Consider the following 288,358-nt stretch of genomic DNA (forward strand, 5'->3'; position numbering starts at 1 on the left):
TTTTGGTGTTTAAGATGTCCAATGAATTTAATGTTGAAGTGTTACCATAGGGAGACCTTTGCATGGAGAGGTCATTGGATTTCGGATAAAGGAAGACAAGCACAGACATCGTTAGAGGATTCTGATCCCTTCTTCGGATCAAGAATTTAGCTTCAGAAGGTGAGTGGATCAACGAAAATTTCCTTGCTAAAAGTTTGATTTTCTGTTGTATATAATGCGTGGAAGCTTACTGTGGCGTTTGATGTGTGTTTTGGTGATGAAAACAAAAAAATGCATTCTTGCTTGGTGGGTACTTTAGTAGACTTGTAGATTTTATGTTTGCAACTTAATGATGAATTTATGTGTTATATATTTTGGATATTGTATAATGAGCTTGATTTGGAATTGATTGTGATTGGAAACAAATGCAGCCAGTTGGTGGGACTGGTTTGCTTGATTTACAATTGGGAGTGTTGGATATTAAATAAATGAAAATGGTATGGATTGCTTTAGGAGGTTGTGGATTATGTTGATGAATTGGCTTAGTGTTGTTTAATCAAGATCATGGTAGTTGGTTTATTAAACTTTGATAGATTGAAGTATGGATGAGCTTATAAAAGGAGATCGGCTTGGCCCAAATTTAAGAAGTCGTGAGTAATGGGTGTTTTGGGTTGGTATCTAATTGTGAAAAGATTTATTAAATTAGTATTGGGTTTGTTTATATTTGATGGGCATCAGACCCAAATTTCTTTGCTTTGGGTTACTATTGGTGGAAGGATTCCTAAGGGGGCAGATTGTCAGTTTTACGATTATTGGAGTACAGGCAGGGGGCTAATTGTGATGTTTGAAACCCTTGGGACTAACTAAAAGTGGGACAAATATGAGGTGTAAATTGATATTTTATAAGGTGGTATGCTTTGGAAAATTATACTCGTATTTACATGATGGTTTTATTAAGAAACATATGCCACTCATATTCGAACACTTGCATGAAGGCAGGTTGGGAAGTTTGAAGGTGGGATTGTGGAAGTGTTATGCGGACTATAACCACCTTTAGTACCGTCCCCCTCCAAATATCAGTTAGTATTTATATTTAGCATCCTATCGGGACAGTACAGACGTCTGACTAGCTCCAAGCGGGATTACACCAGGCGCATGTTGGCCTGAGTGGGATTATGACACCTAGTGGGTATTGGCTTGGGTGGGATTTGATGAGACTATTGGGCAGGTATTGGCCTGGGTGGGATATGATTAGCCTCATGCGCATATTGAGATGACTCGTACTTCCAAACGATGATGATCTATACCATCCTATTGGGACAGGTTGGGCGCCTGACGAGCTCCAAGCGAGATTACACCCAAAGGATAGACCTTGGGAGGGATTTGACGGGTTACACTAGATGGGTATTGGCCTAGTTGAGCAGCTAGTTGGTTGTATATATTCGGGACCTTGCGTACTAGTGTGCTAGTGGTGGTGGTGATGGTTGCATTAATTGAATGAGTGGAACTTGTGAACATTTAGAGAGTATAGGCTGGGATGAAATTTAAAAATATTCAACGGGTATAAGTTGGGTGGAAATTGTGGACATTTGACAAGTATTGGCGTGAGCAAGAGTGGGTTTCGTGTTGGGGAATGCCTACTTAACTTTGATGATGGTGTATCGGTTTTCGTGAAAATAATACGATGATCCATGGTAATTGGAAAGTTTGTACAATGATGCGAATTTCCTTGATGGGCATGAATGGATACGAATCAAGGAAATTATATAAGGAAAGTGTGGTTTCGTTAAGGGAATAATTACGCGTTATGTGAAATGCAAGTTTTGCTCATGCTGGTTTAAGGTTGAAAGTTATTTTCATTTATAAATTATATTATCCACTCATTGGGCTTCCTAACTCACTGTTTTATGTTTTTCCCCCAGGATTGCATACAATGTATATGTGAGGCACTTGCTATACGCATTCGGTTGGCTAATAGACATATGATCATTAGCATGATGTTTATACACATTAGAAGCACTCTGATACATTTGTTCTGTAAACCGTTTTCTAAGATTTACGTTTTCAAAACTATGTTTTGTGTTACACTATTGTCATTAAAGTTTTTATGAGTGAAGCTAGTAAATTATTTTTGAAAAAAAAAATACCCTCCTCTTGGGATCTTGAGTCCCTCAGAGTGCCCAAATTCGACGAGATAGGGAATACCTAGGAGGGGGTTCGACAATAAATCCTTGTGAGTATGGTTTGATTAATTTTGCTCTTTTGGAATAGATTAATGCTAGGTAATTAGCATAAAAAATCCCATCATATTCAACGAGTGAAATATGGCAACCTTATACCGTGCTATTCGTATTTTGGATTAATAATTATTATTTAGATAAGATAAACAAATAATCAGCCGTGTTACTATTTTCTATGCTATATAAAATTTAAAAATAAAAAAAATAGAAAATTTAAATACCTTGCTTAAAAACCAATGATATTTTCGTGAAATGTTAAGCTTTGATTAACTACCAACAAAGCGCAAGTATCTGGTTTTGATTAGACCTTTATCTGAAAGAGGTAAGACAAGAAAATAAATAAGATGTGAAGTAATTAAATATAAATTAATATTAAAAGAGGAAAAACTATGAAACATTACTGATCATTCCTTTAAATAATTTAATTATGAAAAAAAAGGAAATTTTTTATTATTATTTTGTTCCTATTTGATAACAAACAAGGTTAGTTCAGAGTAGAGTATGCATTTGATTGTAAGTATTAGTGAATATTCTTGAAGTCCCTTGGTTAATATTTGCTCAATTATCTCCAAGAAATAAAATCATATCTAACCTTACTAATATTAAAAAATTTTATTTCTAAATAACATAAGATATATATACATACATAGTTTAACCTCAATAATTTAATATCATTGGGACCATAAAAATATATTAATAAATCAATATATTAAGTAATGGTATAAATTAATAAATTATTAATTTATTGGGCATTCTTTATTTTCTTTTTTCAAAACATTGAACTTAAATGCATGTACATATTGTGTATAGTTAATGTGATATAGGGAATAGTTCATAATTAATGCACTTAAAGAAACAATCACATTGTAATTTTCTCTTGCAATACGAAAATACTACATTAGTGGTTCTTAATGCACTAAGGAAAGTTAGAGATGAGATCCAAGAAGACATCAATTTCAAGAGGAAACAAGTAACATTTGACTTGTTTTATAAAATGCCTCTTAATTGAGTCATGCATATATATAATTTTGATGTATAAGGAGATTATTAATTTATATATTAGGTAGTATCTCTATGTGTGTGTGTGTGTGTGTGTGTGTGTGTGTGTGTGTGTGTTTTAATGTATTATCTTATAATCCTATGTCAGGACCAGTCAAAAGTATTATTTAATTGAAGTTATCAATTTATCAAGTATAATTTATTGAGATTTAACTATATTTTTTAACTTATATAAAGTTAGCCATGGCTCAAGAGGTTCACCTTCGTTAAGACATTTTCTTTTAATTTTAAGATTAACATATTAAACTATATGATAAATTTTGGTTTCATGATGATGCTCTAAAGCAAAAGTTTTAAATTAGGTCCTCTCCGTTAAGCTACATCCATGTCAAAAGCACAAAAGAAAAAAGGACATTTCCTATACCTTTTTTCTACTAAAAGATATCTTGACACAATAGAAAACTACACACTGTGAGAGACTATTATGACCTGCATTCTGCAAGTGAAACAATAAAAATAAATAGTTAAACAACAAATGACGAACTTTAAATATTTTATGTAATCATACTCGATTAAACTGGAAGATATTATCCTCTTCATAGGATTAATAGCTCACAACCCCGAGTAAGATATCCTAACAATGGCTACTAATTAGTCAAATACCATAAATTGTTAAGAGTTATAAGCTAAAACTAGGAGACAACAAAGTCAACAGTTACCTCTCTTCTTCTCAAACTATATAAGCTGTTATACCTCTTCTCTTACATTTTAACGAAAATCATTTTTCCAGAAACCTTAGCTCACAAGTTTTTCTCTATTCTTAGCATAAACTGACTTAAATTATGCAAATGTAATAAGAAAACGAAATTTCAGCCCTATACTTGGAATGATGGTGACAACCTATATGCAATATTATTCTAAGCAAAAAAAATTTGTCCTCTTTAACCCATTAATTTAAACATGTGGCCACTAACCACAATTCTAAATAAACTTAAGCTAAGCCAATGAAGTTCAAAACATTAATTTTTGTAGTCTTTTTTTTACTTTTTAATGAAATAATTTGTAGTGGTATAATAATGAAGTTTAAAGATGATAAGTGTCATACCCAACTGTGATGACGCTATTTGAGCTTGAGAATCTGTGGTCACAATTCACAAAGTTTAGCTTTATGAAATAGGATATATATCTAAAGCCAGTATAAAAGTCTGTGATTGATACCTTCCAAGTAAGAGAATCTGAAGTAAAATTCCACACTCAGAATGAAGTGTATTTGAGATCTTCGATCAGATCCTTGCAAACTTTAAGTTCATAAAGAAGTTAGCAAGTAATAATAATAAAGAAACCAACTAAAACCAGAAGAGAAGCTGGAATTGAAACATCATACCGATTGGTGTTCTCCTGGAAATGTAACTTCTCTGGTATCTATAAATCTTTGCACAATCACCTCTCTACTTTTATCAATGGATGACCCACAATGTGTCCAAAGACTTGACCTATCAAATGAGAAAAAGATAATTAAGTAAAATATAAGTGACGGTATTATGGAGCCACAAAAGCATTAATAACAAAATAAATAAAACAAGTTAATATTGGAAATGAATAAAGATAATAAAGAAAACAAGCATTCAATTTTATGGGTATTTACATTTTTTAAGAAGATTAAACAAGAAATTAAAATGACGTTGCCAACCCAAATTCTTTACAGGTAGTAATTAGTCTAAAGGTGAAAAAATACGAGCTCTTTTTCTTTCCTTTAGCAACTGGGATGACCCACCTTGTCTGTTGCGAAGTTTTCATTATCTTTAGACTAACTATGAGAGCAAGAACAATTAGGGGTTAAATGAAAATTAATACATCTGTGGTAGGAATTGAACCTCCCAATCTAAGGATGAATTAATAATTTTTGCTGCTGTTAAACTTGCCAAAAAAGAAAATGTTAAGTTCACCCTAATAACAATTTATCTATTTATATTCTCTGAATGTTTCTAAGGATCCTTTGGTTTAAACTAACAATCTAGATCATTTATAGTAAAGTTTACAAAATTTATAGATAATGTATAATAATGAAATTGAAAAATAATAAGTAATCATACCAACTGCTGATGATGCTATTTGAGCTTGAGAATGTATGGTCACAATCACAATTAACATAAAAGTTAGTATCTATACCCAAGACATTTCCCTGCCAACTTGCTAACTGACTCCTAAGATAGCTTATTCCCATATCATCAGAACTTGCATTGTTGACCATTATTGTGAAAACTTTAGAAATACCCCAATCAAGTAAGCACCTCTCAACTCTCTTCCTAATGATTATACCTTTATGACTACTTATAGGACAAAAATTTAAAATCCTTTTATGTAATTGCCAATCCTCATCCATGAAATAAGCTATAAGACTCAAATAATTGAAATTCTAACAACTTGTCCATGTATCAAGTGAGACAAACTGTGTGATTAAACTTACTAAAAAACTTCTTCATTTTTTCACTCTCTTCAATATAAATTTTGAAATAATATTTAGCCACAGTTTGTTTAACTTTTCCAAACCTATTCTATTCTACTATCCTATCCTAAAAATGAAAAACATGTTTGTTTTAATATTGTTCATAATTCAATCACATTCTATTCAATTCAAAACATTTAACAATTACTTTTTTCAATAAAAGTTTATAAATTAACAAAAACACCCCCATCCACCCACCCAAGCAACAGTCGCCTGCCAGCAACCACCGCTAGTAGCCGCCGCTGCCACCTTGGCTGCCAGCGTTGGAACGACACATGATAGGCTAATCGTGCACTGATCTATCCATTTTTGGCCAGATCTACGGCCAAAAATCTAGTCGTTGACCATACATTCTAAATAAACTTCAACCAAGCCAATGAAGTTCAAAGATGAAATAATGAAGTTAAAAACAAATTAATTTTTTATAGTTTTTCTTTAACTTTTTAATGAAAATTTTTGTAGTGGTATAATAATGAAGTTCGAAGATGATAATTATCATATTCAACTATGATGATGCTATTTGAGCTTGAGAATTTGTGATCACAATTTACAAAGTCCAGCTTTATGAAGTAGGATATATATCTAAAGCTAGTATAAAAGTTTATGATTGATACCTTAGAATTTGAAGTGAAATTCCACACACAGAATGAAGTGTATCTCAAATCTTGTCTGTTTTAGTTAGAAAAAAGCAAATTGAATGAATTTATTCAAAGTAAAAGACCAATAATTTTGATTAAAACCAAAACGAGCAGGAAATTATCTTTATCTTCTTCTATAAACCAATATAATTCTCCAACACTAAGGAGACTTTAGTTGACTTGACTATAGCTCACAGATATTAATTAGTACATCAAAACCAACTAAAAGCAAAAAATAATAAAGATAAACAATAAATAATTATATAAAAACTTACCTTGTATATGTCTTCAATCAAATCCTTGCAAGTAAATAATAACAAAGAAGAAGTTAATTAAACCAACTAAAACCAAAAAAGAAGCTAAAGTTGAAACATCATACCGATTAGTGCTCTCCTGGAAATGAAACACCTCTGGAATCTGTAAATCTTTGCATATAAAACTGAGTTGAGAAAGATATTAGAGAAAATGTAACTTGAAATGCGCGGGAAAACTTAACAAGACTAATCTGCTTTTATCATTGGACGATACTGCTCAAAGATAATTAAGTAAAATTGGCAATTGCTTTGGACGAAATTACGGTGGAGATATAGTGGGACAACAATGAATTTCTTTTTGACAGAAGAAGACAAACAACTTTCGGTGCTGACAATCACCAAGACAATTCACAAATTATTTGTACCAGTTGTTAAACGTTATTAATTTTCAAAAATTATATAATATATCTTTAAATTTTTTGGCTTTTGACTTTTACGCATAAATCTTGAAAATAAAAATGATGATAATTTCATAATAGTAATATAAGTTATATTAGATAGGATTTTGTATACTTTACACATATTTTTTGAAAATAAAATGATGATAAATTAATGTTACATATAGAATTAATTAAAATTTTATCCATCTCAAAAGATATTTTGGTACACAAATGATGAAACAAGAGCATTATTTTTGCTCCTGCTTCTTTTATCTTATAATTTCAATGACCCACCATGTTTGCCATTTCCTCGCTGCATCAAAGAGACGACAAAATTCAGGAGCTGCCAAGCAACTACTGCACTATATGTTTTCCTCTCTCAATAATTTTAAGTGTTCAATATGCAAAAGGGTCAAGGTCTTTAGATATTGTATTTTCTTTTTAATTATCATTTTCTTTTTAATTATCAAATTTTATGAATGTTGATAGCGTGTTCAATGGATAAAAAGTTTACTTATTATATATTATTAAAATTCATAATAATCTATTAGAATTATTTCTAATATAGATACAAATTATTTTGGGTGGATTGAAGATACTTTCTCAAAATTCATCCTACATCAAACACTTTGTAGTAAATTTAATCATGACTAGTTTATCTTTAATTTTGTATTTATTTTTTTATTTTTCCAACTTTATTTTATTCTACTATCATATCCTAAAAATAAAAAACATGTTTGTTTTAATATTGTTAAAAATTCAATCTTATTCTATTCAACTCAGAACACTTAACGATTATATTTCTCAATAAAAGTTTATAAATTAACAAAAACACTCTCACCCACGCAAGCAACAGTTGCCAGCAAGCAACTGTCGCCAACAACCGTCGTTGATGCCAGAACGACGTACGATTGGCCAGATCTGGTCGATCTTTCACCAATCTGTCCGTTTCCAACCAAATCTTTCATGGATCTGGCAGAAAACGATCAGATCTACGACAAAAAATATGGTCGTTGTCGTTGACCACACATTCTAAATAAACTTCAACCAAGTCAATGAAGTTCAAAGATGAAATAATGATGCTCAAAACAAATTAATTTTTGTAATATTTCTTTAACTTTTTAATGAAAAATTATGTAGTGGTATAATAATAAAGTTCAAAGATGATAAGTATCATACCCAACTATGATGATGTTATTTGAGCTTGAGAATCTGCAGTCACAATTCGTAAATTCAGCTTTATAAAGTAGGATGTATATCTAAAGTCAGTATAAAAGATTGTGATTGATACCTTCTAAGTAAGAGAATCTGAAGTAAAATTTCACACTCAGAATAAAGTGTAATTGAGATCTTCGATCAGATCCTTACAAACTTTAAATTCATAAAGACGTTAGCAAGTAAATAATAATAGAGAAGAAGTTAATTAAACTAGCTAAAATCAAAAGAGAAGCTGAAGTTGAAACATCATACTGATTGGTGTTCTCCTACAAATGAAACTCCTCTGGTATCCGGAAATCTTTGCACATTAAGTTGAGGAAGATGAGAGAGATAATGTAATTTGAAATGCGTGTGAAAACTTTATGCTTTTGTAAATCCTTGCACATAAAACTGAGTTGAGGAAGATGAGAGAGATAATGTAATTTGAAATGCGCGTGAAAACTTAAAAGACTGATATGCTTTTATCATTAGACGATATGATTCAAAGATAACTGAGTAAAATTGCTTTGGACGAAATTATGGTGCAGACGTAGTGGGACAGTAATGATTTTCTTTTTGACAGAAGAAAAAGAAGAAGACAAACAACTTTATAATTTCAATGACCCACCACGTTTGCCATTACCTTGCTGAATTAAAGAGACCACAAATTTCAGGAGCTGCCAAGAAACTACAGCAGTACTTTATATTGTAAGTGTTCAATGTGCATAAGGGTCAAGGTCTTGAGATATTGTATTTTCTTTTTAATTATCAAATTTTATGAATGTTGATAGCGTGTTTAATGGATAAAAAGTTTACTTATTATATATTATTAAAATTCATAATAATCTATTAGAAATTTAGAATTATTTCATTTTTTCAATAACTAACATTATTTACTACATGACTAAAATTCATAATAATCTATTAGAATTATTTCTAATATAGATACAAATCATTTTTAAATGCTATAAATTAAGAAAGTAAATCTTTCTTTTTAAAAAAAATAAAGAATAAAAACTTAATTATTTTGGGTGGATTGAAGATACATTCTCAAAATTTATCGTTCATCAAATGTAGTAAATTTAAGCATAACTAGTTTATCTTTAATCTTGTATTTATTTTTTTATTTTTATCTTTTGCCGGAAAAGCTAACTAATTGATTGAAATAATATAAAGTGATCTACACATAAAACTGAGTTGAGGAAGATGTGAGAGAAAATGCAATTTGAAATGGGCGTGAAAACTTGAAATACTGATATGCTTTTTATGAATGGATGACCCACAATGTCTCCAAAAAGTAAAAAGAAGTTAATAAAATTAATGTTACATATAGAAATAATTAATATTTGATCTATCTAAAAAGTACTAGACCATTAAATCTAGTATGACTTGGTATAGTCTGCGGTTATACTGTAATAACAAAATTTTTATTGTTTCTTAATGTTATAAATAGTATTTAACATAATTTTATACTTACATATATCCTATAAATAAAAAGTTTGAAATTATTAGAGATTAGAATTAATAAAATGATTATATAAGTTAAGAAAATAAATCTCTCTTTTTTTCAAAAAAATGAAAAATAAAAACTCCAATTATTTTGGGTGGATTGAAGATACCTCTCAAATTCACCGTGCATCAAATAATCATGACTTTAATGGTGTGGATTGAGGATATCTGTAGAGCATCTTTGCTATTTCAATGTCAGTGAAGTTGTCAAGGGACACTGTTGTCTTTTCATATACAAGATATTTAGGAAACTGTGATAGAAATGACTCATAATAAGCTGTACACATACTTGACTTCTAGGCAATGTAGAGGAAGCTATCAAAATTATCAGAAATATTGTGTGGATGTAAGAATTCGGAGAACACCTTTCACTGTTTAATTGCTAATCAAATAGACAAGGGGTATTATGGTCATTTAATAGCCAAAATTATTTTTTTAGTCCAGGTTCCATCCCGAGTACCCACCTTCGGTTCCAAGCAGGTTCTATCCTGGGTACCCGTCTTCGGTTCCAAGAAAGTTCCATCTCAAGAACCCACCATTGGTTCCCATCCCAGGATCTGGTTTCGGTTCCGGTTCTACCTACTACCTATGCTTACCCCTATAATGTTGTCAAACCATAATTCAAAATGAAAAGTAAAATGATTCTTCTTATTATCTAATAACAACATCGAATAATAATACACCAACAACTCTTCTTCACAAACTTTCTCTCACAACCCTGACGTGGCAGTTCACAATTGGTTAACTTGTAATTAATTAGTGGGACCTATATAGGACTCATTGTGAACTGATTAATTGTGAGCTACCATGTCAGAATTGTGAGAAAAAGTTTATGAAAAATAATTGTTGGTGTAGTATTATTATAACGACATCTCATATTGTTTTTATCTTTACCTTTTTAATTTCTAATTAAAGTTCTTAATTATTATTTGGTACAAGTTTTAAGTTTAATTCAATATTCTGAACATATTAAAAACAAAAGACAATATTAGTTTATATTTAGTGCAGTATTGTCTCATTAAATGCACTGAAGCATTAAATCCGAGTTAAATTGTAAATTTATATTAACGTGTGATAAATCTTTTCAATGATGTGAGTTTATTTGAATGATAAAAGCAGATAATAAAGACTGATCTGCTTTTATTCAAAGATGGACGAAATTAGGGTGGGGACAGCAATGAATTTCTTTCTGACAGAAGAAAAAGAAGAAGACAAACAAATTTATAATTTCAATGACCCACCATGTTTGCCATTTCCTTGCTGAATTAAAAAGACGATAGAATTCAGGAGCTGCCAAGAAACCAGTGCTCTCAATAATTTGAAGTGTTCAATGTGCAAAAAGGTCAAGGTCTTCAGATATTGTATTTTCTTTTTAATTATCAAATTTTATAAACGTTGATAGCGTGTTCAATGGATAAAAAGTTTACTTATTATATATTATTAAAATTCATAATCTATTAGAATTATTTCCTTTTTTTAATAACTAACTGCAGTAGATTATTTACTATATAATATTCAACATTATTAATTCTCATAAACAATTTTAAAATTTTAATTTCTCAATACTTAGTCTTCTTAGTCAAGAACAAAAATAATCAGAATATGTTGTCTTTTAAAAATGCTAGACTATTTAGTCTATTGTTATTTAACATGGTCTAGTACATTTTAATTAAACTATTAAATACTATACTATTAAATCTAATTTGAGTTGGTATACTCTAACGTTATATGTTAATAAACAAAATTTTTATTGTTTCTTAATTTTATAGTTACATATATCCTGTAAATAAAAGTTTGACATTATAGAAATTAGAATTAATAAAATAATTATATAAGCACAAATCATTTTTGAATGCCATAAGTTAAGAAAGTAAACCTCTCTTTTAAAAAAAAATGAAAAAAAAAAAAACTCAATTATTTTGGGTGGATTGAAGATACTTTCTCAAAATTCATCCTACATCAAACACGTTGCAGTAAATTTAATCACAACTAGTTGATATTTTGCTAGTCTTTAATCTTCTTTTTATTATTATTATTTTTTTTTGTTAGAAAAGCTAACTAATTGATCGAAATAATTTAAAGTGATCTTGCAAAGTCCAATTTTTTTTATTATAAATTTTTTTATTTCAATTGCAAGTGGAATTACTGACCCACCATGTCTGCCTCAAGTTTAAATCCCATGAATAATTTAACACGACGTTGCACAATACGAGGTCTTTTTCTTTCCTTTAGCAAGTGGGATGACCCTGTCTTTTCTATCACCAAGTTTTCGTTCACTTTAGACCAACTATGAGAGCAAGAACAATTAGGGGTTATTTCAAAATTAATACACCTTTGGTAGGAATTGAACCTCCCAATCAAGGGATGAATTAATAATTTTTTTTTTTTCTGTTGTTAAACTTACTTAAAAAGAAAACATTAAGTTTACCCTAATAACAATTTATCTATTTATGCTCTATGAATGTTCCTAAGGTAAATTAAATCATTCATTTAATTAAATGATTGTTAAGGTAATTTTTTTTGTAATTTACAAAATTTTGCATTTAAATAATATGTTTGTGACATAATTTGAATTTCATAAGCTAACCTCAACTTATATACAAGGAAATAAAGCAAGAGATATGACACTCCGTTACAGTTGTCTATGACCTTTCTCTAACGTATAAAGCTCGACAAGGAAATTACATTGAAATTAAGTCGAAATCAATTAGATTATAATATTCATCATTGTATAATAAAACAATAAGTAATCAATAGAAAAATTATTTAATTACTATAATATTTATGAAAATATGAGACATTAATTATTATAAGAAGCCATTGAATTTAAAGAAACATAACTGAAAACCCTTAAAATGTGAAAAAAGGAAAACTGAAAATAATTCAAAATTAAGTATAAAAATTAAAAAGAGAAAGTGAAAGTGAAAATAATTAAAAATTAAAAGCCTTTATTAAGTGATTATAAAACTAAAAAAAATTGTTGATAATTTTGAAAACTTTGATTAAAATTAATATCAAATAGATAGGTTACTGAAAAAATGGTTTATAAGAGATAAATTTGAGTATAAATAATAATTAAACTAATATAAAAGTCATAAAATAACATTTTAATTAATAAAAATCTTTAATCATGACTCGAAGAAATTGCACAAGACTTGTTCAAGAAATTATAAAAAGAAAACGACAAAGATTCGGCTATTATAAAAGACGTGAGATGAGATGATAGAGAAAGGAAAGAATAGCTAGTTAAATCACTTGGGTCTGCCTGACAAGGAAAGGAAGGCACAAAAGATTCCTTTGGGATCGGAGCGTAGAAAAGCGCGTGGGATTAAAAATGTTTTATAGGATTTCTTTTTCAAAACCAAATATGACCCACGTGAATGTGTAGAGTGACAGCTGAACAAGCCACTCACATGACACGCTTACCACTACTTCACCGCCTTTTCATTTTTTTTCATACTCTCTAATCGCTCTACGCGTTATTATTATTTTTATAAGAGTAATTGGTTTAGTATTTTAGATAGGATTTTAGGGATAGTATTGGGTTGTTGGATAGGGGAGTATTATGAGATAAATTTTAAAAATTTATGAAAAAACCCTTAGGTTTACTAATTTAATTAAAGACCCTAATATATAAAATGACAAAAACATCCCCACCACCTGCAATGCCAGATTCCGGCCACCACTGTCAGAATCTGGCTAGAAAATTTTGTTACGGTACAGACCGGTTGGATCTGTGCCTTAACATGTCGTTATGGCCTTTTCCGACTAGATCCACCACGGATCTGGCCGGAAAAGGCTAGATCTATGGTCTGTTATGGCCGTCGACTTTCGGAAAAGGTCAAACGATGACCATCTTTGACCGTCAGCGACGGCCAAAGATGTGGCTGTCGTTTTCGGTCAACGACGGCCATTTCTTTGGCCATTGCTGACGGCCAGATCTGGCCTTTTCCCACGAATCTGGCCGGAAAAGGCCAGATTGGTGAACTTCCGGCCATTTCTGGTCGGAAGTTAGGCCGTTGTACAGATTCCGACTATCACCGACGGTGGTTATCAGAATCTGACAAGTTGGGTTGATAGGGGTATTTTTGTTAATTTTTAAACTTTTTTAGGGGGTATTTAGTGAAATTAATAACCTTATGGGGTCTAAAAGTAATTAAAAAATAGAGTAATATTTCTGGAAGAATGTGCCAAACATTATTTGGAGAATAAGATCCAGAATATGGATAAAAATACTAAGCCAAACATGCCCATGCTTATTCATGTATCTTATTAACTATTTTATTATCCTTTGTAAATATAACGCATAGTATGGGTACCATACGTATAGTACTGATACTATATGTAATTTTAACAAAGGTAATAAAGTGATTAGTAAACTCGTGAGTAAGCATAACATTATTGTTTTTAGAATTGGATTTGGAAACTTTTGTCTTGGAAGGAAGTTAAACGATATTCCAAGGGTATCTTTGTAATTGTAGGACATGACGTGGTAACCATGGTATTGCATATATGGGACCATAGTTTATAAAAAGAATAATACTTTGGGTACTAACGAATGGGTACTAATCTGTGTACTAACTAAAGCATAGTACGGGTACTATACGCATAGTACGGGTACTATGCTTTAGTTAGTGCACAGATTAGTACCCATCCGTTAGTACCCATAGCATCACTCTTATAAAAATCATAAAGCATACAAAAGGTCATACATATTCACGTGTTTTTGCTGCTTTTTTATTTTATTTTTATCTGAACTCTCTCATTGTATTAGTAGCATTCAATAAAACTATGCTTACTCACAATCTTATTAACCATCTTATTATCCTGATAACGACATAGTACGGGTACTATGCGTATGGTACCTGTACTATGCCGTTATATTTTTTAGTAAGATTGTAAGTAAGCATAGTATTACTCTTGAAGAAAGTGTTATGAATATGAATTAGAGGAAGTGTTATTAATATGAATTAGATTGTTTAAAGCACAATTAAGCAGCTTTTGATACTGGTTTTGTCTCCTTCTGCCTCAAATAGAGCTGGGCAAGGGACCGGTCCCTTGCGGGCCCAGGCCTGGGCCCATTTGGGACTGGTCCCAGGCCCATGAGAAAAACCAGGACTCGGACCAGGCCTTAGGCCTGGTCGGGACTAGTCCCATGGGCCCAGGACCGGTCCAATGGACCTTGGACAATTTCATTTTCTCTCCTCAATTTTTTTTTTTATTTTGGGGGCAAAAAAAATTTTATAGGGGGTTTTTAGTATTTTTTTAGGGGTAAAATCTATAAATTTTTTAGACCTGGAAGATTTTTTTTTAAATAAATTTTGTAAAATTTTATTTTAGCCCTCGTAATTTATATCTATTTAATTAACAGGGGGTTTTATGTAATTTGATAGAATACTACATTGAAAAAATACAAATTTTTTTGGGCTCAGATTGAGACCGATCCCAAGCTCGGGCCTTGGAGGAGGGCTTAGTAGAGGACACAGACCTTCTTCCTTAGGCCTGGTCCTATTTTAGGATCAGGCCTCCTAGATTCTGTCCTTGAGAGGATCGGACCTAGGACCAGATTTTAGAATTGGGCTTTTGGACCCGGTCCCAAATACCCAGCTCTAGCCTCAAATTAAAAATGAAAATGTCTGGTCAAATCCCTCCCTTTCAAGTATCCTTGACCCATTTATTATTATTATTAATTATTTTTCCATCTCTTCATCATTTCTTCTTTGAAGTTTGGGTTTTTCTGCTTCTCTGTGTGACCCTTTTTCGCAGTCTGCTTCCATTAATTTAGATTTTAGAAGCTAATTTGACAACATGGTGATCACTTACTGTACACCTCTACACAGCCTTGCTTTAACTCAGCCAATAGTTTTTTGCCATGCCTTTAAAGTAATGTGAGTCGATGATGTGGCGAGTGGGTATTGGCGAAGTTGGGATAGTTGTGGTCAGCTTGTGTACAGAGAGTCAGAATTTGTTTAATGTTTATTAACTCACGCACTCTTTGACTTTGAATGCGATTCTCTATGCGATGCGTGGGAAAATAGTAATGTTAGTACTTAGCACAGGTCTCTGCCAATGAGGCATTCAGTTCCTTCAATATTTCACACCCCGTCTCACATCCAGGCGCGTGTCTCACGGTTGATCCGCATGATTCCTCACCCTCCCTTTCTCTTTTTCCGTCTTTTCTTTATTTTTTTCTTCGCTCCGTAGCTTCTTTTTCTTTATGTTTTTTCTTAGCTTCGTAGCTTCTTTGTATAAGCCTTTCTCTTCTCCGTTTTTTCTTTATTTTTCTCTTCACATCCAGGCGCGTGTCTTCATAGGTTTACTGTTGATATATGTTATTAAATTGATGAGAAATTTAGTTGTTGTGAACTTTTGTGGTGAATTTAATTGAATTTGGAGTTATTAATTGTAGAGGTGTAACTGTAAAATAATAAAGGCTCAGGTTCATTATTCTCATGGTTTTTAGAATAATATTTTAAAAAAAGTTAAATTGAGTGGGTATTACGATGTAAGATTTAAAAATTAACAAAAACATTCCCTATGTTTGTTTATTTACTAAATATCCCTATAATAAAATATTAAGAGTTAATAAAAACACCTTTAACCCACCCATTAAATACGGACAGTCGGCCACCACCGCCGGAGGGTGGCCGGAGTGTTTTTGCAATTTCTAAAAAAAATATTTAGGGGTGTTTAGTTAAATTAACAAATTTAGGAGATTTAAAAGAAATTAAAAAATATAGAATAATATTTTGAGAATAATGACATTTTACTGTTTAACCTTTTTAGAAATACTAATAATAGTATTCCCAAAAGCCAATCATACGGAGCCAAAACTACAAAAATTGTGGGGTTGTCATTGCAAGAACTGAAAATTGGAATAAAAAATACGGGTCCATCCATACCTGCATAACGGAGGGTGCAAATCCAATATTTTGGACCCGTTTAGATCGACCCGTTTTGCACTCGTACTTGTTTGGATCTTACCCATACCCAACCTACCCCCCATTTTGCCAAGTCTACTCATGAGGCATAAGTTATCATACTATAATATAATTTTATAATTAATTAAATTTTAATCATTTAATTAAGTAATGTATTAATATTTATCAATTTATTATATATAATTAATTAATTAGGGATTTACTATATAGAACTTGATAATTGAAGTAAATAACTAAATATTATTCAATTAAATATAATATTTTATTCAAAAATAATTCTTTTAATAACATTAAAACACTTTTAATTGAATTATAATTCAAATTATACAATTAATTAATCTAATCTATTTTAATTCTCTTAAGTTTTGATCACATGCCCTCAAAACTTTAATATTATAATATATTTTTTTAATAGAGAAATAAAATATAATTACTAATAATTAAATTATTTCTGAAAAAGTTTCATACACAATTAGTAGGTGGTTTTGATTTTTGTATTTCAATAAATCAACGACTAATCATTTATCTTTGATACTCGTTCAGCTTTGATTCATTCTGAATTACTTGTGAATAGACAAAAATAATTTATATAATACCATAATTACTAAAGTAAAAATGATGTCTTTGAATTTTCCATAAGTTAAATTAACATTAATTATGAATTTGTGACAAAAAAATAAAATAAAATATTAATATTAATATGTTTTATGAATCTTTAATTAAACACTTACCATAACTCATAAGACATGAGTTGTCATACTATAATGTAATTCTATAATTAATTAAATTTATAATCATTTAATTAAATAATAAGTAATGTATTAATGTAGTAATGTTTATCACTTTATCATGTATAATTAATTAATTTCTAATTTACTATAGATATAATTAGAAGTTAGAACTTGATAATTGAAGTAAATAACTAAATATTATTCAATCAAATATACTATTTTATTCAAAAATAATTATTTTGAACATTAAAACACTTTTAATTGGATCATAATTTTAATTATATACTTAATTAACCAAAACTTTAATATTATAATATATTTTAAAATATATATATAATATTTATTATTTAATTACACCAATCAAGTGGGGCCCTCAACAGTCCACACACGTGTCTTAATCTTATTTTAATTTTTTTTATGTAAAATTATGATAAACCCCCAATTCTTTACTGATATTTTTTTAGTCCAAGTTCCATCCTGGGTACCCGCCCTCACTTCCAAGCAGGTTCCCTCTCGGGCACCCGCCCTTGGTTCCAAGCAGGTTCCATCCCAAGTACCCACCATCAGTTCCAAGCAGGTTTCATCTCAGGTACCTGCCACCGGTTCCCATCTCAGGTTCCAGTTCTGGTTCTACTTGCTACCTATGCAGCCATTCTCACCTCTATAGTTGTCGAACCATAACTCAAAATGAAAAGTAAAATGATTCTTGTTATCTAATAATGACATCTCATATTATTTTTATCTTTAACAAATCCACCAATCACCGTTAATATTACCTTTTAAAAAGTATGTTGAACAATTGTTAATTGCAATAAACAAGTTGTCAAACTATATCTTAAATGAAAATAAAAAACGGTTCTTACTAATCAAACACATTAAGTACTTAAGAAATATAAAATTACATGAAAATGACATTGGATATTATTATTATCTTTAAGAAATCCATTGATCTATTACAATTTACTTTCGCGTTGTCCAAAGAGTTTTTTTACATTCTTGAATTGATGTACTATTAACAACTTAATAAACATAATATTGTATTTGTGGATTAATATAATTAGCATTTATCATTAATATAATGTTGTTTGCGAAGTGTTTCAAATATAAGTAATAAACATACTCACGCGACGCGAGCTTTACACCTAGTTTAAAAAATTACTTGAATAAGAAAGGGAAAAAAAATTATTAATGTAGCTATTTTCGTGGTAAAAAACTTGAAATTGAAGTTTCTAATGCAAGCCCAAACCAATTTTTGTGCTAGCCCATTCGTGCTTGGGCTTGAGCTTGGCACGACCCATTCATGTTGTGCCTCGAATTACAGAATTGTGGCAGTGCCAACCCATCACAATTTATTATTCCGGTTGGGCTGGCCTAGTATAAACAGCAATTTGGGCCTAGAAAAAAATATTAATCAAATTAGTAATAATTTTAGTTGTTAAATAATACTGGACAGAGTACTAACACATGGCGATCACTTCCTAGAATTGTTCTCAAAGGCCTTTAATAGCCTAAAGTCAATTTGCACCCTAACCCAACAAAAGGGAAAATTCTGGGTTATTTTCTTCCCCTCCAAACCATTCTGAGAAAACGCTAAATTTTACTCTGATCTTCGACTCCATCTCAGACAATTTATTCTCTTCCACATTGCAATTAATTACCCCAAATTGCATCGTGACAACTATCGATTTTGGAGATCTCTGATTTTATTTGTTGTCGGCTCAGAGCTTGAAGATCACATCACTGGTTTGAGGATTTTCCACTGGTGCAATGATGAAGAAGGTCGATCCTAAATATTCGTTATGGAAGAGAATCGACAAATGTCTAGTGAGTTGACTTTCTGCTTCTATCTCTGAATCGATATTTAGGCTAGTTTCTAAATGTCAATTAGCTTCTAAAATTTGGCTTACACTTGAAGAAGAATTTGTTTCGGAGACTAAAGCTAAAACTCTACGTATTAGGAGCTTATTACAATCTACTAGGAAAGAAAACCTAACCAGGAGTGAATACATGCTAAAAATGAAACAATATGTTGATGATGTACTACCTGCTAGTGGTTGTGTGATAACTGATGAGGATTTTTTGAATTACATACTGGATTTGTCCTGAGTTCGTTGTTGTGGTAGTTAACATTACTTCTAGATTTGGAAGTCTATCATTTGCAGAAGGCACAATATTTGTTACAAAAGTATGAGTTACAATTAGAAAAGAATAATGCTTTGCTATCAGTTGCTATTAGTTTAGACTTCAATGGAGATTTGGCGAATTTGGTTAGTTTAGCAGTAAATGTCAATTATAAGTTTGGTTAGAATAAGAACCAGAAATCAAAAGATAATGTTGTTAATCATCAAGGTGCCACTGATGCGGACTATAGTCCTCAACAAACTCCCAATTTCAATACTTTAATCCTACCTCTCTCTTACCTCCTGTAGCTCAGCGTGTGAATTTTGTTCCTCAATATTCTCAGCACTTTCAGTCTAATCAGTTTTCAGGAGGAGGAAGAGATCATGGTAGAGGTTCTAATAGAAACAAGCCTATTTACCATGTGGTAAGTCAAGCCATACTGCAATTCTCCTCAAACTAATATGGCTGTTCAAGCATGCAATGTCTCACCAGCTATGATTTCACATCAAGTTTCTCCAGCTCAAGGTTATAATTCCTCAATTCAAGCCTCTTTGTCTACTCACAATGTTTCTAATGGTTATGCAACAACTACTTCAGCTACAGTCAGAGAACCAGTTTGGTACATTAAGTCAAGAGCCATTGATCATGTCATAACAGATTTAAGTCAGTTGTTTGTTAATGCAAGTTACACTAGCCAGGATCAAACTCAAGTGGGGAATTGTGAGCGTCTGAACATTTCTCATACGGGTTTTACAACTTTGCCAAGTGCTTTGAATTCTATGTTCTTTTATATTAAAATGTTCTCTGTGTTCCTCATATTTCTAAAAATTTGATAAGGATTTCAAAATTTACAAAGGATAATAATTTTGTGGTTGAATTCCTTGCTGCTCATTATATGATCAAGGACAAAGTCACCAAGATAGTGTTGTTACAAGGGGAGCTTAAAGTTGGTTTGCACCAACTAAAGATTCCCTCTATCTCCTCCTCTTGTTCCAGCTTCTACTATCCATACTCAGGCTCACTTCAGTCTTCTCTTTCCTCTGATGCTTGCTGTTTGCAGAATGTGCCATCTAATGATTTTTCTAAACATTCTTGCCCAACTGTTTTCAATGTTGCTACATGTAAAAATTCTGATGTTTCTCATAATATGTTAAAATGCAAAGCTTCTTTCAGAAATGAGAATTTAGAGTCAAAGTGTAAAACTGTGTTCAATACAGCTCCATGTACGTCATCTGCACTTAATTGTTCTATCAATAAAAATTATGTTTTTAGCCGTCAAGCTTTGTGTACTGACAAGTAAAAAGCAATGCTATGACATAAGAGACTTGGACCCCCCAATGAACAAGTTTTGAGCACTGTGTTTGCACAATTAAATGTATAAAAAAACCTTGTTAAGTCTTTGCCATTTTGCTTAGCATGTCAATTTGGTAGATTGCACAATCTATTTCTCCATATTCTTCTAGCAAGGATAATAATTGTGTAGTTGAATTCCTTGCTGATCATTATATGATCAAGGACAAAGTCACCAAGATAGTGTTGTTACAAGGGAGCTTAAAGTTGTTTTCCTGAGTTCGTTGTTGTGGTAGTTAACATTACTTCTAGCTTTGGAAGAATATCATTGCAAAAGGCACAATATTTGTTAGTATGAGTTACAATTAGAAAAGAATAATGCTTTGCTATCAGCTGCTATTAGTTTAGACTTCAATGAAGATTCGGTGAATTTGGTTAGTTTAGCAGTATATGTCAATTATAAGTTTGGTTAGAATAAGAACCAGAAATCAAATGATAATGTTGTTAATCATCAAGGTGCCACAGATGCGGACTATAGTCCTAGTTTTGGTCATAAAGGTGTTAGTGTTGCTGGCTATAATCCTGTTCCATAGTACTTAGTACCTCAGCAAACTCCCAATTTCAATACTTTAATCCTACCTCTCACTTAGCTCTTTTAGCTCAGCATGTGAATTTTGTTCCTCAATATTCTAAGCAATTTCAGTCTAATCAATTTTCAGGAGGAGGAAGAGATTATGGTAGAGGTTCTAATTATAGAAACAAGCCTATTTACCATGTGGTAAGTCAAGCCATACTGCAGTTCTCCTCAACCTAATATGGCTGTTCAAGCATGCAATGTCTCACAAGCTATGATTTCACATCAAGTTTCTCCAATTCAAGGTTATAATTCCTCAATTCAAGTCTCTTTGTCTACTCACAATGTTTCTAATAATTATGCAACAACTGCTTCAGCTACAGTCAGAGAACCAGTTTGGTACATCAAGTCAAGAGCCACTGATCGTGTCACAACAGATTTGAGTCAGTTGTTTGTAAATGCAAGCTACACTGGCCAGGATCAAACTCAAGTTGGGAATTGTGAGCGTTTGAACATTTCTCATACAGGTTTTACTTCTTTACCAAGTGCTTTGAAATCTATGTTCTTTTATCTTAAAAATGTTCTTGGTGTTCCTCATATTTCTAAAAATTTGCTAAGAATTTCAAAATTTACAAAGGATAATAATTGTGTAGTTGAATTCCTTGCTGATCATTATATGATCAAGGACAAAGTCACCAAGATAGTGTTGTTACAAGGGGAGCTTAAAGTTGGTTTGTACCAACTAAAGATTCCCTCTATCTCCTCCTCTTGTTCCAGCTTCTACTATCCATACTAAGGCTAACTTCAGTCTTCTCTTTCCTCTGATGCTTGCTGTTTGCAGTGTCATCTACTGATTTTTTTAAATATTCTTGCTCAACTGTTTTAAATGTTGCTACATATGAAAATTCTGATGTTTCTCTTAATACTTAAGAATGTAATGCTTCTCTTAGGAGTGAGAATTTAGGGTCAAAGTGTAAAACTGTGTTCAATACAGCTCCATGTATGTCATCTGTACTTAATTGTTCTATCAATAAACTTTATGTTGTTAGCCGTCAAGCTTTTAACTTGAAAACTTATGTTTTTAGCCGTCAAGCTTTGTGTACTGACAAGTTAAAAGCAATGCTATGACATAAGAGACTTGGACCCCACAATGAACAAGTTTTGAGCACTGTGTTTGCACAATTAAATGCATAATAAACCTTGTTAAGTCTTTGCCATTTTGCTTAGCATGTCAATTTGGTAATTGCACAATCTATTTTTCCATATCTTCTAGTGGACTTCCAAGCCTCTATAATTTATTTTAACCTTTGAGGCCCCTCTCCACAACTGAAGTTGTTGCTGTTAGTATACTGAAGTGAAGTTTTTTTTTTTTTTTTTTTTTTTTTTTTTTTTTTTTTTTTTTTTTTTTTTTTTTTTTTGGTTTCTGGTTGTTATATAGTTAAATTGAAAGTGAAAGTTGTTGATAATTTGCTATTGTTGATGTTGGCATACTGAAGCAGAATTGAGCTGTTGATAAACTGAAGCTGATACTGTTTGGTTTACTGAAGTGAAGTTCCTTTTAAGCTGTTGCTGATGGTTTACTGAAGTGAAGTTCCTTTCATTGAGTTTGTGTAGTAGATAAGGTGGAGCTGTTGATAAACTGAAGTTGGTACTGTTGGTTTAGTGAAGTGAAGTTCCTATCTTGAGTTTGTGTAGTAGTTGAGGATTAACAGTTCAGATTGACACACTGAAGAAGATGTGATTTGATACTTTATATGCTGTCGCTTTTTACTAGTGTTTTAATTAGTTAGCCTAAGTCAAATTCTTCTCTTTACTTTAGTCTTGAACTTACTCTACTGTACACATATAAAACAGAGGTGTAGTGGCCAGCTGTAATCAATCAAGAAATCAAAGAAATAGCTTTGCAATATTCTTGAATTCTCTCTCAATTTTTCGATTGTTCCAAAACCTCACGGATCACACAATCTATTTTTTCATATTCTTCTAGTGGAGCTTCCAAGCCTCTTGAACTAATTCATTCTAACCTATGAGGCCCCTCTCCACAAGTGTCCATTGAAGGTTATAAATACTATATGCATTTCATAGATGACTTTAGCAGACTCACTTGGCTTTTCCCTCCAAAAATAAAGCTAAAACAAAGTCTGTGTTTGTTCAATTTCATAAGTTAGTGGAAACACAATTTGAAACCAAATTGAAGTGCCTTCAAACTGATGGTGGTGGGGAGTTTCATAAGAGAAATCATAGGCATATTGTAAAATAGGGTCTAACAAGCTTCCATGCCATTATCTTACTGGAATTTAACTTTTCAAACTATTGTATTCTTAATAAATAGGGTACCTTTTTTTTGTGATAACCAATATCTCATCGTTTCAAACACTTTTTAACATTGTTTCCAACTATAAACTTTTAAAAACATTTGGTTGTGCTTGTTACCCTTTCCTCAGGCCTTATAGTGCACATAAATTTAATTTTCATACTTCTAAATGTGTATTTGTAGGTTATAGTTCTGTTTATAAGGGTTGCAAGTGCTTAAATGCAAATGGCAAAGTGTAAAGTTTGATGAGCCTGAAGGTTTCACGTACTCCATTTAGCTAGGTTATGTGTGCAAACTAAATAAAGCTTTATATGGGTTGAGACAATCCCTTGGGCTTGGTTTGATAAACTGAAAACAGCCTTTTTAATGGAGTTTTGTGAATTCAGTAGCTTATTTTAGCTTGTTTATCTACAATTCTAAGAGTGAACTTGCTACTGTAGATAGTGAGGAGTTTTGACACACTTGCCTTATATAGAAGCACAGTAGGTGCTCTTCAATACTTAACCTTAACCAAGCCTGACATTGCTTTCTTAGTAATAAACTAATACCGACACTAGCTATAACGTTATCGAATCAATAACTTGATAGTTTATGACATTTGATTAATTAATTTTTTGTAATATTTGGAATCACAGTGTATTTACAAACATTGGTTATAAGGGAAAAAGGTCCAGTTTTCATGACAGCATCTAGACCATGGGCAACAGTAATTGTAGCTGGTATGGGACTCCTCATTTAGGAGAAGAACTCTACTTGGGAAGTTATGCATTTTTATTTTACTTCTATGGTATATTATGACTGGATCCACTATTGATCCAAATTTTTACACATTCACATATATATTATTTATATGATCAAATTCTAATCCTCTTCTAATATGAATTTTTACGGATCTTACAATCTCTATGTGTTAATGAGATATATATATTAGCTAATATAATCAGATTAATAAATGACAGAATCCTGATTTCTAACCACTCCTAAATGATTGAGTGGTCTGATAACGACTCTTGAGTATATTATTTAAGAGGTTTTAAGTTTGAGTTCAGTTGTAACTTTAGAGTGACACAACAAAAAAGTATCCTGGTTTCTTATATTGGTTTCTCATTTTAGCCGCTCACTTCGTATATATAATTTCATTATTAAATAAACTTCTTCAAGATTCTATTTATCAAACCTCAAAAGAAGAAAATTAAAAAAAAAAAAAAAAAAAAAAAAGAGGCAAAGATATAAAATGCATTACTCAAATTCTTAAACATTATGCATTGTGCTTCACCTTGCATATTTCTTCTGCACATTCGTTATTCATGACTTTGGTTAAAATTTGTATAATTTTCCCTCTATCTTCACATTTCTCTTGCAGGCTAACAACTCTATCAAAATTCACATCAATTACTTCAATCATTTCAACATTTTGCAAATATTCCAATGCTTGTTTTGAAACTGCATTCAGAGTCTCCTTCTCCATGACCCTTCGAAATGGCTCCTAACTTTATTTCTACGATCAAATATTTCAACAGAACCTCGATATTGTTTTGCATCGTCAGGTCCTTTGCTTTCAATCGAAAACGTTGGAGGAGCAATATTAAGCTGCTGCAATGAATCTCTTAAAATCTGTTTGAATGGAATTTCTACTCTTATTTTCTCCATATTGCTGCAAATAACAATAATATTTTGATACTAATATTCTTATATTTATATATAAAAAAGATCATGGACTATTCATTTCCATAATTATTGCCAAACTCATCAACTTCTAAAGGTTGGATTATCATGGATCAATGGTTCAAAAATTCATCTAAGTTAATCTATTTAATATGTATATATCTTTTAGAATTTGAGGGAAACTCTTAGTTTTCTTCAAGACAATTAATGTCAATTTTAAACATTAATTTAGTAATTTCTAGAAGATAATATATTGAATTAACCAAAGGTCTTAGGTATTTTCAAGTTTAAACATTTATTTTTTAAATTAATTAACTAATTTATTTTTCTGATTTTTCAGTATTGTGGGATCAGTATTGATTGTTCCAATGAACTAGTAAAATCTGTGTCTCTTCGAACCCTTTTGTGTCCTTGAATCTTCTTCCATGGTTGAGAAATGAAGGGTAGTCACCATCAAATTCAGCTAGGAACTGGATTGACATAACTAGTGAACTCAAATTCAGCATCAAACTCTTCAAATTCTCTGCCTCCCTGATCATGTCTAACCGGAAGGCTTAACAGAAGGCCAAGAAACGCCGCACTAGAAGAGAAGAAGAAATAAGAAGGAACACCAAGTTCATTTCCGTCATCTATTATTGATGTGCAAAAGAAATCAACGACAAATCCAGCAAGTGGGGCTGAGTTAGAGTTCGAAAGAACATTCTTGACAATGGCTTCTTTAACACAAGCTTTATGACTTGTCATAAATTTTGCAACAGATTTATGAGCCCGTGGTAGAAAGGAGAGAAGTCTGGAGGAAGAGGAAGACTGATAAATCTTATTGAAGAATTAAGACTCTGCAAGTGGTTTGATGTATGCAGCTAAAAGAGAGCTGCCAACAGGAGAATCCATGAGAAGAACAGTGACTTAGAAACGATCATCTCTATGTAACAAACGCTTTGCAAACTCGATATTGGAAACCAGGTGGCCTACTCCTGGTGCAGGGATGCCAGCAAATTCAGCTTTCTTCATTGTTGGTGGTGGTATGATTAGTGAAACTGAAAGAGAGAAAGTAGAAGAATACTTTTTCTTTTTTTTGGCTTTATTGTTAGGGGGCTCTGTCTCACCCCGGGGAAGAAGAAGGGGTGGGTGGGGCTTGGCTTGGTGTTGCTTGGACGCTTCAAATGTTGCGGATAGTGAGCTGCTTGGAGGGGGGAAAAGAATCAAGATTATATCCTTATCCCTGTTTTGCTTGAATGAAATACGTTGTTGTGATTTGAAGTCACATACTTATGATGCGAGTTGAAATCAACTGAACATAAACCTATGAGAAATCTTAAATGGAGTAAAATACCAATAGTAAACAAAAAGATTCAAGATGAACTTTCAACATAAAACTCTCAAGGCAAATGGAACAAATCCATACATCATCAGGGAGTAAATATGATTAACTACATGCTTCTTTCATGGCTTTATTTCTTAATATATCATCAATCAAGTCTCCAAGTGCAGCATATGAAGATCCACCCTCCATTACTGCTAATCTGCTCTTTTCACTCTTCTCTTTAACCTTCTTCCTCACCTCATTATCACTCTCCATCACACATTTGATAGCTCTTGCTATCTCATCTGCAACCACAACTTCCCCATTTATGATCCTATAATGCAATCTCAACTCCACGCCCAATCCCAATTCTCTCACCATTTGAAATGCATTAATCTGTTGCTCAACATACATAGGCCATGTCACAGTTGGAACACCAAACCACAAGCTTTCCAAGATTGAATTCCACCCACAATGTGAAACAAATGCTCCTACTGATTTATGAGCCAACACTTCCTTTTGTGGTGTCCATCCATATACCAAACCAGTCTTATTTGTTTTCTCACCTTTGGCAATACTTCCTGGAGATCACCTTTGTAATCACTAGGCCCTTCAAATTTATCCTTTGGTGGCGGCTTGCGTAAAGACCACAAGAATCTGTCACCACATTGCTCCAGCCCGAGTGCTATTTCTTTCACTTGCTCTTCATCAAAGCTCCCCAGGCCTCAAAAGCACAAGAAAACAACCGATGAATCAGGTTGATCATCAAGCCATTCCATGATCTCATCTCTTTCTCAATCATCACCGAAACATAACACTCTCCCCCTTCACATAAATAAGCGGCCCAACTGTGTAAACATGATGTAAATTATCGTCTTCAAAATCATTCAACAAACACTTAACAGCATGAGCCTCTAGCTCTGTGTAATTGTTGACAATAATCCCTTTGGTCTCCTTGAATCTTCTTCCATGCTTCACAAATGTATCATAACCACCATACTTGTTAAACAAAAACAAAGGAAAAATTCAGCTAGGAATTGGATTAACATAACCAGGAATTATATAATCAGAATCAAACTCTTCAAACTCTTTTCAACTTCATCATCTCGACCTGGAAGGTACAACATGAGACCAAGAAAATCTGCATTACAAGTGAAGAACAAATAAGAAGAAACACCAAGTTCATTTCCCACATCTACAATTGATGAACAAAACATATCAAACACCAACCCAGCAAGTGGAGCTGAGTTAGTGTTTGAAAGAACGTTCTTAATAATCGCTTCTTTAACATGAGGTTTGTAACTCCCTCTATGATCAGTCACAAGTTTTTCGCTGGAAACTTTAGATTTTTCCAGTGAAGGAGGGTCTACATAAGGAAGATTAATGAACCTTATTTGAGTATCAAAAGCTGGAAGTGATCAAGTGTGATCAGAAGAGCCATCAATTGTTTTCATGATGACAAGAACTGTGATTGAGAACCGACCACCTCGATCCAACAGCCGCTTTGCAAAATCAGCAGTTGGAACTCGTTTTTGCTTCTGGTTTTTCTGGTGATAACTCTTTCTTGGTTATATTTTCTCTTGCTTTAAGCTTTCTTGATTGTACCAGAGAATTTTGTAAGAATAGCTGGTTGAAAAATCTTAGAATATGAGTCGTATCACATCATCTGTATAACAAATTACTGAATTTATGATGTGCATAAATGACATGAAATATTTACTTCTTGGATGATCATGCGGTATATGTGAGTTGTTGTATCATAAATTCGCTCAATATTTATATAATTCTAGTTAAGAGAGATGAGGAGACAAAAAGTTTAAATCACATAAGTTTTGTGTGAATTGATGTTCTCCAGCAATGTGATAGTCTATTTAGCTGGCTTAACTTCTATGAGATCTGCCAACATTGAGGCGAATTCTACCCTAACTTCTTCAAGAACGAAAAAGTTTATGTTACAATGGGATACCGCATTAATGATATCACAAATCAATATATGCATACTACATAGATATTTAGTTTAATTACCGATCTCAGTGATTATAAAAATGGATGGTAAAGAAAAAAATTTCTCACACAACGTATATACATGGACTTGTGACATGATTGACATGATATCTTGTGATATTCTATATTTTTTCCCGAAAATATACCCAACTTTAAATTTATCATTTTATAATATTGTCCACAGTTCCAGAGCATCAAAGATCATACAACAAAACCAATGGATATTCGTAGCAGAGCATCAAATGCACCTGAGCAAACATAATTTATTTGCATGCTTTCTTATAAAAATTTCATCGCAGATCTTTCTCATGCCGATTTCAGATAAAAGCAACTGAGCAATATGATCAACATTAAAAGGAAAAAGTAGTCATGTTTGCAATAAACTTTCAACAAAAAGGAATGTCAATAAACTAATATGTAATGAGATGATGCATACAACAAGAGGGAACAACAGGCATTACATGAGATTATGAAGGTAACTTGCATTTGTGACAAGAGCATATAATGTCAAAATTCTCTAGTCTTTCCAGATAATTTAATTCATTAAAGGGATTCAAACAAAACCAGTTATGAGTCAGCAATTGTCAAGGTGAAGCTCCACTTATTGACTAACTAGTTAGCAACCTGAATTCACCTCTTAAATGCTTTGGCAATATTTTAGTAACTTAAAGAACTTATCCTATCCTCAGATTCTACACATCTGTTCTAGCCTCTGTTTGAGCTGTTAGACGATACATACTTGTTGGTCGTTTCTATATGAGTTGAGAAAACCTTTCGATTAGTAGACCATCTTTAACAACATGACCTTGAAACCAAACACATGGCATGAGATGCACCAACTGCAACAGATAACACCTTGTGGGATCCCAATCCATCATCCTCCATTAGAAACTTGACTTCAACAGGACACAGTTGTACCTATGGCAACCCAGGAACTCCCAATTGAGAATCTTTGGCATTTCCCCACATGTACAACTTCCCTTTATCTGAATATATAGCAAATTATCAAACAATATGGTAAAAACAAATATATAATCATGAATTTTATTTATTTGATTTGCATATAAAATTATTGTTCTATAATGATATCCAAATATTTGATTTTATTAAATTTAAGTATCTTTCAACTTAGTTGAATACTAAAAGATATCCTCAAACCTCATTTCTGTGCTATTATGAGATCGGATAAATATAGATACTTTGGAAGATTGTAGGATTGAAGGGTGATGGAAATATCAAGGACCATTTAACTCTTCTTACCTGTTATGGCTGCTGAGGATGAGCCCCCACAAGCGATGTAGACTACACGCTCATAGGCTAAAGCCTCGATCACCACAGGTACTTTCTGATTTTCAGTTGAAGAATGACCCAACTGACCATGTCCACCATATCCCCAAGAAAGAACTTTGCCTTCATCTGAAATTATACATAAAAAATGAAAAACAATATTAGTATACAGCCTAGAATAGGAAGGAGAGGGTGACAAGTGAGGAATGGATTTAATAAGGTTGTCGTGGCAATCGTGAATTTAAGCAATTATTTTACCAGTTAATGCAAGGGAGCGATAGCCACCACTTGCTATCTGAATGATACGAACACCTTCAAGGCTAGGAATTGGCTTGGGTCTCCAACCACCAACCTTATCACCTCTTCCAAGCTCATAGTTAGAACTTGCTGAGCAGAACACAAGACAATGTATAATATGATGTCATTGTAATGTTACACAAGCAGAGATAAATGGAATTTCATCAAAGTTGAAAACTTAAGAGAGTGATATCCAGAATTGTGCAACTATTCCATTTATCTGTAACTATACTGAAAGTAACTAAACTGCAATTGGGTAGAGATAGGGAGAGCAAAAAAGACAAAAGAGTTGATATCTTTACCTCCCCAATTCCAAAGTTGCCCTTCCTCTGTCAGCACTGTTGTAAAAAAGCCACCACAAGAAACAACAGCCACAGATACAGGTAATGCTTTGACCTTAGAAGGGATACTAAATCCTCCTCCCTCATTAGGGCCTCGACCAGGACCAAGGCCTAGTCTTCCATCTCCTTCATCTCGACCCCACGTGTAAAGTTCCCCTATATTCAATAATGGATGGATTAAGATATTTGACAACCCTCTTTCTTTATTCTTTCTGTAACAAATATGAAGGCAATATGAATCATCTTCTCATAAAGAACAACTAGAAACCCATAAATGCATGAATACATAAACCTACAGACATTTGAAATATGTTCCATTCAATTTGTTCTGCAGTACTAGATTGATATGTTTTCCACATTATGAGTTCAAGAGGGCTGTTTCCGAAGGTCGCAAATCAAAACTCATATAAATTTAGTCCAGGCTAAGCAGCCTATATCTAAAATGCAAACCCAATAGTATATACATGTAAAGAAATTTCCATACAAAAAACAGTGTCAGTTAAGAAGAACAACCTGATTCGGTTATTGCAGCCGTATGTGTCCCACTGGTTGCGATGTGCTGTATTTTCCCATTCCAAGAACCTTCCACCAATCTAGGAAACAACTCTCTATGATAGACAGAATGTCCAAGTGCACCAAAACCACCATAACCCCTGCAAACTTTTAATGATAGAGCCATTGTATTTTCAGGCTAAAAACACATTAGTGAACACAACAATGTGATGAATATGTGCACACAACTCTCTTCTCCTGATATTTATCCAATCAAGCACAAGCACATCATTAATTATCAGGCCAACCAGTTAAACTGACGTAGTTATATTCTAAATCTTGAATAACAACACTTAGTTGCTTCAGCATCTCCATTTTACTAAATAAGAAAGGAAAAATGCTCTGTTGATCAAATCCGATTCCATAAATTGATAAAAGCTCTTTTGCTTTCTGTTTTATTAGTCCTTTGGTTGCAATTCAAGGAGAGTGCTATGTCATGTCAACTAACTTCTCCAATAAGCTCTTTTAAAAATATTAAATTACCATACCCAAAAATTTTTGGGTTAGAGTATCACAATTACCCCTGCAAGATTCATCACCCCAAATTTAAGATCAATAATTTCTATGGACTCCAAACAAAACAACATCTTGTTGCAAATCATAAATAAAAGTGATTGCTTTTGTATGCCTTTTTGCTAATTTACTTCTAAAAAAGCCCTTTTTAACCTATGATTACTCAACCATACATACACTTCTAATAACTCAATAAGCTTGCTAATTTATGCCTAAGCAACCGATGTTTAAACCTTCACACCAAACAAACACTCAATCAATGAACAAATAATGAATGTAGAGTTGTTAATTGCTCACTGACCAAGTGAAAATCTTCCCAAGTGAAGTCAAAGCAACAGAATGAACTCCACCAAGAGCAACACACTGAACAGGATCATCACCCAAATAAGGGTTCAAACTAAGCACAAAAACAGAATTTTCATGCCCAAAACCAAGTCTCCCACCATCTCCTTTCCCCCAAACCCACAGCTTTCCATCCACAACCAACCCACTATGAAACAACCCACATGAAATATTCAAACTAGAACCCGAAACCACTTCAGAATCTTTCTGAACAAGTCGATCGGTAGTTTGGGAGATGGTAAAGGGTAGAGAAAGACAGAGGTTTGCAACTGGGGCTGGGTAGAGTCTCACTTCTTCAATGCCACCGCCCAACTGGCCTGAAGCGCCTCTCCCCCACGAGAGGAGTTGGAGAGTGACAGCGTCGTTTTGGTTATCATTTGTGTGCGTGTAGAGAAGTGGGATTTTGGTGGATGAAGAGGAAGTGGAGAGATGGCGACATTGGCGAGTGAGAGTTGTAAGGTGTTGGCGAAGAAGCATTGAAGTTGAAGAAGGGGTTGTATTTGTAAAACATAAAACCTGCCTAAACCCAAACAACATATTACTAGTTTCTCGGGACAATACCATATTCATCTATAATTGTTGAAGATATACTCTTTTAATCCAGTATTTTTGGAACGTGGTACTGTTACCCCTATCAGATAATGGAGGTTAGCAAGGGTATTAGACGGTCTAGGGGCATAAACGTCATTTCAGGACAATTTAATCAAATAGGAACAATAAAAACAACAACAACAAAGCTACGGACACCGAAAAATTTACACCGAAAATATGTACCGGCCTACATGTACCAAACGCCTAATTTTTCTATCAATTTTTTTCTAGTGAACGGTCGTCCATCAAATATAGAAGACCGTTCACTCACATGAACTCCCATCCATATTATATGGACGAGGTTTCATATACTAGGGATGGGCATCCCCATTTAAAAGACGTCCTTCTATAAATAAAATATAATAAAAAAATTTATAAAATATTAGGGACGACCGTCCATCTATTATGGATAGACCGTCCATTACTTTTAGACAGACACCCACAAATAATGGACGCCCCATCCTTGACCCAAATATAAAAAAAAAACTTAAAAAAACTTTGGGACGACTGTCCATAAATTTTGGACAGCGTCCATTCATCTCTTACATTTGGACGGCCCGTCCATACTTTTAATAAAAAAAAAATTCTAAACAAAAACGCATTCTTCTTCGTCTTCATTCCCCATCTCCTCTGCTTTTTCTTCGTCTTCATTCCCTTAAGTGTTTATGTTACTCTTGTCTGAAATCACGCTGTTGTAGAAAGACCTCATGCAGCAGAGACTGTTGTGTCTGTGGGTTTCCTACGTGCCCGGATTGCTCTTGTTGCCCAAGCTGCTCCTCTTGTTGCCCAAACTGCTCTTCTTGTTGTCCAAACTGCTCCTCTTGTTGCCCAGACTGCTCCTCTTGGTTCCCGGACTGCTCATGCCACCCAAAGTGCTCCTCGTGTTGCCCAGACCGTGCATGTTACCCGAAGTGCTCATCTTGTTGCCCAGACTGTTCATGTCGCCCGAAGTGCTCCTCGTGTTGCCCAGACTGTTCATGTCGCCCGAAGTGCTCCTCTTGTTGCCCGGACTGGTCCTGTTGCTCAAGTTGCTCATGTTTACCGGATTGCTCATGTTGCCTAGATTGCTCTTTTTGCCAATGGAAATGCGCATGCCCTAAGTTCCCAAAATGTTCAACGTTACGCCTTTGTTGCAGTTGTAAAAAGATCTGCTGCACTTGTAATCCATGTTGTCTATTCTTCTAGCATATCATAAGGAACTTTCAACTGTCACCATGCCATTCTGATTATAATATACTACATTATGAGTTTTTTTTATTTTATTTTGTTTTGTTTTGTTTTCAATGCTTTTACTGTCCAATTTTTTTTTGCTCACTTTGAGTGAATGCAGAAATTTAGATGCGGAAATGGGCCATATAATTAGACTTATCAATTTTCTTTTTCCAAATTCAGAAGCAGTGTGAGAGCCATTAGTCAACAAGGCTCAGTGTCTGTATTCCAAACAAAAACCCATTCTTTTTCGTCTTCATTCCCCATCTAAGAGAGGAGATGGGCAACAAGAGCAATCCGGGCATGTAGGAAACCCACAGACACAACGGTCTCTGCTGCATGAGATCTTTCTACAACAGCGTGATTTCGGACAAGAGCAACATAAACACTTAGGGAATGAAGACGAAGAAAAAGAGAGGAGATGGGGAATGAAGACGAAGAAGAATGGGTTTTTGTTTAGAATTTTTTTTTATTAAAACAACAACACTACGGACACCGAATTTCTTACACCGAATTTTTGTACCGGCCGACGTGGAATGCCTTCTCCCATTTATTTATAATTTTTTTCTAGTGAACGGCCGTCCATCAAATTTGGACGGCCGTTCACTCATATGGACGCCCGTCCATCAAATATGGACGCCCGTCCCTATTAAAATAATATAAAAAAAATTGTAAAAGTTTAGGGACGGCCGTCCATCCATTATGGACGGCCGTCCAACCATTTTGGACGCCCGTCCACAAATATGGACGGGCGTCCATATAATATGGACGCCCGTCCCTATTAAAATAAAAAAAAAATTTGTAAAAGCTTAGGGACGGCCGTCCATCCATTATGGACGGCTATCCATTAATGTTGGACGGCCGTCCACTAATAATGGACGCCCGTCCTTCACCCAAATATNTCCGTCCGAGATTATGATTCAAGAAAGGTAATGATTGACATTTTCTTCAACCTTATGGGGAGACTGGGTCTGTGTGTTGGTTATTACAATATTGTTTTTATTCTAATTAAGGATTAAGACCCCAAATTGCAATCATGTCCTACCGGCTCCACCTGATTACTTAATCTAAATCTCACTTTCACTGCTTCTTCATTAATTTATTTTTTCAAGAGGATCTCTTTGGCTTTGATTTCCTCTCCGTTGGTTTTTGGTTGGTTGGGCGCTCAGTTGTGTTGTGCATGTTCTCTGGGTGTCTGTTTGTTTGTGTTTGCCTTGGGATGTTGTGGGTTCCTTTCCTAGCAGTAGGAGGCAGTTTTTGGAGTATTGTGGTCTTTTGAGTTCGGCGTTTTTTGGCTGCTGTCCTTGCCCCATGTTGTTTGTTGGTATAGTGGGTTTTTTGGGTGATCTTGCCTGCTGTAGGCTCTTCTTCTGGGCTGTTGGGTTTTTGGTAGTTTTTTCCTGGCTGTTTGTTCTGTTTTTTGCTGGCGTAAGGCCTTGGTGGGTGGTTTCTTTGCTGGCTGTTCTGGTGTCTTGTTTGCTGCGGTCTGTGAGCTGGTTTGTGGTTGTGTGAAGACTGTTTCTGGCCTCCCCATGGTGTTTTTGAGGTGCTGCGTCTGGGTTTTTTCAGCTGCTGCTCTTGGGTTGTGTTGTTGGTTTTGCTTGGCCTGTCCAAAGGCTGTTGTTGGTTTTATTATTTAATGTAATGTATTTATAATACCAAACTTGTATGAAATGAGCTAATGCAGCTAATAATATACTCTTAATCTTATCAACTTTTCATTCAGTAATAAATATATTTAAATACATGTTTGAGGTCAATTACAAGTGATTTTATATTTTAAATGCTTTATTATTTTACATCCATTGCAATTTGCAACAAAAGAAAGTGAAAAATGTTTGAGCTCACTTAAAATTAAAGAAGTGAGAAAATATCTTTTACTTATCACTCATTCAAATCAATTAATAATTCAATTTGGTGAATTTTTGTGGTGAATTGAATTGAATTAAATTGAACTTTTGTGGTGAATTGAATTGAATTTGGAGTAGTTGATTGTGGGGGTGTAACTGTAAAATATAATAATTGCAGAAACTGTGGGGGTGTGATTGCAAAAATTGAAAACTGAAATGAACAGTATGGGTAACCGTGAGTCCACCGTAACCCCATAGGGTAGCGGGTGGGTCCAGTATTTTGGCCCCATTTAGATCGACCCGTTTTGGGTCTGGCCCACCTGCCCTTCAAGCATGCAATGTCTCACCAGCTATGATTTCACACCAAGTTTCTCCGGCTCAAGGTTATAATTCCTCAATTTAAGCCTCTTTGTCTACTCATAATGTTTCTAATAATTATGCAACAACTACTCCAGCTACAGTCAGAGAACCAGTTCGGTGCATCAGCTCAAGAGCCACTGCTCATGTCACAACAAATTTGAGTCAGTTGTTTGTTAATGCAAGCTACACTGGCTAGGATCAAACTCAAGTTGGGAATTGTGAGCGTCTGAATATTTCTCATACAGGTTTTACTTCTTTACCAAGTTCTTTGGAATGTATGTTCTTTTATCTAAGTAATCGAACTCGACTCGATTGCTATAGTACTGAGTTCGAGTTTTAATCGTGTTTTTTGTACAGTGATCGAATTCAACTCATGGGATTAATCGAGATATTCAAACTCGAACTTGACTTGACTAATGCCAAGTCGAATTCGAGCCAAAGCCGAGCCAAGCCGCTCGGTTTTCACCCCTAAACCCGACCAGTGGGAATATAGGTCACACTATGTGACATGAATTCTAAATGAAAATATGTTGATATATAAATGATGTGAATACTTTATGTAAGTTCTGAAGTAAAAATAAAATTATATGAAATGATATATTTGTCTTGATATCTGAAGTTCTGTTAATATTTTTATTCCTGTGCATATTAAATGTTATACAAACTTATATTATGTATGATTTTTACTATATCGAGTTGACAACTCTACCCAAATTTTGACTTATTTGATTTGTAAGACCTTGAAGATTTGAATATTTAATGTTTTGGTTTGGAGAATAAGTTTCCTTTGCGATTAATAATTTTATTAGAATTTTAGAGATTAGTTTTTTGGTATTTGAGTATCGTGTCAAACTGGTATGCAATTTTTTTATATTGGATTTGGGGCGTTGCAAGCTTATTCAAACAAATATGTAGGAAAAGCTCTGCTAGGCTGTACAAAACCAACATCAAACTTTTCAAATTCTTTGCCTCCCTGTTTATGTCTACCCGGAAGGTTTAACAGTAGGCCAAGAAAAGCTACAGTAGAAGGCGAATGCATGAGAAGAACGATCACCGAGAAACGATCATCTCGATCTAACAATGGCTTTGCAAACTCAATTTGGTAAACAAGGTGGCTTGTGACTGGTGGAGCGATGAATAGAAGCTCAGCTTTCTTCATTTTGTTGGTGGTGGTTCTGATGAGTGAAGATTGAACTATATTTCTTTTCTCGGGTTTATTCCAGATGAGTGAGAAATGTAATCTAGATCAAGTCTTCTATAAAATCATGTTAAACATGCTAATGTAACAACCCACTAATCTAGGGACCTGAGACAAATCCAATTTCAAACCACTTAGTTTAATTTTGAGAATGCAAGTGATTTAGGGAATGGGAAGTACTTCATCATGAGGGTCAAAATTAGGTGGCTTCGTGACAAGAATAGTTCAGCTTTCTTTATTGGTGCTTAATTTTATGGTAATGGTTACTTCTTGGATGCTACACATTTAATTATTTGAGATATTTCACATCATTAAAGTCATACTTTCTTACTGTTACGCAGTAAGGTGAAGAGATAGTACTAGTTATGAACCCCTGGTAGAAAGGAGAATCCATGAACATTATTGAAGAATTAAGACTCTGCAAGTGATTTGATATATGTAGCTGAAAGAGAGCTGCCAACAGGAGAATCCATGAGAAGAACAGTGACTGAGAAACGATCATCTCGATGTAACAAGCGCTTTGCCAACTCGATAGTGGAAACCAGGTGGCCTACTCCTAGTGCAGGGATGACAACAAGCTCAACTTTCTTCATTGTTGCTGGTGGTAGTGAATAGTGAAACTGAAAGAGAGAAAGTAGATGCAATAATGATGTTGGGGCCTTAGGGGATCTGCCTCGTCACGGGGAAGAAGGCAAATGGAACAAATCCATACATCATTAAGGACTAAATATGATTAACTAAAACTATATGCTTCTTTCATGGCCTTATTTCTTAATATATCATCAATCAAGCCTCCAAATGCAGCATATGAAGATCCTCCCTCCATCACTGCTAATCTACTCTTTTCACTCTTCTCTTTCACCTTCTTCCTCACCTCATTATCACTCTCCATTAAACATTTTATGGCTCTTGCTATCTCATCTGCAACCACAACTTCACCATTCATAATCCTATAATCCAATCTCAACTCCACACCCAATCCCAAATCTCTCACCATTTGGGATGCATTAAGCTGTTGCTCAGCATACAGAGGCCATGTCACAATTGGAGCACCAAACCACAAGCTCTCCAATATTGAATTCCACCCACAATGTGACACAAATCCCCTTGCTAATTTATGAGCCAACACTGCCTTTTGTGGCGCCCATCCACAAACCAAACCAATCTTCTTTGTTCTTTCCAAGAACCCATTTGGCAAAACCTCCTGGAGATGATCACTCTTGTAATCATGAGGCCTTCTAACTTTATCCTTTGGTGGTGGCTTCCGTATTGACCATGTTATAACCACTCACACAAGAATCAACCAAATAACAAAAGATCACAATCAAGAATCACAAATCACACACACAAGAACAACCATAATTTTATCGTGGTTCACTAGCTCTATATTTAAGCAAGCTACGTCCACGTTGAACTCGGGAAACACACGAGCTCGCTGCACTAAATCACTGTCAAGATTACAGATTACATAAAGCAACACAAAACCCTCAATAACCCTTCTTCAACCCGTAACTCACCTTAGAGATTACACCCTTCGAATCCCTATAAACAGCATATACAATACACCTAGAATGACCTGACCCAGTCACTCAATCAACAAGTTACAAGATTCACTCAACCTAGATTGAAAACCCTAAAGACTCAAAATGGTGTTTAACGAAGAAGAGAGAGATTTGCAAAATGAATAATGCGTACAAAATGCCAAAATAACTCTACTTTTATATGGTTGACATTAGGGTTACATTCCAGCCGTTGGATCTTCTCTTCATCAACGCTCAGGACTGTTTTCTTAGTTTGGATCAAAACGATGTCGATCCATTTAAGTTCTAATACGACAACGTTTCAAGCCATCATCCAACAATCTCCACCTTGATGGGTTGAAAAACAGCCCCTGTGCTAGTGTAGCTTGACTTTAGTGAGTCTTTCATGGTTCTTTTGTTACCCATGCTTACTGAATGGACAGCAGGTTCAAGCAATGCTTGAACTTAGCAAGTGTAACAATCTTCGTACCCATGTCTGTTGGATTGTGCTCAGTAGGAACCTTATTGAGAGCTATCTCCTCCCTAGTGATCATATCTCTTACAAAATGATAGCGAACATCTATGTGTTTGGTTCGCTCATGGTACACTGGATTTTTACTCAGGTGTATTGCACTTTGACTGTCTAAAAAAATGGTTGGCTTCAGTTCAGATAGGTTTGCTTCACTCAGGATCCCTTCGAGCCAAATTGCCTACTTAAATACATCAGCTACAACCACATATTTAGCCTCGGTTGTTGATAGTGCAACTATAGGCTGTAATTGTGACTTCCAGCTAATGTAGTTGCCCCCCAAGGTAAAGTAATATGCAATGGTTGACTTCCTAGTGTCCCTGTCACCTGCAAAATCAGAGTCTACAAAAACAACTAGCTCAAGTGAGGCAGATCTTTTACAGTATTCCAGTCCCACATTTAAAGAGCCATTAACATATTTGAGTACCCACTTTAGGGCTGTCCAATGTTCCATACCAGGATTGGACATAAATCTACTCAGCAATGATATCACAAATGATAAGTCAGGCCTAGTACTAATCATAGCATACATCAAGGATCCAATTACATTTGTATAGGGTATGGTCTCCATTTTAATTAACTCAGCATCAGTATTAGGGCATTGAGCCTTGCTTAATGTGAAATGGTTAGCTAAAGGAATTGAGACAGTTTTGGTCCCTGACATTCCAAATTTTTCTACTAACTTATGCAAGTATGAGCACTGGTGAATTTTCAGTTTGCATTTACTTTTGTTTCTATCAATTTGCATGCCTAAAATCTTCCTAGCATCCCCTAGGTCTTTCATTTCAAATTCAGCATTCAGTTTATTCTTTAACACACAGATAAGAGGCTTTGATTTGCTTATTAATAACACGTCATCTACATACAGTAGTAAGTAAATAGGTATATCATCCAAAACAGCAAAATAGAAACAACTGTCATACTTACTCCTAGTGAATCCTATACTTACTATAAAGGTGTCAAACCTCTTATACCATTGCCTAGGAGATTGCTTTAGACCATATAAAGATTTCAGTAGTAGGCAGACATGGTTGGGGGCCTTTTTATCTATGAAACCTAAGGGTTGGCTCATGTAGATCTCTTCCTCAAGATCTCTATGCAGGAATGCAGTTGTAACATCTAATTGTTCAAGCTCTAGATCCTGGTGGGCTACTATGGACAGCATAAGCCTTATGGTTTTGTACTTAACTACTGGGGAAAAGACTTCATTGAAGTCTATTCCCTCTCTTTGGGTGAAACCTTGGCTACTAGTCTAGCCTTATACCTGAGGGGATCCTTTTTAGTGATACCTTCCTTTAGTTTGAACAGTCACTTGCATTGTACGAGTTTCTGGTCCTTAGGATTTGGTACAAGTTTCCAAGTTTTGTTCACCTCCAAGGACTTCATTTTAGCTTCCATAGCAGCCTTCCATTGGTCCATTTCCTTTGTCTGCATGGCTTCCTCATAGGTTTTTGGTTCTCTTCTTTGTACTTCAGTACCTGTAAGGAGGGCAATATATATTAGATCAGCATAGGAATATCTTATGGGTGCCCTTACCTGTCTTCTGGTTTTGTCTCTTGCAAGCTGGTAGTCTTGCAAGTTTTCAGGTTGAATCTTAGTGTCATCTATTGTTTCTATCTCATCCTTATGTTCTAGATTAGTTTGTCCAGTTTCTCCTCCATGTTCAATAACAGCTTCAGTTTCTTGGCTGGTTTGAGTTTGAGCAAGAAGCTCCACCTCAATTGGTGTAACTTCAGGTTGGGTGAAGAGATCCTCTGAACTTGTAATGGGGTCAGTTCTAGTTCTAGTTTCCTTACAAGGAAAGACTCCCTCATTGAATACCACATCTCTGCTCACAATGATTCTAATCCCTGGAGAATCTCTATCCCAAAATCTATAACCTTTGGTCCCTTCTTGATACCCCAAGAATATGCACTTGGTTGACCTTGGTTCCAATTTTCCTCCCGTGGTGTGTGCATAAGCTGCACACCCAAAAACTCTTAGGTGGCTTAGAGCTGGGACTCTACCAGTCTACCTTTCCTCAGGGCTCTTTAGGTTTATTGCAGTAGATGGACTTCTATTTACCAGGTATGCTGCTATTGTAAGGGCTTCTCCCCAAAAGGAGGTAGGGAGTTTAGAGGTTATTAACAAGCACCTAACTTTATCAAGGAGGGTTCTATTCATTCGTTATGCCATGCCATTCTGTTGTGGGGTATAGGTTACTGTCCTATGTCTTAAAACCCCTTGGTCATAACAAAACTTGTCAAATTCTTGGTTATAGAATTCCAGCCCATTGTCTGTTCTAAGAACCTTCACCCTTTTTCCCATTTGGTTCTCTACTAGGGTTTTCCAGTCCTTAAACCTAGCTAGAGCTTGATCTTTGGATTTCAGTAGGTACACCCACACCTTGCGACTGTAATCATCCACCAGAGACATAAAGTAATTATTCCCCCATAAGATTTCACTTTTCCAGGTCCCCAAAGGTCAGAGTGTATGTATTCTAGTGGACTAGTGGCTAGGTGTGTACCCTTGGTGAAACTATTTCTATGTTGTTTCCCTAAAACACAATTCTCACAGAATTCGAGGGGTGTATAGTCTTGTCCTTACCAAACTGCCCTTTATGCTTCAGAATGTTCATGCCTCTTTGACTCATGTGACCTAATCTAAGGTGCCACTTTTCTATATTAGACAAGTTAGTAGAAGTAATCACAGAATTAAAGCAGTTTTGGGAATGGTTCCCACAAAGAATATAATGGCCATTTCTTTTCTCTCCTTTTAGTATCATGTTGTTATCTCTATATATGCTCAAGCATCTATGTTCTACTTTATAACAACATCCTGATTCATCTAAGATGCCAAGGGATATCAAATTTCTTTTAAGTTCTGGTATGTACCTAACCCTAGTTAGTTTTACCATTTTTCCAGTGTCAGCCCTTAGAGTCACTGTGCCTATCCCTCTTACTCTACATGCATTATAGTTTCCCATGTAAACAGTTTCATTTTCAACATTTTCAAATTCCTGGAACCAGTCTCTCCTAGGACTCATGTGAAATGAACAGTCTGAGTCTAGCACCCACTCTTCACCAGTGTCATTCATTGACACAGTAAGTACTTCAGATTCCTCTACCAGGTTTCTAGTAGTGGCTAGGTTGTTCTCAGTATTCCCTTGTTTTTTTTTTTTAATCCACTCAAAACAATTCTTTTTAATATGCCCAGTTTTATTACAAAAGAAGCATTTTCTAGACTCTCCTCTATGCTTGTTATTGCCCTTCCATTTTTTCTTATTTCTAGCCCCCTGATTATTCTGATTTCCTTTACCAGTTTAACTAGGTTCTGGTCTACTCTTAACAAACAGATTTGTGCCATTTCGTTTCTGGGTTTTCAATTCTAATTCTCTGGCCCTAAGTCCTGCTGTTATTAGGTCAAGATTTGGTACAGTACCCGAGTACTGTAGGGCATTCTTGGCTACCTGGTAGTCATCAATCAGGGAATTCAATAGAATCATGGCTAGGCTGGTTTCTCCTAAAGCTTGGTTTGTCCCTTTTAGGACCAAGGTCATTTTCAGAAACTCGTCTAGGTTTTCATCTATACTCTTACCACTATCCATTTTATAAGAGAATAAAGCCCCCTTTAAAAAAGCTAGGTTGGGGACAGATTGCAAAGCATAGAAGGTAGTGAGTTTACCCTAGAGTTCAATCGGTGATTCAATTCCATCTACCTTCCTGAGGACGCTGTCAGATAGATTCATGATTATCAGATTGTACGCCTTCTCATTCATCTCCTCTTTCTTTTTCAACTTCTCCTCTGGCCACTTTTCGAAGTCTTCTCCCAGTGGCAACCTTGTTGTGAGAAAGCAATGCTTTCATCTTTTTCTTCCAACTCCCAAAATCGATCTTCCCATCATATTGGGAGATCTCCATACGAGTAGTACTCATTATACTATAATGGTAAGAAAGAAAAAAAAACCTAAGAAGGTACGCGGCATTGTTACACCAGAAGTTGCCAATTACTACCAGGCAGTTTTTAAGGCAGTTACTGGTTTCCAGCCTATATACCTTTAAACTTAGCCAAGATCTGACTCCCTAGATCCTATTGGAGACTAGAAGGAATCACGGTTTTGAAAAGCCCCAATTTCTAGAAATCCTAATTTTACGAAACCCTAATTTCATGAAACCCTAATTTTTCGTAAAAAACAAAAAATCCCTAATCTGCAAGAAATGGCTCTGATACCACTGTTATAACCACTCACACAAGAATCAACCAAATAACAAAAGATCACAATCAAGAATCACAAATCACACACACAAGAACAACCGGAATTTTACTGTGGTTCACTTGCTCTATATTTGAGCAAGCTACGTCCACGTTGAACTCGGGAAACACACGAGCTCGCTGCACTAAATCACTGTCAAGATTACAGATTACACACAGCAACAAAAAACCCTCAATAACCCTTATTCAGCCCGTAACTCACCCTAGAGATTATACCCTTCGAATCCCTATAAACAACGTATACAATACACCCAGAATGACCTGAACCAATCACTCAATCAACAAGTTACAAGATTCACTCAACCTAGATTGAAACCCTAACAGACTCAAAATGGTGTTTAACGAAGAAGAGAAAGATTTGCAAAATGAATAATGCATACAAAATGCCAAAATAACTCTGCTTTTATATGGTTGACATTAGGGTAAAATTCCAGCCGTTGGATCTTCTCTTCATCAACGCTCAGGATTGTTTTCTCAGTTTGGATCAAAACGACGTCGTTCCATTAAGTTCTAATACGACAGTGTTTCAAGCCATCATCCAACAGACCACAAGAACCTCACCCCACTTTGCTCCAATCTGACTGTAATTTGTTTCGCTTGCTCTTCTCCAAAGCTCCCCTGGCTTCCAAAGCACAAGAAAACAACTGATGAATTAGGTTGATTATCAAGCCATTTCAAGATCTTATCTCTTTCTGTCACATCTAGAACTAACTTTTCACTCTCACTCTTGAGATCAATCATTGGTCCAACTATGTAAACAGGTGGCATATGATCAAAATCATTCTTCAAAGACTTAACCGCATGAGATTCCAGCTCCTCAAATGTGTTGACAATAATCCCTTTGGTCTCCTTAAATCTTCTTCCATGGTTCATAAATGTAGTGTAGCCACCATGCTTGTTCAACAAAACGTCAGGCAGACCACTGCTTGGAACTGGATTAACATAACTAGGGATCACCAAATCACCATCAAACTCTTCAATTTCTCTTCTAACTCGATCATGTCAAGTTGGAAGGTACAGCAAGAGACCAACAACAACTGCGCTAGAAGGGGAGAACAAATAAGAAGGAACACCAAGTTCATTTCCCACATCTATCATTGATGTACAAAAGAAATCAACTACCAATCCAGCAAGTGGAGCTGAGTTAGAACTGGAAAGCACATGCTTGACAATAGCTTCTTTAACACAAGCTCTATGACAATCTATATACTCAGTCATAAACTTTTCAAGGGATATATGAACCTCTTGTGAAGGACAATAGTCAACAGGAGGAGAAAGATTGATGAACCTTATTGAAGTATTAGATTCTGCCAGTGATTTGGTGTGTGTAGCCGAAGGAGGGGGGCTAAAAGGAGAATCCATGAGAAGAACAGTCGCTGAGAAAAAATCATCTCAATCCTACAAGCGCTTTGCAAACTCAATATAGGGAACTAGGTGGCCTACACCTGGTCTAGGGATGAAGACAAGGTCAACTTTCTTCATTTTTGGTTGTGGCTGTTGTGATGAGAGATAAGAGAAGATGAAAGTATATTTCTTCTTCTTTGTCCTGTCTTTTATAGTTTTATTTAGTTAATATTCAAATATGTAAATTATTTTCTAATTATTATATTATCAAATCCCAACCCAATCAAGCTTGCATGTTGTTACAGGCATTTCCTGCCAAATCAGATAAATGTACTTGTCTTATTCAATCATGCAAATATACTTGTCTTATTCAATTTTATCTCTAGTCGGGTTAAGTCAACCCTGTAATCAGTTTAAGGGTCTATATAATTTGTAAAATGGCAACAATTTTCACTTCCTCACCTTATTATCGTCATCCATGACATATTTTATTTGAGAACAAATCTATGAATAATCTACATTTTCACTTCATTAGCATACACGATAAATGTCCTTACTTCCAGCAAGTTAATCACATGGCAGTGGCGCAATTTTGATTGAGCATTGAAGAAAGTTTGAGCCCTTCGAGGCATGGAAACTAAACCCAACATGAAATTTACAATCTTTCTCGATTCTAATTTATGCAGTAGAAGCAGCAAGAAACAAGATTTGATTAGGTTGAAATAAAACTGAAGCAGAAAGAAATCAAGTAATCACATTTTGAGTAGAAGTTGGCAATGCTTAAAACATTGGCAGCAAGTTAACATGAGAAAACGTTTTCATGTGTTTCCAAAGATTTTTTGATATATTCATGGCATGTTTCCTAATATATCCTCAATCAATTGTCCAAATGCAGCATATGAATATCCACCATTCATCACTGCTAATCTGCTCTTTTCACTCTCTTCTTTGACCTTCTTCCTCACTTCATTATCAGTGTCCATCACACATTTTACAGCTCTTGCTATCTCATCTCCCAACACAACTTCTCCACTAGTATTTCTATAATCCAATCTCAACTCCACAACCAATCCCAAATCTTTCACCATTTGGAATGCAATAAGCTGTTGCTATACATACATAAGCCATGTTGCAATTGGGACTCCAAACCACAAGCTCTCCAAGACTGAATTCCACCCACAATGTGAAACAAATGCTCCTACTGATTTATGAGTCAACACTTCCTTTTGTGTTGTCCATCCACATACCAAACCAGTCTTATTTGTTTTCTCCAGGAACCCATTTGGTAATTCTTCCTGGAGATCACCTTTGTAATCACTAGGCCCTTCAAATTTATCCTTTGGTGGCGGCTTGCGTAAAGACCACAAGAATTTGTGAGCACATTGCTCCAGCTCGAGTGCTATTTCTTTCACTTGCTCTTCATCAAAGCTCCCTAGGCCTCCAAAGCACAAGAAAACAACTGATGAATCAGGTTGATCATCAAGCCATTTCATGATCTCATCTCTTTCTGAATCATCACCGAAACATAGCTTAACACTCTCCCCCTTCACATCAATAAGCGGCCCAACTGTGTAAACATGATGTAAATTATTGTCTTCAAGATCATTCAACAAACACTTAGTAGCATGGGCCTTCAGCTCTGTGTAAGTGTCGATAATAATCCCTTTGGTCTCCTTGAATCTTCTTCCATGCTTCACAAATGTATCATAACCACCATACTCGTTAAACAAAAACAAAGGCAAAATTCTGCTAGGAATTGGATTAGCATAACCAGGAATTATATAATCAGAATCAAACGCTAAAAACTCTCTTCCAACTTCATCTTCTTGACCTGGAAGGTACAACATGAGACCAAGAAAATCTGCATTACAAGTGAAGAACAAATAAGAAGGAACACCAAGTTAATTTCCCACATCTACAATTGATGAACAAAACATATCAAACACCAACCCAGCAAGTGGAGCTGAGTTAGTGTTTGAAAGAACATTCTTAATAATAGCTTCTTTAACATGAGGTTTGTAACTCCCTCTATGATCAGTCACAAGTTTTTCTCTGGAAACTTTAGATTTTTGCAGTGAAGGAGGGTCTACATAAGGAAGATTAATAAACCTTATTTGAGTATCAAAAGCTGGAAATGATCGAGTGTGATCAGAAGAGCAATCAAATGTTTTCATGATGACAAGAACTGTGATTGAGAACCGACCATCTCGATCCAACAGCCGCTATGCAAAATCAGTAGTTGGAACTCATTTTTGCTTCTGGTTTTTCTAGTGATAACTCTTTCTTGGTTATATTTTCTCTTGCTTTAAGCTTTCTTGATTGTATTAGAGAGTTTTGTAAGAATAGCTGGTTGAAAAATCTTAGAATATGAGTCGTATCACATCATCTGTATAACAAATTACTAAATTTATGATGTGCATAAATGACATGAAATATTTACTTCTTAGATGATCATGCGGTATATGTGAGTTGTATCATAAATTCGCTCAATATTTATATAATTCTAGTTAAGAGAGATGAGGAGACATAAAGTTTAAATCACATAAGTTTTGTGTGAATTGATGTTCTCCAGCAATGTGATAGTCTATTTAGCTGGCTTAACTTCTATGAGATCTGCCAACATTGAGGCGAATTCTACCCTTTAACTTCTTCAAGAACAAAAAAGTTTATGTTATCATGGGATACCGCATTAATGATATCACAAATCAATATATGCATACTACATAGACATTTAGTTTAATTATCAATCTCAGTGATTATAAAAATGGATGGTAAAGAAAAAAATCTCTCACACAATATATATACATGGACTTGTGATATGACTGACATGATATCTTATGATATTCTATATTTTTTCTCGAAAATATACCCAACTTTAAATTTATCATTTTATAATATTATCCACAGTTCCAGAGCATCAAAGATCATACAACAAAACCAATGGATATTCGTAGTAGAGCATCAAATGCACCTGAGCAAACATAATTTATTTGCATGCTTTCTTATAAAAATTTCATTGTAGATCTTTCTCATGCCGATTTCAGATAAAAGCAACTGAGCAATATGATCAAACTTAAAAGGAAAAAGTAGTCATGTTTGCAATAAACTTTCAACAAAAAGGAATGTCAATAAACTAATATGTAATGAGATGATGCATACAACGAGAGGGAACAACAGGCATTACATGAGATTATGAAGGTAACTTGCATTTGTGACAAGAGCTTATAATGTCAAAATTCTCTAGTCTTCCCAGATAATTTAATTCATTAAAGGGATTCAAACAAAACTAGTTATGAGTCAGCAATTGTCAAGGTGAAGCTCTACTTATTGATTAACCAATCATCAACCTGAATTCACCTCTTAAATGCTTTGGCAATATTTTAGTAACTTAAAGAACTTATCCTATCCTTAGATTCTACACATCTGTTCTAGCCTTTGTTTGAGCTGTTAGACGATACATACTTGTTTGTCATGTCTATATGAGTTGAGAAAACCTTTCGATTAGTAGACCATCTTTAACAACATGACCTTGAAACCAAACACATGGCATGAGATGCACCAACTGCAACAGATAACACCTTGTGGGGTCCCAATCCATCATCCTTCGTTACAAACTTGACTTCAACAGGACACAGTTGTACCTCTAGCAACCCAGGAACTCCTAATTGAGAGTCTTTGGCATTTCCCCACATGTACAAATTCCCTTTATCTGAACATATAGCAAATTATCAAACAATATGGTAAAAACAAATATATAATCATGAATTTTATTTATTTGATTTGCATATAAAATTATTGTTCTATAATGATCTCCAAATATTTGATTTTATTAAATTTAAGTATCTTTCAACTTAGTTGAATACTAAAAGATAGAATACTAAAAGATATCCTCAAACCTCATTTCTGTGCTATTATGAGATCGGATAAATATAGATACTTTGGAAGATTGTAGGATTGAAGGGTGATGGAAATATCAAGGACCATTTAACTCTTCTTACCTGTTATGGCTGCTGAGGATGAGCCCGCACAAACGATGTAGACTACACGCTCATAGGTTACAAGGAGACAATACATATATAGCTAGCTTGCCAAAGTTATTGCAATGGCAATTACAAAAATGGAAGAAGGGAGAGTGATGGATGAAATTAGAAGCAAAAGAGAGATGATTATTGAAGAATTGAAGCCTTATATTTATTGTATTTTCTGTAACTTTTGTTGGGGAGGTTACATCATAGTCTCCAAAATCTCTCTAAATTTTGGCATGAGTCAATATGTGCTTGCGCTTTATGGACAAATTATTGGAGTTTTTACTCTTGCTATTTCGGCATTTCTATTTGAAAGGTTTTAACTTCTTTATTAATTTCTTTTTTTTGTTTTTGTTGTTGTTGTTGTTGTTGTTGTTGTGTGTGTAGGGAATAATGATAATTGGAATAACATGTTATCTTCAAACATTGGTGGTGAGAAGGAGAAGTCCAGTTTTCATGACAGCATTTAAACCTTTAGCGACAATAATTTCAGCCATTATGGGACTTCTAGTTTTAGGAGATGTCCTGCACTTGGGAGGGTGTGCTTAAATTTTAATTAATTTCTTGAATTAATTATTAATTACTATTGTTGATCAGTCTATCATTTTTCATAATTAACTAATTAATTTAATTTCAATTATTTCAGAATTCTGGGAGCAATATTGATAGTTATTGGTTTGTATGCAACTCTTTGGGGAAAAGAAAAAGAGAAAGAGAAAGATAGGAATTAATAAAATTAAAATAATAGTATTCAAGTTGTAATTTTTACTTTTAATATTGCTATTTTAATTTAATTATCTCATGGTCATCATGATATAATTATTTTACCCCTTGGTTTTCAGTCCCCTATATTCATATTCTATCGTCGAAAATACTAGGATTAACTCCTCTTACTCTAATAGACGTTAATGAAATAAGGCCCTTGATATGAAGACTATTAGCTCCCAGAGGACTTTGAATTAAATTCTTGATGCACAACATAGTTTAACTTTTTTATTTAATATTAAAGAATCGGTCGAACATTGATATTTGCAGCATACCAATGCCTTTTAGAAAGCAATAATGTTAGGTCCACACTCTCTCTCACAACATTCTCTCATAACTATCGATGTGGTAACTTGTCATTGGTTAGCTCGCAAATTGATAGACAGAACCTATTTTGCAAGTTGACTAATGACAAGCTTTTGCATCGAGGTTTGTGAGATTGATTTGTAGATCTAACATCACTCTTTAAAAAGACAATATATATATATAGTTTTTTTTAATCATTACATCACTCTTTAAATATGTTGAAGTGTAAAATAGGAAATAGGATTATTCTCATTAAAGACTATCTTCTATATTAGGTTAGGATCCAGGCTATTAAGAATTACATTAGTTAAAATAGGAATGTAACAATTTACTTCCTAGATTAAGCTTTTGTTTTTTGCTATAAATTCATTGTACATTTCATTGTGATGTATATAAGTAAAAACAAAGTATTTCTTCACATGGTATCAGAGCAAGGTTTCTGAAATTCCAAATTTTTTTTTTCTCTTCTCTCTTTCTCGGCATTTTTTTTCCGGTGACTATTCTCGAGCAACGATCAGGATCTGGTCTAATCACACCAGACTGATCGTCTTCTCATCGTCGTCATAACCCAGGTGGCTTCGTCGTCTGCCACCGCTGCACGCGCCCTCATGCGTCGATTGTGTTTCTATCAGCCACTGCTCAGATCTGTTTTTCCGGTGAGCATTCTGTTTTTCTGGCAAGCATGAGCTTTTGTTTTTCTGTCGGCTTTAAGACACTCTGACCTTCTTCATGGATCCCCCTAAATCAGCCTCTCAGTCGCATCCAAATGGTTTTTCTTTTTTATCTCTCCTTCCCATCACCATTGAGAGATTAATTGGGACCGCTAATTATTCATCCTAGGCTGGCTCTGTCGAATTATGGCGTATGGGTCAGGGTCTGGAGGATCACTTGACCACTAAGGCTGTCGATATTACATCAGATAAGTTTGCCTGGACTAAAATTGATGTTATGTTATGTAGTATGTTATGGCAAACTATTGATCCCCCCCTTCACCCTATTTACAAATCTTACCGCTCTTGTGTTGATATTTAGAGTCAGGCTAAACTTTCTCTATACAAATGATATTCAACGTTTATATTATGTTGTGTCCAACTTAGTTCTTCTCAAACAACAGGATATGAATATGTCGACTTCCTTGGTAAGATGGCCTCCTTTAAGACAGAATTCAATCTGCTGTTACCAGCTAGTAAATCTGCGGCAGAAGATTTGGCTCAACGGGACAAGTTCTTTATGGTCTTGACACTTGCAGCTCTAGGTCCAGATCTTACACCTGTTCGAGATCAAATCCTTTCTGGATCTACTGTGCCTTCCCTTGATGAAGTGTTTACCAGATTACTTCGTGTTTCCTCCCCTACTACAAGGCATTCCCCTCATGACTCTTCGATTCTTATTTCTTAGTCCCACACTTTTACTCAAAGAGAACAGGGCGATCGAGGTGGCAGAGGAAATCAACCCAAATGTAGTTACTGTCATCGGTGGGGGCATACCAGAGAGAAATGTTTTAAGTTACATGGTCGACCTACCCGGGCTGCTAATATTGCTCAGGCTGATCACTCTAATCTTCATTCTAAGTCCTCTACAGTGCAGGTTCAACCCTCCTTAACTTTCACAAGTACTGATTATGATGAATACTTATAGTATCAGACCAGTAAGCAGTATTCTTCATCCATTGCCTCCGTCGCTCAAACGGGTAATTCAGTTGCCTGCCTTATTCAGTCTTTCGCTCTAAGACCTTGGGTCTTGGATTCAGGTGCCTCAGATCATATTTCTAGTAACCCCTGTTTACTTACTCAGATTACAAATACTGCATCTTTATCCCCTGTTACTTTAGCTAATGGATCTAAAGCCGATGTTCAAGCTATTGGTTGTGCAAAACCCCTCCCCTCCTTAGAATTGGACTCTGTGCTTTATACTCTCAACTGTCCCTTTAATCTCGTGTCTATCAGTAAACTTAAACGCTCTTTAAATTGCTCTATTCGTTTTGATACTAACTATGTTGTTATACAGGACTGCGACACGAGACAGATGATTGGCACAGGACATGAGTCACAGGGTCTCTATCATCTCCATATCCCATCTACAACATGCACTGTCTCCGGATCTCCTTCATAATCGTTTGGGCCATCCTAGTCTTTCCAAACTTCAGAAAATGATCCTAGGTCTATCTAAATTATCGACCTTGAGTTGTGAGTCGTGTCAATTTGCCAAGCATAGTCGTAGTTCTTTTTCAAAGCGTGTCAATAAACGGGTTGTGTCCCCCTTTGAGTTAGTGCATTCAGATGTGTGGGGTCCTTGTCGTGTTACCTCTACTTTGGGGTTTAAATATTTTGTTACCTTTATTGATGACTATTCCCGTTGCAATTGGTTATTTCTTATGAGATCTCGTTCTGAATTATTTTCCATATTTTCATCATTTTGTGCTGAAATTAAGACTGAACATAATACTACCATTCGTATATTACGGAGTTATAATGCTCGTGAATATTTCTCTAATTCCTTTACTAAATTCATGTCATCTTAGGGAATTCTTCATCAGTCTCCTTGTGGTTATAGTCCCCAACAGAATGGCATTGCTGAGCGTAAAAATAGACACCCCATTGAAACTGCTCGCACATTGAAACTGCTTGCACTCTTCTTTTACATAGTCATGTCCCTTTCCGTTTTTGGGCTGACTCTGTTTTGACCACTTGTTACTTAATAAATCGCATGCCTTCTTCTGTCTTACAAGACCAAGTCCCACACTCCATGTTATTCCCTGATCATCATTATTTTCTCCTCCCCCACATGTCGTTAGGAGCACCTATTTTGTTCACATTTTCTCTTCTGGTCAAGATAAACTGTCAACCAAGTCTACGAAATGTATTTTCTTAGGGTATTTACGTCTTCAGAAAGGCTACAAGTGTTATTCTCCCGCCACACATCGCTACTTCATCTCTACTGATGTTACATTCTTTGAGTCTTCTCCATTTTTTTCTCATCCTACATTGAAGTCTGATCCGATAGTAGATGTCCTATCAATTCCATACATTGTTTTCCCACCTTCGTCTGTTTCGGTACCTTAGTCTAGTACTAATACCACTCTTCCTGTCCATAATAGTCTTGTTCCTTTTACAGGTGATCCTAATGTTCCTGCTACTGTTCCTGAGACCCTTGTCACTGAAGGTCTTATGCTCGATTCCTCCAATGCCACGGTCTTGTCTCAAGTTGATCAGTTTCCCATTGCTATTCGTAAAGGTATGCGGTCTACACGCAACCCTCATCCCATCTACAATTTTTTGAGTTATCATATTTTATATCCTTCATATTATGCCTTTGTATCCACCCTTTCTTCTGTTTTTGTTCCTTGCACTGTTCATGAGGCACTTTCTCACCCCGGGTGGCGTTAGGCAATGGTTGAAGAAATGTATGATTTGCATCATAATCATACTTGGGAGTTAGTTTCCTTACCTCCAGGCCATTCGACTGTTGGTTGTCATTGGATTTACACTGTAAAGGTTGGTCTAGATGGTAAAGTTGATCGACTGAAAGCCCGTTTGGTGACCAAGGGATACACTCAGATCTATGGCACATATTATTTTGACACTTTTTCTCCTATTGCTAAGATGTTTTTCGTCTGGTTGTTCTTTGTTATGGCTGCTATTCGACACTGGCCTATGCATCAATTGGATATTAAGAATGCTTTTCTTTATGGTAAACTTCAGGAAGATATTTATATGGAGCAACCTCCTGGATTTGTTGCTTAGGGGGAGTCTGGTTTGGTATGTAAACTTCGTTGTTCTCTATATGGCCTAAAACAGTCTCCTCGTGCTTGGTTTGGACGATTTAGCACAGTTATCCAAGAGTTTGGTATGATTCGATGTGAGTTTGATCACTTTATTTTCTATAGACATACATCATCAGGGCAATGTATCTATCTGGTTGTCTATGTCGATGATATTGTTATTACAGGAAGTGATCAAGATAGCATTGGACAGTTGAAGAACCATTTGTTCAAACACTTTCAGACAAAAGACTTAGGGCTGCTCAAATACTTTCTTGGCATAGAAGTCGCTCAGTCCAAATCTGGTATTGTTATTTCTCAGAGAAAGTATATATTGGATATTCTAGAGGAAACAGTGATGTCAGATTGTAGACCAATAGACTCTCCTATGGATCCTAATTTAAAACTTTCACTTGGACAAGGGGAGCCTCTTGCTGATCTTGGAAGGTATCGAAGACTTGTTGGAAAACTTAACTATCTTACTATCACACGGCCTGATATTTCCTTTTCTATCAGTGTTGTAAGTCAGTTCCTTCAAACTCCATATGATAGTCATTGGGATGCAGTTGTCCAGATTTTAAGGTATATCAAGAGAGCACCAGATAGAGGCTTGATAAGAGCTTGAAAGTATACATTTTATTAGTGATTTAATTGGATTATTTGTGGAAAAAGGTGTTTAATTGTTGGGATTTGAATTTATTATTTCATAAATACCTTTTATGGGATCACGGGTGTATTTTGAGTATTTTTAGGCTCAAACTGATATTTGAAGGAAAAAGAATGATATCGATGGAATTCGTGACGAGTAGGAACAAACAATGCAAGAATCGAAGTTGAAACGAGAAAGTTGTGACGTGTTGAAACTACAACGTAAAATCTGGAAATCCTTTAAGATGAGCATGCTTCGATGTTTTGATCATAACTTAAGCTGTGGTAATCGGAATTTGATGATTATGGTGGCGTTGGAAAGCTTATTCAAAGAGCTACAAAGTTTGTGTTGATGACTTTACCAAATTCTGAAGTTCACGGACTCTGCGGATAGAAAGAACGATCACCACAGCGATCGTTTCTCATCGGCCGTAGCGATGGGTCTCGGGCCTGTTTGGGTTATTGCATTCTCCTAATCCGAATTTGAGTGGGTTAAGGATTTTAATTCTTTTCCTAAGTAACTGAAAACCCTAGACTATAAATAAGGATTTTTAATTAGTTTTAAGGGGTATTGGAAGAAGGAGAAAAGACGGCCACTACTTTGGAGATCGGAATTCTTGCGATTCTCGTTCACAAATTAGGGAAGTGTTTATATTTTTCTTTCTTGAACGCATGTCATTGAATACAATGGTTGTTTTCATTACTGTATTTATGAACTAATTCTCTTTCTAGGGCTAAAGATGTAGCCCAATTTATGAATATGTGTTGACTTTATTGTTGTTAATTCTTATTGAGCATTAATTCTAAGTTTTATAATTGTGTGTAATGCTTTCAATTCTTAAGGATCCGAGAGTTGAATGATATCATGGGTTGGGTTGAGATCGAGAGATAAAACCTAATTTGTCTAAGATAATAAAACCATAGATTGAGCGAACGCTAGAGATAGGTTATCGCGATCTGTGAGGCTCTGGTAAATTCCATAAATCTTAATGATCTCTTAGCTTCTAAATTCAACTTAGAGATATTTTGGGTTGTTGCTTAAGGGTTAATTCGCTAATTGTTCGAGAGAAAGTTAGTGGAATATTAGGGAGTTTGGCCTTTAGAATAAGCTTAATTAGGTTAGCAATAATTGTCAATGCATTGGATTAAATTGGTGTGAAATTTATGCCCTAGGTTTATTCATATTGATCTTTATATCATAGTGTTTATAAAATTCTGCATTTATTTAGTTTTTAGTTTGTTTACTTTTTCATTAAATTCATTCTTAAAATTCAGTTTAATCAAATTGCAATAAAATAGATTAGTTTGGTACTTGGTAGGTAGTTCTCTTGGGATTCGACACTTGTTTACTCGAGCTTTATTACTTGCACGATTTCGTACACTTGCGAAGAGCCTGTCAAGGCTTAATGTATGAAAATAAGGGCCATTCACATATTGTCGGATATTCAGATGCTGATTGGGCAGGTTCTCCATCTGATAGACGTTCTACCTCATGATTTTGTGTTCTTGTTAGAGGAAACCTAGTTTCATGGAAAAGTAAGAAACAAGCAGATGTTGCAAGGTCAAGTGCTGAAGCAGAGTATCGTGCAATGGCCTTAGCCACTTGTGAGCTTGTTTGGTTAAAACAACTAATTCAAGAGTTAAGATTTGTCAAAGTATCACAAATGAAGTTACTCTGTGATAATCAGGCTGCCCTTCATATTGCTTCAAATCCAGTGTTTCATGAGATGACTAAACACATAGAAATTGATTGTCACTTTGTTTGAGAGAAAGTTCTATCAGGGTGTATTGCAACTAGTTATGTCAGTTCCAACGACCAGTTAGCAAACATCCTCACTAATTCTCTCAAGGGTTCTCGTGTTGACTTTATTGGTAACAAGCTTGGTGCATATGACTTATATGCTCCAACTTAAGGGGGAGTGTTGAAGTGTAAAATAGGAAATATGATTATTCTCATTAAAGACTATCTTCTATATTAGGTTAGGATCAAAGCTATTAAGAATTAGATCGGTTATAATAGGAATGTAACAATTTGCTTCCTAGATTAGACTTTTGTTTTTTACGATAAATTCATTGTACATTTCATTGTGATGTATGTAAGTAAAGACAAAGTATTTCTTCACAAAATAGACAAAAAAAAAAAAAAAAAAAAATAATACTATACCAACAACCTTTTTTCACAAACTTTCTCTTACAACCCTGATGTTGTAGCTCACAATTAATTAGTGGGATCCGTTGTGAATTAATCAATTATAAGCTGCCACGTCATGGTTGTGAGAGGGGGTTGTTGGTGTAGTATTATTCAAAAAAAAAATATCTGTAGGTTTTTTTTTTTTTTTTTTTTATCATTATTATATTTGATCTGTATATTAATATATTAGTCCCCACAGAGTCAAACAAGCCTTCATAAAATTTAGGGAGCTATCCAAATGTGTTGCACAATATGCTAATGGTCTTCTATTAGGTCTTCAAGTTTTGGGCCTTTTTTTTATTCGGAGGAAGAAAAGTTCATATACGGTGCATTGAAAAGACTAGAAAGAGATTGTGATAAAGATTTATTGGATAGACTTCAAATAAGCTTTGATGGGCAAGAAGAATTAGAGAAAAAGTATTTCTTGTAACATGTTTCTTTTAAAGAGAAAATAGAAATTATGTAGCAAGAATTCTTGAAAATAGTTTTTTTTTTTCTTCTAAATATTGGAATAAATATTCTAATTTACAAATCAATCGTAATTATTTTAGATGACGATAAATTGTGGGTACATGATTTGTTACAACACTAATTTTGTAAGAGAAATAAGATATATTTAAACCTAGTTAGTAAATACGCGTTTTATACAGAATTATATGGTTAGCCGTATAATTTACATATAAAACACACATTTTCGTATTTTATAAAGACTGTCGAATTATACGTGTATAGTATAAAGATCCGTATAATTCGCGAATTATACATGAATTATTGAAAAACAAAAAACAAAAAACAAAACTGAGCTTTGTTATTTGCGAACAAGCATGCGGCCATGGCTTCTGGAGGAAGGTAACAGAGCTTTGTTACTAGTATTTGAAGAAGCGATCGAAGAATAAGAAGAGGAAGAGGAAGGTTGTCTAGTTGAGTTGGTGGCAGAGGTGGCGGGAGAGATATTTTTTTCGAGCACGTGATTGAAGTTGATGGAGGTGTACTTGTTGGTTCTTGCCATCCACCACAACTCCAGGAACGAAGAGAACGAGATTGAGATTTAGATTTTAGATGTGTTTGTATCAAGGAAATGGTGGACGGTGGGTTTTGATTTTGGGGGAAATACAAACAGCAGCAAAGGCTAGAGGCAAAAGGCAAGACGGTGGGTGAACTGGTGAAGTTTCAGAATCACAAAATTGGATGGTGGGGTCGGTTCCATGTGCCTACGTGGAGAGATCTTAACGGAGGGTTCACAACAACAAACTTTTTCTACTTCTTTTAAGATCTTCCTTACATTTGTTATTATCATTCATTTTAATTATTAATTAATATATTAAAAACAAATTCTGACATACCCCACAACTTCAAATCTTTTGTTTCAGGATTGATGATGTTAGATTTGGATACCTTATATCTAAAAATACTATATAAATTCATGATGTCTCCTTCTAATACAAAATTAGAACTTTAGATCAATAAAAAATAATGTAAATAAAATAAATGATAGCTGCTCATTTACAGCTCTTGCCGTATTAACTTAAATATATAATTAAAGGTTTATAATTTTAATATTAAAACTGAATGTTTACTTCTTAAAACAAACACTTATATAGAAATAGAAGTAACAAATATAGTATTTTAATCAGTAGTCCATAAGAGTGTTAAAACTAAGATTAATATTACCGTATTTTTCAAAACGTATTATTGCTAATGTACCGTATTAAACATGTATATTCCTGTACCGTATTTTTTCCGTATCCGAATTTTATGGCCGAATTTTTATCAACGTATTTTTCACCATTTGCCATATTATATCCGTAAAATTCTCGTACCCTTTTTTTGCCGTACCCGTATTTACTAACTAGGCACTTAAGTTGAAGTAATATATAGTTCAATCTAACCACCATTGGATGGTCCAACTGTCAACTAGGACTCTTGTGTGTATTATTCAAGAGATCCTAAGTTTGATCCACCTAGATTGTTAATAGAGATAATCATTGAGGGGATTTACCCAACTGTCAACTTCAAGCGCTGGGAGATTAGTTGAGATGTGCACAAATTGTTCTGAACATCCATAGTGACATGGTGGAATATGAAGCCCAAAGTCAGTTTCGCGCTCTCTCATTTTTTGCCACCAAAGGTGCAGAGAAATTTCATCTTCCCAGTTGGAGATTCAGGTCTAGCTTGTAGGTTTTTATTTTTCAGCTCCCAAGAGTTTTCATCGCCTGATCTAGAGACCACGCCCGTTGTTACTAAACCTGATGTGGCACAAGCAACATCACCTGATAATTTTACTATTGATGTTGCAGAGTATGAAGATCAGAATCTGGAGCCTGAAAAAGGTAACTATTTTGGCTTCTAAGAATTGGGATTTTGTTTTTATTTCAATATAGCGCGCATAAGAATGATTTTGAAGACGATAATTTGCATCAAGTTTACACAGTTGGGCCGCTTATTGATGTGAAGGGGGAGACTGTTAAATTATGTTTCGGTGATGATTCAGAAAAAGATGAGATCATGAAATGGCTTGATGATCAATCTGATTCATCAGTTGTTTTCTTGTGCTTTGGAGGCCTGGGGAGCTTTGATGAAGAGCAAGTGAAAGAAATAGCACTCGGGCTGGAGCAATGTGGTCACAAATTNGAAAGTTGTTAATAGATTAAAATTGAAGTGAAAGTTGTTGATAATTTGCTATTGTTGATGTTGGCATATTGAAGCAGAATTGAGCTGTTGATAAACTGAAGCTGATACTGTTTGGTTTACTGAAGTGAAATTCCTTTTAAGCTGTTGCTGATGGTTTACTGAAGTGAAGTTCCTTTCATTGAGTTTTGTGTAGTAGATAAGGTGGAGCTGTTGATAAACTGAAGCTGGTACAGTTGGTTTACTGAAGTGAAGTTCCTATCTTGAGTTTGTGTAGTAGTTGAGGATTAACAGTTCCGATTGACACACTGAAGGTTATGAAGATGTGATTTGAAATGCAGAGCAGCTATTGAAGCAGAATCAAGTGAGCTAACACCTCACCTCCCAAGAAAAAAAAAGGGGTTCTGAAAAAATTCAAATTCCATTCCTCCCGAATATGATGTCTTTCCCCAAATTATTTTCCCCGAATTCAAACTCTCCTTCTCCTAGATAAAAAATCTCTCCCAAAATTGAAACCCTAAAATTGAAATTGCTCTCCTTCCCCTAAATTAGATATCTCTCCCAAAATCAAATTTGAACCGCCGTTGTCTGTCGTCTACCACCACCACCACCAGCTATTGTCTACCAAAAAGAACTTCAGTTCTCTTCAACTCACTTGAAAAGCCAAAACACAAACGAAACCAAAAACATTTCCTTCCAATTCTCTCAAGTTTCCTTCCATGGCTTTCACCAACTCTCTCCTCTTCTTCAACTCTTCCTCGAACTCCACTCATCGATTCCGATTTCTCCCCTCTAATTTCTCACGACTCATTCATCTCAATTTCAGTGGCCATTTCTCTCAAAAACGGCTTCTCCACGCGAGAAAATAGTAATCAAATTCTTCTTCTTCTTCTTTGTTTTGTTTGATGAAAAATTGAAAATAATCGTGTTAATGCGTGCGATTTGTGTTTGTTTTCTACATTGTTCTATAGCTTTTTTTGGTTGTATTTTGATTATGAAAGAAACTCGTGGAGACTTGGTTCAATTACGGCATATTTAGTCGATTGGAAAGGGAAGTTTTTTGATAAATACATGAAATTTGGAGAGGTTTATGATAGTCTTCAAGGAAATTTATTTGTGGAGAAGGGAGTAGCACATTGAGTTTTGTGTCCTAATAGATGTTGTAAAGCTTGAGTTAGTTATCGTAAATTTATGTGTATTCATAGCTAACAGTCATAAGACCATCACTTAACTGAACTATATACAAAACTAGTTGATTTGTTGTTGTATCTTGCACAGGGATTAAAAGAACTTGAGTTTCAGGAAGTTGGATGCTCACGGTCATCAGCTGAAGGGCAGCAACTCCAGGTGCTTACGGTTCTTTAGTTTTCTTTCAATTTATCCCCTATTTGTTTCCCATGACACAAATACAGGTAACTGCTTGGGTGTGGTTTCGTTACTGCTTGCCATATTTTTGCTTGGGAGTGGTTTCTGGGAAGCTCCAGGTTGTAGCCTGTGTGTATGTTTTTGTTTGAAAATACTGCATCTTCTCTAGATTTATTGGTCTACTTATGTTGATTGTAGCTTGAGAAACAAATTCTGGAAGCTGGGGGGACGGTTGCTATGCAACGAAATGAAGTAGATTTGTGATCAATCTGCAGAAAAAATTAAATAATGCAGTGATTAGTATGGATTAGTTGGTTTTCCTGATGTCTAACTCAATCATCTTGATTTTCTTTCAATAAGTTTCGGCTGTGCAAGGTCATGGATTTAATTGAATTTCAGAGTTGTAATACCTCTGCAATAATGTATGCTACTTTCTGTATTATGTTTTCTTTTGCAAGGTACGGTCTAAATGTTAATCTTTAAATTTCTGTAATTGACTTGCAAAGTTATGTTTATATTGGTTTGTGTTAGATTCAGTTGCGATAATATATATATATAGATATATTATATCATTGATCTGTATGGTTAATATATTAGTCCACATTGGTCAACAGTATGCTAATGGTCTTCCATTAGAAGAAAAGTTCATTTACGTGCATTGAAAAGACTAAAGAGATTGTGATAAAGATTTATTGGATGCTTCAAATAGCTTTGATGGGCAAGAAGATTGGAGAAACAATATAAATGTTTCTTTTAAAGAGAAATAGAATTATGTAACAAGAATTCTTGACAATAGTTTTTTTTCTTCTACATATTGGAATAAATATTCTAATTGACAAATCAATCGTAATTATTTTAGATGACGATAATATTATGGTTCAAGATTTGTTATGACACTTATTTGCAGAGAAAATAATATACATTAAATTGAAGTAATATATAGTTCAATCTAACCATCACTGGAGGGTTTCAGCTGTCACTATCTCTTGAGTATATGACTCAAGGTCCTAAGTTCAATCACCTGATTGTTATAGAGTGACTATTAGGGGATTTACCCATTGTCAACTTTAAGACTTGAAAGTTGGTTGAAATCTATATACAAATTATCCCGAACACCCCCGGTGATATGGTTGGAATATTATTAGACAATAGCATCATTTAATTAGGCATCAAATGTCTTGGCATAATAAAATGTTATTAGACATATGGTATCATATAACTGGGGCATCAAAGGTCCTTTAAAACTTGATTATTTCAAGTAAACTGGACCATTTACGTTCACATGCAAACGCTTGAAACGTGTTAATCCTTTCACATTCACCAGAAAACAGGTTTGCCCAAAGTCAGTTTGGCGCTCTCTCTCATTTTCCCACCAAAGCTGCAGAGAAATTTCATCTTCCCAGTTGGAGTTCAGGTCTAGCTTTTAGGTTTTTATTTTTCAGCTCCCCGAGTTTCATCGCCTGATCTAGAGACCACGCCCGTTGATGCTAAAACTGATGTGCACAAGCAACACCACCTGATAATTTCTATTGATGTTGCAGAGTATGATGTCAGAATCTGAGCCTGAAAAAGGTAACTATTTTGGCTTCTGAATTGGATTTTTGTTTTTTATTTCAATATAGCGTGCATGAAACATTAATGAGCTGTCTCTTTTGTTGATGTTTCAATTTTCAGAGCCGGATATGATAATGATACGCCTCAAAAAGGTAATGATTAATCACATTTTGGTTTGTTGGGGTTGGGTTTTTTATACTTTTACATTTTTTATATTCTGCTTTTTGTAGTATTGCAATGCTCCAGGTCATTACTCAGCTGGGAGTGTACTCCTATTATGATATCTCCAAACCAATAATTATTTCGTGATTGTAAGTTCTGATAATTGTGATGGGTTTCACTGATTATTTGTTTTTTGTTTTAAACGTGATACTAATAAGGTTGGTATTTGTGCAAATTTTTGTGATATGCATTTTTGTATTGATCCATTGCCATTTATTCTTCTTTAGTGGCCCTTCTGCTTGGTACTAAGAATCTCATATTTTGTTCAGTCTTTGAGACTTATAAGCGTGTTGTGAGTTTCTGATTTGATTGAAGTATTGTGGTTGTTACCAGATAGCGGAGAAGAAAGTGTGATATTTTCTCCGGGGATTGGAAGTCGCACTCTCATCTCATGCTTAATTTTACTTAATTGCTATGTGGGGTTTTAGTAAAGTACAATATATATGCTTATGAATTACAAGATTATGCATGCCAATTTAACTTTAAATTGTAATTTATAGTGGAAAATACAGAATTATTATGCTAGAAGAAGTTTGAAATTCATATGAAATATGAGTTATGACATTCAGTAACTGGAATGACAGATAGATGTGTAATTTTGGTACAAGTCCTGCTATTACTCACTGCTTACTGTACTGTATATATAAGGTCTTATTTTCATTTTATTTAGGATGTTTGTTGTGCTCTGTAGGGAGGATTGATAGCTGTCGCCACGGTTGGGTTGACTTCTAAGCAGCTTATCATCTTGAGGTCACTGTATATTTTGTTTATATTTTAATGTTGTGATGTTCTTCAATCAATTCAGATTTTTATTTGTGGATTGTTAAACTTTGGAATTTGTGGTATTATTTAATTTTGAATTAGGGTATCTTTTCTTTGTCACTATTTGTTTATTTTTTATAACATGTGTCAACTCATCTCTCTGAAATTTGAATCTCTGAGGCAGCTGATAATAATTCTTATACCATTTTGAATGACTCTTTATTTATCACTTAATGACGTTCCAATGTGACAGTGCAAGCTTTTAGGATTTCTTTTGAGCATTCTCAAAGAAGGCCAAGCAAGACCATGACAATGGCAAGACTAATGGAAAAGCTGGAGAATCTGATGTTTAAGACGTGGAGTTTTGAAGAATTCTGTAAAGCTATTGAGGCTAATCTCTCTATTGAACAATGGTTGAGATTCTTGAGCCAATGACCAAGACTCCTGTGGCCCAGATCCTGTTGTTGTCACTAAATGGTGAGTTCATTAAACATCCACTCTAATTTACTTATTTTTTCATCTATATATAAACCATGTATGTGGTTGAGATTCTTATCATTTTAAGAATGTTTTTATTTTATTGAAACAGCCAAGACATGCTGTTTTATGGATCGTTAGAGGATGCCCAATTTCATAGTAATTGGAATTTGATGTAAAGATATACTTGCAAAGGAATGTACAGTGATGGTCTACATGCACATTCAGAACAAAAGATCCACCGAGAGGAGGAGCCGTCAAAATCCAGATTCTGTCCTCAAATCTGTTGATTTAGACGTATATTTCTGGACCATACATTCTTCCTCTTTACATTAAGACTTGACTGTCTGTCTAATGTTACATTTCTGTGTATATTTGAGTTCTATTTCTCTCGCAATAATTGATTTGAAGTATCAAATGACTCACAAATGGATTAAAAGCTTGTTTTGAAGAAGATAAGGGCAGTGAAGATAACCACAACCGAACAACACCAACACCGTTGAGAAACAATCCAACTATGGTATTTTTTGTTGTCTAAATTCTTATTGTTAGTCTCGCTGGTGAATATAAAACGATAAAGTGTAAAGATTAAACTGGTGTTCATTATTAATGTGTTCAGATAGTTGTGGGAGTGTTTTAAGCTGTGAGTTTTGTTAACTGTGCTAATTAATCTACTTTATTGGGACTACTGTACCTCTGTTTGCTGTATTGGTGCTTCAAGTGTTTGTAATTGTTGCCATGAATTGCTGCCTAATGTTTAGACTCGATGTCCATACGACCTAATGCTGTTTAACTTCTTGGCTTCTTTGATTTTTTGTTTCTATACACATATTTGTTTTACGCATGCACATACTAGTGTCTTCTTCCTTTCTAATCTTTAAGAATTATGTTTTGAAGATTACTGCTGCTGTTTCATTCGGATAAGGGTTTTATTTATTGAAACTCTGAAAAATTTGCCCTGATTTTAAGGTGTATGACCATCCCCAGGTATGTTTGTGGAGAAACTAAGTTGAAAGCTTCAAAAGAGGGTCGTACTCTAAGCATTTCAAGTATGATGCTGTTGGTTACTTAGTATACTTGGACAATAAGATTCATCACTGATAGATGGATAAAGAAGCAGAATTGCCCTTCTGTATTGGGCTTGAGGTGATGTATTATGATCTCTTTTTTTATTGTTTCCTACTCTATCTATGCATTTTGTTGTGAATTCTAAGGATCCGTTGCACATATTTTCTCACCCATTTAATAATATGTCAATGTTATTGTGGTTGCTGAAATTTGGTTTTTATGGTGTGCTAGAGGCTACATGTTTGAGAAACATCTGAAGAAGCTTAATAATTGATGCATTTTTAAATGGAATCGCTTTCATGTTTATCTTTCTTTTATAATTCATGATTACTAAGATATGAGACTCCAATTTTGTCACAGTTAATATATTTTTCTTTTTATTTATTTACCTTTGGTTAGTAGCTGTTATTTTCATCAAAGGCATAATTTGTTACAAAAGTATATCTTAGTAATTCATGATTACTAGGATATGAGACTCCAATTTTGTCACAGTTAATATATTCTTGAGTTCATTGTTGTGTTAGTTAACGTTACTTCTAGAATTGGAAGTATGTCATTGCAAAAGGCATAATATTTGTTACAAAAGTATTGAGTTAAAATTAGAAAAGATAATGGTTTGCTATCAGCTGCCATTGTTTAGACTTCATGGAGATTTGGCGAATTTGGTTATTTAGTAGTAAATGTCAATTATAAGTTTGGTTAGAATAAACCAGAAATCAAATGATAATGTTGTTATCATCAAGGTGCCTCGATGCGGACTATAGTCCTAGTTTTGGTCATAAGGTGTTAAGTGTTGCTGGCTATAATCCTGTTCCATAGTACTTAGTGCCTCGGCAAACTCCCAATTTCAATACTTTAATCCTACCTCTCTCTCACCTCTTGAAGCTCAGCATGTGAATTTTGTTCCTTAATATTCTCAGCACTTTCATCTAATCAGTTTTCAGAGGAGGAATTATGGTAGAGGCTAATAGAAAGCCTATTACCATGTGGTAAGTCAAGCTATACTGCAGTTCTCCCTCAACTAATATGGTTGTTGAAGCATGCAATGTCTCACCAGCTATGATTTCACATCAAGTTTCTCCAGCTCAAGGTTATAATTCCTCAATTCAAGCCTCTTTGTCTACTCACAATGTTTCTAATAATTATGCAACAGCTACTCCAGCTGCATCAGAGAACGTTTGGTACATCAAGATAAAATTTGTAGTTGAATTCCTTGCTGATCATTATATGATCAAGGACGTCACCAAGATAGTGTTGTTACAATGGGGGCTTAAAGTTGTTTTCAATACAGCTCCATGTAGTTAATCTGCACTTAATTGTTCTATTGGTAAAACTTATGTTTTTATCCTCAAGCTTTGTGTACTGACAGTTAAAAGCAATGCTATGACATAAGAACTTGGACTCCACAACGAACAAGTTTTGAGCACTGGTGTTTGCACATTAAATGCATAATAAACCTTGTTAAGTCTTTGCCATTTTGCTTAGCATGTCATTTGGTAGATTGCACAATCATTTCTCCATATTTTCTAGTGGAGCTTCCAAGCCTCTTGAACTAATTCATTCTAACCTTTGAGGCCCCTCTCCACAATTGAAGTTGTGCATGAATATCTGTTAATTGAGGTGTGACCAGTAGCTTCAATTGAGTTTGTTATGTAACTATACTGAGGTGAAGTTCTTGAAGTTGTTGCTGTTAGTATACTGAAGTGATGTTTTTTTTTTTTTTTTTTTTTTTTGGATTTTCTGTAGTAGTTGAGATTGAGTTTGTGGTTGCAGCTGAGATTAAACTGAGGTGAAAGTTGGTAATATAAGAAGGAGAGGTCCAGTTTTCATGACAACATTTAGACCTTTAGCGACAATAATTTCAGCCATTATGGGACTTCTAATTTTAGGAGATGCCCTGCACTTGGGAGGGTATGTTTAAATTTTAATTAATTTCTTGAATTAATTATTAATTACTATTGTTGATCAGTCTATCATTTTTCATAATTAACTAATTAATTTAATTTCAATTATTTCAGAATTCTAGGAGCAATATTGATAGTTATTGGTTTGTATACAACTCTTTGGGGAAAAGAGAAAGAGAAAGATAGGAATTAATAACATTAAAATAATAGTATTCAAGTTGTAATTTTTACTTTTAATATTGCTATTTTAATTTAATTATCTCATGGTCATCATGATATAATTATTTTACCCCCTGGTTTTCAGTCCCACATATTCATATTCTATCGTCGAAAATACTATGATTAACTCCTTTAACTCTAATATACGTTAATGAAATAAGACTCTTGACATGAAGACTATTAGCTTCCCGAGGCCTTTGAATTAAATTCTTGTTTTTTTGTTTTTATACAATATTAACACAAAAAATGCATGACATAGTTTTATTTAGTATTAGAGAATCGGTCGAATATTGATATTTACAGCATACCAATACTTTTTGAAAAACAATAATGTTAGATTCACAATTCTCTCTCACAATATTTTCTCATAACTCTCGACGTGGTAACTTGTTATTGGTTAGCTCGTAAATAGATAGACGGGACCCATTTTGAAAGCTGACCAATGACAAGCTTTCACGTTGATAGTTGTGAGATTAAGTTGTAGATCTAACATCACTCTTTAAAAAGACCAAAAAAAATATAGTTTTTTTTTTTTTTAATCATTACCTCACTCTTTAAATAGACCAAAATAAATAAATAAATAAATAAAAGAATAATACTATATCAACAATTTTTTTCACAAAGTTTTTCTCATAACCCTGACGTGGCAGCTCACAATTGGTTAGCTCGCAATTAATTAATGGGACCCGTTGTGAACTAACTAATTGCAAACTGCTACGTAAAGATTATGAAAGAAAGTTTGTGAGAGGAGGGTTGTTGGTATAGTATTATTAAAATAATATATATATATATATATATATATATATATATANAAAGGACAATCATTACCACTATTTGTTTTTATGAAATTTTGATTTACACTCTAAACTGTTCTCCACTAAAAACATTTTTAACGCACAAAATACAAACATATTCAACTCACTTGTCTAATGTCCAAAGAAAATTTGAGAGGCACCATAAATAATTTTCTTTATAAAATTATTTGATACTGTATAATTTTGAGTACCAACCCAATAAATAAATAAGGAAGCAACTTGAATGCATACAAATCTTGTACAGCTGAAAGTTGACTCAAACATTAAAAACATTAATCTCAACAAGTCAGATCTTTTTCTTCTCTCTAGTTTTCCCAATCACCAAACAGATAGTAATTTTGTATATGGTTCAGTTAAGTGATGGTCTTATGACTGTTATCTATGAATACACATAAATTTACGATAACTAACTCAAGCTTTACAACATCTATTATGACATAAAACTCAATGTGCTACTCCCTTCTCGACCACCATCCACAACTGATAGAATTTGAGATAGGTTTGACTCCTCACCCAATAAGGTCTTGTTGAATGGGAGGATTACCTTCTCTTATAAACCAGTAGGTTTGAGCGTGCCTAGTCGGTGTGGGACTCAAACACTTCCCCTCACGGTCAAGCCTATATGTTGGGTCATGGCTGTAAGGTAGTTGTCGGCTCTAACTCTTCACCCGTTGGTTAAGCACTCAGCTCAACTGAACCTGAGCGTCTTGTTGAATGAGAGGATTACCTTCTCTTATAGACTAGTAGGTGTGAGCGTGCCTAGTTAGTGTGGGACTTAGACACTTCTCCTCATGATCAAGCTCATATGTTGGGTCATGCTTGTAAAGTAGTTGTCGGCTCTAACTCCTCACCCGCTGGTCAAGCACTCAGCTCAACTGAACCTGGGCTCTGATACTATGATAGAATATGAGGTGGGTCTAACTCCTCACCTAATAAGACCTTATTGAATGGGAGGATTACCTTCTCTTATAAATCACTAGGTTTAAGCATGCTTAGACGGTGTGGGACTCCAACAACAACCACTCCGCCAGCCTTTCCTTTCACCGCCACTTCCCAAACTCAAAACCCCCACAATTCGTTTCCGCCTTTGCAAAATATGCTAGGAAGGCCAACCTCATTTAGCCCGCCAACCGTTCAACACGATTTCCCACCCAACAACCGTCCTTTGGAACACCATCATTATTGGTTTTATTTGCAACAAAATGCCACAAGATGCCATTTTGTTCTATGCCCAGATGAAAAAATCNAGTTGACTCAAACACTAAAAACATTAATCTCAACAAGTCAGATCTTTTTCTTCTCTCTAGTTTTCCTAATCACCAAACAGATAGTAATTTTGTATATGCTTCAGTTAAGTGATGGTCTTATGACCGTTATTTATGAATACACATAAATTTACGATAACTAACTCAAGCTTTACAACATCTATTATGACATAAAACTCAATGTGCTACTCCCTTCTCGACCACCATCCACAACTAATAAAATTTGAGGTAGGTTTGACTCCTCACCCAATAAGGTCTTGTTGAATGGGAGGATTACATTCTCTTATAAACCAGTAGGTTTGAGTGTGCCTGGTCGATGTGGGACTCAAACACTTCCCCTCACGGTCAAGCCATATGTTGGGTCATGCCTGTAAGGTAGTTATCGGCTCTAACTCCTCACCTGTTGGTTAAGCACTCAGCTCAACTGAACCTGAGCGTCTTGTTGAATGAGAGGATTACCTTCTCTTATAAACCAGTAGGTTTGAGCGTGCCTAGTTGGTGTGGGACTTAGACACTTCCCCTCACGGTCAAGCCCATATGTTGGGTCATGCCTGTAAGGTAATTGTCGGCTCTAACTCCTCACCCCCTGGTCAAGCATTCAGCTCAACTGAACCTGGGCTCTGATACCATGATAGAATATGAGGTGGGTCTGACTCCTCACCTAATAAGACCTTATTGAATGGGAGGATTACATTCTCTTATAAATCAATAGGTTTAAGCGTGCTTAGACGGTGTGGGACTCCAACAACAACCACTCCGCCAGCCTTCCCTTTCACCGCCACTTCCCAAACTCAAAACCCCCACAATTCGTTTCCGTCTTTGCAAAATATGCTAGGAAGGCCAACCTCATTTAGCCCGCCAACTGTTCGGCACGATTCCCCACCCAACAACCGTCCTTTGGAACACCATCATTATTGATTTTATTTGCAACAAAATGCCACAGGATGCCATTTTGTTCTATGCCCCGATGAAAAAATCCGCTTCTTATACTTATACTTTGTGTGATAACTATACTTCCTCTTCGGCTCTCAAGGCTTTTGCCGCGACACGCAATTTGAGAGTCTGTAAAACTGTTCATTTCCGTTTAATTAGGGGCTTATTGAACCCCAGTAGGATTGTGTATAACTCTTTATTGAATATGTACTCTACTTGTTTAAGTTCTGTGGTGGATAGTGAAATTGGTGGGTGTGGTTATTCTGATTTTGATTATTCAAAGTATGATTTAGTTTGTAAAGTATTTGATACGATGAAAGAAAACCTAACTAGGAGTGAATACATGCTAAAAATGAAACAATATGTTGATGATGTACTACCTACTAGTGGTTGTGTGATAACTGATGAGGATTTCTTGAATTACATACTGGATTTGTCCTGAGTTCGTTGTTGTGGTAGTTAACATTACTTCTAGCTTTGGAAGAATATCATTGCAAAAGGCACAATATTGTTTACAAAAGTATGAGTTACAATTAGAAAAGAATACTGCTTTGTCATCAGTTGCTATTAGTTAGACTTCAATGGAGAGAGTGAATTTGGTTGTTTAGCAGTATAGTCAATTATAAGTTGGTTAGAATAAGAACCAGAAATCAAATGTAATGTTGTTAATAATCAAGGTGCCACTGATGCGGACTATAGTCTAGTTTTGGTCATAAAGGTGTTAGTGTTGCTGGCTAAATCTGTCCATTGTACTTAGTACCTCAGCAAACTCCCAATTTCAATACTTTAATCCTACCTCCATTCAGCTCTTTTAGCCAACATGTGAATTTGTGCTCAATATTCTCAACACTTTCAGTCTAATCAGTTTTTAGGAGGGGGAAGAGATTATGGTAGAGGTTCTAATTATAGAAATAAGCCTATTTAACAGTGGTAAGTCAAGCCACACTGTGTTCCCTCAACCTAATGTGGCTGTTCAAGCATGCAATGTCACCAGCTATGATTTCACATCAGTTTCTCCAGCTCAAGGTTATAAATCCTCAATTCAAGCCTCTTTGTCTAATCACAATGTTTCTAAAAATATGCAACAACTGCTTCAGCTACAGTCAGAGAACCAGTTTGGTACATAAGTCAAGAGCCACTGATCATGTCACAACAGATTGGTAAGTTGTTTGTAAATGCAATACACTGGCCAGGATCAAACTCAAGTTGGGAATTGTGAGCGTGTGAACATTTCTCATACAGGTTTTACTTCTTTACCAAGGGCTTTGATCTATGTTCTTTATCTTAAAAATGTTCTCGGTGTTCCTCATATGTCTAAAAATTGCTAAGGATTTAAAATTTACAAAGGATAATAATTGTGTAGTTGAATTCCTTGTGTGTTCATTATATGATCAAGGACAAAGTCACCAAGATAGTGTGTTACAAGGGGAGCTTAAAGTTGGTTTGTACCAACTAAAGATTCCCTCTATCCTCCTCTGTTTCCAGCTTCTACTATCCATACTCAGGCTTACTTCAGTCTTCTTCTCTGCTGCTTGCTGTTTGCAGAATGTGTCATCTACTGATTTTCTAAAACTTCTTGCTAACTGTTTTCAATGTTGCTACATATAAAAATTATGTTTCTCTTAATACTTTGATGTAAAGCGCTTCTTAGGAATGAGAATTTAGGGTCAAAGTGTAAAACTGTGTTCGATACAGCTCCATGTATGTCATCTGCACTTAATTGTTCTATCAATAAAACTTATGTGTTTAGCCGTCAAAATTTTAACTTGAAACTTATGTTTTTGCCATCAAGCTTTGTGTACTGACAAGTTAAAAGCAATCGATGACATAAGAGACTTGGACCCCCAATGAACCAGGTTGGTGAACTGTGTTTGCACAATTAAATGCATAATAAAACTTGTTAAGTCTGCCATTTTGCTTAGCATGTCAATTTGGTAGATTGCACAATCTATTTTTCCATATTTTTCTAGTGGAGCTTTCAAGCCTCTTGAACTAATTCATTCTAACCTTTGAGGCCTCTCCACATTGAAGTTGTGCATGAAATAGTCTGTAATTGGAGTTGTGACCAGTAGCTTCAATTGAAGTTGGCTGTTAGTATATGAGGTGAAGTTCTTATTGTTGCTGTTAGTATACTGAAGTGATTTTTTTTTTTTTTTGGAGCTTTGTAGTAGTTGAGATTGAGTTGTGGTTAGCAGCTGAATTAAAATTGAAGTGAAAGTTGTTGATAATTTGCTATTGTTGATGTTGGCATTGAAGCACAATTTAGCTGTTGATAAACTGAAGCTGATACTGTTGGTTTACTGAAGTGAAGTTCCTTTTAAGCTGTTGCTGATGGTTTACTGAAGTGAAGTTCCTTTCATGGTGTTTGGTAGTAGATAATGGGTGGAGCTGTTGATGAAGAAGCTGGTACTGTGGTAGTTTGTGTAGTAGTTGGATTAACAGTTCAGATTGACACATGAAGGTTATGAAGATTGATTTGCAATGCAGAGCAGCTATGAAGCAGAATCAAGTTGAGATCTACACAAATATGATCTGAAGTGTAGTGAAGTTGGAGATTCAATTCATTTTACTGCAGAGTGATGGATTTGTTTATTGCCGAGCCAAAGTTTTTTTTTAACAAGCTCAAAATGCAGGCAGTTTAGCTTGAGGGGGGATATTGACTATGAAGAAAGCTGGAAGCTGAAAGAAGTAAATATTCACAACTATCCTTACTTACTTAAAGTGATACTTTATATGCTGGCGCTTTTTACTAGTGTTTTAAGTAGTTAGCCTAAGTCAACTTCTTCTCTTCTTTAGTCTTCAACTTACTCTACTGTACAATTGCTTGGTGTGTGCTATGTAGCATATTTTTTGGCATAGGTATTGGCTTAAAGGCTCTTCATATTTTTAACTTAACTATAATTAGGGAGTCTTACAATTTCACTTTAATTTTTTCTCCACATTTTCAATTCCATTCTTTGTTCTCTGTGTTTAAGTATAAAGAACTATACGCTTTTGTTTGGTCTGTGGAATATATTTGAATTGATGAAAATATTTTTGTAAGAAAGCTGCAAAAGAAAATTACACGTGTTAGATTCTATTTGTAATTTGGTTTCTTTAGTTGACTATGGTCTAGTGTTTCTTCTCTATTTTCCATCATAGGTAGAGTTAATTAATTTTGGAGTGAAACTTTTTTTTTTATGTTTTGATATTTTCTGAATCAGACCAGATTTGAACAGATTTTCTAATTAATGCAGATCAAGACTGAATTTTGATTTTGGTAGGACTGTCGGGGTTTGTGTTCTTTGCACTGCAGTTTGTACAATGTTTAGGAGTTTCCTGCAGCTGTGTGTTTGTGCAGTTTATGTTTTTTTTTGTTTCCGGGAGAACTTTGCAGTTTGTACAGTTCTTTTTTGTTGATATGAAGCTTGGGCATTTTTTTTTGAGTTTATAGAGTGTCATGCAGTGTTGCAGTGTTTGGTTGGCTGAGTGTGGGCATGTTGAAGTTGCTGCAACAGAAAGCTGCTTTCTTTTGTGTCTGTGTGGTGTTTCTAGAGGAGAATTTTGGAAGGTGCTGGCTGTGGAGCTGCAGCTTAATTGCTGCATTTTTCTGTGTTCCATGGATAGTTTGCAGGTTTTGCAGTTTCTTGTCTGCTGGAAGTTAAGCTGATTCTGGGGAGGCTGCTTGGATGTTCCCAGCTGTTCTAGACTTGCCGTTTCCGGGAGTGTTTTTTTGGAGTTGCAGCTCATGTTTGCATTTTTGCAACTTGGCAGTGTTGTTCAGCATCTGAAAACTGATTTTTTTGGAGCTTAGCAGTGTAAGTTTGCTGGATACCCATTCATTGAGTTAAAACTTAAAAGTACTTTACAATTGTACTCCTTTAACACTTTTGATTTGAGTTAGAAGTACCTTTTACAATTGTATAGTTTCCGGATACACATTTTATCTGAGGTAAATCTACTTTTACAAGTACAAATAAAAGTACTTTTACAATTGTACTGCTAACACATTTCATTGAGTAGAAGTACCTTTACAATTGTATAGGTTGCTGGATGCACATTTATTTGAGTTAAATCTACTTTTACAAGTACTCCTTAGTTAGAAATTAGCCATCTTGTAACAAATTAAATACAACAGTATTAACTACAAAGGTACAATGGGCTCTATACTCAAAAAACAAAGTGAGATTACATAGTATGTTGAGATGAGAACCATAATAGACTAAATTTACCATAATAGCACTAAATTTACCATAATAGCATTAACTACAAAGGTACAAATGGTCCCTAATAGCACTAAATTACCATTTGTGGATTCTCTAAGCCCCACGCCTATGTGAAAAATTTTTGCCAAACTGGTAAAATGCCTTCTGGTGAGCTGCATTGGCAACCACTAATGTTGAAGATGTAATTATTTGTAGTGGTTGTGTGATAAACTGATGAAGATTGTTTGAATTACGTACTGGATTGTCCTGAGTCGTTGTTGTGGGTAGTTAACATTACTTCTAGCTTTGGAAGAATATCATTGCAAAAGGCACCATTTTTGTTACAAAAGTATGAGTTACAATTAGAAAAGAATAATGCTTTGCTATCAGCTGCATTAGTTTAGACTTCAATGAAGATTCGGTGAATTTGGTTAGTTTAGCAGTATATGTCATATAAGTTTGGCTAGAATAAGAACCAGAAACAAATGATAATGTTGTTAATCATCAAGGTGCCACTGATGCGGACTATAGGCCTAGTTTTGGTCAAAAAGTGTAGTGTTGCTGGCTATAATCCTGTTCCATAGTCTTAGTACCTCAGCAAACTCCCATTCAATACTAATCCTACCTCTCACTCAGTTCTTTTAGCTCAGCATGTGAATTTTGTTCCTCATATTCTTAGCACTTTCAGTCTAATCAATTTCAGGAGGGGAAGAGATTATGGTAGAGGTTCTAATATAGAAACAAGCCTATTACCATGTGAGTCAAGCCATACTGCAGTTCTCCTCAACCTAATATGGTGTCAAGCATGCATGTCTCACCAGCTATGATTTCACATCAAGTTTCTCCAGCTCAAGGATACTCAATTCAAGCCTCTTGTTCTACTCACAATGTTTCAATAATTATGCAACAACTGCTTCAACTACAGTCAGAGAACCAGTTTGGTACATCAAGTCAAGAGCCATGATCATGGCACACAGATTTGGGTCAGTGTTGTAAATGCAGCTACACTGGCCAGGACAAACTCAAGTTGGGAATGTGAGCGTCTGAACATTTCATACAGGTTTTACTCTTCACCAGTGTTTGAAATCTATGTTCTTTTACTTAAAAAAGTGCGGGGTTCCTCATATTTCTAAAAATTTGCTAAGGATTTCAAAATTTACAAAGGATATAATTGTGTAGTTGAATCCTTGCTGATCATATGATCAAGGACAAAGCACCAAGATAGTGTTGTTACAAGGGAGCTTAAGTGGTTTGTACCAACTAAAGATTCCCTCTACTTCTCCTCTTGTACAGCTCTACTATCCATACTCAGGCTCACTTCAGTCTTCCTTTCCTCTGATGCTGCGTTTTGCAGAATGTGTCATTACTGATTGTTCTAAACATTCTTGCTCAACTGGTTTCGATGTTGCTACATATAAAATTCTGATGTTTCTCTTAATACTTTAGAATGTAACGCTTCTTCAGAAATGAGAATTTAGGGTCAAAGTGTAAACTGTGGTCAATACAGCTCCATGTATGTCATCTGCATTAATTGTTCTATCAATAAAACTTATGTTGTTAGCGTCAGCTTTTAACTTGAAACTTATGTTTTTAGCCGTCAAGCTTTGTGTACTGAGAAGTTAAAAGCAATGCTATGACATAGAAGACTTGGACCGCCAATGAACAGGTTTTGAGCACTGTGTTTGCACAATTAAATGCATAAAACCTTGTTAAGTCTGCCATTTGCTTAGCATGTCAATTTGGTAGATGAGAATCTATTTTTCCATATTCTTCTAGTGGAGCTTCCAAGCCTCTTGAACTAATTCATTCTAACCTTTGAGGCCCCTCTCCACAATTGAAGTTGTGCTGAATAGTTGTTATTGATTTGTGACCAGTAGCTTCAATTGAAGTTGTTGCGTAGTATACGGGTGGAGTTCTTGAAGTTGTTGCTGTTAGTATACGGAAGTGAAGTGTTTTTTTTTTTTTTTTTTTTTTTTTTTTTTTTTTTGTTTTTTTGATGTTGGAATATGAAGCAGAATTGAGCTGTTGATAAACTGAAGCTGATACGTTTGGTTACTGAAGTGAGTTTTTTAGCTGTTGCTGATGGTTTACTGAGGTGAAGTTCCTTTCATGTGTTTGTAGTAGATAAGGGGAGTGTTGATAAACTGAAGCTGGTACTGTGGTTTAGTGAAGTGAAGTTCCTATCTTGAGTTTGCGTAGTGTTGAGGATTAACAATTCAGATTGAACACTGAAGGTTATGAAGATGTGATCTGAAATGCAGTGAAGTTGAGATCTACTACAAATATGATCCGAAGTGTAGTGAAGTTGGAGTTTCAATTCTTCTACTGCAGAGTGATGGGATTTGTTTATTGCCGAGCCAAAGTTTTTTTTTTACAGCTCAAACTGCAGGGCAGTTGCTTGAGGGGGGGATGTTGACTATAAAGATAAATGCTGGAAGCTGAAAGAAGTAAAATGTCACAACTATTCCTTCACTTACTTAAGGATACTTTACATGCTGTCGCTTTTTACTAGTGTTTTAAGTAGTTAGCCTAAGTCAACTTCTCTTTACTTTCGTCTTCAACTTAATCTAGTGTACACATATAACATAGGTGTAGTGCCCAGCTGTAATCGATCAAGAATACAAAGATAGCTTTGCAATATTCTTGAATTCTCTCTCAATTTTTCGATTGTTCCAAAACCATAGATTGCACAATCTTTTTTCATATTCTTCTAGTGGAGCTTCCAAGTCTCTTGAACTAATTCATTCTAAAATTTGGTTGCCGTCTGTTATCCTTCCTCAGGCCTTATAGTGCACATAATTTAATTTATGCTTCTAAAGTGTGATTTGTAGGTTATAGTCCTATTCATAAGGCTTACAAGTGCTTAAATGCAAATGGCAAAGTGTAAAGGTTGATGAGCGTGCAAACTAATAAAGCTTGAATGGGTTGAGACAATCCCTCGGGTTTGGTTTGATAAACTGAAAACAGCCTTTTTAATGAAGTTTTGTGAATTCAGTAGCTATTTTAGCTTGTTTATCTCAATCTTAGAGTGAACTTGCTACTGTAGATAGTGAAGAGTTTGACACACTTGCCTTATTAGAAGCACAATAGGAGCTCTTCAATACTTAACCTTAACCAAGCCTAACATGTTTCTTAGTAATAAACTGATACCGACACTAGTGTAGCGTTATCGAATCAATAACTTGATAGTTCATGACATTCGATTAATTAATTTTTTGCCGGGAATTGTAATATTGGAATGACAGGTTACATTGGTTATAAGGGAAAAAGGGCAGTTTTCATGACAGCATTTAGACCATGGGCAACAGTAAATGTAGCTGTTATGGGACTCCTCATTTAGGAGAACTACTCTACTGGGAATAATGCATTTATTTTACTTCTAGGATATATTATGAGGATCCCTAGATCCAAATTTTTACACACACATATAATTATGATGTAAATTCTAATCCTTCTAACATGAATTTTTATGGATCTTACGATCTCAGGTTATGAGATTGTTCTATATATATATATTATATATAATTTATTATATATAATCAGATTATAAAGGACAAAATCCTGATTTCAACCACTCTTAAATGGTGAAATGGTTTGATACGACTCTGAATATATTTTGATGTTTGGGGTTTGAGTCCAGTCAGTTAACTTTAGAGTGACCAACCAAAAAATATCTGGTTTCTATATTGGTTCTCATTTAGCCGCCTTTCGTTATATATTTTATAATAAAATTAACTTCTTCAACATTCTATTTATCAAACCTCAAAAGAAGAAAATTAAAAAAAAAAATAAAGTAAAAAAAGCAAAGATATTAAATGTAACTTAATTCTTAAAACATTAGCCTTCACCTTGGTATTTCTCTGCACATTCTTTGTTCATGACTTTGGTTAAAATTGTATAATTTTCCCTCTATCTTCACATTTCTCTTGCAGGCTAACAACCTAGCAAAATCACATCAATACATTCAATCATTTCGACATTTTGCAAATATTCCAATGCTTGTTTGAAAATGCATTCACAGCTCCTTCTTGCTCTTCTCATGACTTCGGAATGGCTCCGAACTTTATTTCTATGATCAAATATTTCAACAGAACCTCGATATTTGCAGGTCAGGTCCTTTGCTTTCAATCGAAACGTTGGAGGAGCAATATTAAGCTGCTGCAAGAATCTCTTAAAATCTGTTTGAATGGATTTCTACTTTTATTTCTCCATATTGCTGCAAATAACAATAATATTTGATACTAATATCTTATATTTTAATATAAAAAAGATCGGCCTATTCATTTCCAGATTATTGCCAAAATCATCAACTTTTCTAAACGTTGGATTATCATGGATCAACGGTTCAAAAATTATTAAGTTAATCTAATTAATAGTTTATATCTTTTAGAATTTGAGGGAAACTCTTAGTGTCGATTTTAAACATTAATTTAGTAATTCTAGAAGATAATATATGAATTAACCAAAGATCTTAAGTTTTTTCAAGTTTAAACATTTATTTTTAAATTAATTAAATTTTTTTTCTGATTTTTCAGTATTATGGGATTAGTATTGATTGTTCTTGGTTTGTATGCAATTCTGTGGCAAAAGATTATGAGAGAAAGAAGAAAGTCTGGAGTTGATGGACTCTAATCAGCATACAGGAATTCAGATCAACTCAGAAAAATGGAAATTTATGTTGAATTCGATAAGTCATTTGTTATGTAATTGTAAATTAAGCCTTTACATTCTAATGCATTTTAATCCTAATAAATGTATTTCGTAGAAATTTTATCAAAAATAAGGTTTCATACTATTTCTATTTGCTTTTTAGGTATTGAGATATTCAAACTCAACATTGAAGTCTTAAATTTAAAAACATCTTCATGCTACTCGATACAAAACCCTTAAATATAATTAACCCTAATGACTAAAAAGTTTGTTATTTGACTAGCAAGGGAGAGGTCGCCATTTTATATTTGATTGCTTATAATATATATATATATATACACACACAACGCATAAGTGGTTTCGAAATTGTTCTCAAAAGTTTGGCTAGGGAGGTTTAAAAAATTCATAATGTTTTTAGTATATTATTTAAATTCTAAGAGGAATTTGGAAAGCAACAATTCACGTAGAATCTTAGGGTTGCTTGGGAGTTTTTTTTTCACTGGTTTGGGGGTTTTTAATTAGACTGGTTTTGAGGTGTTGTTTGGTATTTGAAAACTCCCTAAAACCCGTGTAGTGTATTTTGAGGGGTTTATAAAACACCCCAAATCGGGGGTGTTTCACTGGTTTAAAACTTTTATCCCCAAAAAACCCATTTCCACTCCTTACAATATGTCGTTGCTGTTCACTTCTCTCTAGCACACTGCACACGAATGGTTTTAATTTGCTGCACCACAATCCTTTGCCGCACACAACCTGTTTGGGTTTGTATTAGATTCTTCTCACTTTCAGCAAAATAGGCGTCAAACAAGAGAATAATACACCGATGAGGTGATTCCCATCTGGGTTCTTGCTTCTTTTATGGATTTGTTAATTGATTTGCATGATTGATCATTCGTCACTTTTGCTTCTGTTGAAGTGATTGTCATGATTGGATTTTGATGCCTGTTTATGAGAGTTCTTTATTTCACTGGCTTTTCTTTGATAGTAAGAGGAGATGGTCATGGGTAGTGCTGTTGATTGGTGGACGTTTGGTATTTCTTGTATGAATTACTGCTTGGTAGGACTCATTTAAAGGTAGTGGAAACGGGAACATTATCATGTTGTAGGTTAGCCCCTAAAATTCGGATGGATTTTCTGTCAGTTTTGTGCTAGGATTTGATCCGAGGTCTATTGTTAAGGACCCACAAAAGAGATTAGGATTCAAAAGAGGTGCCACATAGATTAAACATCATACTTTCTTTGAAAGTGTTAATGGGGTGATTCGTAGCACTCATCCCCAGAAATCCCAAAACCTGTTGATCTCTCATTCTTAAATAAACAACCCAAAAGCGTGAAATAACGAATAACAACTTTTCTTTTTCCCTGTAAGAAGCAAATCATAATTTGCCCATCTATCAAATTGGCTGGCTCTGTTTGAATAATCATATGGCTCACATGTTTCACTTTGATGTAGGAATTGAATTATTATAAAGTAATAAAAGCGTTGTGTGAAAATTGAATTAAGCAAATGTTTTAAAGTTGAGTCAAAAGTTATCAGTTCAACGTTCTGGGGCAGTTCTGCAGAACAAGATTCTTATATATTTCACAAAATACATTTTAAACTTCAACAAAAACGTAATGAGAAAGAGCCTCTTGCTTGATGGAGAGAGAAGAAAATAAAATAAATAATGTAGACATTATTTGTATTGTCAAAGTTAATTCAGCAAAAAAGGTGTTTAACTTTATGAGCATAATGTAAATATCATTTTAAAAATTATCAGAATGCTGAAAATAAACTCGTCAACACAGATTGGGTTTTAAAAACCGTTACTAAAAAACTATCAAACCACTATTCGTGATTTATCTCAAAACCGCTACGATGGTTTACTTCCATAACCGCTACCCTGAAACTCCCTATCAAACCCTTAAAATCCGATGATGGTGAATAATAATTAGTATAAAATGATCGAACAGAAAAAACCAAGCAAAACCCATGTTGTTCCAATGAACTACTAAAATCTCTGTCTCTTCGACTCTAAGAGCAATCAAAGTGATGGAGATGGACAAATACAGCAGGGCTTCAAACGAATTAGCCGCCGAAGCCCTCGCCGCCACCGGCGGAAACCACTCTCAAGGCCACCGAATGGATTTCTCCCACCGTCCTCCACCGCCTCCGCCGACCCACCGCCGAACAACCCATCTCTCTCCCAACCAAAACTCGACGTTTTTCGTCAACCACTCAATACCGCCACTGCCGCTGCCTTCGCCCCAATTAGTCGAATCTGCTCCCGACGCGAAGCGTGCAAGGACATGTGCGCCTCACGGTGCCCTCTCGGAGCGCATGAGACCCGTACGCTACGAGTCGTCAGCCAGACACCTCCTGTCACCCACTTCGGTCCCGGCTCCGCTGTCGACACCAACCGTCTCCCTTCCATCATCCTCTTGGGGGCCCCCCCGGAACCTGTAAGACTTCGATTGCGAAAACCATTGTGGGTTCTGTTGTGTCTTCTTATCGTTTGGTGTGTTTGTCGCGGTTACTTGTGGGGTTAATGATGTTAGGGACAGTGAGGAAGCCAAGAGGGTGAAAATGAAAAAATATGGAATAAGAGGACTGTTGGTTTGTTGATGAGTTCATAGGTTAACAAGTGACAACGAGATTCGTTTTTGCCTGATTGAGGATGGAAGTATTGTGTTCATGGTGCACACACTGAGAACCATTCTTTTCATACATTGATGTCATATCCTTATTGATTGTATAAGAAATTTTCTCAATGATTCTGTGAATGAAAATAATTTGTCCTGCGGGACAATTAGGTGCGTTCATTGGTGTGCTTTTGATGGTAATGGTTTTTTCTTGGATGCTATGTGGTACATTGATGAATGTGACACAAAAGCCTATTGATTTATGAGCCAAGACTGCCTTTTGCGCGCCTCCACATTCCATTCCATCTCATTTGTCTCTCCAAGAACCCATGGAACCTCCTGGAGATGATCATGGCTAACATGTTTGTTATTTGGTGGGGGCTTACGAAGAGACCACAAGAATTTCGCCCCTATTGCTCCAACCAAATGCAGTTTCCTTCACTTGTTTTAACACAAACTCCCATGTTTTCCGAAACTCAAAACACAACTGATGAATCATGTTGATTATCAAGTCATTTCATGATCTCATCTCTTTGCGTCTCACCCTTGAGATCCTTAATCAGCGGTCCAACAGTGTAAACAGGTGGTAGATTATCAAAATCATTCATCAAACACTTAATCGCATGAGATTCCAGCTCCTCATATGTGTTCACAATAAACCCTTTTGTGTCCTTGAATCTTCTTCCATGGTTGAGAAATGAAGTGTAGGCAAAACTCTGCTAGGAACTGGATTGATATAACTAGTGAACTCAAACTCTTCAAAGTCTCTGCCTCCCTGATCATGTTTAACGGGAAGGCTTAACAGAAGGCCAAGAAACACCTCACTAGAAGAGAAGAAATGAGAAGGAATACCAAGCTCATTTCCGTTAACTATCATTGATGTGCAAAAGAAATCAATGAAAAATCCAGCAAGTGGAGCTGAGTTAGAGTTCGAAAGAACATTTTTGACAATGGCTTTTTTAACACAAGCTTTATGACTATGTACAAAATGTGTCATAAATTTTGCAACAGATTTATGAGCCCGTGGCAGAATGGAGAGAAGTCTGAAGGAAGAGGAAGACTGATGAATCTTATTGAAGAATTAAGACTCTGCAAGTGGTTTGATGTATGCAGCAAAAAGAGAGCTGCCAACAGGAGAATCCATGAGAAGATTAGTGACTGAGAAACGATCATCTCTATGTAACAACCAATTTGCAAACTCGATATTGGAAACCAGGTGGCCTACTCCTGGTGCAGGGATGATAGCAAATTCAGCTTTCTTCATTGTTGGTGGTGGTATGATTAGTGAAACTGAAAGAGAGACTGTGGAAGAATACTTTTTATTTTCTTTGGCTTCATTGTTAAGGGAGTGATACTCTTTTATAAAGTCAGCATGTTGCACCATTATACGCAATAATGATGGTGGGGGCTCTGTCTCACCCCGGGGAAGAAGAAAGGGTGGGTGGCGCTTGGCTTGGTGTTGCTTGGACGCTTCAGATGTTGTGGATAGTGAGCTGCTTGGAGGGGGAAAAGAATCAAGATTATATCCTCATCCCTGTTTTGCTTGAATGAAATACTTGTGATTTGAAGTCAACTGAACATAAACCTATGAGAAATCTTAAATGGAGTAAAATACCAATAGTAAACAAAAAGATTCATGATGAACTTTCAACATAAAACTCTCAAAGCAAATGGAACAAATCCATACATCATCAGGGAGTAAATATGATTAACTACATGCTTCTTTCATGGCTTTATTTCTTAATATATGATCAATCAAGTCTCCAAGTGCAGCATATGAAGATCCACCCACCATTACTACTAATCTGCTCTTTTCACTCTTCTCTTTAACCTTCTTCTCACCTCATTATCACTCTCCATCACACATCTGACAGCTCTTGCTATCTCATCTGCAACCACAACTTCCCCATTCATGATCCTGTAATCCAATCTCAACTCCACACCCAATCCCAAATCTCTAACCATTTGGAATGCATTAATCTGTTGCTCAGCATACATAGGCCATGTCACAGTTGGAACACCTTATTGAAGTCTGCAGGAGGAGGAAGATTAATAAACCTTATTGAAGTAATAGATTCTGCATGTGATTTGGTGCATGCAGCTGAAGGAGAGGTGCCAAAAGGAAAATCCATGAGAAGAACAGTCACTGAGAAACGTTCATCTCGATCTAACAAGCGCATTGGAAACTCAATTTGGGGAGCTAGGTGGCCTGCAACTGGTCCAGTGATGAACACAAGCTCAGCTATCTTCATTGTTGGTGGTAAATGTGATGACCGAAGATGAAGTATATTTTCCCTTTTCGAAATTTATTGGTTAAATGTACAGAACATGATGTATACACCCGTCCAACTCTCGAAAACTTATTTAAGAAATAGCCAAGAGGTCATAATCAAACTACGGGTAAAACAATTCGATAGTCTTTGGAAATCTTTAATTCAAGATGAGATTAGAGGGAGCTATATTTCAGTATGAATAGAAGAGTACAAATATGGAGAGATTTACAAGATTTACATGACTCAGACAATTAAGGGACATTGAATCAATTTACAGGTCAACAGACTGGTACCCTAAAGATCTTGTAGCTATACTGTCTTGATTTAAGGAGCCTTTGCCATCATTTACATCACCTTGGTTAACTGGTATAATCTTAGCAAATTCTGAATATAGTAAGCAATAGAAGCGGCTAGAAGCCATTTCCTTAACAGTATGTGTTATCAAGCAAATAGTTTCTGAGCAATAAGGAGTTTTGGTAGAAGGGAATCGTGCCGTGGCATAGCGTCGCAACACACAGTGGAACAGACGCATGCTGTGGCACACAAGGAAGAAGCTGGAACTAAAATTCCAGAAAGCTTGCTGCCTAGGCACTGTGCCGAGGCATGATTTAGAGTTTCAGTTTTAGAGAAAACCAAATGAAGTTATTTTCAGTTTTTATTTTTTTGTAACTTCTTGTAAGTGACGTTGTAAGTTACTTTTCAGTTATCCCTCTAAAACCTATAAAAAGGAATGTAAGATATATGTTTTAATTGAGTTCAATGAAAAAATTGTTCTCCTTTTACACAAGTTCACCTGTTCTTCTTAATCTTATGAATGAAGTTGATTGATCCCCAATAATTGCATAATGCTACATGGTAACTCTATTTCTGTTGTTTCTGCAATTAATATTACTATTCTAACTTATCTTAAAGCTAATACCATACATCCTCAGACTTATTTAGAGGATGAAAATCTTTTTAATAGTACATATAATATTTCACTAAACATATATATCCTCTTCTTCATGACATGTTTCCTAATACATCCTCAATCAAGCATCCATATGCAGCAAATGAAGATCCACCATTCATTACTGCTGATCTGCTCTTTTCACTCGCTTCTTTGACCTTCTTCCTCAGTTCATAATCATTCTCCATCGCACATTTTATAGCTCTTGCTATCTCATCTGCTGACACAACTTCTCCACTAATATTTCTATAATCCAATCTCAACTCTACAGCCACTCCAAAAATTTTCACCATTTGGAATGCATTTATCTGTTGCTTAGGATACATTGACCATTTTGCCATTGGAACACCAAACCAGAGGCTCCCCAAGTCTGAATTCCACCCACAATGTGAAACAAATCCTCCTGATTTATGAGACAACACCTCATTTTGTGTGGTCCATCCACACACCAAACCAGTCTCCTTTGTCCTCTCCAAGAACCCTTTTGGCAAAACCTCTGGACATCACCTTTGTAATCACTAGGACCTTCATATTTATTTTTTAGTGGTGGCTTCCGTAATGACCACAAGAATCTATGCTCTCTTTGCTCCAGGCCAAGTGTTATTTCCTTCACTTGTTTCCTCTACCTCTTTACAAGGTCCCCAAGCCTCCAAAGCAGAAGAAAACTACTGATAAATCAGGTTGATCATCGAAAATTTATACTGAGAGACTTATAATATATCAGAAAGACTCAGAGTTCAAGTTACTATCCAATTGAAATTTTATCACTGCTCATGATTTGAACTCTTCTTAGTTTTAAAGATTCTGTTTCATTGTTTAAAATAATTTTTTTTTTTTTTTTCTAAGTGGAACTTTAGTGGTAACAGCTAAATTATTTGTTTACCATCTATAGTTATGTGAAGTCAAAACATAAAAGTTAAAATCAACTCAAATAAATCGAGAAAATATAAATTAGTACAAGAGATCCATTAACAACATAGAAATGAAACAAGTAGACAAAAATATTATGGAGAACTTTCAAACTTGAAACTCTTTAAGGAAAGAGATTAACTATGAAAAACAAGACTTGTTTCTTTCATGGTTGTTTCTTAATATCATCAATCAAGTCTCCAAATGCAGCATATGAAGCACCCTCCATTACTGCTAACTGTCTTTTTCACTCTTCTCTTTAACCCTCTTCTCACCTCATTATCACTCTCCATCACACATTTGATAGTCTTGCTATCTCATCTGCGACCACAACTCCATTCATGATCCTGTAATCTAATCTAACTCCACACCCAATCCAATATCTAACCATTTGGAATGCATTAATCTGTGTCCAGCAAACTAGGCTATGTCACAGTTGGAACACCAAACCACAAGCTTTCCAAGATGAATTCCACCCACAGTGTGACACAAATCCCCCTACTGATTTATGAGCCAACACCGCCTTTTGTGGCGCCCATCCACAAAACACAACCAATCTTCTTTGTTCTTTCCAAGAACCCATTTGGCAAAACCTCTGAGATGATCACCTTGTAATCATAGGCCTTCTAACTTTATCCTTTGGGTGGCTTCCGTATTGACCAAGAAACTCACCCCACTTTGCTCCAATCCGACTGCAATTGTTTCGCTTGCTCTTCTCCAAAGCTCCCCTGGCTTCCAAAGCACAAGAAAACAACTGAATCAGGTTGATTATCAAGCCACAGGATCTTTCTCGTTCTATCACATCTAGAACTAACTTGTCACTCTCATCTTGAGATCAATCATCGGTCCAACTTGTAAATAGGTGGCATATGATCAAAATCATTCAACAAACACTTAACAACATGAGCCTCCAACTCCTCAAATGTGTTGACAAAAATCCCTTTGGTCTCCTTGAATCTCTTCATGCCTCACAAATGTATATAACCACCATACTTGTTAAACAAAAACAAAGGAAAATTTCTGCTGGAATTGGATTAACCTAACCAGGAATTATATAATCAGAATCAAACTCTTCAAACTCTCTTCCAACTTCATCATCTCGACCTGGAAGGTACAACTGAGACCAAGAAAATCTGCATTACAAGTGAAGAACAAATAGAAGGAACACCGAGTTCATTCCCACATCTACAATTGATGAACAAAACATATCAAACACAACCCAGCAAGTGGAGCGAGTAGGTTTTGAAGAACATCTTAATAATAGCTTCTTTAACATAAGGTTTGTAACTCCCTCTATGATCAGTCCAAGTTTTTCTCTGGAAACTTTAGATTTTGCAATAAAGGAGGGTCTACATAAGGAACTTCTATGAGATCTGCCAACATTGAGGCAATTCTACCCTTAACTTCTTCAAGAACGAAAAAGTTTATGTTACCACGGGATACCGCATTAATGAATCACAAATCAATATATGCATACTACATAGATATCAATTTATCACCGATGCATTGATTATAAAAATGGATGGTAAAGAAAAAAAATTCTCAGACAACATATATACTGGACTTGTGACATGAATGACATGATATCTTGTGATATGTTTTGCTCGAAAATATACCCAATTTAAATTTATCACTTATAATATTGCCACAGTTCCAGAGCATCAAAGATCATACAACAAAACCAATGGTATTCGTAGCGGGCATCAAATGCACCGAGCAAAAATAATTTATTTGCATGCTTCTATTAAAATTCCTCGCAAATCTTTCTCATGCCGACTCAAAATAAAGCAACTGAGCAATATGATCAACATTAAAAGGAAAAAGTAGTCATGTTTGCGAAACTTTCAACAAAAAGGAATGTCAATAAACTAATATGTAATGAGATGATGCATACAATGAGAGGGAACAATTAAGAAGGTAACTTGCATTTGTGACAGAGCTTAATGTCAAAATTCTCTAGTCCTCCCAGATAATTTAATTCATTAAAGGGATTCAAACAAAAGCAGTTATGAGTCAGCAATTGTCAAGGTGAAGCTCCACTTATTGACTAACCAGTCAGCAACCTGAATTCACCTCCTAAAGCTTTGGCAATATTTTAGTAACTTAAAGAACTTATCCTATCCTCAGATTCTACACATCTGTTCTAGCCTCTGTTTGAGCTGTTAAACGATACATACTTGCTTGTCGTGTCTATATGAGTTGAGAAACAACTTTCGATTAGTAGACCATCTTTAACAACAGACCTTGAAACCAAACACATAGTGAGATGCACCAACTGCAACAGATAACACCTTGGGGTCCCAATCCATCATCCTCCGTTAGAAACTTGACTTCAACAGGACAAAGTTGTACCTCTGGCAACCCAGGAATCCCAATTGAGAATTTGGCATTTCCCCACATGTACAACTTCCCTTTATCTGAATATATAGCAAATTATCAAACAATATGGTAAAAACAATATATAATCATGAGTTTTATTTATTTTATTTGCATATAAATTATTGTTATAATGATATCCAATATTTGATTTATTAAATTTAAGTATCTTTCAAATAGTTGATACTAAAGATAGAATACTAAAGGATATCCTCAAACCTCATTCTGTGCTATTATGAGACGGATAACTATAGATACTTGGAAGATTGTAGGATTGAAGGGTGATGGAAATATCAAGGACCTGTTATGGTGCTGAGGATGAGCCCCCACAAGCGATGTAGACTACACGCTTATCAGCTAAAGCCTCGACACCACAGGTACTTTCTGATTTCGGTGGAAGAATGACCCAACTGACCATGTCCACCATACCCAAGAAGAACTTTGCCTTCATCTGAAATTATACACAAAAAATGAAAACCATATTAGTATACAGCCTAGAATAGGAAGGAGGGGGTGACAGTGAGGAATGGATTTAATAACGTTGCACGGCAATCATGAATTTAAGCAATATTTTACCAGTTAATGCAAGGGAGTGATAGCCACCACTTGCTATCGAAGATACGAAACACCTTCAAGGCTAGGAATTGGCTTGGTCTCCAACCACCAACCTTATCACTTCCAAGCTCATAGTTAGAACTTGCTGAACAGAACACATGACAATGTGTAATATGATGTCATTGTAATGTTACACAAGCAGAGATAAATGGAATTTCATAAAGTTGAAACTAAGAGAGTGATTCCAGAATTGTGCAACTATTCCGAACAAATAAATGAAAGTAACTAAACTGCAATTGGGTAGAGATAAGGGAAAAATAAGACAAAGAGTTGATATCTTTACCTCCCCAATTCCAAAGTTGCCTTCCTCTGTCAGCACGTTGTAAAAAAGCCACCAAAGAAACAGCAGCCACAGATACAGGTAATGCTTTGACCTTAGAAGGGATACTAAGTCCACCTCCCTCATTAGGGCCTGACCAGGACCAAGGCCCAGTCTTCCATCTCTCATCTCGACCCCAAGTGTAAAGTCCCTATATCAATAATAGATGGATTAAGATATGACAGCCCTCTTTCTTTATTCTTTCCATAACAATATGAAGGCAATATAATCATTTCTCATAAAGAACAACTAGAAACCCATAAATGCAAGAATACATAAACCTACAGACATTTGAAATATGCTCATTCAATTGTTTCGCAGTACTAGATTGATATGTTTTCCACATTATGAGTTCAAGAGGGCTGTTTCCGAAGGTCCAAATCAAAAACTCATATAAATTTAGCAGGTTAAGCAGCCTATATCTAAAATGCAAACGAATAGTTATACATGTAAAGAAATTTCTATACAAAAAACAGGGTCAGTTAAGAAGAACAACCTGATTCAGTTATTGCAGCAGTATGTGTCCACTGGTTGCGAGTGCCGTATTTTCCATTCCAAGAACCTTCCACCAATCTAGGAAACAACTCTCTATGTAGACAAAATGTCCAAGTGCACCAAAACCACCATAACCCCTGCAAACTTTTAATGATGAGCCATGTATTATCAGGCAAAAACACGTTAGTGAACACAACAATGTGATGAATATGTGCACACAACTCTCTTCTCCTGATATTTATCCAATCAAGCACAAGCACATCATTAATTATCAGGCCAACAGTAAACGACATAGTTATATTCTAAATCTTGAATAACACACTTAGTTGCTTCAACATCTCATTTTACTAAATAAGAAAGGAAAAATGCTCTGTGATCAAATGCGATTCCATATATTGATAAAAGCTCTTTTGCTTTCTCTTTTATTAGTCCTTTGGTGCAATTCAAGGAGAGTGCTTGTCATGTCAACTAACTTCCCAATAAGCTCTTTTAACAATATTAAATTACCATACCCAAATTTTTTTGGTTAGAGTATTACAATTACCCCTGCAAGATTCATCACTCCAAATTTAAGATCAATAATTGGTATGGACTCCAAACAAAACAACATCTTTGCAATCATAAATAAAAGTGATTGTTTTTGTATGCCTTTTTGCTAATTTACTTCTGAAAAAAGCACTTTTTAACCTGTGATTACTCAACCATACATACACTTCTAAAATTCAATAAGCTTGCTAATTTATGCCTAAGCAACCGATGTTGAAACCTTCACACCAAACAAACACTCAATCAATGAACAAATAGAATGTAGAGTTGTTAAATGCTCACTGAAAGTGGAATCTTCCAAGTGAGTCAAAGCAACAGAGTGAACTCCACCAAGAGCAACACACTGAACAGGATCCACCAATAAGGGTTCAAACTAGGCACAAACACAGAATTTTCATGCCCAAAACCAAGTCCCCACCATCTCCTTTCCCCCAAACCCACAGCTTTCATCCACAACCAACCCACTATGAAACAACCCACATGAAATATTCAAACTAGAACCCGAACCCACTTCAGAATCTTTCTGAACAAGTCGACCGGAAGTTTGGAGTGGTAAGGGTAGAGAAAGAATGAGGTTTGCAACTGGGGCTGGGTAGAGTCTCACTTCTTCAAGCCACCGCCCAACTGGCCTGAGGCGCTCTCCCCACGAGAGGAGTTGGAGAGTGACGGCGTCGTTTGGTTGTCATTTGTGTGCGTGTAGAGAAGTGGGATTTTGGGGATGAAGAGGAAGTGGAGAGATGGCGACATTGGCGAGTGAGAGTTGTGAGGCGTTGGCGAAGAAGCATTGAGGTTGAAGAAGGGGTTGTATTTGTAAAACATAAAACCTGCCTAAACCCAAACAACGTGTTACTAGTTTCTCGGGACAATATCATATTCATCCATAAGTTTGGAAGACATACCATTGTCATCCAGTATTTTTGGAACGTGGTACTGTTACCCCTATCAGATAATGGAGGTTAGCGAGGGTGTTAGACGGTCTAGGGGCATAAACATCATTTAGTACAATTTAATCAAATAGGAACAATCTAAAAAAAAGGTAATCATTGTTACAGATTTCTCCTTGATAAGTACAATTTCCTATGTACAAAAATAGGCAAAAAAAGAATTTATGTCATATTAAGAATTCAGCTTTGTTACATAGAATTTGCTTCTATAATCTAATCCGATAGTGAAACAAGTTTATAGGATGATGATGATGAAGGGAATTACGCCAGGTACTGATAGTTTTGTTAATGTTTTCCCGGCTTTGGCGAGTTTAGGGGACTATAAGAACGGTAACGTACTTAATGGATTGCTTGTTAAATTGGGAAGTGAATATGTAAATGATTTGTTTGTTGTGAGTTTGGCTATTTTCATGTATGCTGAGCTTGGTTGTCTTGATTTCGCTAGGAAGATTTTTTCTGTTGTTTGGAGAGAAACACTGAGGTTTGGAAAACTATGATCGGTGGGTATGCACAGAGTAGTTCCCCTATTGAAGCTACTGTGCTTTTCATTGAAGCTATGTTATCAGATGAAATTGATTTTGATGAGGTGACTTTTTTTATCGGTCTTAACAGCAGTTTCACAGTTGCAGCGATTGGACTTAGCTTAACAGCTGCATGCCTATATAATTAAGCATTTGGCAACATTGCCAGTTATTGTATTGAATGCAATTATTGTCATGTATTCAAGATGCGGCTTTGTCCTTACATCATTTAAAGTTTTTGATAATATGCTGGAACGGGATGTTGTTTCTTGGAATGCAATGATTTCTGCTTTTTTTTTTTCAGAATGGGTTGGATGATGAAGGATTAATGCTTTTGTATGAGATGCAGAAACAATAATTTATGATTGATTCTGTTACTGTTACTGCTTTGCTTCAACAGCTTCAAATCTGAGAAACCGTGATATTGGAAAGCAGACCCATGCTTATCTCGTAAGGCATGACATTCATTTTGAGGGAATGGAAAGTTATCTTATAGACATGTATGCAAAATCTGGTTTGATTAGAGCTTCTCAACAAAATTTTGAGAGAAGCCGTACTGCAGACAGAGATCAAGCCACTTGGAATGCTATGATTGCTGGGTATACCCAAAATGGATTGGTTGAGGAAGCTTTCATTACTTTTAGGCTAGCAGAACGTAACTCCCAATGTTGTGAATATAGCATCTGTGCTCCCAGCTTGTAATCCAATGGGAAATATAGAGTTGGCCATTTGGGCAAGCAACTTCATGGATTTTCTATCCCCCATTTGTTGGACAAAAATATCTTTGTAGGCTCAGCTTTTATTGATACGTATTCTAAGTCGGGATCAATTTCTTATGCTGAAAATGTGTCTGCCCAAACCTCTAAAAAAATGCAATTGTAGAGCTCTTTCTTTGTTTCGCAGAATGCAAGAATGTGACATTGAACCTGATGCCGTTACCTTTGTTGCAGTGTTGTCTGCTTGTAGTTATGCTGGCTTGGTTAATGAAGGTCTGTCTTCAAATATTTGAGTTGATAGAGAGTAAATACAAGATTCAGCCCTCAACTGAGCACTATTGTTGTGTCGTGGATATGTTAGGTAGGGTTGGGAGGGTGGTTGAAGCCTATGAGTTTGTCTAAAAATTAGGTGAAGGGGGGAATGTGTTGGAAATTTGGGCTTCGCTTCTTGGTGCTTGCAGACTTCATGGAAAATCTGATTGGGAGAAGTTGTTGCCAAGAAGTTGTTTGAATTAGATACAAGAAAAAAATGACAAGCTATCATGTTTTGCTCTCAAATATCTACGCAGAAGAAGGAAACTGGGAAAATGTTGACAAAGTAAGGAAAGAGTTGAGAGAAAGAGGGTTGAAAAAAGAAGTTGGATGTTCTTGGATTGATACTGGAGGTTATGTGAACCGTTTTGCGTCTAAGGATCAAGAGCATCCGCAAAGTGATGAGATATATGAGAAGTTGGAAGGATTAGCCATGGAAATGGAAAATGTTGGTTATAGGGCCAACCGAAGCTCTAATCTAGATGCCATCTCGTAGTTTAATGAATGAATTGGAATATTCATTATGGACTTTGAAAATGGGAGAATGAAAACCATGTTTAGTGAAGACAACTAGCTGCAAAAATGTTGGCTGTTGAAAGGCTAGTAGTTGGCCATTTAATTATTGTGGATACAACATGATGGTAGGTCTAAATCGTGGTCCTCTGTCAAGACTAACAATTTCGATCAATGCTCAACTTGCTCAGTTGAGCAGCTCAGTGTTTAGCATGACGCAATTTTCTGGATGTTTGCATGGTCTTTAGTGGTTAAGTTAAGCAATGGAGACTAAATTAGAGTAAAGTGGATAAGCTGCTAAACTTTATTTATACATGCCTTATCTCATTGATCAGGTAAAATACAGAAAAACTCTCATTCTAGCATGAAGTTAAAAATTTCGCCTTTAAAAAAATTATATCACTCTATGCTCAGCAGCAAGGGGACTTTACGTATATGGTGCATGAATTTCTTTATTGGATCTTTTACACTTTTTCAACTGCAGCGGCTGCATTCTCATTGCTTATTACGTTCTATCCTCTGTTGTAATCAAAGCATCTTCTTCATTGACTTAGTAAAGTGATCATACCTAAATTTTTGTCCCAGAATCTGTCTTTTAGGTGAACACAAAGAAGAAAAATGAAAGATTGGTTTAAAATTCATCTGAGAAGTTTTTTTATGTAAAATTGTTATATAGTTTTTATTATTTAAATTTCGATACTTTGTTCTTGAAACTGTTAGGATTCTCTTTAAGCTGATAGTTTAGACATCTTTTTATATCTCAACATATGAAATCATTTCAGGTAGATAAATTTGTAATATAGAGAGTTTGGACCTTATGCTTGAATAATGGATGATTGAAATGGAAATTTGAACAAATCTTTATCTTAGATGGGAATAAGTTTTAAACAAATAAAACCCGAGCAAAAGTTTAAAGTCATTTTCTATTGATATATAAAATTTTAAATTCATTAAGTTAGGAAGAAAATGCCTACATTGGATTTTCTATGGTCTTTTGTTTTTGCTTCATTCTCCTTGGCATGAGTATTAGATATGTTGGTTGATGTGATGCTCTAATGGATGTTCACAAGAATCAATTACTTCAAAATTTAGTAATTTCATTTTCCCTTTTTTTGAGAATATCAATTATAATTGTGAAAGGAGCAAATGTTACATGGATTACAGAACTCAAAAAGACCATATTCTTGCTCTAGCGCATCATCATCTGCAATCGGGCAGCATGATCATGGAGGTGCCAGGGGAATCGATGCCATCTACCGCCATTTGCCAGTTTGCGCCAGTGTTCCTCTGTGGACCATATGAATTAAACCTGGGAGATTGAAGGAGCTACAACAGTTGACCTTCAACCAGGCATTCTAAGTTCTAAGTTCTAAGTTTTAACCTTGTTTTCTCTTCCTCCAAAACACTGGTAAAGGGATGTTGAACTTTTTCATATGAATTCCAGCATGTAAATAACATTCTTCTTATTATTTTCCCACTGAATTTATATGGAGCAACAGTCGTTCATGAAATTTCATCCGTCGTTTAAAAGAGAAAAATGATAACACATGTCACTATTTCACTGGATGATCAGAACATGATATACACAGTACACTCAGTGCATGATATACTCAACCGTAGTACATGCATTGTATGCTGACATGATATACACAGTACACTTAGTGCATGAGTTACACGTGTCTCTCCCTTTTTCACTATTAGCAAGGCAGTGACATCATTCGCTATTAGGATATCCATAAAAGCTTGGTATAATTTTACTCACAACCAACAAAAGGAATCATCGATTATCCACACAATGAAAAAGAAAGCTCGGCTCGTCTTTGTTCCTATACCAGGCATCGGCCACCTCTTCTCCACCGTGAAGCTGGCCAAGCTCCTCGTCCACCACCTCTCCATCACCGTCCTTGTCATGAAACTACCTTCTGACTCTAAAGTCAACGTCTACCTCGACTCAGTCTCTGCAGCCAACCGTATCAACTTCGTTCATCTTCCCAACAATCACATTCCACTTTCTGGATCCAACCCCAGAAAATTCTTCCCTTTATATATTGAATCTCATAAACCTCATGTCAAAGCAGCTGTCTCTAAGCTTCTTCACTCTGAGTCAGCCTCCGATGACTCACCCAGACTCGCCAGGTTCGTTCTCAACATGTTTTGTACAGTCATGATCGATATTGCTGATGAGATTGGAGTTCCGAGCTATATTTACTACACATCGAGTGTAGGGTCTCTCGGTTTGATGTTTCATGCGTAGGCTCTTTATGATGATTAGAACATGCACACCGTTGAGTTGAAAGACTCGGATACCGAGTTGGAAGTATCGAGTCTCGTTAACCTAATTCCTACTAAGGTTTTGCCTTCTACGTATTTGGAGAAAGATTGGTCTATGATAGTGTTTGAGCAAGCAAGGAGGTTCCGAAGGGTTAAGGGTATTGTTGTAAATTCATTCATGGAGTTGGAGTCTAATATGATAAAGTCTTTCTCAAATGCTAGAACTGAAACCAACATCCCACCCATTTCTTCTGTAGGACCCATTTTGAATCTTGAGGCTGATAGCATTGATTTAGGGTCAGGTGGGTCCAAAACAAAAGCAGAAATCATGGAGTGGCTTGATGATCAGCTGCCATCATCGATTGTGTTCCTATGCTTCGGGAGCACGGGAAGTTTCGATGAGGATCAGGTGAAAGAGATTGCTTGTGCGCTCGAGCAAGAGTGGGCACCGGTTCTTATGGTCCCTACGTCAACCTCCACCAAGTGATTGTGAGCGCTGGGGAGATAAGAGAGAGGGATCAGGAAATTGATGGAGAATGATAATAAGACAAGGAATAAATAGAAGGAGATGAGCGAAAAGAGTAGAAAAGCCATGATGGAAGGTGGATCTTTATCCGCTTCATTTGATTAGTTCATCGATGATGTGATGAGCAATTTGTCATAAAATTATAAAACTATTGATGTTCAAGATTTGACATTGGCATAATTTGGATGGATTTTCTTGGTTTCATGTTTTCAATATGTTGGTCGATGTCATGCTCTAACGGATGTTCACAAGAATTGATTCATCCAAAAATTTGTAATTTTATTTTCCCTTATTCTAAGAATAACAAATTTGTAACTCAAAAAGACCATGTTTACCGTATAACGCATCATCATCTATAATCGAGTGGCATGGCTACTGAAATGAATATTGGAGTTGCTACTACGGAGAACTCCATATAACTAAATTATATGTGGGGGATTACACATGAGAGGCTTGTTCAAGTCTTATAAAAAAACCTTGTCATAAGATATATGAGATGTTGGAAGGATTAGCCGTGGAAATAAAAAAAAATGCTGATATAGGGCCACCTGAAGCTCCAATCTAGATGCCATCTCTTAGTTTAATGAATGAATAAGAATATTCTTCACAGATTTTGAAAATGGGAGAACGAAAACCATGTGTAGTAAACTGAAGACAGCTAGCTGCAAAAAATGATTGGCTGTTGAAAGGCTGCAAACACATACATGTCTTCTCCCTGTTAGCAAAGCATTTACATCATCACTGACTTATCGTCTTGTTTACATAGATAGTTTTACTTTAATTAATTTCCATTTTAAAATCTATTAACTTTTATTGAATTTTACTCTCAAAACTCAAGAACACAATAACCAACTTCAATGAACAAGAAAGCTGACCTGAGCTGGCCAAGCTCCTCGTCCACCGCCACCAACGCATCTCCATCACGGTCCTAGTCATGAAATTACCCTTTGACTCCAAAGTTAACACCTATCTAAACTCACTTTTTGCTAGCGACTGCATCAACTTCGTTCATCTCCCAAGCCATGACCTTCAAGGATTCGACCCCAGAAGCTTCTTCACTTCATTCATTGAATCTCATAAATCCCTCGTCAAAGAAGCCCTCTCTAAGCTTGTTCACTCCGAGTCAGCCTCCCATGACTCACCTCGACTCGCCGGGTTTGTCCTCGACATGTTTTGTACCAACATGACTATTGGATTATTAGTATAATCAGTAAATTAGTTTAGTTAGCTAATTAATCTGTCAGTTAGTTAGTTAAGTGGTATAGTTAATTGGTTAAATAGTTAGTTGTTATGATTAATTAACTGTGATTGACTAACTATGGTTATTTATATATATATAAATTGTTCTTCTGGTAAACGGATCCCTTTAAGCTGAATAAAAAATTTCTCTTCTCTCAAATACAATTTGTTCATGGTATCAAAGTAATGTTTTTTCAACCGTCAGATCTTTAGTAGTTGATCTAACATTTTTTAGCCGACCCATCATAGATCTGATCGAATATAATAGATCAACATACTAATAACTAGATCCATCCAATAATACGCTATTATATTAGATTTTGGCCACTTTTTCACAATGATGGTTGGAATCTTTTTTGTTATACACCCGCTAATGTGTAAAGATAGCATTATTCATACTTAAAAACAAAAATTAAATGAAATAAAATAAAATAAGAAAATGAAGTATAATAAGACAAAAGGATATTAAAATCTTTTTCTGTTATACACCCATTGATGTGTCTCACTCTCACGTCGGTTTCCACACATCCGCCGACACTATCAAACAAAATTATTTTGACTTACAAGCGTGATCTCGCCAGTCACACCTAACCCGGCGGCGACCAGGCAACCTTTTTTATTCCTTTATTATTAAACAAATATTTTGCTCATAAACTGGCATAGTAATTAATACTAATTATCATCATCTTCATCAGCCCTTTGTCCTGTATATAACTTTCCATCAACTTTGTTGGTAAACAATAGTACAAAACAAAAGGACGAAGAAAGCTGAGCTAGTGTTGATCCCTTCATCGGGCGTCGGCCACGTTGTAACGATGATGGAGATGGCAAAGCTCCTTGTCCACTGTGACCACCGCCTCTCCATCACCGTCCTCGTCATGTACTTCCCTTCGACATCAAAGTCCCCATCTAACTTCATTCACTCTCTCTCTCCACTCAACTCGAACTTCAAAATCATTCAAAATTTCAAATCCCAGAAGTCAATCTTTCCCCTTCAAAATCATCTTCTCGCATAAGCTTCATGGATTCGTTCGTCAAAAGCCATTAACCCCTCGTCAAAGAAGCAGTCACTAAGCTAATTCAGACGGAGTCAGCCTCTGGTGACTCACCTCGACTCGCCGGGTTCGTTCTCGATATGTTCTGTGCGGACATGATTGAAGTTGCGAATGATTTTGGAGTTCCTAGATACATTTTCTACACCTCCAGTGCAGCTTTTCTTAGTATGCAGTTACACTTGCAAGTTCTTTGTGATGAGCAAAACCAGCCCATCACTGAGTTGAAAGACTCGGTCACTGAGTTGATTGTCCCGAGTCTCGTTAAGCCGTTTCCTGTTAGGAATTTGCCTATCGTGTTCACAGAGAAAGAGTGGACTACTGTTATGTTTCAACAAGCGAGGGGGTTTAGAGAAGCAAAGGGCATTATTGTAAATACATTCAAGGAGTTGGAATCCTATGCGATCGAGTCTTACTGTGAGGGTAAGTTGAACAACACCCCACCTGTGTATACACCGGGACCCATTTTGAATTTAGAGGGTGATGAGATTGATCGAGGATCAGGTGGATCCATCTCAATAACAGAGAACAAGGAGTGGCTTGATGATCCACCGCCATCATCGATTGTGTTTCTTTGCCCCGGGAGCATGGGAAGCTTCAGTGAGGACCAAGTGAAAGAAATCGCTTGTGCGCTTGTACATTGCGGCCATCGGTTTTTGTGGTCCCTATGTCAACCTCCACCCGAAGGGTCAAGTTGGTAATCCTACTGATTATGCTAATCTGACGGACGTGCTACCTGAAGGGTTCATTGATCGGACGACTAAGATTGGAAAAGTAATCGGATGAGCAATTTGGATGTTCACAAGAATTGATTCATTCAAAAAATTTGAATTTCATTTCCCCTTTTTGTTAGAATCAGTTATAATTGTGAGAATAACAAATGTTACATGGATTGCGGAAATCAGAAAGCCGTGTTTACTGTATAGCACATCATCATCTATAACCGAGTGGCATGATCGTAGAGTTGCCAGGGTAGTTGACACCATCTACCGCCTTCAAAACACTAGTAAAAGGGTGCTGAACTATTTCATGTGAATTACAATTACCCAATCCTATCTGAAAATCAATCCTACTCGAATCAAATTTTCAGGTATGCGGCAAACAGGTAGAAAGCTTGGATCTTGATTCATCTTCCATTTTATCTGTCCGACTCAATATACAGAACTTTTCAGACAAGACCCAGTTCCTGAACACGCACAAGAACAGCATCCGTGCAGTTGTCGGGAATGCCGCGGCCGGGGCTGAGGCTGAACTGATAGAAGCTTTGCCAAAGCTTGAGGTCGCGGCGAGTTTCAGCGTTGGGCTTGACAAAGTTGACTTGGGGAAGTGTAAAGAGAAGGGAATAAGAGTCACAGACACTCCTGATGTGTTGACTGATGACGTGGCGGATTTGGCAATTGTCTTGACTTTGGCTGTGTTGAGGAGGTTGTGTGAGAGTGATCGGTATTTGTGGAGTGGCAAGTGGAAGAGAGGAGATTATAAGTTGACTACTAAGGTTAGTGGGATTTTTATTGATGTTAGTTTGGTTTTTGCTTTCGTGGATTAGTATGAAATTGCCCGATTTAATGTTCTGCTAGCATTTTTCTTGGGTTGGATTTGATAAAGTGGAGAATATTTGTTGTTAATTTTTGGTGTTTTTAGGGTCTAATTGTTAATTAGTGCTGAAACCATTATAACATTATGAATAATGACCTTATAAGAACTTAAATGTGATGAATGTATAATCCTGCAAAGGGTTGTTCTGTGATGTTGGTGATGGTGGTAGTATAGTGATTCGTGGTGTTGAATATGCTTTTAAGCACTAATTGTTAATATGTGGTTTTGTATTGTGTTGTTGGTGAGGAGTTTGTTTTCATGGAGTACTTTTGTCGATTTGAGTTAGAGTTGTTCAATTCTCATGTTCTGCACTTCATTCTCTGTTGTTCTCATTTCATAATCTTTGTTCTGAAAAATATCTTTGTTTTGTGAATTCAATAGGTTATTGTTAGTTTAGAAGCTTTTCAAAATAGTAATGGCATTCATCTCAATCGCTAAATACGCCAAAGATCTTCTAAAGTAGACCGGAAAGCTACAGTCAAATGGCTTTGGGAATTGAACTTGCTGCTATAGATAGTGAGGAGTTTGACACACTTGCCTTATATAGAAGCACAGTAGGTGCTCTTCAATACTTAACCTTAACCAAGCCTGACATTGCTTTCTTAGTGATAAACTAAGTCAATTTCTTAAGCAACCAACTCAGTTCCAGTGGCAGGCCTGCAAAGAGTACTTAGGTACTTAAAAGGGACCTTATTTTATGGCATTCAGTTCAATCCAGCAAGTACTATGCAGTTTATGCAAATATAGTTGGGCAAGTTGCGTAAAAGATAGAAGATCTACAAGTGGAAGCTATGTTTTTCTTAGTCCTAATGTAGTGCAATGGAGTTGTAGAAAACAGAAAAGTAATGGCTTTATCATCCACTGAGGCAGATTATAGAGCTTTGTAGAACCTATTGAGATTGAGGCAGAATATAAACAAAACATATTGAGACACATTATGTAAGAGAGTAAGTTGTAGCAAATTTGATAAGAATTTAGTATGTTCCTAGTGAAGTGCAAAATGTTGACATCTTTACAAAGCCATTGGTGGCAACTGGCAAGACAGTTTGAGTTCTTAAGAAGTAAAGTTATTGTTATACCATCTTCTCAGTATTTGAAAGGGCAAGTAATTAGTGAAGGTAAAGAACAAGTTACAGCAGTAGTAGAAGATGCGTAATAGAGAATTTGAAGCAGGAGTAAAACGAAGAAGTAGATATTGAAAAGATTATAGCAGCAGAACGTAAGTACTGAAGAGGTGAAGTACAAAGTTGAGTTAATTGTAGCAGCAGAATTACTGATTAGATCCACCAGATTATAACAATTAAGCACCAGATTAATCAACTTCACCCTAAATTATACAAAATACATCAGTTACTAACCCAAACATAAACTCTGTCAATAATCCATTAGAAAATTCACATAACAAGTGAATTGATATTGGACTTAAAACAGAACAAACATATATAACAAGTGCAGTTTAGAAAATTCATCAAATTGAAGACAGTGAATTGAATTTTCTTCAGCTTCCCTTCAAACAGACTAATCTTCATTGGATTCGGTGGAGCCAACTGAAAAACGATCAAAAAATATATAATTAATCACAAGTACATTTATGTTGGAGCCTCTTGAAGAAAATTCAATGTGTAGAATAATAAATTTAATTACCTGATTAGAAATGATGAGCATGTTACTAAGTTTCAGTGTTATTTTCTTCATTCTGTTGGATGAGAATCGGAATAAAGCTCTTTAGTTTTTTATGTACCGAGGTAATTTTCGAAAATCACCCCTGCGGCAAATGAGATCTGTAGACGTCTCTTCATGACTTTCATCTTCACTGCCTATTTCAGATGCTTGCTCTTCTTGACTATCATCTTGGCTACCTATTTTGGGTGCCTGCTCTTGATGACTATCATCTTCGGGATACCTATTATGGGCGCCTGCAAAGCCAGACATTGGAAGCATCAAATGCAAAGGTAGTGATATAAGCTTTTTGTGGCAATACAGAAAACATGTATGAAAAGAAGTTCCTTATGTGAAGAATAATGACCAGATCCTTTTGACTTTAAATCTTTATTAAAAAATGGAAGACCTTTGCTTCCGCATGCACACTGTCATTATCTTCATCCCATGAAAATCTTGTACTTCTCTCGGACAACGTCCGACTGTCAAGTGATTAAGTTTTGGAAATATGAAGTGATAAACACATGGCAAAAGTTGGTGAGTCTTGGTAAATCTTCAGGTTCAGCCACGAAAGTTGAGGCAACTGGATTTCTTTCTCATCAATCACATCATTATCTCCAAATATTTCTTCTAATTCAGGTTATCAATTAGTAGGTGTGCCAGTTGTTGAAAACCCCGAGCTATGGAGATAGGAAACAGATTTTTTAATTTATGGCACTTTTCCACTTAAAATATGATAGAGTTTGGAGAAGATTTGCTCCAACTTCTTCACCATCTTTAACATCAATGATTTGCTCAATAGAGGTTCAATTACTTCTAGCCATGTCAGTTGTTGAAAACCCTGAGCTATGGAGATAGGAAACAGATTTCTTAATTTAGGCACTTTTGCACATAAATAGAGATAGAGTTTGCAGAAGATTTGCTCCAACTTCTCACCATCTTTAACTCAATGATTTGCTCCAATTCCGCACATTCTTTGATGCACAGCCGTTTCAATTGCAACAGATGACTTTGAGCAACAATTGGTGTGAAGATATGTTTGAGCTTGTTGAAGGGGGTTATGTGTAAAGAGGTCAAAATCTTCAAATTTGAGAATGACAATTCATGTTCTAGTTGTGTTAACTGAATACCTTTTACTTCAACGTTTAATTCTTTGATTTTTTTGAAGAAGCCACATCTCAACCCAGAGAAAATTTCATTGTACAAATGACTACTGCAATTTCTCATCCATACAACCTGCAGTTCGGAGACATGCACAATAATGTTATAAAAAGTTTATTAGATACATTAATGCCATTAGACTACACGTACTACCAACTATTAAAAAAGTAAGAAAATCTTTTATATATTTTATTTAATTCACTAAAAAATCAAATTAGCTGAAAGTAAAATGAATAATAACAAAGTAGATTCATTATAATTTTAAGTGAATGGTTTGTATGTTATTGGTGAATAAATTTTATTAAACTTGGAAGAATTTTATTAAATAATAAATCATACAGCTCAATCTCATGGGCAAAATTAGCCTAGGCTAGACTTGTAAAGAATAAACAATTAAGTAAGTTACATGTACAAACTAATTATATATATGATACGGTAATCTTGTATGTTGACACATCATTTCTTCTAATTTGTTAAGTTTATCTTTAATCTAAAATCACCAATCACATTTAAACACATCATTTGTATGATGAATTTGTATATGCATTATTATTAAAACAATATGGTATCTTGTTTTTTTTTTTTTTTTAATCTTTAATTATTTAATGAATTTTAGATATAATTAAAAGAATGGTAAATGACTATTTTTAAATTGTTATTGTGACTTCAGTTGAGACGTTAGACATAAATCTATGCTGATGATATATTCGTAAAGGGAGTGATGGTAATGGGAAACTTAAATTTTAACAATTTTTTAATAATGTCTATAGAATATCTATCCAATACTACTAACTATTATGATTGAATATTACCAACTCTTCAACAAGGTATCATGCATAAAATATCTACCAATTAGTAAAGGCCTATAGATAAAGATTTAACATAACTCTTTAATAATGAAAGTTGTAGTTAATTGGAACAGTCTTCTACTCTGAACTTTACCAAAGCTGGACAACATGCAGCAATTTTTTGGAAAAAAGCTTACTAGCTTTCAAGTCCTGTTAGATGTAATTTCTTCAATTTTGGAAGCACGATGTTCTTATGATCCTCACCTACATTTTTCTCTTTCATGATCCAAATAAAATACTGTTTCCAATTCTCACAATCCCATACTGAAAGTTTTTCCAATTGACCCAACTCTGGCAAGAGTAAATGAGAAGAATGTTTCAGCTTCTTGCAGCCACTTATTTTTAAAGTTGTAAGATTCCAAACCTTAGAACATGAGCAGGACCTTAAAAAACTGTCTAGTTCTTCCAGATGATTCAACTCCAAACTCTTAATTTTGGAAGTGATAATTCATGTTGTTGTCCTTCCATCTGGGTACTCTTTTACTCCACAATTGTTATCCTAATTCTTCAAAATTTTGGAAGAAGCCACCTCTCAACCTAGAGAGAATTCCATTCCACAATTGATTATGCTTATCTCCACATCCGCCGTCCTGAGAAACAATCAGTTAGATGTCTTACAAAAAATTTATGAGATCCATGACATCACCCCAACAACTAATAAAACAATAAACAAAATCTGTTATTTATTATTGAAACTAAAATTAATAATTTCTCAAAAATGATAACATTAATAATAAGAAAATGCTAATTTCCCTTATAATTTTATTAATTTAACTTTGTAAATCACAAAGATAATTTCAATAACCCAACCTCTGAACACAATTTCTAGGAAAAACAAATCATTTTGATCTTATCAAAAACTTATTAGATCCACCAGATTATAATAATTAAGCAAATCTTTCTCTATTTTTTTTATAGTGAAATGAAAGAATAATATAATAAAATAACAATAACAATAACAAAATTTATAAATAAACTTCAAAATTTAACTCTAATAACAAAAGTTAATTAGAGTTAAATTTAATTTTATATAAGGGCAAAGTAATTTTATAATTTAAATTAGTTCTTTTTAAAAAATAATTAAAATTACTCCAAAGTTTACAAAAATTAAAAATTATAAATTATAAAGCAATAAAATCATTAATTCAAAATGTAATGAAATATATCATAATTATTAGAAATTCTAAAAATAATGTATAGCTAAATGATCTTCTAAAGGTCTAATAGATAATTTTTCATTGTGATATCTCACTAAAGTACTATCTATTGTAAATCTTTTGTTTAACCAATAAAACTTTTTTGCTTTCCATATTTATCATAAAGAAACAAAATAATTATTGAAATTATGCAGTTGATTTTTTATTTTTTAATGTTGGTCAAATTCAAGCATGTTCGTCCATTTTAGGCCAAAAAAAAAGAAAGTGACAATAATTTGTTGAGCTAAAAATAAAATTAAAAACATACCTCTTCTAGAACCCCCTCTTTAATTGTCAAATTGGACATCCTTCATTTGGAACTCTTCCAAAGCTGGGAGAGTTGAATGATTATTTCTGGAAAGAATCTGGTAAGCTTTTTAAGTTTGTTAAGCTTTAGCTTTTTTAAATTAGGCAACTTGATGCCCTTTCCTTCCTCTGCAATTTCATTTTCTTCTTTTCCATGAAATACTTGCTTCAACTCTGCTGCATCAAATATTTAAGACTTTTAAGTTGTATAAGACCTGCTACAACAAACACTGGAAAAAACATATTCCAATCTCTGCATCCTTCAATTCGGAGATCTTCTAATTCGACAACAGTTTCTCTCCCCTGCCATATCACACTCTTCTATCTGATCAGGAACTCCAAACTTCACAATCACTAACACTGAGTGACTTCAATGCCCCAAACTCCGGGGAATTGATAAAGTGAAAGATAAGCCAAGCTAGTGCAGATTCACATAAACATCCGTAAGACTTTGGAAGTTTACAATATGAATGGACATTGCCCTTCCATATACACTGCAATTCTGGTAACCTTGCCAAACTAACTTTGCTAAACTTGGATGCAACTTAGAATTTTCTTCCCCCACTTGCGATGCATCTATCATGCATTTCAAGTCTTCACAATCTGCAACGTAAGAGTAGTCAAATTCTTCAATCCCTTTTGGTCAATGCTGGGAGTAATTTTGACAACTGCTACCTTCCAAACTAAGATCTTCTACACTATGATATAGTGCTTTAAATAATGCAGTCAATAGGTTGCATCATATCAGCAATTATTAAAGCTTTTGACGATTCTGAATATCCATGAGTTCTTTCACAACAATTTATACCTTGAAAGTTGGGAAAGCAAAGTCTTTTGGAAGGCATTTTGAATTTATTTTCAAATACAGAACAGCCAAGCTAGATAGATAATTTACCTCTGAAAGCCTAGCATTGCTTGTTTCCATACTTTCTCTTCAACCTCCCACTTCAAAGATGTCCTTCTCCAGTATAATTTTCTAATTGAGAAAAGCTTCGTATCAAATGGAAGGAATTCTTCTTAGCTTAGAACACCCAGTAAATCCAACATTCTTAGTTCCTTAAGTTCACTCAATTCTATTGGTAATTCGTCAAAACGAGAATCTCTAAAGCTAGAATCTCAAGTTTGTTCAGCTTGGCAAGGAAAGAAATGTCTCTCAAATTACAATCAGACAACTCTAGAGTCTTGAGATTGTCAAGAATTGAAGTGATTCAGTGAAAGGTCTGCATATCTTAATCTTACAACTTCTAGTGCTTTCATCTCTTCGAAAATCATCTGAAACTTTCAACAACTTAGACTTGTCATAGTTATTGTGTAAACCATGTTTTTCACCAACCAATAGCAATATTTTAAGCTTAGGACATTCCAGAGTCTAACAGGGAGCTTTTTAGTTTGTTTTCAACAAGGAGTTGCTGTATATTGTTTCCAGCTCTTCATTTTCAACTGCGTCAAATCCATGCGAATCTTGCTCATGTATATTCTCCCCTGATGTGATCCCAGACAAACATCACGAACTATATCATGCATTCTCACAAATTCTTTTTTCATGTGCATCTAATAGCAAACCCAAAGCCTTCAGGGCTTCAACAATTAAAACGTAGGTCCTTCTTGCTTCTTCATGGATGAAACGCCTTCATATAAATCTAACCCCACTCCTATTCTAACCAAATCCTCCAAAGAAATTTCAAAATCCTCAGGAAATAATGAACACACAAAAAACACAATCGAATTTATCTCCCTCAAATAATCATAACTCAAAATTAAGACTGGCGTAGACACCTCTCTCTGTACTATTAACAAGACATAAATCCTCCAGTTTTGACTTTTTTAGTTTTTCCACACCCAGATTCCCATATTTCGATATCTTTCTTTCCTCTCAAAAACTTCCGGTGGTTACAAGTGCTAAAGGAAAACACAACTTCTCTAGCAATTTGGTAGCCAAAGTATTCAAGTTGACACAATCATCATCTATGTCTGCTTCCTTTTTTAGTAAAGCCACTCCTTCGTGTTCCTTTAAACATCTAGATGAATCAATGATTGATACTGCAAATAGTGCATACCTCTCTGTAGCGGGGTTGTCAAAAGCATTTGCAACCTTGCTCAATGGAACACCTATTTTTTTCCTCGAAATTGAATCTTCCAAACATCATCGAGGTTATAAGGGTATTATTAGAATTTGACAATCTTGAAGACAACCTCTAGCTCTTCCTGTTAGTTTTCTCCTCAAATTTCAAACCTAGGAAGTCAGCCAGCTGACTTGAATATTATGAAGTTTGGAGTTTGGGATACAGTAGCCATCGCAACCTCTTAAGATGCCCTTTTCTTGACCGTTTTATGCCATTTTCTTGCTAAAGTTGTTTACCCACAGCCCATCCCATACAATATAACCATATAGGTGCATCATTTTCAAGTGCCTCATAAGTCATCAAAAGCAGCCTCGTAGACCGGCAAAATTCAAAATTTTTAGGTGCTGAAGGTTCACTAATAGAAGAGCACGACGCCCACACTTTCAAATTGGCCTCCATCTGCAATTACCTTCTTAACCGAATGCGTCTTTGTTGCTTTACTCCCCAAATGATGTCGAGAGACCCAATTAGGACACCACCATTAAGACAGGTCTTGTTAACTTCTATTTTCCTTTAACGTATCAACTTCTCCCATGATTTTCTCGAATCAGACAACCAATCTTGTACAGTTGCTTAATTCTTTCATCATTTCTTTCTGCAGCTTCGATTTCTTTCCCACATCTCTTGTTTCGATTCAAGTCTCGTTCTGCTCATAAGATCTTCAACAATTTTGTTGAAACGAAATAAATAATGAGCTTGGTTTATGATCAGCTCCACCAAGTATTCTCCACCTTTGATACAATAGATGTTGCGAAATCTATCAACATTGTGTTATCAATAGAAAGGGTATCAGTATAACGCAATTATAGGAATATCTAATATTAACTAATTAGCTAGAGATATGAATTTGTAAAATCAATTGTCGGAAATAGTTTAGATAACATCTGTTTTATTTTTTGACATTTTAAAACACTATGGTAGATAATTATATTCCTAGTTCCTGGAAATGTCTCAATAAGTTATTTTTTAAGTTAAAAAATAAAATACATCATACTACGCTACTACTAATCTTACACTTTTTCTTTGTAACATTGAACCTGTGTAACATAATTGTGATTAGTGAACAGGTAAACTTCTAATATTTCATGATTATTTGTTTGTTGCTACTACTGTTTATTTGTTTGTTGTAGAAAAGAAAATTAGCTTTAGCAAATACACCTTGGGAAAACAGATTTTAGCTAGATAAGTGTTTTAATTTGTAATGCTAGATAGACCCATAGTGAAATTTCGTAGTGGGTAAGTAACATAATTCTCATATAGAAAGTAAAGCACTATAGATGTAATATCCCATATTTTATGGTTATTTATAAAATTTATTTTGTTTTCCAGGGGGAAATGAGTTTTTAAATTTTTGTTGGGGGCATTATGCAAGAAAAGTGATGTTGTAGGGTCATGGTATAAGATTAAACTGAAAAGGGAAGATTAATTACAAAATGTTATGTGGATAGAACATATATGTGATCCTAAGCCAAAAAAAAAAAAAAAATTTGGTTAAAGATGTGATTTTGATATAAGGGTTACTGTACACAAATATGACCATTTGGATTCCGAAACGTTTACATGTTTTGGGTTTTTGACTGAAACTGAATTTGGATGTTGTTGTAGACTTCTTGAGGAGTTTTTAGAGATTGTTTCACTAAAAAACTCAAAGTATTGGATTTTCTATGGATTTTGAAGTTGCCCTACAATTCTGAAATTTGGGTTTCTGCAGAACGAGTATTTTAGTAGATGATTTGATGCATCTATTCCTTTTTAAATTGATGATTTTAATTCTTCTAAATCCAGTAGGTGTCTAGTTTAATTCTACAGGTTTCGTAAGGTTTAGATTAAAGGTTAAATTGTTGTAAATTTTACAAGTCAATAACCTCAATTCGGAAGCAGTTGGCAGCTTTGAAAAAGTTGAAAAAAATTCTGTTTTAAATGGTTATCGACTCTAGAATGACTTGGATATATACTGGAACCTAATGTGTGTCTTGAATTCCCCATTAAAATTATGGCTTAAATGATGAATGGAATTTTTAAAAAATCCTAGAGTGATCAGTGTTCTGTTATGAGACAGTTTTGATAAAGATGTTAAGTTAATCTTTTGGTGTTTAAGATGTCCATGAATTTAAGTTGAAGTGTACCATAGAGAGACCTTTGCATGGAGAGGTCATTGGATTTGGATAAAGGAAGACAAGCACAAACATCGTAGAGGATTCTGCCCTTCTTAGATCAAGAATTTAGCTTCAGAAGGTGACTGGATCAACGAAAATTTCTTGCTAAAAGTTTGCTTATTGTGGCGTTTGATGTGTGTTTTGGTGATGAAAAAAAAAAAATGCACTCTTGCTTGGTGGGTACTTTTAGACTTGTAGACTTTAGTTTGTAACTTAATGATGAATTATGTGTTTATATATTTGGAATTGTATAATGAGCTTGATTTGGAATTGATTGTGTTGGAAACAAATGCAGCACAATGGTTGGACTGGTTGCTGATTTACAATTGGGGAGTGTGGATGATAAATAAATGAAAATGGTATGGATTGCTTAGGAGGTTGTGGATTATGTTGATGAATTGGCTTAGCGTTGTTTAATCAAGATCATGATATTGGTTATATGTGATGGTTATGAAATGTTATATCTATGGGTTATGGATCATGCATTGGAAGGGAACTTTTGGCATGCATGGTGTTGTGTGAAATGCATAATTGGATGATTGGAAATAAATTGTGAGAAATGGCATATGTAATCGGTTATTAAAATGGAAAAATCCAGCCAAATTTGGGGAGGGCTGGTTTGTTTGTTCTTGAATAGAGAAGAGGAAATTGAAGGGTAATCGGTTATAGTTGGGATGAAATGAAATTCTTGGTTTGGGTTGCGCTGGATAAGTAGATGTCGGAGTTAACTTGGTGGATATGGGGGGTTGTTAAATTCAATAAATTGAATAAAATCTTGGTGGTTCGTTTATTAAACTTTGATAGATTAAGTATGGATGAGTTATAAAAAGAGATAGGCAGGCCCAATTATTGAAGTCGTGAGTAATGGGTGTTTGGGTTGGTTTTTATGTGAAAAGATATATTAAATTAGTATTGGGTTTGTTTATTTGGGGGGCATCAGGCCCAAATTTCTTTGCTTTGGGTTAGTATTGGTGGAAGGATTCCTAAGGGGGCCGATTGTCAGTTTTACGATTATTGGAGTACAAGCAGTAGGGGTGTTAAAAGAACCGGTTGGAACCGAAACCGCGCGGGTACCCTGGGTTTGGTTCCGGTCCTACCAGAACCAATCTCAATGGGTAGGTTCCGGTTCCAAATTTTGGAACGTTACTGTACGGTTCCAGTTCGGTTCCTATAGTTAGGAACAGGAACCAGAAACAGGAACCAGGAACCGAGACTAATATAAAATAAAATTAAATATTAGGGGGGTAATAAAAACTTTTGTAGGAAAAGTAATGTGTAAATTTATATTTTATTTAAACATTTAAAGTAAGTGGTTTGACTTTTGAGATAACCTTACAAAGTGAATTTAATTTGCAATTTTATTTTTAACAGTGCCAGGTGGGGGGTATTTGTAAGTTTTAGGGTTTTTTTGCCCTTTTAAAAACTTTTGGGGGGTCATGGAATTTTACAGGGTACCCAGAACCGGAAACGGAACTGTTGTTATAGGTTCTGGGTCTGGGTACCTAGGAACGGAACCGTCGGTTCGGTTCTGGTTCCAAATTTCAAGGAACCGTCGGTTCGGGTTCCGGTTCCGGTTCCTTTAAAAAGTGTAGGGTACCCGAAATCGAACACCCCTAACAAGCAGGGGGGAATGTGAGTTTGAAACCTTTGGGACTACATAATCTAGGGACAAATATGAGGTGTATATTGATAGTTTATAAGTTGGTATAATCGGAAAATATATCGTATTACATGATGGTTTTTTAAAAATATATGCACTCATATTCGAACACTTGCATGAAGGCAGGTTGGGAAGTTCAAAGGTGGATTGTGGAAGTATTGCGGACTGTAACCACCTTAGTACTAGTACTGTCCCCCTCCAAACTCAGTTAGGCATTTATATTTAGCATCCTATCGGAACAGTACAGACATTTGATAGCTCCAAGCAGGATTTACACCAAGCGCATTTGGCTGAGTGGGATTATGACACCTGGTGGGTATTGGCTTGGGGAGATTTGATGAGACTATTGGGTAGGTCTTGGCCTGGGTGGGGACATGATTAGCCTCATGCGCATATTGAGATGACCGTACTTCCAACGATGATGATTACACATCCTATCGAGAACAGGTGGGCGCCTGACGAGCTCTAGCGAGATTACACCGGAGGATAGACCTTGGGAGGGATTTGCGAGTACACTAGGGGTATTGGCCTAGTGAGCAGCTAGTGTGGTTGTATATATCAGGACTTGCGTACTAGTGTGGCAATGGTAGTGGTGATGGTTGCATTAATTGAATGAAGTGGAACTTGTGAACATCTAGCGAGTATAGGCTGGGATGAAATTTTAATATTCAACGGGTATAAGTTGGGTGGAAATTGTGGACATTTGACGGGTATTGGCGTGAGCAAGAGTGGGTTTCGTGTTGGGGAATGCCTACTTAACTTTGATGATGGTGTATCGGTTTTCGTGAAAATAATACGATGATCCATGGTAATTGGAAAGTTTGTACAATGATGCGAATTTCCTTGATGGGCATGAGTGGATACGAATCAAGGAAATTATATAAGGCAAGTGTGGTTTCGTTAAGGGAATAGTTACGCGTTATGTGAAATGAAAGTTTTGCTCATGCTGGTTTAAGGTTGAAAGTTATTTTCATTTATAAATTGTATTATCCACTCATTGGGCTTCCTAACTCACTGTTTTATGTTTTTCCCCCAGGATTGCATACAGTGTATATGTGAGGCGCTTGCTATATGCATTCGGTTGGCTAATAGACATATGTTCATTAGCATGATGTTTATACACATTAGAAGCACTCTGATACATATGTTCTGTAAACTGTTTTCTAAGATTTACGTTTTTAAAACTATGTTTCGTGTTACACTATTGTCATTAAAGTTTTTATGAGTGGAGCTAGTAAATTATTTTTCAAAAAAAAAGACACCCTCCTCTTGGGATCTTGAGTCCCTCAGAGTGCCCGAATTCGACGAGATAGGGAATACCTAGGAGGGGGTGCAACAATAAATCCTTGTGAGTATGGTTTGATTAATTTTGCTCTTTTAGAATAGATTAATGCTAGGTAATTAGCATAAAAAATCCTATCATATTCAACGAGTGAAATATGGCAACCTTATACCGTGTTATTTGTATTTTGGATTAATAACTATTATTTAGATAAGATAAACAAATAATCAGCCGTGTTACTATTTTCTATGCTATATAAAATTTTAAAAAAATAATGGAAAATTTAAATACCTTGCTCAAAAACCAATGATATTTTCGTGAAATGTTAAGCTTTGAGTAACTACCAACAAAGCGCAAGTATCTGGTTTTGATTAGACCTTTATCTGAAAGAGGTGAGACAAGAAAATAAATAAAATGTGAAGTAATTAAATATAAATTAATGTTAAAAGAGGAAAAACTATGAAGCATTGTTGATCATTCCTTTAAATAATTTAATTAAGAAAAAAAGGAATTTTTTTTTTATTATTTTGTTCCTATTTGATAACAAACAAGGTTAGTTCAGAGTAGAGTATGCATTTCATTGTAAGTATTAGTGAATATTCTTGAAGTCCCTTGGTTAATATTTGCTCAATTATCTCCAAGAAATAAAATCATATCTAACCTTACTAATATTAAAATTTTTATTTCTAAATAACATAAGATATATATACATACATAGTTTAACCTCAATAAATTAATATCATTGGAACCATAAAAATTTATTAATAAATCAATATATTAAGTAATGGTATAAATTAATAAATTATTAATTTATTGAGGCATTTTTTATTTTCTTTTTCCAAAACATTGAACTTAATGCATGTACATATTGTGTATAGTTAATGTGATATAGGGAATGGTTCATAGTTAATGCACTTAAAGAAACAATCATATTGTAATTTTCTCTTGCAATACGAAAACACTACATTAGTGGTTCTTAATGCACTAAGGAAAGTTAGAGATGAGATCCAAGAAGACATCAATTTCAAGAGGAAACAAGCAACATTTGACTTGTTTTATAAAATGCCTCTTAATTGAGTCATGCATATATATACTTTTGATGTACAAGGAGATTATTAATTTATATATCAAGTAGTATCTTTCTATGTGTGTGTGTGTGTGTGTGTGTGTGTGTGTGTGTTTTAATGTATTATCTTATAAATCCTATGTNTTTTGTAGAAAAAGTAATGTGAATACATTTATATTTATATTTCATAACATTTAAAGTAAGTTGGTTTGACTTTTGAGAATCTACCTTTACAAAGTGAATTTATAATTTGCAATTTTATTTTTGTTAACAAGTGCCAGGTGGGGGGGTATTTGTAAGTTTTTAAGGGTTTTTTTGCCCTTTTAAAAACTTTTGGGGGGTCATGGAATTTTACAGGGTACCCAGAACCGGAACCGGAACTGTTGTTATAGGTTCTGGTTCTGGGTACCTAGGAACCGGAACCGTCGGTTCCGGTTCTGGTTCCAAATTTCAAGGAACCGTCGGTTCGGGTTCCGGTTCCGGTTCCTTTAAAAAGTGTAGGGTACCCGAAATCGAACACCCCTAACAAGCAGGGGGCTAATTGTGATGTTTGAAACCTTTGGGACTACATAAATCTAGGGACAAATATGAGGTGTATATTGATAGTTTATAAGTTGGTATACTTCGGAAAATTATACTCGTATTTACATGATGGTTTTATTAAAAAATATATGCCACTCATATTCGAACACTTGCATGAAGGCAGGTTGGGAAGTTCAAAGGTGGGATTGTGGAAGTATTTGCGGACTGTAACCACCTTTAGTACTAGTACTGTCCCCCTCCAAACATCAGTTAGCATTTATATTTAGCATCCTATCGGAACAGTACAGACATTTGACTAGCTCCAAGCAGGATTACACCAAGCGCATGTTGGCCTGAGTGGGATTATGACACCTGGTGGGTATTGGCTTGGGCGAGATTTGATGAGACTATTGGGTAGGTCTTGGCCTGGGTGGGACATGATTAGCCTCATGCGCATATTGAGATGACTCGTACTTCCAAACGATGATGATCTACACCATCCTATCGAGACAGGTTGGGCGCCTGACGAGCTCTAGGCGAGATTACACCCGGAGGATAGACCTTGGGAGGGATTTTGCGAGTTACACTAGACGGGTATTGGCCTAGTTGAGCAGCTAGTTGGTTGTATATATTCAGGACCTTGCGTACTAGTGTGGCAATGGTAGTGGTGATGGTTGCATTAATTGAATGAGTGGAACTTGTGAACATCTAGCGAGTATAGGCTGGGATGAAATTTATAAATATTCAACGGGTATAAGTTGGGTGGAAATTGTGGACATTTGACGGGTATTGGCGTGAGCAAGAGTGGGTTTAGTGTTGGGGAATGCCTACTTAACTTTGATGATGGTGTATCGGTTTTCGTGAAAATAATACGATGATCCATGGTANTGTTCACACAAATTTGATACCTTGAAAGTTTGGAGAAAGCAAAGCCTTTTGCAAGGCATTTTGAATTTATTTTCAAATACAGAACAGCCAAGCGAGGTAGATAATTTACCTCTGAAAGCCTAGCATTGCCTGTTTCTATACTCTTCTCTTCAACCTCCCTTTCTTCAAAGATGTCCTCCATGTATAATTCTTCTAATTGAGAAAAGCTTCGTATCAAATTGGAAGGAATTCTTTCTAGCTCAAAACACCAACGTAAATCCAACATTCTTAGTTCCTTAAGTTCACTCAATGCTATTGGTAATTCGCCAAAACGAGAACCTCTAAAGCTAAGAATCTCAAGTTTGTTCAGCTTGGCAAGGAAACAAATGTCCCTCAAATTACAACCAAACAACTCCAGAGTCTTGAGATTTGTCAAGAATTGAAGTGATTTCAGTGAAAGGTCTGCATATCTTAAACTCACAACTTCTAGTGCTTTCATCTCTTCGAAACATTCATCTGAAACTTTCAACTGTGACCGTTTATTTTCACCACCCAATAGCAATATTTTAAGCTGAGGACATTCCAGTCTAACAGAGAGCTCTTTAAGTTTGTTTTCCAACAAGGAGATTGCTGTATATTGTTTCCAGCCTTTCTCCCTTGTCAACTGCGTCAAATCCATGCCAATCTTGCTCATGAATATGTTCTCCCCCTTTGATGTTATCCATAGACAAACATCACGAACTATATCATGCATTCTCACAAATTCTTTTTTAGAAGCATCTAATAGCAAACCCAAAGCCTTCAAGGTTTCAACAATTAAACGTAGGTCCTTTCTTGCTTCTTCAATGGATGAAACACCTTCATATAAATTTAACCCCACTCCTATTCTAACCAAATCCTCCAAAGGAATTTCAAAATCCTCAGGAAATAATGAACACATCAAAAAACACAATCGAATTTTACCTTCCTTCAAAAAATCATAACTCAACTTAAGACTGGCGTAGACACCTCTCTCTGTACTATTAACAAGACATAAATCCTCCAGTTTTGACTTTTTTAGTTTTTCACACACAGATTCCCATATTTCGATATCTTTCTTTCCTCTCAAATACCTTCCGGTGGTTACAAGTGCTAAAGGCAAACCACCACATTCTCTAGCAATTCGAGTAGCCAAAGTATTCAAGTTGACACAATCATCATCTATGCCTGCTTCCTTTTTTAGTAAAGCCACTCCTTCGTGTTCCTTTAAAACATCTAGATGAATTAATGATTGATACTTCCAATAAGTGCATACCTCTCTGTAGCGGGTTGTCAAAAGCATTTTGCAACCTTTGCTCAATGGAACACCTATTTTTTCCTCGAAATTGAATTCTTCCCAAACATCATCGAGGATTATAAGGCTATTATTAGAATTTGACAATCTTGAAGACAACCTCTCGGCTCTTCCCTCTTCAGTTTCCTCCGTGAGTTTCAAATTTAGGAAGTCAGCCAGCTGACCTTGAATATTTATGAAGTTTGGAGTTTGGGATACAGTAGCCATCGCAACCTCCTTAAAGATGCCCTTTTCTTTGACCGTTTTATGCACTTTTCTTGCTAAAGTTGTTTTACCCACACCGCCCATCCCATACAATATAACCATATAGGTGCCATCATTTTCAAGTGCCTCCATAATGTCATCAAAAGCAGCCTTCGTAGACCGGCAAAATTCAAAATCTTTAGGTGCTGAAGGTTCACCTAATAGAAGAGCACGATGCCCCACGCTTTCAATTTGGCCTCCATCTACAATTACCTTCTTCAAACAAATGCTTGTCTTTGTTGCTTTCCTCCCCAACTGATGTCGAGAGACCCAATTAGGACACCACCCATTAAGACAAGTCTTGTTAACTTCTATTTTTCCTTTCAACGTCTCAACTTCTCCCATGATTTTTCTCGAATCAGACAACCAATCTTGTACAGTTGCCTTAATTCTTTCATCATTTCTTTCTGCAGCTNTTACCACATTATCCTTATTTAATTTTAAAATTTTATAGTATACCCTTGTTTAATGTAGTACCCCTTTTAGTCATTTTATAATAAAATGTACTTATAAGCCATATTTTACCAAACACGTCAACTACTTATCAGTCACTTATAAGTACTTTAACCAAACACGTAATTGCTTAAAATTTTAAATGCTTATAAGCTAAAATTAGCTTATAAGTACTTGTTGCTTATAAGCTAATTTTCATAAGCTCAGACAAACACCCCCTAATTACATGGATACTTTTAGATGTATTATAATTTAAAAATAAATAAATAAATTGCATGTATCACTACAAGGGTAATAACATTGTAATCGTCATGCTTGGCTAACTATCCCAAGTCAATTTATTGGTGTGAGCTCAAAAACACGAGATTTGAGTGATGTAATATTTTCTATGCCCTTAACATATGGATTAAATAGCTGCATGCCTTGATCAAGGTATTAATTTAATTAATATGCATTATACTTTTCATTTCTTTTTAAACTACATAATAAACTGATTATTCACAACCAATAATATTACAAGAATTTTTCTGTAGACACTAATTTGATATAGGATAAAGGACATTTACCCACCCCCTAGATTCATAAATTGCAAATTCTTACCCAATTTTAAACTTTGTTAAGATAAATTTTGTTTTGACTAGTTAAATACCCTTTTTAACCCTTTTTATAATAATGGGTAAATAGATAAATTACTTTCTAACTCTCAAATTAATAGATTTAGCAAAATAATTATTTTTCTTTTAAATTTATTTCAATAACACACTTTTCTTCAACCTTCCTCTTCTCTGTAGCGGTTAGATATGGCCGTCGGGATCTTCTCCACCTCTTTCTCTCTCCCTCTCTTTCTTCTTATCTCTTCTCCAACTCTTTCTCTCTTCTCTTCTCTCTCTCTTTCTTCTTTCCTCTTCTTCACAACGGCCATATCTCGACAACTGGATATGGCCATCGACCCCTCTTTCTCTCTACTCTTTTCTCTTTCTCCTTTCCTCTTCTCTATAGTGACCAAATCTGGCCGCCAATGGTGTTGGTGTTGGTGGTGATGGTGGAGGAGTTGGAGCCTTGGAGGCAGAGAGGAAGGGTTGGGTTGTAAGAAATTTTGAGATGTGGATGGTTGTTTTGAAATTGCACTAATTTAGGGGAGAGAGAGAGAGATTAGAGTTTACGATTTTTATTTTTTTTTATAAAAAGACCTAAATACCATTTAACTGTTAAATTTAACATTTCAAATTTTAAACTGGGTGAGAATTTGCAATTTATGGGAACCGTAAATTTGTCAAACCTTAGGTGGGTAAAGGTATTTGAATGATAAAAGCAGATGATAAAGGCTTATCTGCTTGTATTCAAAGTTGGAAGAAATTATAGTGGACTGCAATGAATTTCTTTTTGACAGAAGAAAAAGAAGCAGACAAACAACTTTATAATTTCAATGAATGACAGAAAAAGCAATGAACGCAAGTGTTCAATGTGGAAAAGGGTCAAGGACTTGAGATATATTGTATTTTCTTTTCATTATCAAATTTTATGAATGTTGATAGCGTGTTCAATGGATAAAAAAGTTTACTTATTATATATTATTAAAATTCATAATCTATTAGAATTATTTCCTTTTTTCAATAACTAACTGCACTAGATTATTTACTGTATAACATTTAACATTATTAATTCTCATAAACAATTTTAAAATTTTAATTTCTCAACACTTAGTCTTCTTAGTCAAGAACAAAAATAGTCAGAATATGTTGTCTTTTAAAAATGCTATACTACTTAGTGTAACGTTAAAATAACACATGGTCTAATATATTTTAATTNCTCCACCAAGTATTCTCCAACCTTTGATACAATAGCAGTTACAATCTCCATCAATATATCTGTTATCAAATAGAAACTATATCAGTATAAAATAAGCAAACAAAAATTCATCAGCAAGTGTAAAATGCAATTATAGAGAGATGAATTCTTAAAATCAATCTGTCTAAAACAGTTCAAATAACATCTGTTTTAGTTTTTGAACAATTTATTACTTATTTTAAAACACTATGGTAGATATATATTCACAGTTCCTGGAAATGTCCTCAATTAGCTATTTTTTTTTTTTAGAAATAAAATACATTATATGATGCTACTACTGATCTTACACTTTTTCTGTGTAACATTGAACCATGTAACATAATTGTGATTAGTGAACAGGTAAACTTCTAATGTTTCATGATTATTTGTTTGCTGTAGAAAAGAAAGTGTATCATAAAAATGTTGTGAGACGTCCTAGACATTATAAATATGTGTTAAATCGTAGACAAACGTGGTAATATAAATTGAGGGATTGGTCGTCTGAAGAACTGTATGGGAAGGTGTGGAGGTAATTTCTCTTGCACATCCAGTAGCTAGGCCTAGGGCCAGTGGGAGGCAAGGGAAATTCAATGGCCAATAGTAGTGCAATAGAGCCTCTAGAGGGAACAGAGGATGTTGTGTGAGAGTGTGGCAGGTACCATGAAGAGTAGTGTTGGGGTGCAACTTCAGTCTGTTGTCGATGCAGACCATTTGGACATATTAAGAGAGAGTGCCCCAAATTGTCTCAAAGTGGAAGTGTATTTCAAAGGGCTGTCCAGTAGGGTGAATAGGGAGGGAGTAGTCGTGTTAAGGGACAACAGAGGTCCCAAACTAAAGAAGGGTCCAAGTCATGGCAATAGAGAGAGGCAGAGAGAATTGGGACAGCCTTGTATTTAGACCCGAGTATACGCCATGACGCAACAAGAGGCCCAGACCATACCAAAGGAGGTAACGTTTTAGAAAGTCAGGAATGCCAAAGTCAATATTTTATAGAAAGCACCATGTAACTCCATCTTGTCTAATTTCAGCGGTGACTGTTAGGAAGTATTTTTGGAAGGGATGTCAGGTGCAATTGCCTTTTGTGGTGGATACACAAGTGGATGGATATAGATTGGAAGGTATTTCGATGGTGAGAAAATTGGAAACTTTTAACAGGAAGATGTGGTGGCCATGAATTAAAGAAAGATTGTAGGGTTTGGCTCCAGATATTCGTTATGCCAACTAAATGAAGCGAACATCAGAGTGGCACAACAGAAGCTAGTGGGCCCATAACCTACAATCCCCAAGACTGTCCCTTGGATAGAAATTCAATGGAGTGATCAAACAGAAGAGGGAACAACTTGAGAGAGTGTGAGAAGGATATATGTGCACTGTATCCGGAGTTGTTCTAATCAGGTGTTTAAATTTCGAAGACGAAATTTCTTTAAGAGGGAAAGGTTGTAATATCCCATATTTTATTGGTTATTTTATAATATTTATTTTGTCTTCTCGGGGAAAAAAATGTGAGTTTCTAAATTTTTGTTGGGGAAATTTTGCAAGAAAAGCTGCTGTGGCAGGGTCATGGTAAGAATAAGAGAATAATTGGGGTAGTTTCGAAATTTTGGAAAATTGTGAAACGTATAGGTGGGCTGTTCACCCAAAAGGAGAAGAATCGAGAAGAAAGAAAAGAGAGGAGAGGAAGAAGAAAAGAAGGGAGAGAGATGAAACCGAGAAAAGAGACAGAGAGAGAAGAGTAGAGAGCGACAAAGGTTGCTGGAAAAGTAGCCGTTGGCGGGTAAACTCGGTGAAGGGAAGGAGTAGAGGAGGATTAAGCATGTGGGAGGTGAGTAAAGCTTGAGATTTCCCTCTTTGATGATTATTGATTAATTTGATTTGTGTTGTTTATGATTGAATAAAATGGTATGAGATTAAACTGAAAAGGTAAGATTAATTACAATAATATTATGTGGATAGAACATATATGTGATTCCTAAGCAAAAAATTGGTTAAGGATGTGTTTTTTTATATAAGGGTTACTGTGCAAAAACTAACCATCTGGAATTCCGAAAATCGTTTACACGTTTTGGGTTTTTGACTGAAGCAGAATTTTGGATATGTTTTTGTAGAGTTCTTGAGGAGTGTTTAGAAAGTTGTTTCACTCAAAAACTCGAAGTATTGGATTTCTATGGATTTTTTAAGGCTGCGTTACAATTCTGGAATTTGGGTTTCCTGCAGAATGAGTATTTTAGTAAACGATTTGATGCATCTATTCTTATCCAAATTTAATGATTTTAAATTCTGGTGAATCCTGTAATTGTCTAGTTTAATTCTGGAGGTTTTCGTAAGGTTTCGATTAAAGGTTAAATTGTTATAAATTTTACAAGTCAGTAACCTAAATTCTGGAAGCAGTTGGCAGTTTTGAAAAGGTTGAAAGAAAATTCTGTTTTAAATGGTTATTGGCTCTAAAATGGCTTGGATAAATTACTGGAACCTCATATGTGTATCTTGAATGCCCCATTAAAATTATGGCTTAAATTGATGGATGGAATTTTTATGAAAAATCCTGGAGTGATCGGTATTAAGTTATGAGACAGTTTTTGTTAAAGGATGTTAAGTTAATCTTTTGGTGTTTAAGATGTCTAATGAATTTAATGTTGAAGTTCTACCATAGGGAGATCTTTGCATGGAGAGGTCATTGGATTTCGGATAAAGGAAGACAAGCACAGACATCGTTAGAGGATTCCAATCCTTTCTTTGGATCTAGAATTTAGCTTCAAAAGGTGTTCTTCAGATCAAGAATTTAGCTTCAAAAGGTGAGTGGATAAACCAAAATTTCCTTGCTAAAAGTCTGATTTTCTGTTGTATGTAATGCATGGAAGCTTATTGTGGCGTTTGATGTGTGTTTTGGTGAAATAAAGAAAAGGAATTCTTGTTTGGTCGGTACTTTAGTAGACTTGAAGACTTATGTTTGTAACTTAAATACTTAATGGTGAATTTATGTGTTTATATATTTTGGATATTGTATAATGAGCTTGATTTGGAATTGATTGTGATTGGAAACAAATCCAACCAATTGGTGGGACTGGTTTGCTTAATTTACAACTGGGAGTGTTGGATATTAAATGAAAATGTTATAGATTGCTTTAGGACGTGGTGGACTATGTTGATGAATTGGCTTAGTGTTGTTTAATCAAGATCATGAATCATGATTATGGGTTATGGATCATGTATTGGAAGGGATCATGTATTGGAAGGGAACTTGTGGCTAGCATGTGTGTTTGTGTGAAATTGCATAATTTGGATGATTGGAAATTAAATTGTGAGAAATTGCATGTGGAATTGATTATTAAAATGGAAAATCCAACCAAATTTTGGGGAGGGCTGGTTTGTTTGTTCTTAAATAGAGAATGAGGAAATTGAAGGGTAATGTTGGTGGGAATAGAGTTATTGTTGGGATGAAATGAAATTCTTGGTTTGGGTTGAGTTGGAGAAGTAGTCGTTGGAGTGTAAACTTGGTGGATATGGGGGGTTGTTAAATTGAATAAAATCTTGGTGGTTGGTTTATTAAACTCTTGATAGATTGAAGTATGGATGAGCTTATAAAAAGAGATGGGCTTGGCCCAAATTTAATAAGTTGTGAGTAATGGGGGTGTTTTGGTTTGGCTTTATAATTGTGAAAAGATATATTAAATTAGTATTGGGTTTGTTTCTATTTGAAGGGCATAAGGCCCAAATTTCTTTGCTTTGGGTTAGTATTTGATTGTAATTGGTGGAAGGATTCTCAAGGGGGCAGATTGTCAGTTTTGCGATTATTGGAGTACAGGCAGGGGGCTAATTGTAATGTTTGAAACCTTTGGGACAAATAGGGACAAATATGAGGTGTAAATTGATATTTTATAAGTTCGTATACTTCGGAATAGTATACTTGTATTTTCATGATGGTTTTATTAAGAAATATATGCCACCCATATTCGAACAATTGCATGAAGGCAAGTAATATTATTGAAGGTTGGGAAGTTCAGAGGTGGGATTGTGGAAGTGTTATGCAGACCATAACCATCTTTCTAGTACTGCCCCCCTCCAAATATTAGCTAGTATTTATATTTGGCCTCATACATGCAATGAGATGGTCCGTACTACCGCAAGGTGTTAAAATCTTATCAGGATAGTATGGATACCTAACTAGTTCTAGGCAGGATTACACTAGGCGGGTATTAGTCTGAATGGGATTATGACACCTAATAGGTATTGGCTTGGGTGGGATTTGATGAAACTAGTGGGCAGGTATTGGCCTAAGTAGGATATGATTAGCCTCATGCGCGTATCGAGATGGTTTGTACTTCCGAACCATGACGATCTATACCATCCCATCGAGATAGGACAGGCGCCTAAGGAGCTCTAGGCAGGATTACACCCCGAGGATAGACCTTGGGAGGGATTTGACGAATTACACTAGGCGAGTATTGGCTTAGTTGAGCAGCTAGTTGGTTGTCTATATTAGGGACCTTGGGTACTAGTGTGGTGGTGGTGGTGGTGGTTGTGGTTGAATTAACTGAATGAGTGGAACTTGTGAACATCCAACGGGTGTAGGCTGGGATGAAATTTATGAATATCCAGCAAGTATAGGTTGGGTGGAAATTGTGGACACTTGGCAGGCATTGGCGTGAGCAAGAATGGGTTTCATGTCGAGAAATGCCTACTCAACTTTGATGATGGGTGTATCAGTTTTTGTGACAATAATACAATGATCCATGGTAATTGGAAAGTTTGTACAAGGATGCAAATTACCTTTTTAGGCATGAGTGGATACAAATTAAGGAAATTATATAAGGAAAGTGTAGTTGCGTTAAAGGAATGTTACGTGTTACATGAAATGCAAGTTTTGCTCATGCAGGTTTAAGGTTGAAAGATATTTTCATTTATAAATTGTATTATCCATTCATTGGGCTTCCTAACTCACTGTTTTATGTTTTCCTCCCAAGAGGTGCTTGCCATGCATTCGGTTGGTTGATAGACACATGTTCATCAGCACGATGTTTGTACACATTAGAAGCACTCTGATGCATTTGTTTTGTAAACCGTTTTCTAATATTTACGTTTTTAGAACTATGTTTTGTGTTACACTATTGTCATTAAAGTTTTTATGAATTGAGTTGGTAAATTGTTTTTGAAAAAAAAAAAATCACCCTCCTCTTGGGATCTTGAGTCCCTCGGAGTGCTCAGATTCGATAGGATAGCAAATACCAATGAGGGGGCATGACAATAAATCCTTATGAGTATGGTTTGATTAATTTTGCCCTTTTGGAATAGAGTAAGGCTAGGTAATCAGCATAAACAAATCTCATCAAATATGGCAATCTTGTAATATTTGTTATTTGTATTTTGGATTAATAATAATATTTAGATAAGATAAGCAAATAATCAGCCTGTGTTACTATTTTTCATGCTATATAAAATTTTAAAAAGAAAAAAAATAACAGAAAATTTAAATACCTTGCTCAGAAACCAATGATTTTCATGAAATGTCAAAGCTTCGAGTAACTACTAACAAAGCGCAAGCATCTAGTTTTGATTAGGCCTTTAACTGAAAGAGATAAGACAAGAAAGTAAATAAGATGTGAAGTAATTAAATATAAATTAATGTTTAAAGAGGAAAAACTATGAAACATTGTTAATCATTCCTTTAAATAATTTAATTGTAAAAAAGAGGAAAAACTTTTTTTATTATTATTTTTTCCCTGTTTGATAACAAACAAAATAGATTAGAGTATGCATTTCATTGTAAGTTTTTGTAAATATTCTTGAAGCCCCTTGGTTAATATTTGCTCAATTACCAACCCAAGAAATAAAATTATATCTAACCTTACTAATATTAAAATTTTTAATACAATTACTTTTAGTTACTATCATATCTAAACCATTAGTTTCTAAATAACATAAGATATATACACACACACATTAAACTCAATAAATTAATATCATTGGGATCATAAAAATTTATTAATTAATCAATATATTATTTAATCGTATAAATTAATAAATTATTAATCTATTGAGACATTCATTATTTTCTTTTTCCAAACTTAATGCATGTATATATTGTGTATAGGGAATAATTTATGGTTAATTCACTTAAAACAACAATCACATTGCATAATTTTCTCTTGTAATACGAGAACACTACACCAGAGCTTCTTAATACACTAAGAAAAGTTATAGATGAAATCCAAGAAAACATCAATTTCAAGAGAAAACAAGTAACATTAGACTCATATTTTACAAAAGGCCTCCTAGTTGAGTCATGTATATATATATATACAATTTTGATATATAATAAAATTATTAATTTATATATCAAGTGGTAACTATGTTTTTTTTTTTTTTCAAATGTATTATCTTATAAATTTAGCAAATTATTAATTTACCACAGTGGTCCCGAGCAATGTTTTAAAACCCGGTCCGACTCGGTTGGTTGAACCGGTTCGATCAGAAACTGACGCTTAGTCGGGCTGATCAGGGTAAAAATTCGAGAATAAGAGTTCACTTATTTTGACTCACGATTGGACTGGTGTTACTGTAGCAAACCACCGGTCCAACCAGTTTTGTACCAAAACAGGTTTAACTCAATTTCCTAAATTCTAAAATTCAAATCCCTTCTACAATTTTCAATTGAAGATATGAGGCTAATCAATGGAAAAAATAAGACTAATCAACGAAGCCACTGGAAGAAGAGAGAGAATCCAACTCAAAGAAAAGGGGACAAAACGAGAGGAGTTGAAACTCTAGGCCATTGCTGCTGTGGTGGTGATGGTGGTGGAGAATGGTGGAGGTGCATGTAGTAGTGGCGGCACACAACTAATAAGAGAGAAGAAAGTGAGGATTTTGTCAAAAAAGAAGAGTGAATGTGTTTGTGTGTTTTTGTGTAGAAGGTAGGCACCTTTTGATTAGAGGAAAGGAGAAGAATCGAAAAAGCTTTAAAAATCAAAACAGAAGAAATGAGAGAGTAAAGAACAACAAAGAAAGTTGAAGAAAGAATTTTTGAAGCTTTCTCTCTCTACTCTACTCTTCTTCGTTCCTGCAAACGCTAAAGTGAAGAGCGTAATGTACTGCATTTAATGAAAAACAAATAAAAAATTGTTTGTTGGTGGACAGATCATATGAGAGGTGAGGGATTGATGGGTGAGATGAAAAAGAAGAAGTAGACAAAACGGTGATTGAGTGATGAGATGAAGAAAATGACATTATCGGTTTGACCCATTGGTCGAATCAGTTCAATCTGTTAACTCGAGACCCGATCACTTGATCGGGTTATTGATCTGTTCGATTTTTAAAATATTAGTCCCAAGTCAGGATCGACCAAAAATATTATTTAATCAAAGTTATTAATTTATTTAACTATATTTTTTAACCTAAACAAAGTCAACTATGGCTCAAGAGATTCACCTTCAGTTAGGACATTTATTTTTAATTTTAAGATTAACATATTAAAGTATATGGTATATTTTGGTTTCATGATGATACACTAAAGCATAAGTTTAAATTAGACCTTAACCGTTAAGCTACATCCATAGAGATTTGGTTATTATATTTTCAAAAGGTTTTCATTTTCGTTCATAGTGTAAATATTCAACATAGAATCATAATTTATCGAATAATGTTTTAATTATTTTAATAAGTGTCAAAAGCACAAAAGAAAAAATGACATTTCTCGTACCTTTTTTCTATTAAGAGATATCTTGACACGATATAAAACTACACACTGTGAGAGATTATTATCATGACCTGTATTCTGCAAGTGAAACAATAACAACAAATAGCTAAACAATAAATGATGAATTTTAAATATTTTACGTAATTATACTCGACCAAACTTGGAATAACGGAGACAACCTATATGCAATATTATTCTAAACAAAAAATTTTGTCTTCTTTAATCCATGTGGAAAATTAATTTAGACATGTGGCCACTGACTACACATTCTATATAAACTTCAGCCAAGCCAATAAAGTTTAAAGATGAAATAATGAAGTTCAAAACAAATTAATTTTTGTAGCCTTTCTTGAACTTCTTAATGAAAAAAATTGTAGTGGTATAGTAATGCAGTTCAAAGATGAGAAGTATCATACCTAATTGTAATGATCCTATTTGAGCTTGAGAATCTGCGGTCACAATTCGCAAAGTTTGTGATTGGTACCTTCTGGGTAAGAGAATATGAAGTAAAATTTCACACTCAAAATGAAGTGTATTTGAGATCGTCAATTAGATCCTGGCAAACTTCAAGTTCATAAAGACGTTAGCAAGTAAATAATAACAAAGAAGAAGTTAATTAAACCAACAAAAACCAGAAGAGAAGCTGAAGTTGAAACATCATACCGATTGGTGTTTTCTTAGAAATGAAACTTCTCTAGTATCTGTAAATCTTTGCACAATCACCTCTCTGCTTTTATCGATGGATGACCTACAATGTCACCAAAGACTTGACTTGTCAAATGAGAAAAAGATAATCAAGTAAAATATAAGTGCCAATATTATAGAGCCACAAAAACATTAATAACAAAATAAGTAAAACAAGTTAATCTTGGAAATGAATAAAGATAATAAAGAAAACAAGCATTTAATTTTATGGTGTATTTACATTTTTGAAGGAGATTAAACAAGAAATTAAAATGACGTTGCCAGCCCAAATTCTTGACCGATGGTAATTAGTCTAAAGTTGAAAAAATGAGGTATAAATGCACAATACAAGCTCTTTTTCTTTCCTTTAGCAACTGGAATGACCCACGTTATCTGTCACCAAGTTTTCATTCTCTTTAGACTAATTATGAGAGCAAGAACAATTGAGGGTTATATGAAAATTAATACATCTTTGGTAGGAATTGAAACTCCCAATCTAGGGATGAATTAATAATTGTTTTTCTGTTGTTAAACTTGCTAAAAAATATAATATTAAGTTCACCTTAATAACAATTTATCTATTTATGCTCTTTGGATGTTACTAAAGATCATTTGGTTTAAACTAACAATCCAGATCATTTAGAGTAAAAGATACAAAATTTATAGATAATGTATAATAATGAAGTTGAAAAATGATAAATAATCATACCAATTGTTGATGATGCTATTCGAGCTTGAAAATATGTGGTCACAATCACAATTAACATAAAAGTTAGTATCTATATATATAGTTTGAAGAAACAAAAAATCGATTCATTATTCATGTATATGAATTACTTAGTTCTGAAAGGGAATATATTAATCAAAATGATTCATCATCTTCTGATAATGAAGTTGAAACATCACAAATGATCATACCTGGAAACAAAACTCGTATGGTGTCTTTTGATCTCGTAAATTGAAGTTCATAAATTAAGATGTGTGAGAATATAAATGTAAAATAATTCCAACTCACAAATTAAGTAAAGAATGTGTGTGAAAACAAATTCAAACTTGGAAATTAAGCAAAGAATGTTTGAGAATAAATTCAAACTTGGAAATTGAGTAAAGATGTTTGAGCTTTTTATTTTGTAAGTTGAATGACCCACCAATACCATGTCAATAAATACTTGATATATATAAAAGGAAAAGTAAAAACAATTTTATTTCATTTTAATTGTAACATGATTTATGGGAAATGGAGAGAAGGAAAGTAGATGGTCGAGTTTGAGGCATAAGTGTGCACAAAGAATGAACTCATATTAAAACAATTAAAATTAATAGTGTTAGTCTCAGGAAATAGTCTAAATTCTAAGGGGTGATGCTTGAAAAGTGTGGTCAAATTTGAGCATCGCCATCAATTTCTGATAAATTTGAGGAAAGAGACTAAATAAAATTAATTGATCCATTAAGAATAAGAGATTTATTAAAGAAGAATTAATTGGTGGAGACCACCCCAATACTGGTTTATTTATCTATGCTCTAGCTAGATCTATAAACAAAGAAAATTAAATATTACAATACTATTTTCGGTTTTTGTGGTTGTAATATAATTAGAACAATTATGTATGCATAGTAAATTAATTTTACAGAAAGTAGTAAAAATTATGATTGATTCAATAGAAAATTAATCCTAATTAATAAATAAGATTTCCTTATCTTTTTAATGAAGTAATTTATAGTAATAGAAATATTAGTAAAAATAGATAGTAAGTTGAGAGATGATAAAATAATCATACCCAATGGTGAATGATGGATACTATTTGAGTTTTGAGAATGTGTGGTCGCAATTGCAATTTGCAAACTCCAAGAATGTAAGCTTTATAATAAAGAAAACAAAAGCATTTTAATCAATCAAATCCGTCTAAAGCATGCATAAAAGTAAATATAAATGACATTAATCTTCTGTAAACCAATATATGAAGCAAATAAAAACCTAAACTATCTTTAGGTAAATATTAGTGAATGTATATAAAAGCTAAATCATACCGATCGATGTTAACTTAGTAATGAAATACGCTTTGTATCTTTAGATGCTTGCCAACTTAAAAGAACTCTTCAACAAGCTAAGAGTGTGAACTTTTTTAAAATAAAATTTTATTTTAAACGATCTTCGAGGTTTTTGTTTTTTTATGATGATTTAAAACTAACACTTCATGAAATATAGATGATTTTAGGTATGAGATATAAGATATTATAAAAATTGGTAATGTTACATATTTATATATATGGACTTGTATGTATGTTTTAGATGATGATGATGATGTAGCGTTAATAATACTATTAATATTTGAGAATGACAACATTTGTTTATTGTTAATTATATATAAAAAATGCAAGAAAATAGAAAAAACAAATTAAATCATATAAAATACAGTTAAAATTATACAAGATATGATACAAATTAAATTATATAAAATACAGCAAAATTACCTTTTTTTAAAAAAAATTTCATTGTTTAAGTTGGAGATTTATTTGCAAGTTCATTTTATGAACAAAAAATAAAGAATTCATTAGGAGCTTAGCAATGGTAGGATTTAAGTGGCTCTCTTGTCCTGGTGATTTAATAAATTATTCTCAAGATATCAATTGCAATTGATTCAAACCACTTGTGATTTAATTCACAATATCTTTTCGTATTGTTTATAATAAGAATATAAGTTTGCTTACAAAAATTAAACTTAATTGAATCACATGAGACTAGTAGCTTGTGTAAAAACCCTACTATATAAAGATTATTTATCTTATTCATCATTTATAATTCAAATTATTTATCTTAAATATGTATAATTTAATTTTCTTCATCATAATTTATGTAATTTATCGTTTAAATGCGATTAATTTAATAAATAATTTATATACATCATAAATTATAAGATTAATTAATAAGATAATTTGTTTAACCTTAGTTATGGTGATGTTAACCCAACTGTGATGATTCTATTTGAGCTTGAGAATCTGCGGTCACAATTCACAAAGTCCAGCTTTATGAACTAGGATATATATCTAAAGCCAGTATAAATGTTTGTGATTAATACCTTCTAGGTAAGAGAATCTGAAGTAAAATTCCACTCTTAGAATGAAGTGCATTTGAGATCTTCAATCAAATGCTTGCAAACCTTAAGTTCAGAAAGACGTTAGCAAGTAAATATATAATAACAAAGAAACCAACTAAAACCAGTAGCGAAGTTGAAGTTGAAACATCATACCGATTTGTTTTCTCCTAGAAATGAAACTTCTCTGGTATCTATAAATCTTCGCACAATCACCTCTCTGCTTTTATCAATGGATGACCCACAATGTCTCCAAAGACTTGACCTAACAAATGAGAAAAAGATAATTAAGTAAAATATAAGTGACAATATTATGGAGCCACAAAAGCATTAATAACAAAATAAGTAAAACAAGTTAATCTTGGAAATGAATAAAGATAATAAAGAAAATAAGCAGTAAATTTTATGGGGTATATACATTTTTGAAGGAGATAAAACAAGAAATTAGAATGACAGTGCTAGCCCAAATTCTTGATAGATAGTGATTAGTCTAAAGTTGAAAAAATGAGATATAAATTCACAATACGAGCTCTTTTTCTTCACTTAGCAACTGGAATGACCCACCTTGTCTATCACCAAGTTTTCATTCTCTTTAGATTAACTATGAGAGCAAGAACAATTACGGGTTATATGAAAATCAATACATCTTTGGTAGGAATTGAACCTTCCAATCTAGGGATGAATTAATAATTTTTTCCCATTGTTAAACTTGTTGAAAAAGAAAATATTAAATTCACCCTAATAACAATTTATCTATTTATGCTCTCTAGATGTTCCTAAGTATCCTTTGGTTTAAACTAACAATCTATATAATTTATAATAAAAGATGCAAAGTTTATAGATAATGTATAATAATGAAGTTGAAAAATGATAAGTAATCATACCAATTGTTGATGATGCAATTCAAGCTTGAGAGTGTGTGATTACAATTAACGTAAAAGCTAGTATCTATATATATAATTTGAAGAAATAAAAAATGGATTCATTATTCATGTATAAAGGGAATATATTAATCAAAATGAAACATTATCTTCTGATAGTGAAGTTGAAACATCACAAATGATCATACCTGGAAACAAAACTCGCCTTGTGTCTTTTGATCCTATAAAATGAAGTTCACAAATTAAGATGTGTGAGAATATGAATGTAAATAATTCCAACTCACGAATTAAGTAAAGAATGTGTGTGAGAATAAACTCAAACTTAGAAATTAAGCAAAGAATGTTTGAGAATAAATTCCAACTTGGAAATTAAGCAAAGAATGTTTGAGAATAAATTCCAGCTTGGAAATTAAGGAAAGGATGTTTGAGAATAAATTCCAACTTGGAAATTAAGCAAAGAATGTTTGAGAATAAATTCCAACTTGGAAATTAAGCAAAGAATGTTCACTTAATTTTTATGTCTATTAACAAATTAATCTTGTATATCAGGAGTGATATTTAACACCTTTTTCGCTTAAGCTCAATTGTATCATCTATGCATATAAATTAAACTCATCTTATTTCGTATTTTAAAACTTAATACACAAAAGAGGTGTGGATTTCAAGAACTTAACATTGATCATGTTCTATGTTTTGTGGGGAAAAATATTATGATCTCACATCAAATAAAATGGGTAGACAATATCACATATGGGCTATTCTTTAAGGTATTGACAACTATTAAGCTCGTAACATTAGTCATCATTTTGCTCATAACACTAGGTTCACAAATTATGCATGTGTGTATAATTAAAAGCAAAAGAAGGAAAAAAAACAATTAACAAAGTGAAACAAAATTAAAACTGCTTTTATTAAGATGAAGCTCAAACTGTCAGATTTATGCGTTAACTGAATGTCAATGGAAAAATTCCAATAGCCATCATACCCAACGATTCTCATGCATAAATCCATTGAGAACCTAGTAAACTCCAACGTACCCAAAACCAATCTCCTTCTTCTTTAATACAAATCTAGATAGTTTTAAATTTGAAATTGGAAAAATGGGTATAAATAAAAAACCTAATTAAGCAATTGGGTAAAAATAGTATAAACAAAACCTGTAATTAAGTTTGAAATTGAGGGAAAATGACGCAAATAAAAACCCCAATGAAACCTAATAAGTTCAGGTTATTTTTTATATTAAATGGGGTTTGAAGGGATTTCTTTTAAATATAATAAAGGTGAGGAGGGATAATGATCAAGAGCTTAAAAATCACTTCCCAAACTAGGCGGCCTTGTGTGGCCTGTTAGGCTCTGTGTTATGCTTTAAATTTAGACTCACAGATTATGCAGGTTTTTATTGTGTAGCCTGTTGGGCTTTTTGGGCCACAGTGTTTGTTGGGGTATTGTGTGGGCTGTTGGGCTGAAAGTCCAACCCAGTACCTTGACACAGAAATTTAAAATTAGAGAGCATGGTGACGGTACAGTTGAAACATAGGATATCAATATCCTTTTTTTTTTTTCTTTTTTTTTGTCAGGTATCTAAGCCACATTGGAGTCTACCTAATCCTTACGGTCACGAAACATCCTATAAGCATAATAAACTAAGATAATTACACAAATGTGATAAGTACATCTCATACGATTCGAACACAAAATCCCCCTAAATATAGCTAACATTAGTGACTAAAGAGTTTGTCATCTGACCACAAGGGAAGAGGTATATCTAGACTTTTGTATTATGGATAAACCTAGAATATCAATATCTAGACTATAAAGAGTGGGATAATTATCAAAACCTTCGTCAAGAAGGATATTAGATTGATGATTGGAGCATTTTTTGAGTGTGTTTCATCCCAAAATACCCAATTGGCCAGGTGTTTGGATGACTGCACTTTTAATATACCCAAGAAGCACTATGAAGTTTTATATGTGAGTGATAAAGTGTGAAAGGATTATAATTTTAGTTGATTTTCAAATATTATGAACATTTGTTATCGACTGTTGGTTTACTTTAATATGAAGGATGCTTGGGTGTTATTCATATAATAAATCTCAATTGTGGATGTTTCTACCGAGTAAAGAATCCTTTTTATGAATTTGGTTTGTAGTTTGTCATGTATTTTTCTACTAATTCACTATTGCAGTTTTTCAAATATAATAATAGTTTATTAGCTTTTGTAAATTGTTGATGCGCCCAAGACTTATAGATCTCTGCAGGATTAGGATGGATGAAATTAATTCATTTTTTGAACACAACTTATAGGGTTGTACAAAATTACCCGTTACCTGAACTAAAAAATTTGAATACTTGGAAATTTGATTCGGATACTAGTAGTATCATAGGAGGTACCCAAAAAAAAAATTTGGTTCGGGTATCGATTCAATTTAAAAAATAAACTAAGTACCTAAACCGAACCATTATAAATAAAAAATTAAAAAACCTTAAACACTATTTCAACTTTCAAAAAAACAAAAATGACAAATCAATTAAACCTAAAAATTTAAGTTCTAAATAGTAAACCGACTAAATCTCATCTTCAGCTTCTCAAATCTCGACTTTTCCAGTTCTCCTTCTCACAGTTGTTCGTCATTCTCGTTCCAATTGGCAATCGCTCGTTAGTCGTCACTCAATTTCNTATGCAGGTTTTTATTGTGTAGTCTGTTGGGCTTTTTGGGGGTACAGTGTTTGTTGGGCTTTTGTGTGGGCTGTTGGGCTGAAAGTCCAACCCATTACCTTGACACAGAAATTTAAAATTAGAGAGCATGGTGATGGTACAGTTGGAACATAGGATATCAATATCCTTTTATTTTTTTTATTTTTTTTTTCAGGTACATGAGGTATCTAAACCCATATTGAAGTCTGCTTAATCCTCAGGGTCACAGAACATTCTACAAGTTCAATAGACTAAGATAATTACACAAATGTGGTAAGTACATCTCGTGCGACTCGAACTCAAAACCCCTAAATATAGCTAACATCAGTGGTTAAAGGGTTTGTCATCCAACCACAAGGAAAGAGTTATATCTAAACTTTTGTATTATGGATAAACCTAGAATATCAATATCTAGACCGTAATTAGTGGGATAATTATGAAAACCTTCGTCAAGAAGGTTCTTAGATTGATGATGGAGCATTTTTTGAGTGTTTTGTTTCGCCTCAAAATACCCAGTTGGTTAGGTGTTTGGATGACTGCACCTTCAATATACCCAAGAAGCACTATGAAGTTTTATATGTGAGTGATGAAGTGTGAAAGGATTGTATTTTTAGTTGATTTTCAAATATTATGAACATTTGTTATCGCCTGTTAATTTACTTTAATATGAAGGATGCTTGGATTTTATTCATGTAATAATTCTCGATTCTGGATGTTTCTATGGGGTAAAGAATCCTTTTTATTAATTTGGTTTGTAGTTTGTCATGGTATTTTTCTACTAATTCATTATTGTAGTTTTTCAATTATAATAATAGTTTATTAGCTTTTGTAAATTGTTGATACGCCGAAGACTTATAGATCTCTCAAGGATGGATGAAATTAATTCATTTTTTGAATACATTGTAAAAAATTACCTGCTACCTGAACTAAAAAAATTGAATACTTGGAAATTCAATTCGGATAGTGATAGTATCAAAGGAGGTACCCAAATTTTTGGTTCGGGTACAAGTTCAATTTAAAAAATATACCAAGTACCTAAACTGAACCAATTTAAATAAAAAATTAAAAAACCTTAAACACTATTTCAACTTTCAAAAAGACCAAAAGGCCAAGTCAATTAAACCTAAAAATTTAAGTTCTAAACAGTAAACTAACTAAATCTCATCTTCTGCTTCTCAAATCTAAAATGACAATTGTATTTGAGTCGTCAATTAGATCCTGACAAACTTAGTTTATCAGACGCGTTAGCAAGTAAATAATAACAAAGAAGAAGTTAATTAAACCAACAAAACCAGAAGAGAAGCTGAAGTTGAAACATCATACCGATTAGTGTTTTTTAGAAATGAAAACTTCTGTATCTGTAAATTTGCACAATCACCTCTCTGTTTATCGATGGAGACCACACATGTCACAAAGACTTGACTTGTCAAATGAGGAAAAAAGATAATCAAGTAAAATATAAGTGACAGTATATGAGCCACAAAAACATTAATAACAAAATAAGTAAAAAGAGTAATCTGGAAATGAATAAGATAATAAAGAAAACAAGCATTTCAATTTATGGGGTATTTACATTTTGAAGGAGATTAAACAAAAAAATTAAAATGACGTTGTCAACCCAAATTCTTGACGGATGGTAATTAGTCTAAAGTTGAAGAAATGAGGTATAAATCACAATACAAGTCTTTTTCTTTCCTTTAGCAACTGGAATGACCCCGTTATCTGTCACCAAGTTTTCATCTCTTTAGACTAATTATGGAGAGCCAAGAACAATTGGGGGTTATATGAAACTTAATACCATCTTTGGGAGGAATTGAAACTCCCATCTAGGGATGAATTATAATTGCTTTTTGTTGTTAAACTGCTGAAAAATAAATATTAATTTCCTTATAACAATTTATCTATTTATGCTCTTTGGATGTTCCTAAGGATCTTTTGGTTTAAACTAACATCCAAATCATTTTAGAGTAAAAGATACAAGTTTAATAGATTGTATAATAATGAAGTTGGAAAAAATGATAAATAATCATACCAATTGTTGATGATGCTAATCGAGCTGAAATAGTGTGGTCACAATCACAATTAACACATAAAAGTTCGTAATCTATATATTAAATTGAAGAAACAAAAAATCGATTCCATTTCATGTATGATGAATTACTTGGTTCTGAAAGGGAATATATTAATCAAAAGTGATTCATCATCTTCTGATAGTGAAGTTGTGAAACATCACAAATGCATATACTTGGAAAACAAAACTCGTAGTATGGTGTCTTTTGATCTCATAAATGAAGTTCATAAATTAAGATGTGTGAGAATATAAATGTAAAAAAAATTTCCAACTCACAAAATTAAGTAAAGAATGTGTGTGAGAATAAATTCAAAAATTGGAAAAATGCAGTAAAGAAGTTTGAGAATAAATTCAAACTTGGAAATTGAGGTAAAGATGTGGAGCTTTTTATTTGTAAGGGAAGACCCACCAATTACCATGTCAATTTAATACTGATATATATAAAGGAAAAAGTAAAAACAATTTTATTCATTTTAATTGTAACATGATTTATGGGAAAGGAGGACGAGAGGAATGTAGATGGTTGAGTTTGAGGCATAAGCATGCACAAAGAATGAACTCATATTAAAAATTAACAGTGTTAGTCTGCAAATAGTCTAATACTAGGGAAAAAATTATGTAGTTATAAATGAAGTTCTAAGGCTATAAGTATCATACCTAAGATAATGATGTTACTGAGCTTGAGAATTGCGGTCACAATTCGAAAAAGTTTGGTGATTTGTACTTCTGGGTAAGAGAATATGAAAAATTTCACACTCAAAATGAAGTGTATTGAGATCGTCGATTAGATCTGGCAAACTTCAATGTATAAAAGACGTTTAAAAGTAAAAATAACAAAAAGAAGTTAAATTAAACCAACTAAACCAGGCGAGAAGCTGAAGTTGAACATCATACGATTGGTGTTTTCTGGAAATGAAACTTCTCTGGTATCTGTAAATATTTGCACCAATCAACTTTGCTTTTATCAATGGATGCCACAATGTCTCCACAGACTTGACTGATCAAATGAGAAAAGATAATCAAGTAAAATAAAGTGGATAGTGTAATGGAGCCACAAAACATAATAACAAGTAAAGAAGTAATGTTGGAATGAATAAAGATAATAAAGAAAACAAGCATTAATTTTATAGGGTATTTACATTTTTTAAGGAGATTAAACAAGAAATTAAAAATGACTTGCCAGCCCAAATTCTTGACTGATATAATATTAAAGTTGACAAAAAATCGAGCTATAAATGCACAATACAAGCTCTTTTCTTTCCTTTAGCAAATGGATGACCCACCTTGTTTTATCACCCAAGTGTTCATTCTCTTTATACTAACTGAAGAAGAGTAACAATAGAACCAATTAGGAGGTATATGAATCAATAATCTCTTGGTTAGGAATTGAAACTCCCAATTAGGGTGAATTAATAATTTTTTTTCTATTGTTAAATTGCATTGAATAAATATAATCACAGTTCACCCTATAAACATTTATCTAGGTTAGCTCTTTGGGATGTTCCTAAGATATTTGGGTTTGAAACGAACAATCCACATCATTTAGAAGTAAAAGATAACAAATATTTAGTAGATAATGTATAATAATGAGAGTTGCAAAAATGATAAGTAATCTACCAATTGTTGTGATTGCTTTACGAGCTGGAGAATGTGTGGTCATATCACCAATTCAACATTAAAGGTAGTTAGCGGCTATATAATTTGAAGAAAGGAAACAAAAAAATCAATTCATTATGCGTAAAAGAGGTTACTTGTTCTGGAAGGGAATAAATTAATCAAATGAGTTCATATCTTTGATAGGAAGTTGAAACATCACAAATGATCTACCTGGAAACCAAAACTCGCTTGTGTCTTTTGATCTCGTAAAATGAAGTTCATAGTAAGATGTGTGAGAATTATAAATGAACAATGCCACACTCACAAAATTAAGTAAAGACGGGTGTGTTGAGAATAAATTCAAAATTGGAAATTAAGTAAGGAATGTTTGAGAATAAATTCAAACATGGAAATAAGGTAAAAGAAGTTGTGAAGAATACATTCAAACTTGGAAATGAGGGATTGGAAGTAAAGATGTTTTGAGGCTTTTTATTTGTAAGTGAAATGATCCCACACAATTAACATGTTAATATAATAATATAATCTAGATCTATAATATAATAATATATATATAGATATATATATATATATATATATAAAAGGAAAAGTGAAAAAAACAATTTATGTCAATTTTTATTGTAACATGAGTTATGGGAAATGGACAGAAGGAATGACGATGAGAGTCTAGTTTGAGGCAGAGGTTGTGCACAAAGAATGAACTCAATTGAACAATTACAATTAATAGGTGTTAGGTTCAGCAAATAGTTCTAATATACTTAGGGATGATGCTTGAAAAAGTATGGCAAATTTGAGTACGCCATCAATTTCTGATAAATTTATGAAAGAGACTAAATAAAATTGATTGACCATTACGAAATAGAGATTTATTAAGAAGAAATTAAGGTGGAGACCATCGCAGTACTGGTTATTTATTATGCTCTAGCTAGACTTAAACAAAGAAAATTAAATATTTACAATACAATTCTTGGTTTTTGTGGTTGTAATATAAGTGTAGAAAATTATGTATGCATAAGTAAATTATTTTACACAAAAGTAGTAAAATTGCGATTGATTCAATAGAAAATTAATCCTATTAATTAATTAATTAATCAGATTTCCTATCTTGTAATGAAGTAATTTTAGTAATAGAAATATGATTAAAAATGATCATGTAAAGTTGGAGAGATGATAAAAATCATCTACCAATGGTGAATGATGGTACTATTTGAGTTTTGGAATGTGTGGTGGTCCAAATTGCCAATGTGCAAAACTCCAAGAAATGTAAGCTTTAGATGGAAGAAACAAAAACATTTGAAGCAATCAAATAGATATCATAAAGATGATTAAACGATAAAATAAAATACATTAAATCTTCGAGGTAAACCAAATATGAAAGAAATAAAAACGTACGCATATCTTGTATAATATTAGTAAATATGTAGAAAAACTAAATAATTATTTAAGTTAGCAATCATACCGATCGTGTTTAAATTCTTTAGTAAATGAATACGCTTGTTGTACTTTAGATTTATGCTTGCAAAAAAATTGGGGTTCGTAAAGGTGTGGAAGCATACGTAAGGAAACTCATAAATAAATTTACCTTGCAAATTAGAAAGAATGGTAAGAAAAAATTCAAAGGTTGAAAAATGTAAGTAAGATAAGTCAGAATAATTCAACACTTGGAAATTAAGTGAAGTATATGTGAGATTACATATGGAAATTTAATTAGTATGTCTATAGAAGACCACATGTCTGCAAAAGGCTAGACAAATACGAGGTGAAAAACACAAGTATTAATTTGTAATAATGTAAAGATTTCCTAAAATGGGAGAAAGAATCTAGTGCCCAAGATAAGCCATTAAGATTGAACAGGGAAAGTAGGAGAAAGAGAAGATGAAAAAAATATAAAGGAGATCCCTATCATGACAAAGAATGATATGGAATGATTCGTATCAAGAAATTATATGGTGTATTAACTTATGTTGTATATTAACAAATAAAATCTTGTATATCAGGCGTCACATTTAACACCTTTTGCTTAAGCTCGATCGTCATCATCTATGCCTATAAATTAAACGTCTATCTTATTTTGTACTTAAAACTTAATACACAAAAAGAGGCGTGGATTTCAAGAACTTCAACACAGTGATCATGTTATTTTTTGTGGAGAAAAATAATGTGGATCTCACATCATTAAAACTGGTAGACAATATACATAGAGTTATCTTTAAGGTATTGAAAACTACAAAGCTCGTAACAGTTAGTCAATCATTTTGCTCGTAACACGAGGATCACAAATGATGAATGTTGTTGATAATTAAAGCAAAAGAGAAGAAGAAGGAAAAAAAAAAAAAAAAAAAAACAATTAACAAGTGAAACAAAAATTTAAAAAACTATTTTTATTAAGACGAAGCTACACAACTCTCGGATTTATGCGTTACTGAATGCAATGGAAAAATTCAAACAGCCATTAGTAGCCAAGATTCTTATGCATTAAAATCCATTGAGAACCTAATAAACTGCTACAGTACCTAACAGCCAATCGCCTCTTCTCAATATAAAACCAGACCCCAATTTTAACCTTTGAAATTGGGAAAAAATATGGGGTAATAAATAACAAAACTAATATAGAAACTTGGATGAAAAGTAGTAAAAAACAAAAAACTGTAATAAGTTTGAAATTCGGGGAAATGATGCCATAAAAACCCTAATGAAAACCTAATAAGTTCAGGTTATTTTAATATTAAATGGGGGGTTGAAGGGATTTTTTAAATATAATAAAGGTGAGGAGGGATAATGATCAAGAGCTTAAAATTCACTTCCCAAACTAGCTCAAAGAATGGTTAGGGTTGTTGGGGTTAACAGCCTTTGTGAATTACGGGGCCCTTGTGGGCCTGTTAGGCTCGGCGTTATGCTTTCACTTTCACTCACAGATTATGAGATATAATTGGGATCATAAAAATTTATTAATTAATCAATATATTATTTAATCATATAAATTAATAAATTATTAATCTATTAAGGTATTCTTTATTTTTTTTTTCTAAAATATTGAACTTAATGCATGTATGTATTATGTATGGTTAATGTGGTATAGGAAATAACTCATAGTTGTGTGTGTGTGTGTGTGTGTGTGTGTGTGTGTGTGTGTATATATAAATGTATTATTTTATAAATTTAACGAATTATTAATTTATCACATTGGTCCCAAGCAATGTTTTAAAAGCCGATCCGGTTCGGTAAGTTGAACAGGTTTGATCGGAAACCAATGGCTTAGCTGGGTTGGTCAGGGTAAAAAACCGAGAATAAGAATTAACCCGTTTTGACCTATGGTTAGACCTGTGTTATTGTAGCAAACCATCCGTCCAATCGGTTTTGGCACAAAAAAACTCAATTTCCTGAATCCTAAAATTCATATCCCTTTTACGATTTTCAATTGAAGATATGAGGCTAATCCACAGAAAAAAATAAGACTAATCATGAAGCCACTAGATGAAGAGAGAGAGTCCAACTCGAAGAAGAGGGGAAAAAATGAGAGGAATTGAAACTCTAGGCCGTTGCTGCTGCGGTGGTGATGGTGGTGGAGAATGGTGGAGGTGCATATAATAGTGGTGACACACAACTAATAAGAGAGAAGAAAATGAGGATTTTGTTAAAAGAGAGAGTGAATGCGTTTGTGAGTTTTGGTATAGAAGGCATGCACATTTTTATTAGAGGAAAGCAGAAGAATCGAAAAAGCTTTAAAAATTAAAACAGAAGAAATGAAAGAGTAAAGAACAATAAAGAAAGTTGGAGAAGTTATACTTATATTGCATTTAATGAACTTTCATTGAAAATAAAAAATAAATATTAAATTTTCTTGAAAAAGACGCCAAAGTGAAGGGTGTAATGTATTGGCTTTAATAAAAAACAAATAAAAAATTGTTTGTTGGTGGACACATTTCGATCATATGAGAGGTGAGGGATTGATGGGTGAGATAAAAAAAGAAGTAGACAAAACATTGATTGAGTGATGAGATCAAGAAAATGACGTTGTTAGTTCAACCGAAAGATCAAGAAAAAAATGATATCATCGGTTCGACTTTTTGATCAGATCGGTTTGACTTGTTGATCAACTTGAGGCCCAATCACATGATCGGGTTATTAACCTATTTGGTTTTTAAAACATTGGCCCCAAGTCAAGATTGGTTAAAAATATTATTTAATCGAAGTTATTAATTTATCTAGGTTAAACTATATTTTTTAACTTACACAAAGTCAATCATTGCTTAACGGGTCTACTTTCAATTAAGACATTTTCTTTTAATTTTAAGATCAACATATTAAACTATATAATTTATTTTGGTTTCATGATGATACTTTAAAGAGGAAGTTTTAAATTAAGTCTTCTCCGTTAAGCTACATCCATAGAGATTTGGTTGTTATATTTTCGAAAGGTTTTCATTTTTATTCATAGTGTAAATATTCAAGATAGAATCATTATTTATCGAATAATGTTAATTATTTTAGTAAGTGTCAAAAGCACAAAAGAAAAAATGGCATTTCTCGTACCTTTTTTTTATTAAAAGATATCTTAACACGATATAAAACTACACACTGTGAGAGATTATTATCATGACCTATATTCTGCAAGTAAAACAATAGCAACAAATAGCTAAACAATAAATGATGAATTTTAAATACTTTACGTAATCATACTCGACCAAACTTGGAATAATGGAGACAACCTATATGCAATATTATTCTAAACAAAAAATTTTGTCTTCTTTAACCCACGTGGAAAATTAATTTAGACATGTGGCCACTAACTACACATTCTATATAAACTTCAACCAAGCCAATAAAGTTTAAAGATGAAATAATGAAGTTCAAAACAAATTAATTTTTGTAGCCTTTCTTTAACTTCTTAATGAAAAAAATTGTAGTGGTATAGTAATGAAGTTCAAAGATGAGAAGTATCATACCTAATTGTAATGATCTTATTTGAACTTGAGAATCTACGGTCACAATTCGTAAAGTTTGTGATTGGTACCTTCTGGGTAAGAGAATATGAAGTAAAATTTCACACTCNTATGCAGGTTACAATATTGTCTCCAAGGTCTCTCTGGATGATGGCATGAGCTTCTATGTTTTGGTTGTTTACGCTCATGGCTTTGGAACTTTGGCCACTGCTCTTCTTGCTCTTCTCTTTGAGAGGTAATTACTTCATTAATTAATCTTCTAATTGTTGTTATGTTTAATGTGATTCACGATCTTAATAATTCAGGATCTCTCTCTTGTATGCAGGAACAACGAAAGCAAACTAAGCATCCAAGTCTGGAGAAACATCTTCTTTCTTGGCCTTTTAGGGTGAGTAATTTAATTATATGATTTTTTTTATGTATAAATCTTTTAATTATGAAGATGAGAAACACTCGAATTTTCATAGATCCATATTCCAAGAATAAAAACAAAGAAGAAAGGTTTTATTTGGTATGCTGGGAAGTGTTCATCTTGGAGAAGATGCTATTGTGTTATTCAAAAAATAATAATTTATATGATCATCTATCATATAAATCTTTTAATTATGAAGGAAATATATAAGAAAGACTTGTCTATGAATAGATAGATCAATACTTTTTTGGGAAAAAAGAAAAGAAGAGAGTTTTTATAAGTACAACTACATTAGTAAGTATCCCTATGAACTACTTCTAGATGACTAAGTGGTTTTATAGAGACTCTTACGTGTATTATTCAAAATGTCCTGAGTTTAAGTCCCTCATCGGTTGCTAATAGTGGTAGCCACTAGAGTTTTCACTTTGTTGCTAGTTTCAGGATCACGAAGATTGGTTGAAGTACGCATAAGCTGACTTGGACATCTCTGGTTATCAAAAACAGTATCCTTACGAACAATTACCTTGTGGAAAACGAATTTATGATACAAGGGGCACAGCTAGGTTTAGTTCTGGGTTGGCTGTGGCTACCTCGGCCCTCACAGAATTCTTTAAAATTTATATAGAAAAATATTATTTAAGCCTTACAGATGTAGTTTTTATCATTCTGACCACCTCTAGTTTTTGAAGGCAACCCTTTAGCCCCAATAAAAATAATTTTTCGCACTTTTGGCCCCCTTATTCATTGAAGATAACATTTTGGTCCCTAGAAGTAGAGATATTACTTTGATTAGAGAATTCTTGATCAATTTTTGGGCGAAAAATTGATTTATATACATTATTATGGCAGAGCTGTGCTGGGAAGGACACTGTTTTTTGCAGGATTAAAATAAACTTCACCAACATTTGCTTCAGCCATGGCCAATGCAATTCCAGCCATCACCTTTATCTTGGCAGTTTTATGCAGGTAAACTAATGAAAATTAAATGAATCAAGTGAAAATTAATGAATCAAAAGTAAAAATTATCAAAAAAATAATTAATAAGAAATTTCACCTTTTTTTTTTTTTTTGGCAAAATTAAAAAAAAAAAGAATGGAGAACTAAAGATTTCAGAAGCAAGTGCTCAAGCAAAAATTGTGGGCACGTTGTGCCTTAGCTGGTGCAAAATTTATGACTCTATACAAGGGTATTGTGGTAATTTCCTTATCGTCGTCCTCTGGACACCATAAGAAGAATCGGAGTGTGGTATCACTCAAACATTTTCTCAGATGGAGATTGGATTAAAGGCTCTCATGCTCTTCATTTCATACCTTGCATTAGCGCATTCTTCATCTTACAGGTAATATTATCGTTAAATTTAATAGAAAAAGTAGAAAAACATAAATGCCCTTAACCGATGACGAATGAAATAAATTCAAAAAAAAAAAAAAAAAACATAGGGTATATCTGGTGTGTAGTATTAGACTGCACTAAGGCGTGGAGCTTATTATTGAAAATATACAATGTTCGGTTTCATTCGAGGGAGAGCAACTGATTAAAATTTGAAGGTTTGCTTTGGACAATACAAGAAAATTTTAAAAACATTTATATTATATTAAAACTAATTAATTAATATTAAAATAAATAAAAATAAAAATTGCTTGATGTCACGGTGATAATGACCGTCACGGTGGCTGCAGGAAGGGACGTTTCACCGGAAAAGAAGGCTAAGATTCACTGAATGACTACCATTCTTTACTTGCTAAAAATATTAAGTATCCAGCACCAATAACTCTCACGTTCATAACTTGCCTAGCAGGAACTTTACTTGCGGCAATAATGACTGCTATTCTTGATCATAAACCTTCGTCCTGGAAATTGTCCTGGAACATCAGCCTTCTTGCTCCTGTTTACAGTGTAAGTTTATTTTTCAACTTCACTACCAACGCTAGCTATAACGTGACTGTGTCAATTATAACCAATCAATAACGTTATCGAATCAATAACTTGATAATTCATGACATTTGATTAATTAATATTTGCAGGGAGTTGTAATATTTGGAATCATAGTGTATTTACAAACATTGGTTATAAGGGAAAAATGTCCAGTTTTCATGACCGCGTTTAGACCGTTGGCAACAGTAATTGTAGGTGTTATGGGACTCCTCATTTTAGGAGAAGAACTCTACTTGGGAAGGTATGCATTTTTATTTTACTTCTATAGTATATAATGCTCGGATCCTCTTGAGATTCGAATTTTTATAGATTTTACAATATATGTATATTATGATATCAGTCAATGTTTTGAAATCCAACCCGAACAATGACCCGATCAAGCGACTGGGTCCCAAGTTGAATGGTTTAACTAGTCTGACCGATGGGTTGGACCGGTGGCATCATCATGCTATTAATCAAACCTCAAAAGAAAGAAAGAAATAATGATAATAATAAATGCATCACTCAGAACATTATGCATGGTGCTTCACCTTGCTCATTTCTTCTGTGTACATTCTTCTTCATCAAATTTTCCCTCTATCTTCACATTTCTGTTGCAGACTAACAACTCTATCAAAATTCACATCAATTACTTTGATCATTTCAAAATTTTGGAGAAATTCCAATGCTTGTTCTGAAACTGCATTCAGAGCGTCCTTCTTGCTCCTTCTCCATGCCCCTTGGAAACCGCTCATAACTTGATTTCTATGACCAAATATTTCCACAAAATTGTTTTGCATGGTCAGGTCCTTTGCTTTCAATCGAAAATGATGGAGAAGCAATATTAAGCTGCTACAATGAATCTCTTAAAATCTGTTTGAATGGAATTTCTACTCTTATTTTCTTCATATTGCTGCAAATAACAATAATATTTTGATACTAATAGTCTTATATTTATATTCATTTTCATAATTATTGCCAACTTCATCAACTTTTAAACGTTTGATTATCATGGATCAATGGTTAATCTAATTAATGTGTATACATTAAATATATTTATCTTTTAGAATTTAAGGGAAACTCTTAGTTTTCTTCAATAAAATTAATGTCAATTATTTCTAGAAGATAATATATTGAATTAACCAAAGGTGTTAGGTTTTTTCAAGATTTAAACATTAATTTTTGAAATTAATTAACTATTTTTTTTCTTCTTCTTATTTTTCAGTATTATGGGATCAGTATTGATCGTTCTTGGTTTGTATGCAATTCTATGGGCAAAAGGTTATGAGAAAAAGAAGAAAGTCTTGGAGCTCATAGTCACTGATCAACATACAACAATTGAGATCAACTCACAGAAATGATATATATATATAAATGACGAAGCACATCAATAGTTCCAATTATTATGTTATAGTTAATCAATATATATCATTAATTTAATGTATAAATATAATTTGTAATAGTTTGAATGTGTAGACTTAAAAGGGCAGCGATGATTTTAACTTTACAAAATATAAACATCGATGTAAATATTAATCTAACTGGCCTAGATGATTAGGTGTTACAATAAAGAGTCTTAAATATATTATTCAAAAAAATCCGAAATTATGAAAGATGTCACGGGAGATTCAAAGTGTACTTAACTTCAAGGCTGGGGACTTTAAAAATTATTGTTTTAAGTATATTTATTTTTAAATTCTGAAGAAGAATATTAGAAAGAACAATTCACATAGGATCCTTAAAATCCGATGATGATAATAATAATTAGTATTAAACAGATCGAACAGAACAAACCAAACAAAACCCATGTCTCTTCGATTCTAACTGCAATCCAAAGTGATGGAGACGGAACAACTACTAAGCATGGGCTTCCCAAACGAGTTAGCCGCCGAAGCCCTCGCTGCCACCGGCGGAAAATCCACTCTCAAAGCCACCGAATGGATTCTCTCCCGCCGCCCCTCCGCCGAACAAACCATCTCCCTCCCAACCAAAACTCGATCGTTTCTTTGCCAAACCCATCAGACCCGCCGCTGCTACTGCCACTGCCACTGCCTCCGCCGCCCAATTGGTGGAATCTGCTCCCCCCGCGAAGGGTGTCAAGACATATGCGCCTCATGTGCCCCTCACAGAGCGCATGAGACCTCGTACGCTTCACGAGGTCGTCAGCCACACCAACCGTCTCCCTTCCGTCATCCTCTGGGCCCCCCCCCCCCCCCCCCCCCCCCCCCCCCCCCCCCCCCCCCCCCCCCGGCCCCCCCCCCCCCCCCCCCGCGGGAACCGGTAAGACTTCAATTGGGAAAGCCATTGTGGATTCTGTTGTGTCTTCTTATCGTTTGGTGTGTTTGTCTGCGGTTACTGGTGGGGTTAAGGATGTTAGGGAAGTAGTTGAGGAAGCCAGGAGGGTGAAAGTGAAAAATAATTGGAATAAGAGGACTGTTTGGTTGTTGATGAAGTTCATAGGTTTAATAAGTCACAAGAAGATTCGTTTTTGCCTGTGATTGAGGATGGAAGTATTGTGTTCATTGGTGTCACCACTGAGAACCCTTCTTTTCATTTGATTACGCCATTGTTGTCTCGTTGTCGAGTTCTTACACTTAATGCGTTGAAACCGTGCCACGTTGAGACACTTTTGAGGTGAGCAATCGAGGATATCGATAGGGGGGTGGGGAAGAGTGCTGGAATGAGAGTTGAGGTGAAGGATGATGCTATTGAGTTCTTGTCATCTAATTGTGGTGGCGATGCTCGTGTGGCATTGAATGCCTTCGAGATTTCTGCTACTAGGGCTGCAACGAGAGTGTCTGTTAAGCAACTTAAGTCTGGAGGAAGAAGAAGAGATGAATTTGGCGTCGAGTGAAGAAAATCGTTCTGTCGTGGCGATTGTCACCTTGGATGATGCAAAGGAGGCATTTCAATATAAGCATCTTGCTTATGATAGAGCAAGGTAAGAACATTAAAATGTGATCAACTGCTGAACTTTTTCATATGAATTCCGCCATGTAAATAACATATAAAATTAGTTTTCGTATTATGTCGGTTATTGATGAATCATATAACATAATTATTGATTAATAATGTTAACAACGGATGGAAGAGAAAAAAGATAACACATGTCACTATTTCACTGGATGATCTTGCTCATCAAGTATGGATATACTCAACCGTAGTACATGCGTTGTATGCTGACATGGTATATACAGTACACACAGAGCATGAGTTACACGTGTCTCTCCTCTATTCACTACTAGCAAGGCAGTGACATCATTTACTATTAGTATATCCATAAAAGCTTGGTGTAATTTTACTCACAACCAACAAAAGGAATCGTCAATCATCCACACAATGAACAAGAAAGCTCAGCTTTATTTCTATACCAGGCATCGGCCACCTCTTCTCCACCGTGGAGCTGGCCAAGCTCCTCGTCCACCACCTCTCATCACCGTCCTCGTCATGATACTACCTCCTGACTCCAAAGTCAGCCTACCTCGACTCAGTCTCTGCAGCCAACCGTATCAACTTCGTTCATCTTCCCAACGATCACATTCCACTTCCTGGATCCAACCCAGAAAATTCTTGCCTTTATATATTGAATCTCATAAACCCCACGTCAAAGCAGCTGTCTCTAAGCTTTTTCACTCCAAGTCAGCCTCCGATGACTCACCCAGACTCACCGGGTTCGTTCTCGACATGTTTTATACAGTCATGATCGATATTGTTGATGAGCTTGGAGTTCCGAGCTATATTTACTACACATCGAGTGCAGGGTCTCTCGGTTTGATGTTTCACGCGCAGGCTCTTTATGATGATCAGAACATGCACACCGCTGAGTTGAAAGACTCGGTTACCGAGTTGGAAGTACCGAGTCTAGTTAACCCAATTCCTGCTAAAGTTATGCCTTCTGCATACTTGGAGAAAGATTGGTATATGATAGTGTTTGAGCAAGCATGGAGGTTCCGAAGGGTTAAGGGTATTGTTGTAAATTCATTCATGGAGCTGGAGTCTAGTATAGTAATATGATAAAGTCTTTCTCAAATGGTGAAACTAATGTCCCACCCGTTTGTTCTATAGGACCCATTTTGAATCTTGAGGGTGATAGCATTGATTTAGGGCCAGGTGGGTCCAAAACAAAAGCAGAAATCATGGAGTGGCTTGATGATCAGCCGCCATCGTCGACTGTGTTCCTATGCTTCTGGAGCATGGGAAGTTTTGATGAGGATCAGGTGAAAGAGATTGCATGTGCGCTCGAGCAGAGTGGGTATCGGTTCTTATGGTCCCTACGTGAACCTTCACCAAAGGGTCAGTTCGCCATACCAAGTGACTATACAAATCCAACGGACATGCTGCCAAAAGGATTTCTCGATCGAACGGTCAAGATTTGGAAAAGTAATCGGATGGACTCTACAAGTGTCAACCTTAGCCCACAAGGCGATCGGAGGGTTCGTGTCACACTGTGGGTGGAATTCTACACTAGAGAGCATATGGTTTGGCGTTCCAATTAATTGAATGCTTTTGAAATGGTGATTGACTTGGGATTACCAGTTGAAATTAAAATGGATTAAAATGAGAGGCTTGTTCAAGTCTTATAAAAAAAACCATGTCATGAGATATATGAGATGTTGGAAGGATTAGCCATGGAAATAAAAAAAATGCTGATATAGGGCCACCTGAAGCTCCAATCTAGATGCCATCTCTTTGTTTAATGAATGAACATGAATATTCTTCACAGATTTTGAAAATGGGAGAACGAAAACCATGTGTAGTAAACTGAAGACAGCTAGCTGCAAAAATGATTGGCTGTTGAAAGGCTAGCAGTTGGTCTTTTAGTTTATTATATCCTTCTCCTTATAGTGAGCTTTCATGCTCTGATGAATGTTAATAAAAATTATTCAAGAGTAATAGATACGTCAAAAATTTAATTGATAATGAAATAATTTGCACCTCTTCATTTGAATTATTTAAGAGTAATAGATACGTCAAAAGTTGAAGATAGACTTGGAATATCAAGGAAAGACTTTCAGTATCTAAATGGATTGTTATGCCTGGGTAAATAAAGGGCTGACGTGGGAAAGTCACGTGAAGGGTGACCTGCTCCCGTCAGGGCAACACGCACACGTCAGACCTGCTAAATAATATGGAGCTCACACGCGTCCATTTCCCTGCAATAAGTCGTGCGAAGTCAGCTTGGAAAAAGGAAAATGGGACGTAAAGCCGGATTATATCCTGACAATCACACCAACCCATGGATTTAATGATGATTATACGCTTCAGTTTGATATAAAATGAAGAAGGTCCCTTCATTAAGGGGATTCGGCCATTTTCATACTGAGAAAAACTCTCTCTCTCTCTCTCTCTCTCTCTCTCTCTCTCTCTCCTGTAAACACATTTTACTCTTTCCAACTCTTTTGTAAGTCGGTCCGCTTTTGCGACTTGACCCACACTAATATCAATACAAGTCAGTGGACGTAGGACTTGCTACCTTAGCATCCGAACCACTTAAAAAACTCCTTTTGCATTTATTTCGCTTTATACATTTCGTTTTCACGTGTATTTAACAGCCAATCAACGTAACGCACGTGACAATTTGGTTGGTGCCAAAAAGCAGCATCAACATGGATTATGATACTTTTGGAATATTTTGACATTATTTTGTGAAATTGTTTTTCAAAATTGATTCCAACAATGTCTTTGTTAACTTGTTTCATAATTATACGGTATTGGTAATTGAATAACTTTGAATGAATAAAAACACATGAAATGTTTGTAATATTTTTGTTTGTAATTTTTAAATATCTAATTATATGTATTAAATATTTATTTTTACAAATTTTAAATATCTAAAAACTAATTTTTTCACATAAACGACCTTATCAATATTAAATATGATATATATTTATGCTTATATTACAAATGATGAATTTGATAATAACGAAAATATTAACTTTGCAAATAACTAACATTATTAATTGTTTTTAGCTTGATTACAAAATTAATTCTAGATAACTATATTAAGAGAAATATAAGAAGTTGGGAAAATTATTAAAATACATGTTGAGAATAACAATACGTACTCACTACATTATTGTATTACAGATGATATTTTTAACTTAAAATATATGGATATTTTGCAACCCAATGGATCTGAGAAGGAATTTGAAGATAGTTATTTTCTTTTCCACTCCAGCAACTCCTACACCATTGGACTGTATTGAATTTACAGCTGAAAATGTGTCAAAAATTTAAATCAGAAATTTAAATTAAAAAATACATCCCTATTATATTAAATAATATAATAAAGTGTTGTGGAAGGTGATATAATAATGAAAGTAAAATAAAAACGTGAATAAAATATAAAGAGATTAAGGTTTTAAGGGGTATAATTATTTTTGAAAAGGTCATTTGAGGCAAACAAATAAGTTTTTGTATTTAGTTAAAAACCCTTTTTTTTTTATTAAGAAGAATATGATTTATTTTCAGTTTGAAGTGGTGAAACTAAACAAGCAATAAATATCAAAATATAAAATATTCAATTTTTTAAGTTAACATAGTCCTTGTTTTAATTGAGAGATCTAATAATGTTCTTTTTACTCATTAAATATTAACCATACAATACTAATTGATAAATTAAGTGGAAAGATTGACCGGTCTGACCCGTCGGTTGCCACTCGACTCGAGACACAATCACCTAACCGGGTCATTGCTTGGGCCAAGTTTTAAAACATTGCTTGTAGCCACCATATTAGCTTGAGAATGTTGACTTTATGAGATATACATGAAGTTAAAATTTTGCTTTCAATTCGGTGGCATTAAATGTCTTCATTGAAATCAAATTTGAAGCCTTTGAACATGTGTGAATGTTGAAAAAAAATGTTCATAACATTTATGAAACGTAGACCTGATCATGTAGAGTTATGTCTATATATAGGAAAAAAAAATGGATTATAGTTTAATAATTAAAATTTATATATCAGTCAAACAATTTATACAATCGAGCAGCATGATCATGGAGTTGCCAGGGGAATCGACGTCATCTACCGCCATTTGCCAGTTTGCGCCAGTGTTCCTCTGCAGACCATATGAATTAAACCTAGGAGATTGAAGGAGCTACAACAGTTGACCTTCAACTCGGCATTCTAAGTTCCAAGTTTCTAACCTTGTTTTCTCTTCCTTCAAAACACTGGTAAACGGATGCTGAACTTTTTCATATGAATCCCAGCATGTAAATAACATTCTTCTTATTATTTTCCCACTGAATTTATATGGAGCAACAGTGGTTCATGAAATTTCATCTGTCATTTAAAAAAAAAAATACTTACCACATCAATAATACAAAAGATAATCGAAAAATTGCATCAATCGTATATATGTAATGATGGCAAAATACTTATATAAAATAGTTTTATCACCTCAGGGGCGTTTGGTTCAGATGGACAAGATTGGAAAAGTAATCAGATGGACTCCACAAGTGTCAATCTTAGGCCACAAGGTGATCGGAGGGTTCGTATCACACTGTAGGTGGAATTCTACACTAGAGAGCATATGGTTCGGCGTTCCAATTAATTGAATGCCTTTGAAATGGTGATTGAGTTGGGATTAGCGGTTGAAATTAAAATGGATTAAAATGAGAGGCTTGTTCAAGTCTTATAAAAAAACCATGTCATAAGATATATGAGATGTTGGAAGGATTAGCCATGGAAATAAAAAAAATGCTGATATAGGGCCACCTGAAGCTCCAATCTAGATGCCATCTCTTTGTTTAATGAATGAACATGAATATTCTTCACAGATTTTGAAAGTAAACTGAAGACAGCTAGCTGCAAAAATGATTCGCTGTTGAAAGGCTAGCAGTTGGTCTTTTAGTTTATTATATCCTTCTCCTTATAGTGAGCTTTCATGCTCTGATGAATGTTAATTAGTTCATGTAATTTCATTTTCCCTTTTTTTTTTTCAAAAGAACAGATGTTACATGGATGTAGGAACTCAACAAGACCATATTCACCCCATAGCGCTTCATGTCCTGGATCGACAACTCTACAATCCGGTAATCTCCTCATCATCTGCAATTGAGCAGGAAAAAAATAATGGTTGGCAGGGGAGTCAACGCCATCTACCGCCTTCTGCCAGTTTGCGCCCTCTTAAGTTCTAACAGGTAAAAGATGCCCAAAATATTTCATGTGAATTCCAACAGATAAACAATAATCTTCTTAATTCTTTTCACACTGCATTTATATAGAGCAAGTATGGCTTATGTCTACCATGTCACAAGTTAATACATCATGAACATCTGATAAACAAGGCAAGACTTGACTTTTAAATAATTTGCCATAACCTAGTTGAGGATGATTTTGATTAATCAAAAAGCAAGACATCTTTCTCTATTGGTAAAATATTTGAACATAAATCACTAACGTAAGGTTAGATTTATGAGAGTCTGAATAGTAATACTCAGCTACTTTTCAATTTCCAGTTATTTGAACACATACAGGTCTTCTCCCTGTTAGCAAAGCATTTAATCATCGCTGACTTATCGTCTTGTTTACATAGATAGTTTTACTTCAATTAATTTCCATTTTAAAATCCATTTTAACTTTTATTGAATTTTACTCTCAAAACTCAAGAACACAATAACCAGCTTCAATGAACAAGAAGCCGACCTGTCTTCATCCCTACACCAGGCGTCAGACACCTTGGAGCTGGCCAAGCTCCTCGTCCACCGCCACCAACGCATCTCCATTAGGGTCCTTGTCATGAAATTACCCATTGACTCCAAAGTTAACACCTATCTAAACTCACTCTTTGCTAGTGACCGCATCAACTTCGTTCATCTCCCAAGCGATGACCTTCAAATATTCGACCCCAGAAGCTTCTTCACTTCGTTCATTGAATCTCATAAACACCTCGTCAAAGAAGCCGTCTCTAAGCTTGTTCACTCTGAGTCAACCTCCCTTGACTCATCTCGACTCGCCAGGTTTGTCCTTAACATGTTTTATACCAGCATGACTATTGGATTATTAGTATAATCAGTTAATTAGTTTAGTTAGCTAATTAATCTGTCAGTTAGTTAGTTAAGTGGTTTAGTTAATTGGTTAAATAGTTAGTTAGTTGTTATGGTTAATTAACTGTGGTTGACTAACTATGGTTACTTGTATATACATATAAACTATGCTTCTTGTAAACGGATCCCTTTAAGCTGAATAAAAAATTTCCTTCTCTCGAATGCAATTTGTTCATGGTATCAAATCAGTGTTTTTTGGACGGTCGAATCTTTGGTCGTTGATCTCATCTTTTTCGATCAAATTTATTATAGATCCAGTCAAAAAATGATAGATTGATGTATTATCGGCTAGATCCAGTCGATAATGCGCTATTATATCAGATTTCTACTACTTTTCTACTATAGTGGTCGGAATCTGGCAAATGTGGATAGATAGAGGTGTTTTTTTTAATTTCTAAACTTTTTTTTGTGGGTGTTTGTTAAATTAATAAACTTAAAAGATTTAAAAATAGTTAAATAAAATATAGTAGTATTTTAGAAATGAGAAGTGATATCCTTATAAAGACAAATACAAATGGTGCATACAAAGACAATTACTACTCTTGATCTTCATAATTCTCTCTCTATCTCTTTTGTTTTTTTTTTTTTTTTTTTCTTTCTTATGTTACTTGATAGCCTTCTTTATAATAATAGTATTTTTCTTTAAATAGTATGAATAGGACAGTAAAATATACTAAACCAAAAAGACCTAGAGTTCCCCAAATTTAAATCGCCCCCAAAATTCTTCTATCCTAAATTTGCAAACCAAACAATATCCGGCTGTGATTGCATATACCATGTAAGATGCCACGTCATGAAGTAAAAGAGACGGTGTAGAAGGTGATGTAATAATTAAAAACAAAAATTGAATGAAATAAAATAAGAAAATAAAGTAGTATAAGACAAAGGATATTAAAGTCTTTTTCTATTGTACACCAATGATGTGTCTCACTCTCACGTTGGTTTCCACACATCCGCCGACACTATCAAACAAATAATCAAAGAGCACTACAATGATAACTGAACCATTAAACAACACCACATTTATGATGAGTCAGTTACTGAGTTCACCCCCCACTCGCCCCGTGACAGGGGCACGCACAATAATAACTCAATGCCTTCAGATATGGACGGTTGAGATGATAACTTTCAAAAAATTATTTTGATAACTTTCATCGGGCGTCGGCCACGTTGTAACGATGGTGTAGATGGCAAAGCTCCTGGTCCACTGTGACCACCGCCTCTCCATCACCGTCCTCGTCATGCAGCTTCCCTTCGACACCAAAGTCCTTGTCTACCTTCATTCACTCTCTCTCTCTCTCCACTCAACCCGAAATTCAAAATCATTCAACTCCCACAANGACCCAGAAGCTTCTTCACTTCGTTCATTGAATCTTGTAAACCCCTCATCAAAGAAGCAGTCTCTAAGCTAGTTCACTCCGAGTCAGCCTCCCATGACTCACCTTGACTCGTCGGGTCTGTCCTCGACATGTTTTGTGCCAGCATGACTATTGGATTATTAGTATAATTAATTAATTAGTTTAGTTAGCTAGTTAATCTGTCAGTTAGTTAGTTAAGTGGTTTAGTTAATTGGTTAAATAGTTAGTTAGTTGTTATGGTTAATTAATTGTGATTGACTCATTTTGGTTACTTGTATATATATATATATATTGTTCTTCTGGTAAACGGATCCCTTTGAGTTGAATAAAAAAAAATTCTCTTCTCTCAAATGCAATTTGTTCATGTATTAGAGCAGTGTTTTTCGGTGGTCAGATCTTTTGTTGTTGATCTGGCCTTTTTCGATCAGATCTGACTGAAAAATGATAGATTGACGTACTATCGGTCAGATCTAATCGATAGTACGCTATTATACTAGATTTCGACCACCTTTCGGCGGTGGTGATCGGAATCTGATAAATGTGGGTGATAAGGGTGTTTTTGTTAATTTCTAAATTTTGTTCTGTGGATGTTTAGTCAAATTAATAAACTTAAGGGATTTAAAAATAGTTAAATAAAATATAATAACATTTTTAGGAAAATAAATTGGTATTTTGGAAATAGTATAAACAGAATAGTGAAAAATATTAAACCAAAGGGACCTAGAATTCCCCAAATTCAAATCTCCTTCCAAAATTCATCTATCCTAAATTTGCAAACCAAACAATAACCAATTGAGGTGGCATATGCCATATAGGATGTCACATCATAAAATAAAAAAAATGGTGTATTCATACTTAAAAACAAAAATTGAATGAAATAAAATAAGCTATTATACACCCATTGATGTGTCTCACTTTCACGGTAATTTTCATACATTGGTCGATACTATTAAACAAACAAGTAATGTTATAATTATAAAAAATAATATATCGAATTTATATATTAAATAATATGACATAATTTTAATTATCGAGTAACACAAATTACATCATATCATTCTATGCATAAATCCGATTCACTTAGTTTTTTTATAACTCTATTATTTTCCTAAACAAATCTTTCACTACAAATAAAAGAGGACCAAAATGATAACTGAACCATTAACGATTAAACAACACCACATTTATGATGAGTCAGTTACGACGTGTGTTTATCTTGGCCCACTCGCCCGGCGACAGCGACAGGCACAATAATAACTCAATGCCTTCAGATATAGACGGTCGAGATGATAACTTTAAAAAAATTATTTTGATTTACAAGCGTGATCTCGCCCGTCACACCTAAGCCGGCGGCGACCAGGCTACCTTTTTTATTTCTTTATTATTAAATAAATATTTTTCTCGTAAACTGGCATAGTAATTATATCATCATCTTTATCAGCCCTTTGTCCTGTATGTAACTTTCCACTTTGTTAGTAAACAAATGTACAAAACAAAAGGATGAAGAAAGCTGAGCTAGTGTTGATCCCTTCATCCGGCGTCGGCCACGTTGTAACGATGGCGGAGATGGCAAAGCTCCTGGTCCACTGTGACCACCGCCTCTCCATCACCGTCCTCGTCATGCAGCTCCCCTTCGACACGAAAGTCCCCGTCTACCTTCATTCACTCTCTCTCCCCACTCAACCCGAACTTCAAAATCATTCAACTCCCAGAAGTCAATCTTTCCCCTTCAAAATATCTTCTCGCATAAGCTTCATGGATTCGTTCGTCAAAAGCCATTAACACCTCGTCAAAGAAGCAGTCACTAAGCTAATTCAGACGGAGTCAGTCTCTGGTGACTCACCTCGACTCGCCGGGTTCGTTCTCGATATGTTCTGTGCGGACATGATTGAAGTTGCGAATGATTTTGGAGTTCCTAGCTGCATTTTCTACACCTCCAGTGCAGCTTTTCTTAGTATGCAGTTACACTTGCAAGTTCTTTGTGATGAGCAAAACCAGCCCATCACTGAGTTGAAAGACTCGGTCACTGAGTAATTTGTCCCGAGTCTCGTTTAGCCGTTGACTACTGCTATGTTTCAACAAGCAAGGGGGTTTAGAGAAGAGAGGGCATTATTGTAAATACATTCAAGCAGTTGGAATCCTATGCGGTCGAGTCTATCTCAGATGGTAAGTTGAACAACACCCCACCTGTGTATACACCGGGACCCATTTTGAATTTAGAGGGTGATGAGAGTGATCGAGGATCAGGTGGATCCATCTCAATAACAAAGATCAAGGAGTGGCTTGATGATCAACCGCCATCATCGATTGTGTTTCTTTGCCCCGGGAGCATGGGAAGCTTCAGTGAGGACCAGGCGAAAGATATCGCTTGTGCGCTTGAACATTGCGGCCATCGGTTTTTGTGGTCCCTGTGTCAACCTCCACCGAAGGGTCAAGTTGGTAATCCTACTGATTATGCTAATCTGACGGACGTGCTACCTGAAGGGTTCATTGATCGGACGAATAAGAGAATAACAAATGTTACATGGATTGCGGAACTCAGAAAGACCATGTTTATTGTATAGCACATCATCATCTATAACCAAGTGGCATGATCGTAGAGTTGCCAGGTTAGTTGACACCATCTACCGCGTTCAAAACACTAGTGAAAGGGTGCTGAACTATTTCATGTGAATTACAATTACCCAATCCTATCTGAAAATCAATCCTACTCGAATCAAATTTTCAGGTATGCGGCAAACAGGTAGAAAGCTTGGATCTTGATTCATCTTCCATTTTATCTGTCCGACTCAATATACAGAACTTTTCAGACAAGACCCAGTTCCTGAACACGCACAAGAACAGCATCCGTGCGGTTGTCGGGAATGCCGCGGCCGGCGCTGAGGCTGAACTGATAGAAGCTTTGCCAAAGCTTGAGATCGCGGCGAGTTTCAGCGTGGGGCTTGACAAAGTTGACTTGGGGAAGTGTAAAGAGAAGGGAATAAGAGTCACAAACACTCCTGATGTGTTGACTGATGACGTGGCGGATTTGGCAATTGGGTTGACTTTGGTTGTGTTGAGGAGGTTGTGTGAGAGTGATCGGTATTTGAGGAGTGGCAAGTGGAAGAGAGGAGATTATAAGGTTAGTGGGATTTTTATTAATGTTAGTTTGGTTTTTGCTTTCGTGGATTAGTATGAAATTGCCTGATTTAATGTTCTGCTAGCATTTTTCTTGGTGTTGGATTTGATAAAGTGGAGAATTTTGTTGTTAATTTTTAGTGTTTTTAGAGTCTAATTGTTAATTAGTGCTGAAACCACCTTATGAATAATGACCTTATAAGAACTTAAATGTGATAAATGTATAATCCTGCAAAGGGTTGTTCTGTGATGTTGGTGATGGTGGTAGTATAGTGATTCGTGGTGTTGAATATGCTTTTAAGCACTAATTGTTAATATGTGGTTTTGTATTGTGTTGTTGGTGAGGAGTTTGTTTTCATGGAGTACTTTTGTCGATTTGAGTTAGAGTTGTTCAATTCTCATGTTCTGCACTTCATTCTCTGTTGTACTCATTGGCAGAGGGCTGAAATCCACAGAATTGGCCTAAACGCTATGAGGGTAACATCTGAGTGTAACAGTGGCAATTGATTATTTGGGAAACTTCAGAAATAATTTGCCTTAGCTGTATGTTAATTTTGTGACAGTTTTGATCAGGATATAAACAGTTATGTAGGACTTGCTTTTACTTGCCTTAGTATCCCTACTTATCTGGGCTTTTAGCCGCCACTTATTGTTTTGTTGTGGATTGAAATAAAGTGGTGAAGGTTAATTCCACAATAGTTACGATATGCACTTGGTTTATCTAGAAAGTTACATTGGGCTCAGTTCTGTATACATTAGGTGTGATGCTCTGTTGTTCCGAATCCTAAGTTAAATGTGGCTCAATTCCGAGTCCAGTTCTCGCCAATTCGTGTTTTTCAATTTCTTGTTTCTTTTCCCTAAAAAAATGAAGAAAAAGAAGATATCTTCAGTGTCTATTATGAATTAAACATCAACTGTATTGTTGAAGAGAAAAGTTGGGTGAGACTAACATTTCATCATCTTTGTTCTGAAAAATATCTTTGTTTTGTGAATTCAATAGCTTATTGTTAGTTTAGAAGCTTTTCAAAATAGCAATGGCATTCATCTCAATCGCTAAATACGCCAAAGATCTTCTAAAGTAGACTGGAAGGCTACAGTCAAATGGCTTTGGGAATTGAACTTGCTGCTGTAGATAGTGAGGAGTTTGACACTCTTGCCTTATATAGAAGCACAGTAGTTGCTCTTCAATACTAATACTTAACCTTAACCAAGCCTGACATTACTTTCTTAGTGATAAACTAAGTCAATTTCTTAAGCAACCAACTCAGTTCCAGTGGCAAGCCTACAAAGAGTACTTAGGTACTTAAAAGGTACCTTATTATATGGTTGGAGTGCTATGCAAATATGGTTGGGCAAATTGTGTACAAGATAGAAGATCTACAAGTGGATGCTATGTTTTTCTTAGTCCTAATTTAGTGCAATGGAGTTGTAGAAAACAGAAAAGTAATGGCTTTATCATCCACTGAGGGAGGGAGATTATAGAGCTTTGTAGAACCTATTGAGATTGAGGCAGAATATAAACAAAACATAATTGAGATTGATATACATTATGTAAAAGAGCAAGTTGTAGCAAATTTGATAAGAATTTAGTATGTTCCTAGTGAAGTGCAAAATGTTGACATCTTTACAAAACCATTGGTGGCAACTGGCAAGACAGTTTTGAGTTCTTAAGAAGTAAACTTATTGTTATACCATCTTCTCAGTATTTGAAAGGGCAAGTAATTAGTGAAGGTAAAGAACAAGTTACAGCAGTAATAGAAGATGCGTAATAGAGAATTTGAAGCAGGAGTAAAACGAAGCAGTAGATATTGAAAAGATTGTAGCAGCAGAACAGAAGTACTGAAGAGGTGAAGGACAAAGTTGAGTTAATTGTAGCAGCAGAAGTACTGATTAGATCCACCAGATTATAACAATTAAGCACCAGATTAATGAACTTCACCCTGAATTATACAAAATACATCAGTTACTAACCCAAACATAAACTCTGTCAATAATCCATTAGAAAATTCACATAACAAGTGAATTGATATTGGACTTAAAATAGAACAAATATATATAACAAGTGCAGTTTAGAAAATTCATCAAATTGAAGACGGTGAATTGAATTTTCTTCTGCTTCCCCTCAAACAGACTAATATTCATTGGATTCGGTGGAGCCAACTGAAAAACCATCAAAAGAAATATAATTAATCACAAGTACATTTATGTTGGAGCCTCTTGAAACAAATTCAATGTTTAGAAAATAAATTCAATTACCTGATTAGAAACGATGAGCATGTTTCTAAGTTTCAGTGTTCTTTCTTCATTCTGTTGGATGAGAATTGGAATAAACCTCTTCAACTTTTATGTACCGAGGTAAATTTTTAAAATCATTCCAGCCGCAAATGAGACCTGTAGACGTCTCTTCATGACTTTCATCTTCATTGTCTATTTCAGGTGCTTGCTCTTCTTGAGTATCATCTTCACTGCCCATTTCAGGTGCCTGCTCTTCTTGACTTTCATCTTCACTGCCCATTTCAGGTGCCTGCTCTTCTTGACTTTCATCTTCACTGCCTATTTCAGGTGCCTTCTCTTCGTGACTATCATCTTTGGCGCTACCTATTTTGGGTGCCTGCAAAAGCCAGATATTGGAAGCATCAAATGGGAAGATAGTAATATTAAGCTTTTTGTGGCATTACATAAGAAGTAAATGTATGAAAAGAAGTTCCTTATTGTGAAGAATAATAAGCAGATCCTTTTCACTTAAAATCTTTAATCAATTATAATTAAAAAATAGAAGTACCTTTGCTTCCGCATGCACACTTTTATTATCTTCATCCCATGAAAATCTTGTACTTATCTTTGGACATCTTTGGACTACCAACAATTCAAGTCGTGGTGTTGGAAATATGAAGTGATAATCCACATGGCAAAAGTTGGTGAGTCTTGGTAAATCTTCCAGGCACATCCACGTAAGTTGAGGCAAGCGAAATTCTTTCTTATCAATCACATCATTATCTCCAAATATTTCTTCTAATTCAGAGTTATCAATTACTCGTAGGAATTTCAGTTGTTGAAAACCCCGAGCTATGGAGATAGGAAACAGATATTTTAATTTATGGCACTTTTCCACTGTAATATCTGATAGAGTTTGGAGAAGATTTGCTCCAACTTCTTCACCATCTTTAACATCAATGATTTGCTCCAATTCCGCACATTCTCTGATGCACAACCTTTTCAATTGCAACATATGATTTCGAGCAACAAATAGTGAGAAGATATGTTTGAGCTTGTTGAAGTGAGCTATTGTTAAAAAGGTCAAATTCTTCAAATTTGAGAATGATAATTCATGTTCTAGAACTCCGCAGTCTTCCATGCTTAATTCTTTAATTTGTTTGAAGAAGCCACATCTCAACCCAGAGAGAATTCCATAGCACAATTGACTACTGCAATTACTCATCTTTACAACCTGCAGATTATGAAACTGCACAATAATGTTATAAAAAGTTTATTAGATAAATTTATGCCAATAGATTATACCGTACTGCCAACCACTAAAAAAAAGTAAGAGAATCTTTTATATATTTTATTTAATTAACTAAAAAATCCAAAAATTCTAAGAGAAGCTGAAATTAAATTGAACAATAACAAAGTAGATTCATTTATAATTTTAAGTGAATGGTCTGATATGCTATTGCTGAATAAGTTTTATTAAACTTGGAAGAATTTTATTCCCATAAAGGGAGTTGTAGTAATTGGTAAACTTAAATTTTAACAATTTTTTAATAATGTCTATAGAATATCTATCCAATTACTACTATTATGATTGAATATTACTAACTCTTCAAGAAGGTTATCATGCATAAAATATCTATCCAAATGGTAAAGGCCTAATAGATAACGATTTAGCATACCTCTTCAACAATGAAAGTTGTAGTTAATTTGGAACAGTCTTTTACTCTGAACTCTTCCAAAGCTGGACAACATGCAGCATATTTTTCTGGAAAAAAGATTACTAGCTTTGCAAGCCCTTCAAGTTCTAACATCTTCAATTTTGGAAGCACAATATTCTTATGAGCTCCTCCACCTACATATTCTTCTCTTTCACGATCCAAATAAAATACTTGTTCCAAATTCTCACAATCCCATACAGTAAGTGATTCCAATTGACCCAACCTCTGAGCAAGAGTAAATGAGAAGATATGTTTTAGCTTTTTGCACTTGCCTATGGATAAAGTGGTTAGATTCTCCAACCTTAAAACATGAGCAGGACCTTTACATAAACCTTCTAGTTCTTCCAGGTCATACAACTCCAAACTCTTTAATTTTGGAAGTGATAATTTATGTTGTTGTCCTTCCAACTGGAATACCTCTTTTACTCCACAATTTTCAATGCTTAATTCTTCAAAATTTTTGAAGAAGTCACATCTAAACCTAGAGAGAATTTCATTACATGATTGACTACAACAATTACTTATCTCCACAATCCGCGGTGCCTAAGAAAACCAATCAGTTAGATGTCTTACAAAAAAATTATGAGATCCATGAAATCACACCAACAACTACTAAAACAATAAACAAAATCTGTTATTTTATTATTGAAACTAAAATTATATAATTTCTCAAAAATAATAACACTAATAATAAAGAAGATGTTATTTTCCATCTTATAATTTTCTTAATTTAACTCTGTAAATCAGAAAGGTAATTTCAATTAACTCAACCTTTGAATACACAATTTGTATGGAAAAAAATCACTTTGTTCTTATCAAAATTTATTAGATCCACCTTATTATAACAATTAAGCAAATCTTTTTTTTCTAATAGTACAATGAAATAATAATAATAATGAAAAGTTGTAAGTAATAAACATTTGTACAGTTTGATCACTAGATTGTAATGTGTCAACTTGCAATAGTATAAGTATGTCTTGTGTCAATTTGTTATTACATTATTAAATACAAGTAAATTTTATATGTGTGTGTGTGTAATCAAAATAAAACTTTTACTTTAAAAATTTTTATTGTTAAACTTCAAAATTGAACTGATTAACAAAAAGTTAATTAGAGTTAATTTTAATTTTATATAAGGGCAAAGTAATTGTATAAATTTAAATTAGTTCTTTTAAAAAAATAAATTAAAATTACTCACAAAGTATACAAAAATAAAAAATAAAAAATAAAAAAGCAATAAAATTATTAGGGCCCTTGAGACTTAACAATCTCTCAGGGGCTGAATGGAATTAATGTCAATTGTAATGAATAATTATATCATGATAATGTATAGCTAAATGATCCTTCTAAAGGTCTAATAGATAAAGATTTAATAATTATGATATAATTTTTCATTGTTGATACCTCACTTAAAGTGAAAAAAACAAATGGTGGTAAAATCTTTTATTTAACCAATAAAACTTTTTTCTTTCCATATTTATCGCAAAGAAATTAAAATAATTTATTGAAATTTATGCATGTTGATTTTTTATTATTTTAATATTGGTCAAATTCAAGCATGTTCGTCCATTTTAGGTAAAAAAAAAAAAAAGAAGAGGAAAAAATTGTGACAACAATTTGTGTTAAGATAAAAATAAAAATTAAAAACATACCTCTTCTAGATCTCCCTCTTTAATTGTCAAATTCGGACATTCAATCAACTGGAACTCTTCCAAAGCTGGCAGAGTTGAATGATTATTTTCTGGAAAGAATCTGGTAAGCTTTTCAAGTGTGTAAAGCTTTAGCTTTTTTAAATTAGGCAACTTGATGTCCTTTCCGTCCTCTGCAACTTCATTTTCTTCTTTTCCATGAAATACTTGCTTCAACTCTGCTGCATCTCTTATTTCAAGATTTTCAAGTTGTATAAGACCTGCTGCAACAAACACCGGAAAAACATATTCCAATCTCGAGCATCTTCTAATTTCAAGATCTTCTAATTTTGACAACATTTTCTCTCCCTTGCCATTATCACCCCTTTCTATCTTGATCAGGAACTCCAAACTCTCACAATCTTCTACACGGAGTGATTTCAACTGCCCCAAACTCCAGGCAATTGATAAAGTGAAAAGATAAGCCAAGCTTTTGCACCATCCCACATAAACATTCGTAAGACTTTGGAAGTTTACAATATTAATGGACATGGGCCCCTTCCATATACACTGCAATTCTGGTAACCTTACCAACAGTAACTTTGCTAAACCTGGATGCAACTCAGAATTTTCTTCCCCCAGTTGCGATGCATCTATCATGCATTTCAAATCTTTACAATCTGAAACATGAAGAGTATTCAATTTCAATCCCTTTTGGTCAATGCTTGGGAGGATATTTTGACAACCTGTTACTCTTTCCAAACTAAGATGTTCTACACTATGATATAGTGCTTTAAATAATGCAGTCAATAAGGTTGCATCAATATCAGCAATTATTAAAGCTTTTGCTGATTCTGAAGATCGAGAAGTTTTGTTCACAACAATTTCATACCTTGAAAGTTTGGGGAAAGCAAAGTCTTTTGGAAGGCATTTTGAATTTATTTTCAAATACAGAATAGCCAAGCGAGATAGACAATTTATCTCTGAAAGCCTAGCATTGCCTGTTTCTATACTCTTCTCTTCAACCTCCCTTTCTTCAAAGATGTCCTTCTCCATGTATAATTCTTCTAATTGAGAAAAGCTTCGTATCAAATTGGAAGGAATTCTTTTTAGCTGATAACACTTACGTAAATCCAACATTCTGAGTTCCTTAAGTTCACTCAATTCTATTGGTAATTCGTCAAAACGAGAACCTCTAAAGCTAAGAATCTCAAGTTTGTTCACCTTGGCAAGGAAAGAAATGTCTCTCAAATTACAATTAGACAACACTAGAGTCTTGAGATTTGTCAAGAATTGAAGTGACTTCAGCGAAAGGTCTACATATCTTAAACTTACAACTTCTAGTGCTTTCATCTCTTGGAAACATTCATCTGAAACTTTCAACGGTGACCATTGATTTTCACCACCCAATAGTAATAGTTTAAGCTTAGGACATACCAGTCTAACAGAGAGCTCTTTTAGTTTGTTTTCCAACAAGGAGATTGCTGTATATTGTTTCCAGCCTTTCTCCCTTGTCAACTGCATCAAATCCATGCCAATCTTGCTCATGAATATATTCTCCCCCTTTGATGTTATCCATAGACAAGCATCACGAACTATATCATGCATTCTCACAAATTCTTTTCCATAAGCATCTAATAGCAAACCCAAAGCCTTCAGGGTTTCAACCATTGAACGTAGGGCCCTCCTTGCTTCTTCAATGGATGAAACACCTTTATATAAATCTAACCCCACTCCTATTCTAACCAAATCCTCCAAAGGAATTTCAAAATCCTCAGGAAAAAGTGAACACATCAAAAAACAAAATTTAATTTCATTTGTTTTCAAATAATCATAACTCAACTTAAGACTGGCATAGACACCTCTCTGTTCACTATTAACATGATATAAATCCTCTAGTTTTGACTTTTTTAGTTTGTCACACACAAATTCCCACATTTCAATTTTTTTCTCTCCATTCAAGTACCTTCCAATGGTTACAAGTGCTAAAGGCAAACCATCACATTCTCTAGCAATTCGAGTAGCCAAAGTATTCAAGTCGTCACAGTCATCATCTAAACATGCTTGCCTTTTGAGTAAAGCCACTCCTTCATGTTCCTCTAAAACATTTAGAGGAATTAATAATTGATACTCCCTATGAGTGTATATTTTTTTGTTGCGGGTTGTCAGAAGCATTTTGCAACCTTTGCTCAATGGAACACCTATTTTTTCCTCGAAATCGAATTCTTCCCAAACATCATCGAGGATTATAAGATTATTATTAGAATTTGACAATCTTGAAGACAACCTCTGAGCTCTTCCCTCTTCAGTTTCTTGCGTAAGTTTCAAATCTAGGAAGTCAGCCAGCTGACCTTGAATATTTCTGAAGTTTGGAGTTTGCGATACAGTAGCCATCACAACATCCTTAAAGATGCCCTTTTCTTTGACTGTTTTACGCACTTCTCTTGCTAAAGTTGTTTTACCCACACCGCCCATCCCATACAATATAACCATATGGGTGCCATCATTTTTAAGTGCCTCCATAATCTCATCAAAAGCAGCCTTTGTAGACCAGCAAAATTCAAAATCTTTAGGTGCTAAAGGTTCACCTGATAGAGGTGCAGGATCTTTAGGAGCTGAAGGTTCACCTGATAGAAGAGCACGACACCCCACTCTTTCAAATTGGCCTTTATCTATAATTTCCTTCAACTGAATGCTTGTCTTTGTTGCTATCCTCCCCAACTGATGTCGAGAGCCCCAATTAGGACACCACCCATTAAGACAAGTTTTATTAACTTCTATTTTTCCTTTCAACGTCTCAACTTCTCCCATGATTTTTCTCGAATCAGACAACCAATCTTGTACAGTTGCCTTAATTTTTTCATCATTTCTTTCTGCAGCTTTGATTTCTTCCTCCACATCACGTTGTTTCGATTTCAAGTTTCGTTCTGCTTTTGTAAGATCTTCAACAATTTGTTTGAAACGAAATAAGTAACGAGCTTGATTTATGGTCGGCTCCACCAGGTATTCTCCAACCTTTGATAGAATAGTAGTTACAATCTCCATCAATATATCTGTTATAAAATAGAAACTATATTAGTACAAAAATTCATCAGCAAGTTTAAAATGCAATTATAGAGATATGAATTTGTAAAATCAATCTTGTTGGAAGCAGTTCAGATAACATCTCTTTTAGTTTTTGAACAATTTATTTTTTATTTTAAAAATAAAATACATCATACGATCTTACACTTTTTCTTTGTAACATTGAACCATGTAACATAATTGTAATTAGTGAACAGGTAAACTTCTAATATTTCATGATTATTTTATTTGTTTGCTGTAGAAAAGAAAACACACCTTTGGGAAAACATGATTTTTAGCCTAGATAAGTGTTTTTAATTCCTAATGACTTTGTATCATAAAAATGTTGTGAGACGTCCTAAACATTATAAAAATGTGTTAAATCTTAAAGAGAAAGTGTGTGGCCACAATTAGTGAGGCCACAAAAAGAGATAGAGGAGAGTAAATTTGTAATGTTAAAGAGACCTATAATATTCTTCTTCTTTTTCATAGTGAAATTTCTGAGTGGTTAAGTAAACATAACTCCTATATAGAAAGTAAAGGACTATGAATGTAATATCCCATATTTTATGGATTATTTTATAAAATTTATTTTGTTTTCTCGGGGAAAAAATGTGAGTTTCTAAATATTTGTTGGGGCATTTTGCAAGAAAAGCTTATGTGGTAGGGTCATGGTAAGAATAAGAGAATAATTGGGGTAGTTTCACAATTTTAGAAAATTGTTTTATATAAAAGTGGGCTTTTCACTCAAATGGAGAAGAATCGAGAAGAAGAGAAGAAAAGAGAGAAAGAATTGAAGAAAGAAAAGAGAGAAAAGGAAGAAGAGAAGAAAGAAAGAAAAGAAGGGAGAGAAGATGAAATCGAGAAGAGAGAGAGAAGAGCAGAAAGCGATGAAGGTGGCTGGAAAAGTGGCCATCGGCGAGCAAACTCCTATGACCGAAAGGAGTAGAGGAGGATTAAGCATGTGGGAGGTGAGTAAAGCTTAAGATTTCCCTATTTGAAGCTTATTGATTAATTTGATTTGTGTTGCTTATGATTGAGTGCATGGTATGAGATTAAACTGAAAAAGGTAAGATTTATTACTATAATGCTATGTGGATAGAACATATATGTGATTTCTAAGCAAAAAATTTGTTAAAGATGTGATTTTTGATATAAGGGTTACTTTGCAAAAGCTGACCACCTGGAATTCCAAAAATTGTTTATGTTGTAAATGGAGACCAAAATCGAAAACCAAACAGTACAATAATCCAAGTAGCAGAAAAACACAAGTAATATGAAAAACAAGAAAAGCAGAATAATAAAGAGAGACACACGGATTTATAGTGGTTCGGTAATCACATAGATTACCTACATCCACTCTTCAGGGCAATAAGGAACCATTGACTATGAGAATAGAGAAACCTTACAGAGATTTACGCTTACTCCTTTACACAAGGCAAAACCCGAGTAAAACCCCTTTGTACAACACCCATAAAACCCAGATGTCCTCACTCTCATACACGATACAAAGTAACTAGAATCAATGACAGATTTATACACAAAGAGAAGGCAAAATAGAAAATACAACTAAGACCTACCACCACCATTTGATTCCATCAACGATCTTCAGGTTTCTAGCACATCCAGATTTGTAACAACTTTCTCTCTCTGTAACCAAGAGAGAAAGCTCGAGAATGAGAACTAAGCAAAACCTAATTTACATTAGGTTTATTGAAGAATGGAAAGGACAAAATTGCCCCTTAGTCTTTAACAAATAACTTTGACCACCCAAGTTATAAGTTGACTTCCACGTAGGCATAGGTCAATTGCCATAGCACAACAAATCTCCACCTTGGCATTTGATCTCTACCATTCCTTACTACCCTGGAACTTCCTCTAATTTTCTTCAATATGTAGAAGGCTCTTCAAGAGCCCTAACTTGTCCAAAGTAACAGACTTAATGAACATGTATGCTGGGTTTTCTTTTCCAAGAATCTTCTCCACCTTAGTGACTTTGTGTTCAATCAAATTTTTGATAAAATGCAACCTAACATCAATGTATTTTGATCTCTCATGAAAGACTTGATTTCTGTACAGAAAAATTGCACTTTGGCTGTCAATCTTGACTAGAACTTGCTACTGATTCAGTCCCATCTCATCAAGCATTCCCCTGAGCCACATTGCCTCTTTGATTGTCTCTGTAATTGCAACATATTCTGCTTCCGTGGTTGACAGAGTAACTATAGCCTGCAAGTTAGCCTTCCAACAAACCAGATTATCCCAAATAGAAAAATAGAAACCAGTCGTAGATTTTCTATTATCTATGTTTCCAGCATAATCAGCATCAACACACCCTACAATAGGATTCACCTGATTTTGCCTTTTGCTGTAAATAATACCAGTGGACAGTGTACCCCTTACATATCTGAACACCCATTTTACAGCTTCCTAATAATTCTTCCCAGGATTGCTCATAAACCTACTAATAGAACTGACTGCAAAAACCAAATTTGGTCTGGTACAGACCATCAAATACATCAGGCTCCCTATTACATTTGCATATGGAATGCAGGCCATTTCCCTCTTTTCATCTTCTATTTTTGGGCACTGGATTGTACTTAGTTTAAAATGTTGACCTAAAGGTGTTTTAACAGGTTTACAATCATACATGTTAAACTTCTTAATGATTTTTTCAGCATATTCTTTTTGAGACAACACAAGTCTTCAAGTTTTCCTATCCCTTTCAATATTCATACCTAGGATCTTTCTAGCTTGCCCTAAATCTTTCATTTCAAATTGTCTACTCATCTCTTCTTTGAATCTAATAATCTCAGAAAAATCTTTACAGGCTAGAAGCATATCATCCACATACAAGGCCAAGTAGATATAGCATTCACCATATAAGCACTTGAAATAAAAACAACCATCAGAGCTACTTCGAATAAAACCAGCATTCACCATAAAACAATCAAACTTCCTATACCACTACCTAGGTGATTGATTTAACCCATACAAGGATTTTTTTCAAAAAAAAGACTTGGTTTTTAGACCCCTTTTCAAACAACTCAGGCTCCTACATCAGAATTTTTTCTTCTAAATCACCATTTGAGAAAGCTGTTTTGATGTCTAATTGCTCTAGTTCTAAACCAAACTGAGCTACCAAAGATAAGAGGATTCTAATGGTAGTGTGTCTCACAACTGGTGAGAAAATTTCATTGTAGTCTACCCCTTCAACCTGTGTGAAGCCTTTTGCTACTAACCTTGCTTTAAACCTAGGTGCTTCTACCGCTGGTATACCTTATTTCCTTTTGAAAACCCATTTGCATTTAACAACCCTACTACCTTCAGGTTTGTTAATTAGAATCCAGGTCTGATTTTTTATTAAGGAATCATACTCTTCTTGCATGGCCAGTTTCCATTGCCTAGAATCTCTACTATTCATGGCTTCCTTAACAGTTCTATGTTCCTCATCAATCTCTTCAACAACTTGAAGAGCAAAAGCTACCATATCAGCATGTGAGTACCTACTAGGTAGTCTAATTTCCCTTCTTTCTCTATCTCTAACTAGTTGATAATTTTACGAATCATTTCCATCACCATCATTATCATCTAAGCTAGGTTTATCCACCTAGGTTTGGGAATCTAAAATAGGGTCTAAACCAGGATTGTTAAGGTTCGAAAATTCTCCACTTAGATCCAAGTTAAACACCTTTGTCCTATATGCATTGTCACTTTCTTTCTGACTCAACCCACCGAACTCATCCTCATTAAACCTAACATCTCCACTAACAATGCACTTTTTTCCTACAATATCCCAACATCTGTACCCTTTTATGCCATCAGGATAACCTAGAAAAATGCATCTAATAGCCCTTGGTTGTAACTTATCGGATTTCTCATGCACAAACACAGTGCAACCAAAAACTCTAAGGTTACTATAATTTGCAGGATGTCCAGACCATTTCTCCATGGGTGTTTTGAAATTAATGGCTGAGGAAGGTATTCTGTTTATTAGATAAACTGCAGTGTGGGCAGCCTTTGCCCAAAACCTGGTGGGTAATTTAGAATAGGATAATAGACTTCTAACCTTCTCTAGAATGGTCATATTCATTCTTTCTGCTAATCCATTCTGCTGGGGTGTGTCTCTTACTATTCTATGCCTCAAAATTCCACTTTCCCTACACAGACTATCAAACTCTTCATTGATAAATTCTAACCCATTATCAGTTCTAAGTTTCCTGATTTTCTTCCAAGATTGATTTTCTATCATAACCTTCCAATCTTTGAATTTCCTAAAGGCCTCTCCCTTAGTTTTCAAGAAATAAATCCATACCCTCCTAGAGTAATCATCTATGATGCTAATGAAATACTTACAACCTCCCAAAGATGGATATTTAGTTGGCCCCCACACATCATAATGGATATAATCTAAAATAGCCTTAGAATAGTGGTTTCCCACACCAAGCCTAATTCTGCTCATCTTCCCATAAATGCAGTGATCACAGAAATCTGGCTTTTCTACTTTATCCCCTCCTAGAACCTTTTGCTTACTCAGCTCGACTAATCATTTTTCACTAACATGCCCTAACCTCCTATGCCATAAAGCTGTCCTATTTGACTTCTGAGATAAAGATACAGTTGTTGTTCCAGTTATGGTTGAACCATTTAGAACATACAGCCCATTCTTCATCTCACCCTTCATTACAACTAAGGATCCTTTAGTTACTTTAAGGACTCCACCTTGAGCCTTGTAGCTATAGCCAATTGAGTCTAGACTTCCTAGAGAAATTAAATTTCTTTTCAGCTCTGGTATGTATCTAACATCTGTGAGCCATTTTGAACTTCCATCATGCAAATTCAGCCTTACATCTCTTATTCCTAAGACTCTACAAACTGCATTATTGCCCAACAAAACTTTTCCAGACTCTAGTTTCTTAAAGTTTGACAGAAAACTCCTATTTGGAGTCATGTGGAAAGAACAACTAGAATCAAGTACCCATTCAGCATCAGTTTCATTTTCAGAAGCTACCAACACATCAGAACTCTCATACCCATCGGAAGCTATATGTACACTCCTACTAGCATCCTTTTCCCCTAATTTTTTCTTCCTGTCAGGACAGCCTCTCTTAAAATGACATTCCTTATGACAGTGGAAACATTTTCTAACAAATTTGGACTTAGACTTTGATCTACCCCTGAAACTCCCTTTCTTGTGACCTTTCTTTTTAGATCTTCCTCTCACGTATAACCCCTCACCATCTAGTTTACCTTCTTTCCTAAACTCAGTGTCTTTTGCAGTAATTGCAACTACAACCTTATCTAGTTGAAGGGTTTGCCTACCATATTTAAGGGTGTCAACAAAATTTGAGAACATTTTGGGTAATGAGTTAATAAGTATCACAGCTTGATCCTCATCTTCAACTCTAACACTAAGACCTTCTAAATCCTGTACTAGTTTCATGAAATCGTTCATATTTTCTCCTAAATGTTTGTTTTCATCCATTTTAAAACTGAAAAATTTCTGTTTTAAAACTAATCTATTAGGAGAGGACTTAGACAGGTATAGTGAATCTAATTTCTCCCAAACCCCAGCTGGTGTGGTCATTTTCTTAACTTTTCTTAAGACTTTATCCCCCAGTCCTAGAATTAGAGTATTGTGGGCCTTATCTAACAAATCCTTCTTCTCCTTATCGGATAGATACTCTGGTAGGCTATCCTCCCCCTCTAGAGTAGTAGACAATCCATCCTTAACTAAGACTGCCTTCATCTTCATCTTCCATAAACCATAATCATTATCCCCTGTGAATTTTTCTACCTCAAACTTAGACATTTCTAGGTTTCTAACCTTCCCAGTTACTCAGAGGGTAAAAGCCCCAAATTACCCGAGACTAATTGAAACCCTAAGTTAAAGAAAAATTGCAGCTGTGGAAACAGATCTAACCCTAAACTACTGCAGATTCGAAAAGGATCTCACAACCTAGAATAAAACCTAGGTGCTAGAATGAAAACCTAGCTCTGATACCACTTGTTGTAAATAGAGACCAAAATGGAAAACCAAACAGTACAATAATCCAAGCAGTAGAAAAACACAAGTAATATGAACATTAAGAAAAGCAGAATAATAAAGAGAGACACACAAATTTATAGTGGTTCGGTAATCACATAGATTACCTACATCCACTCTTCAGGGCAATAAAGAACCATTGACTATGAGAATAGAGAAACCTTATAGAGATTTACGCTCACTCCTTTACACAAGGCAAAACCCAAGTAAAACCCCTCTGTACAACACCAGTAAAACCCAGATGTCCTCACCTCTCATACATGATACAAAGTAACTAGAATCAGTGACAGATTTATACACAAAGAGAAGGCAAAACAGAAAATATAGCTAAGACCTACCACCACCGTTTGATTCCATCAACGATTTTCAGGTTTCCAGCACATTCAGATTCATAACAACTTTCTCTCTCTGTAACCAAGAGAGAAAGCTCAAGAATGAGAACTGAGCAAAACCTAATTTACATTAGGTTTATTGAAGAATGGAAAAGACAGAATTGCCCCTCAATCTTTAACAAATAACTTTGACCACCGAAGTTATAAGTTGACTTCCACGTGGGCATAGGTCAATTGCAACATCACAACAGTTTACATGTTTGAATGAAGCTAAATTTTGGATATGTTGTTGTAGACTTCTTGAGGAGTGTTTAGAAATTTGTTTCACTCCAAAAATCGAAGTAGTGGATTTTCTATGGATTTTTGAAGTTTGCCCTGCAATTCTTGAATTTGGGTTTCTGCAGAACGAGTAGTTTAGTAGATGATTTGATGCATCTATTCCTTTTTAAATTTGATGATTTTAAATTCTTTTGAATCCTATAGGTGTCTAGTTTGATACTGGAGGATTTCGTGCGGTTTAGATTAAAGGTTAAATTGTTATATATTTTACAAGTCAATAACCTCAATTCTAGAAGCAGTTGGCAGTTTTGAAAATGTTGAAAGAAAATTCTGTTTTAAATGGTTATTGACTCTAGAATGGCTTGGATAATTTATTTGAACCTCATATGTGTGTCTTGAATGCCCCATTAAAATTATGGCTTAAATTGATGAATGAAATTTTTATGAAAAATCCTGGAGTGATCAGTGTTCGGTTATGAGACAGTTTTTGTTAAAGGATGTTAAGTTAATATTTTGTTGTTTAAAATGTCCAATGAATTTAATGTTGAAGTGTTACCATAGGGAGACCTTTGCATGGAGAGGTCATTGGATTTCGGATAAAGGAAGACAAGCACATACATTGTTACAGGAATCCGATCCCTCTTTGGATCAAGAATTTAGCTTCAAAAGGTGAGTGGACCAACCAAAATTTCCTTGCTAAAATTCTGATTTTCTGTTGTATGTAATGCGTGGAAGCTTGTTGTTGTTGAAAAATGGCTTTTAGCAAAATCACATGGGGTAGAAATGATAATGGAGAAAGGTTTAGGGACTTATATATAATAGGCCAAGAAAAGGTTGTTTGTCCCACATTGATTAGAATTGAAAAGTGGGAAACTTTTGGGGCCTATATATAAGGACCCATATCATTGTTATTAATCATCCCAAGTTGTAATTCCATTACTTCTTTTTGCAAGTGGTTCTTTCTTTAAGGACCCTTTAGTTTGCAAGTTTTGTTGTATCTCCCCTTTGTTTTGGGTATTTGTTGTATTGTCCAAATATTTGTAATATTGTTTGGAGATAGTGGAGCTTTCTTTTGCAGTGCCCGAGGACGTAGGTTTTAATACCGAACCTCGTTAATTCCTGGTATTCTTTATTTTTGCATTTAATTTTGGCAATTTATTTATGCTTTATTACTTGTATTATTATATTCAATAAGCTAGCGTTAGAGTTTATGTTTCCGTTGCATAACAGTTGTGGCGTTTGATGTGTGTTTTGGTGATGAAAAAAAAAATGCATTCTTGCTTGGTGGGTATTTTAGTAGACTTGAAGATTTTATGTTTGTAACTTAATGATGAATTTATGTGTTTATATATTTTGGATATTGTATAATGAGCTTGATTTGAAATTGATTGTGATTGGAAACAAATCGAGCCAATTGGTGGTATTGGTTTGCTTGATTTACAATTGGGAGTGTTGGATATTAAATAAATGAAAATGGTATGGATTGCTTTAGGAGGATGTGGATTATGTTGATGAATTGGCTTAGTGTTGTTTAATCAAGATCATGATTATTGGCTTATGAAAATGTTATATGTATATTGGCATTAAGTGTTTGATATGCATGATTATGGGTTATGGATCATGTATTGGAAGGGAACTTTTGGCATGCATGTGTGTTTGTGTGAAATTGCATAATTTGGATGATTGGAAATTAAATTGTGAGAAATTGCATGTGGAATTGCTTATTAAAATGGAAAATCCAGCCAAATTTTGGGGAGGGCTGGTTTGTTTGTTCTTGATTAGAGAATGAGGAAATTGTAGGGTAATGTTGGTGGGAATAGAGTTATTGTTGGGACGATATGAAATTCTTGGTTTCGGTTGAGTTGCAGTGCAAACTTGGTAGATATGGGTTGTTGTCAAATTGAATAAAATATTGGTGGCTGGTTTATTAACTCTTGATAGATTGAAGTATTGATGTGCTTATAAAAAGAGATGGGATTGGCCCAAATTTAAGAAGTTGTGAGTAATGGGTGTTTTGGGTTGGCTTATAATTGTGACAAGATATATTAAATTAGTATTAGGTTTCTTTTTATTTGGGGGGCATAAGGCCCAAATTTCTTTGCTTTGGGTTAGTATTTGATTGTAATTGGTGGAAGGATTCCCAAGGGGGCACATTGTCAGTTTTGCGATAATTGGAGTACAGGTAGGGGGCTAATTGTAATATTTGAAACCTTTGGGAAAATAGGTGGACAAATATGAGGTGTAAATTGATATTTTATAAGTTGGTATACTTTGGAAAATTATACTCGTATTTACATGATGGTTTTACTAAGAAATATATGCCAGCCATATTTGAGCACTTGCATGAAAGCATGTAATATTATTGAAGGTTGGGAAGTTCGAAGGTGGGATTGTGGAAGTGTTATGCGGATTGTAACCACCTTTGTAGTACCGTCTCCCTGAAACATCAGTTAGTATTTATATTCGGCCTCATGCACGCAATGAGATGGTTCATACTACTACATTGTGATAGCATCCTATCAGGACAGTACGGACACCTAACGAGCTCCAAGCGGGATTACACCAGGCGCATATTGACTTGAGTGAGATTATGACACCCAGTCGGTATTGGCTTGGGTGGGATTTGATGAGACTATTGGGCAGGTATTGGCTTGAGTGGGATATGATTAGCCTTCTGCGTGTATTGAGATGACCCATACTTCTGAACGATGATGATCTACACCATCCTATCGGAATAGGTAGGGCGCTTGACGAGCTCCAAGCGGGATTAAACCCTGAGGATAGACCTTAGGAGGGATTTGACTGATTACACTAGGCGGGTATTGGCCTAGTTGAGCAGCTAGTTGGTTGTCTATATTAGGGACCTTGGGTACTAGTGTGGTAGTGGTGATGGTGGTGGTGGTGGTGGTTGCATTAACTGAATGAGTGGAACTTGTGAACATCTAGCGGGTATAGGTTGGGATGAAATTTATAAATATCTAGCGGGTCTAGGTTTGGGTGGAAATTGTGGACACTTGGCGGGCATTGGCGTGAGCAAGAGTGGGTTTTGTGTTGGGAAATGCCTACTCAACTTTGATGATGGTGTATCGATTTGCGTGAAAATAATACGATGATCTATGGTAATTGGAAAGTTTGTACAAGGATGCGAATTTCCTTGATGGGCATGAGTGGAGATATGAATCAAGGAAATTATATAAGGAAAGTGTGGTTTCATTAAGGGAATAGTTATGTGTTATGTGAAATGCAAGTTTTACTGATGCAGGACGGTTGAAAGTTATTTTCATTTATAAATTGTATTATCCACTCATTGGGCTTCCTAGCTCACTGTTTTATGTTTTTCCCCCAGGATTGCATACAAGGTATACGTGAGGTGCTTGCTATACACATTCGGTTGGCTGACAGACATATGTTCATAAGCATGATGTTTATACACATTAGAAACACCCTGATACATTTGTTCTATAAACTGCTTTCTAAGATTTACGTTTTTCATAACTATGTTTTGTGTTACACTATTGTCATTAAAATTTTTATGAATGGAGTTGGTAAATTGTTTTTTGAAAAAAAAAAAAAAAAAAATCACCCTCCTCTTGGGATCTTGAGTCCCTCAAAGTGCCCGAAGTCGACAGGATAGGAATACCAGGGAGGAGGTGTGACAATAAATCCTTGTGAGTATGGTCTGATTAATTTTGCCCTTTTGGAATAGATTAATGCTAGGTAATTAGCATAAAAAATCCCATCATATTCAAAGAGTGAAATATGGCAACCTTATATTGTGATATCCGTATTTTGGATTAATAATAATTATTTAGATAAGATAAACAAATATTCAGCCGTGTTACTATTTTCTATGCTATATAAAATTTAAAAAATAAGAAAACAAAATAACAGAAAATTTAAATACCTTGCTTAAAAACCAATGATATTTTCGCAAAATGTCAAGCTTCGAGTAACTACCAACAAAGTGCAAGCACCTGGTTTTGATCAGACCTTTATCTGAAAGAGGTGAGACAAGAAAATAAATAAGATGTGAAGTAATTAAATATAAATTAATGTTAAAAGAGGAAAAACTATGAAGCATTGTTGATCATTCCTTTAAATAATTTAATTATAAAAAAGAGGAAAAACATTTTTTATTATTTTGTTCCTGTTTGATAACAAACAAAGTTAGTTCAGACTGGAGTATGCATTTCAGTGTAGGTAGTAGTGAATATTCTTGAAGCGCCTTTGTTAATATTTGCTCAATTACCACCCCAAGAAATAAAATCATATCTAACCTTACAAATATTAAAATATCTATTTCTAAATAAGATAAGATATATATATATATATACAGTTACACCTCAATAAATTAATATCATTGGGACCATAAAAAATTTTATTAATAAATTAATATATTAAATAATCGTATAAATTAATAAATTATTAATTTATTGAGGTATTCTTTATTTTTTTTTCCAAAACATTGAACTTAATACATGTACATATTGTGTATAGTTAATGTGGTTAGGGAATAGTTCATAGTTAATGCACTTAAAGCAACAGTCACATTGCATAATTTTCTCTTGCAATATGAGAACACTGCACTAGTGGTTCTTAATGCACTAAGAAAAATAAGAGATGAGATCCAAGAAGACATCAATTTCAAGAGGAAACAAATAACATTTGACTCATTTTATAAAAGGCCTCCTAATTGAGCCATGCATATATATAATTTTGATGTATAACGAGATTATTAATTTATATATCAAGTGGTATCTATGTGTGTTTTTTTTTTTTTTTTTTTAATGTATTATCTTATAAATTTAGCGAATTATTAATTTACCACATTGGTCCTAAGAGTATTATTTAATTGAAGTTATTAATTTATCAAGTATAAATTTATCGATGTTTAACTGTATTTTTTAACCTACACAAGGTCAACCATGGCTCAAGAGGTCCACCTTTAGTTAAGACATTTTCTTTTAATTTTAAGATTAACATATTAAACTGTATGATAAATTTTGGTTTCATGATGATGCTCTAAATCAAAAGTTTTAAATTAGGGTCTTCTCTATTAAGCTATATCCATATTGTAATAAATGTCAAAACCACATAAGAAAAAAATGATGGGTGCGTTTGGTTTATTATTTTGGATAGGATTTTGGGAATATTATTGAATAGTTGGATAGGAGAGTATTACGAGGTAAATTTTAAAAATTTATAAAAAAGTCCCTATGTTTACTAATTTAATTAAATACCCCAATATATAAAATGACAAAAATACCCCCACGACCTGCAGTGCCAGATTCCGGCCACCACCGCCGAAATCTGGCCAGAAAATCGTGTTAAGATATAGACCGGTCGAATCTGTGTCGTAACGCGTTGTTATGGCCTTTTCCGGCCAGATTCACCACGGATCTGGCCGGAAAAGGCCAGATCTACCGCCTGCTGTGGCCGTGACGATAGAAAAAGGCTAAAAAGACGGCCATCTTTTATGGCCGTTGTTTTTGGTCAACGATGGCCATTTCTTTGGCCATCACCGACGGCCAGATCTGGCCTTTTTCGACCAGATCCACTGTGGATCTGGCTGGAAAAGGCCAGATCAGTGAATTACCGGCCAGTTCTGGTTGGTAATTCACCGTTGTGGCAAATTCTGGCTACACCGATGGTGGTTGCCAGAATCTGGCAAGTATAGGTCACAAGGGTGTTTTTGTTAATTTTTAAACTCTTTTTCAGGGGGTATTTAATGAAATTAATAATCTTATGGGGTCTAAAAGTAATTAAAAATAAGGTAATATTTCTGGAATAATGTGTCAAACATTATTTGGAGAATAGGATTGGGAATATGGGCAGAAATAATAAGACAAACATGCCCGATATTTCCTGTACCTTTTTTCTGTTAAAGGATATTTTGACACGATAGAAAACTACACACTTTGAGAGACTATTATGACCTGCATTCTGCAAGTGAAACAATAAAAATAAATAACTAAACAATAAATACGAACTTTAAATATTGTATGCAGTCATACTTGATTAAACTGGAAGATATTATACTCTTCATAGGATTAATAGCCCACAACCCTGAGTAAAATATCCGAACAATGGCTAATAATTAGTCAAATATCATAAATTGTTAAGAGTTATAAGCTAAAACCAGGAGACAACAAAGTCAACAGTTACCTCTCTTCTTCTCAATCTATATAAGCTATTTTACCTCGTCTCTTACGTTGTAACGAAAAACATTTTTCCAGAAGCCTTAGCTCGCAAGTTTTTTCTCTATTCTTAGCATAAACTGACTTAAATTAACCAAATGTAATAAGAAAATGAAATTTCAGCCCTATCCTTGGAACAATGGAGGCAGCCTATATGCAGTATTATTCTAAACAAAAATTTTTGTCTTCTTTAACCCATATGGAAAATTAATTTAGACATGTGGCCATTGACCACACATTCTAAATAAACTTCAGCCAAGCCAATGAACTTCAAAACATTAATTTTTGTAGTCTTTCTTTAACTTTTTAATGAAATAATTTGTAGTGGTATGATAACGAAGTTTAAAGATGATAAGTATCATACCCAACTGTGATGATGCTATTTGAGCTTGAGAATCTGTGGTCACAATTCGCAAGGTTCAACTTTATGAACTAGGATATATGTCTAAAGCTAGTATAAAAGCTTGTGACTGATACCTTCTAGGTAAGAGAATCTGAAGTAAAATTCCACATTTAGAATGAAGTGTATTTGAGATCTTCGATCAAATCCTTGCAAACTTTAAGTTCATAAAGACATTAGCAAATAAATAATAGCAAAGAAACCAACTAAAACTAGAAGAGAAGTTGAAGTTGAAACATCATACCAATTGGTGTTCTCCTTGAAATGAAACTTCTCTGGTATCTGTAAATCTTTGCACAATCACCTCTCTACTTTTATCAATGGATGACCACAATATCTCCAAAGACTTGACCTATCAAATGAGAAAAAGATAATTAAGTAAAATATAAGTGACAGCATTATTAAGTTCACCCTAATAACAATTTATCTATTTATGCTCTCTAGATGTTCCTAAGGATCCTTTGGTTTAAACTAACAATCCAGATCATTTATAGTAAAGTTTACAAAGTTTATAGATAATGTATAATAATGAAGTTGAAAAATAATAAGTAATCATACCAACTGTTGATGATGCTATTCAAGCTTAAGAATGTATGGTCACAATCACAGTTAACATAAAAGTTAGTATCTATATCCAAGACATTTCTCTGCCAACTTGCTAATTGCCTCCTAAGATAGCTTATTCCCACATCATTAGAACTTGTATTGTCGACCATTATTGTGAAAACTTTAGAAATACCCAATCAAGCAAGCACCTCTCAACTGTCTTCCCAATGATTATACCTTTATGACTACTTATAGGACAAAAATTTAAAATCCTTTTATGTAGTTGTCAATTCTCATCCCCAAAGTGAACCATAAGACACATATAATTAAGATTTTGACAACTTGTCCATGCATCAGTGGCGAGACAAACTGTGTGATTAAACTTACTAAAAAACTTCTTCATTTTTTCACTCTCTTTAATATAAATTTTGAAAGAATCTGTAGCCACAATTTGTTTACTTTTCCAACCCTATTCTATTTTGTTTTAATATTGTTCATAATTAAATCATATTCTATTCAATTCAAAACATTTAACAATCACATTTCTTAATAAAAAATTATAAATTAACAAAAACAGCCCCACCCACCCAAGCAACAGTCGCCCACCAGCGCAACCACCACCGCAACCACCACCACAAGTCGTCGAAGCCACCTCGGCCACCAGTGTCAGAACGATGCACGATCAGTTGGATCTGACCGATCGTGCGCCGATCTGTCCGTTTTCGACCAGATCTACGGGTAAAGATCTGGTTATTGACCACAGATTCTAAATAAACTTCAGCCAACCCAATGAAGTTCAAATATGAAATAATGAAGTTCAAAACAAATTAATTTTTATAGTTTTTCTCTAACTTTATAATGAAATTTTTGTAGTAGTGTAATAATGAAGTTCAAAGATGATAATTATTATACCCAACTATGATGATGCTATTTGAGCTTGAGAATTTGTGGTCACAATTCGCATAAGTACAGCTTTATGAAGTAGGATATATATCCAAAGCTATTATATAAGTTTGTGATTGATACCTTATGGATAAGAGAATTTGAAGTAAAATTCCACATTCAGAGTGAAGTATATCTCAAATCTTGCATGGTTTAGTTGGAAAAAAGCAAATTGAATGAAATTATTCAAAGTAAAAGACCAATAATTTTGATTAAAACCAAAAAGAGCAGGAAATTACCTTCTTCTATAAGCCAATATAATTCTCCGTCACTAAGGGGACTTCAGTTGACTTGACTATAGTTCACAGATATTAATTAGTATATCAAAACCAACTAAAAGCAAAAAGTAATAAAGATCAACAATAAATAATTATATGAAAACGTATTGTGTATATGTCGTTGATCGGATCCTTAAAAGTAAATAATAACAAAAAAAGAAGTTAATTAAATCAACTAAAACCAGAGGAGATGTTGAAGTTGAAACATTATATTGGTGTTCTCCTGGAAATGAAACTCCTCTGGCATCCGTAAACCTTTGCACATAAAACTGAGTTGAGAGAGAAAATGTAATTTGGAAATTAAAGTATTCTAACAAATGCGTGTGAAAACTGCTTTTATCATTGGACGATATGATTCAAAGATGGACGAAATTACGGTGGAGACATAGTGGGACAGCAATGAATTTCTTTCTGACAGAAGAAAAAGAAGAAGACAAACAACTTTATAATTTCAATGATCCACCATGTTTGCCATTACCTTGCTGAATTAAAGAGACCACAAAAATTCAGGAGCTGCCAAAAAAACTGCAACACTTTATATTGTAAGTGTTCAATGTGCAAAAGGGTCAAGATCTTGAGATATTGTATTTTCTTTTTATTATCAAATTTTATGAATGTTGATAGCGTGTTCAATAGATAAAAAGTTTACTTATTATATATTATTAAAATGCATAATAATCTATTAGAATTATTTCATTTTCTCAATAACTAACTGCAATACATTATTTACTATATAACATTCAGCATTATTAATTCTCATAAACAATTTTAAAATTTTAATTTCTCAACACCTAGTCTTCTTAGTCAAGAACAAAAATAATCAGAATATGTTGTCTTTTAAAAATGCTAGACTACTTAGCCTATTGTTATTTAACATGGTCTAGTACATTTTAATTAAACTATTAAATACTATACTATTAAATCTAATTTGATTTGCTATACTCGAGCGTTATAGTAAACAAAATTTTTATTCTTTCTTAATTTTATAGTTACATATATCCTATAAATAAAAATTTGACATTATAGAAATTAGAATTAATAAAATGATTATATAGGTACAAATCATTTTTGAATGTCATAAGTTAAGAAAGTAAAATCTCTCTTTTAAAAAAAATGAAAAAAAAAAAAAAAACTCAATTATTTTGGGTGGATTGAAGATACTTTCTCAAAATTCATCATACATCAAACACGTTGCAGTAAATTTAATCACGACTAGTTGATCTTTAATCTTCTATTTATTTTTATTTTTTTCTTCTGTTGGAAAAGCTAACTAGTTGATTGAAATAATTTAAAGTGATCTTACAAAGTCCAATTTTTTTATTATTAATTTTTTTTTTTTAAAATTGCAAGTGGAATTACTGACCCACCATGTCTTCCACAAGTTTAATTCCCATGAATTAATTAATATGACGTTGCTAGCCCTAATTCTTGATGATCATGATTCAAAGATATTTAAATAAAATATAAGTTATATGGCATAGGATTTTGTATATTTAAGCATACTTTTTGAAAATAAAATGATAATAAAATGAATGTTACATATACAAATAATTAATATTTGATCTATCTCAAAGTACTAGACTATTAAATCTAGTATGACTTGGTATAGTCTAGGGTTATACTGTAATAGCAAAACTTTTTATTGTACATAATTTTATAGTTACATATATCCTCTAAATAAAACGTTTGATTAGAATTAATAAAATGATTATACAAGTTAAGAAAGTAAATCTCTCTTTTAAAAAAAAAAAAAAAAAAAAAAAACTCCAATTATTTGGGTGGATTGAAGATACCTCTCAAATTCACCGTGCATCAAACACGTTGCAGTAAATATAATCATGACTTTATTGGTGTGGATTGAGGATTTCTGTAAAGCACCTTTGCCATTTCAATGTCAATCCAGTTGTCAAGGGACACTATTGTCATTTCATGTGCAAGATATTTAGGAAACAACAAATGAAAATGTGATAGAAATGACTCATGATGAAGTTGTATGTAATTGACTTCTGAGTCAATGTAGAGGAATATGTCAAAATTATCCGGAAACATTGTGTGGACGTAAGAATTTGGAGAACTTCCATTTAATTGCTAATCAAATAGACAAGGGACATTATGGTCATTTAACAGCCAAAATTATTTCCTATTTTTTTTTTTTTTAAGTACGTTAATGTTCCTTAAATCATGGTTCTTATCTTTTCTTAGTCTTCTAAATTAACTTCAAAAAAATAAAAACAAATAAACAAAAAAAATCTAGGGCATTTAAGTCATTTGCCATTTTTTTGGTTAAAGTTAACAATAAATAACTGTTAAGTGTCTCTTAATTGAATAATGTGTAACTTTTGTCTTTTAATTGAAAAAGTTTAAAAACTTTATATCTTAATTGATAATATCCCTAAAAAAATATGTTGTATGTCTATAATTGACTTAGGAGTATAACAAGGAACTTGGTAAAATTATTGTTTAGAAATATTGGAGGATGTCTGCGGGGTACCTTTGAAATTATTTTAACCAAATTTTGGAAACTACCAAGTTGAACCATTCTCTTTAATTTCTGGCATAAAATTTGGAGTAACTAATTTTTTTTTCTTTTGTCAAGTCTGAGAGTTGATTGATTTTGACTAATATAGTTATAAATTGAACCATAATTATATCTCATTTTTTAAGGACGTAGCCAAGATTGTATTATAGAAGTCAAGTTACAATCGATAATACAATTGTCAATGAAATTTAAACAGTAATATATTATATTGAGTAGTTATTATTTATTATATTTTTTTGTAAATAATATTTTTATAATAATATTTAAAAAGCATAAAACGTAGTTAAGATAGTTCACAATTGAACACTTTATTGAGCTAACACCTTTCACTAATTGATTGAAATAATTTAAAGTGATCTTGCAAAGTCCAATTTTTTTTTTTCAATTGCAAGTGGAATTATTGATCCACCATGTCTGCCACAAGTTTGAATCTCATGGATTATTTAACATGACGTTGCACAATATGATCTCTTTTTCTTTCCTTTAGCAAGTGGGATGACCCCATCTTCTCTGTCACCAAGTTTGCATTCACTTTGGACTAACTATGAGAGCAGGAACAATTAGGGGTTATTTGAAAATTAATACACCTTTGGTAGGAATTGAACCTCCCAATCAAGGGATGAATCAATAATTTTTTTCTGTTGTTAAACTTACTTAAAAAGAAAATATTAAGTTCACCCTAATAACAATTTATCTATTTATGCTCTAATGTTCCTAAGGTAAATTAAATCATTCATTTAATTAAATGATTGTTAAGGTAAATATATATATTTTGTAATTTACAAAATTTTGCATTTAAATAATATGTTTGTGACATAATTCGAATTTCATAAGCTAACCTCAACTTACAGACAAGGAAATAAAGTAAGAGATATGACACTTCGTTACAGCTGTCTATGGCATTTATCCAACGTATAAAGCTCGACAGGGGAATTACATTGAAATTAAGTCGAAATCAATTAGATTATAATACTCATCATTGTATAATAAAACAATAAGTAATCAATAGAAAAATTATTTAATTGCTATAATATTTGTGAAAATATGAGATATTAACTACTATAAGAAGCCATTGAATTTAAAGAAACATAACTGAAAACCCTTAAAATGTGAAAAAAAGAAAATTGAAAATAATTCAAAATTAAAAAGAGAAAGTGAAAGTGAAATAATTAAAAATTAAAAGCTTTTATTAAGTGATTATAAAACTAAAAAAATTTGTTGATAATTTTGAAGACTTTGATTAAAATTAATATCAAATAGATAGGTTACTGAATAAAGGGTTTATAAGAGATAAATTTGAGTATAAATAATAATTAAACTAATACAAAAGTCATAAAATAACATCTTAATTAATAAAAATCTTTAATCATGACTCGAAGAAATTACTCAAAACTTCATCAAGAAATTATAAAAAGAAAACGACAAAGACTCGGCTATTATAAAAGACGTGAGATGAGATGAGACAGTCTCGGTCTTTGATGGGACAAGGGAGGGATAGAGAAGAACCGTGCAGGTCTTTATTGGGTTGAGAATAAAAGTAACAATATATAGCATTAAAATAAAATAAAGCATAAAAGCATGCACATGGGACTGAATCACGTGTACCCACAGTCACATGCACGGTTAGGAAAAAGAGAGAGAATAGTAGATGTGTAATAAAATTAATTTCCTCAAAACTTCTTGGAAGCTTGGTGGTAAAGCATGCATAAAATTAAATATAAATTACATTAAACTTCGGTAAACCAATATATGAAACATTTTTTATCATTCCTTAAATAATTTAATCATAAAAAACAGGAAAAACTTTTTTTTATTATTTTTTTCCTGTTTGATAACAAATAAAGTCAATTCAGACTAGAGTATGTATTTTATCGTAAGTATTAGTGAATATTCTTAAAGCCCCTAAGTTAATATTTGCTCAATCACCACTTGGAGAAATAAAATCATATCTAATCTTACTTATATTAAAATTTTAAATACAATTACTAGATATATTATTTAATCTTATAAATTAATAAATTATTAATTTATCGAGACATTTTTATTTTATTTTTTCAAAATATTGAACTTAATGCATATATATATTGTTTATAGTTAATGTGGTATAAGAAATAGCTTATAGTTAATGCACTTAAAGCAACAATCAATCAGATTGTATAATTTTTTTTTGTAATACGAGAACACTATTCCAAAGCTTCTTAATACACTAAGAAAAGTTAAGAGATGAGATCTAAAAAGACATTAATTTCAAGAGAAAATAAGTAATAATGGACTTATATGTTACAAAAGGCCTTCTAATTGAGTTTTATATATATATATATATATATATATATATATATATTTATATATATATATATATATATTTATATATCACGTGATATTATAATATATTTTTTAATGTATTATCTTATAAATTTAATGAATTATAATTTACTACATTAATCCAAATTAGGATTGACAAAAAATTATTTAATGGAAGTATTGATTTATCAAATATTAATGTACTTAAAGCAACAACCAGTCACGTTGCATAATTTTCTCTGGCATAATTTCTTTATTCCTACCCACCCACCACATCTTAATCTTCAATAAGACGTATTTGAAAAAATAGATTTAATGAGTTGTATATGGAATTTAAGTAATGATTGTGGAATGAGTGTAAAATTTTGAGGAATCCAGCAAAAGGTGTTGTGGCGTTAATAATCCATCCATCACCAAATGCATATTGTTGTTGAGAGTTGTCATCAATGCCCCGACTTCCTTGTCTCAATACTATTTCTTCAACAATAGACTTAAATCATAACCTCTGAGATTTATAGTGGGGTTTCTGGGGTATAATCTCAGGATTCAACAACAGATGTGGACTCAAACCATTTTATTTTTTTTCTTTTCCTTTAATATTCTTCAAATTTTTTATTTATTTTTAAATAATTGTGAAAGTGCTTCTACGAACAATTAAGGTAGTATAATTCATGTCTCTTTAAAATATGAAAGATTGCTAATATCTAAAATTTGCATTGTTTATTTTAACCCTCGCCATTTACATTGGGCTTACCGCTTCACGTGTAGGGGATTAACATAAATAATAACAAGACTAGGCTGGTAAGTAAGCAATGCCAATGGGTCCATTATCAAAGCTTATGCAAGAGAAAATTATAAAAAGAAAACGACAAAGACTTCGCGTCAACTAAATGGCTATTATAAAAGACGTGAGGTGAGGTAGTCATGCTCGCTTGGGTTGAGAAAAAAAGTAACAATATAGCATTTAATTATCAAATAAAATAAAATAAAGCATGAAAGCATGCACATGGGACTCATTATGTACTCACGTGCCCGCTTAGGAAAAAGGTAATTCAAAGAGGGAGAGAGAGAGAATAGTTGATGACTTGATGTGAACCAATATATGAAACTGTTGAAGTAGAAGCCCGAAAACAATGTCATTTTAGTTAAGTTGAAAGACGTCGTTTCATGCAAGAGATCAGATGAATCTTGACCACAAATTATTCTTCAGATCCAACGGCCTCAATCCAGCCACCAGGTCAACCATATATAAACTCAATTGTTTCCATTAGAAAGAGAGAGAATCACTGTTATCTTCAATATTCGATTGAGAAGTTAGGGTTTGTAAAGTTCTTACTCACGCTTTGTGTAATCAGTTAGATTAGAGTGATTAGGGGTGTCATCATTCTTGCAAGGTGTTGTTCTCTCATACTAGAGTTTCCAGGTGAGTTTCTCTAAGAGCTGATTACGGGATATATTATATCAGAATGGGTGATTATGTGATGGCTTGATTTGCTGTGTTTGTAATCGTGATTCTTGAGATAATAGTTAGTATAATAAGCTCATCTCTTTCTTGAGCTCAACATGAATATAACTTATCCTATAAAAATAAGTGAATCATGGTAAATCACCGTGTTCTTTCTGATTCTTGATTTGTTTGTGTGTGTGTTTGATATTGAGTAGAATCCCTTAGTTTGCATAACATAAACACTTTTTATCATTCCTTTAAATAATTCAATCATAAAAAAAAAAAAAAAATGGAAAAACTTTTTTTATTAATTTTTTCTTGTTTGATAACAAACAAAGTCAATTCAGACTAGCGTATGCATTTTATCATAAGCATTAGTGAATATTCTTGAAGCCCCTTAGTTAATATTTGCTCAATCACCACCCCCGAGAAATAAAATCATATCTAACCTTACTGATATTAAAATTTTAAATACAATTACTGGATATATTATTTAATCTTATAAATTAATAAATTATTAATTTATAGACATTTTTTATTTTCTTTTTCCAAACATTGAACTTAATGCATATACATATTAGGGGTGTTCGGTTCCGGGTACCTTGTATTTTTTGAAGGAACCGGAACCGATGGTTCCTTGAAATTTTGAACCGAAATCAGAACCGACAGTTTTGGTTCTTAGGTACCCAGAATCGAAACCTGTAACAACGGTTCTGGTTCTGATTCTAGGTACCCTATAAAATCACAATGACCCGCCAAAAGTTTTTAAAATGGCAAAAAGCCCCTTAAAACTTACAAATACCCCCCCACCTGGAACTTGTTAATAAAAATAAAATTACAAATTATAAATTCAAAATTACAAACTCCATTACTTTGTAAAGATAGATTCTCAAAAGTCAAACCAACTTATTTTAAATGTTATGAAATATAAATATAAATGTATTCACATTACTTTTTCTACAAAAGTTTTTAATAACCTCCTACTCTTTAATTTTATTTTATATTAGTCTCGGTTCCCAGATCCGGTTCCTAACTACAAGAACAGGAACCGGAACCGCACAATAACGGTTCCAAAAAATTGGAACCGAAACATACCTGTTGACAACCTGTTCCGAGTAGGAACCAGAACCAAACCTCGGGTACCCGTCAGTTCCAGTTTCAATCGGTTCTTTTGAACACCTCTAATACATATTGGGTAGAGTTAATGTGGTATAAGGAATAGCTCATAATTAATGCACTTAAAGCAACAATCAATCATGTTGCATAATTTTCTCTTGCAATATGAGAACACTACTCCAGAGCTCCTTAATGCACTAAAAAAAGTTAAGATATGAGATCCAAGAAGACATTAATTTCAAGAGGAAATAAGTAACATTGGACTCATATTTTACAAAAGGCCTCCTAATTGAATTATATATATATATACACACATTATCTTATAAATTTAATGAATTATTAATTTACTACATTGGTCCCAAGTTAGGACTGACAAAAAATATTATTTAATAGAAGTTACTGATTTATCAAATATTAATATAGCGTTAATTATATTTTTTAGGAAAATAATATAGCCATCGACGGTAGTACACCGAATTTGTGCACCGAATGACGTGACAAAATTCTGACCATTGATTAATTTTAACTTAATATCAATCAACGGTCATGATTTTTTCATGTCATTCGGTATACAAATTCGGTGCACTACCATCGATGGCTGTAGCATTACTCTATTTTTTAACGTACACAAAGTCGGTCATGGCTCAAGAGTTCCACCTTTAATTAAGACATTTTCTTTTAATTTTAAGATTAACATATGGTATATGTTTGTTTCATGATGATGCTCTAAAGCTAAAATTTTAAATTAGGCCTTTTCCATTAAGCTAAATCCATATAAATTTTCTTATTATATTTTCGAAGGGTTTTCATTTTCATTTACAGTGTAAATATTCAACATAGATGATAATTTATCGAAGAATATTTTAATTATTATAATAAATGTCAAAAGCACAAAAGAAAAATTGACGGCTCCGTTTGGTTCACAATTTTGTGTTTTTGGGAGAAGTTTTTTGAAAAAAGTTAAAAAAAAAGTTGAATTGGGCGGGTATTACGATGTAGGATTTACAAATTTTAAAATACCCCCTATGTTTGTTTTTTTCCAAAACACCCCTTATATAAAACATTAAAAGTTAACAAAAACACATCCAATCCACCCTCAAATACGGACAGCCAACCACCACCGTCGGAGGGTGGCCGGAGTCGCCGTAACAAAAATATTAAAAATATTTAGGGGTATTTAATTGAATTAACAAATTTAGGAGGTTTAAAAAATATTGAATAAAGTTGAATAATATTGTGAGTTTTTGGTTATTTTACTATTTAACTTTTTTGGGAATACTAAAAGTAGCATTCCCAAAATCCAACCAAACGAAGCCGACATTTTTCGATACCTTTTTTCTATTAAGAGGTATTTTGATAGCATAGAAAACTATGCACTGAGACTATTATGATATGCATTAAATACTTAAACAATAAATGACGAATTTTAAATATTATTCTAAACAAAAAATTTTGTCTTTTTTAAACCCGTGTGGAAAATAGTTGACATAAACGACGTGCCGTCATTGACTGCGCATTCTAAATAAACTTCAGGCAAGGCAATGAAGTTGAAAGGATAACAGAAAACCAGAGCCTTAAACTGCCAACAAAACTCACTCATCCATTCATGGCCTCCTCTGTTTCTCTTCCGCCACCACCACCACCGCCCACCACTTTTCCGCCACCCCTTTCCCTTTCACCTCCACTTCCCAAACTCAAAACCCCTACAATTCATTCTCGCCTGGGTAAAATATGACAGGAAGGCCAACCTCATTTAGCCCGCCAGCTGTTCGACACAATTCCCCGCCCAACTACCGTCCTTTGGAACACCATCATTATCGGTTTTATTTGCAACAAAATGCCACGAGATGCCATTTTGTTCTATGCCCAGATGAAAAAATCCGCTCCTTATACTTTGTGTGATAACTATACTTACTCTTAGGCTATGAAGGCTTGTGCCGCGACACGCAATTTGAGAGTCGGTAAAGCTGTTCATTTCCATTTTATTGGGGGCTTATTGAACCCCAGTATGATTGTGTATAACTCTTTGTTGAATATGTACTCTACTTGTTTGAGTTCTGTGGTGGATACTGAAATTGGTGGGTGTGGTTATTCTGATTTTGATTGTTCGAAGTATGACTTAGTTTGTAAAGTGTTTGATACGATGGAAAGGAGAAATGTTATTGCGTGAAATACTATGGTTTCATGGTACGTAAAGACAGAGAGATATGCAGAAGCGGTTAGGCAATTTAGGATGATGATGATGAAGGGAATTAGACCCAGTGCTTTTAGTTTTCTTAATGTTTTCCCGGCTTTGTTGAGTTTAGGGGACTATAAGAACGGTAACGTACTTAATGGATTGCTTGTTAAATTGGTAAGTGAATATGTAAATGATTTATTTGTTGTGAGTTCACCTATTTTCGTGTATGCTGAGCTTGATTTCGCTAGGACGATTTTTGACTGTTGTGAGTTCTCCTGTTGAAGCTATTGAGATTTTCATTGAAGCTATGTTATCAGATGAAATTGATTTTGATGAGGTGACTTTTTGATCGGTCTTAACTGCAGTTTCACTGTTGCAGCGACTGGACTAAGCTCAACAGCTGCATGCCTATATAATTAGATGGTCTTAAAGCCATCTACTGCCTTCTGCCAGTTTGCGCCAGTGTCCCCCTGAGAGATTGAAGGGGCTACAGCACTTGACCTTCAACCAGGCATTCTTAGGTTCTAACCTTGTTAAGGGATGCTGAACTACTTCATGTGACTTCCAGCAGGTAAATAACATTCTTCTTATTCTTATATATTAATTATTGATATGTATTCTAAGTCAGGGTCAATTTCTTATGCTGAAAATGTGTTTGCCCAAACCTCTGAAAAAAATCCTGTCACATATACCACAATGATATTGGGTTATGGTCAACATGGGATGAGCGAGAGAGCTCTCTCTTTGCTTCACAGAATGCAAGAATGTGACATTGAACCTGATGCCATTACCTTTGTTGCAGTGTTGTCTGCTTGTAGTTATGCTGGCTTGGATGATGAAGGTCTTCAAATATTTGAGTTGATGGAGAGTAATTACAAGATTCAGCCCTCAACTGAGCACTATTGTTGCATTGCGGATATGTTAGGTAGGGTTGGGAGGGTGGTTGAAGCCTATAAGTCTGTCCAAAAATTAGGTGAAGAGGGGAATGTGTTGGAAATTTGGGGTTCATTTCTTGGTGCTTGCAGACTTCATGGAAAATCCAAATTGGGAGAAGTTGTTGCCAAGAAGTTGCTTGAATTAGATGCAAGAAACAAAATGACGGGCTATCCTGTTTTGCTCTCAAATATCTATGCAGAAGAAGGAAACTGGGAAAATGTTGACAAAGTAAGGAAAGAGGTGCGAGAAAGAGGGTTGAGAAAAGAAGTTGGATGTTCTTGGATTGATACAGGAGGTTATGTGAACCGTTTTGTGTCTAAGGATCAAGAGCATCCGCAAAGTGATGAGATATATGAGATGTTGGAAGGATTAGCTATGGAAATGAAAAATGCTGGTTATAGGGCCAGCCGAAGCTCCAATCTAGATGCCATCTCGCAGTTTAATGAATGAACAGGAATAGTCGTTATAGACTTTGAAAATGGGAGAATGAAAACTATGTTTAGTGAAGACAACTAGCTGCAAAAATATTGCCTGTTGAAAGGCCAGTAGTTGGTCATTTAATTATTGTGGATGCAACATGATGGTAGGTCTAAATGTTGGTCTTCTGTGAAAGCTGACAATTTCAATCAATGCTCAAATTGCTCAGTTGAGCAGCTCAGCAGCATGATGTAAATAATCTGTATGTTTGCATGGTCTTTTGTGGTCAAGTTAACCAGTGGAGAATAAATTAAAGTGGATAAGCTGCTTAACTTATTCAAACATCCCTTATCTCATTGTTCAGATAAAATACAAAAAAACTCTCATCTAGCACGATGGTAAAAAATTTGCCTTTAAAAAAATTATATCACTCTATGCTCAGCAGCAACAAGGCTTTATTATATGGTCCATCAATTTCTTTATTGGATCTTTCATACTTTTTTAACTGCAGTGGCTGCTTTCTCATTGCTTCTTAGTTATGGATATCTTCTATGTTCTTTCCTCTGATGTGATCAAAGTACTTCTTCATATAGTAAAATGGCCATACCTAAATTTTTACTGCAGGATCTGTCTTTTGGGTGAAAACAAAGAAGAAAATGAAAGATTGGTTTAAAATTCATCTTAGCAGTTTTGTATGCAAAATTGTAGAAAAAATTGTCATATAGTTTTTATTATTTGAGTTTTCGATACTTTATTCTTGAAACTGCTAGGATTCTCTTTAAGTTGATAGTTGTATCTCAACATATGAAACTGTTTCAGGTAGATAAATTGGTAATATGGAGAATGTGGACCTTATGCTTGAATGATGGATGATTGAAATGGAAATTTGAACTAATTTTGGTCTTAGACAGGAATAAGTTTTAAACAAATAAAACCTGTGAAAAAGTTTAAAGCCATTTTCTATTGATATACGAGATTTGACATTCATTAAGTTAAGAAGAAAATGCCTACTTTGGATTCTCTGTGGTCTTTTGTTTTTCATTTCCTTCTTCTTGGAATGAGTTTTCGATATTTTGGTAAATGTGATGCTCTAATGGATGTTCACAAGAATCAATTAGTTCAAAAATTTGTAATTTCATTTTCCCTTTTTTGAGAACATCAATTTTAATTGTGACAGGAACAAATGTTAATGGATTGCAGAACTCAACATGAGCATATTCTCGCTCTAGTGCATTATCATCTGCAATGGGGCAGCATGATCGTGTAGTTGCCAGGGGAGTTGACGCCATCTACTGCCTTCTGCCAGTTTGCGCCAGTGGTCCCCTGAGAGACTGAAGGGGCTACACAGCACTTGACCTTCAACCAGGCATTCTTAAGTTCTAACCTTGTTTTCTCTTCCTTCAAAACACTAGTAAAGGGATGCTGAATTATTCATGTGACTTCCAGCAGGTAAATAGCATTCTTCTTATTCTTATACATTAATTATTATATATAATTAGATGGTTTTAATGGGTTATAAGATATTGATTTGTGGTCAAGTTAACCAGTGGAGACTAAATTAGAGTAAAGTGGATAAGCGGCTCAACTTTATTTGAACATGCCTTGTCTCGTTGTTCAGGTAAAAATACAGAAAAACTCTCATCTAGCATGATGGTAAAAATTTTGCCTTTAAAAAAATTATATCACTCTATGCTCAGCAGCAATGGGGCTTTATTATATACGGTGCATCAATTTCTTTATTGGATCTTTCACACTTTTTTTAACTGCAGTGGCTGTTTTCTCATTGCTTCTTAGTTATGGATATCTTTTATGTTATTTCCTCTGCTGTGATCAAAGCATTTTCTTCATTGACTTAATTTTTATCGCAGAATCTGTCTTTTGGGTTAAAACATAGAAGAAAATGAAAGATTGGTTTAAAATTCATCCAATAAGTTTTGTATGCAAATTTGTAGAAAAAAATGTCATATAGTTTCTATTATTTAAGTTTTCGATACTTTATTCTTGAAACTGCTAGGATTCTCTTTAAGCTGATACTTGTATCTCAACGTATGAAAAAGTTTAAAGCCATCATCATCTGCAAGGGGGCAGCATGATCGTGGAGTTGCCAGGGGAGTTGACGCCATCTACTGCCTTCTGCCAGTTTGCGCCAGTGTCCCCCTGAGAGATTGAAGGGGCTACGGCACTTGACCTTCAAGTTCTAACCTTGTTAAGGGATGCTGAACTACTTCATGTGACTTCCAGCAGGTAAATAACATTCTTCTTATTCTTATATATGAATTACTATATATAATTAGATGGTTTAACGGGTTATAAGATATGGATTTGTGACATAATTAATGTCAGATATCAAAATAGATTTAATCCTTCATATGATTGATACTTAATTACATGGGATAGACTCATTCATGTCATAGTACACTCGTTGTATGCTGACATGGCATACACAGTACACTCATTGCATGAGTTACACGTGTCTCTACTCTTTTCAGTACTAGCAAAGCATTGACATCATTTATAATTATTTATGAATCATCAATCATCCACACAATGAACAAGAAAGCTCAGCTCGTCATTTTTCCTATACTAGGCATTGGAGAACTCGTCTCCACCGTGGAGCTGGCCAAGCTCCTCGTTCACTACCACCACCACCTCTCCATCACCGTCCTCGTCATGAAACTACCCTTTGACTCCGAAGTCTCTGCAGCCAACCGTATCAACTTTGTTCATCTTCACAACGATCACCTCCCACATCCAGGATCCAACCCCAGAAATTCTTCACTTTATTTATTGAATCTCATCAACCCCATGTCAAAGAAGCTGTCTCTAAGCTTTTTCACTCCAAGTCAGCGTCCGATGACTCACCTAGACTCGCTGGGTTCGTTCTTGACATGTTTTGTACAGTCATGATCGATATTGCCGATGAGCTTGGAGTTCCGAGCTATATTTAGTATATACTACACATTGAGTGCAAGGTCTCTCGGTTTGATGTTTCACGCACAAGCTCTTTGTGATGCTTAGAAGTGTAATAACCAAGGCGCCAAACCATAATGTATCCAAAATTGTAATAGCTCAAGGTCTCCTTGAATTCAAAACCTCACTCTTGGGCCATAACTTTTTCTACTATTGAATTATAATAAGTCAGATGTCGAACAATAAATTCAACTATAGAATTGTAATAAGTCATCCGCAAAACCATAATTTATTCATAGTTGTAATAGATCAAATGTCTCCTTGAGTTCAAAATCTCAATGTTGAACTATAATGTTTAATACTAATTAATTGTAATAAACCAGATGCTGAACAAAAAATTCGACCATAAAATTGTGAGCACCCAGTTGTCGAACCATAAATTAACCATAATTGTAATAGATCAAGGTCTGCTTCCAATTGACTATAACATGGTAATAAGTTAGATGCCGAACCATGATTGATTCATAATTGTAATAGATTAAGATCTCGTTCAATTCACAAGTTCAATTCACAATCTCACTGCCCAACCATAATTGTTTTTTTATCATTAAGAAATCCACAAATCTTCGTTATTGTTACCTATTAAACAAATATGCTAAACAATTTTTAATTGTAATACGACAATTGCCGAACCATAATTCAAAATGAAAAGTAAAATAATTCTTACTATCCAATAATGACATCTTATATTGTTTTTATTTTTAACAAATCCACTAATCACCGTTAATATTTCCTATTAAAAAAATATATTGAACAATTGTTAATTGTAGCAAACAAGTTACCAAACTATATCTTAAATGAAAATTAAAAATGGTTCTTACTAACTGAATACATTAAATACTTAAGAAATATAAAATTGTATAAAAATGACATTGGATATTGTTATTATCTTTAAGAAATCTTTTGATCTATTACAGTTTACTTTTACGTTGTTCAAAGAGTTTTTTTATGTTCTTGAACTGGTGTATTATTAACTACTTAATAAATAAAATATTGCATTTCATTATATGTGATTTAATATAATTGGTGTTTGTTGTCAATATAATGTTGTTTATGAAGTGTTTCAAATACAAGCAATAAACATACCTGGGCAATGCAAGGACCCTAAACCCTACACCTAGTTTAAATATTAAAATAGTTCAATAATTACCAATTAGGGAAAAAAAAAACACTTGAATAAAAAAGAGAAAAAAATTATTAATTTAGCTATTTTCGTGGTAAAAACTTGAAATTGAAATTCATTCGTGACAGTTTTTGTGCTGCCCCATTCGTGCTTGGGCTTGAGCTTGGCACGACCCATTCATGTTGTGCCTATTGGGCCATATTGGGCCTTGAATTACAGAATTGTGGCTGTGCCAACCCAACACGATTTATTATTCATGTTGGGCTGAACTAACATAAACAGCAATTTGGGCCTAGAAAAAAAATATTAATATTAATCAAATTAGTAATAATTTTAGTTGTTCAAATGGCAATCACTTCGTATAATTGTCCTTAAGTTCATTACAGTCATAACTAATGCCCTTAATAATTGTCAAAATGGAAAATTCTGGGTTGTTTTCTTCCCCTCCAAACAATTCTGAGAAAATGCAAAATTTTACTCTTGACCTGATCAATCGATCCCAGACAATTTATTTTCTTCCACATTGCAATTTATTACCCCAAATTGCAGCGTGACAACAATCGACTTTGGAGATCTCAGATTTTATTTGTTGTTAGCTCAGAGCCTGCAGATCACATCACTGGTTTGAGTGTTTGTCCACGTCCGTTCTTGAAGGTCAGTTCAGAAGGATTTTCACCTAGTGCAATGATGAAGAAGGTCAATCCTAAATATTCGTTATGGAAGAGAATCGACAAATGTATAGTGAGTTGGCTTTTTGCTTCTATCTCTGAATCAATATTTAGGCTAGTTTCTAAATGTCAATTAGCTTCTAAAATTTGGCTTACACTTGAAGAAGAATTTGTTTCGGAGACTAAAGCTAAAACTCTACATATTAGGAGCTTCTTACAATCTACTAGGAAAGAAAACCTAAGTGAGAGTGAACATGCTATAATGAAACGATATGTTGATGATGTAACTATTTGCTAGTGGTTGTGTGATAACTGATGAGGATTTTTTTGAATTACACACTGGATTTGTCCTGAGTTCGTTGTGTGTAGTTAACAGTACTTCTTGCTTTGGAAGAATATCATTGCAAAAGGCACAATATTTGTTACAAAAGTATGAGTTACAATTAGAAAAGAATAATGCTTTGCTATCAACTGCTCTTAGTTTAGACTTCAATGGAGATTAGGTGAATTTGGTTAGTTAGCAGTATATGTAATTATAAGTTTGGTTAGAATAAGAACCAGAAACTAAATGATAATGTTGTTAATCATCAAGGTGCCACTGATGCGGACTATAGTCCTAGTTTTGGTCATAAAGGTGTTAGTGTTGCTGGCTATAATCCTGTTACATAGTACTTTACCTAAGTAAACTCCCAATTTCAATACTTTAATCCTACCTCTCACTCAGTCTTTAGCTCAGCATGTGAATTTTGTTCCTCAATATTCTCAGCACTTGCAGTCTAATCAGTTTTCAGGAGAGGAAGAGATTATGGTAGAGGTTAATTATAGAAACAAGCCTATTTATCATGTGGTAAGTCAAGCCATACTGCAGTTCTCCTCAACCTAATAGGTTGTTCAAGCATGCAATGTCTCACCTGCTATGATTTCACATCAAGTTTCTCCAGCTCACGGTTATAATTCCTCAATTCAAGCCTCTTTGTCTACTCACAATGTTTCTAATAATTATGCAACAACTGCTTCAGCTACAGTCAGAGAACCAGTTTGGTACATCAAGTCAAGAGTCACTGATCATGTCACAACGATTTGAGTCAGTTGTTGTAAATGCAAGCTACACTGGCCAGGATCAAACTCAAGGTGGAATTGTGAGCGTCGAACATTTCTCATACAGGTTTACAACTTTACCAAGTGCTTTGAATTCTATGTTCTTATATAAAATGTTCTCTGTGTTCTCATATTTCTAAAATTTGAAGGATTTCAAAATTTACAAAGGATAATAATTTTGTGTTGAATTCCTTGCTGGTCATATAATGATCAAGGACAAAGTCACCAAGATAGTGTTGTTACAAGGGAGCTTAAAGTTGGTTTGCACAACAAAGATTCCTCTATCTCCTCCTCTTGTCCGGCTTCTACTATTCATACTTAGGCTCACTTCAGTCTTCTTTTCTCTGATGCTTGCTATTTGCAGAATGTGCCATCTACTGATTTTTTAAACATTTTTTCTACTGTTTTCAATGTTTTGCTGATTTTTCTAAACATTCTTGCTCCGCATGTGAATTTGGTACATTGCACAATCTATTTTTACATATTATTCTAGATGAGTGAGAAATGTAGAACACTCATCTAGAATTAAGTCTTTTATAAAGTCATGTTAAACATGTTAATGTAATAAATTATTTCTAGCTCCTAAATGTGTGATATAATCCCTTTGGTCTCTTGTATCTTCTTCCATGGTTCAAACTGTAGTGTAGCCACCATGCTTTTTCAACAAAACTTTAGGTAGACCACTGCTTGGAACTGGATTAATATAAACTAGGGATCACTAGCTCACCATCAAACTCTTCAATTTCTCTTCCTACTTCATCATGTCGAATTGGAAGGTACAGCACGAGACAAGAAAAGCTTCACTAGAAGTCTAGAACGAATAAGTAGGAACTCCAAGTTCATTTACCACATCTATCATTGATGTACAAGAAAATCAACCAACACCCAGCAAATGGAACTGACTAGAGTTTTAAAGCACATGCTTGACAATAGCTTCTTTAACACAAGCTCTATGACAATCTATAAATTCAATTAAAACTTTTACAGATTTATGAACCTCTTGTGAGGAGAGAAGTCTACCGGAGGAGGAAGGTTGATGAACCTTACTGAATAATAGATTCTGCAAGATTTGGTGCATGCAGCTGTAGGAGAGGTGCAAAAGGAGAATCCATGAGAAGAGCAGTCACTGGAAACATTCATCTCAATCTAACAAGGCTTTGCAAACTCAATTGGGGAGCTAGGTGGCCAGCGCCTGGTCAGGGATGAACACAAGCTCAGCTATCTTCATTGTTGGTGGTAAATGTGATGACAGAAGATAAAGTATATTTTTCCTTTTAGAAATTCATTGTTTGTGCTAGCCCATTCGTGCTTGGGCTTGAGCTTGGCACGACCCACTTCATGTTGTGCCTATTAGGCCTCGAATTACAGAAAAGTGGTTGTGCCGACCCAACACGATTATTATTCATGTTGGGCTGGACAAACATAAAAGCAATTCGGGCCTAGAAAAAAATATTATATTAATCAAATTAGTAATAATTTTAGTTGTTCAATGGCAATCACTTCGTATATTGTCCTCAAGTTCATTTAGTCAAACAATGCCCTTAATAACTGTCAAAATAGACAATTCTGGGTTGTTTTCTTCCCCTCCAAACATTTCTGAGAAAATGCAAAATTTTATCTTGACCTGTCATCCGATCCCATACAATTTATTCTCTTCCACATTGTAATTATTACCCCAAATTGCATCGTGACAACTATCGACTTTGGAGATCTCAGATTTTATTTGTTGTCAGCTCAGAGCTTGAAGTCACACATTGGTTTGAGTGTTTGTCCACCTGCGTTCTTGAAGGTCAGTTCAGAAGGATTTTCGACTGGTGCAATGATGAAGAAGGTCATCCTAAATATCGTATGGAAGAGAATCGACAAATGTCTAGTGAGTTGGCTTTTTGCTCTATCTCTGAATCGATATTTAGGCTAGTTTCTAAATGTCAGTTAGCTTCTAAAACTTGGCTTACACTTGAACAAGAACTGTTTCGGAGACTAAAGCTAACAATATGTTGATGATGTAACTATTTGTTAGTGGTGTGGTAATAATGATGAGGATTTGGAATTACATACTGGATTGTCCTGAGTTCTTGTGGTGTTAACATTACTTCTAGCTTTGGAGAATATCATTGCAAAAGGCACAAGATTGTGTACAAAAGTATGAGTTACATTAGAAAAGAATAAAGCTTTGCTATCAGTTGCTATTAGTTTAGACTTCAATGGAGATTAGGTGAATTTGGTTAGTTTAGCAGTATTGTCAATTATAAGTTTGGTTAGAATAAGAACCAGAAATCAAATGATAATGTTGTTAATAATCAAGGTGCCACTGATGCGGACTATAGTCCTAGTTTTGGTCATAAAGGTGTTAGTGTTGCTGGCTATAATCCGTTCCATTGTACTTAGTACCTCAGCAAACTCCCAATTTCATACTTAATCCTAATCTCATTCAGCTCTTTTAGCTCAACATGTGAATGTTCCTCATATTCTCAACACTTTCAGTCTAATCAGTTTTTAGGAGGGGGAGGAGATTATGGTAGAGGTTCTAATTATAGAAATAAGCCTATTAACATGTGGTAAGTCAAGCCACACTGTAGTTCTCCTCAACCTAATTGGCTGTTCAAGCATGCAATGTCTCACCAGCTATGATTTCACATCAAGTTTCTCCAGCTCAAGGTTAAATTCTCAATTAAGCTTCTTTGTCTACTCAAATGTTTCTAATAATATGCAACAACTGCTTCAGCTACAGTAGAGAACCAGTTCGGTACATCAAGTCAAGAGCCACTGATCATGTCACAACAGATTTGAGTAAGTTGTTTGTAAATGCAAGCTACACTGGCCAGGATCAAACTCAAGTTGGGAATTGTGAGCGTGTGAACATTTCTCATACAGGTTTACTCTTCTACAAGTGCTTTGAATCTATGTTTTATCTTAAAAATGTTCTCGGTGTTCCTCATATGTCTAAAAATTTGCTAAGGATTTCAAAATTTACAAAGGATAATAATTGTGTAGTTGAATTCCTTGTGTTCATTATATGATCAAGGAAAGTCACAAGATATGTGTTGTTACAAGGGGAGCTTAAAGTTGGTTTGTACCAACTAAAGATCCCCCTATCTCTCCTCTTGTTCCAGCTTCTACTATCCATACTCAGGCTTACTTCAGTTTCTCTCTCTGATGCTTGCTGTTTGCAGATGTGTCATCTACTGATTTTTCTAACATTCTTGCTAACTGTTTTCAATGTTGCTACATATAAAAATTCTGATGTTTCTCTTAATACTTTAGAATGTAACCGTTCTCTTAGGAATGAGAATTTTGGGTCAAAGTGTAAAACTGTGTTCGATACAGCTCATGTATGTATCTGCACTTAATTGTTTCTATCAATAAAACTTATGTTGTTAGCCGCAAGCTTTTAACTTGAAAACTTATGTTTTTAGCCATCAAGCTTTGTTGTGACAAGTTTAAAGCAATGCTATGACATAAGAGACTTGGACCCCCCAATGAACAAGTTTTGAGCACTGTGTTTGCACAATTAAATGCATATAAATCTTGTTAAGTCTTTGCCATTTTGCTTAGCATGTCAATGGTAGATTGCCAATCTATTTTTCCATATTCTTCTAGTGGAGCTTTCAAGCCTCTTGAACTAATTCATTCTAACCTTTGGGCCCCTCTCCACAATTGAAGTTGTGCATGAATAGTCTGTTAATTGGAGTTGTGACCAGTAGCTTCAATTGAGTTGTTGCTGTTAGTATACTGAGGTGAAGTCTTATGTTGCTGTTAGTATACTGAAGTGATGTTTTTTTTTTTTTTTTTTTTTTTTTTTTGGAGCTTGTGGTAGTTTGAGATTAAAATTGAAGTGAAAGTTGTTGATAATGTGCTATTGTTGATGTTGGCATATTGAAGCACAATTTAGCTGTGATAAACTGAAGCTGATACTGTTTGGTTTACTGAAGTGAAGTTCCTTTAAGCTTTGCTGAGGTTTACTGAAGTGAAGTTCCTTTCATTGAGTTTGTGTAGTAGATAAGGTGGAGCTGTGATGAACTGAAGCTGGTACGTGGTTAGTTTGTGTAGTGTAGTTGAGGATTAACCGTTCAGATTGACACACTGAAGGTTATGAAGATCTGATTTGCAATGCAGAGCAGCTATTGAAGCAGAATCAAGTTGAGATCTACTACAATATGATCTGAAGTGTAGTGAAGTTGGAGTTTCAATTCATTTTACTGCAGAGTGATGGATTTGTTTATTGCCGAGCCAAAGTTTTTTTTAACAAGCTCAAACTGCAGGGCAGTTTAGCTTGAGGGGGGGATATTGAGTATGAAAGACAAATGCTGGAAGCTGAAAGAAGTAAAATATCACAACTATCCTTCACTTATTAAAGTGATACTTATATGCTGTCGCTTTTACTAGTGTTTTAATTAGTTAGCCTAAGTCAACTTCTTCTCTTTACTTAGTCTTCAACTTACTCTACTGTACAATTTAGCTTGGTGTGTGCTATGTTAGATATTTTTTTGGCATAGGTATTGGCTTAAAGGCTCTCATATTTAACTTACTATAATTAGGGAGTCTTACAATTTCTCACTTAATTTTTCTTCCTACATTTTCACTTCCATTTTCTTTGTCTCTGTGTTAAGTATAAAGAACTATACGCTTTTGTTTGGTCTGCGTGGAAATATATTTTAATTGATGAAAATATTTTGTAAGAAAGCTGCAAAAGAAAATTACACTAGTATAGATTATTTGTAATTTGGTTTCTTTAGTTGACCATGGTCTAGTGTTTCTTCTCTATTTTCCATCATAGGTAGAAGTTAATTTAATTTGGAGTGAACTATTTTTTTTTCATGTTTCTGATTTATTTTCTGAATCAGACCAGATTTGAACAGATTTTCTAATAAATGCAGACAAGACTGAATTTTGATTTTTAGTAGGACTGTCGGGAGTTTGTGTGTCTTTGCACTTGCAGTTTGTACCATGTTTAGGAGTTTTCTGCAGCTTGTGTAGTTTGTGCAGTTTATGTTTTTTTGTTGTTCCGGGAGAACTTTGCAGTTTGTAAGTTCTTTGTGATTATGAAGCTGGGCATTTTTTTTTTGAGTTTCTATGAGTGTTCGCAGTGATTGCAGTGTTGGTTGGCTGGCCGTGAAGTGTGGGCATGTTGAAGTTGCTGCAACAGAAAGCTGCTTTCTTTTGGTCTGTGTGGTGTTCTAGAGGAGAAATTTTGGAAGGTGCTGGCTGTGGAGCTGCAGCTTAATTGCTGCATTTTTCTGCTGTTCCATGGACAGTTTTGCAGGTTTTGCAGTTTCTGTCGTGGAAGTTAAGCTTATTCTGGGGGGTGCTTGGATGTTCCGGCTGTTCTAGACTTGCAGTTTCCGGGAGTGTTTTTTCTGGAGTTGCAGCTCAATTGTTTGCATTTTTGCAACTTGTGCAGTGGTGTTCAGTATCTGAAAACTGATTTTTTTTTTTTTTTTTTTTTTTTTTTTTTTTTTTTTTTTTGCAGTAGCAGTGTTAGTTTGCGGGATACATTTTCATTTGAGTTAAAACTTAAAAGTATATTTACAATTGTACTCCTTGAACACTTTGATTGAGTTAGAAGATATCTTTTACGATTGTATAGTTTGCTGGATACCATCATCTGAGTTAAATCTACTTTTACAATGTACAAAATACTTTTACAATTATATCCTTAACACATTCATTTGAGTTAGAAATACCTTTACAAGCTAGTTTGTTGGATGCACATTCATTTGAGTTAAACTACTTTTACAGTGTACTCCTTAGTTAGAATTAGCCACCTTGTAATCAAATAAATAAAACAGCATTAACTACCAAGGTACAAAGGGCTCTATACTCAAAAAACAAAGTGAGATCCATAGTCATGTTGAGTGAGAGCCATAATAGCACTAAATTTACATAATAGCATTAACTACAAAGGTACAAATGGTCCCTAATAGCACTAAATTTACCATTTGTGGATTCTACTTAAGCCCCATGCCTAGTGAAACATTTTTGCAACTGGTAAAATCCTTCTGGGGAGCTGCATTGGCAACCACTGAAAAGTATTTGCATGTAACTTCACTCTCTTCACTCCAATCCTTTAAGATACATTAATCCGAGGTTATAATGCCCACTAGCTCTTCATTATCAGCCGCTTCCCAAGTACTCTTTTTCCTATAGTACAAGAATTGGTTTTCATTCTGAACTCTTCAAATAACTCCTTAAAAGACTTTAAAGAGCTAATCAATATAGATGACAGCAAAAAGCAAAAATAGTGAAAAAACATCGCTGTTGCTATAAGTAGCATTAAATCTCTTTGGTTAGTTACTTCTAATTCAATTTTATATGATGCCAACCCAAGAGTAATTATCTCGAACTAAAAATGCACTTGAAAATAAAAATGTACAAAAACCACTACAGAAGCAAAGAACTTACTGTGGTGTAATTTTTCTTTTCCCTTCATAGCCCTTGACATGCAAATACCCCATTCCATTATACGCCGAATAAAGCTGCTGTCTAGAAGCGTCAGCCATTCAAGTGCCTTAGTGTAGTTCCTTTCACACACCAGCTCCTCCTGCATTAATCTCCAGAAATCCATGGAAGGGGTTCACCCTATCCGCAAACTTGGAAAACGATGCCAATGCCTTGGCACGATCACGCCTCAACTCCTCTCAATCCAAAGGAATACAACAACCCAATTTTGTACATTCCCCAACACTCCTTTCCGCGCCTGATACTCTAAAATCTAGAACGCCCGCATCCTCCCCCGAGACTTCTTAATGCCCCTTATTCTCTTCAGCTCCATTATGAATCCTAATGGTTCATCCCTGGGTGAATCCTTGAAATCAAAAAACTATTCACTGCTATCTAAGCAATTCAGCATATAATTAACTGCATTCTCATGCATCTGCTGCCATAAAAAAAAAAAAAAAACAACTATGAAGGCATAGATATTTGACAGCCCTCTTTCTTTATTCTTCAGTACAAATATGAAGGCAATATGAATCCATCTTTCATAAAGAACAACTAGAAACCCATTAATGGAGAAAACATAAACCTACAGACATTTGAAATATCCATTCAATTTGTCTGCAGTAATAGAGATTGATATGCTTTCCACATTATGAGTTCAAGAAGACTTAGAGGGGTTGTTTCCAAAGGTCGCAAATCAAAACTCATATAAACTCATATACATGTAAAGGAATTTCCTACAAAAAACAAGGTCAGTTAAGAAGAACAACCTGATTCAGTTATTGCAGCAGTATGTGTCCCACTGGTTGCGATGTGGCGTATTTCCCATTCCAAGAACCTTCCACCAATAGGAAAACACTCTCTATGATAGACAGAATGTCCAAGTGCACAAAAACACCATTACCCCTGAAACTCATTTTTAATGATAGAGCCATTGTATATTCAGGCTAAAAACCCGTTATTGAACAACAATGTGATGAATATGTGCACTCGGCTATCTTCTCCTGTATTATCCAATCAAGCACAAGCACATCATTAATTATCAGGCAACCAGTTAAACTGACATAGTATATTCTAAATCTTGAATGTTTGTGGATAGTGAGCTGCATGGAGGCGGAAAAGAACAAGATTATATCCTCATCCCGTTTTGCTTGAATGAAAACATACTTATGAGCGAGTGAAATCAACTGAACATAAACTGTGAGAAATCTTAAATGGAGTAAAATATCAATAGTAAACAAAAGATCATGATGAACTTCAACATAAAACTCTCAAGGCAATGGAACAAATCGATACATCATCAGGGAGTAAATATGATTAACTACATGCTCTTTCATGGCTTATTTCTTAATATACCATAATCAAGTCTCCAAGTGCAGCAATGAAGATCCACCCCATTACGCTAATCTGCTCTTTCTCTCTTCTTTAACCTCTTCCTCACCATTATCACTCTCCATCACACATTGATAGCTCTTGCTATCTCATCTGCAACCACAACTTCCCCATTCATGATCTGTAATCTAATCTCAATCCACACCCAATCCCAAATCTCTAACCATTTGGAATGCATTAATCTGTTGCTCAGCCTACATAGGCCATGTCACAGTTGGAACACCAAACCACAAGCTTTCCAAGATTGAATTCCACCCACAGTGTGACACAAATCCCCCTACTGATTTATGAGCCAACCACCGCCTTTTTGTGGCGCCCATCCACAAACCAAACCCAATCTTCTTGTTCTTTCCAAGAAACCTTGGCAAAACCTCCTGGAGATGATCACTCTTGTAATCATTGGGCCTTTCAAGTATACTTTAGTGGTGGCTTCCGTTGACCACAGAACCTCACCCTACTTTGATCCAATCCGATGCAATTTCTTTCACTTGCTCTTCTCCAAAGCTCCCTTGGCTTCCAAAGCACAAGAAAACAACTGATGATCAGGTTGATGTCAAGACATTTCGTGATCTCATCAGCTTTTGCGGCTCATCCGAAAACTAACTTATTGTTTCACCCTTGAGATCAATCACCGGTCCAACTGTGTAAACAGTGGCACATGATCAAAATCATTCACAAAGACTTAACCACATGAGATTCCAGCTCCTCAAATGTGTTGACAATAATCCCTTTGGTCTTCTTGAATCTCTTCCATGGTTCATAAATGTAGTGTAACCACCCTGCTGTTCAACACAACTTCAGGCAGCCACTGCTTGAATGGATTAACATAACTGGGGATCACCAAATCACCATCAAACTCTTCAATTTCTCTTCCAACCGATCATGTCGCGTTGGAAGGTACAGCAGGAGACCATAGAAGCTGCACTAGAAGGGGAGAACAAATAAGAAGGAACACCAAGTTCATTTCCCACATCTATCATTGAAGTACAAAAGAAATCACATACCAATCCAGCAAGTGGAGCTGAGTTAGAAGCGAAAGCACATGCTTGACAATAGCTTCTTTAACACAAGCTCTTGAAATCTATATACTCAATCATAACTTTTCGAAGGATTAGAACCTCTTGTGAAGGAGAGAAGTCAACAGGAGGAGAAAGATTGATGAACGTTATTGAAGTATTAGATTCTGCAAGTGATTGGTGTGTGCAGCTGAAGGAGAGGTGCCAAAAGGAGAACCATAAGAAGAAAAGTCACTAAGAAACGATCATCTCGATCAACAGGCGATTTGCAAACTCAATTTGGAGGAGCTAGGTGGCCTGCGCCTGGTACAGGGATGAACACAAGGTCAACTTTCTTCATTTTTGGTGGTGGCTATTGTGATGGGAGAAGATGAGAGGATACTTGTTCGAAATCTGCTGGTTTAATGTACAATACATGCTGAGCCGGGTCGGTCCAGGTGGAATACCTGAAATATACATTAAACCGTTTTGATCCGCGGTTGGACCGGGATTATTGTAGCGAATCGCCGGTCCAATCAGTTTAGCCAAAACAGGGTTAACTTTATTTCCCGATCTTGATATAATCTACATCCTTTTCTTTCTTCCTTGTTTTACACAAATCTAACCAAAATTGAGAAATCCTAAACGACAAGTTAAAGCCATGGAAAATTGTTAATAAACCCAGATTATCAACCATGCTCGTCGAAGAGGTGAAGAAGAGACGATATGACGATGTGGCAAATGAGGACGATGACGAGGAACAGGAAGATTATGACGATGAGGACGAAGATTACGGCGGCGGCGGTGGGAGAAAGCATAAGGAGGAAGAGACGGAACCGGTTGGAGTTTTTTGATTGGAGGCACAAGTTCTTTTATACCCATTGTCATGGTCAGCCCAGACTAAAAAGCGCACTTACAGCAGAAAAAATGACCAGATTTCATATTGCTTAGCAGTTAATTTGGATGAGATTGTGTTTAGCCTATGGAAATGCAAAAGTGGTAGGTGTTTTATAAAGGAAGAAGAAGAGAGTGATAAAAAAGATACGTGTCTTTCAGCAGAGTTTGTAGATGGTGGCAGATTTTGGTTAGACACAGTTGAGTTTGGTGAGAAATTATCCCTGTGGAAAAGTCTTGGTTGGAAGACCAATCGTTTTCTCTTCTTTCGAATTTTTCTATCTTACTTTTTATTTTTGGTTTGTTTTGGTAGTGACGAAGACGAGGAGGAAGAAGAAGGAGAGGACGGCTGAGTGAATTGAAGACGAAGAGGAAGAAGAAGGAGAAGGCGCTGGGCTTCTTTTTGTTGTTTGGTGATGGATTTTGAATTTTAGTGGAAAGAAAATTTAGTGATTAAAATTAGGTTAGAGATAGTGAAGATCGGCCGAAGTAATTTGTGTTTTTTTTTTTTTGGCTTCCATCATGCTGATGTCACCGTCCGACCCGCCGGTCGAACCAAATGACTGATTTGGTGAAGGGATAAACTGTCTCAGCTTTCTTCATTTTTGCTTTTGGTTTTTCTTGTGATAACTCTTCTTGGTTAAATTTTCTCTTGCTAAGTTCTTTAATTTGCATCAAGAGTTTTGTAAGAATGTTGGTTGAAAAAACAATGTTTTGAAAACCAAATCGGTCTTGACCCGGTCAAGGGCCCGGTTTATGGTTTGACCGGCCTGGCAACCATCCTACCAACATCAGTTCTTCAAAATTTTTGAAATGGCTGTAAATTCTAGTATGCTAAAGAATATCTCTAAAAAATTAAAATTAGTCCCTAATAAAAATATATAATTTTGCCCAAAAAATTTTAGTCCCTCAAGTTTTGAAATTGTGAAACACACCTAAAAAATTAATTAACCCTATATGTTAAAATATAGCAAATACCCCTTGGTAACCAATCACCGAACCAACGAGGCTACGGTTCCCTGTCTGATCGGTCTTGGAAAAAACTTAGAATACGAGTCATCTCACATCATTTGAATAAAAAATTATGGAATTTATGATATGCATATATATGACATGAAATATTTACTTCTTGGGTGATCATGTGATATTTATGAGTTGTATCATAAATTCTCTCGATATTTATATAACTTTAGTTGAGAGAGATGAATAGAAATAAAGTTTAAATCACATAAGTTTTGTATGAATTGATGTTCTCTAATGATGTGATAGTTTTTATTTAGCTGGCTTAACTTCTATGAGATCTACCAACATTGAGGCGAGTTCTAACCTTGAACTTCATCAAGAACGAAAAAGTCTATGTTACCATGGGATACCACATTAACGATATCACAAATTAATGTATGCATACTACACAAATATTCAGTTTAATCACCAATCACATTGATTATAAAAATGGATGATAAAGAAAAAAAAAATTCTCAAGAGAACATATACACATCGACTTTCAGGTTCAAGGGGTTTTTGTTATATTTCAAACTTATAGGGACTACCTTGCAATTTTCTAAGGGTGTTTTGGAGATATTTAAAAACTTTAGGGATTAATTTGTACAGAACTTATATACTCCATCCTGAAATGGTAATGATCAGCTAGAAGAGTTAAAATTCTTCATTTTCTTTCACAATTGAAACCAAAACTTTCACCGCCTGATGTTGTTTCTTTTTATCAAATTTCAGTTAAAAATACATAGATTATTAGGGCCAAAATTATAGCAATGGTACTACACATACAAAATTTATATACAAATAAATTATTATTAATTTAAATAATTTTGTATATCCTAGATTTTATACTAAGTTTTCTAACAAGAAAATGATGAATATAGTTTATAGCTTATTCACCAAGTCAAATTGTATAAAGGCTGAAATTTTCTCATAGAATAATTCCATACCTAGAGATTCCTTGCAAGGCAAACTCAAATAATGTTCAAATTATCCAATTATATTGAATTAAATCATTTGAATTCTAGGGAGCCAATGTTGTTTGATGTAGTCAAATNGTAAATTGATGTTCTCCAGTGATGTGATAGTTTTTATCTAGCTTAACTTCTATGAGATCTATCAACATTGAGGCGAGTTATACCTTTGAACTTCATCAAAAACGAAAAAGTCTATGTAACCATGGGATACCACATTAACGATATCACAAATCAATGTATGTATACTACATAGATATTCAGTTTAATCACCAATCACATTAATTATAAAAAAGGATGATAAAAGAAAAAAAATTCTCAAGACAAACATAAACACATTGACTTTAAGTTCAGGGTGTTTTTGAAGATTTGTCAAAACTTTAGGGATTAATTTGTATAGAACTTATATACTCCATCCTGAAATGGAACTGATCAGCTAGAAGAGTTATAGTTCTTCATTTTCTCTCACAATTGAAACAAAAACTTTCACCGCCTGGTGTCGTTTCTTTTTATCACAGAAAAGTGCATCAAATTTCAGTTAAAAATACCAGTGAAAGTACATGGATTTGCCTTTGTTGTGTCTTCTACCCAATTTTCCCCTAACTTAACTCAGAGATCCCGGTAAAATCACTATGTTTTGCCCCAAAGGTGATAAAGGGACCTCCTAAATACCAAAATCACACTGCCTGTTCTTACTCAAATTAATGAATTTTAACTGAATTAGCATATCTAGAACCAAGTCACACTCTCTCTGTCACCTTTTAAGAGAAGAGGACCATGTATAACAGAACTCATTGAGATGTAGTTATACCCATTTTAATCCACTAAATATTGGAAGCAACCAAATATAGAGAGTCTCAGACGCTTTTAATCTACTGAATAAATCTAAACAGTATTCGTCACCATAAATTTGATTTCACTGCATATGTTGCCTGTACTAATGGTTTTTTGTTATAGCTAATTTTGAACTACTACAGTTTTTATCCTACAGTTTCCATACATGTATCTTGTCAATCAAATTATTATCTGTGAGTTTACAAGCTTCATGAGGTCTATTTAACAGGAAAAATACTTCATCCTTCATTAGTGAACTTGACATAACCCTACAACTAATGGAATATCATTTTCCCAATCCACCGAGTATCCTAACTCTCCGCTTGTTCCTATTTTTATTTCATGACATAATACTTTATCCTATGCAATCTCTGCTTTGATGCAATAAAGGTATAGTGGCTATCCCCTGAGCTTCCTTCAAAATTATGATCATTGCAACCGCCAGGTTTTACAAGAGTTTCAAATGATCATTAATTTGTATTGATGTTACAAGAGTTTCCTTCCTAGGTTGTAGCATTTAAATTATCTGTAAAAGTTGTTAATGCGATTTCCTTCCAATTCACACCTTGAAACCAAACACATGGCATGAGATGCACCAACTGCAACAGATAACACCTGTGGGGTTCCAACCATCATCCTCCGTTAGAAAATTGACTTCAACAGGGCACGGTTGTACCCTGGCAACCCAGGAACTCCCAATTGAGAATCTTTGGCTTTTCCCCACATGTACAACTTCCATTATCTGAATATATAGCAAATTATCAAACATATAATCATGAGTGTTATTTATTGATCTGCATATAAAATTATTGTTCTATAATGATATCTAAATATTTGATTTATTAAACTAAATATCTTCAACTTAGTTGAATAATAAAAGATACCCTCAAACCTCATTTTTGTGCTATTATGAGAGGATAACTATAGATACTTTGGAAGATTATAGGATTGAAGGGTGATGGAAATATCAAGACCATTTAATTCTTCTTACCTGTTATGGCTGTGAGGATGAGCCCCCACAGCGATGTAGACTACACGCTCATCAGCTAAAGCCTCGATCACCACAGTACTTTCTGATTTTCAGTTGAAGAATGACCCAACTGACCATGTCCACCATACCCCAAGAAAGAAGTTTGTCTTCATCTGAAATTATACATAAAATGAAATCAATTATAGTATACAGCCTAGAATAGGAGGGAGGGGGTGACAAGTGAGGAATGGATTTCTAGGTTGCCGCAGCAATCATAAAGCAATTATTTCACCAGTTAATGCAAGGGAGTGAAGCCCACATGCTATCTGAATGATACGAACATCTCAAGGCTAGGAATTGGCTTGGGTCTCAAACACCAACCTTATCACCTTTCCAAGTCATAGTTAGAACTTGCTGAGCAGAAGATGACAATGTTAATATGATGTCATTGTAATGTTCCACAAGCAAAGATAAATGGAATTTCATCAAAGTTGAAAACTTTTCCGAACAAATAAATTAAAGTAAACTAAACTGCAATTGGGGTAGAGAGAAGAAGAAAATAAGACAAAAGAGTTGATATCTTTACCTCCCAATTCCAAAGTTGCCCTTCTCTGTCAGCACTGTTGTAAAAAAGCCACCACAAGAAACAGCAGCCACAGGTACAGTTAATGCTTTGACCTTAGAAGGGATACTGAGTCCACCTCCCTCATTACGGCCGGACCAGGACCAAGGCCCAATCTTCCATCTCTTCATCTCGACCCAAGTGTAAAGTTCCCCTAATTATAATAGACGAATTAAGATATTTGACAGCCCTCTTTCTTTATTCTTTCCATAACAAATATGAAGGCAATATGAATCATCTTCTCATAAAGAACAACTAGAAACCCATAAAGGAAGAATACATAAACCTCAGACATTTGAAATATTTCCATTAATTTGTTCTGCAGTACTAGATTGATATGCTTCCACATTATGAGTTCAAGACTCAAGAGGGTTGTTTCCAAAGGTCGCAAATCAAAACTCAATTAGTCCAGGTTAAGCAGCCTATTCTAAAATGCGAACCCAATACTATACACATGTAAAGGAATTTCCATACAAAAAACGGGTCAGTTAAGAAGGACAACCTGATTCAGTTATTGCAGCAGTATGTGTTCCACTTGTTGCGATGTGCCGTATTTCCCATTCCAAGAACCTTCTAATCTAGGAAACAACTCTCTATGATACACAGATGTCCAAGTGCCACAAAACCACCATAACCCCTGCAAATTTTAAGATAGAGCCTTATTATCAGGCTAAAAACACGTAAGTGAACACAACAATGTGATGAATATGTGCACACAACTCTCTTCTCTTGATATTTATCCAATCAAGCACAAGAACTCATTAATTATCAGGCCACCAGTAAACTGACATAGTTATATTCTAAATCTTGAATAACGATACTTAGTTGCTTCAACACTCCATTTTACTAAATAAGAAAGGAAAATGCTCTGTTGATCAAATGTGATTCCATCTATTGAAAAGCTCTTTGCTTTCTGTTTTTAGTCCTTTGGTGCAATTCAAGGAGAGTTGCTACATCATGTCAAAACTTCCCAATAAGCTCTTTTAAAAATATTAAAATACCCAATAAATTTTGGTTAGAGTATTACATTACCCCTGCAAGATTCATCCTCCAAATTTAAGATCAAAATTTATGGATCCAAACAAAACATCTGTTGCAAATCATAAATAAAAGTGATTATTTTTGTATGCCTTTTTGCTAATTTACTTCTTTGAAAAGAACACTTTTTAACCTTGATTACTCAACCATACATACACTTCTAAAACTATATAAGCTTGCTAATTTACGCTAAGCAAACGATGTTTAAACCTTCAACCAAACAAACACTCAATCAATGAACAAATAATGAATGTAGAGTTGTTAATTACTCACTGACCAAGTGAAAATCTTCCCAAGTGAAGTCAAAGCAACAGAGTGAACTCCACCAAGAGCAATGCACTGAACATGATCAACACCCAAATAAGGGTTCAAATAGGCACAAAAACAGAATTTTCATGCCCAAAACCAAGTCTCCACCATCTTCTTTCCCCCAAACCCACAGCTTTCCACCACAACCAACCCACTATGAAACAACTCACATGAAATATTCAACTTGAAACCGAAACCATCAGATCTTTCGAACAGTGGGGCGGGAGTTTGGGAGATGGTAAAGGGTAGAGAAAGAATGAGGTTTGCAACTGGGGTGGGTAGAGTCTCACTTTCTCAATGCCACCGCTAACTGGCTTGAGGCGCCTCTCCCCCCGAGAGGAGTTGGAGGTGACAGCGTCATTTTGGTTGTTTTGTGTGCGTGTAGAGAAGTGGGATTTTGGTGGATGAAGAGGAAGTGGAGAGATGGCGACATTGGCGAGTGAGAGCTGTGAGGCTTTGGGAAGAAGCATTGAAGCTGAAGAAGGGGTTGTATTTGTAAAACACAAAACTGCTGGACATATCATATTCATTCATAATTTTTGATGGAATATCATTTTCATCCAGTATTTTTGGAACGTGGTACATTACCTCAGGAGGTTAGCAAAGGTGTTAGACGGTCTAGGGGCAAAACGTCATTTCAATGCAGTTTAATCAAATAGGAACAATATTAAAAAAAAAAAAAAAAAGGGTAATCATTGTTATAGATTGATTCAGTGTAAAGTTCAAGCTTGAATTTCAGTGTCTTACATTTGAAATTTATATCTCTATGTGAGTTTGAGTGACCCATTTGGTATCTATCTGGTCTTGGTCGGGCTTGATCAATTTGTCATCTATCTTTCCAATATTATACGCATGAAACTTTTTAGAGTTTACTATTAAAATAATACTACACTTACAAGGTTTTCATACAAATATTTATATATAAAGTGATGTGGTAAAATATAAAGAATAATGCTATACTTACAACTAAGTCATACAACTAACAAAAATTTTACAAAATTCATATAAAAGACTATCTATTCTATGTTTTTTGTCTGGTTGTATGATTCGGTTGTAATAGCATTGTTCAAATATAAATGGTAGAGTGATTATACAAACAAGAATTTTTTGCTTCCAACTAAGTCAACACAAAATTTATGTAAAATGATTACTCTGTCTTTTGTTTTTTGTTATTTGTGACTACTTGTACAACTCAATTGTAAATATAACATTGCCATACACAAAAATCAACTAATTAATTGTCATTTAAGAGTAATGTCACGTCACTTTGTATTCATCTCTTTGTATGATATAAAAGATTAACATTAAACTCTTATTAAATAACCAGTTAAACTTTCTTAACAATAATTAACATATTAGTATCTAAAGCTTCTTTTTTTACGCTATATATATATAAAACAGGGATTGCAAGAAATTTGCTTTTTTTAGGACTTGATAACACTCACCAGCATTGGTAGCCACCCAGTTAAATTTAGTACCATCGATCACTTTTATCTTACGCGTTCTGTGTAGGTACATGAATAATATAATTCTAATAATTTACAAAAATGTGTACAAATTTTCGTATATATTATTATATATTTCAGGATGGAGAAGGTAGACATTGTAAGCTAGCACCTAGGCAAAGATTGGGCAGCCTTGTTGCCTTTGGTGGTGCAGCAATGCTGGCTCTTACAAAGGAATGTGGTGGTTCATCTCATAAAGATAATTTTCATCATTATGAGAATAAAATATTTATTCCACATGGAGATAATTGGATTAAGGGTTCTATTTCTTTATTTGCATGCTTTGCAATGACAGCATTCTACATTTTACAGGTGATTAATGATATAAATTAATAACAAAATTTTTTCTCAATATCCATGATTCTATATATAAGGTTTTCAATTTCTGTGTTGATTATACTTCAAAAAATTTTAAATGCCGAAAAATATATGAACTTGGTTTACAAAATCAATCATCGGTAGACTGATTTGTCTTTAGTATTAATAGACGGTGTAAACCGTCATCCTAATGCTAAAAACGTGATCTAGATTTTTGATATATTAGACAACGTTGACTAATATAATGTTATTTTGGAAAAATATACAGGCTTTAGCTATCACGAAGTACCCAGCACCAATAAACTTAAATTACATACAAGCTTATCTGGAGGTTTATTTGCAATAATCATAGCTGTAATTCAAGTTCTTGAACCCCATTCTTGGAGATTGTCCTGGAACATTGCTCTTCTTGGTCCATTTTAATGTAAGCCTCTCAAACTTTTATGTCAAATTAATTTTGATAACAATTTTTATCACTTGTTAGGGTTAGGGTGGTGATTATTCTGGTAACGTGTAATCTAACCACATGATGAGCTAAAAAGTAGGTAATTGAGGTAATGCTTTAGCCTTGTCTCAAAATCGAGGCCTCTATTCAATTACATCAAAAAAAACATTATTATTTTGATTAATATGAATTTAATACACAAATTTTCGGTACAAACTGAATGACTCAAGACAATGGTGAATAGATATGAAAAATTGACTTATAATATAGTTAACATTTGTTTTGTATTTTTCTTTTTTGTAAGGCTCAAACTATGATTAAATTCTTTGTTTCAAAATTTTCTTATTCATATACACTCTCAATTCAATTTTATTTAGAAGGCAAAGAAAGCATAAAAGACTAGAAAAGAAAACACTTCAACCTCCTTATCATGGTATAGGATTACTAATAATTACCAAATTCAATATATTTTCTCTTTATAATTAACGAGAGAAAAGAATATCATTAACAGTGTGCCTAATTTCATAATAATATGATTTTTTTTTTTTTTTTTCTGTCTCGTTGTGTGTGTGTGTGTGTGTGTAGGGAATAATGATAATTGGAATAACATTTTAGTTCAAACATTGGTGGTAAGAAGGAGAGGTCCAATTTTCAGACAGCATTTAGACCTTTAGCGACAATAATTTCAGCCATCATGGGACTTAATTTTAGGAGATGCCTGCACTTGGGGGGGGTATGTTTAAATTTTAATTAATTTCTTGAATTAATTATTAATTACTATGTTGTCAGCTATCATTTTTATAATTAACTAATTAATTAATTTCAATTATTTCAGAATTCTTGGAGCAATATTGATAGTTATTGGTTTGTATGCTACTCTTTGGGGGAAAGAGAAGAGAAAGATAGGAAATAATAAATTAAAATAATAGTATTCAAGTTGTAATTTTACTTTTAATATTGCTATTTTAATTTATTATCTCATGGTCGGCAGTCATGATATAATTATTACCCTTGGTTTTCAGTCCCTATATCATATTCTATCGTCGAAAATACTAGGATAACTCCTCTAAGTCTAATAGACGTTAATGAAAAAGGCTCTTGATATGAAGACTATTAGCTTCAGAGGGCTTGAATTAAATCTTGTTTTTTTTTTTTTTTATATAATACAATATTAACACAAAAAATTCACGACATAGTTTAATTTTTTATTTAATATTAGTTTAACTTTTTATTAATATTAGAGAATCGGTCGAACATGATATTACAGCATACCAATGCCTTTTAAAAAGCAATAATGCTAGATCCACAACTCTCTCTCACCACATTTTCTTTAATCTCGACTAGGGGTGAGCACGGGTAGTAGTAGAACCGGAAACGGAACCAAAACCTACAGGAACGGCACTGTGCGGGTAGGTTTCGGTCCATTTTATTGGAACCGACATGTGTAGTCCCGATTCGGTTTTTATGTGTGGAGGAATCGGAACTGGAACTTGGAAAAAGAACCTGTGAAGGTACCCGGTTTGGAAGCTATTTGGAACCTGTAGAGGGTACTCGCGCTTGGAACCTGTAGAGGGTACTCGGTTTGGAACCTGTAGAGGGTACCCGATTTAAAACCTGTTTGGAACCGATTTTTGGAACCGTTTTTGGAACCTGGGCTGCAATGAAATATTGTGAATAATGGAGGGTTCATTATTTTACATATAAAAAAATTTAAAATAGAAAAAGTTAAATTTTTAGAATAACCTAATTAAATAAATATATATATACTTATTACATATAAACTACACATATATAAAAACTTTATATATTAATATTAAAGTTTTGATTAATTAAGTGTATAATTGGAATTATGATCCAATTAAAAGTGTTTTAATGTTATTAAAAGAATTATTTTGAATAAAATAGGATATTTGATTGAATGATAATAATTTAGTTATTTACTTCAATTATCAAGTTCTAAGTATACTATATTAAATTAACAATAATTAATTATAATGATAAATTGATAAACATTAATAAATTTAATTACTAGTAAATATCATACTTAATCAATTATAACATTACATTATAGTTAATGATTACTTAATTGAATTATAGTATAACTAATTATAGCATTACATTAATTGATTATACTTAATTAATTGACTTATAACATTTAGATATTATTAATTAAATAATTAGAAATTTAATATTATGCATTACATTATAGATTTATAGTATAATTACTTAATCAATTATAACATTTCAATAAACATTAGAAAACTTAATTAAAATGATTAAAAATTTAATTAATTATACATTACATTATAGATTATAGTATGATTACTTAATCAATTAAACACTTCCTTATAAACATTAATATTAATTAAATGATTAGAAATTTAATTAATTACAATATTAAAATATGATTTATAGTATGATTGCTTAATCATTATAACATTTATTATAAACATTAGCACATTAATTAAAAAATTAGAAATTAATAATTACAATATAAATTATAGATTATAGTATAATTACTCCATTCATTATAACATTATATCATAGTATGATCACATAATTAATTATAACATTACATAATTAATGATTACTTAATTGATTATGACATTATATTATAACATTAGTAATTTACACAATACTTAATTAATGATTAGAATTTAATCAATCATAACATTAAATTATAAATTTATAGTCTGATTACTTAATTAATTATAAACTTTACTATAAATATTAGTACAATAATTAATTAAATGATTAGAAATTATAATATATAATAATTATTATATTAATTAATTATAACATTAAAATTACATTGTAATATGATCACTTAATTAATTATACATATAATAAAGATTGCTTATTAATTAGACTTATATTATAAACATTAACACTTAGTAATTAATTAAATAATTGGAAATTTAATTGATTAGAGGATTTGAGTTACATTGGATACAAATGAATGAGTAATCAAAATTTGTTAGGGGTGTATTTGTAAACTTTTAAGGTATTTTTGTTATTTTTAAACTAATAGGGAGGTAAGACTTTTTACATGGTACCCGGGAAAAGAACCACGAACCTGTATTTTAGGTTCCGGTTCCTTGAATTTAAGAACCTGCACTGTGCGATTCTGGTTCCGGTTCCTTTTTTTTGGAACCTATACTATGCGGTTCCGATTCCCCCGAAAAATGTAGGGTATCCGAAACCACTCACCCCTACTCTCGACCTGGTAACTTGTTATTGGTTAACTCACAAATAGCATACGAAACCCATTTTGCAAGCAACCAATGACAAGCTTTCACGTTGATGGTTGTGAGATTGAGTTATAGATCTAACATCACTCTTTAAAAAGACCAAAAAAAATATAGTTTTTTTTTTTAATCATTACATCAATTTTAAATAGAACAAAAAAAAAAAAAAAAAAGAATAAACTATAATAACAACTTTTTTTCACAAACGTTTCTCACAACTCTGAAGTGGCAGCTCGTATAAATAGTGAGACCCGTTGTGAACTAACTAATTGTGAGTTGTCAATTGTAAGAGAAAGTTTGTGAGAGGGGGGTGTGGTGTAGTATTATTAAAAAATATATATAGGTTTTTTTTTTTTTTTATCATTATTATTGTTGATCTGTATGGTTAATATATTAGTCTACAGTAGTCAAACAAGCCTTCATAAAATTTAGGGAGCTATCCAAAGTGTGTGCACAGTATGCTATGGTCTCTATTAGGTCTTCAAGTTTTGGGCCTTTTTTATTCGGAGGAAGAAAAGTTCATATACGGTGCATTGAAAAGACTAGAAAGAGATTGTGATAAAGATTTATTGGATAGACTTCAAATAAGCTTTGATGGGCAAAGAGAATTAGAGAAAAAGTATTTATTGATAGATCAGAATCTGGAGCCTTAAAAAGGTAAATATTTTGGCTTCTAAGAATTGGGATTTTGTTTTTATTTCAATATAGCGTGCATGATAACAATTAATGAGCCGTCTCTTTTGTTGATGTTTCAATGTTTCAGAGCCGGATGATGAGAATGATACGCCTCAAAAAGGTAATGAATTAATCAAATTTGGTTTGTTGGGGTTGGGTTTTTTATACTTTTACATTTTTATATTCTGCTTTTGTAGTATTGCAATGCTCCATGTCATTAACTCAGCTGGGAGTGTACTATATTATGATATCTCCAAACCAATAATTATTTCGTGATTGTAATTCTGTAATTGTGATGGGTTTCAATGATTATTTGTCTTGTTTTAAACGTGATAATAATGAAGGTTGGTAGTTGTGCAAATTTGTGATATGGCATTTTGTATTGATCCATTGCCATTTATTCTTCTTAGTGGCCCTTCTGCTGGTACTAGAATCTCATATTTTTGTTCGTCTTTTGAGACTATAAGCGTGTTGTGAGTTTTCTGATTTGATTGAAGTGATTGGTGGTTGTTACCAGATAGCGGAGAAGAAAAGTGTGATATTTTCTTGGGGATTGGAAGGTCGCACTCTCAATTCTCATGCATTTATGATGCAGCACATTCAGAACAAAAGATATACTTGCAAAGGATGTACAGTGAGTGGTCTACATGCACATTCAGAACAAAAGATCCACCGAGGAGGGAGGAGCCAGTCAAAATACCAGATTCGTCCTCAAACTGATTTAGAGTATATTCTGGACCATACATTCTTCCTCTTTACAATTAAGACTTGACTGTCTGTATATGTTACATTTCTGTGTATATATTTGAGTTCTATTTCTCTCTGCAATAGTTGATTTGGAAGTATCAAATGACCAAAATGGATGAAAAGCTTGGTTTTGGAAGATAAGGGCAGTGAAGATAACCACAACCAGAACAACACCAACAACGTTGAGAACAACAATGCAACTATGGGATTTTTTTATTGTTTAATCTTATGTTAGTCTCGCTGGGTGATATATAACAGATAAAGTGTAAAGATTAAACTGGGTTGTTCATTATTAATGTGTTCGGATAGTTGTGGGGAAGATTGTGTTGAAGCTGAGATGGTGGAGAAGGCTGGGGAGTGTTTAAGCTGTGAGTTTGGTTAACTGTGCTAATTAATCTACTTTATTGGGGACTAACTGTACCTCGTGTGCTGTATGGTGCTTCAAGTGTTTGTAATGTTGCTAGAATTGCTGCCTAGTTTAGACTCGATGTCCATACGACGCTAATGCTGTTTAACTTCTTGGCTTCTTCGATTTTTGTTTCTATACAATATTTGTGTTTGCGCATGCACATACTAGGGTCTTCTTCCTTTTTAATCTTTAAGAATTATGTTTGAAGTTCACTGCCTGTTTCATTCTGATTAGGTTTTATTTATTGAAACTCTGAAAAATTTGCCCTGATTTAGGTGTTAGACCAACCCCAGGTATGTTGTGGGAGAAACTAAGTTGGAAGCTTCAAAAGAGGGTCGTACTCTAAGGATCAAGTATGGATGTGTTGGTTACTCAGTATACTTGGACAATAAAGATTCATCAACTGATAAGATGGATAAGAAGCAGAAATGCCCTTCTGTGTTGGGCTTGAGGTGATGTATTATGACTCTTTTTTTATTGTTTCCTACTCTATAGCATTTTGTTGTGAATTCTAAGGATCGTTGACAATTTTCTCACTCATTTTTAATAATATGTCAATGTTATTGTGGTTGCTGAGATTTGGTTTTTAGTGTGTGCTACAGGCTACTATTTGAAGAAACATCTGAAGAGGGTTAATAATGATGCATTTTTAAATGGACATCGCTTTCAGTTTTATCTTCTTCTATAATTCATGATTACTAAGATATGGACTCCAATTTTGTACAGTTAATATATTTCTTTTTATTTATTTACTTTTGGTTAGTAGCTGTTATTTTCATCAAAAGGCATAATATTTGTTAAAAAAGTATATCTTAGTAATTCATGATTACTAAGATATGAGACTCCAATTTTGTCACAGTTAATATATTCCTGAGTTCATGTTGTGTTAGTTAACGTTACTTCTAGAATTTGAAGTATATCATTGCAAAAGGCAGAATATTTGTTACAAAAGTTGAGTTAAAATTGAAAAGAATAATGGTTTGCTCAGCTGCCATTGTTTAGACTTCAATGGAGATTTGGCAAATTGGTTAGTTTAGCAGTAAATGTCAATTATAAGTTTGGTTAGAATAAGAACCAGAAATCAAATGATAATGTTGTTAATCATCAGGTGCCATTGATGCGGACTATAGTCCTAGTTTTGGTCATAAAGGTGTTAGTGTTGCTGACTATAATCTGTTCCATAGTACTTAGTGCCTCAGCAAACTCCAATTTCAATACTTTAATCCTACCTCTCTCACCTCTTGTAGCTCAGCATGTGAATTTTGTTCCTTAATATTCTCAGCACTTTCAGTCTAATCAGTTTTCAGGAGGAAGAGATTATGGTAGAGGCTAAAGAAACAAGCCTATTTACCATGTGGTAAGTCAAGCATACTGCAGTTCTTCTCAACCTAATATGGTTGTTCAAGCATGCAATGTCTCACCAGCTATGATTTCACATCAAGTTTCTCCAGCTCAAGGTTATAATTCCTCAATTCAAGCCTCTTTGTCTACTCACAATGTTTCTAATAATATTGCAACAACTACTCCAGTACATCAGAGAATCGTTTGGTACATCAAGGATATAATTGTAGTTGAATTCCTTGCTGATCATTATATGATCAAGGACAAAGTCACCAAGATAGGTGTCTTACAAAGGGAGCTTAAAGTTGTTTTCAATACAGCTCTATGTATGTCATCTGCACTTAATTGTTCTATCAGTAGAACGTATGTTTTTATCTGTCAAGCTTTGTGCACTGACAAGTTAAAAGCATGCTATGACATAAGAGACTTGGACTCCCCAATGAGCAAGTTTTGAGCACTGTGTTTGCACAATTAAATGTATAATAAACCTTGTTAAGTCTTTGCGATTTTGCTAAAATGTCAATTTGGTAGATTGCACATTTATTCTCCATATTCTTCTAGTGGAGTTCCAAGCCTCTTGAACTAATTCATTAAGCTTTGAGGCCCTTTCCACAATTGAAGTTGTGCATGAATAGTCTGTTAATTGGAGTTGTGACCAGTAGCTTCAATTGAAGTTGTTGCTGTTAGGATACTGAGGTGAAGTTCTTGAAGTTGTTGCGTTAGGATACTGAGGTGAAGTTCTTGAAGTTGTTGCGTTAGTATACTGAAGTGAAGTGTGTGTGTTTTTTTTTTTTTTTTTTTTTTTTTTTTTTTTTTTTTTTTTTGAGTTTGTGTAGTAGTTGAAATGAGTTTGTGGTTAGCAGCTGAGATTAAAATTGAAGTGAAAGTTGTTGATAATTTGCTATTGTTGAGTTGGCATATTGAAGCTGACTGAGCTGTGAAAACTGAAGCTGGTACTGTTTGGTTTACTGAAGTGAAGTTCCTTTCATTGAGTTTGTGTAGTAGATAAGGTGGAGCTGTTGATAAAGGAAGCTGGGTGTAGTAGTTGAGGATTAACAGTTCAGATTGACACACTGAAGGTTATGAAGATGTGATCTGAAATGCAGTGAAGTTGAGATCTACGCAAATATGATCTGAAGTGTAGTGAAGTTGGTGTTTCAATTCATTTTACTGCAGAGTGATGGGATTTTTATTGCCGAGTCAAAAGTCAAAAGTTTAGCTTGAGGAGGGATGTTGACTGTGAAAGACAAATGCTGGAAGCTGAAAGAGAAAATGTCACAACTATTCTTCACTTAAATTGATACTTATACGCTGTCGTTTTTTACTAGTGTGTTTAGTCGTTAGCCCAAGTCAACTGCTTCTCTTTACTTTAGTCTTCAACTTACTCTACTGTACACATATAAAACATTGGTGAAGTGCCCAGCTGTAATCAATCAAGGAATCAAAGAAATAGCTTTGCAATATTCTTGAATTCTCTTTCATTTTTTCGATTGTTCCAAAACCTCACAGATTGCACAATCTATTCTTCAAGTGGAGCTTCCAAGCCTCTTGAACTAATTCATTCTAAACTTTGAGGCCCCTCTCCACAAGTGTCCATTGAATGTTATAAATACTACATACATGAAGCTAAAACAAAGTCTGTGTTTCTTCAATTTTATAAGATAGTGGAAAGACAATTTGAAACCAAATTGAAATGCCTTTAAACTGATTGCGGTGGGGAGTTTAAAACACTTTTACCTTACATAAGCGAGTATGACATTATATTTAGGCACCCTGCTCACATACTCAACAAAAATGGTGAAACTGAGAGAAATCATAGGCATATTGTAAAATAGGGTCTAACAAGCTTCCATGCCATTAGTTTACTGGAATTCAGATTTTCAAACTGTTGTATTCTTAATAAGTAGGTTTCCTTTTTTTTGTAAACCAATATCTCGCCTTTTCAAACACTTTTTAACATTGTGCCCAACTATAAACTTTTAAAAACATTTGGTTGCACTTGTTACCCTTTCCCTAGGCCTTATAGTGCACACAAATTTAATTTTCATATTTCTAAATGTGTATTTGCAGGTTATAATCTTGTTCATAAGGCTTACAAGGGCTTAAATGCAAATGGAAAAGTATATATAGCTCAAAGTGTTAAGTCTGATGAGTCTAATTTTCCTTTTATTCATAATATTCTATCTCACAATTCTCCTCAAGTATATAGTTTTAAGTGTAAATATCTCAATACCTCTTCTACTTGGTTTTCCTCATTGTTTAATAGATTTTGATTTAAAGTTTACTAAGTCTAATAAGTCTTCTAAATATTGTACTGATTTTTCTTCAAGTCCTAGGATAACAATTACTGTTCCTAGTGACCACACGAAATCACACCGTCAATCTTCGCCTTCTCTCATACAATCCTATTCTAAAAATATTTTCTCGTCCTTAAAGTCCAAGTTTGATTCTTTATCTCCTCAATCTGTCTCCTCACAAGATTCATTTTCCACTATCAACTTAGAAGTTTACTTAACTTCTAATCCTATTCACACTTAATCAAAAAAGAGAATGGTGGTGTTGCGGGGTCACAACAGTACCAAAATCAGAAACAAAATACCACTATCAACTTGAAAGGGCAAGTGATTATTGAAGGTAAAGAAGAAGTTACTGCAGTAGTAGAAGATGAGTAATAGAGAATTTGAAGCAGGAGTAAAACGAAGCATTAGATATAGAAAAGATTGTACAGTAGAACAGAGGTACTGAAGAGGTGAAGTACAAAGTTTATAATTACATATTTTTGCTTCCCTTCAAATAGAGTAATCTTCATTGGATTCGGTGGAGCAAACTGAAAAACCATCAAAAGAAATATAATTAATCACAAGTGCATTTATGTTGGAGCCTCTTCAAACAAATTCAATGTGTAGAATAATAAATTCAATTACTTGATTAGAAATGATGAGCATGTTTCTAAGTTTCAGTGTTCTTTTCTTCATTTTGTTGGATCAGAATTGGAAAAAAGCTCTTCATTTTTTATATACGAAGGTAATCTTCGAAAATTCGACAACAAATAGATATATGTTGAAGTCTCTTCATGACTTTCATCTTCATTGCCTATTTCAGGTGCCTTCTCTTGATGACTATCATCTTCGGTGATACCTATTTTGGATGCCTGCAGAGCCAGATATTGGAAGCATCAAATGCGAAGGTATTAATATTAAGCTTTCCGTGGCATTACAAAAAACATGTATGAAAAGAAGTTCCATATTCTGAAGAATAATGAGCAAATCCTTTTGACTTAAAATCTTTAATTATGATAATTAAAAAATGGAAATACCTTTGCTTCTGCATGCACACTTTTATTATCTTCATCCCATGAAAATCTTGTACTTATCTTTGGACATCGTTTGACTCCTAACCGATCAAATGGTGGTGCTGGAAATATGAAGTGATAATCCACATGGCAAAAGTTGGTGAGTCTTGGTAAATCTTCCAGGTGTATACCCCAAAGTTGACGCAGCTGGATTTCTTTCTCATCAATCACATAATTATCTCCAAATGAGGAAGATTAATGAACCTTATTCGAGTATCAAAAGCTGTTAGTGATTGAGTGTGATCAGAAGAGCCATCTATTGTTTTCATGATGACAAAAACTGTGATTGAGAGTCGACCATCTCGATCCAACAGCCGCTTTGCAAACTCAATACTTGGAACCAAATGACTAATTCTTGTAGGGATAAACACTAGCTCAGCTTTCTTCATTTTTGCTTCTGGTTTTTCTAGTGATAACTCTTTCTTGGTTATATTTTCTCTTGCTTTAAAGCTTTCTTGATCGTATCAAAGAGAGACACAGAGTTTTGTAACAATAGTTGGTTGATAAAACTTAGAATACAAGTCGTATCACGTCATTTGTTACGTTGTGCATAAATGACATGAAATATTTACTTCTTGGGTGATCATGCGGCATAAGTGAGTTTTTATTAAAATTTCACGTAGATCTTTCTCACGCCGATTTCAGATAGAAGCAACTGAGCAATATGATCAACAATAAAGAGAAAAAGTGGTCATGTTTGCAATAAACTTTCAACAGAAGGGAATATCAGTAAACTAATATGTAATGAGATGATGCATACAATGAGATGGAACAACAGGCATTACATGAGATTATGAAGGTAACTTGCATTCGTCACAAGAGCTTATAATGCCAAAATTCTCTAGTCTTCCTGGATAATTTAATTCATTAAAGGGATTCAAACAAAAGCAGTTATGATCCAGCAATTGTCAAAGGTAAAACTCCACTTATTGACTAACCAGTCAGCAATCTGAATTCACCTCCTAAATGCTTTGGCAATATTTTAGTAACTTAAAGAACTTATCCTATCCTCAGATTCTACACATCTATTCTAGCCTCTGTTTGAGCTGTTAAACGATACATACTAGTTCGTCATGTCTCTATGAGTTGAGAAAACCTTTCGAATAGTAGACCATTTTAACAACATGACCTTGAAACCAAACACATGGCAAGAGATGCACCAATTGCAACAGATAGCACCTTTTGGGGTCCCAATCCATCATCCTCCATTAGAAGCTTGACTTCAACAGGACACGGTTGTACCTTTGGCAGCCCAGGAACTCCCAATTGAGAATCTCTGGCATTTCCCCACATGTACAACTTCCCTTTATCTGAATATATAGCAAATTATCAAACATTATGGTGATAACAAATATATAATCATTAGTTTTATTTATTTAATTTGCATATAAAATTATTGTTCTACAATGATATCTAAATAGTTGATTTTATTAAATTTAAGTATCTTTCAACTTGGTTGAATACTAAAAGATATCCTCAAACCTCATTTTTGTGCTATTATGAGATGAGACAAATATGGATACTTTGGAAGATTGTAGGATTGAAGGGTGATGGAAATATCAAAGACCATTTAACTCTTCTTACCTATTATGGCTGCTGAGGATGAGCCCCCACAAGTGATGTAGACTACACGCTCATCAACTAAAGCCTCGATCACCACAGGTACTTTCTGATTTTCAGTTGAAGAATGACCCAACTGACCATGTCCACCATATCCCCAAGAAAGAACTTTGCCTTCATCTGAAATTATACATAAAATGAATACCAATAATAGTATACAGCCCAGAATAGGAAGGAGGGGTGACAAGTGAGGAATGGATTTAATAAGGTTGCCGCAGAAATCATAAAGCAATTATTTTACCAGTTAATGCAAGGGAGTGATAGCCACCACTTGCTATCTGAATGATAAGAACATCTTCAAGGCTAGGAATTGGCTTGGGTCTCCAACCACCAACCTTATCACCTCTTCCAAGCTCATAGTTAGAACTTGCTGAGCAGAACACATGACAATGTGTAATATGATGTCATTGTAATGTTACACAAGCAGAGATAAATAAAATTTCATCAAAGTTGAAAACTTAAGAGAATGATATCCAGAATTGTGCTACTTTTTCGAACAAATAAACGAAAGTAACTAAACCGCAATTGGGTAGAGATAAGAAGAGGAAATAAGACAAAAGAGTTGATATCTTTACCTCCCCAATTCCAAAGTTGCCCTTCCTCGCCAGCACTGTTGTAAAAAAGCCACCACAAGAAACAGCAGCCACAGGTACAGGTAATGCTTTGACCTTAGGAGGGATACTGAGTCCACCTCCCTCATTAGGGAGTCGACCAGGACCAAGGCCCAATCTTCCATCTCGACCTCAAGTGTAAAGTTCCCCTATATTCAAATAATAGACGGATTAAGATATTTGACAGCCCTCTTTCTTTATTCTTTCCGTAACAAATATGAAGGCAATATGAATCATCTTCTCATAAAGAACAACTAGAAGCCCATCAATGCAAGAATACATAAACCTACAGACATTTGAAATATGCTCCATTCAATTTGTTCTGCAGTACTAGATTGATATGTTTTCCACATATGAGTTCAAGAGGGTTGTTTCCAAAGGTCACAAATCAAAACTCATATAAATTTAGTCCAGGTTAAGCAGCTTGCATCTACAATGCAAACCCAGTACTATATACATGTAAAGGAATTTCCATACAAAAAAAAGGGTCAGTTAAGAAGAACAACCTGATTCAGTTATTGCAGATGTATGTGTCCCACTGGTTGCAATGTGCCGTATTTTTTTGTTCTAAGAACCTTCCACCAATCTAGGAAACAACTCTCTATGATAGACAAAATGTCCAAGTGCACCAAAACCACCATAACCCCTGCAAACTTCATTTTAAATGATAGAGCCATTGTATTATCAGGCCAAAAACACATTAGTGAACACAACAATGTGATGAATATCTGCACACAACTCTCTTCTACTGATACTTGTCCAATCAAGCACAAGAACATCATTAATTATCAGGCCAACCAGTTAAACTGACATAGTTATATTCTAAATCTTGACTATCAACAACATCTCCATTTTACTAAATAAGAAAGGAAAAGTGCTCTGTTGGTAAAATGTGATTCCATAAACTGATAAAAGCTCTTTTGCTTTCTGTTTTATTAGTCCTTTGGTTGCAATTCAAGGAGAGTGCTATGTCATGTCAACTAACTTCCCCAATAAGCTCTTTTAAAAATATTTTATTACCATACCCAAAAAAATTTTGGTTAGAGTATTACAATTACCCCTGCAGGATTCATCACTCCAAATTTAAGATCAATAATTTGTATGGACTCCAAACAAAACATCTTGTTGCAAATCATAAATAAAAGTGATTATTTTTGTATGCCTTTTTGCTAATTTACTTCTTATAAAAAAAAAAAAATAACACTTTTTAAACTTTGATCACTCAACCATACATACACTTCTTATAACTCAATAAGCTTGCTAAATGACGCCTACACAAACGATGTTTAAACCTTCACACCAAACAAACACTCAATCAATGAACAAATAATGAATGTAGAGTTGTTAATTACTCACTGACCAAGTGAAAATATTCCTAGTGAAGTCAAAGCAACAGAGTGAACTCCACCAAGAGCAACACACTGAACAGGATCATCACCCAAATAAGGGTTCAAACTAGGCACAAACACAGAATTTTCATGCCCAAAACCAAGTCTCCCACCATCTCCTTTCCCCCAAACCCACAGCTTTCCATCCACAGCCAACACACTATGAAACAACCCACCTGAAATATTCAACTAGAAACCGAATACACTTCAGAATCTTTCTGAACAGTCGACCGCGGCAGTATAGTTGGGAGATGGTAAAGGGTAGAGAAAGACTGAGGTTTGCAATGGGGTGGGGAGAGCTCACTTCTTCAATGCCACCGCCCATGCCTGACGCGCTCTCCCCCACGAGAGGAGTTGGAGAGTGACAGCGTCGTTTTGATTTTTCTTGTGTGCGTGTAGAGAAGTGGGATTTTGGTGGATGAAGAGGAAGTGGAGGATGGCGCACATTGGCGAGTGAGAGTGTGAGGGCGTGGCGAAGGAAGCATGAAGTTGAAGAAGGGGTTGTGTTGTAAAAAATAAAAACCTACACATATTACTACTTTCTCGGGACAATATCATATTCATCCATAATTTTGAAGAATACCATTGTCATCAATATTTTTGGAACGTGGTACTGTTACCCCTATAGATATGGAGGTTAGTGATGGTGTTAGACAGTCTAGGGGATAAAAGTCATTTCAGTACAATTAATCAAATAGGAAAACATATAAAAAAATGGTAATCATTGTTATAGATTTCTCCTTGATAAGTAAAATTTTTATGTAAAAAGAACCACACAAAATAGGCAAAAAAAACAAGAGTTTGTTACGACAAAGAGTTTGTTATAGAGAATTTGATTGTAATCGAATGGTGAAACAAAGCTTACTACTAAAAGTGGATTTCACTATATAGTGAATAAGGTTAGTTTGGCAAGCAACATAGCATAACATTAGAGACACTGTATATCACTAAAATAATGCTGTTGTGTTTGGTGACAAAACTGCGTAGCATTAACTAATGTCAAGCTACAAAATGCAGTATAAGCGACTAATAATGAGAAGTAAAATCGTGACATAAGTTAATGTAATTTACTCAACATTAATTTTAAGCAAATAAGCTATCTAATATTAGTTTAATGTTTATAAAATTTGCAAGGCTAGGTCAAACTAATGACCATTGTTTGCACCAACATGGGTTGTGTTGAACAGTGTTTTGATTTCGTTAATCAATTATGACTACTAACACGTTCATCTTTTGACTTTTTTTTAATTATAGGTACATAATAATTAAAAATATAGTAGTTTTATTAAAAAATGAATTTATGTTAGAAAAAACAAAAAAAAAAGGCCAATATATACACTGTAATCATATAAAATATGGTATAGTATAAAAAAATGCATCGGCAATATTCTACTGAAACATCGTACAACCATTAGCATTAACTATATATACATGAAATGTTATGTGATTTGTTTAATACTATATTTATTGATATCAACATGCCCTAAATTCGTATAACGGAGTGACTTATCTTTCAATTGCTTATGAGTCATAAGTCACATTTTAATTAAATTTTTTAACCATCTCATGATCAACATTTATTCATTGAACTAAATTTTCATCATAGTAATAGATTATTGGGTTAAGCATCCATGATGAACTTACTATCTATAACCCATTAGTAACGGTTACCAAATAACATTTGTAACATCTCCTGTAGTCGGATGGTAAAACCTTAGTACTGGCATTAGTATACCTAAGGATCTTGTCTTTGAGGTCACGGATTCAATTAATCATCATAGCAACATCATAGATTTTCTCTTTACTCTCTGTTATATGATTTGACAAAGTATTTATACTGTGATTAAATACAGAAACAAACACACCCTTGGTGGGTTGGGTGGTCAGCGGTCAATTGAGACTTGTGGTGTATACTAAGAGGTCTGTGAGTTGATTCATTTTAGTGTAACTAAGGATGATATGGAGGATTACCCGATGTAACTTCAGATTGAAACGTGCGTAAGCGAGCTTGAACACCACGCGTTACCAAAAAAAAAAAAACTTATTGAAAAAGACACATGTCAAGTACTCTGATGTGTTCTATAAACTGGATGTAAGGTATTTATGAATTCTTACGCTTTCGCATATATTGATTTACAAAACAAAACAATAATGGTGGGGATGAATTAAATTACAGATATTAGTGATGCATGCACTAGCTAGTCATGCACACTTTCCTTGCAATAGAACATCTAGAATCATGAAGTGGAAAATTCTATGGAGAAAGTAAAAGTTTTATACATCATTTTAATCATGAACATTAAATTTTTCGCCATTAACTAAGGTTACAAGGAGAGGTCAGTTTATGTTAAACAGTGTGGTGAGTAAGGAGAAGTCCAGTTTCATGACAGCATTTAAACCCTTAGCGACCATAATTTCAGCCATTATGAGAATTCTAATTTTGGGGAGTCTGCACTTGGAGGGTATGTGTAAATTTTAATAATCTTGATTAAATTTAATTACTATGGTTGATCAGTCTATCATTTTTCATAAGTAACTAATTAATTAATTTCAATTATTTCAGAATTTTGGGAGCACATATTGATAGTTATCGGTTTGTATGAACTCTTTGGGGAAAAGAGAAAGAGAAAGATGAAATTAATAAAGTTAAAATAATAGTATTCAAGTTGTATTTTTACTTTATATCTGCTATTTTAATTAATTATCTCATGGTCATCATGATAGAATTATTTACCTTGGTTCAGTCCCTATATTCATATTCTATCGTCGAAAATACTAGGATTAACATCCTCAACTCTAATAGACGTTAATGAAATAAGGCTCTGATATGAAGACTATTAGCTTCCAGGGGGCTTTGAATTAAATTCTTGTTTTTGTTTATAATCTACAATTAACACAAAAAATGCATGACAATGTTAACTTTTTTATTTAATATTAGAGAATCAGTCAAAAATTGATGTTTACAGAATACCAGTGCCTTTTAAAAAGCAATAATGTTAGGTCCATAAATCTTTTACAACATTCTCCATAACCCTCGATTGTGACAATCTGTCATTGTTCAATGTTTTAAACCCAGCCCGGCTCGGCAGTTGAACCGTTCAATCGAGACCCGGAAGTTCAAACAGGCCGGGTTTATATTTTATCTATTCACCCAAAACCTGGATTTGGGAGGAATGATCGGACAACAATGACAGTCGGAATGTTGGGGGTTTTTGAAGATAAAGTTCCTGATGAATGCAATGGTGGTGACAAAGTTGATTTCGATGAGAGAAATCGACCAGAAATTGAACAAAACTAGGCGATAAGCCACAATGGAGATTTTGACAATGCGAGGCTAACGCGGGGGGGGGAGATGGGTTTTTAAGGGCGCGATGACGGTTGCACTCTGGTGTGTCGCCGCCGCAATCAATTGCCGGTCGATTTGGCATTTATGGTATGTTTGATAAATTTCAAACCTATAGGGACTTATTGTTATTTTCAGGGGTATATTTGCTTAATTTTAAAGTTTTTTGTCAACCAGTGAACCTGGGACGCCGAAACTTTGTTGGGTTTCAACCCCGGTTGGGTTTAAAATATGGCATTGGTAGCTCACACAATGGACAGGAGGGACCTATTGCAAGGTGACCAATGACATGCTTTCAAGTCGAGGGTGTAGATTGAGTGATATTAACATCACTCTTTAAAAAGACAAAAAAAAATACAATTTTTTTTTAATATTACATCACTCCTTAATAGACACCAAAAAATAAATAATATAATATTAAACAACTTTTTTCACAAACTTTCTTCATAATATTAATATGAGCTTCACAATTAGTCAACTTGCAATTAATTAAAGAGACCATGTGAGATCCGTTGTGAACTAACCAATTGCGAGTTGCCATATCAAGGTTGTAGAGAAAAAGTTGTGAGAAGGGGTGTTGGTGTAGTATTATTCAAAAAATAATAATAGGTTTTTTTTAATTTTTTATATCATTCATCACTTTTTAACAAGACCCAAAAAAAATTATAGGTTTTTTTTTTTTTTTTTTATATATATTAGGTTGATCGTATGGTTAATATATAGTCCACATTAGTCAAACAAGCCTTCATGAAATTTAGGGAGCTATCAAAAGTGTTGCACAGTATCCTAATGGTCTTCCATTAGCTCTTCAAGTTTGGGCCCTTGTTTTTTTCCCGGAGGAAGAAAAGTTCATATACGGTGCATTGAAAGACTAGAAACGTTGTGATAAGATTATTGGATAGACTTTAAATATTGGATGGGCAAGAAGAATTAGAGAAAAAATATTCTTGTAAAATGTTTCTTTAAAGAGAAAATAGAAATTATGTACAAGGGGTCCTTTTGTTTTATATTTTGGATAGGATTTTAAAATAATATGGTAGTTGAATAGGAGAGTTTACAAGGTAAAATTTAAAAAATTTATAAAAAAAACCCCATAGGTTGGTAATTTAACTAAATACCCTAAATATGAATTTTATAAAATGAAAAAATACCACCAACTCGTAGTGCAGAGTCCAACCACCACGCCAAATCTGGGCGAAAAAAATTGCGTTACGATACAGACTGGTAAGATCTGGCGGGTAGGGCGTCGATATAGACTTTTCTGCAAGATCCACAGGATCTGGCTGGAAAAAGCCAGATCTTACGACCAGATCTAGCCCGACAGTCGCAAAAGTAGGCCGTCAACTACGGCAAAACATATAGGCCATCGCTGACGGCAGATCAATGATTACCGGCAGTTTTGTTTGGTGTAAGCCGTTGTGACAGATTCCAGACTACCACTAACGGTGGTTGTCGAAATCTTCAAGTATGGGTTTAGGGGGTTGTTTGTTAATTTTTAAACTTTTTGGAGGGTATTTATGAATAAAACTTAAGGGGACTTAAAGAATTAAAAGATATACTAATATTTCAAGTAATGGGCCAAACAATATCGGGAATAGAGTGGGAATATGGGTAGAAATAATGTGCCAAACGCACCCAAGAATTCTTGAAAATAGTTTTTTTTTTTCCAATAGGATAAATATTCTATTGACAAATCAATGTAATATTTTATTGATGACGATAAATTGTGGGTACATGATTTATTACAACACCAATTTTGTAAGGAATAAGATACATTAAGTTGAGTAATATAGTTCAATTTAACCATACTAGGTGGTCCAACGTCAACTAGGACTCTTGAGGTAATTGAAGAGGTCCTAAATTCGATCACCTGAATTGTTAATAGAGAAACCACTGAAGAGATATCTGACTATAAGTTTAAGACTTAGGGGGATTAGTTGAGATGTACAAATTTGAAGCTCTCAAATTCCTTTATTTGACATGTGGAATATTATTAGACAAGGAGCACATGTTTTAGGGCATCAAAAGTCTTGGCATAATAAATGGTATTAGCAAGAGCATCATGTAATTGGGGATCCAAAAGGTCCATCCAAAACTTGATTATTTAGTAAACGGACCATTACATTGACATGCAAAAGCTTGAAACGTGTAATCCTTTCACATTCACCAGAAAACAGGTTTGCCCAAACTCAGGTTTGCACTCTCTTCTTTTCCCACCAAAGCTGCCAGAGAAATTTCTCTTCCCAGTTGGAGATTCGGGTCTAGCTTTTAGGTTTATTCTTTAGCTCCCAGAGTTTTCATCGCCTGATCTAGAGACCAACGCCCGTTGTTGCTAAAACAGATGTGGCACAAGCAACACCCCTGATAATTTTACTATGATGTTTCAGAGTATGAAGATCAGAATCTGAGTCTGAAAAAGGTAACTATTTTGGCTTCTAAGAATTGGGTTTGTTTTAATTTCAATATAGCGTGCATGATAACAATTAATGAGCTGCTCTTTGTTGATGTTTCAATGTTCAGAGCCGGATGATGAGAATGATACGCTCAAAAAGGTAATGAATTAATCAAATTTGGTTTGTTGGGATTGGGTTTTTTTATACTTTTACATTTTTATGTTCTACTTTTTGTAGTATTGCATGCTCCATTGTAACTCAGCTGGGAGTGTACTACTATTATGAATCTCCAAACAATAATTATTCGTGATTGTAATTCTGATAATTGTGATGGGTTCATGATTATTTGTTTTCTGTTTTAACAGTGATACTATGAGGTTGGTAATTGGCAAATTTTTGTGATATGGCATTTTGATTGATCCATTGCATTTATTCTTCTTAGTGGCTCTTCTGTGGTACTAGAATCTATATTTTTGTTTAGTCTCTGAGACTTATAAGGTGTTTGAGTTTTGTGATTGATTGAAGTGATTGGTGGTTGTTACCAGATAGCGGAGAAGAAAAGTGTGATTTTCACTGGGGATTGGAAGGTCACTCTCATGCATTTAATTTAATTTTAATTGCTATGTGGAGGTTTAGTAAAGTACAATATTATATGCTTATGAATTACAGATTATGCATGCCAGATTTAACTTTAAATTTGTAATTTATAGTGGAAAATACATATTATTATGCTAGAAGTAAAAGTTTGAAATTCATATGAAAATATGGGTTATGACATTCAGTAACTGGAATGAAGATAGATGCGTAATTTTGGTACAAGTCCTGTTATTACTCACTGTTTACGGTACTGTATATATTAGGTCTTATTTTTATTTTATTTAGGATGTTTGCTGTGCTATGTAGGGAGGATTGATAGGATTAGCTGTCGCCACGGTTGGTTGACTTCTGAAGCAGCTTATCATCTTGAGGTGAGCTGTATATTTATTTATATTTAATGTGTGATGTTCATTAATCAAATTAGATTTTTATTTGTGGATTGTTAAACTTTGGAATTATAGGTAATTATAAGTTTGAATTAGGGTAATCTATTCGCTTTTTATTTGTACAGTGTCAAATCATCTTCTGAAATTTTGAATCTCTAAGTAGCTGAATAAATTTCTTATACCATTTTGATGACTCATTTATTTATCACTTAATGACGTTCCAATGTGACAGTGCAGCTTTAGGATTTCTTTTGAGCAATCTCCAAAGAAGGCCAAGCAAGACCATGACAATGGCAAGACTAATGGAAAAGCTGGAGAATCTGATGTTATAGATGGGAGTTTGAAGAATTCTTAAAGCTATTGAGGCTAATCTCTCATTGAACAAATGGTGAGATTCTGAAGCCAATGACCAAGAATCCTGTGGCCAGATTCTGTGTTGTCACTAAATGGTGAGTTCAATTAGAACATCCACTAATTTACATATTTTCATCTATATATAAACCATGTATGTGGGTTGAGATCTTATCATTTTAAGAATGTTTTTTATTTATTGAAACAGCCAAGATGCTGTTTATGGATCGTTAGGGAGATGCCCAATCGCAATAGTAAATTGGAATTTGATGGTAAAAGATATACTTGCAAAGGAATGTACAGTGAGTGGTCTACATGCACATTCAGAACAAAAGATCCACCGAGGAGGGAGAAGCCAGTCAAAAATACCAGTTCGTCCTCAAATCTGTTGATTTAGAGTATATTTCTGGACCATACATTCTTGCTCTTTACAATAAGACTTGACTGTTTGTCTAATGTCTTATTCTGTGTATTTATTTGAGTTCTATTTCTCTCTGCAATAGTTGATTTAGAGTATCAAATGACTCGAAAATGGATGAAAAGCTTGGTTTTGAAGAAGATAAGCAGTGATAACCACAACCAGAACAACACCAACAACGTTGAGAACAACAATGCAACTATGGTATTTTTTTATTGTTTAAATTCTTATTGTTAGTCTCGCTGGTGGATATATAACAGAATAAAGTGTAAAGATTAAACTGGTTGTTCATATTAATGTGTTCAGGATAGTTGTGGGGAAGATTGTGTTGAAGCTGTGATGGTGGAGAAGGCTGGGGAGTGTTTAAGCTGTGAGTTTGGTTAACTGTGCTAATTAATCTACTTTATTGGGGACTAACTGTACCTTGTTTGCTGTATTGGTGCTTCAAGTGTTTGTATTGTTGCTATGAATTGCTGCCTAATGTTTAGACTCCATGTCCATAAGACGCTAGTGCTGTTTAACTTCTTGGCTTCTTTCGATTTTTTTGTTCTATACACATATTTGTGTTTGCGCATCACATACTAGTGTCTTCTTCCTTTCTAATCTTTAAGAATTATGTTTTGAAATTAGTGCCGTTTCATTCTGATTAAGGGTTTTATTTATTGAAACTCTGAAAAATTTGCCCTGATTTTAAGGTGTATGACCAATCCCAGGTATGTTGTGGGGAGAAACTAAGTTGGAAGCTTCAAGAGGGTCGTCTCTTAGGATTCAAGTATGGATGTGTTGGTTACTCAGTATACCTGGACAATAAAGATCATCAACTGATAAGATGGATAAGAAGCAGAATTGCCCTTCTGTGTGGGCTTGAGGTGATGTTTATGACTCTTTTTTTATTGTTTCCTACTCTTTAGCATTTTGTTGTGAATTCTAAGGATCCTGTGACAATATTTCTCACTCATTTTTAATAATGTCAATGTTATTGTGGTTGCAGAGTGGTTTTTTGGTGTGCTACAGGCTACATTTGAAGAACATCTGAAGAGGCTTAATAATTGATGCATTTTTAAATGAATCGCTTTCATGTTTAATCTTCTTTTATAATTCATGATTACTAAGATATGAGACTCCCTTTTGTCACAGTTAATATATTTCTTTTATTTATTTACTTTGGTTAGTAGCTGTTATTTTCATAAAAGGCATAATATTGTTACAAAAGTATATCTTTAGTAATTCATGATTACTAAGATATGAGACTCCAATTTTGTACAGTAATATATTCCTGAGTTCATTGTTGTGTTAGTTCGTTACTTCTAGAATTGGAGATATATCATTGCAAAAGGCAAATATTTGTTACAAGTATGAGGTATATTAGAAAAGAATAATGGTTTGCTATCAGCTGCCATTGTTTAGACTTCAATGGAGATTTGGGAATTTGGTTAGTTTAGCAGTAAAGTTCAATATATAGTTTGGTTAGAATAAGAACAGAAATCAAATGATAATGTTGTTAATCATCAAGGTGCACGATGCGGACTATAGTCCTAGTTTTGGTCATAAAGGTGTTAGTGTTGCGGCTATAATCTGTTCCATAGTACTTATGCCTCAGCAAACTCCCAATTTCAATACTTTAATCTACCTCTCTTCACCTCTTGTAGCTCAGCATGTGAATTTTTCCTAATATTCTCAGCACTTTCAGTCTAATCAGTTTTCAGGAGGAAGAGATTATGGTAGAGGCTAATAGAAACAAGCCTATTACCATGTGGTAAGTCAAGCCATACGCAGTTCTTCTCAACCAATATGGTTTTTAAGCATGCAATGTTCACCAGCTATGATTTCAAACAAGTTTCTCCAGCTCAAGGTTATAATTCCTCAATTCAAGCCTCTTTGTCTACTACAATGTTTCTAAAATATGCAACAACTACTCCAGCTACATCAGAGAACAGTTTGGTACATCAAGGATAAATTTTGTTTGAATTCCTTGCTGATCATTATATGATCAAGGACAAAGTCCCAAGATAGTGTTTTACAATGGAGATTAAAGTTGTTTTCAATACAGCTCCATGTATGTCATCTGCACTTAATGTGTCTATCAGTAAACTATGTTTTTATCCTCAAGCTTTGTGTACTGACAAGTTAAAAGCAATGTATGACATAAGAGACTTGGACTCCAATGAACAAGTTTTGAGCACTGTGTTTGCACAATTAAATGATAATAAACCTTGTTAGTCTTTGCGATTTTGCTTAGATGTCAATTTGGTAGATTGCCAATTATTTCTCCTATTCTTCTAGTGGAGCTTCAAGCCTCTTGAACTAATTCATTCAAGCTTTGAGGCCCTTCTCCACAATTGAAGTTGTGCATGAATAGTCTGTTAATTGGAGTTGTGACCAGTAACTTCAATTGAAGTTGTTGCTGTTAGGATACTGAGGTGAAGTTCTTGAAGTTGTTGCTGTTAGGATACTGAAGTGAAGTTATTTTTTTTTTTTAGTTTGTGTAGTAGTTGAAATGAGTTTGTGGTTAGCAGCTGAGATTAAAATTGAAGTGAAAGTTGTTGATAATTTGCTATGTTGATGTTGGCATATTGAAGCTGACTTGAGCTGTTGATAAACTGAAGCTGGTACTGTTTGGTTTACTGAAGTGAAGTTCCTTTCATTGAGTTTTGTGTAGTAGATAAGGGGAGCTGTTGATAACTGAAGCGTATGCTGTTACTGAGTGAAGTTCTACTGGTTGTGTAGTAGTGAGATTAACGTTCAGATGAACACTGAGGTTATGAGATGTGATCTGAATGCAGTGAAGTTGAGATCTACTGCAATATGATCTGAAGTGTAGTGAAGTTGGTGTTTCAATTCATTTTACTGCAGAGTGTGGGATTTTTTTATTGCCGAGTCAAAAGTCAAAAGTTAGCTTGAGGAGGGATGTGACTGTGAAAGACAAATGCTGGAAGCTGAAAGAAGTAAAATGTCACACTATTCTTCACTTATTAAATTGATACTTTATACGCGTCGTTTTTTACTAGTTGTTTTAAGTCGTTAGCCCAGTCAACTGGTCTCTTACTTAGTCTTCAACTTACTCTACTGTACACATATAAAACATTGGTGAAGTGCCCAGCTGTAATCAATCAAGGAATCAAAGAAATAGCTTTGCAATATTCTTGAATTCTCTTTCATTTTTTCGATTGTTCCAAAACCTCACAGATTGCAAATCTATTTCAAGTGGAGTTCCAGCCTCTTGAACTAATTCATTCTAAACTTGAGGCCCTCTCCACAAGTCCATTGAATGTTAAATAATACATACATACTAGAGACATGCTCTAATGAGCTAAAACAAAGTTTGTTTCTTCAATTTTAAGTAGTAGAAGACAATTTGAAACCAAATTGAAATGCCTTTAAACTGATTGCGTGGGGAGTTTAAAACACTTTTACCTTACATAAACGAGTAGACATTATATTTAGGCACCTTGCCACATACTCAACAAAAATGGGAACTGAGAGAAATCATAGGCATATTGTAAAATAGGGTCTAACAAGCTTCCTCATTAGTTACTGGAATTCAGATTTTCAAACTGATGTATTTTATAAGTAGGTTTCCTTTTTTTTGTAAACCATATATTGCCTTTTCAAAAACACTTGTGAAAAAACATTGGTTGCACTTGTTACCCTTTCCCTAGGCTTATAGTGCACACAAATTAATTTTCATATTTCTAAATGTGTATTTGAGGTTATAATCTTGTTCATAAGGTTAAAGGGCTTAAATGCAAATGGAAAGTATATATCGCAAAGTGTTAAGTCTGTGAGTCTATTTTCCTTTTATCATAATATTCTATCTCACAATTCTCCTCAAGTATATAGTTTTAAGTTGAAATATCTCAATACCTCTTCTACTTGGTTTTCCTCATTGTTAATAGTTTTGATTTAAAGTTTACAGTCTAATAGTCTTCTAAAATTGTACTGATTTTTTCTTCAAGCCAGGATAAAAACTACTGTTCTATGACACACAAAATCACACCGTCCTCTTCTCCTTTCTCATACAATTTCTAAAAATATTTTCTCTCCTTAAAGTCCAAGTTTGATTCTTTATCTCCTAATCTGTCTCCTCCAAGATTCATTTTCCACTATCAACTTAGAGTTTACTTAACTTCTATCCTATTCACACTAATTGCCTTGAAAAACAGAAAAGAAAAAAAAAAACAATGATCGATCCCATTAAAATTCCTTCTAGTCTCAACACTGTAGCTTTTAAAATTAGTCTTTACATCTTGAAAGTCTGAGAAGTCTCAATCCCACATGGTAGTGCTATGTTGTATCTTCTAGTTCTCTTTTTTCCAGTACAAGAACTAGTACTTTTTACGAGCCTCTTCATCCCTAGCTTGGAAATATGCTATCCAAGCGTGAGTTTAATGCATTAATCTACAATAAAACTTAGTGCAATGAGTTGTAGAAAACAGAAAAGTAATGGCTCTATCATCTAGGAAAATATAGAGCTTTGGCTCAGTCAGCAACAAATTAACTTGGTTCAAGAGTTTGTTTAAGAATTAAAAGTTGAATTCAATTTATGAGCATCTTTTGAAGGAGAAAATTTAGGAGGAGGAATATTGATGAACCTTATTGGGATATTAGATCCGCAAGTGATTTATGAGCACTTTTGTTGATTGTAAAGCCTTTGAGGAATTTGAAAGGATAACAGAAAACCAAAGCTTAAACTGCCAACAAAACAAACTCATCCATCCATGGCCTCCTCTGTTCTCTTCTGCCATCGCCACCACCACCGCCCACCACTTTTCTCCCAGCCCTTTCCTTTCACTGCCCCTGCCTCTTCAAAGTGAAGCGCAAAATGTGTGACATTTTACAAAACCATTGGTGGCAACTGGCAGGACAGTTTGAGTTTTTAAGAAGTAAACTATTGTTATACCATCCCCAGTATTTGAAAGGGCAAGTAATTATTGAAGGTAAAGAAGAAGTTACAGCAGTAGTAGAAGTGAGTATAGAGAATTGAAGCAGGAGTAAAATGAAGCAGTAGATATTGAAAAGATGTAGCAGCAGAACAGAAGTACTGAAGAGGTGAAGTACAAATTTTAAATTACTGTTTTGCTTCCTTCAAACAGATAGATCTTCATTGGATTCAGTGGAGCCAACTGAAAAACCATCAAAAGAAATATATAATCACAAGTACATTTATGTTGGAGCGTCTTCAAACAAATTCAATGTGTAGAATAATAAATCAATTACTTGATTAGAAATGATGAGGATGTTTCTAAGTTCAGTGTTCTTTCTCATTCTGTTGGATCAATATTGGAATAAAGCTCTCATTTTTTATGTACGGAGGTAATCTTCGAAAATTTGACAACAATAGTATATGTAGAAGTCTCTTCATCACTTCTACATATTATTATTGAAATACATAAACCTACAGACATTTGAAAATGTTCATTCAATTTGTTCTGCAGTACTAGATTGATATGTTTTCACATTTTGAGTCAAGAGGGCTGTTTCAAAGGTCACAAATCAAAACATATAAATTTAGTCCAGGCTAAGCAGCTATATGTACAATGCAAACCCAATACTATAACAGTAAAGGAATTTCCATACAAAAACAGGGTCAATTAAGAAGAACAACCTGATTCAGTTATTGCAGATTTGCAGCCGTATGTGTCCCACTGGTTGCAATGTGCCGTATTTCCGTTCCAAGAACCTTCCACCAATCTAGGAAACAACTCTCTATGATAGACAGAATGTCCAAGTGCACCAAAACCACCATAACCCTGCAAACTTCATTTTTAATGATAGAGCCATCGTATTTCAAGCTAAAACACGTTAGTGAACACAACAACGTGGTGAATATGTGCACACAACTCTCAACTCTCTTCTCCTGATAGTTATCCAATCAAGCACAAGAACATTAATTGTTTTCATGATTACAAGAACTGTGATTGAGAGCGACCGTCTCGATCCAACAGTTGCTTTGCAAACTCAATAGTTGGAACCAGATGATGATTCTGGTGAAGGGATAATTTTTGCTTCTGGGTTTCGGGGATAACTCATTCTTGGTTATTTTCTCTTGCTTTAAGCTTTCTTGATTATATCATAGAGTTTTGTAAGAATAGTGGTTGAAAAAACTTAGATACGAGTCATATCACGCCATCTGTATAAAAAATTATGGCATAAAATATTTACTCTTGGGTGATCATGCGGTATATGTGAGTTGTTGTATAAAAAATTCTGTATTTATATAACTTTAGTTGAGCGATAAGGAGAAATAAGGTTAAATCACATAATTTTTGCGTGAATTGATGTTCTCCAGTAATGTGAGAGTTTATTAGCTGGCTTAACTTCTACGGATCCGCCAACATTGAGGCGAGTTCTACCCTTCAACTTCACAGAACAAAAAAGTCTTAGTTATCAAGAACGAAAAAATCTATGTTACCACAGTATACCAATTAATGATATCACAAATCAATATAGCATACTACATAGATATTCAGTTTAATCAACAATCACATGATATCTTGTGATATTCTATATTTTTCCCGAAAATATACCCAACTTTAAATTTATCACTTATAATGTTGTCCATAGTACTAGAGCATCAAAGATCATACAACAAAACCTGATATTCATAACAGGATATCAAATGCACTTGAGCGCGCAATTTATTTGCACGCTTTCTTAATAAAATCATCGCAGATCTTCTCTATGCCGATATCAGATAGAAGCAACTAGCAATATGATCAACATAAAAGGGAAAAGTGGTCATGTTTGCAATAAAATTCAACACAAGAATGTCGTAAACCAATATGTATGAGATGATGCATACAATGAGATGGAACAAAGGCATTACATGAGATTGGAAGGTAACTTGCATTTCTGACAAGAGCTTATAATGTCAAAATTTCTAGTCTTCCTGATAATTTAATTCATTAAAGGGAATCAAACAAAAGCAGTTATGATCAGCCATTGTCAAGGTAAGCTCACTTATTGACTAACCAGTCAGCAATCTGAATTCACCTCCTAAATGCTTTGGCAATATTTTAGTAACTTAAAGAACTTATCCATCCTCAGATTCTACACATCTTCTAGCCTCTGTTTGAGTGTTAAACGATAATACTGTTTGTTGTGTTATATGAGTTGAGAACCTTTCGATAGTAGACCATTGTAACAACAGACCTGAAACCAAACAATGGCATGAGATGCACCAACTGCAACAGATAACACCTTTGGGGTCCCAATGACTTCAATAGGACACAACTGTTTACCTCGGCAACCCAGGAACCAATTGAGAATCTTTGGCATTCCCCACATGTACAATTCCCTTTATCTAATATATAGCAAATTATCAAACATTATGTGTAAAACAAATATATATCATGAGTTTATTTATTGATTGCATATAAAATTATGTTCTATAATGATATCAAATATTTGATTTTATTAAATTTAGTATCTTTCAACTTGTTGAATACTAAAAGATATCCCAAACCTCATTTCTGTGTTATTATGAGATCGGATAAATATAGATACTTTGGAAGATTGTAGGATTAGGGTGATGGAAATATCAAAGACCATTTAACTCTTCTTATGTTATGGCTGCTGAGATGAGCCCCACAAGCGATGTAGACTACACGCTCTAAGCTAAAGCCTCGATCACCACAGGTACTTTGATTTTCAGTTGAAGAAGACCCAACTGACCATGTCCACCATATCCCCAAGAAAGAACTTTGCCTTCATCTGAAATTATACATAAAAATGAAAACCATATTGTATACCCTAGAATGGAAGGAGGGGTGACAAGTGAGGAATGGATTTAATAAGTTGCTTGCAACGCATTGCAATTTTACCAGTTAATGCAAGGGAGTGAAACCACCACTTGCTATCTGAATGATCGAAATACTTCAAGGCTAGGAATTGGCTTGGGCTCCAACCTTATCACCTCTTCCAAGCTATAGTAGAACTTGCTGAGCAGAACACATGACAATGTGTAATATGTGTCATTGTAATGTAAGAAGCAGAGAAATGAAATTTATCAAAGTTGAAACTTAAGAGATGATATCCAGAAGTGCAATTTTCGAACAAATAAATGAAAGTAACAAATGCAATTGGGTAGAGATAAGGAGAGAAAATAAGACAAAAGAGTTGATATCTTTACCTCCCAATTCCAAAGTTGCCCTTCCTCTGTCAGCACTGTTGTAAAAAAGCCACCACAAGAAAAAAGCAGCCAGGTACAGGTAATGCTTTGACTTAGAAGGGATACTGAGTCCACCTCCTCATTAGGGCCGCACCAGGACCAAGGCCCAATCTTCATCTCCTTCATTCGCACTCCAAGTGAAAGTTCCCCCATATCAATAATAGAGGATTAAGATATTTGACACCCTCTTTCTTTATTCTTTCCGTAATAAATGAAGGCAATATGAATCATCTCTCATAAAGAACAACTAGAAACATAAATGCTGAATCATAACCTAAGACATTGAAAATTCCATTCAATTTGTGTTCAGTATAGATTGATAGTTTTCACATTATGAGGTCAAGAGGGCGTTTCAAAGGTCACAAATCAAAACTCATATAATTTAGTCCAGGTTAAGCAGCCTATATCCAAATGCAAACCCATACTATATACATGTAAAGGAATTTCCATACAAAAAAAGGGTCAGTTAGTAAGAGAACAACCTGATTCAGTTATTGCAGCAGTATGTGTCCACTGGTTGCAATGTGCCGTTTTTCCCATTCCAAGAACCTTCCAACATTAGGAAACAACTCTCTAGATAGACAGAATGTCAAGTGCACCAAAACCACCAAAACCCTGCAAACTTTTATGATAGAGCCATTTATTATCAGGCTAAAAACAGTAAGTGAACACAACAATGTGATGAATATGTGCAACAAACTCTTCTGATATTTATCAATCAAGCACAAGAACATCATAATTATCAGGCCAACCAGTTAAACTGACATAGTATATTCTAAATCATAACAATACTTAGTTGCTTCAACATCTCATTTATATAAGAAAGGAAAAGTGCTCTGTTGATCAAATGTGATTCCATATATGATAAAAGCTCTTTTGCTTCTGTTTATTAGTCCTTTGGTTGCAATTCAAGGAGAGTGCTACATCATGTCAACTAACTTCCCCATAAGCTCTTTAAAAAATTAAATTACCTACCCAAGAAAAATTTTGGTTAGGTATACAATACCCCTGCAAGATTCATGACTCCAAATTAAGATCATAATTTGTATGACTCCAAAAAAAAAACATCTCGTGCAAATCATAAATAAAGTGATTATTTTTGTAGCCTTTTTGCTAATTTACTTCTTAAAAAAAAAAAAAAAAATAACACTTTTAACCTGATTACTCAACCATACATACACTTATAATAACCATATAGCTTGCTAAATGCGCCTAAGCAAAAGATGTTTAAACCTTCACACCCAACAACACTCAATCAATGAACAAAATGAATGTGAGTTGTTAATTGCTCACTGACCAAGTGAAATCTACCAAGTGAAGTCAAAGCAACAGAGTGAATTCCACCAAGAGCAACACACTAAATAAGGGTTCAAACTAGGCACAAACACAGCATTTTCATGCCCAAAACCAAGCACTTTCCATTGGAGAGTGACGGGGTCGTTTTGGTTTTTCATTTGTGTGCGTGTAGAGAAGTGGGATTTTGGTGGATAAAGAGGAAGTGGAGAGATGGCGACTGAGAGTTGTGAGGCGTTGGCGAAGAAGCATTGAACTTGAAGAAGGGGTTGTATTTGTAAAACATAAAACCAATTTCATCCAGTATTTTCGGAACGTGGTACTGTTACCCCTGACAGATAACGGAGTTAGGGTGTTAGACGGTGTAGGGGCATAAAAGTCATTTCAACACAATTTAGCAAAAAATGAAGAAAAAAAAAAGGGTTATCTTAAATATAAAAGATGGAATGTTCTAATCTTAAATTATCAAAAAGCTTTTTGATATTGAAAAGATAAACTCAAATATTATAAAGAATAATACTATGCGTACTTACGAGTGCACTAACCAACATATTAACCTTTGTAAATATAAAGCATAGTACGGATACCACAAGTATAGTACAGATATTATATTTAATTTTAACAAAGGTTAGTAAGATCTGTGAATACGTATAGCATTACTCTATTATAAAATAACCTACACATAATTTTGTTATTTTAATGGTATTAATAAATAACAAAATCTCAATATTCATGATTCTATATATTATATAAGGTTTTCAATTTCTTTGTTTATTTTACCTCAAAAATTCTTAAACGTGGAAAAAATATAAACTTCATTTACAAATATCAATTATCGGTAGACTAAATTTATCTTGCAGTATTAACGGACGGAATTAAACCGTTATCCCTAATGCCAACAAACGTGATCTAAATTTGATATTTTCAGGAAATTCTCATGAGAAAACTTGTATGCTTTTACTATTACAGGACCTAGGGAGTTAGAGAGTTTGGGGGATCAAATTCGTTCAAGATGTTCTAATTGTGTATATTTCACTAATGAATATCATAATCTAGACTGTAATGAGTGGGATAATTATAGAAATCTTCGTAAAGAAGGTTAACGATTAGCATAGTGTTTTGTTTCATCCAACAAAAACCCATTTGGTCAAGTGTTTGGATGACTACACCTTTGATATACCCAAGAAGCACGATGAAGTTATATGTGAGTGATGAAGTGTGAAAAGATTTTATTTTTAGTTGATTTTTTTCAACTATTATCAACATTTGGATTGTTAGTTTACTTTAATTCTCCATTGTAGATGTTTCTACCGTGTAAAGAATCATTTTTCTGAATTTGGTTTGTAGTTTGTCATGATAATTCTCTAATAATTATCTATTGTAGTTTTTCAAATCATTAATGCTAAAAGTATGAAGAATTTTAAAAAGATGTTTATACGAAGTAATCTGACAGGGAATGAATATAAAGATGTTTGTATAAAGTGATATAAATAAAATAATAAATATAATAAGTTTGACTTTTTATATCCACTCGTCTATTTATTTTCTATCACATCACTTTGTACGTCTAACATCACTTAGATTTGGCAAAAGAGGTTCAAATCCATCGGTTCGACCCATACCCAGATAAAAAATAGGGTATAAGTCCATGACATTAAACCCATACCCGGTCCGACCGTTTTGAAAGCGGGTGAGACGGGTACACCCGCGGGTCTCGGTTTGTCTTTTGAATTGAAATCCCTCACTCATCTCCTCTCTCACACTCACTCACTCTCGTCTCTCAAACTCACTCGCGCAAATCCACCGTAACCGTCGCCGCTACCCACGCAACTCCACCGTAACCGTCGCCGCTACCCACGCAACTCCACCGTCGCCGCTTCTCCAGACTGCACTCTCCAGAGCCACGTCTACAGTCTCCACCGTCACCGCATCTCCAATCTCAGAGCCACGAGCGCAACTCCACGTCTTGCTCATCCAAGGTATGTGTATCTTTTGAACCCTTTAATCACATCCTCTGTTTCATAACTCACATTCACTCTCGTCTCTTTAACACTCATCTCACAGTCACTCACTCACTCACTCTCGGTTAAAGCTCCTCCAGTCTCCACCGACTGCCGCTTCTCCAGTCTCCACCGGTCGCTGCTTCTCCAGTCTCCACCGGCCGTTGCTTCTCCAGTCTCCACCGGCAGCTGCTTCTCCAGTCTCCACCGGCCGCCGCTTGCTCAGGTAACATGAAGCCTCAATCTTTACCTTAAACTTCAGATAGCTACAATGAATTATATAATAATATATACATGAACTTGAAAATTTCATTGGAATGGGAGAAAAAACAAATTAGCTTCTGTTTGTCTTAATTTGTTGCTCTTATCTCTTGAATGTACCGACTTCTTGTAATTATGGGGCCCGTCTCCGTATGAGATTATGATTCAAGAAAGGTAATGATTGACATTTTCTTCAACCTTACAGGGAGACTGGNTTGCTAAAGTTGTTTTACCCACACCGCCCATCCCATACAATATAACCAAATGGATGCCATCATTTTTAAGTGCCTCCATAATCTTATCAAAAGCATCTGTCGTAGGCTGGAAAAAGTCAAAATCTTTAGGTGCTGAAGGTTCACCTGATAGAGGTGCAAGATTGCCCACTCTATCAAATTGGCCTCTATCTACAATTGCCTTCAACAAAATGCTTGTCTTTGTTGCTTTCCTACCAAATTGATGTCTAAAACACCAGTTAGGACAACACCCATTAAGACAAGTCTTATTAACTTCTATTTTTCCTTTCAACGTCTCAACTTCTCCCATGATTTTTCTCGAATCAGACAGCCAATCTTGTACAGTTGCCTTAATATTTTCATCATTTCTTTTTGCAGCTTCGATTTGTTCCTCCACATCATGTTGTTTCGATTTCAAGTTTTGTTCTTTGTTTGTAAGATCTTCAACAATTTTGTTGAAACGAAATAAGTAACGAGCTTGGTTTATGGTCGGCTCCACCAAGTATTCTCCAACCTTTGATACAATAGCTGTTGCAATCTCTATCAACATCTGTGTTATCAATTAGAGAATGCATCAGTATAACGCAATTATAGGAATATCTAAAATTAACTAATTAGTTAGAGATATGAATTTGTAAAATCAATCTTGTCGAAAACAGTTTAGATAACATCTGTTTTATTTTTATTTAAAAAATAAAATACATCATACTATGCTACTACTAATCTTACACGTATTCTTTGTAACATTGAACGGTGTAACATAATTGTGATTAGTGAACAGGCAAACTAATATTTCATGATTATTTGTTTGTTTGCTGTAGAAAAGAAAATTAACTTTAGCAAATACACCTTTGGGAAACACATGATTTTCAGCCTAGGTAAGTGTTTTTAATTCCTAATGACTTTGTATCATAAATATGTTGTGAGACGTCCTAGACATTATTAAAATGTGTTAAATCTTAGAGAGAAAGTGTGTGGCCACAATTAGTGAGGCCACAAAAAGAGTGTGTAGCTGCAAAGAGATAGAAGGGAGTAATTTGTAGTGCTCGAGAGACTCATAATATTCTTCTTTTTGTTGTGAAATTTCGCAGTGGTTAAATAAACATAACTCCCATATAGAAAGTAAAGCACTATAAATGTAATATCACATATTTTATAGGTTATTTTATGAAATTTATTTTGTTTTCCCGGGGGAAAAATGTGAGTTTCTAAATTTTTGATGGGGGTATTTTGCAAGAAAAGCTGTTGTGGCAGAGTCATGATAAGAATAAGAGAATCATTGGGGTAGTTTCACAATTTTGGAAAATTGTTTTATATAAAAGTGGGCTGTTCGCCTGCATGGAGAAGAATCGAGAAGAAGAAAGAAAAGAGAGGGGAGGAAGAAGAGAAGAAAGAAAAGAGAGAAAAGGAAGAAGCAAGGAGAGAAGAGTAGAGAGCGATGAAGGTGGCTGGAAAAGTGGCCGCCGGCGGGCAAACTCCGGTGACCAGAAGGAGTAAAGGAGGATTAAGCATGTGGGAGGTGAGTAAAGCTTGAGATTTCCCTCTTTGATGATTATTGATTAATTTGATTTGTGTTGTTTATGATTGAGTGCAATGGTATGAGATTAAACTGAAAAGGGAAGATTAATTACAATAATGTTATGTGGATAGAACATATATGTGGTTTCTAAGCAAAAAAAATTGGTTAAAGATGTGATTTTTGATATAAGGGTTNGATTAGCCATGGAAATGAAAAATGCTGGTTATAGGGCCAACCGAAGCTCTAATCTAGATGCCATCTCACAGTTTAATGAATGAACTGGAATATTCATTATGGACTTTGAAAATGGGAGAATGAAAACCATGTTTAGTAAAGACAACTAGCTGCAAAAATATTGGATGTTGAAAGGCCAGTAGTTGGTCATTTAATTATTGTGGATACAACATGATGTTAGGTCTAAATCGTGGTCCTGTGTCAAGACTGATAATTTCGATCAATGCTCAGTTGAGCAGCTCAGTGTTTAGCATGACGCAATTATCTGGATGTTTGCATGGTCTTTAGTGGTTAAGTTAAGCAATGGAGACTAAATTAGAGTAAAGTGGATAAGCTGCTCAACTTTATTTAATCAGGCCTTATCTCATTGATTAGGCAAAATATAGAAAAACTCTCATTCTAGCATGATGGTAAAAATTTCGCCTTTAAAAAAATTATATCACTCTATGCTCAGCAGCAACCGGACTTTATACATATGGTGCATGAATTTCTTTATTGGATCTTTCACACTTTTTCAACTATAGTGGCTGCTTTCTCATTACTTCTTAGTTATGGATATCTTCTTACGTTCTATCCTCTGCTGTGATTAAAGCATCTTCTTCATTGACTTAGTAAAGTGATCATACCTAAATTTTTATCGCAGAATCTGTCTTTTGGGTGAACACAAAGAAGAAAATGAAAGATTAGTTTAAAATTCATCTGAGAAGTTTTTGTATGTAAAATTGTTATATAGTTTCTATTATTTAAATTTTCAATACTTTATTCTTGAAACTGTTAGGATTCTCTTTAAGCTAATAATTTAGACATCTTTTTATATCTCAACATACGAAATCATTTCAGGTAGATAGATTGGTAATATGGAGAGTTTGGACCTTATGCTTGAATAATGGATGATTGAAATGGAAATTTGAACTAATTTTTATCATAGATGGGAATAAGTTTTAAACAAATAAAACCCGAGCAAAAGTTTAAAGCCGTTTTCTATTGATATATAAGATTTTACATTCATTAAGTTAGGAAGAAAATGCCTACTTTGGATTTTTTATAGTCTTTTGTTTTTGCTTCATTCTCTTTAGAACGAGTTTTCGATATGTTGGTCAATGTGATGCCCTAATGGATATTCACGAGAATCAATTAATTCAAAATTTTGTAATTTCATTTTCCCCTTTTTTGAGAATATCAATTATAATGATGACACGAACAAATGTTACATGGATTGCAAAACTCAAAAAGACCATATTCTCCCTCTAGCACATCATCATCTGCAATCGGGCAGCATGATCATGGAGTGGCCAGGGGAATCAACGCCATCTACCGCGGTTTGCCAGTTTGCGCCAGTGTTCCTCTACGGACCATATGAATTAAACCTGGGAGATTGAAGGAGCTACAGCAGTTGACCTTCAACCAGGCATTCTCAGTTCCAAGTTCTAACCTTGTTTTCTCTTCCTTCAAAACACTGGTAAAGGGATGTTGAACTTTTTCATATGAATTCCAGCATGTAAATAACATTCTTCTTATTATTTTCCCACTGAATTTATATGGAGCAACAGTGGTTCATGAAATTTTAGCTGTCGTTTAAAAGGGAAAAACGATAACACATGTCACTATTTCACTGGAGGATCTTGCTAGTCATGTATGGATATACTCAACCATAGTATAAGCGTTGTATGCTGACATGGTATACACAGTACACTCAGTGCATGAGTTACACGTGTCTCTCCTCTTTTCACTATTAACAAGGCAGTGACATCATTCACTATTAGTATATCCATAAAAGCTTGGTATAATTTTACTCACAACCAACAAAAGGAATCGTCAATCATCCACACAAATGAATAAGAAAGCTCAGCTTTATTCCTATACCAGGCATCGGCCACCTTTTCTCCACCGTGGAGCTGGCTAAGCTCCTCGTCCACCACCACCACCACCTCTCCATCACCGTCCTCGTCATGAAGCTACCTTCTGACTCCAAAGTCAACGCCTACCTCGACTTAGTCTCTGCAGCCAACTGTATCAACTTCGTTCATCTTCCCAACGATCACATTCCACTTCCTGGATCCAATCCCAGAAAATTCTTCCCTTTATATATTGAATCTCATAAACCCCACGTCAAAGCAGTTGTCTCTAAGCTTCTTCACTCAGAGTCAGCCTCCGATGACTCACCCACACTCGCCGGGTTCGTTCTCGACATGTTTTGTACAGTCATGATCGATATCACACTGTGGGTGGAATTCTACACTAGAAAGCATATGGTTTGGCGTTCCAATTAATTGAATGCCTTTGAAATGGTGATTGAGTTGGGATTAGCGGTTGAAATTAAAATGGATTAAAATGAGAGGCTTGTTCAAGTCTTATAAAAAAACCATGTCATGAGATATATGAGATGTTGGAAGGATTAGCCATGGAAATAAAAAAAAATGCTGATATAGGGCCACCTGAAGCTCCAATCTAGATGTCATCTCTTTGTTTAATGAATGAACATGAATGTTCTTCACAGATTTTGAAAATGGGAGAACGAAAACCATGTGTAGTAAACTGAAGACAGCTAGCTGCAAAAAATGATTGGCTGTTGAAAGGCTAGCAGTTGGTCTTTTAGTTTATTATTTCCTTCTCCTTATAGTGAGATTTCATGCTCTGATGAATGTTAATAAGAATTAGTTCATGTAATTTCATTTTCCCCTTTTTTTTTTTTTCGAAAGAACAGATGTCCCATGGATTTCGGAACTCAACAAGACCATATTCACCCCATAGCGCTTCATGTCCAGGATCGACAAACTCTACAATCCGGTAATCTCCTCATCATCTGCAACTGAGCAGGAAAAAAATAATGGAGTTGGCAGGGGAGTCAACGCCATCTACCGCCTTCTGCCAGTTTGCGCCCTTTTTTAAGTTCTAACAGGTAAAAGATGCCCAAAATATTTCATGTGAATTCCAACAGATAAACAATAATCTTCTTAATTCTTTTCACACTGCATTTATATAGAGCAAGTATGGCTTATGTCTACCATGTTACAAGTTAATACATCATGAACATCTGATAAACAAGGCAAGACTTGACTTGTAAATAATTTGCAATAACCAACTTCAATGAACAAGAAAGCCGACCTCGTCTTCATCCCTACACTAGGCGTCGGCCACCTCGGCTCCACCGTGGAGCTGGCCAAGCTCCTCGTCCACTGTCACCAACGCATCTCCATCAGTCCTCGTCATAAAATTACCCTTTGACTCCAAAGTTAACACCTATCTAAACTCACTCTTTGCTAGTGACCGCATCAACTTCGTTCATCTCCCAAGCGATGACCTTCAAGAATTCGACCCCAGAAGCTTCTTCACTTCGTTCATTAAATCTCATAAACACCTCGTCAAAGAAGCCATCTCTAAGCTTGTTCCCTCTGAGTCACCCTCCCATGACTCACCTCGACTCGTCGGTTTTGTCCTCGACATGTTTTGTATCAGCATGACTATTGGATTATTAGTATAATCAGTTAATTAGTTTAGTTAGCTAATTAATCTGTCAGTTAGTTAAGTGGCTTAGTTAATTGGTTAAATAGTTAGTTAGTTGTTATAGTTAATTAACTGTGGTTGACTAACTATAGTTACTTGTATATACATATAAAATGTGCTTCTTGTAAATGGATCCCTTTAAGCTAAATAAAAAATTTCTTCTCTCAAATGCAATTTGTTCATGGTATCAAATCAGTGTTTTTTCGATGATCAAATCTTTGGTAGTTGATCTAGTCCTTTTCGATCATATTCATTATAGATTTAGTCGAAAAATGATAGATTGATGTATTATCGGTTAGATCCAGTCGATAATATGCTATTATATTAAATTTCGACTACTTTTCTACTATAGTGGTCAAAATCTGGCAAATGTGGATAGATAGATGTGTTTTTCTTAATTTCTAAACTTTTTTTTGTGGGTGTTTGTTAAATTAATAAACTTAAAAGATTTAAAAATAGTTAAATAAAATATAATAGCATTTTTAGGGAAACAAACTAGTAATTTAGAAATGAGAAGTGATATCCTTACAAAGATAAATACAAAAGGGGCATACAAAAATAATTGCTACCCTTAATCTTCATGATTTCTTTCTCTCTTTTTTTCCTTTTTTTCTTTATTTTTTTCTTCTCTCTCACGTTACTTTATAATCCTCTTTGTATAGGTCTTTATAAAAATAGTATTTTTCTTTAAAAATAGCATGAATAGAATAGTAAAATATACTAAACCAAACAGACCTAGAATTCCCCAAATTTAAATCGCCCCCAAAATTCTTCTATCCTAAATTTGCCAACCAAACAATATCCGGTTGACATTGCATATGCCATGTAAGATGCCACATCATTAAGTAAAAGAAATGCTGTAGAAGGTGATGCAAAGACAGTATTATTCATAATTAAAAACAAAAATTGAATGAAATAAAATAAGAAAATTAAGTAGTATAGGACAAAGGATATTAAAGTCTTTTTCTATTGTACACCAATGATGTGTCTCACTCTCAGGTTGGTTTCCACACATCCGCCGACACTATCAAACAAATAGTCAAAGAGCACTACAATGATAACTGAACCATTAAACAACACCACATTTATGATGAGTCAGTTACTGAGTTCAACCCCCACTCGCCCCGGCACGCACAATAATAACTCAATGCCTTCAGATATGGACGGTCGAGATGATAACTTTCAAAATATTAATTTGATTTACAGCCTCGCCCGTCACACCTAGGCAACCTTTTTTATTCCTTTATTATTAAATAAATAGTAATTAATTAATTATATCATCATCTTCATCAGCCCCTTGTCCTGTATATAACTTCCCATCAACTTTGTTAGTAAACAAAAGTACAGAACAAAAGCATGAAGAAAGCTGAGCTAGTGTTGATCCCTTATCGGGCGTCGGCCACGTTGTAACGATGGTGGAGATGGCAAAGCTCCTGGTCCACTGTGACCACCGCCTCTCCATCACCGTCCTCGTCATGCAGCTTCCCTTCCACACCAAAGTCCCCGTCTACCTTCATTCACTCTCTCTCTCTCTCTCTCTCCACTCAACCCGAACTTCAAAATCATTCAACTCCCAGAAGTCAATCTTTCCCCTTCAAAATCATCTTCTCGCATAAGCTTCATGGATTCGTTCGTCAAAAGCCATTAACCTCTCGTCAAAGAAGCAGTCACTAAGCTAATTCGGACGGAGTCAGTCTCTGGTGACTCACCTCGACTCGCCGGGTTCGTTCTCGATATGTTCTGTGGGGACATGATGAAGTTGCGAATGATTTTGGAGTTCCTAGCTACATTTTCTACACCTCCGGTGCAGCTTTTCTTAGTATGCAGTTACACTTGCAAGTTCTTTGTGATGAGCAAAACCAGCCCATCACTGAGTTGAAAGACTCGGTCACTGAGTTGATTGTCCCGAGTCTCGTTAAGCCGTTTCCTGTTAGGAATTTGCCTATCGTGTTCACAGAGACAGTGGACTACTGTTATGTTTCAACAAGCGAGGGGGGTTTAGAGAAGCAGAGGGCATTATTGTAAATACATTCAAGGAGTTGGAATCCTATGCGGTCGAGTCTTTCTCTGATGGTAAGTTGAACAACACCCCACCTTTGTATACACCGGGACCCATTTTGAATTTAGAGGGTGATGAGATTGATCGAGGATCAGGTGGATCCATCTCAATAACAGAGATCAAGGAGTGGCTTGATGATCAACCGCCATCATCGATGTTGTTTCTTTGCCCCGGGAGCATGGGAAGCTTCAGTGAGGACCAGGAGTTGTCGGGAATGCCGCGGCCGGCGCTGAGGCTGAACTGATAGAAGCTTTGCCAAAGCTTGAGATCGCGGCGAGTTTCAGCGTGGGGCTTGACAAAGTTGAACTTGGGAAGTGTAAAGAGAAGGGAATAAGAGTCACAAACACCCTGAATGTGTGACTGATGACGTGGCGGATTTGGCAATTGGGTTGACTTTGGCTGTTGTTAGAGGTTTGTGTGAGAGTGTCGGTATTTAGAGTGGCAAGTGGAAGAGAGGAGATTATAGGTTAGTGGGATTTTTATTAATGTTGTTTTGGTTTTGCTTTCGTGGATAGTATAAATTGCCTGATTAATGTTCTGCTATTGGTGTTGGATTGGATCAAGTGGAGAATTTTGTTGTTAATTTTTAGTGTTTTTAGAGTCTAATTGTTTAATTAGTTGCTGAACCATTATAACCTTATAAGAACTTAATGTGAATAAATGTAAATCCTGCAAGGGTTGTTCTGTGATGTTGGTGATGGTGGTATATAGTGATTCGTGGTGTTTGAATAGCTTTTAAGCACTATTGTTAATATGTGGTCTGTATGTGTTGTTGGTGAGGAGTTTTGTTTTCATGGAGTACTTTTGTCGATTTGAGTTAGAGTTTGTTCAATTCTCATGTTCTGCACTTCATTCTCTGTTGTACTCATTGGCAGAGGGCGAAATCCACAGAATTGGCCTAAAACGCTATGAGGTAACATCTGAGTGTAACAGTGGCAATTGATTATTGGGAACTTCAGAAATATTTGCCTGCTGTATGTAATTTTGTGCAGTTTTGATCAGGATATAAACAGTTATGTAGGACTTGCTTTTACTGCCTTAATATCCCTACTTATCTGGGCTTTTAGCCGCCACTTATTGTTTTGTTGTGGATTGAAATAAAGTGGTGAAGGTTAATTCTACACTAGTTACGATATCACTTGGTTTATCTAGAAAGTTACATGGGCTCGTTCTGTATCTTAGGTGTGATGCTCTGTTGTTCTGAATCCTAAGTTAAAGGTGGCTCAATTCCAAGTCCAGTTCTCGCCAATTGGGTTTTTCAATTTCTGTTTCTTTCCCTAAAAAAAATGAAGAAAAAGAAGATAACTTCAATGTCTATTATGATTAAACATCAACTGTATTGTTGAAGAGAAAAGTTGGGGGAGACTAACATTTCATAATCTTTGTTCTGAGAAATACTTTGTTTTGTGAATTCAATAGCTTATTGTTAGTTTAGAAGCTTTTCAAAATAGTAATGGCATTCTCTCAATCGCTAAATATGCCAAGATCTTCTAAAGTAGACTTGGAAAGCTACAGTCAAATGGCTTTGGGAATTGACTTGCTGCTGATAGTGAGGATTTTGACACTCTTGCCTTATATAGAAGCACAGTAGGTGCTCTTCAATACTTACCTAACCAAGCCTGACATTGCTTTCTTAGTGATAAACTAAGTCAATTTCTAAGCAAACCAACTCAGTTCAGTGGCAGGCCTGCAAAGAGTACTTAGGTACTTAAAGGGACTTATTTTATGGCATTCAGTTCAATCCAGCAAGTACTATGCAGTTGGGGTGCTATGCAAATATAGTTGGGGCAGTTGTGTACAAGATAAAGATCTACAAGTGATGCTATGTTTTTTGTTAGTCCTAATTTAGTGCAATGGAGTTGTAGAAAACAGAAAAGTAATGGTGGCTTTATCATCCACGAGGCAGATTATAGAGCTTTGTAGAACCTATTGAGATTGAAGCAGAATATAAACAAAACATATTGAGATTGATACACATTATGTAAGGGAGCAAGTTGTAGCAATTGATAAGAAATAGTATGTTCCTAGTGAAGTGCAAAATGTTGACATCTTTACAAAACCATTGGTGCAACTGGCAAGACAGTTTGAGTTCTTAAGAGTAAACCTATTGTTATACCATCTTCTCGTATTGAAAGGGCAAGTAATTTGTGAAGGTAAAGAACAAGTTACCGCAGTAGTAGAAGATCTAATAGAGAATTTGAAGCAGGAGTTAAAACGCAGATAGTAGATATTGAAAAGATTGTAGCAGCAGAAGTACTGAAGAGGTGAAGTACAAAGTTAGTTAATTTTAGCCGCAGAAGTACTGATTAGATCCACCAGATTATACAATTAAGCACCGATAATCAACTCACCCTGAATTATACAAAATACATCAGTACTAACCCAAACTAAACTGTGTCAATAATCCATTAGAAAATCACATAACAAGTGATTGATATTGGACTTAAAACAAAACAAATATATAACAAGTGGCAGTTTAGAAAATTCATCAAATTGAAGACAGTGAATTGAATTTTTTCTCTGCTCCCTTCAAACCGAGTAATATTCATTGTGTTCAGTGGAGCCAACTGAAAAACCATCAAAAGAAATAACGTAATCACAAGTCATTCTATGTTGGAGCCTCTGACAGCACATTCCAAATGTGTAGACAATAAAATTTTATTACCTATCAAAATGATGAAGCATGTTTCTAAGTTTCAGTGTTCCATTTCTAATTGGGGTGGATGAGAATCGGAATAAAAGCTCTTGATTTTATGTACTGAGTAATTTTCGAAACAGCACCACACGACAAGAGATCTGTAACGTCCCTCTTCATGACTTTCATCTTCACTGCCCTCATGCTGCTCAGAATTGCCTGTCTTTTTTCACTGCATGAATCGTCTCTTTCAGGTGCTGCTCGTCAGTGACTATATACTCTGTGCTATATTTGGGGTGCCTGCTCTTGATGACTATCATCTTCGGCCGCTAACTTTTAGGGTGCCTGCAAAGCATATATTGGAAGCATTCAAATGCCGAAGGAGTAGTAATAGTTAAGTTTTTGTGGGCATTACATCAGAAGTAAATTATGAAAAGAAGTTCCTTACTGTGAAGAATAATGAGCAAATCCTTTTGACTTAATATCTTTAATCAATTATAATTAAAAAATAGAAGTACCTTTGCTTCCGCATGCACACTTTTATTTTCTTTATCCCATGAAAATCTTGTACTTATCTTTGGACATCCTATGACTATCAACTCAAAAAGTGGTGGTGTTGGAAATATGAAGTGATAATCCACATGGCAAAAGTTGGAGAGTCTTGGTAATTCTCTCAGGCATATTCTCGCAAGTTGAGGCAACTGGATTTCTTTCTCATCAATCACATCATTGTCTCCAAATATTTCTTCTAATTCAGGGTTGTCGCATACATATAGGCATTCCAATTGTTGAAAACCCCGAGCTATGGAGATAGGAAACAGATTTTTTAATTTATGGCACTTTTCCACTCTAATATATGATAGAGTTTGGAGAAGATTTGCTCCAACTTCTTCACCATCTTTAACATCAATGATTTGCTCCAATTCCGCACATTCTCTGATGCACAGCATTTTCAATTGCAACATATGATTTCGAGCAACAGTAGGTGAGAAGATATGTTTGAGCGTGTTGAAGTGGGTTATTGTTAAAGAGGTCAAATTCTTCAAATTTGAGAATGATAATTCATATTCTACTACTCCACAGTCTTCCATGCTAAATTCTTTAATTTTTTTGAAGAAACCACATCTCAACCCGCAGAGAATTCCATCGCATAATTGACTACTGCACTTACTCATCTCTATAACTTGCAGATTCTGAAACATCACAATAATGTTATAAAAAGTTTATCAGATAAATTTATGCCAATAGATTATAACGTACTGCCAACTACTAAAAAAAAGGTAAGAGAATCTTTTATATATTTTATTTGATTAACTAAAAAATCCAAAAATTCTAAGAGAAGTTGAAAGTAAATTAACAATAACAAAGTAGATTCATTTATAATTTTAAGTGAATGGTCTGATATGCTGTTGCTGAATAAGTTTTATTAAACTTGGAAGAATTTTATTCCCATAAAGGGAGTGGTGGTAATTGGTAAACTAAAATTTTAACAATTTTTTAATAATGTACATAGAATATCTATCCAATTAGTACTAACTATTATTATTGAATATTACTAACTCTTCATGCATAAAATATCTATCCAATTAGTAAAGGCCTAATAGATAAAAGATTTAACATACCTCTTCAACAATGAAAGTTGTAGTTAATTTGGAACAGTCTTTTACTATGAACTCTTCCAAAGCTGGACAACATGCAGCATATTTTTCTGGAAAAAAGCTTACTAGCTTCGCAAGCCCTTCAAGTTCTAACATCTTCAATTTTCGGAGCCCGATGTTCTTATGATCTCCTCCACCTACATTTTCTTCTCTTTCATGATCCAAATAAAATACTTGTTCCAAATTCTCACAATCTTTTAATTCAACGGATTCCAATTGACCCAAGCTCAGAGCAAGAGTACATGAGAAGATATGCTTCAACTTTTTGCAGCCACTTATTTTTAAAGCTGTAAGATTCTCAAACCTTAGAACATAAGCAGGACCTTTACATAAACTGTCTAGTTCTTCCAGATGATTCAACTCCAAACTCTTTAATTTTGGAAATGATAATTCATGTTGTTGTCCTTCCAACTGGAATACCTCTTTTACTCCACAATCATCTATACTTAATTCTTCAAAATGTTTTAAGAAGCCACATCTTAACTCAAAGAGGATTTCATCACACAACTGAATACTACAATAATTCATCACCACAATCCGTCTTTCCTGAAAAAACAAATCACTTTGATCTCTTACAAAAAATTTATGAGATCTATGACATCACACCAACAACTATTAAAATTAATAAACGAAATCTGTTATTTTATTATTGAAACTAAAATTAAATAATTTCTCAAAAATAATAACACTAATAATAAAGAAAATGCTAATTTCCCTCTCATAATTTTCTTAACTTTAACTATTTTTTAATATATGCAAACTCAACAAATATCAAAATTGAAATTGATAGTTATAATAGCTGAAATTCTAGTTAGATGGCAATTTTATCATGTGTTAGTCATTGACCATGCATCGTTGACAAATACAAGTAAATCAAACTTCTTAGAAAAAGGCATTAACGAATAAAATTGAAAAGTAAAAGAATGAATGGTCAGTAAAATAAAAGTAAAAAGGCATTAATTGGTATTCAAATATTTTTTTAATTTAACAAAAAACAAACTATTAGATTCGTGAATAAAGACCATTAATCAAAATATCATTTTATTTATGCATTTTTTTTAATCTTATTACCATTATTAGTCAAAAAATCACACATCCAATTATTTTGCAAATAAAAATAAAAAAATAATCAAGACAACGGCTTCAAGATAATTGGCATTTTACTTCAGAAAAAAATAAATAAATAAAAAAAACATACCTTTTGAAGGCTTCGACTCACCCACCACTCCCACTCCCCAAGCGCATTTATTCTGAAACTCTTCCAAAACTGGACAAGGTAAATGATATTTTTCTGGACAAAAGCTTTTAAGGTTCGCAACTGCTTCAAGTTTATCTTCTTCAATTTGGTGAGGTTGATGTTTTTCTCATCTCTGAACCTATATTTATCCAGATAAAATACTGTTCCAAATTCTCACAATCCGTTATGAAAGTCTTTCCAATTGACCGAATCTCTCAGCAAGAGTAAATGAAAAGATACGTTTCAGCTTTTTGCATCCACGTATTGTTAAAGTGGTAGATTCTCACAACCTTAGAAACATGAGCGGGACCTTTACATAAGCCTTCTATTCTTTCAGACTATGCAAAGACAAACTCTTTAATTTTGGAATTGATAATCATGTTGTTGTCCTTCCAATTGGAATACCTCTTTTACTCCACAATTTGCCATGTTTAATACTTCAAAATTTTTAAAGAAGCCACATCTTAACTACAAGAGGATTTCATCATACAATGAATACTACAATAATTCATCTCCACAATCCGCCAATTCCTGAAAAGACAAATCACTTTGATCTCTTAACAAAAAAATTATGAGATCCATGACATCACCACAAAACTACTAAAATAATAAACGAAATCTGTTATTTTATTATGAAACTAAAATTAAATAATTTCTCAAAAAATAATAACACGAATAATAAAGAAAATGCTAATTTCCCGCTCATAATTTCTTAACTTTAACTATTTTTAAATGAATGCAGACTCACAAATATCAAAATTGAAATTGATAGTATAATAGCTGAAATTCTAGTTAGATGGCAATTTTATCAGGTGTTAGTTCATTGACCATGCATGTTGCCAAATACAAGTAAATCAAACTTCTTAGAAAAAAGGCATATAATAAATAAAACATTGAAAAGTAAAAGATGTATATGGTCAATAAAATAAAAGTAAAAAGGCATTAATGGTATTCAAATATTTTATTTAATTTAACAAAAACAAACTTATTTAGATTCATGAATAAAGACCATTAGTCAAAAATATCATTTTATTTATGCTTTTTTTTTTTTTTAATCTTATTACCATTATAGTCAAAATTCACACATTTCAATTATTTTTGCAAATAAAAAATAATAATAAATACAACGGCTTCAAGATAATTTGGCATTTTACTTCAGAAAATAAAAAAATAAAAAATGTACCTTTTCGAAAAAACATCCGACAGGCGCATTTATTTTGAACTCTTCCAAAGCTGGACAAGTTAAATGATATTTTTCTGGACAGAAGCTTTTAAGGTTCGCAACTGATTCAAGGTTTATCTTCTTCAATTTGGGAGGTTGATGTTTTTCTCATCTCCTGAACCTATATTTTCATCAGATAAAATACTTGTTCCAAATTCTCACAATCTTCTACGAAAAGTGATTCCAATTGACCCAAATTCAGCAAGAGTAAATGAAAAGATACGTTTCAGCTTTTTGCATCCTCTTATTGTGAAAGTGGTTAGATTCTCCAACCTTAGAACATGAGCAGGACCTTTACATAAACCTTCTAGTTCTTTCAGATTATACAAAAGAAAACTCTTTAATTTTGGAAGTGAAATTCATGTTGTTGTCTTCACTGATTAGATCTTCAACTGAAATACAACTTTTGCTCCACAATTATCAATGTGTAATCCTTCCAAATTTTTGAAGAAGCCACATCTCAATCCAGGAGAACTTTTCAACAAACTGATCATTACATTGGACACGCTTAGCGCACACAATTTCTGGAGGAAACAAATTACTTTGATGTTATCAAAATTATTAGATCCACCCGATATAACAATTATGCAAATCGTGTTCTTTATAGTATAATAATAATAATAATAACAATAATAAAAGTGTAAGTAATAAAATATGACTTACATGATCGGCACGTCAACAACATTATATAATCTAGTAGACATCATGTACAAACATAATTTGATTACGAAAAAATATAATAAACATGATTTGTGAACGTGATTACACTAGTTTATATAATACTAATAAAGATTATAATACATAAACATGAGGTTGAGGTTGAACAAAAATTTATTGAATATAATAAGTGTAAAAAGGAATCCAATTAGGCCACTACAATTATGAATAAAGTAATGTCATTAATATATCAATCGGGCCATTCTGGATAATCAGGAAGATTCAAAATTAAATTAATTAAAATAATAAAGCAAAAATAATCTTGGGCACTTGTTATTGTCCTTTAAGATGGATTATGGGTTCTGACAGAGTCGGGTTGGGCCCATGGGCCACTGTAGCCATGAGAAGTCGTGTGGAAAATAGTGATTATGTTCTTGTATCAATTTGTTATATATTTTTAAATACTGAATGTTAATGGCAAGGTACATCTTTAATTAATTTAATTTAATATAATAATAACACTTTCTTCAAAAAAATTTATTGTGAAACTTCAAAATTTAAACAATAATTTTAACTCTAATTAACAAAAAGTTAATTAGAATTAAATTAATTTATATAGGGTAAAGTAATTGTATAAATTTAAATTAGTTCTTTTTAAAAAATATATAAAATTACTCACAAAGTATACAAAAAATAAAATTAAAAAGCAATAAAATCATTAGGGCCTTGAGACTTAACAATTTCTCAAGGGCTGAAAAAATTAGTGCCAATTGTATTGAAAAAATATCTCATAATTGTTAGAAATTTCTAAAATAATGTATAGCTAAATGATCCTTTAAAGGTCTAATAGATAAAGATTACTATTATGATATAATTTTCATTGTTGATATCTCACTTAAAGTACTAATTATTTTAATATTGGTGTAAATTCAAGCATGTTTGTCCATTTTAGGCAAAAAAAAAAAATAAAATAAAAAAAATGTGACAATAATTGTATTGAGATAAAAATAAAAATTGAAAACATACCTCCAAAGCTGGCAAAGTGAATGATATTTTCTGGAAGGAATCTGGTAAGCTTTTCAAGTTTGTAAAGCTTTAGTCTTTTAAATTAGGAAACTGTTGTCCTTTCCTTCCTCTGCAACTTCAATTTCTTCTTTTCATGAAATACTTGCTTCAACTCCGTTGCATCTCCTATTTCAAGATTTTTAAGTTGCATAAGACATGCTGCAACAAACACTGGAAAAAAACATATTCCAATCTGAGCATCTTCGAATTTAAGATCTTATAATTTCGACAACATTTCTCTCCCCTGACCATATCACCCTCTTCTATCTTGATCAGGAACTCCAAACTCTTCACAATCTTCATACCGAAGTGATTTCAACTGCCCCAAAACTCCGGGCAATTGATAAATGAAAAGATAAGTCAATCTCTTGCATTTTCAATTGGAGATCTTCTAATTTCGACAACATGTTCTCTCCCTGCCATCATCACCCTTCTATCTGATCAGGAACTCCATAACCTATCACAATCTTCTACACGGAGTGATTTCAACTGCCCCAAACTCCGGGCAATTGATAAAGTGAAAAGATAAGTCAAGCTTTCACACGATCCACATAAACATCGTAAGATTTTGGAAGGTTACAATATGAATGGACATGGGCCCCTTCCATAATACACTGCAATTTGGTAAGGATGACAGCACTAACTCTTGCTAAACTTGGATGCAACTCAGCATTTTCTTCCCCCACTTGCGATGCATCATCATGCATTTTCAAGTCTTCACAACTTCTAACCTCAAGAGCATTCAACTTCTTCAATCCCTTTGGTCAAATGCTTGGGAGGATATTTTGACAACTGTTACCGTTCCAAACTAAGATATTCTACACTGTGATATGTCTTTAAATAATGCAGTCAATAAGGTTGCATCAATATCAGCAATTATTAAGCTTTTGGTGATCATAAATCATCAATACTTACGTTCACACAAATTTCATACCTTGAAAGTTTGGAGAAAGCAAAGTCTTTGGAAGGCATTTTGAATTTATTTTCAAATACAGAGCAGCCAAGCAAGGTAGATCATTTACCTCTGAAAGCTAGCATTGCCGGTTTTATACTTTTTCTCTTCAACCTTCTTCAAAGATGTCCTCCAGTATATTCTTCCAATGAGAAAAGCTTCGTATCAAATTGGAAGGAATCTTTCTAGCTCAGAAACACCCACGTAAATCCAACATTCTAGTTCCTTAAGTTCACTCAATTCTATTGGTAATTCGCCAAAACAAGAATCTCTAAAGCTAAGAATCTCAAGTTTGTTCAGTTGGCAAGGAAACAAATGTCTCTCAAATTACAACCAAAAACAACTCTAGAGTCTTGAGATTTGTCACAGAATGAAGTGATTTCAGTGAAAGGTCTGCATATCTTAAACTTACAACTTCTAGTGCTTTCATCTCTTGGAAACATTCATCTGAAACTTTAACGTAACCATGATTTTCGCCACCCAATAGCAAATTTAAGCTGTAGGACATACCAGTCTAACAGGGAGCTCTTTTAGTTTGTTTTCCAACAAGGAGATTGTTGTATATTGTTCCAGCCTCTTTCCATGTTTCAACTGCGTCCAAATCCATGCGAATCTTGCTCATGAATATATTCTCCCCCTTTGATGTGATCCACAGACAAACATCACGAACATATATCATGCATTCTCACAAATCTTTTTATGGGCATTAATAGCAAACCCAAAGCCTTTAGCTCTTCAACAATTAAACGTAGGTCCCTTTCTGCTTCTTCAATGGACGAAAACACCTTCATATAAATCTAACCCCATCCTATTCTACCAAATCCTCCAAAGGAATTTCAAAATCCTCAGGAAATAAATGAACACATCAAAAAACACATCGAATTTTATCTCCCTTCAAAATATCATAACTCAACTTAAGACTGGCGTAGACACCTCTCTCTGTACTAATTAACAAGACGTAAATCCTCCAGTTTTAGACTTTTTTAGTTTTTCACACACAGATTCCCATATTCGATATCTTCTTTCCTTCAAATACCTTCCGGTGGTTACAAGTGCTAAAGGCAAACCACCACTTCTCAGCAATTCGAGTAGCCAAAGTATTCAAGTTGGACACAGTCATCATCTATGTGCTTCCGTTTTTAGTAAAGCCACTCCTTGTGTTCCTTTAAAACATCTAGATGAATTATGATTGATACTCCCTATAAGTGCGTTTCTGTAGCGGGTTGTCAAAAAGCATTTTGCAACCTTGCTCAATGGAACACACCCATTTTCTTCGAAATTGAATTCTTCCCAAATATCATCGCAGATTATAAGGTTATTATTAGACTTTGAAAACCTTGAAAACAATCTCTGAGCTCTTGCCCTTCAGTTGCCTCTTAAGTTGCAAATTTAGGAGTTCAGCCAGCTTGCCTTGAATATTATGAAGTTCGGAGGTTTGGGAATACAGTAGCCATCACACCTCGTTAAAGATGCCCTCTTCTTTGACCTTTTTACTCACTGCTTTTGCTAAAGTGTGTTTTACCCACACGCCCATCCCATACAATATAACCAAATGGATGCCATCATTTTAAGTGCCTCCATAATCTTATCAAAAGAATCTGTCGTAGGCTGGAAAAAGTCAAAATCTTTAGGTGCTGAAGGTTCACCTGATAGAGGTGCAAGATTGCCCACTCTATCAAATTGGCCTCTATCTACAATTGCCTTCAACAAAATGTTGTCTTTGTGTTCATACCAAATTGATGTCTAAAAACACAGTTAGGAAACAACAACCATTAAGACAAGTCTTATTAACTTCTATTTTTCCTTTCAAGTCTCAACTTTCCATGATTTTCTCGAATCAGACAAGCCAATCTTGTACAGTTGTTTAAATTTTCATCATTTCTTTTTGCAGCTTCGATTTGTTCCTCCACATCATGTTGTTTCGATTTCAGTTTTGTTCTTTGTTTGTAAGATCTTCAAACAATTTTGTTGAAACGAAATAAGTAACGAGCTTGGTTTATGGTCGGCTCCACCAAGTATTCTCCAACCTTTGATACAATAGCTGTTGCAATCTCTATCAACATCTGTGTTACAATTAGAGAATGCCTCAGATAAAGCAATTATGGAATATCTAAAAAAACTATAGTTAGAGATATGAATTTGTAAAATCAATCTTGTCGGAAAACGTTTAGATAACATCTGTTTTATTTTTATTTAAAAAAATAAAATACATCATAGTATGCTACTATTAATCTACACGTATTCTTTGTACATTGAACGGTGTAACATAATTGGGATTAGTGAACAGGCAAACTAATTTTCATGATTATTTGTTTGTTTGCTGTAGAAAAGAAAATAACTTTAGCAAATACACCTTTGGGAAAACACATGATTTTCAGTAGGTAAGTGTTTTTAATCCTAATGATTTGTATCAAATATGTTGTGAGACGTCCTAGACATTATTAAAATGTGTTAAATCTTAGAGAGAAAGTGTGTGGCCACACATTAGTGAGGCCACACAAAGAGTGTGTAGCTGCAAAGAGATAGAAGGGAGTAATTTGGAGTGCTCGAGAGCTCATATATTCTTCTTTTTGTTGTGAAATCGCAGTGGTTAAATAAACTAACTCCATATAGAAAGTAAAGCACTATAAATGTAATATCACATATTTTATAGGTTATTTTATGAAAATTTATTTTGTTTCCCGGGGGAAAAATGGAGTTTCTAAATTTTTGATGGGGTTTTGCAAGAAAAGCTGTTGTGGCAGAGTCATGATAAGAATAAGAGAACATTGGGGTAGTTTCACAATTTTGGAAAATTGTTTATATAAAAGTGGGCTGTTCGCCTGCATGGAGAAGAATCGAGAAGAAGAAAGAAAAGAGAGGGGAGGGAAGAAGAGAAGAAAGAAAAGAGGAGAAAAGGAAGAAGCAAGGAGAGAGAGTAGAGAGCGATGAAGGTGGCTGGAAAAGTGGCCCGCGGGGGCAAACTCCGGTGACCAGAAGGAGTAAAGGAGGATTAAGCATGTGGGAGGTGAGTAAAGCTTGAGATCCTCTTTGATGATTATTGATTATTTGATTTGTGTTGTTTATGATTGAGTGCAATGGTATGAGATTAAACTGAAAAGGGAAGATTAATTACATAATGTTATGTGGATAGAACATAATGTGGTTTCTAAGCAAAAAAAAATGGTTAAAGATGTGATTTTGATATAAGGGTTACTGTACAAAAAATGACCATCTAGAATTCCGAAAATCGTTTGCATGTTTTGGGTTTTGACTGAAGCTGAATTTCAGATATGTTGTAGTAGACTTCTGAGGAGTGTTTAAAATTTGTTTCACTCAAAAACTCGAAGTATTGGATTTTCTATAGATTTTTAAGTTTGCCCTGCAATCCTGGAATTTGGATTTCTGCAGAACGAGTATTTTAGTAGATGATTTGATGCATCTATTCCTTTTTAAATTTGATGATTTTAAATTCTTCTGAATCCTGTAGGTGCCTAGTTTAATTCTGGAGGTTTGGTAAGGTTTAGATTAAAGGTTAAATTGTTATAAATTTTACTAGTCAATAACCTCAATCTTGTAAGCAGTGGCAGTTTGAAAAGGTTGAAATAAAAATCCTGTTTTAAATGGTTATTGAATCTAGAATGGCTTGGATAATTTACTGGAACTCATATGGGTCTGAATGCCCCATTAAAATTATGGCTTAAATTGATTAATGGAATTTTATGAAAAATCCTGGAGTGATCAGTGTCGGTTAAGAGACAGTTTTTGTTAAAGGATATTAAGTTAATTATGGTGTTTAGATGTCCAATGAATCAATGTTGAAGTGTACCATAGGGAGACTTTTGAAATGGAGACGTCATTGGATTTCAGATAGGAAGACAAGCGCGGACATCGTTAGAGGATTCTGATCCCTTCTTCGGATCAAGAATTTAGCTTCAAAAGGTGAGTGGATCAACCAAAATTCCTTGCTAAAAGTCTGATTTCTGTTGTATGTAATGCGTGGAAGCACTGTGGCGTTTGATGTGTGTTTTGTTGATGAAAAAAAATGCCATCTTGCTTGTGGGTACTTAGTAGACCTGAAGATTTTATGTTTGTAACTTAATGATGAATTGGGAGTGTTGGATATTAAATAAATGAAAATGGTATGGATTGCTTTAGGAGGTTGTGAGATTATGTTGAGATTGGCTTAGTGTTGTTTAATCAAGATCATGATTATGGTTATATTTTGGCTTATGAAAATGTTATATGGATATTGGCATAAAGTTTTTGATATGCATGATTAGGGTTATAGAGCATGTTTGGAAGAGGAACTTTTGGCAGGCATGTGTGTTTGTGTGAAATTGCATAATTTGGATGATTGGAAATTAAATTGTGAGAAATTGCATGTGGAAGGTTATTAAAATGGAAAAATCCAGCCAAATTTTGGGGAGGCCTGGTTGTTTGTTCTTGAATAGAGAGATGAGGAAATTGAAGGGTAATGTTGTGGGAATAACAGTATTGTTGGGATGAAGAAACTTCTTGGTTGGGTTGAGTTGGAGAAGTAGATGTTGGAGTGTAAACCCTGTGGATATGGGTTGTTGTTAAATGGATATAATCTGGTGGTGTGGTTTATTTAACTCTGATGGATGAAGTATGGATGAGCTATAAAAAATAGATGGGCTTGGCCAAATTTAAGAAGTTGTGAGAAATGGGTGTTTGGGTCGGCTTTATAATCGTGAAAAGATAATTAATTAGTATTGGGTTTGTTTATATTTGGGGGGGCATAGGCCCAAATTTCTGTGCTTTGGGTTAGTATTTGTGTAATTGGTGGAAGGATTCCGAAGGGGGCAGATTGTCAGTTTTGCGATTATTGGAGTAAGGCAGGGGGATAATTGTAATGTTTGAAACCTTTGGGACTAAAAATGGGGGGACAAATATGAGGTGTAAATTGATATTTTATAAGTTGGTATACTTCGGAATATTATATCGTATTACATGTGGTTTTATTAATAATATATGCCACCCATATTTGAACACTTGCATGAAGGCATGCAATATTATTGAAGGTTGGGAATTTTGGAGCTGGGATTGTGGAAGGTGATGTGGACTGTAACCAACTTTTTGCATCCACTACTGTTTTATTGTTTTGGTAGAAAGGAAATGTGTCATAAAATGTTGTGAGACGTCTAGACATTATAAAAATGTGTTAATCAATAGACAGAAACGTGGGATAGAAATGAGGGATTGGTGGTCTGAAGAACTGTATGGGAAGGTGTGTGAAGGTAATTTCTCTAGCACATCCAGTAGCCAGGCCTAGGGCCAGTTGGAGGCAAGGGAAATTTAAGGGCACATAGTAGTGGCAATAGAGCCTCTAGAGGGAACAGAGGATGTTGTGTGACAGTGTGGCAGGTACCACGAAGAGTAGTGTTGGGGGTGCAACTCAGTCTGTTTCGATGCAGACCATTTGGACATATAAGAGAGAGTGCCCCAAATTGTTCAAAGTGGAAGTGTATTTCAGAGGGCTGTCCAGTAGGGTGAATGGGAGGGAGTTGTCGTGTTAAGGGACAATAGAGGTCCCAACCTAAAGAAGGGTCTAGGTCATGGCAATAGAGAGAGGCAAAGAGAATTGGGACAACCTTGTATTTAGCCGGTCTACACATGACCCAACAAGAGGCCTAGACCATACCAAAGGAGGTAACTTTTTAGGAAGTCAGGAATGCCAAAGTCAATGTTTTTGGGAAAGCACCAAGTAACTCCTCTGTCTAATTTTAGAGGTGACTATTAGGAAGTAATTCAGAAGGGAGTTAGGTGCAACTGCCTTTGGATACATGAGTGGATGGTATATAGATTGGAAGGTATTTCGATGGTAAGGAAATTGGAAAGTTTAATTGCAAGATGTGGTGGCCATGTATAAAGAAAGATTGTAGGGTTTGGCTCCAGATATTCGTTATGCTAACTAAATGAAGCGAACATCAGAGTGGCACAATGGAAGCGAGTGGGCCATTAACCTACAATCACCAAGACCATCCTTGGATAGAAATTCAATGGAGTGATCATACGGAAGAGGGAACAACCTGAGAGATGAGAAGGATATAGTGCACTGTATCCGGAGGTGTCTAATCAAGTGTTAAATTCGAAGAGAAATTTCTTTAAGGGGGAAGGGTGTATATCCCATATTTATGGGTTATTTATAAAATTTGTTTTGTTTTCTCAGGGAAAAAAAAAAATGTGAGTTTCTAAATTTTTGTTGGTGGCATTTTGCAAGAAAAGCTGATGTGGTAGGGTCCTGATAAGATAAGAGAATCATTGAGGTAGTTTCACAATATTAGAAAATTGTTTTAAATATAGGTGGGCTCTTCACCCAAATGGAGAAGAATCAAGAAGAAAGAAAAGAGAGGAGAGGAAGAAGAAAAGAAGGGAGAGAGATGAAAACGAGGAAGAGAGAGAGAAGAGTAGAGAGTGATGAAGGTTGCTGGAAAAGTGGCCGCGGCGCGGCAAACTCTGGTGATGGGAAGGAGTAGAGGAGGATTAAGCATGTGGGAGGTGAGTAAAGCTTGAGATTTCCCTCTTTGATGATTATTGATTAATTTGATTTGTGTTGTGTTATGATTGACTAAAATGGTATGAGATAAACTGAAAAGGTCAGATTAATTACAATAATGTTATGTGGGATAGAACGTATATGTGATTGCTAAGCAAAAAATTGTTAAAGATGGTTTTCGAGCTTAAGGGTGCTCTGCAAAAACTGACCATCTGGAATTTCGAAAATCGTTTACATGTTTTGGGTTTTTGACTGAAGCTGAATTTTGGATATGTTGTTGTATACTTCTTGAGGAGTGTTTAGAAATTTGTTTCACTCAAAAACTCGAAGCATTGGATTTCTATGGATTTTTTAAGTTTGCCCTGTAATTCTGGAATTTGGGTTTCCTGCAGAACGAGTATTTTCGTAAATGATTTGATGTATCTATTCTTATCCAAATTTGATGATTTTAAATTCTGGTGAATCCTGTAGGTGTCTAGTTTAGTTCTGTTGGTTTTCATAAGGTTTTGATTAAAGGTCAAATTGTTATAAATTTTACAAGTCAGTAACCTCAATTCTGGAAGCAGTTGGCAGTTTTAAAAGGTTGAAAGAAAATTCTGTTTTAAATAGTTATTGACTCTATAATGGCTTGGATAATTTGCTGGAACTTCATTTGTGTGTCTTAAATGCCCCATTAAAATTATGGCTTAAATTGATGAATGGAACCTTTAAGAAAAATCCTGGAGTGATCAGTGTTCGGTTATGAGACAGTTTTTGTTAAAGGATGTTAAGTTAATCTTTTGGTGTTTAAGATGTCCAATGAATTTAATGTTGAAGTGTTACCATTGGGAGACCTTTGCATGGAGAGGTCATTAGATTTCGGATAAATGAAGACAAGCGTAGACATCGTTAGAGGATTCCTATGCCTTTTTTGGATCAAGAATTTAGCTTCAAAAGTTGAGTGGATCAATGAAAATTTCCTTGCTAAAAGTCTGATTTTCTGTTGTATGTAACACGTGGAAGCTTATTGTGGCGTTTGATGTGTGTTTTGGTGATGACAAAAAATTCATTCTTGCTTGGTGGGTACTTTAGTAGACTGGAAGATTTTATGTTTGTAATTTAATGATGAATTTATGTGTTTATATATTTTGGATACTGTATAATGAGCTTGATTTGGAATTGATAGTGATTGAAAACAAATCCAGCCAATTGGTGGGACTGGTTTGCTTGATTTACAATTGGGAGTGTTGGATATTAAATGAAAATGTTATGAAAGTGTTTGATAGCATGATTTTGGGTTATGGATCATGTATTGGAAGGGAACTTTTGGCGTGCATGTGTGTTTGTGCGAAATTGCATAATTTGGATGATTGGAAATTAAATTGTGAGAAATTGCATGCGGAAATGGTTATTAAAATGGAAAAATCCAGCCAAATTTTGGGGAGGGCTGGTTTGTTTGTTCTTGAATAGAGAATGAGGAAATTGAAGGGTAATGTTGGTGGGAATAGAGTTATTGTTGGGATGAAATGAAATTCTTGGTTTGGGTTGAGTTGGAGAAGTAGATGTTGGAGTGTAAACTTGGTGGATATGGGTTGTTGTTAAATTGAATAAAATGAAATTCTTGGTTTGGGTTGAGTTGGAGAAGTAGATGTTGGAGTGTAAACTTGGTGGATATGGGTTGTTGTTAAATTGAATAAAGTCTTGGTGGTTGGTTTATTAAACTCTTAATAGATTGAAGTATGGATGAGCTTATAAAAAGAGATGGCCGTGGCCCAAATTTAAGAAGTTGTGACTTGTGAGTAATGAGTGTTTGGGGTTGGCTTTATAGTTGTGAAAAGATATATTAAATTAGTATTGGGTTTGTTTATATTTGGGTGGCATAGGCCCAAATTTCTTTACTTTGGGTTAGTATTTGATTGTAATTGGTGGAAGAATTCTCAAGGGGGCAGATTGTCAGTTTTGTGATTATTGGAGTAGGGCAGGGGGCTAATTGTAATGTTTGAAACCTTTGGGACTAAATAGAACAAATATGAGGTGTAAATTGATATTTTATAAGTTGGTATACTTCGGAATATTATACTTGTATTTACATGATGGTTTTATTAAGAAATATATGCCACCAATGTTCAAACAATTGCATGAAGGCATGTAATATTATTGAAGGCTGGGAAGTTCACAGGTGGGATTGTGGAAGTTTTATGTAGACCGTAACCATCTTTCTGGTACTATCCCCTTCCAAATATCAACTAGTATTTATATTTGGCCTCATACATGCAATGAGATGGTCCGTACTACTGCATGGTGGTAAAATCTTATCTGGATAGTACGAATGCCTGACGAACTCTAGGCGAGATTACACCAGGCGGGTATTGGTTTGAGTGGGATTATGCCACCTAGTGGGTATTGGCTTGGGTGGGATTTGATGAGATTAGTGGGCGGGTATTGGCCTGAGTAGGATATGATTAGCCTCATGCGCATATTGAGATGGTCTGTACTTCCAAACGATGACGATCTATATCATCCTATTAGAACAGGATAGGTGCCTGATGAGCTCCAGGCAGGATTACGCCCTGAGGATAGACCTTAGGAGGGATTTGAAGGATTACACTAGGCGGGTATTGGCCTAGTTGAGCATTTAGTTGGTTGTCTATATTAGGGACCTTGGGTACTAGTGTGGTGGTGGTGGTGGTGGTGGTTGCATTAGTTAAATGAGTGGAACTTGTGAATATCCAACGGGTGTAGGCTGGGATGAAATTTATGAATATCCAGTAGGTATAGGTTGGGTGGAAATTGTGGACACTTGGCAGACATTAGCGTGAGCAAGAGTGGGTTTCATGTTGGGAATGCCTACTCAACTTTGATGATGGGTGTATTAGTTTTTGTGACAATAATACGATGATCCATGGTAATTGGAAAGTTTGTACATGGTAATTGGAAAGTTTGTATAAGGATGCAAATTACCTTTTTAGGCATGAGTGGATACGAATTAAGGAGATTGTATAAGGAAAGTGTGGTTGCGTTAAGGGAATGGTTACATGTTACATGAAATGCAAGTTTTGCTCATGCAGGTTTAAGGTTGAAAGATATTTTCATTTATAAATTGTATTATCCATTCATTGGGCTTCACAGCTCACTGTTTTATGTTTTCCTCCCAGGATTGCATACTAGGTACGTGAGGTGCTTGCCATAAGCATTCGGTTGGCTAACAGACACATGTTCATCAGCATGATGTCTGTACACATTAGAAGCACTCTGATGCATTTGTTTTGTAAACCGTTTTCTAAGATTTATGTTTTCATAACTATGTTTTGTGTTACACTATTTTCATTAAAGTTATTATGAATGGAGTTGGTAAATTGTTTTTGAAAAAAAAAAAAATTTCACCCTCTCGGGATCTTGAGCCCCTCGGAGTGCTTAGATTCGACAAGGTAGCGAATACTAGTGCAGGGGTGTGACAATAAATCCTTGTGAGTATGGTTTGATTAATTTTGCCCTTTTGGAATAGATTAATGCTAGGTAATTAGCATAAAAAAATCCTATCATATTTCAACGAGTAAAATATGGTAACCTTATACTATTTGTTATTTGTATTTTAGATTAATAATAATATTTAGATAAGATAAACAAATAATCAGTTGTGTTACTATTTTCCATGTTATATAAAATTAAAAAAAAAAAAATAACAGAAAATTTAAATACCTTGCTGAAAAACCAATGATATTTCCGTGAAATGTCAAGCTTTGAGTAACTACCAACAAAGCGTAAGCATCTAGTTTTGACTAGGCTTTTAACTGAAAGAGGTAAGACAAGAAAATAAATAAGATGTGAAGTAATTAACTATAAATTAACGTTTAAAGAGGAAAAACTATGAAACATTAATAATCGTTCTTTTAAATAATTTAATTATAAAAAAGAGGAAAAACTTTTTTTTTTTTTTTTTTTTTTCTGTTTGATAAAAACAAAGTAGATTAAACTTTAGAGTATGCTTTTCGTTGTAAGTTTTTATAAATATTCTTGAAGCCCTTGGTTGATAGTTGCTCAATTACCACCCCAAGAAATAAAATTATATCTAACCTCACTAATATTAAAATTTTTAATACAATTGCTTTTAGTTACTATCATATCTAATCCATTAGTTTCTAAATATCATAAGATATATGTACACACAATTAAACTTGATAAATTAATATTGGGATAATAAAAATTTATTAATTAATCAATATAGTATTTAATCGTATAAATTAATAAATTGTTAATCTATTGAGGTGTTTTTTATTTATTTTTTTCTAAAACATTGAACTGTATATATATATATATTGTGTATATTTAATGTGGTATAAAGAATAACTCATAGTTAATGTATATATATATATATATATATATGTTTTTTAAAATATATTATCTTATAAATTTAACCAATTATTAATTTATTACATTGATCTTTTAAAACCTGACCCAACTCAATCAATTGAACCGGTTCGATCAGGAACCAACAGCTTACCTAGGCCGGTTAGGGTAAAAAACTGAGAATAAGAGTTAACTCGTTTTGACCCACTGTTGGACTAGTGTACTGTAGCGAACCATTCTTAAATTCTAAAATTCAAATCCCTTTTACAATTTTCAATTGAAGACATGAGGCTAATCACCGGAAAAAATAAGACTAATTAACGAAGCCACTAGAAGAAAAGAGAGAATCCAACTCGAAGAAGAGGAGAAAAAACGAGAGGAGTTGAAACTCTAGGCCTTTGCTGCTACGGTGGTGGAGAATGGTGGCGGCACATAACTAATAAGTGAGAAGAAAATGATGATTTTGTAAAGAAAGAAGAGTGAATGTGTTTTGCGTATTTTGGTGTAGAAGGCAGACACCTTTTGGTTAGAGGAAAGCAGAAGAATCGGAAAAGCTTTTAAAAATTAAAACAGAAGACATGAAAGAGTAAAGAACAATAAAGAAAGTTGGAGAAAGAAGTTTTGAAGCTTTCTCTCTCTGATAATTTAATTTAATAAATAAAGAAGGTGCACTTATATTGCATTTAATAATTTAATTTAATAAATATAGAAGGTGCACTTATATTGCATTTAATGAACTTTCACTGAAAATAGAAAAAAAATATTAAATTTCCTTGAAAAAGACGCTAAAGTGAAGAGTGTAATGCATTGCATCTAATAAAAAACAAATAAAAAATTGTTTGCTTGGGGGACACATTTCGATCATTTGAGAGGTGGGGGATTGATGGGTGAGATAAAAAAAGATGTAGACAAAACATTGATGGAGAGATGAGATCAAGAAAATGACGTCATTGATTTGACTCGATTTGACCGGTTCAATCGGTCAATTGAGACCTAATTTGATCGGTGGATTTTTAAAACATTGGTCCTAAGTCAAGGGCGGATAAAAAATATTATTTAATTGAAATTATTAATATATTTGGATTTAACTATATTTTTTAATTTATACAAAATATTGTTAAAACATTTTCTTTTAATTTTAAAATTAACATGTTAAATTATATGATTTATTTTGGTTTCATCATGATACTTTAAAGAAGTTTTAAATTAGGTCTTCTCCGTTAAGCTACATCCATAAAGATTTGGTTATTATATTTTCGAAAGGTTTTCATTTTCATTCACAGTGTAAATATTCAACATATAATCATTATTTATCGAATAATGTTAATTATTTTAAGAAGTGTCAAAAGCACAAAAGAAAAAATGACATTTCTCGTACCTTTTTTGTATTAAGAGATATCTTGGCATGATAGAAAACTGCACACTGTGAGAGATTATTATCATGACCTGTATTCTGCAAGTGAAACAATAACAATAAATAGCTAAACAATAAATGATGAATTTTAAATATTTTACGTAATCATACTCGACCAAACTTGGAATAATGGAAACAACCTATATGCAATATTATTCTAAACAAAAAATTTTGTCTTCTTTAATCCACGTGGAAAATTAATTTAGGCATGTGGCCATTGACTACACATTCTATATAAACTTCAACCAAGCCAATAAAGTTTAAAGATGAAATAATGAAGTTCAAAACAAATTAATTTTTGTAGTCTTTCTTTAACTGCTTAATGAAAAAATTTGTAGTGGTATAATAATGAAATTCAAAGATGATGAGCATCATATCTAATTGTAATGATACTATTTGAGCTTGAGAATCTGCTGTCACAATTTGCAAAGTCTAACTTTATGAAGTAGGATATATATCTTAAGTCAGTATAAAAGTTTGTGATTGGTACCTTCTAGGTCAGAGAATATGAAGTAAAATTTCACACTCAAAATGAAGTGTATTTGAGATCGTCGATTAGATCCTTGTAAACTTTAAGTTCATAAAGGCATTAATAAGTAAATAATAACAAAGAAGAAGTTAAATAAACCAAGTAACCAACTAAAACCAGAAGAGAAGCTGAAGTTGAAACATCATACCGATTGGTGTTTTCTTGGAAATGAAACTTCTCTGGTATCTATAAATCTTTGCACAATCACCTCTCTACTTTTATCAATGGATGACCCACAATGTTTCCAAAGACTTGACCTATCAAATGAAAAAAAGATAACTAAGTAAAATATAAGTGACAATATTATGGAGCCACAAAAACATTAATCACAAAATAAGTAAAACAAGTTAATCTTGGAAATGAATAAAGATAATAAAGAAAACAAGCATTCAATTTTATGGGGTTTTTACATTTTTGAAGGAGATTAAACAAGAAATTAAAATGACATTGCCAACCCAAATTCTTGACGGATAGTAATTAGTCTAAAGTTGAAAAAATGAGGTATAAATGCACAATACAAGCTCTTTTTCTTTCTTTTAGCAACTGGAATGACCCACGTTGTCTGTCACCAAGTTTTCATTTTCTTTAGACTAACTATGAGAGCAAGAACAATTAGGGGTTATATGAAAATTAATACATCTTTGGTAGGAATTGAAACTCCCAATCTAGGGATGAATTAATAATTTTTTTTCTATTGTTAAACTTGCTGAAAAATATAATATTAAGTTCACCCTAATAACAATTTATCTATTTATGCTCTTTGAATGTTCCTAAGGATCCTTTAGTTTAAACTAACAATCCAGATTATTTAGAGTAAAAGATACAAAATTTATAGATAATGTAAAATAATGTAGTTGAAAAATGATAAGTAATCATACCAATTGTTGATGATGCTATTCGGGCTTGAACATGTATGGTGGCAATCACAATTAACATAAAAGTTAGTATCTATATATATAATCTGAAGAAACAAAAAATCAATTCATTATTCATGTATACGAGTTACTTGGTTCTAAAAGGGAATATATTAATCAAAATGATTCGTTATCTTCTAATAATGAAGTTGAAACATCACAAATGATCATACCTGGAAACAAAACTCGCCTTGTGTCTTTTGATCTCGTAAAATGAAGTTCATAAATTAAGATGTGTGAGAATATGAATGTAAATAATTCGAACTCACAAATTAAGTAAAGAATGTGTGTGAGAATAAATTCAAACTTGGAAATTAAGTAAGGAATGTTTGAGAATAAATTCAAACTTGGAAATTAAGTAAAGAATGTTTGANTGTTGCCAAATACAAGTAAATCAAACTTCTTAGAAAAAGGCATTAATAAATAAACATTGAAAAGTAAAAGATGTATATGGTCAATAAAATAAAAGTAAAAAGGCATTAATTGGTATTCAAATATTTTTATTTAATTTAACAAAAACAAACTTATTTAGATTCATGAATAAAGACCATTAGTCAAAATATCATTTTAATTTATGCTTTTTTTTTTTTTTTAATCTTATTACCATTATTAGTCAAAATTCACACATTTCAATTATTTTTGCAAATAAAAAATAATAATAAATACAACGGCTTCAAGATAATTTGGCATTTTACTTCAGAAAAATAAAAAAATAAAAAAATGTACCTTTTCGAAAAAACATCCGACAGGCGCATTTATTTTGAACTCTTCCAAAGCTGGACAAGTTAAATGATATTTTTCTGGACAGAAGCTTTTAAGGTTCGCAACTGATTCAAGGTTTATCTTCTTCAATTTTGGGAGGTTGATGTTTTTCTCATCTCCTGAACCTATATTTTCATCCAGATAAAATACTTGTTCCAAATTCTCACAATCTTCTACGAAAAGTGATTCCAATTGACCCAATCTCTCAGCAAGAGTAAATGAAAAGATACGTTTCAGCTTTTTGCATCCTCTTATTGTGAAAGTGGTTAGATTCTCCAACCTTAGAACATGAGCAGGACCTTTACATAAACCTTCTAGTTCTTTCAGATTATACAAAGACAAACTCTTTAATTTTGGAAGTGATAATTCATGTTGTTGTCTTTCACTGATTAGATCTTCCAACTGAAATACAACTTTTGCTCCACAATTATCAATGTGTAATCCTTCCAAATTTTTGAAGAAGCCACATCTCAATCCAGAGAGAACTTTGTCAACAAACTGATCATTACAATTGGACACGCTTAGCGCACACAATTTCTGGAGGAAACAAATTACTTTGATGTTATCAAAATTTATTAGATCCACCCGATTATAACAATTATGCAAATCTATGTTTCTTTATAGTATAATAATAATAATAATAACAATAATAAAAGTTGTAAGTAATAAAATATGACTTACATGATCGACACGTCAACAACATTTATATAATCTAGTAGACATCATGTACAAACATAATTTGATTACGAAAAAATATAATAAACATTGATTTGTGAACGTTGATTACACTAGTTTATATAATACTAATAAAGATTATAATACATTAAACATGAGGCTGAGGTTGAACCAAAAATTTATTGAATATAATAAGGTAAAAAAGGAATCCAATTAGGCCACTACAATTATGAATAAAGTTGTCATTACATATTTCAATCGGGCCATTCTGGATAATCAGGAAGATTCAAAATTAATTTAATTAAAAAATAAAGCAAAATAAATCTTGGGCACTTGTTATTGTCCTTAAGAGGGATTATGGGTTCTGACAGAGTCGGGTTGGGCCCATGGGCCACTGTAGCCATGAGAAGTCGTGTGGAAAATAGTGATTATGTTCTTGTATCAATTTGTTTTATATTTTAAATACTGAATGTTAATGGCAAGGTACATCTTTAATTTAATTTATTTAATAATAATAATAACACTTTTACTTCAAAAAAATTATTGTGAAACTTCAAAATTTAAACAATAATTAACTCTATTAACAAAAAAGTTAATAGAATTAAATTAATTTTATATAAGGGTAAGTATTGTATAAATTTAAATTAGTTCTTTTTAAAAAAAATATAAAATTACTCACAAAGTATACAAAATAAAATTAAAAAGCAATAAAATCATAGGGCCTTGAGACTTAACATTTCTAAGGGCTGAATAAAATTAGTGCCAATGTTATTGAAAAATTACATCATAATTGTTAGAAATTCTAAAATAATGTATAGCTAAATGATCTTTAAAGGTCTAATAGATAAGATTTACTATATGATATAATTTCATTGTTGATATCTCACTTAAAGTACTATTATTTTAATATTGGTTTAAATTCAAGCATGTTTGTCCATTTTAGGCAAAAAAAAAAAAAAAAATAAAAAAAAGTGACAAATAATTTGTATTGAGATAAAATAAAAATTGAAAAAAACATACCTCCAAAGCTGGCAAAGTGAATGATATTTCTGGAAGGAATCTGGTAAGCTTTTCAAGTTTGTAAAGCTTTAGTATCTTTTAAATTAGGCAACTTATGTCCTTTCCTTCCTCTGCAACTCATTTCTTCTTTTCATGAAATACTTGCTTCAACTCCGTTGGCATCTCCTATTTCAAGATTTTTAAGTTGCATAAGACCATGCTGCAACAAACACTGGAAAAACATATTCAATCTAGAGCATCTTCGAATTTTAAGATCTTTAATTTCGACAACATTTCTCTCCCCGCCATATCACCCCTTCTATCTGATCAGGAACTCCAAACTCTCACAATCTTCTACACGAAGTGATTTCAACATGCCCAAACTCGGGCAATTGATAACGTGAAAAGATAAGTCAATCCTTGCATTTTCAATTTGGAGATCTTCTAATTTCGACAACATGTTCTCTCCCTCTGCCATCCTCACCTCTTCTATCTTGATCAGGAACTCCATAACTATCACAACTCTCTACACGGGAGTGATTTCAACTGCCCCCAAACTCCGGGAATTGATAAAGTGAAAAGATAAGTCAAGCTTTCACACGATCCCAATAAATCAGCGTAAGATGTTGGGAAGGTTACAATAGAATGGACATGGGCACCCTTTCATAAACTGCAATTTGGTAAGGATGACAGCACTAACTCTGCTAAACTTGGATGCAACTCAGCATTTCTTCCCCCACTTGCGATGATCATCAGCATTTCAAGTCTTCACAACTTCTAACCTCAAAGAGCATTCAACTTCTTCAATCCCTTTTGGTCAGCTTGGGAGGATATTTTGACAAATGTTACTCGTTCCAAACTAAGATTATTCTACACTGTGATATAGGCGTTTAAATAATGCAGTCATAAGGTTGCATCAATATCAGCAATTATTAAGCTTTTGGTGATCCATAAATCATCAATAATTACGTTCACACAAATTTCATACCTTGAAAGTTTGGAGAAAGCAAAGTCTTTGGAAGGCATTTTGAATTTATTTTCAAATACAGAGCAGCAAGCAAGGTAGATCATTACCTCTGAAAGCCTAGCATGCCGGTTTCTATACTTTTTCTCTAAACTCCTTCTTCAAAGATGTCCTCCAGGTATATTCTTCCAATGAGAAAAGCTTCGTATCAAATTGGAAGGAATTGCTTTCTAGCTCAGAACACCCACGTAAATCCAACATTCTAGTTCCTTAAGTTCACTCAATTCTATTGGTAATTCAGCCAAAACCAAGAATCTCTAAAGCTAGAATCTCAAGTTTGTTCAGTTGGCAAGGAAAACAAATGTCTCTCAAATTACAACCAAACAACTCTAGAGTCTTGAGATTTGTCACAGAATGAAGTGATTTCAGTGACAAGGTCTGCATATCTTAAACTTACAACTTCTAGTGCTTTCATCTCTTGGAAAAATTATCTGAAACTTCAACTGTACATTGATTTTCGCACCCAATAGCAATATTTAAGCGTAGGACATACCAGTCTAACAGGGAGCTCTTTAGTTGTTTTCCAACAAGGAGATGCTGTTATATTGTTCCAGCCTCTTTCCATGTTTCAACTGCGTCAAATCCATGCTCGAATCTTGCTCATGAATATATTCTCCCCCTTTGATGTGATCCACAGACAAACATCACGAAATATATCATGCATTCCAACAAATTCTTTTTATGGTGCATTAATAGCAAACCCAAACCATTTAGCTCTCAACAATTAAACGTAGAGTCCCTTCTGCTTCTTTCAATGGACGAAAACACCTCATATAAATCTAACACCACCTATTTAACAAATCCCAAAGGAATTTCAAAATCCTCAGGAAATAATGAAAACATCCAAAAACACACATCGAATTTTATCTCCCTTCAAAATAATCATAACTCACTTAAGACTGGCGGTAGACACCTTCTCTCTGTACTATATTAACAAGACGTAAATCCTCCAGTTTTGAGCTTTTTAGTTTTCACACACAGATTCCCATATTCGATATCTTTTTCCTCTCAAATACCTTCGGTGGTACAAGTGCTAAAGGCAAACCACCACATTCTCTAGCAATTCGAGTAGCCAAAGTATCAAGTTGGACACAGTCATCATCTATGATGCTTCCGTTTTTAGTAAAGCCACTCCTTGTTTTAAAACATCTAGATGAATTATGATGTGATACTCCCTATAAGTGCATACGTTTCTGTAGCGGGTTGTCAAAAAGCACTATTTGCAACCTTTGCTCATGGAACACCCATTTTCCTCGAATTGAAATTCTTCCCAAATATCATCCAGGATTATAAGGTTATTATTAGACTTTGAAAACCTGAAAACAATCTCTGAGAGCTCTTGCCTCTTCAGTTGCCTCCTTAAAGTTGCAAATTTAGGAGTTCAGCCAGCTTTGCCTTGAATATTATGAAGTTCGGAGGTTTGGGATACAGTAGCCATCACAACCTCGTTAAAGAGCCCTCTTCTTTGACCTTTTTACGTCACTGCTTTTGCTAAAGTGTTTTACCACACGCCCATCCCATACAATATACAAATGGATGCCATCATTTTAAGTGCCTCCATAATCTTATCAAAAAGAATCTGTCGTAGGCTGGAAAAAGTCAAAATCTTTAGGTGCTGAAGGTTCACCTGATAGAGGTGCAGATGCCCACCTATCAAATTGGCCTCTATTACAATTGCCTTCAACAAAAATGTTGTCTTGTGTTTCATACCAAATGTGTCTAAAAACACAGTTAGGAAACACCCATTAAGACAAGTCTATTAACTTCTATTTTTCCTTTCAAGTCTCAACTTTCCCCATGATTTTCTCGAATCAGAAGCCAATTTGTACAGTTGCTTAATATTTTCATCATTTCTTTTTGCAGCTCGATTTGTTCCTCCACATATGTGTTTCGATTTCAGTTTTGTTCTTTGTTTGTAAGATCTTCAACAATTTTGTTGAAAAGAAATAAGTAACGAGCTTGTTTATGGTCGGGAGCCACCAAGTATTCTCCAACCTTGATAAATAGCTGTTGCAATCTCTATAAACATCTGTGTTACAATTAGAGAATGCTCAGTAAAGCAATTATAGGCATATCTAAAAATAACTAATAGTTAAGAGAATAGAATTTGTAAAATCAATCTTGTCGAAACCAGTTTGAGAGTTTAGATAACATCTGTTTTTTTTATTTAAAAAAATAAAATACATCATAGTATGGCTACTATAATCTTACACGTATTCTTTGTAACATTGACGGTTGTGTAACATAATTGTGATTAGTGAACAGGCAAACTAATATTTCAGATTATTTGTTTGTTTGCTGTAGAAAAGAAATATAACTTTTAGCAAATACACCTTTGGGAAAACACATGATTTCAGTAGGTAAGGTTTTTAATCTAATGACTTTGTCCATAAATAGTTGTGAGACGTCCTAGACATTATTAAATGTGTTAAATCTTAGAGAGAAAGTGTGTGTGGCCACAATTAGTGAGGGCCCAAAAAGAGTGTGTAGCTGCAAAGAGATAGAAGGGAGTAATTGGAGTGCTCGAGAGCTCATATATTTTCTTTTGTTGTGAAATTTCGCAGAGTGGGTAAATAAACATAACTCCTATAGAAAAGTAAAGCACCATAAATGTATATCACATATTTTATAGGTTATTTTATGAAATTTATTTGTTTTCCGGGGGAAAAATGTGAGTTTCTAAATTTTTGATGGGGGTATTTGCAAGAAAAGCTGTTGTGGCAGAGTCATGATAAGAATAAGAGAATCATTGGGGTAGTTCACAATTTGTGAAAATGTTTATATAAAAGTGGGCTGTTCGCCTGCATGGAGAAGAATCGAGAAGAAGAGAAAGAAAAGAGAGGGGAGGAAGAAGAGAAGAAAGAAAAGAGAGAGAAAAGGAAGAAGCAAGGAGAGAAGAGTAGAGAGCGATGAAGGTGGCTGGAAAAGTGGCCGGGCGGGCAAACTCGGTGACCAGAAGGAGTAAAGGAGGATTAAGCATGTGGGAGGTGAGTAAAGCTTGAGATTCCCTCTTTGATGATTATTGAATTAATTTGATTTGTGTTGTTTATGATTGAGTGCAATGGTATGAGATTAAACTGAAAAGGGAAGATTAATTACAATAATGTTTATGTGGATAGAACATTATGTGGTTTCTAAGCAAAAAAAAATTGGTTAAAGATGTGTGATTTTGATATAAGGGTTACTGTACAAAAAAATGACCATCTAGAATTCCGAAAACGTTTGCATGTTTTGGGTTTTGACTGAAGCTGAATTTCAGATATGTGTTGTAGACTTCGAGGAGGTGTTTAAATTTGTTTCACTCAAAAATCGAAGTATTGGATTTTCTATAGATTTTTAAGTTTGCCCTGCAATCCTGGAATTTGGATTTCTGCAGAACGAGTATTTTAGTAGATGATTTGATTGACTATTCCTTTTTAAATTTGGATTTTAAATTCTTCTGAATCCTGAGGTGCCTAGTTTAATTCTGGGAGTTTTGGTAAGGTTTAGATTAAAGGTTAAATTGTTATAATTGTACTAGTCAATAACCTCAATTCTGTAAGCAGTGCAGTTTTGAAAAGGTTGAAATAAAAATCCTGTTTTAAAATGGTTATTGAATCTAGAATGGCTTGGATAATTTACTGGAACCTCATATGGGTCTTGAATGCCCCATTAAAATTATGGCTTAAATGATTAATGGAATTTTATGAAAAATCCTGAGTGATCAGTGTCGGTTAAGAGACAGTTTTGTTTAAAGGATATTAAGGTAATTTTTATGGTGTTAAGATGTCCAATGAATTCAATGTTGAAGTGTTACCATAGGGGACTTTTGAAATGGAGACGTCATTGGATTTCAGATAAAGGAAGACAAGCGCGGACATCGTTAGAGGATTCTGATCCTTCTTCGGATCAAGAATTTAGCTTCAAAAGGTGAGTGGATCAACCAAAATTCCTTGCTAAAAGTCTGATTTTTGTTGTATGTAATGCGGGGAAGCTACTGTGGCGTTTGATGTGTGTTTTGTTGATGAAAAAAAATGCCTTCTTGCTTGGTGGGTACTTAGTAGACTTGAAGATTTTATGTTTGTAACTTAAGATGAATTGGGAGTGTTGGATATTAAATAAATGAAAATGGTAGGATTGCTTTAGGAGGTTGTGGATTATGTTGATGAATTGGCTTGAGTGTTGTTTAATCAAGATCATGATTATGGTTATATTTTGGCGTTATGAAATGTTATATGTATATTGGCATAAGTTTTGATATGCAGATTATGGGTTATAGAGCTGGATGAAGGGAATTTTGGCATGCATGTGTGTTTGTGTGAAATGCATAATTTGGATGATGGAAAAAATTGTGAGAAATTGCATGTGGAATTGGTTATTAAAATGGAAAAATCCAGCCAAATTTTGGGGGAGGCTGGTTGTTTGTTCTTGAATAGAGAATGAGGAAATTGAAGGGTAATGTGTGGTGGAATAACGTTATTGTTGGGATGAAATGAAATTCTTGGGTTGGGTTGAGTTGGAGAAGTAGATGTTGGAGTGTAAACCCGGTGGATAGGGTTGTTGTTAAATTGGATATAATCTGGTGGTTGGTTTATTTAACTCGATGGATTGTGAGTATGGATGAGCTTATAAAATAGATGGGCTTGGCCAAATTTAAGAAGTTGTGGAAAGGGGTGTTGGGGTCGGCTTTATAAATCGTGAAAAGATATATAAATTAGTATGGGTTTGTTTATATTTGGGGGGCATAGGCCCAAATTTCTGTGCTTTGGGTTAGTATTTGATGTAATGGTGGAAGGATTCCGAAGGGAAGGGGGCAGATTGTCAGTTTGCGATTATTGGAGTAAGGCAGGGGGATAATTGTAATGTTTGAAAACTTTGGGACTAAAAATGGGGGGACAAATATGAGGTGTAAATGTGATATTTATAAGTTGGATACTTCGGAAATATTATCGTTTACATGTGGTTTTATAATAATATATGCCCCATATTTGAACACTTGCATGAAGGCATGCAATATTATTGAAGGTTGGGAATTTTGGAGCTGGGATTGTGGAAGTGTTATGTGGACTGTAACCAACTTTTTGCATCCACTACTGTTTTATTGTTTGCAGTAGAAAAGGAAATGTGTCATAAAATGTTGTGAGACGTCCTAGACATTATAAAAATGTGTTAAATCATAGGACAGAAACGGTGGTAATAGAAATGGAGGGATTGGTGGTCTGAAGAGAACTGTATGGGAAGGTTGTGAAGGTAATTTCTCTAGCACATCCAGTAGCCAGGCCTAGGGCCAGTTGGAGGCAAAGGGAAAATTTAATGGCCATAGTAGTGCAATAGAGCCTCTAGAGGGAACAGAGGATGTTGTTGTGACAGTGTGGCAGGTACCCGAAGAGTAGTGTTGGGGTTGCAACTTCAGTCTGTTGTCGATGCAGACATTTGGACATATTAGAGAGAGTGCCCCAAATTGTCTCAAAGTGGGAAGTGTATTTCAGAGGGCTGTCAGTAGGGTGAATAGGGAGGGAGTTGTCGTGTTAAGGGACAATAGAGGTCCCAACCTAAAGAAGGGTCTAGGTCATGGCAATAGAGAGAGGCAAAGAGAATTGGGACAACCTTGTATTTAGACGGGTATCACATGGACCCAACAAGAGGCCTAGACCATACCAAAGGAGGTAACTTTTTAGGAAGTCAGGAATGCCAAAGTCAATGTTTTTGTGGAAAGCACCAAGTACACTCCTCTGTCTAATTTTAGAGGTGACTATTAGGAAGTAATTTCAGAAGGGATGTTAGGTGCAACTGCCTTTGGATACATGAGTGGATGGTATATAGATTGGAAGGTATTTCGATG

General features: G+C 34.3%; 10 protein-coding genes, 6 long non-coding RNA genes and 7 pseudogenes across 33 annotated transcripts; 12 read left to right on the plus strand and 11 right to left on the minus strand.

Moving 5' to 3' along the window:
- Positions 1–8,122: 8,122 nt before the first annotated feature.
- Positions 8,123–8,798, minus strand: LOC116112047. The gene is made up of 3 exons (XR_004125165.1): positions 8,527–8,798; positions 8,348–8,427; positions 8,123–8,268 (listed from the first exon to the last, which is right to left on the minus strand). It is a non-coding gene; the product is annotated as an uncharacterized LOC116112047 (long non-coding RNA).
- Positions 8,799–18,911: 10,113 nt separating this feature from the next.
- On the plus strand, positions 18,912–23,370 carry LOC116112044. Of its 5 annotated transcripts, none has more exons than XM_031398224.1 (3): positions 18,912–19,258; positions 19,864–20,080; positions 21,797–22,231. In XM_031398224.1, exons 2-3 carry the CDS (start codon positions 20,017–20,019, stop codon positions 22,213–22,215), a joined length of 483 nt encoding a protein of 160 aa, XP_031254084.1. In that variant the 5' UTR covers positions 18,912–19,258; positions 19,864–20,016; the 3' UTR covers positions 22,216–22,231. The 5 variants fall into 5 exon arrangements, with proteins under 5 accessions (XP_031254084.1, XP_031254085.1, XP_031254086.1 ...); XM_031398225.1 differs by having other exon boundaries at positions 19,917–20,080; XM_031398227.1 differs by lacking the exon at positions 18,912–19,258 and adding an exon at positions 22,919–23,370 and having other exon boundaries at positions 19,269–20,080; positions 21,797–21,946.
- Positions 23,371–26,718: 3,348 nt separating this feature from the next.
- On the minus strand, positions 26,719–29,590 carry LOC116112129 (flavonol 3-O-glucosyltransferase UGT71C4-like). Its single transcript, XM_031398313.1, has 4 exons — positions 29,506–29,590; positions 27,799–28,067; positions 27,520–27,700; positions 26,719–27,282 (listed from the first exon to the last, which is right to left on the minus strand). Exons 1-4 carry the CDS (start codon positions 29,588–29,590, stop codon positions 26,825–26,827), a joined length of 993 nt encoding a protein of 330 aa, XP_031254173.1. The 3' UTR covers positions 26,719–26,824.
- LOC116112130 (RCC1 domain-containing protein RUG3, mitochondrial-like) lies at positions 29,240–30,989 on the minus strand. The gene is made up of 5 exons (XM_031398314.1): positions 30,923–30,989; positions 30,592–30,786; positions 30,251–30,379; positions 29,966–30,121; positions 29,240–29,691 (listed from the first exon to the last, which is right to left on the minus strand). Exons 1-5 carry the CDS (start codon positions 30,987–30,989, stop codon positions 29,624–29,626), a joined length of 615 nt encoding a protein of 204 aa, XP_031254174.1. The 3' UTR covers positions 29,240–29,623.
- Positions 30,990–37,738: 6,749 nt separating this feature from the next.
- On the minus strand, positions 37,739–44,792 carry LOC116112043 (annotated as a pseudogene).
- A 945-nt stretch (positions 44,793–45,737) lies between these two features.
- Positions 45,738–47,063, minus strand: LOC116112131 (UDP-glycosyltransferase 71K1-like). The gene is made up of 3 exons (XM_031398316.1): positions 46,820–47,063; positions 46,137–46,750; positions 45,738–45,998 (listed from the first exon to the last, which is right to left on the minus strand). The coding sequence occupies exons 1-3, from the start codon at positions 47,061–47,063 to the stop codon at positions 45,738–45,740; spliced, it is 1,119 nt and encodes a 372-aa protein (XP_031254176.1).
- Positions 47,064–48,024: 961 nt separating this feature from the next.
- LOC116112132 lies at positions 48,025–90,730 on the minus strand (annotated as a pseudogene).
- A 190-nt stretch (positions 90,731–90,920) lies between these two features.
- On the plus strand, positions 90,921–92,723 carry LOC116112133 (annotated as a pseudogene).
- A 2,292-nt stretch (positions 92,724–95,015) lies between these two features.
- Positions 95,016–95,498, plus strand: LOC116112134 (anthocyanidin 3-O-glucosyltransferase 6-like). Its single transcript, XM_031398317.1, has one exon. It carries the CDS (start codon positions 95,016–95,018, stop codon positions 95,496–95,498), a length of 483 nt encoding a protein of 160 aa, XP_031254177.1.
- Positions 95,499–113,904: 18,406 nt separating this feature from the next.
- Positions 113,905–116,191, minus strand: LOC116112135 (disease resistance protein At4g27190-like). Its single transcript, XM_031398318.1, has 2 exons — positions 114,401–116,191; positions 113,905–114,111 (listed from the first exon to the last, which is right to left on the minus strand). Exons 1-2 carry the CDS (start codon positions 116,189–116,191, stop codon positions 113,905–113,907), a joined length of 1,998 nt encoding a protein of 665 aa, XP_031254178.1.
- Positions 116,192–118,108: 1,917 nt separating this feature from the next.
- LOC116112049 lies at positions 118,109–130,747 on the minus strand. Of its 5 annotated transcripts, none has more exons than XR_004125170.1 (11): positions 130,662–130,747; positions 129,749–129,857; positions 129,578–129,658; positions 129,444–129,497; positions 128,279–128,358; positions 127,210–127,233; positions 126,480–126,564; positions 126,233–126,380; positions 125,820–125,894; positions 123,599–123,689; positions 118,109–118,167 (listed from the first exon to the last, which is right to left on the minus strand). It is a non-coding gene; the product is annotated as an uncharacterized LOC116112049 (long non-coding RNA). The 5 variants fall into 5 exon arrangements; XR_004125169.1 differs by adding an exon at positions 130,477–130,540 and having other exon boundaries at positions 127,210–128,358; positions 130,662–130,730; XR_004125171.1 differs by lacking the exon at positions 127,210–127,233.
- LOC116112051 lies at positions 119,792–121,019 on the plus strand. The gene is made up of 2 exons (XR_004125173.1): positions 119,792–119,948; positions 120,766–121,019. It is a non-coding gene; the product is annotated as an uncharacterized LOC116112051 (long non-coding RNA).
- A 13,280-nt stretch (positions 130,748–144,027) lies between the features above and the next one.
- LOC116112136 (WAT1-related protein At5g07050-like) lies at positions 144,028–145,484 on the plus strand. The gene is made up of 3 exons (XM_031398319.1): positions 144,028–144,105; positions 144,234–144,385; positions 145,349–145,484. The coding sequence occupies exons 1-3, from the start codon at positions 144,028–144,030 to the stop codon at positions 145,482–145,484; spliced, it is 366 nt and encodes a 121-aa protein (XP_031254179.1).
- A 478-nt stretch (positions 145,485–145,962) lies between these two features.
- On the plus strand, positions 145,963–147,095 carry LOC116112137 (annotated as a pseudogene).
- Positions 147,096–147,462: 367 nt separating this feature from the next.
- Positions 147,463–148,619, plus strand: LOC116112138 (UDP-glucose flavonoid 3-O-glucosyltransferase 6-like). Its single transcript, XM_031398321.1, has 2 exons — positions 147,463–148,087; positions 148,189–148,619. Exons 1-2 carry the CDS (start codon positions 147,463–147,465, stop codon positions 148,617–148,619), a joined length of 1,056 nt encoding a protein of 351 aa, XP_031254181.1.
- A 7,400-nt stretch (positions 148,620–156,019) lies between these two features.
- LOC116112054 lies at positions 156,020–160,505 on the plus strand. Its single transcript, XR_004125176.1, has 3 exons — positions 156,020–157,139; positions 157,259–157,651; positions 160,084–160,505. It is a non-coding gene; the product is annotated as an uncharacterized LOC116112054 (long non-coding RNA).
- On the minus strand, positions 159,252–181,590 carry LOC116112041 (probable disease resistance protein At4g27220). 10 transcript variants are annotated; one of them, XM_031398221.1, is made up of 14 exons: positions 181,252–181,590; positions 180,658–180,816; positions 179,769–179,876; positions 179,602–179,681; positions 179,489–179,521; positions 178,942–178,993; positions 178,799–178,870; positions 176,832–176,923; positions 163,232–166,260; positions 161,541–162,122; positions 160,430–161,110; positions 160,238–160,258; positions 159,904–160,069; positions 159,252–159,807 (listed from the first exon to the last, which is right to left on the minus strand). In XM_031398221.1, the coding sequence occupies exons 9-13, from the start codon at positions 166,250–166,252 to the stop codon at positions 159,950–159,952; spliced, it is 4,425 nt and encodes a 1,474-aa protein (XP_031254081.1). In that variant the 5' UTR covers positions 166,253–166,260; positions 176,832–176,923; positions 178,799–178,870; positions 178,942–178,993; positions 179,489–179,521; positions 179,602–179,681; positions 179,769–179,876; positions 180,658–180,816; positions 181,252–181,590; the 3' UTR covers positions 159,252–159,807; positions 159,904–159,949. The 10 variants fall into 10 exon arrangements, with proteins under 10 accessions (XP_031254081.1, XP_031254080.1, XP_031254079.1 ...); XM_031398220.1 differs by having other exon boundaries at positions 159,255–159,807; positions 159,904–160,258; positions 160,430–161,095; XM_031398219.1 differs by having other exon boundaries at positions 159,255–159,807; positions 159,904–160,258; positions 160,430–161,104.
- An 8,617-nt stretch (positions 181,591–190,207) lies between these two features.
- LOC116112139 lies at positions 190,208–195,435 on the plus strand (annotated as a pseudogene).
- On the plus strand, positions 194,773–199,134 carry LOC116112140. The gene is made up of 5 exons (XM_031398322.1): positions 194,773–195,100; positions 197,579–197,646; positions 197,753–197,833; positions 198,006–198,125; positions 199,072–199,134. The coding sequence occupies exons 1-5, from the start codon at positions 194,773–194,775 to the stop codon at positions 199,132–199,134; spliced, it is 660 nt and encodes a 219-aa protein (XP_031254182.1).
- An 11,998-nt stretch (positions 199,135–211,132) lies between these two features.
- Positions 211,133–220,486, minus strand: LOC116112141 (annotated as a pseudogene).
- Positions 220,487–225,449: 4,963 nt separating this feature from the next.
- Positions 225,450–229,693, minus strand: LOC116112142 (annotated as a pseudogene).
- Positions 229,694–236,787: 7,094 nt separating this feature from the next.
- On the plus strand, positions 236,788–237,448 carry LOC116112017. The gene is made up of 3 exons (XR_004125160.1): positions 236,788–236,900; positions 237,003–237,066; positions 237,410–237,448. It is a non-coding gene; the product is annotated as an uncharacterized LOC116112017 (long non-coding RNA).
- Positions 237,449–250,074: 12,626 nt separating this feature from the next.
- On the plus strand, positions 250,075–271,760 carry LOC116112169. Its single transcript, XR_004125179.1, has 3 exons — positions 250,075–250,172; positions 269,209–269,316; positions 271,702–271,760. It is a non-coding gene; the product is annotated as an uncharacterized LOC116112169 (long non-coding RNA).
- Positions 271,761–288,358: the final 16,598 nt, after the last annotated feature.

This window comes from Pistacia vera, unplaced genomic scaffold (assembly GCF_008641045.1).
Source record: "Pistacia vera cultivar Batoury unplaced genomic scaffold, PisVer_v2 Contig656, whole genome shotgun sequence".
Classification (NCBI taxonomy): domain Eukaryota; kingdom Viridiplantae; phylum Streptophyta; class Magnoliopsida; order Sapindales; family Anacardiaceae; genus Pistacia; species Pistacia vera.

Coding starts and splice junctions, on each gene's coding strand:
- LOC116112044 (XM_031398224.1), top strand. CDS start 20,017: ATGGCTGTTCAAGCATGCAATGTCTCACCAGCTATGATTTCACATCAA. Junction 20,081..21,796: donor TCAAGTTTCTCCAGCTCAAG/GTTATAATTCCT, acceptor CAACTGCTTCAG/CTACAGTCAGAGAACCAGTT.
- LOC116112129 (XM_031398313.1), bottom strand. CDS start 29,590: ATGGAGGATGATGGATTGGGATCCCACAAGGTGTTATCTGTTGCAGTT. Junction 28,068..29,505: donor GTGTTTGGTTTCAAGGTCAT/GTTGTTAAAGAT, acceptor TTCCTTATGTAG/ACCCTCCTTCACTGGAAAAA. Junction 27,283..27,519: donor TATTTATGTGAAGGGGGAGA/GTGTTATGTTTC, acceptor GGTGATCTCCAG/GAAGTATTGCCAAAGGTGAG.
- LOC116112130 (XM_031398314.1), bottom strand. CDS start 30,989: ATGTGGAAAACATATCAATCTAGTACTGCAGAACAAATTGAATGGAAC. Junction 30,380..30,591: donor GCAACTTTGGAATTGGGGAG/GTAAAGATATCA, acceptor TGTTCTGCTCAG/CAAGTTCTAACTATGAGCTT. Junction 30,122..30,250: donor TCGCTCCCTTGCATTAACTG/GTAAAATAATTG, acceptor GTATAATTTCAG/ATGAAGGCAAAGTTCTTTCT.
- LOC116112131 (XM_031398316.1), bottom strand. CDS start 47,063: ATGAAAACATTTGATTGCTCTTCTGATCACACTCGATCATTTCCAGCT. Junction 46,751..46,819: donor GTTGGTGTTTGATATGTTTT/GTTCATCAATTG, acceptor CTTGTAATGCAG/ATTTTCTTGGTCTCATGTTG. Junction 45,999..46,136: donor AAACAAATAAGACTGGTTTG/GTATGTGGATGG, acceptor ATGTATGTATAG/CAACAGCTTATTGCATTCCA.
- LOC116112134 (XM_031398317.1), top strand. CDS start 95,016: ATGCACACCGTTGAGTTGAAAGACTCGGATACCGAGTTGGAAGTATCG.
- LOC116112135 (XM_031398318.1), bottom strand. CDS start 116,191: ATGGGAGAAGTTGAGACGTTGAAAGGAAAAATAGAAGTTAACAAGACT. Junction 114,112..114,400: donor GCAATGCTAGGCTTTCAGAG/GTAAATTATCTA, acceptor TATACTCGCTAG/ATGTTCACAAGTTCCACTCA.
- LOC116112136 (XM_031398319.1), top strand. CDS start 144,028: ATGACTGCTATTCTTGATCATAAACCTTCGTCCTGGAAATTGTCCTGG. Junction 144,106..144,233: donor TTCTTGCTCCTGTTTACAGT/GTAAGTTTATTT, acceptor TAATATTTGCAG/GGAGTTGTAATATTTGGAAT. Junction 144,386..145,348: donor GAAGAACTCTACTTGGGAAG/GTATGCATTTTT, acceptor CTTATTTTTCAG/TATTATGGGATCAGTATTGA.
- LOC116112138 (XM_031398321.1), top strand. CDS start 147,463: ATGAACAAGAAAGCTCAGCTTTATTTCTATACCAGGCATCGGCCACCT. Junction 148,088..148,188: donor GAGGTTCCGAAGGGTTAAGG/GTATTGTTGTAA, acceptor TTTGTTCTATAG/GACCCATTTTGAATCTTGAG.
- LOC116112041 (XM_031398217.1), bottom strand. CDS start 166,252: ATGGAGATTGTAACTACTATTCTATCAAAGGTTGGAGAATACCTGGTG. Junction 162,123..163,231: donor AAGAGGGAGATCTAGAAGAG/GTATGTTTTTAA, acceptor TGGTTTTCTTAG/GCACCGCGGATTGTGGAGAT. Junction 161,111..161,540: donor CAACTTTCATTGTTGAAGAG/GTATGCTAAATC, acceptor ATTATTGTGCAG/TTTCATAATCTGCAGGTTGT.
- LOC116112140 (XM_031398322.1), top strand. CDS start 194,773: ATGAACAAGAAAGCTCAGCTCGTCATTTTTCCTATACTAGGCATTGGA. Junction 197,647..197,752: donor GTGTTGCTGGCTATAATCCT/GTTACATAGTAC, acceptor CAATATTCTCAG/CACTTGCAGTCTAATCAGTT. Junction 198,126..199,071: donor ATCAAACTCAAGGTGGAATT/GTGAGCGTCGAA, acceptor AAACTTTTACAG/ATTTATGAACCTCTTGTGAG.